A 255,734-nucleotide genomic window follows, 5' to 3' on the forward strand; every position below is an offset into this window, starting at 1 on the left:
TCTAAGGCCTGTTCCTGCTCCTTGCTGGCATACACATGCAGGGATTTGGTGAAAGACCCCTCCTGGGCCAGCAGCTCCTGGTAGGAGCCCATCTTGGAGTGAGTTCCTTCAGAAGGATTCTGGTAACTTCAGATGCTCTCTCCTCCATTCAGGTAGGATAAACCTCTACCCAGCCTGAAGAGGTATCTACTAGTACAAGTTTAAAGGGTGAGTCCCCATATGTTGGGTTCCCTGTGCAGCAGGTCGCTTTTCTGTTTTTGGATTGTTTCTAGCACATAGTTTGTTGCAAATGGGGTCCTCTTAAATAAGGTCCCACCAAACCCATCAAGGCATCACACCCCTAATGTGTGCATTCATGTAGGTGCCTCATAAGAGACCAAACCAAGGCTTCGGGTGAGAGAATTAATCCATGAGAATTTTGTCTCCATTTAGCTGTGTCATCTCAACGGAGCCCTAGTCTTTAGTTTTAAAGGGAATCTAAATCTTGTCGGGGTATCAAGGCCTTGAGATCACCTTCAGTGTCCTGATTTCTTTTTGCAACATAAGTGTCTCCCTTTTTTTGTGACCAGGATAGTGCATGATGGCCACCCACTTGGGCTCAGCCACAGCCCGTATCAGGGCCATCATTTCAGTGACATGCTTAATATCCCTATTTCCTACCATCAGGAGCCCCCTTTCCTTCCAAATGACATCATGAGCATGCACACCATAAAAGCATATTTAGTGTCTGTAAAAATGTTTACTTTTTTCCCTCTGGATAACTGAAGATCTCTGATTAAAGTAATCAGCTCAACTTCCGGAACTGAAGTCCCAGGTGGCAGTGCATTCCATGACTGCCACATAGCCAGCCCTTCCTTGTGCATAAAGCTGCTCCTGTTGGTGAAAAGATCCCAACTGTCTCTGACATCAGCTGATCTGACAGACCCATCCTGCTAGAATAGGCAGCCTCCAGAACCTCTACTCACTCATCCTGTGAAGGCTCATTCTCTTCAGCTGGTAACAGGCTGGCAGGACTGAGAACAGACACAGTCTTTAATAACAACTCACAAGTAGCTTCTACTGCCTGGAAACAAGGAGGCCACCCTCTCACAGTGTTGTCCAGTGGCTTTGACAAGTTTGCCACTAGCTGTGGGATGTCTCCCAGTTTCTGTACTAAGACTCCAAGGCTCATGCCTTGTTTTTCATGAACATATAATTTAAATTCTTTCTGCAAGTCAGGCAACCCCAAAGCAGGGGAAGTCATAAGGCTATGCTTTAGATTTTTAGGTTTTTTAAAAGGTATTTTGACAGTGTATGGTCCAGATCAGGGGTTCCACATCTGCCCTTTCAGGGTCTTGTACAAAGGCATTGCTTTGCTATTAGTCCAAAGCTTGGGATCCAGAGGTGACAGAGCTCTGCCATTCCTAGGACCCATGCAGTCGCTATGGGTTCCCTTGCTAATTTGGAATCCCAGATAAATAACCTGTTGTTTGCAAATCTGTCCAATTGTAGGTTTCACAAGTCCCCTACTAAGCTCCCATCAAACAGGGCAGGGGAGCCTTCTCAAACCTACGAGCTAATATAGTCCAGAAATGCTGTGAGACTGTCCTACTCCCAGGTACCTGCCATTAAAATGCAACGGAGTACCTTTCATAGTCACTTGTACAATATCATTAATAGCGTGTAGATCCTGCATGAATCTATACGCATTAGTATGGGGAATTTAAATTCCTTCTGCGTGTTCCAGGTGCCATTGGCCTTTATGGCCTACTTTTTGGTAGCTTTCTTCTTGCAAATGCTGGGGCCTGAACTTCAAAGCAAACTGCTCTACAATGGCAGTCTCTTTTATGCTTCACCAGGCCCTGGTATTCACCCAGCAGGATCTGGGTGACATCCTAGGAGGTGAATTTCTGCCATTTCTGGAATAGCTCCCAATGCTACCAATACTCACCCAGGTCTGCTGGATTCAGCGGTGGAAGCAGTGGTGGGAGCAGCTCCAGCTCTGGCTGTGGTTCTCCGGGGTTTGCCTCCTGGCTTGCTGGGTGAGCTCCTCAGCCACTGCTTGCCTATAGCTGCCTGACTGCTGCCTGTTCCCCTCCCCACTGCCCCCTGCCTGGCTGGCAAAGAGCCGTGCATGGCTGGTCCCAGAGTCCAGGGCCACAGCCAAAACGGGGGTCCAGACTGCTTCTGTCCACATGGTTTGGCACCAATCAAATCCCCATTGTCAATTTCACCCCCTGTGGGGAATATTTGGATTGGAGCCACTGGTGAGACAGGGTGCCCTGGGTTCCCTCCTTAGTCATCTGAGTCCTGGACTTGCAAAAAACATTTGCTCTCCTGGAGGTTTCTTGTTACCTGGAGTCCTTTGCAATTTGGGACAGTGTTCTTTCCAATGTCCTTTTTTACAAAAAGCACACTCATAGTATATCACCTGGGGGCAACATTTTCCGCCCTTTCCTTTTGACTGACACAAAGGACTCTGTTGTCTGGCCTTGCGCACAAGCCCCCGATCTGATATTGCCATAATGGAAATTGCCCTGCCCCAGCTATGGGTGCCTGACAGGCCAAATTGTGTTCCCTGACAGGTCTTAGGGGAGCCCATCCCCAGCCCTCAGTCACAACCTAGTGGGCATGGGACTGAAAAATTATTTTCAGTCATACCTTCCCTAGCCCCTCTCATGGTACCGGGAAGGGGCCCCATCAGCGTGAGGTGGGGCATGGTCAAGCCCACAGTGCCTTCCTGTGGGTCCCTCCAGCCGTGATGGGTGTCACGGCTACTCCCAGGGAGCCCAGTGGGCACCAGCATCTCCCCACTACATCACACATGTGTGCCGCTGGGGGAGGCAGTCAAGTGGTGGGTACTCCCTCCCTGCCCCCATTTATCCCTCACCACAGGCGGCTGGGTCATGCACTCCAGTCTCTTCCTGCTTGGTTCTTCCCCAGGGCCAAGGTTCTGTGCAGCACTTGGCTAAGCGTGCACCAAGCAACTGACTTAGAACTGGTGCCGACCAGGGGAATCTGACTATCCAGCTAAAAAGCTTCCTCCTGCACTTTTCTGACTGTCAGATTGAGGCAATTCATTCCCTCCCTTCCTTTTCCCCTTTATTTCTGACCCTGCCCTGTTTGGCTGGTGCCTGTGCACCTGTGTGGGCTGCCTGTTGAATAATCCAGCTTCACTGTCACCTTCAAATAATCAGCACCTCCAAAATCTTTATCCTCTGAGTATCTCATTAAGGTTCTGTCCCTCATGAATGTATCTAAAGTGACAAAATCATTTATCCACACCCACACCTAACACTCCATTCATTGGTTTCCATCAACCTGGGCGACATAAACATTCAGTCCACAATGTAGGGTAAAGGATGAAGTAACTGGTATAAGAGCATAAGTTAAAAATCAGAGAAACTGCAGCCCACTTCCTGAGAACAAACCATCCCCTGTCCTTGTCCTGATATGATAGGTCACACTGGCTGCCATGCTTTCCTATTATTGTATTTGCACATTGGACTGGCATGCAGTTGTGGAGCCCATTCTTCATCCTGGAGATGTATGTGCAATTCACTCTATGTATCAGTGAGCCACCCCTTGCCCACCGTCGCCAGAAAAGCAGTTTGAGTGGACAATAGTCCTCCTGGGATGGTTGGTGTGCAATGTCCCATGTGGATAAAGGGCACTGGGTTTCCTTCCCTTCAGGAGCTCTGCCAGTAAGAGCTATGAGAGGTTATTCCATGCAGCCTGGAGGCATTCAGACTCTGAGTCTGATTAGACACAGCAGGAATGGTGTGAAAGGTTTAAAACAGAATACTTAGATCCAGCTGGGTGCAGTGGCTTAATGCCTGTAATACTAGCACTTTGGAAGGCCTAGGCGGGCATGATGGCGCATGCCTGTAGGCCCAACTACTCAGGGGGCTAAAGCAGGAGGATCGCTTGGGCCCAGGAGTTTGAGGTTGCCGTGAGCTATTATGACACCACTGCATTCTAGGCTGGGCAACAAAGCAAGACCCTACCTCAAAAAAAAAAAGAATTTGTAATTCCTTTCCCCCTATCAAAACAAAGCATTCCTTGCAAATTCCTTCATTTTTTTTTCTTTCTTTCTCCACTTCAACTGCAGTGATGCCCCAAAGCGAATTCCTCACATTCCCCCTCCCTGGCCCTGCCAGCAACAGGCGGTGACTCTCCACTGTTCCTTAAAGTCTCAACTTCTTGCCACGGTATTGGAGACTGCACAATCTGGCCTCAGCAGCCTCTCATCTTTATTTTCTAATTTATCCTTGACCCCTCCCCACGGCTGACCCATTTTTCAAAACTCCTTCCCTAGATATCACATACCCTACACACACACACACACACACACACACCCCGCTACACACATACACAAGTATCTGCATGCACCCATCCCTGCACACCAACATTCCTGCAGAAACACAAACATCCTTACGCACCACATACTCCTACATACACACAGCCCTGAACACAAGCACATTGCCCACACACAAGTATCCTACAGCACACTCACACCCTGCACACAAATAGCTGTGCATATACATACACACGCTCCTTTACATGCACACACCTCTGCACACATACCTGTATTACACAAAAACCATTCTCCTACACATATACAAATGCCATCGTACACCTCTACGCACATAATCTACACACACACACACACACACGTACACCCTGCACACACATACAACTAGGCCAATATCTGTTTGCATAAGGAGGAAAAGTGGAAGAAACTAGGGCCAAATTTTATCATTTAACAGCTCCAATGATAGGACTAAGGAAAATTTTTTTTCTTTATTAAATTATTTGTTTTTTTTTTTTTTAAATAATGTGGTTTGTCAATAAATGTACACTGACAAGAAAAAGATCATTTGAGGTAATGTAATCGGGAAGTTGTGCATTGGAGACATTTGAGGCTTCCTGAATAAGACAGTGCAAACAACTGCTGTTAAAAACAGAGGAAGCTGGGTGTGGCGGTATGTACCTGGAGTCCCAGCTAGTCCTGAGGCTGAGGTTGGAGAATCACTTCCACAGAGGAGTTCAAGAGCAGCCTGGCCAACGTAGCAAGACCCTGTCTCTAAAACAATGAAATAAAAGAGAAAAAAAGAAGACTCCTTCATGTGTTCTTCATTTTGTTTTGTTTTTTTAAAGGATGATAGAAATTGGATGCATGGAATTTGTTTTGCTTTACCACAATGAGAAAGTGTTGCCATACTTTTTTCTGTGAATCTGCTCTTTGTATTATCATATTATAATTATTAGACCACTGGTGAGTTTTTGTACCACATCACTTTTATATGGCTCCAGGGCTAAAGAGGCTTTTTCGTTAAGCAAGTGCTACGCCAGCTTTGCAGAGCAAGGGTAAAACACAGAGATTCAGCCAAGAGACAGCTTCCTCACACCATTTATTATCATCAGCTTGAGAAAGGGGAACCTCCAGGGCTTTCGAGAGTTCTGGTACAAGACATCACCTGCTGCTCCTTAGACTTTCTGAGTTATCATTGTCTTCATGTCTACAGTTCAGGTTCTTGCACTTCAAAGGGAATTACAGCAGATACCTTTATATTAAGACAAATATAGCTGGTTATCCTCAAATCTACGTGTTTAATATTTATGAGGACAAATGTACCATGCACAATAAAGCCATTTCCGATGTGTCAAGTATTATAGTGAGTCATGGGTCTGTCTGACCAGATAAATGTAACAGGACATCCTGTAGTCACTGTGCAGTTTTTTTCCAATGTTTCCAAACTTTAAGCAAATACTAAAGCTAATTATAGTTGCAATTTTATAGGAAAAAAAAAAGAATTTTAAAGACACTATTGGAGCACCATTATTTCTGATAACATCCCTACAAAATAAATTTTTATTTTAGAGCACAAAGCCCCTTTCTATTTATTTTTATTCACTCATACTCTCCTGCCACTCCCACTCTTTTTTTTTTTTTTTTTTTTTAATTTTTTTTTTTTTTTGAGACAGAGTCTCGCTTTCTTGCCTAGGCTAGAGTGAGTGCCATGGCGTCAGCCTAGCTCACAGCAACCTCAAACTCCTGGGCTCAAGCAATCCTCCTGCCTCAGCCTCCCGAGTAGCTGGGACTACAGGCACGAGCCACCATGCCCGGCTGATTTTTATATTATATATATTAGTTGGCCAATTAGTTTCTTTCTATTTTTATGGTAGAGACGGGGTCTCGCTCAGGCTGGTTTTGAACTCCTGACCTTGAGCAATCCGCCCGCCTCGGCCTCCCAGAGTGCTAGGATTACAGGCGTGAGCCACCGCGCCCGGCCCACTCCCACTCTTGACATGTATTTTATTTTGGCTGTTAGTCTTTGCTTTTAATGGGAAAATAGTAACTTCTCGAGAATGCTAAAGGTTATATAATTTTGTTTTGGTAATTGCTATTTTGTTTTGGTAAATGCTATTTTATTCAGAGTTCTCATATCTACTGTAAAATGATTTTCTATTTCTTTTCAGTAGACTGGTGAGAGAATCATCAGATAAGTAGACAGCAGCTTACTGGGTCATCAGGTAAAGCGGTTGAGGATTTGTAAGAATAGGACAAAAGTCAGCTAATGTGCATAGAAAGGATGAACAATGAACAAATTACTATTTAGGTTTTACTGAAAGAATAAAATTTGTGGTTTCTTTAGCTACTAACAGAGACCGTTAATAAACACTAGTAAATTAAGTCACATTTGATTTTCACAAATGTTCTCAAATTTCTTAAGCATTGCATTTCATACCAGAAAGCTATAAACACCATTCTAACCCAAAGGATAAACACATAATCAGTTAAACTTGATTAAACATTTCACTGTAGCTTTTAATATGTTTATACAAAGGTAATACATGAACCTGAGAATTATTTTTCCTTGCTAACATTTGCTGGCTGCGTGACATTGATCAAGTTACTTCTCTCTGAGCCTTACTTCCTTATTTGCAACCTAGGGATTAACAATGCTGACTGCACACCGTTGCTGTGAGAAGAAAATACAATACAGAGCAAGGATCCTACATGGCACTTAATGGAAAAGAAGCACATGTGGGGTGGGAGAAGGACTCCGAGCTCCAGAGTGAAAAAGCCCGTATTCCGTCCTGCAACCACCAATTTGCTAGTTTAACAATGTCAGACGACGATCTTCCCTTTTCTGCGACTCATTTCCTTATAAGTGAGATGAAACAAAACCGAATAGACGGAGCACCTGGTACACTCCTGGCCCACAGATACACACACGTATATGAGGATATAAGAAGTAACTTGCTCTGCTCTTTCCTGGCTCTCTATCTAGTTCTTTAGCTGTGACATTAAAAAAGCAATGTTATTACCATATACAGATCACTTCAGTCTGTAGAAATGGCAAAATAGATCATAGTTTTATACAGATGTAGTTTATATTAAAAATAGGTGAAGGTTTTGTGTGGCCACAAAACCTTGGGCCACACATGTATGGCAAGAGTCAATACCAGTTACAGCTCTCATTTAAATCTTAACACTAATCCTGTAGCTGGTTTATTAACCAATTCAGTGTCATCCGTGATAGGCAGGCCACTATCTGTTGATTAGGGCAATGCAAGGCATGCAGGACGTATAAATTAATGGAAAAGCTGAAAACAGAATCTGGTTTTCAAAAAACTTGTTGCATTTTCAAATTTCTCTACATCTTGACAGAAGAATTTTGCCAATGGCTATCTCGGACTTAAAACCTGCTGCTCGGCAAAGCCAGCCTCAATCTAGTGGAGCCTTTTCAGGGGCTCCCACTTCTTATTCCTCTTTCCAAACTCATGTCACACATATGTCATGACACGCATATGCACACGTGTGCGTATATATATGTGTATACACAGACCATATGGCCTCTTCAACTCCTTTTAATAAATTTTCCTAAAATTTGAATTTTTCCCCTCAATTTGTCTGTAGCCTAAGGTATTTGATTAGTACAGCTTACTTCTCGATTATTTCCTGAGTGCATCTCTGGAACACCTTCCTTTTAGGCTTGAGACCTGGGTACTGACAAAAGAATGAGTAAAAATTGAAAAATGATCTCTTAGAACTATCTGTGCTCTAACAGGAATATGCCCCATTCAGCCGTATACTTCAGCGGTATTCTAAACTTCCAGGTGCAGATCACAAAATGTTCTTACTCAAAGAACTTTAGAAGACTTTGCGTTGGTTTTCTAGTCATCGTCCTTATTGAAACAAAAGCTGCTTCTGAGTTGGCCTAAGTAAAAATACTGCTTTATACTGCTCAACTTATTGCTCCAGGCCACAATAAATTATTTTCTTAGGCAAATGCCCTGAACTGGCAATGAAAGTCTTCAGACTCATTCTTGCTTCAAGAAGCGTAGCATCTGAGACCTGGGAGTTACTGCAGGAGCCAACACGACCAGCCTTTACCTTTACCTTTAGCAAATCAGGGTTTCACAGCTAATAAAGAGTGGCCCTAGGGTTGGTGCTCGGTTCTTATAATTCTTATACGATTTTCTTGCACTCAAAGAAAGTTTATTTTCATAGCCAGCTGACACCCCAGAGAACTTAGGCTTTAATGATTCATAAACACATAAAATTATTTTGTTTATAAAGTTCATTTTTAATACATTGAAAAGGTCATTCCCCTAACAGACATTCACCGAGCGTCTTTATGTGTCCGGCACTGTGCTAGGCCGGGGAATATAAACGTGGGCAAGGCACTATCCCCTCCTGGATGTGCCTGTGAAACTCTGAGATATGGCCATGTGTCATCTGCATTTGAGGCCGAGAAGGAACAGATGAGGCTGAGTCATCGTGAAGGACGCCATCCAGACCAATGGGACGCACCTGGTTCTGGCCCAGGAGCCCACTCACCAGCTACGTGACCTTCACAAAGCCTCTTAGTGTCACCTGTGAGAGGAGGGCCAGAGAAGCTGTGCTGGCTTTGAGGGCTGGATGACATGCATGTGGTGCCCCTTGGAAGACGCCCGTCACACAACACACGTGAGTTACCTTCTCCCTCGTTGAGAGACTGGGGTGGAAATCATATCTGCCCTTTCCATCTTACATTAATAGATCTCTTGTCAAAAGTTATGAAAATTCATTCTAAAAATAATTTATGGAGCATTGTTGTTTCTTTTACCCCAATATTATCACAACTGCCATCTGACACCTGCTTCTTTCCAGCTCAAGTATTCCAGCCACTAAAAGAAAATCCACCTGAGTGGGCCCAACCACCCTCAAAAACTCGCCAAGACCAGAGTAAGTAAGAGACAGGAGTTTAGATCAAGTCTGAAGTTGCAATTTGCATCTCTGACTCCATCTCTCTTGGTGCAAAGTTACTTTTTCATTCTCTAAGCTACAAGACAGGTTACATGGTAATTCCATTTTATCTTCATTCTAATGTTGTTAAGACTTTGCTTTTGTTTTATTTTTCAGAGAGTATATTGAAAGATCGGCCTACATTTATAGTAAAGATACTGTTAGCATTAAGTACAACGCTTTTGTAGGATGTTGAACCATGTACATTTGCCAACATTCAACCATTCCTGACCTGTAAAGATGGCAATGGTGGGGCCTGCCCTGTGCGGAAGGAGCTGAGTCCCTGAGGCTCGTGCCCGAAGCTCTCTGAACTCAGTCCTCGCGGGCGGGGAAGGCCGACCATGCACAGCCCCGCTCCATTCCTCGGAGTCCTGGACAGCCTCCCCCTTTCCCACGCAGTGACAGCCCTGCCCTGGCCTCACCTGCCAGAGGGCAGTCTGTGCATCTGCGCTCTCCTGGAGCCCACGGAGCCTTCCAGATCATGCTCCAACGACCACAGACCCCGAAGTCCCTGCTCAAGTGTTCCTGGGGAGACCAGCTACTCTGTGGAAGAGAGTCACATTGACTGCAGTAGACTCTGCGTCGAGCACATTCCCCTCCATAGTGTGAGCGGGCCTCCTCCAATCAGTGGAAGGTTTTAAGAGGAAGAGGGATTCTGTGTGTAGACTGCCTTTGAACTCGAGCTGCAACATCAACTCTTCCTGCGTGTCCCGTCTGCCGGCCTGCATGCAGTCTCTGCGATCCCAGGAGCCAAGTATTTAAGACGGATCCAATCTCTTTCTCTCTCAGCCAGCTAGCTCGCTAGATATCTCCCATTTATTCTGTTTCTCTGGAAAACCTTACTAATACAAAGGTGTATTTGTCAAGTAGGAGAGACCATATTTTATTTAACTGTTTGTCACTTGATTTATGTAGACTAGACACATGGTATTTGGACCTCCATTTGGTCCTGTGAATATTAGGGCTAAGTCCGAATATTTCCAAGGTCCCCACGTTGTGGACTGCAGAGGACCTGTGTCTGAGTGCTCGGGGGCAGCCAGCACTGTCCTAGCCGCCCCTTGTTACAGGATGGCCAAACCTTGACATGAAAGAGGCAGCAGAGTCTTTACCGTGGGGGGAGGGGAGGAGTGGGGTGCAGCGGCACAGGGGAAAGGCCATAGACTTGCTTAGCTACACCTAAAGTCACTCACCAGCTGCAAGTGGATTGTGTGATCTTGGAAAACTGTCTTAACCTCTCTGCAACTCAGTTTCGTGGAAGGTAAAACAGGGTTAATAGCATGTGTCTCAAAGATTACTGTAAGAAGTGTGTGTGTGTGTGTGTGTGTGTGTCTGTACATACAGGTACATAATGCACGCAAGTGACTGGCCCAGCCCCTGCAGCAGATTGGAGACTCAATCACCATTAGCAGATTTTCTCCACAAACTGAAGCAAAACGTCGTCTGTCAGGCCCTGACACAGCAGCAGTACTCTTTGTGCCACACCAGCCCTTCTTGTAGCAAACTCACTCGAGTACTTAGTGTGCCTGGGGTGACAGGCAACGACAAACAAAACAAAGCAACAGAACAAAAGAAACAGGCCTAGAGCCTCTTTCGGGAGTTCACTGTCTGGGATAAGAGCTCCAGAGAGATAAATAACAATATTAGAATAAAGGTAGAAAGTGGGTAAGTGCCAACAAGAACTCAAGAGAAGTTTCCACAGGATTTCAAGGGAGGAAGGGCGTGCTGAGTGTATCTGGAGGACTCATCCTTACGGGTGGCATTTGCACTGGTCCGTGAAGACTTAGTCCTGTGGAGACAGAGGTGGGGGAGGCATGTGAGTGAAAGCAAAAGATATAAAGGGCTGGATGTGGCAGCTCACATCAGTATTCCTAGCATTTTGGGAGGCCGAGGCAAGAGAACAGTTTGAGCCTAGGAGTTCTAGACCAGCCTAAGCAAGAGAGAGAGAGATCCTGTCTCCACAAAAAATAGAAAAGTTAGCTTGGTGTGGTGGTGCATGTCTGTAGTCCCAGCTACTCAGGAGGCTGAGGCAGGAGGATTGCTTGAGCCCAGGAGTTTGAGGCTGCAGTGAGCTATGATGATGCCACTGCACTCTACTCAAGTGACAGAGCAAGACCTATCTCAAAAAAATAAATAAATAAAAAGACACAAAGGTGTCTGTCGGCATGGCCTGAGCTGCCCCAAATACCCTCCATACTGTGTGTACTCACAGAATTGGCCAACGTTCCACACCACCCCCTCTGCCTCCTGCCATCCCCACCTTACCCCTAGAACAGGAACCCTGGGTCCCTGGGCTGCCTCACAGCCCTTATGTGAGCCTGATGTGACTCATTTTATAGATGAGCAAACAGTCGAATTCAGTATAGTTTATCCAGCAATCACAGGTATGGAAAGAACCTCTTCGTCATCCTTGGGCCATGAAAATGAGCAATTCGAGTTCAAAATGCTATAGTTCAGTCAGGACTCTCCTGTTGGGTGGTAAAGAAAATGAACATAGTCATAAATTCTCACTTTATGAATTCAACTCTTTCTGCTTGTAACTGTGAATCCTGCCTACATCAGCTCTGAAGAATCCCCAAGTAAGAACTAAACACCATGTCACGGGACAGTCGTGCTTTTAGGAGAGTGGTATTCTCAGAGTTTAACAACAATGAGTCAAGGTAAACAGGACTTCCCAGGAACAGACACCAATAAACTATTTAGATAAACAAAAAGACACACCCAGAAGCAAAGAAAACCATAAAATTGTCCTCAGATGAACTCTACTTTTTAGAGAGTGGTCGAGATTTTACTGGGTGACCTGGAGGAATGCTCGGCATTGTCTGGGCTTTTCTGGAGGTGGAAGTAAGGAATGGAAAGTGATGACGATGACATCACTAGCTCGTTGGTCTGACACACTCTGGGAAGACAAGCCAGTGAGGGTCATGTTGAAGCACAGCAACACCTCTTCACGCTAGTTAGAATCCAAATACTTCCCAGCCTACAGCAGTGGTGGCTGTGTCCAACACGTTGCAAGAACCACGTCATGTCACCAGGCTGGCTCTGCAGAGAACCGGGGGACCTGGCTGATGCTGCCCATCAGGTTCCCGAACAGAAGCAGCATTTGAGGCTATAGCCACACAAAGGCAACGTGGACTGAGACACTGGACATCTGTGATGGTCACCAAACCCAACATACACCCACGCTAAAACAGTACAACAGAGGCCAGGAAGACACAGACTGTTCCCAGAAGATAACATCTGTTATCAACATCACATGAACATCCTCATCTGGCTACATCTTCACCCAACAGCTGCCACCAAACCACTTTTGTGGGAGTGACTGTGGCACCCCCTCTTGCCCCTGGCACATTGGGAGGTGCTGAGTGAATGGAAACAAGGGCTGACTTGAAGGGTCAGTGGATAAATGGGAAGTGATGGCCATGGCTGGACCCAGAGGGCCTGTGATAGCTCATCATGAAAGGTCACTATGGAAAGGTCCCTTCCACATGGAGTGATGTGAAGCTCAGGGTCGGAGGCTGGGTTTGTTCTCAGCCTGGGAGAGGGGCACAGACATCCATGTGCATCACTTTCATGCTCACAGTTTAAACTACTTTGCTGTCATGTCTATGACAGTGGCCAAGGCAGCAGCACGGTTCCAGGAGCCTCAGACATGATGCCCTGCTAGCACCATGCAGCAGTGGAGCGTGACATGCTTGCCCACCACTGGGATGTCAGCCGAGACACAGCTACAAGACGATTTATGAACACCAGGCACTTCTGAATTCAGTTAGGGTGATGATGAAACAACGTCTGCTCAGTGGCTCTTAGAGGTCTCTATTAACACGGATGGCTGTGTTTTCTCTTTGACAGTGATGCATCTGTCAAGTCTACCCATCACTTGGGTACATGAGTTAGGACAAACACACACGTAGCCCCTTCATGGAGATCCACAGAGACATCGCTGTGCTATTTGGAGCCTTGTGAGACAGGGTTCAACTCAAAAAGTTGCCAAATATATTTGACCATAAATATTTTCCCATGTAATGCCTATTAATATTGGATTTTGAGAAACTCTTAAAACTTACACATAAATCGTATTTTATGAAAGTTGTTAAAATTTTTATGTAGCCTAAAATAATTCCAAAGGAAGACTTTCCTTTTCTCTTTATCAATTCCTTGGTATCTATAATCATTTGTGCTAAAGTCACCTGTTTTCCCTGGTAACACAAGTTTAATATTTTCAATCCTTACCACTCTACCCACACGTAAGCGTGGATATTAATACATGCTGCTCTCTTAGAGGTCCTGGGTGTGGGGCGCGGTGGGGGAATGGACATCGTTCAGACAGGCAGGCTCCAGGCTGGGGGCATGGCAGAGCGATCTTGGAGAGGAGTGAACCTCTGCCATGTGCAGTGGAGAAGAGACAGAGCGAGAATGGATAGGAGAGGGGCCCAGCAGCTGGGAGACCTCCAGCTGGGTCGGGCTCCGGGCCCTGAGCTGGAGGAAGCGTGGGAGCCGGTCCCGGGCTTCTCCCAGCAGCGGGAGGAGCAGAACCTATCCCGCTGAGCGAGCCCAGACACACTCCTGTCACCGAGGTGCATAACCAACTCAGGTTGCCTTTGCTTTCGGTAGGTGAGAAGGAGAGCTTAAGAGAAGACGGAATAAAAAATGTAATGAGAGAGCCTGGAAGCACTGCAGTCGGGCATCTGCTGGTCCACACCCCGTGGGTGTCCACACCCTGCCCACCAGGCAGGAGCCTTGCCCAGTTTTAGGTGGTGTCGATGGCCTCTGCATTCCCCCGGGAGACTAGAAAGCCACATCCCTTTCCCCTGTTAATGGACTTGTTTGTTGCCGTGAACATTCTAAGTGATTAGCAGGGCGGCATCTCGCAGAGGGAATTAAGTTATACAGCCAGCTTTCCAGATCAATGTCTACACGACGCGCTGTGAAGTTGTCCCTGGAAGAGGTGTCTTTCTGTAGCCCTTTCCTACCCAGAGCTCCCTGTGTCTCCAGCCCCTGCCTCCAGAATACACTGGTGTACTTCCCTCAGCGTCCACTTCCTCATGGTGTCCTGGGTACCATGACTCCTTGTCCCCTGCCTTCCTCCAAGCTGCTGTTCTCCCAGTGCTAACAGACCTTAAGAAAGCTCTGCTTAAACTATGTCATGATACTGCTCTACAAACTAAATGGTTTTTATGCTTTTCCCCTTGATTCTTGCCACCTGTTTTTCCAAATTCCTCCTACCTCCTTTGACTGGCACAATCCAATTCCCGAAAGTTCTTTTTATTTGAGAGTCATAGGATATACCACGTGGCAACCATCACAGTAATACTGATTCAGGCGAGAATCATCACTCACCTCAGGAAAGCCCCAGGGAAAAAAATCATCAATGAATGCTAATCCTGGTGGTTAAAAGTTTGATGAAGAACGGGAAACTTACAGTATCAAAATACCTGCCTTACAAGATATTGATTATTTATAACAGGAAAAATAATGACATTAGAGTAGAGAAACCAGGTAGAAACCCCCTTAACAAAGTGATCAAAACTAACCTCACTAGTAACGGGGGGGATGGACCTTCTGATCACGTGGCTCTGAGAAGAGCACAGCAGCAATTTATGCCAGCGGCACTCCTGCCAAAAAGTCAGAATCTGAATCTCATTATAAGGAAACACCGCTTAAGACCAAACTGAAGGAATTCTACAGAATAACTGACCTGTATTCTTTTAAACAAATATCAATATCATGAAGTGCAAATACTGCAGAACTGTTCTAAGTTATAGGAGGACTGAAGAAACAAATTTACATGCAAGGCATGATTTGGCTTTTCTTTTTTTGCTGTATATTATTATTTATAATATTAGGACAATTGCCAATATTTTAATATGCTCTGTAGATTAATTAATAGGGTGCTATCAATATTAGTTTCCTGATAAGAAAATGTCTCCATTTTTAGGCGATACACACTGAGTGGTATGGGTGATCAAGAGTAAAGGACCATCATGTCTGCAACACTGTCAAACAGCAGTTTATAAAATTCACAGACAGCTGGGGGAGAGTGTGAGCACTCGTGAGCACAAATGTGGTTAAATGTTAACAGGTGTGGAATCTGGCTGAAGGATGTATGGTGATTCTTTGTGCTATTTTTGGAACTTTCCTGTCAGTCTAAAATTATGTCAACATGAAAAACCAAAAACATGAGTTCCTAGATACCAGAAGAGTACCTTGAAAACAGGTTTGGCACTTCCAGAATTAAAACTGGGGACAGGGCAGATACTAGGGTCTTGAGGCCAGCTTGATGAGAAGGGCAGCATCCCGGCTGAAGGCAGAAGGCAGGGAAGGAGGGAGACGTGACACTGCCCCCCCACCCCCCAGAGAGGCAGAGATGAAGTCACAGTGCTTCTCCTTCTCACCTCTGGACGTTCCCCAGTAGAGCCTGAAACCCTTCATCTGACCGTACCAGGCGATTGTGAGACTGAATGCATAGTTTACTATTTTGGTCTAATTATCATGTAGCACAATTCTGTGTATATTCAATGACAGATCAACTTTGTTATAAGTTTCATAAGATTCAAGCTCTGGTTATGCTATTGGTGTTATTACTATTACTATGTGACTCCGTGTTAATAATTTAGTGATCATGTAGCTTGTTTGTTTCTTTATAATGTAAAAGAATTGAGGACTCAGCCAGCTAGGATTTAGCCCCGCTTGCTTTGGGAACACTGCGCTGCTTCTGTGGTATTTGAAATGGAGAAAGACAAGCCTTATGGAGGGCTGTGTAATCCAGGGGTACAAGCTTTGATGTCAGTCAGATGGGAAGTAAAAACCCAGCATGCCCACTTCAGTGAGGTGGGCTTGGCAAGTCATTTCCCCCTTTGACGCTGTTTTCTTATCTATAAAGTATAAGAAAACGCTTGTGAGGACTGATGAGAATTTAGCATAAAACCACCCACCCAGTTGCTGGTTGTAAGAAGAGCCTCAGAAATCAACTTCTTCCCAACAAACCTGGATATGAGGCAACACTTCTATTTGTTTCCCTTTGTAAACCACTGTTTCTTTCCTTCAGAAAGTGGTTCCTCTACTCTCTGGAACACCTGCATAGTTTTCCAAAAGCTAGTTGTTTTTATGCCAATTGTGCCTGGATTGCAAATACACAATTTAATGAAATGCAAACGTAAAAACTATGAGTGAGGAAATTGTTCCTATGTAAAACTAAGTTGAATATTTGGAAAAAACTACAGGCAAAATGGTAAAAGCAAATAATTCTGCTGAATTAGGTGTGGATGAAGCAGCAGTAAAAGATAAGATTACACAGGAAAATGGCTTTGCAGGCCCTTCCTCTGCTTCAGCAAAGCTGTAACGGAAATCAGAGATGAGGTCTCCTGGGTGTGGCTTAGGAGAGAAAAATGACAACGGAATGCTGAGCAGATCTGTGCCCAGAGGGAATGCCTCGGCTTTACATGACAGATTGGCACCAAACAAAAGTACCTGATGTTAAAATTCAAGTAAAATGTTTAAGGCACATTTATATCATTTGTAGGATTTCCCCACTTGGACAACTTTTTTGATTAATCAATTCCAAGTGCTTTACATGAGAGGGCTTCTATTGTATTCTACTTTATTAGGAACAGTGGTGAAACCCATTTGCTTGGTAAATATGCCCACATTCTCCCAGGATGTTTGGTTGAGGCTCTCTATCAGTGATTCCCAATCTTGGCAGATCATTGCAACCACCTGGCCAGTTGTAAAGCCTCTGATGCTTGGGTTTCCCTGCCCCCTAGAGACTTTGATTTTACTGGTCTAGGTAGGGCCTGGGCATAGGACTAGTTTAGCAGCTCAGGTGAATCTGATGTGCCAGCAGGGTCGAGCATCTCTGCTCTGTGTTATTTGCTACTTGGACCTTATATCTGTGGCCATATTTGCAAGAGTCAGATGGAGAATCTTAGCATCTACTTGGCTCCTCCTGGAAAAGCCCACCAGGGGTTTTGTGCAAACAACTCTAAGAGTTCCTGAATTGAGCTAAACGCTCTGAACCCCTGGAGGGTAGCTTCTAGAAAAGCAGAAAGGGCACCAGGGACAGTTCACACACTGGCAGTGGGATAGGCTGCAGACCAAAGGATTTGGTGGACTGACATGAAAGGCTGAGCAGAATCCCAGCCACAAGTGCTGTGATCAAGTATGTGATGATGATGATGATCTGTGTTAAAGGAGAATTTCCTTAAGGTCAGACATTTCATTTTCCTACCAATGGATAACAGGATGTTCTTAATTATGGTCAATTCTTATTATTTGAGGTAGTTATGTTCTACAAAGTTACTGTGAATACCAAAGTAGCTGATACTGAACCATTGCTCTGAGGGGAAAATACAGAGTTAGGTTCCTGTGAGTCTGTCTGGCCACAACATTTTGATCATCTGATTATACATAACCTTGTGTTATGTATGTTTCTGTTTAACAGCAACTTATTTAATATATTGCTGATTCCTTAACACTGAGCTCACAGTCAACAGCACTATGAGTCATGCCTGACGGAAGCTTATCTAACACACATATTTTCTCCATAAGGCACATCACAATCTTTTGTGCTTAGGAACACCAAACAGCATGTTGACACTATGTTTGAGGGTCATTATAAACGGTGAAATCACCAAGAAAAAGCACGAAAATGTGGAAATGCTAAATAGACTGCAAAACGACTCGTTTACAGCATGAGAGCTGAAACAAGAAGACAGAGCATTGCCCGTCTAGAGCTTGTTCCACCTCAGCCAGAAAGAAGTGCTTTGGGTGGTACAAAGTTTTCACTGCTCTGTGATGCATGTGCCTGCAAAAGACTGGGAAAGCACCTTGAATATTGATCTTTAGGTCACAAATAAATTTTAGCAAGTAGGTGAATTTGCAAATATAGTATCTGTGAGAATGAAGACACACTGTACATAGTTAATGAATTTCCACTGCTTCCTTCTTCTGTCCTGCTGGTCATATTCCTTTCTCTCTTCAAAGGCCTGCCTACCCTATCAAGGGAGCCTTTTTTCATTTGCAACCTGCCTCTGATCACAGTATCCTGTGCTCAATTTACAGAACACTGTTGAGATAAATCAGCCAATCAATCAATTACCTAATCAACCAATACTAATGAAGTATTTTAAAGCACTCAACAGAACTTTTGGGAGGTACAGTGGGAAATAAATAAATATAAAAAGCAATGCCTTCCAAAAAGAGTTTACTATTCACTGGTAATTGAGAAGAGAAATCTACCATGTGAAACAAAGGCAAACTCTGCCAAAGAGTACCTAGGTCTAGTTTAAATGATTGTAGCACACTGTACGTGTTGTAGATGCCCCGAAAAGGCTACCTGTGGGGGCTTTGAATGAAACTTTCCTAAGAAATATAATAGAACTTTGACATAGGACTTTAAGGAAAACAGAGATGGAGAATGGGTGGAGGAAGCATTCAGGATACATCAATACAGCCTGAGGAGTGGGAATAAGCATAGCATTGTTTTTTTGGTTTTTGTTTTTTTCTAAATAAAAATAAAGAGATGGACTTAGCCAGGCTGCTTGTGTCTGAGGAGTCAGAGGCGGCAGAGCTGGATGCGAGCTCAGGTCTGCCTGGGGATGCTTTGTTCCTTACTGCAAGAAACATCTTATCAACAACACTGGCAGGACATTCCAGGTGGATTAACCACTACCAAGCATTTCGCCTCCTGTTATTTGCCACATGACTTTAGCCAGGATCTCAATCAAGGACTCCTTGGTAATAGTAGATAATTTAGGGCAATATATTCGAGAGGTCATTGTGAAGAAAAGTCCAGGAAATGGGCCCTCAGGTAGCGAATTACTTCATAAACTTTAACTTTGTTAAATATTTGTTACCTTGGTTGTATCAGATTGTGTTACAAGGTGGCAGCTTTGACCTGTTGCACTGTAGCTGGGGCCAGACTCTTCAGAAATGAAAGAAAGTGATAAAAGAAAGCCAGTGCTTAGGGCAGTGTTTGGTGCCCCTCCAGCCTATGTAAATGTTTGTTATTGTTAGTGCAAAGACCAAGTCTCCTACAGTGCCCCATTTGTTTCTTTGTAAATTCTACAAGGCAGTGCAATGCTGGGAATCCCAGTGAACATAATCTGGTTTAGAATGAGTGGACATCCAGGGTGACTGTGACTAATCTCGTATCTTGGATTTGTAAGTGTCATTTATTGGGTTGGAGCATGAGCTTGAACCTGCAGTTAGTCATTTTCAGCAGACGCTGGTTGGGCACCTGCTTTGTGCCGAGCGCTGTGCTACAGGCAGGGATGCAGCTGTAGTAGGAACAAAGTAATAACAGTCACCATTCCTGCATGCGAGGTGGTGTGAGCCCTCTGCAGAAAGGCATTATGCGAGGTAGGCATCCTTATCGCCATATTCCTGGGAGGAAACTGAGGCTTTGAGAAACTGAGCACTTGCCAGGCCATTGACCACCACAGCCACACCTTCCGCCTCCCCCACCAATGCCCTGAAGAGTCCGTGTCCACCCTTAAGGAACCTACTCTGTATTGATTATTAAGAACTCAACGAGACCCTGAGCATCAACTCAGCACATCTCATCCGCTCCCTAGAGACCTCCAAGTGTCTGAAGGGAACAGGGCGCACCTCTTCTGCTCCCAGGGGCACCTCACTTCCTAACACCTTGGAGAAGGTGGGAAGGGAGGGGAGGGAAGGGAAGGAGATGAGAGAGGTGTCGTCGATGGTCGATGTGCCTACGACGCAGAGGCTCCCCTGGAGACCCTTCCGTCCATCCTGTAGGACGATGCCGGCCGGGGCTGACCCACTCTTCCCAGCTGCGCTCTGAGTCGCCAGGTTTCTCTGCCTTCAAAGCCCTGCGCGACGGCCATACCAAACACCCAAACCTTGGGCTGGGACCAAACGGTCACTTCCCCGCCCTCCGGGTGCAGTATGCAAATCCGAGCACCAGGAAGTAGACGGGACCTCTCGGCCGAGCCCAGAGACAGCCAGTTCCTCTCCCGCCGCGCCGGGCCGCGCCGCCGCTCGCTCCGGGCCGTGGTGCTCCGGGCCCGACGCGCTGCAGCTCCAGCCCGCGGCAGGCGGGGCGGCCGCGCCACCCGGGCCAGAGCCCGCAGCCCTCCCCACGCGGGTCCCCTGGGCTGCCCCGTCGCGCCCCTCCTCTGAACTCGGGTCACCGTGGAGCTCCGCCGCCGCGACCCCGAAACTTTCACTGCGAGCGGGTGAGTCCCCGGCGCGAGCCCGGGGGTGGGCGCGGGCGCCCGGGCGGACGGCGCGGGGCTGCGGCCGAGTCCCGGCGCGGGCTGGCTAGGGACGGGGTGGGGGCGGAGCGCGGCAGGGGTCGCGGGCCGCTTTCCGGCCACACCAGCGCCCAGCCCGGGCGGCGAGGGCAGCACAGGCGCCTTCAGCCTGTGGGTGACCCGGCCTGGGGGCGCGAGGGCGCGGGGCGGGCGGTTCCGCAGGTGTCCGCCGCCGAGCCGCGCAGGGGAGTGGTGGGAGGTGCCAGCGCGGGACGGGCGCGCGGCGGAGCCTCCCGGCTCCGGCCTGAGGGCCGGCGGCTGTCCTCGCACCGGCCACTCCCCGCGCACGGCGGGGAAGCCCCTGCCTACGCGGGGCGGACGCAGGCGGGGATCCCGGAGAGGACTCCTCGGATTGCCCAATCTGCACCCCCAGTGGGTCCTGGATCCCCAGAGGTGGGTGGTGGGGTTCGGCCCGCGGACAGCCGCCCTCCTCTGTGGCCCGGGCAGGAGCGTGACGTCCAGGGCCGCAGCGGAGGCTGGCGCTCACCCTCCCGCCGAGCCGGGCGCCTCCAGGCCTGCAGAGCAGCAGTCCGGTGCTTCGGCCGCCCAGAGGAAGCGAGAGTTATTTTAAGAATTCAGGGTTGCCTTTCCTTCGCCTTGGGGGAAGGGTGCTTACGCGTCGGTTCCCACTTTCTACGATATCTTGGCCGACTGTGGTGTCTTCATGCTGCGCGTTTGTAGTGTTCCCACTGATAGCCCGCCTGGCGTGTAGACCTGTAGTTCTGCCTTCATTTCTTTGTGTATGCGTGTGTGTGCGTGTGCGTGTGCGTGTGCGTGTGTGTGTGTGTATGTGTTAATTATCCCAAATCCACTCAACTTTGCCATCTCAGAATTCAGGCCTTGCAATTTTCTAGCTGTGTATGAAGGGGCTTATTATTGAAATTCTCCCTTTGGGTTCCCTTATCTTGGAGAGAGCACATCTGCCCCCTGGGCCGGCTAGTACGCATAAAGCCCCTGGTGCCTACTAGGCAGGTATTTCATAAGCGGTGTGGTTATTGTTATTTATTGAAACTAATTCTATCTGTATAAACAAGGCTCCTTGGGTCTTTGCAGCTTGGTGGTTTCGAACCTGAGACTGCCATGTCTGACTTAGCCATCTGGCTTTACTAGTGAATCTGTTTAATAAATACATGAGGGACTTGCTGTGCCAAAGCAGGGCCGGGCAGTCGGACTGCCCAAGAAGTAGCCAGTCAAGGTTTGACTTCTGGTTTGTTGTCTGCCCCCACCCTGTGGGGATGTTTTCTCTGAACAGCCAACACGTCGGCCGCTCCCTGGGGCTGGGGCGCTGAAAGTGTGCAGGTAGTTGTAAGCCCTTCCTAAGGAGGAGTGAGCTTTCCTGTAGAGGGTGGGATCCAGCTATTCCCTCCATTCTCATTTGGGGGTAAGGAAGTTCCGTTTTGAGGCTTCAAGAAAGTTAATTAGATCACAGGAGCCTTTGTTTGGTGACTGGGCCTCTCTGGATGTCAGTGGGGTGAGTCTCTTCCCAAGTGAAGGCTATAGGGCAGTGGATGTAAGAGAAGAGAAAATAGGAGACAGGAGACGAGTTTTGGCCTCCTCTACCATTTACCATAGCTGTGATTTGGCATAAGCCACCTGGGCCGTTTGCGCAGCCCACATTTCCTTCACAGCAGCGACCAGAGTTATGTCAGGGTCTGTCAGCGTGTTTACAGTCTGGTTCACCGCTACAGTAGAAGCTCCGTGAGAACAGCATTATAGGATTGTCTGAAACAATAGCCCCTGTGCTGTCTGTGCATCCACTGCGTAGTAGGTGCTCGGTCGAGAATACCTGGAAGGAGGGAGGAAGGCCTGCTCTGCCCTGGCCCTGTGCAAAGCTGCGGCTGTAACAGAGATGAAGAGACAGGGTGGGTCCCTAAGGCATGTTGAGCTGGCTGGCCCTTTCTGTCCTGGTTTCCACAGGGGATTTGAGGGGCTTTGTTGACTGTAAAGTTCGCCAGCACTAGTGTTCTAAATGAGAATCTCACTCAGCACTGCCTCGCTGGAAGAGGGCCTGGCGTGTTAGTGGGGAGGCGTCTCCTGCGAAGGGAGTTGGCCCCATCCAGAAGACCCTCGCCATCCTGGAGTCATTGATGTTGCAAAGGTGTGTGGAAACGTTGCGATACTGCCACCTCCAATGGCTTCCTGTTAGCAGAAAAATAGTCCAGCACAGTGTTTTGAACCAGTGACTTTCAAAGCCTCTCAGTTCCATCTGTGGCGTCTTTATTCTGAAACAAATCACCAGGCATCCGAGATTCTGGTTGGTTCACATGAATCTGTGGAGTTGTAACTTAACAAAATTAAACCATAGTATCCATATACAAGCTTATGCTAACTTTCTAAATAAGAATACGATGTGTACATGCCCCAGCACAGAACACTGTCACGGCTCACTCGTGCTGACCATCTCAAAGACACATGGATTAGTGTTAACACTGAAGGGTCAGGGCAGTCATTAGTCAGAACGCTGATCAGTGCCACATTGACAGTAGAGATGGCTGTAGACCTTTCCTGGGCCTTCCTAGCAATGGAGATGCTCACACCTTGCATTTGTTCGGGACTCTGAAGCCTTCCTGCACTCTGATTTGATTTGAACCTCTTGTGGCCCCTAAAGGATAGGCAGGGACAGATACAGAGAAAGAGGTTTGGGGACTTGTCCAAGGTCATGGGCCTGCTTAAGTGGCACTGCTGGAAGTAGTAGGTATGTTTTCTGGCTTTTCCTACGTGTCCACCTTTGGACCTATAGCTCTATTACAGATGCTGCTTTACTTACAATGTGATAATGTTCCGATAAGCCAAATCATAAGTTGAAAATAGATTTAATATGCTTAACCTATAAAACATTATAACTTAGCCCAACCTAACTTCAACATGCTCAGAACACTTACATTAGCCTAAAGTCGGGCAAAATCATCTAATACAAGGTGTATTTTATAATGAAGTGTTGAATATCTTATGTAATTTATTAAATACTTTACTGAAAGGGAAAAACAGAATGGTTATATGGGTACTTGAAGTATGGTCTCTACTAAATGTATTTTGCTTTTTGCCCCATGGTAAAATTGAAAAATCCTAAGTTAAACCATTGTAAGTTGGGGATAATTTGCACTTAAAAGCAAAGAAACTAATTTATTATTTAATAAATGTTTTAAAAACAGAATCATGAGGAATTTTTTTCTTTCTTTTTGAGACAGAGCTGGAATGCAGTGGCATCATCATAGCTCACTGCAACTTCAGACTCCTGGGCTCAAGCAATTGTATTGCCTCAACCTTGGAGTAATTGGGACTACAGGCGTGTATAACTGCACTCAGCTAATTTTTCTATTTTTAGTAGATACAGGGGTCTTGCTCTTGCCCAGGTTGGTCTCACTTCAGCCTCTCATCTCAGCTTCCCAGAGTGCTGGGATTACAGGTGTGAGCCACTGCACCCAGCTTCGAGTAATTTTTTTAATCACTTGGTAATGGTCTGAACTAATTGGCTAACTGCTCAGGATATAGGAGCAGGTGCACCAACAAGCTGGACACTTAGGTTGTCTTTTGAAAATGAATTTCTGTGCCTGTCAGCACTGCTTCCTGCTTGGGGTGGGAGTGGAGGGTCTCAGTAACTGCTAAGATAACATCTGTCCTGGCTGCTGTCCAAGCAGCTCTAGGGACTGCCTTGGGGCTGTCTGGTGCTTACTGGTTAATATGGAAGTGCTCTAATAATCCCTTTCAAAAGGACTCCCTCCAGCCTCCACTGGATGTACAGCCTCCTTGTGTGGTTGCTGTAGGAGTGAGAGCATCAGCCAAGGAGAAAATAGGAAGCATGGAGACAGGGCTGATAGAATGCACGTTAAAACACATATCCCATTTTCTGAGCATTTGCTGTCTGCAAGGTGCCGTTCTAAGCCAATATTTCTATAAAAGATATACATTGCCTCCCATCTTTTAAGGTTGATAGTGCAGAGAACATGAAAGAGGAAGTTGGTTTGCTTTTCTACTTTTTTTCAGTCAGAAATACTGAAAGCTTTCTTACAGCTGCCTAGTTTCCTGATACTTAAGTTGTGAAATTTTGAGTTCACTCTATCATCATTCCTAAAATTTATCTTGAGTAAGTTCCCATTTGGGGAAGACACCCAAGTATAGAAAATGGTATGGAAATCTGCCAATTGAGGAATTAAACATTTTGTAACAGTCCAATATCTTTGGCTTGAGTTAGCTGGAAGGGCTCTTGTAATTTAGAATAGCAAGTTTAAATAATCACTCAGGATGATGCATTAAAAAGGCTCCTCCATGTTGACAAGTGCAGGGGCCCGTAATAGCCTTTATTGTTTATTCTTGGGCTTTTTCTTCATTCTGTTCTATACTTCATCTTCCCTCATTACTGAGTAAGCTGTCAGCTACCCTCATGTGCCACAGAGCTATTTCTTGAAAGCTGTATTTACAATCAGGATATAGTTTTCATTGGTATAGAACTCTTCCAAAGTGTTTTTTGTTTGTTTGTTTGTTTTGTTTCATTTTTAGATTCTGTCCCCCAGGCTAGAGTGCAGTGCAGTCATCATAGCTCACTGCAGCCTCAAACTCCTGGGCTCAAGCGATGCTGCTGCCTCAGCCTCCAGAGTAGATGCAACTACAGGCATGCGCCACCACGCCTGGCTAATTTTTTCTATTTTTAGCAGAGACAGGGTCTCACTCTTGCTGAGGCTTTTCTTCAATTCCTGGCCTCAAGCAATCCTCCCACCTCGGCCTCCCATAGTGCTAGGATTACAGGCGTGAGCCTCCGGGCTGGGATTAAAGTGTTGTTTGTTTCACGGTGCTTTATTAACCCTCCACAAAGGTCCAACCCCCTTCTCCCTCTCCCCTCCGTCAGTTCTTCCTCTAACATCTTTACAGAACCAGGAACTGACATGAGACGAGCTGATCATTTATGGGAAGAGATGATCAGTTAGTCTCATCGTTGTACCTGTGCTCATTGTTCCCATAGTGCTAAGACACCTAAATGATGGCCTGCAAAATGACACATGGGGATAAATCTTCAGGATCCATTTGAGTGAGTGTTTCTCAGTGGTCGCGGCTCTCCTTTTGTTGAGTTGTAGGACATTGGGAAGAAGTCTTTATTCATGTAGCTCAGAGGGTTTTAGTCTGTCTCATTTCCTTTCTACAGTTCATGCTTTAGACAAAGTCAAATGTTGCCTCTGCCCGCACGCCCTCTTTCTGCGAGCACGTGAAGTCTCTCCCACTCCTCTAGTGATGCCAAGCCACACTGATTGGAAGCTCCCTGCCAACGCTCCCGTCTAGCTCCCGCCTTCCCCCCTGTACTGGTAAAACATCTGGTGGGAGCTCTGGCCCCGCTGGGCCCCGGAGGAGCTGGTCAGAGGGAGCATGAGACGGAGAGATGGGGCTGTTGTCATTCTGCCTCCAACGGAAGCCACGTCATCATCGTGGAGATGTTTGGGCCTACTGGGTGCCTCTGCTCTTCCTGGAAACGTTACCCCCGTGGGGTAGAGGGGAACAGAGAAGCTAGTCTCAGAGGGGCCCTCTGGAGAGGGAGGACCACTTCTGCTTTCCACGGGGAAGCTGTGTCACGGACAGCAGAACTAGCGAGGCTGCGGGGAGAAGGCCCTAGAGGAGGCAGGCGAGGAAGTGATACTTCCCCCTGCCCGGGTGAGGCCGGCCCAGGTCTTCTGCCCGCAGCCCCACCTTCCTTCCCGCCCAGCACTGCCTTTTCTTCAGGGTTCTTTCGGCCACCTTCTGCTCTGTCCGTGTGCACTTTGCCCCTGAAGGAGGGAGAGGCCGAGCCTGCAGTCACCGCCTTCTCTGCTGCGTCCGCCACCGCTGTGTTTGAGTTTTCAGCAGAGGAAAGGTGTACATTTTGAAATTCCCTATCATGGGCCGGGCGTGAGGGCTCACGCCTGTTATCCTAGCACTCTGGGAGGCTGAGGAGGGAGAATTGCTCAAGGTCAGGCATTCGAAACCAGCCTGAGAAAGAGCGAGACCCCGACTCTACTAAAAATAGAAAGAAATTAATTGGCCAACTAAAAACGTATAGAAAAAATTAGCCAGGCATGGTGGCATATGCCTGTAGTCCCAGTTACTTGGGAGGCTGAGGCAGGAGGATCACTTGATCCCAGGGGTTTGAAGTTGTTGTGAGCTAAGTTGACACCACGGCACTCTAGCCCGGGTAACAGAGGGAGACTCTGTTTCAAAAAAAAAAAAAATAAATTCCCTATCATGGAAACTATTAAGAAACTTTAAGTAGCTATTTTGAAATCTTTTAATGTTCTGGCAATATAATGACTTCTTAATCCTAATTACAATAGTTCAGGGCTATTTTAAAACTACTTAAGTTACAACCTCTTGTTAAATTCTTGGGGTAGAACAGTGGCTATCAAACTTCTTTGATCACAACTTATATCAAGAAATTGTTACCTTGTGCCCAAATACACATCTATCTGTATGTAAAACAAAAAGGAACAAAAAACAGAAACGAAATCTGGTGGGAGAGCCCCTCCCGCCAGCTTGCTGGGGAGTGAGGCCTGGAGCCCTGGAGGCTGGCTTGGCTGGCTTAAGCAGAGTTTAAAATCCATACAGGTAGGCCCAGTAATTGCACAGACTCCAGTCCTATAGGGAGATTTATGAAACAAATGCAAATTAAGATACATCCATATAATGGAATGCCTGTTAGATATCCTAAAAGATAGCATTCAGTTAGTTTCCTAATATGAAAAAATGTGTTTAAAAAGTTGAGCCAGTGTAATACAGCTGGTATGAGAAAAAAAAAAAAATAAAAAAAAAATAAAAAAAAATAAAAAAAAAAAAGTTGAGCCAGGTGTGGTGCATGCCCTAGTCCCAGCTACTTGGAAGGCTGAGGCAGGAGGATCCCTTGAGCCCAGGAGTTCCAGTCCAGCCTGGGCAACATAGTGAGATCCTATCTCTAAAAAAAAAAAATTAAATAATTAAAAAAAAAGTTGAACACAAATTGGTAGGGAATATACCATTTCTGAAATAAAATATTCATATATAGGACACATCATCTATAAGCCCTGCATATAAAAAATTTTTATACTGAGATCCAAGTAGTGATTATTTCTGGGTGACAGGTGAACACTGATTTTTTTTTCTTTTGTACATCTTTATTTTTAAAAGAACAAGCATCACTTGTATGGTTTCAAAGAGGCTATATAAGGAGCAATGGAACGAAGCCAGCGTGACTGCAGGGACAGGTGGGAGCAGTCAGGGAACTCTGGAGCCAGAGTGCCAGCAGGATGCTTGTATGGATGTAATCGCAAGCAGACCTGCCCTAGGAGAGCTGAAGTACCGCAAATGTTGTAAATAGGGAGAACATTTTCTTAAAGAAGCTCCCACTGTTACATTTAGTTCAGTTTAGCAAATCCTTCTTTAGTGCCTACCGGGAATCAGGCTCAGTGTTAGGAATTGGAGTACAAATCTGCTTATGTCGGTGAAATCCTGCAGAGAAAGAACCACCCACATTGCAAGAAGTGGCACTGCTGAGGAAGGACAGGACGGGGTCATGCAGGGACCATTCTGCATCAGCAGAACTATTTCTAGAAAGGCAGTGGTAAGGCTTGACCGGCAGGCTCCGAGGGTCTTTGGCCCTCCTTGGATTTTATGGCATCAATGAAGAGAAATTATTGGAGCCTCTTAGTGAGAAGCTGATTTTTTTTCTCCGTCAGAGGCAACTTCTTGCCTAGACTCTTCCATAATAAAGCATGCATGATGTAGCCAAGGAACGAAGAGACACCAAGCACTCGTTTACTGCTTTGAACAAGTGGAGGATTAACTGAGGGACACAAAGGCCCTTTCCCAGGGATTAACTTGGAGCTTGAAAGTGACATTTATTGCTGTTTTTTATGATAGCAGAAGGCTTAACCTTGCAATCATCATCTGCAAGTAGGGACTTGATACCTGCACTAAGTGACGTTAATCTTGCTGAAACATTTATCTAAAGCTTCTTCGCAGTGGCACCACTATTGAAGAAATAAGTAATTTGGAGTTGAGGTCTCAGTTTCTGTGGGTTTTCCCAATCATTTCCATGTGATTTAAAAGGTGAATATGTTAAGCAGCAGCTTGGTGTGGCATTGTTCTTACAATATATAACTTAGTTTATTCAAAGCAGCATCATAACTAGGAATGGCAATATTTGGTCAAAACCAAGCAACTACCTGCATAATCAGGTATAGTATGTTGAATATCTCCTGTGCTCAATGTCTATGAGGGACTATTCATTTTAAATGCGAGGGGAGACGGTATAATGTGGAGCGAAAATGGACTTCTACGTTAGAGAGGTCTGAGTTCTCATCTAGGCTTCACCACTTGCGACTTTGGGCAACTTATTCTCATCATTTCCTCATTTATGAAATGATAATACTCACCTCAGGTTGGTGGTGACGATCAACATAGCTAATATGTGATCTCCTAACATTATTTCTTGTATACAGTAGGTACATAATAAAAGAGAGCTGCTTTTACTGCTGTACTGTGCACTTCTGTCTTAGAGGGGAGGATCCCTGTTTCTTCCTTTCATTAAGAAACATATACTGAGTCAAACGCGTATATACTGTCTCGGCCCCAGGACAGTTCAGGGTCTAGTGAGAGAGTCAGTCAGACCGTCCTGCCTGGCACGGGCCCTGCCGTGTGCTGGAGGTGCCGGCTTTGGTGGATTGACTTCTGATCTGCCCGTGAGGTACCAGGAACTGCGGTGAGCCCAGAGACCACGGGGGTCAGCCACGTGGTCTCTGCAAAAACACCTTAAGTAGTGAGGGAGTGAGGACAGCAAAGTATGACCAGTGCTGTCCTAGATGTGTGTGCTAAGTACCCTGCAACAGAAAGGGCTCTTGGTGAGAATGCGAACATAAATGTTCCAGCCGAGTTTTGTAGAGAGAGAAGGAATGCTTCTGTTGAAGGCCTTACGGGGAAATGCAAAGGTGTAAAGGGGCCTGCATAGTCCAAAAAAGGTGATGCATCCCCTGGTCTCTGTTTGCCATGTTGGAGTGCAGTGGTGCCATTGTAGCTCACTGCAGCCTCGAACTCCTGGGCTTGAGCGATCCTCCTGCCTCAGCCTCTCCAGTTGCTGGGATTATAGGTGTGAGCTACCATGCCCTGCGGGGCTGCATCTTTAAATAATAAGGGACTTTGTGACCTGGAGTGTGACAAACAGATATGGGAATGGACATAATCCCTGGCTTGAAGCAAATTTTTGATATGGAGTTTATGATCATTAATATAATCAAAAGTGGTTGATTTTTATCTTTCTGGACCACACTGATTTTTCAAATTGTTTCAAATTTGGTAGATGCCCAATGTACATAAAAAAGAAATTTTAACAAGGTAAATTTTATAACTGCCTGCATATCTTTTACTTTATGGTTACAGTTATTTTTGAAGTTTTAAGTAAATCAAAGTAACCAACAAATGAAGGTTTGATTGTGATTCTTCTTTAAATTTCATTATAAGTGGATATTGTTTCAAGAGCCTAGTAGAAAAAACAATGGCTAAATGCTTTGGCAGATGACTCAAAAGTGTTACGTTGTTGCTGTGGTTATGATGAGTCTTAGCAAGTCCCCGGCCTTGTCCCCTTCTGGTGTCCAGTATCTGCCCCTGGGCTCGTGGCATCGCCTGTCTTCCTTGGTCTCCAACATTAGAGGCATGGAATTTTACGGAGGGAAGAGATTTGGGTGGTGTGTCTCACACAGTCCTTAATAGGGAGCCACTTTTCCCTTGGACACTGGGTCTCCAGTGTCATTGTCTGCACCAGGTCACATTGGTGGGGGTGACATTGTGAGAATACTGTGACAGGGAAATTACCATGGTTGCCCAACATGGCCCATTTCATTTGTGGACAGCTGGAGGTGTAGGAAAGCTTTTTCTCTCAAGCCACAATCTTTTATATCCATAATTTCTGCCTGTTGGTTCTAGTTCTGCCCTCTGGCACAGTTTTACACATTCGAAGCCACACACTTATATTGGCTGACTAACTGTTCGCTCTGGTTGTAGGCACAGGACATGTAGGCCACCCATCGAGGTGGCTCCTCCTCTCTTCCTACCAGAAGTCAGATTTGTTCAGCACCCGTCCCGTGTTGGCAGCCTGCGTCCCCACCGCAGTGCAGCCCTGACTGCTCAGAAGCGCCTGTCCTTGTTGGTGATTGGGTCATGAATGGATGTACTTTGGATTTGACAGCTATCAGTGACACAAAGTCATGTTTCATAGGTGGTCTGGAGATATAAGAAGAAAAGGAGTGGGGGAGGGAGGAGAGAAGGAAAGTAAGGTAAGAGTAGATGAAGGACAAGGAAATAGAAAAGCAAATGTGAGAGGCAAGAAATTGGAAGGAAAATACTGCAAGTTATTTTGACCTCTAATTTGTAATGTGCCAGTGACTGTCTGTTTCCTCTAGTCACACAGGCTTGTGTGGGCTTAATGCTCATAACTGGCCTTCTGTTACCACAATTTATATTTTAAAATGTGTATTATTGAGCAGCGTATGTTAGGCATTACAGAGGATGCTTTGGGGAAAACATAAACATGAATAAATGTGAGGTTCCTGCCCTAGTGGAGTTTATTGTGCTCTATTCTCTCTGGGTTATTCACCAACCAAAATGCTGACAAATAAATTTGCTGTGGCTGTGGGTGGGACAGTTACCTTCTTGCTCAGGAGATTCCTGGGCACTGAGATCAGTGCCCAGAAATCCATAGTGAGAAGGCAGGCAGGGCGGTGAGGTGGTTAGAGCACAGGATGTGGAGTGATTCACATTAGGGCTCAATTCTCAGGTCTCCCCCTGCTAGCTGTGGGCTGCTGGTGGGGAGTTGGTCTTGCTAGTCTCAGCGTCCTCATGTTTAAACCTCAGAGGTTGGTTTTGAGGGTTCCACCACCTAGCTAACCGTAATCATTGTTATTATAATCAAAAGAAAGTTGCTTAGGGGCCAGGTGCAGTGGCTAACTCCTGTAATCCTAGCACTCTGGGAGGCCAAAGCAGGAGGATTGCTTGAGGTCAGGAGCTCAAGACCAGCCTGAGCAAGAGTGAGACCCCATCTCTGCTAAAAATAGAAAAACTAGCCAGGCATTGTGGTGCATGCCTATAGTCTCAGCTACCTGGGAGGCTGAGGCAAGAGGGTCGCTTGAGCCCAGGAATTTGAGGTTGCTATGAGCTAGGAGGCTGATGCCACAGTACTCTACTTAGGACAACAGAGTGAGACTCTGTCTCAAAAAAAACAAAACAAAAAAAGAAAGATTCTTAGGATAGCTACTATAAGAAATCAAATCGTGCCAAGTTAGAAAGGAAATAAACCAAAACAGAAAATAATCAAAATAATAAGTGGTGCTCTGTGCATTGTTGGTGGGAGTGTAAAATAGTGCAGCTGCTATGGAAAACACTCTGGTGGTTCCTCAAAAATTTAAACACAGAATTGCCATACGATGCAGCAGTTCCACTACTGGGATTGCCGGGGATCTCAGATATATTTGCACACCATGCTCATAGCAGCATTATTCACAAAGCCAAGACCTGGAAGAACTCATATCCATCAATGGATAGGATAAAATGTGGTATATACATACAGTGGAATGTTATTCCGCCTTAGAAAGGAAGGAAATGCTGACATATGCTCAAACCTGGCTGAATCTTGAGGAGATTATGCTAAGTGAAATAAAGCAGTCACAAAAGGACAAATACTGTATGATTCCCCTTATATGAGGTGCTAGAATAGTCAAATTCATAGACAGAAAGTAGAATGGTGGCTTTCAGGGGCTGCAAGAGAGGGGAATGGGGAGTTACTGTTTAATGGGTACAGAGTTTCAGTTTTGCAAGATGAAAAGAGTTCTGGGCATGGATAGTGGTGATGATTATACAAGAATATGAACCTATTTAATGCCACCAAATTATACCTTCAAAAGGGTTAAGATGTAAATTTTATGTTGTATGTATTTTACTGTAGTTTTAAAAAAATGATTTTAAAAAGTTACTTGAGCAGAAATGTGTACAAGTAGGCAGAAGTGGTTTTGAGGGTATTTCATTAAGTTTGATAAATTGCCCTTCTTCTGGCTGAGGATTTGCATACCAAGCAGATTGGGGTTCACTTTGTGGCAGGGAGGGGATGGGGTCTTTATATCATTTACTATAAGGCCATCTGGATTGCTGGATGGCAAAATATTGAAATGACTGTGATGTGAGAGAGGACAGTATGATAATAATGGAGAAATGTACCAAGGTGGAGATTGTGGGTTCGAAAGTGAGGAGAAGCATTCTAACAGCCACGGCTGCCTGATATAAGAAAGAATATTTCTGGCCGGATGAGATGAGATGGCTCACGCCTGTAATCCTAGCTCTCTGGGAGGCGAAGGCGGGAGGATCGCTCAAGGTCAGGAGTTCAAAACCAGCCTGAGCAAGAGCGAGACTCCGTCTCTACTAAAAACGGAAAGAAATTAATTGGCCAACTAAAATATATAGAAAAAATTAGCCGGGCATGGTGGCGTATACCTGTAGTCCCAGCTACTTGGGAGGGAGGCTGAGGCAGGAGGATTGCTTGAGCCTAGGAGTTTGAGGTTGCTGTGAGGTAGGCTGATGCCATGGCACTCTAACCCGGGCGATAGAGTGAGACTCTGTCTCAAAAAAAAAAAAAAGAAAAAAAAAAGAAAGAAAGAATATTTCTGAGCGAGTTCTTCCTAATAGGCTTTGAGGGGATTTTTTTTTTTTTACGTTTTCCCAATGTGGGAGTGTTTTGTTTTGTTTTTTTAATTTAAGTATAACACACGCATAGAAAATTACAGAAAACAAAAAAGTCTAGCTCAACGCAAAGCCTCATGAACCACACCCTCATGAAAGAGCGGATTGCTGTCCACCTCACAGCAGTGTCCCTCTCCTCAAAGGCACCTCCCATCCTGCTTCTAGTTTTCGTGTAGTTTCCGATGTAGGCTTTTTGTAATGGCAGTAAAGTGGAAGGGATTGAAAAGCAGCACAAAGCCATTTGGTCTGGCATATAAACAGATTTTCAAGCTGTGTGTTTGGCTGCTACTGGCATCTCCCTGTGTGGAATTTACTGCTGTCCACTTGGAGAACAAGCCCTATTCTCGCTTTATACCCTTGCTATTTGCTTGCTAAATTCTCATGCCTGAGTTTGATCTGTGCCTTATTTAAGTATCTTTTTATTCATCCATTAATTAGTAAAATGTGTTGGCGCTATCCATATATAACTGTTTTTCTGCACAGCTAAGTAAATTTATAAGTGCAAACGTGTGGGTGTGATGATGGTAGTCTCCACTGACCAGGATGCAATCAAACATCCAGTTACATGGCACAGGGCCAGTCGTGCATAGGCATTTGAAAGTACTACCTGGTTTTGTGAATTCCTTTATGCTGTTCTTCAGTAAAATAGGACTCATTTTTCTGATGTTAAGGAGCACAGCACCTTTTTTACCGATTGTTTTTTTAGTTTCTGCATCACGTAGTTTTGATATTTATTTCTGGGGGGGGGGGGTGAAGAGAGAGAGGCATACTTTGACCTGTGGCATTTGTTAATCCATGAAATAATGCTTCATTTATTCATCCTTCAGATAACATTTCTTGGATACTTATTATTCATTAATATGCACGTACAGGACTGCAATCTTATCCATGAGTTCTCAACAGCAGAATTGTTCCATTCATGCTCAGAAAGTGAAAATAGTTTTAAAAGTAGAATAAGGAGTATAAATTAAAAAAAAAAATTCCATGTTTTTCTTAAGAGATGGGGACTTGCTCTGTTGCCCAGGTAGGAGTGTGCAGCTGTTCTTAGGAACAATATTTGCACACCACAGCCCCGAACTCCTGGGCTCAAGCAGTCCTCCCCTCTCAGCCTCCCGAGTAGCTGGGACTGCAGGTGTGAGTATACATTCTCTGTCACATAAAAATATGAAGAACATGCATAGGCTGCAGAGTACTGAGGGACCATCTTTTTGTGGAAAAGTCGCGATTGTGGTCTCGGTCACACAGGGATAACCACACCCCAGAAGACGACGCTGAGCCTGTGGCTGGGCTGTCCGTGGTCCCAAGCTCTCAGCCCTCAGTTTACTTCTCCCCTTGCTGCAGTTCCCAGTGTGGCACCTCTGATCATGACCGCTCGTCTCTGCCGGCGGCCGCTGGACGCCACAGAGGATTTGAACAGAGAGTGAGCTGGGACCGGGGGAATGTTGAGCCAACGAGACTAACCAGAGCAGTGTAGTTTTCAAGCGAAGAAGTGAGCTCTGCAGTTGGAAAGAAAGGAAAGGATGGGAGATAACTTGGCTGGATTCCATCCTTACCCTGGTGAAGAATTTGCAGGGTTTGGATTCGTGACAACACAGTACCTCGTGGGAACTGTCGTAGGCTGTGGACTTTGGGGTGTCTAAGGAACAGTGTGCCGCCACCATTACAAACTCAGAGTCAGGAATGGGGCTCCAGTCCGCACTCTGTGGAATACTGGTCTTGGTCTCTTTCTCCTAATACATAAAACAGCAATAACAGATGCTTATCTGCTATCTCATCCAGATGGGTGAGGATTAAATGAGGTAGTGTACCTGAGAGCTTTTCCAGGGCTCTAACTCACTCCATTCTATGGCTATTGTTTTGGATTAAATGCTCCTTGATTTTGGAGAACCCCTGCCCTTGCCCCATTCATGGCACCCCTGGCCTGGGCTGGTTGATTCACTCACACACTGTCACCAGTCCTGTGGGGAAACTGAGGTTGGGTGCACACACCAGGTGCAAATTCATTCTTCTTAAAATGCTATGGCAACAGGCAAGGGGAAAACAGTTGATTTTAGTATTAGATCATCTTTAAGCATCCTGTGAGGAGTAAAGCAGTTTTTGGGTTTTTTAAAAGCAAGTTTTATAGATAAAGAAACAGGGAATAGGCCAGGTATGGTGGCTCACGCCTGTAATCCTAGAACTCTGGGAGGCCAAGATGGGAGGATCAAGACCCTGTCTCTAATAAAAATAGAAAACACTAGCCAGGACTGGCAGTGCATGCCTGTAGCCCCAGCTACTCGGGAGGCTGAGGCAGAAGGATGACTTGAGCCCAGGAGTTTGAGGTTGCTGTGAGCTAGGCTGACGCCACGGCACTCTAGCCAGAGGGACAGAGCGAGACTTTATCTGGGGGTGGGGGAGGGGTGCAGAAAAGGAACGGAATAAAAAGTTTGCTTAATTTGGTAGAGGTGCACCCCCAAGCTCTTCACCTTCTTTTAGAGGACAAGGGAGTAGCTACATTTGAATTAGCCAGATGGAGAGCCATGCTGCTGACCAGAGAACTGGCTTTATGCAGGTTAAGTATTCACATCTGTTTTCTGATTGTGTACCACTCTTGGCCTAATTTCTCCCGATAAGGAGATGAAAACATCAGTGCCTTTGAGCTTTGATGCATGTGACATGCCTATCGTGCCACATAATGAAAATTCAGGTTTTAGATTAAGGACAGTGAAGTTTTCTCTATTGTGCCTTAAGTATATGCCCCCACCTCTGTCCCCAGTAATAAATTACATGCTTCTGAAGTTTTAAGACTTGAGATCAGGAGCTGACATTCCAGGGCTGAGCAGTCGCTGGCCCCGCAGGTGGAGGTGGTCCCAAAGGGCACAAGACCCCTGAGGTCCAGTAACAGTTCTGCTTCACTATTCAAATTTGCCTTTGCAACCTCTGTTTTTCTCCAATTTTAATGGAAAACCTACTTCTTTACATGTTTCTGAAATATTTCAAAATCTTTAATAAAGGGATATAGCACTCTAAGCCATAAGAATAATTTTTAAAGAGTAATAAACAATTTTTTCATTTGAAAAGAGTAACAAAAATTAAAATTAAAGTAGACTTGATTTTTTTTTTTTTTTTTTTTTTTTTTTTTTTTTTTTTTGAGACAGAGTCTCACTTTGTTGCCCAGGCTAGAGTGAGTGCCGTGGCATTAGCCTGGCTCACAGCAACCTCAATCTCTGGGGCTCAGGGATCCTACTGCCTCAGCCTCCCGAGTAGCTGGGACTACAGGCATGCGCCACCATGCCCGGCTAATTTTTTGTATATATATTTTTAGTTGGTCAATTAATTTATTTCTATTTTTGGTAGAGACGGGGTCTCGCTCAGGCTGGTTTCGAACTCCTGACCTTGAGCAATCCGCCCGCCTCGGCCTCCCAGAGTGCTAGGATTACAGGCGTGAGCCACCACGCCCGGCTTAGACTTGATTTTAAGAAACAACTGTTTTATCCTGTTTTTTGTTTTTAATCAACTTTTAAAATTTTGTTCTTCAGTTCTATGAATTTTAGTGCATGTATAGATTCTTTTTTTTTTTTTTTTTTTTTTTTTTGAGATAGAGTCTCGCTTTGTTGCCCATGCTAGAGTGAGTGCCATGGCATCAGCCTAGCTCACAGCAACCTCAATCTCCTGGGCTCAGGTGATCCTACCTGCCTCAGCCTCCCGAGTAGCTGGGACTACAGGCATGCGCCACCATGCCTGGCTAATTTTTTGTATATATATTTTTAGTTGGTCAATTAATTTCTTTCTATTTTTAGTAGAGATGGGGGGTCTCACTCAGGCTGGTTTCGAACTCCTGACCTCAAGCAATCCGCCCGCCTCAGCCTTCCAGAGTGCTAGGATTACAGGCTTGAGCCACTACAGATTCTTTTAACCACCATGATAATATGGGTACCGGACAGTTCTACAGCCCTGCCCCCCCAAAACCCCCTTGTATTACCCCACTCCAAGCCCTGGCGACCACTGATCTGTTCCTGTTGCTATAGCTTTGCTTTTTCCACAATATATAAATAGAATTATACTATATGTGATCTTTTTTCAATAATGCTTCATTGAGATATAATTCACATATCCTATAATTCATCCATTTACAGTATACAATTCAGTGGTTTTAGGTATGTTCACGGAGTTGTGCAACCATTACAAGAATCAGTTTTAGTTGTGCAACCTTTACCACATTTTCATCATGCCAGAAAGAAATCCTGTGCCCATTAGCGTCACTACCCACTTTTCCCACCCCCACTTCCCCTTGCTACTAATCTACTTTCTGTCTCTACAATAAATTCCAGGCAACGGTTTTGAATGATGTTTTGTACAGGGCTTTTGAAGTTTCCCAGACTGAACTGTTTCCAATTTTATTAATCTAACTTTTCAGAATTTTGAGGTGTAATTTATAACACAATTTCTGTAAAGCCTAATATTGTTAGAAGAAAACACCTTATTGTGTCTTTTATCAGGAAGAATACTCAGATAAAGCAGTTTTTCCATCTTCCACCTAAAAAAAATCAAGGCCCTCTCCATTGGAATGCTCCAAGACAGTGAAGGGTGGCGGTGTTACCCTGGAGTGAATGTTACTTGGGAGATTGTCCTGGAAAGCTTGGTTTTGTATTCTGAGGTTTAAATTTTGTGTGCTTTTTGTCCTGCTGTGTTCTGCTGCCCTCCCACCTGGCTGCCTGCAGGTGGTGGCAGTACTGTGACTTCCGGGTCACTGGGGAGCCATCTCTGTGGGCCCCAGCCCCCCACCTGGAGAACAGACAGGGTTATACCTTCTCATGGGCTCTCACAAGGATCAAGCGCAATGGCGACTGTTGGAGGCGTGCTTCTTAGTCGTTCCCTTCTTTGTGAGAGGCAACGTCATGTAGGCACCAGGCACAGGACCCAGTCATGTGACCTGGCTCAGCAGCTGGGGGCACAAATTCTCTCTGTTGGTGGCATGCAATCTTGGGCAAGTCACTTAACTTCTAGTTGCCTCTCTGTGGCCCTCTGTTACTTAGTGATTAATAACAGAAGGTCGTTTTGAAGTTTCGCTGTGATTATTTAAGTGGATGTACTCCAAACATAACAGAGGCTCAATAAATATTTAATGTTTGCTTTTCTTTTTGTTAAAGTAATAATTTTTAGGCCATAGGAGTCTTTAGGGAGCTTTTCCTGTGCAACTATATGGAAACTACTAAGCAGTATTGGAAAAAGTAAAGTGTTTTGCAAAGGCTGTGGTGCCAGAACTGCATTTTGAAATGTCTGCTACAGCACAGAAGCAAAGTGTGTTGCTAAAAGGAAAAGAATGTTTGGATGCACCAAGATGAACAAAGGAGAAACCCACAGCAGGATGACAATTTTCCATGCGTTGTTTAGTTTCTGTAGGAAACTAAAGGAACTTTCTGGTGCTTAGGGCCCCCCAGATCCAGACAGTCTCTTCCCAGGACTGACCCGAACCTGTCTGAGGCTGCTCTGTGCCTGTGCTACACCTGCTTCCTTACTGGATCTAGTTGATGGTGAGCTATGTGATCCAGTCTGAGGTGGTTTTCTTCAGATGAGAGACTGATATATGAGGACCAAGGAGAAAAAGGAGCCGGGAAATGATTCGTTTTGGTGCAGAAGGGAAAGCAAGTTGTTTTCATAGTTGGAAGAGTTATTGCTTGTTTTACTTTTGTACAAGGCAATAATTACCTTTCACAGAAAATACAGTAAAAACAGCAGTCATTTATTAAACGTGTGTCCTCTGTTGGGTGGTCAATTCCTTAGAAGGTATGTTATTGATATTGTTGTTATTGATAAGGAAACTGAGGCTCAGAGACAATAATTTGCCCATTTAGCCACTAAATAAATGGAATCCGAATCAGCCTGACTTCCAAACTGATGTGTTTTATTTAACTTTGAAAGGTTATTTTAAAAAAAAATTGTGATTATAGTAAGTGGAAGGTAATGTCATTGACTTTATCGAGTTGACCTTGTATATTAACTTAAATGTAAACAAGAGTATAGTTGCTTCTGAAGACTGATTATAAGTAGGAGGCAGCGAATGTTTGGGGCGCACAGTGCATGCCATTTATTACTCTGAACACTTGCCAAGTTTTTATTCACTTAATCTTCATAACGACCTTATGAAAGAGGTACAGTTATTATCCTTTATTTTGCAGTTAATTAAAGGTTAATTAACTTGCCTGTGTCATGTTGCTCTGTGAGGTGGAGCTGGAACTTGAACCAGGAAGTCTGGCTATCAAGAGTAGCTCTGCTGCTACGCAAACCCCAAATCCCACCCACTGCAAACCAGCCAGTACAGTCAAAGCAGGAGAGCCCCCAGTTATGCCAATTTGGTGCAGTTTTTACTATGTCCATGGCTTGGAAAGATGAAGAAGAAAAACATTCATTGAAATTGCACTGAAAATTTAAACATTAAATCATGTGTTTAAAGCATGATCAGCGTTAAGCCAGTTGAGCTTATCTGTGTTAACTTCTGCTGACAGTGCAGCTTATGTTATCTATTATATTAATATTTGTCAAAATTTGTCAGGGAAAAAATGGTTTTCCTCTTCTGGCAAAGCAAAGCAAATAATTTCTTTTAGACCTAAGACTTAATTATATGGCTGGGAGCGGTGGCTCACGCCTGTACTCCTAGCACTCTGTGAGGATTGCTTGAGGTCAGGAGTTTGAGACTAGCCTCAGCAAGAGTGAGACCCACTCCATCTCTATTAAAAATACAAAACTTAGCCGGGTGTGGTCGTGTGCACCTGTAATCCTAGCTACTTGGGAAGCTGAGGCAGGAAGATTGCTTGAGCCCAGGAGTTTGAGGTTGCTGTGAGCTAGGCTGTTGCCACGGCACTCTAGCCCAGGTGACAGAGTGAGACTCCATATCAAAAAAAAAAAAAAAAAAAGACTTAATTATGATGGGATTAAGCCTTTTCTTCCGTATGTATCTCACATTTTTCTTTTGCTAAATACTTATCTAGCTTGCATTTTTCTTCCCATTAAACAGTAGCTCGTTGAAATCTTATATTCTCATATCTCTTTACCTAAAAATGCTGCTACAAAACCTTGGATCCTGTAAAGTTGTTAAAGTCTTAGTTAAGATATTACTAACAGGAAAAGGAAGGATAATAGACAAAGAAAATGTGGACTGAGTGACTCTCATCGCTCTTTCCCCTTCGAGTTTGTTGCTGGCGTTTGTGGCAGTGCATCTGTGATGCTTGCGTGAAGCCAGCTTATTCCCTGGGAAGTGACGCAAACTCTGCGGCCAGCGCTTCTGCTCAGCATGCCAGCCCTGCACGGCCGACTGCCTCCTGTAAGGTGTTCGCGATGCTTTCAAAATGGATGTTTCCATTTCTGAGTGATGGTTCTCTGAATATAATAGCAATTAAAAAATGGATAAAGGCCGGGCGTGGTGGCTCACGCCTGTAATCCTAGCACTCTGGGAGTCCGAGGCAGGCGGATTGCTCGAGGACAGGAGTTCGAAACCAGCCTGAGCAAGAGCAAGACCCCGTCTCTACTAAAAATAATAGAAAGAAATTAATTGACCAACTAAAAATATATATATACAAAATATTAGCCGGGCATGGTGGTGCATGCCTGTAGTCCCAACTACTTGGGAGGCTGAGGCAGGAGGATCACTTGAGCCAGGAGATTGAGGTTGCTGTGAGCTAGGCTGATGCCACGGCACTCACTCTAGCCTGCGCAACAAAGTGAGACTCTGTCTCAAAAAAAAAAAAAAAATGGATAAGACTTCAATTTTTCTTTAAAAAAGGAAAATTGCTTAGGGTTCTTCCATTTCCTTTTATTACTGAGGGTATCAGATGATGCTTTAAGTAAAACCTCAACTTTTTCTTGTCTTCGTGAAATTGATATAAGCAGAAGTGTTTTGATGTTGACTTTTACATAAAGGCAACTATTTAATCGAACTGTTTAATCTCAGTGCCAGGCCTGGGACTCGTTCTTGGGCCCATGTTACAAGATCCTTTTTTGTATACCTGTGGCCCAACTGGAACCACTTCTGGTGATCTCCAGGCACTTCACAGTCCCCAAACATGATAGCTTAAGGTTTGGTGTCAGGCAGAGGTGCTGTGTGGCTCTTATTGTCCATGGGTCAGGGATAGAGCCGGATCTTGTACCCGTGTTTTCAGTGCCAAGTCAGAACGAACATGGGGCATACACTTAAATAAACACTACTGGTGGACCTAGAATTACTGCCTTGTCCCAGACTGACCACTTCGGATTCCACTTCCGAGTTGGAAGCAACAGAGAGAGGGCTGCCAGATGAATAGTTTTGCTGAGTCATATCTAGTTGCATTTCCTGGCTCAAGCAAAGATAAACAAATGAGAAGAATGTAAGCCAAAAATGACATTTGGACTGTGATTTGGGTTAACGTCCACCCCCCAGGGTGGCAGGGGATTCGTGACTGGACAGACACGGGAAAGAATCGGGGGCTAGAGAAGCCAAATGAGGTCAGTGTTGGTGTGTCATTACCTAAAAAATGTAACGCTGCCAGGCAGGGTGGCGTGTGCCTGTAGTGCCAGCTACTCTGGAACCAAGATCCCTTAAGTCCAGGAGTTCAAGACCAACCTGGGCAACATAGAGAGACCCCATCTAAAAAAAAAAAAAAAAGTCTTTTTTAAAGATAACTGTTGTGGAAGATAAAGAGAAAAAAAGTAAAGAAAAATTTTTTAAAAAGCATCATTGTACTTACCCGAATGGGAAATTGTCTTCACAGTGAGCAAACGGAAGAGTTGATCTTCTTTGAGGTGTTTATTTAAAGTATTTAAAGAACAGAAAGATCTTGTGGGGAACAATGGAGATTGTTAAGGCTTCTGCATCAAGCCTGGCAAAGGAGAGCACACAAAGATGAAATCAGTTTCAACAGCAGCAGACTAATGATGAACCAAGTCACTTTGACTGTGTTTGACTCCCAGCCTTCCCTGAAGTAAACAGGTTGGAAGTTTGTTGCTGTTCTGCTTTTCCCTTTGCTGTTCTGTCTGCTTTTCCCTTTGAGCCTGGGGAATAAATTATTTCCTGGGAAGCTATTCTCACTGTAGGCTGTGTGCTGCCAGTCCCGTCTGAATAATGGAGGTGGTTTTTTTTGTTTTGTTTTGTTTTTTAACTTCTAAAGCAGCCAGAAAGGAACAATTATTGAAGTTTATTGAGAACTGTGCCTTTGAAAGTAATTTGGCATTTATTTATGTAATTTGTCATCTATTTAACCTGATTGTTGTTTGTCTATGTAGAATTTAAAGTGTTTTATCCTTTATGTAGATCTTGAGGTTTTCAACATAAAGTAGAATTGTTTTATTAATCGTAAAAATATTTGTTCTCTGAGAGTTGATAATAAACAATGTGGTGGCATGACTCCTGAAATAAAGAAAAATGGTAGCACAACCTTTATACTAGTTAAATCTGAAGTTAGCATAGTGAGCTATGATTTTTTATAAAATGGTACTTTGTAAATGTAAATATTACCATTTTCTTTATGGCTATAGTGTCACCAAATTCCCCCCCTTTTATTTTTGGCTGTCAGGTTTATAGAATAAAAATAAAGTTTATAGGATATGAAATATAATATGAAATTCAACTTTACTGAACACCAGCAAATGCCCTTGCAATACTGGGCTCTGTTTATCGACCACAGCCTTTTTTCACCCCCTGAGCATTTTTTTGCTTTTGGAGTTCAGGTATTGGGTTAGGTTGGCAGTGGATGAATTCCAATCCCTGATCTTAAATAGGGCATGGATGTAATGCAATATAGGATCATTTCTGCAGCAGTTACCCCACCAGTGGCCCAAAGTTAAGCCATCCATGTTTCTTTTTTCTTTTGTAGAGACAGAGTCTCACTCTGTTGCCCAGGCTAGAGTGCCGTGGCGTTAGCTTAGCTCACAGCAACCTCAAACTCCTGGGCTCAAGCAATCCTCCTGCCTCAGCCTCCCGAGTAGCTGGGACTACAGGCAAGCGCCACCATGCCCGGCTAAATTTTTCTATATATTCTTAGTTGGCCAATTAATTTCTTTCTATTTTTAGTAGAGACGGAGTCTTGCTCTTGCTCAGGCTGGTTTCGCGAACTCCTGACCTAGAGCTACCTCCCGCCTCAGCCTCGGAGAGTGCTAGGATTACAGGCCACCGCGCCTGGCTGCCATCCATGTTTCTATTCCTATGATTTAGATTCTAAGGTGGAGATCACGGTTTGATAAGGTTCCCTACGTACTGAACTATGCATTTTATTCTTTTCCAAAGGCAGGTAAGGCTGTAGTGTAGGGTTTTTCTAGTGGTTCTCAAGCCTGGCTGCTCATTGCTACTAACAGGAAGCATTTAAACCTCCCTCACCCCAGGTGCACCCCAACTGATGATGTGGGAACGGCGGGGGACCCAGGCATTGGTGCTCTTCAGCGCTCCCCTGTGATCCTGGTGTGTCCCAAGGCTGAGACCATTTCACTAGATTCAGCCACCACAGGAGCCTTTGGGCTACTATTGGAAACTGTGCAATCAGTGGATTAAGGCGGCCTTGTTAATGTCTGATCAGTTCCCACCTGAAAGTCAGATGTCCTAGAGCGGTGAGATGTGTCCGGAATAGCTACCTAGCTAGAAAAGCGACCTCAAGGTCGCCTTGAGAAAAGAGGGCCACAGAAGGCCCAGTCAGGAGGATGGACAGTGTCCTGAGGTTGGAGTGCTTATTCTTTCCGATCACCCCCAAACGAAGCACCTGGGATGGGCGGGGGCACCGCCTGCTGGGAGAGCTTCGCTGTTTAGCGTTGCCCTGGCTGGGCTGTGCAGTGTGGGAGCGCAGACCTTCTCTCACTGGGGGGACTCCCCATGCAGGCCGGGATCTCTCCATGGGCAAAGGGCCTCTCCCCTGGCCCTGGGACACACCGCCAGCAGTCCCGGGGGTTGCCTGTTCATCTCGACTTCTGCAAAGCAGCCTATGAGTGAGAAAGGAGTATTTAGTAGGGAACCACAAGTGTAGCACAGTTCTTTCATAACTCACATCATTCAGTAGTTTGGGTTTTTTTTTCTTCCTTTTGACAGCAGGTTATTTGATATATTCAGAAATGGGCATCTTTGTTTGGTTAGTCAGAGGCTGGGTGTCAGAGGTTGTCCTGTGAACTCTGGGCAAATTACCCCCTCTCGGAGCTGCTATTTTGCCATCTGCTAGAATTTCTTATCAAGATTTAATTAGGGCTGAGCATGGCAGCTCACACGCCTTTGATCCTGGCACTTTGGGAGGCCGTGGCAGGAAGATTGCTTAAGGCCAGGAGTTCAAGGTTATAGTGAGCTATGATCGCACCACCATACACTAGCTTGGGTGACAGGGTGAGACTCTGTCCCTTAAAAAAAGAAAAAGATTTAATCAGGATTGGTTGTGAAAGAGTATGTGAAAGTGCTTTGTTAGAAAAGAAATGCACCACATTTAAACTCCAGCTGAGTGGGGTGTAGTCCTGTCTCAGGAAACAGGAGCAGCCCTCCAGGAAGCCCATAACCCTGTCCTGTCAAGGATGATCTTCCTCTTTCGGTATCAGAAACATTTGCTTGGTGAGCCATCGGCATCCCTCACAAAACACGCCGACTGGGAGACTGGAGTGTAAACAGATACGGCCACTTACAGGAAACCCTTTGGCAGTTTCTTAGAAAATTCTACGTATGTCTGCTACACAACCAAGGAATTCCACTCCTAAGTATTTTATGCAAGAGAGAGGAGAACATGTCCAGAAAAAGACAAGTCCCATACTGAACATGGCAGCTCTCTTCATAATATTAAAAAACCCTGAAAGTATCTCCAATGTCCATCATCATAAAATGGGATACTTAGCCAACAAAAAGATACTGATACAGTCAACACTGCTTGAATCTGAAAACATTATCTTCAGTGGAATAAGTCAAACAAAAAAGAATACACACTTCATTTATGTGAAGTTCAAGAACAGTGGTCATGGGGGAAGAGGTGACTGACTTAAAAAGAAAAGGCAGGGGACTGAGAGGTGACAGGCAAGTCCTGTACTTTGTGATGGGAGATGGGTGTATATTTAATACATGCATCAGAACTGACCTCATGGAGCAGGTAAGATCTATTCCTTTCATTGTATGTACATTTTTTAATGGAAAATCAAAATTTATTTTTCTTGATTTTTTTTTGTAGAAAAATGTCCATAACAATATACAATTTTAACCATTTTTTAGTGTACAGTTCTGTGGCATTAAGTACATTCACATTTTTTGCTACATCACTACTATCCAAACACAGTATATAAATTTAACCTCAATTAAAAATGCAAACTATAAACAATGTCAGATAAGGAAGTCCAATTAACCTGCACCTGAGGCATTAATCTTGTGCTTGCGTGAGGCTGCGGCAGTCTGGTCTCCTCTGTGGCCCTAACGTATGTGGCGCACACCTCTGTCGTTGCACCTGCTGAGTCCCATGAGCCTCTGCGTGGATTTGCCCATTTTTCCAGCTGCTTCCCGAGCTCGAGAGTGCTGAGACTGTCTTGCTCTTTCTCATCGCTTGGTGTTAGGAAGCTGTTCAGGGAAACATGCTGAATGCCAAATGATCCCGCTGGCAGAACTTGGCTTGCTGTATTTTCAAGGTCTTCCTAAAGAAAATATGTGCCGGTACTTTGCACAACTATATCTGTGAAATGGTTAAAGAAACTGTGAACATTGAGAGTCCTGAAATTGGGGGCGTTTATTAATAATATGGCATTCCTGGAATAATTTGCTTCTGTTTAACATATTTGTGTTGTCACTTTTTTCCTTTCTTGCTGGAATCCGTTTATGGACTCCAACACCCGTCACTGGCACTTAGGCACTTCCCTTCCTCTTGTGCCCTGTGACTTCTGGTTCTGTCTTAAAATTGTCTGCCTAAACAGAAAGGGCTGGGCAACTGCAAACATTTTATTGTCTAGCAGCTCATAAGAGATGAAACTAAGGCCGGGTGCGATAGCGCATGCCTGTAATTCTAGCATTCTGGGAGGCCGAGGCAGGATTGCTTGATATCGGGAGTTTGCGACTGGCATGAGCAAGAGCGAGACCCCATCTCTACTAAAAATAGAAAACTTAGCCAGGCGTGGTGGTGCTTGCCTGTAGCCCCAGCTACTGGGGAGGCTGAGGCAGGAGAATCACTTGAGCCCAGGAGTTTGAGGTTGCTGTGAGCTAGGCTGACACCATGGTGTCTAGCCTAGGTGACAGAGCAAGACTCTGTCTCAAAAACAAAAACAAAAAAAAAAACTTGGAACTAAAACTTCAATTTTTACTTCTTTAGAAACTCCAACAGTTCATGAGAATAAGGAGGATTATAAAATCGTGGGAGGGCTTATCATATGCTGCCTAAGGACTACTACCTTTTAGGACACTACCTTTTAGCCATGCTATGAATAGTCCACAGGCATCCTGTTTCCCCCTCCTAAGACGGAAAGCCAAAAATTGAGTTATATGTAATAAGAGCAACAATTCTCAGACAGCTAAGCAGGTTATACTATTCATAATTACACATTCCCACTTAAACATAATTTTCAATGGATGTACAGTGTTTCATCTTTGGTCGTTAATTGTATGTATTTTCTTCACAAGCGCTGAGGTTTTAAACTTCAGCACTCAGGCTATTAGTTTAATTCAGAAAGAGTGCGTTGCTTAAAGTTAGAGAGTCCCTGCGTTCTGACTGCCTGTGGTCTTCACCTTGTTGCATTTGAACTAGGGTTATGGAGCCTCTGCTTCTCATAGCCTTCATGTCAACGCCTTGGGTTTTTGGCTTTTTACTAAATTTTAGAAACTACTAGGTTAAAATACAATGAAATGCTCAAGTAATTGTATCAGCTGTCACTTGCCTATAGACTGAGACAATGATCTTGATGACCCTGAACTCTTGGGCCCGGCAGCACCAGGCAGCAGTTGGCAACGTGCATTCGCTACTTGGTGGAAAGAAATCTGAATCTGGTGTCGGAAAAGTTTAGGGATGTCGACAAGTTGAAAAGAAAGTTGAAGATAAGGAAATACTGCCTAGAGCTTAAAGAGCTCTCCTTTTACTGATGGGAAACTCATTCATTCATTTATTATTAAATGTAATAAATATTGAGGGCCCATTAAATGCCTTGCTCGGTTCCATGTGCTCTGTAGACAGTGAAAAACAAAACAAAATAAAAGAGGCACAGCTCTGCTTTAATGGTACATGCGTCGCCAGTGGGATGCAAAGACAATATACTAATAAATACTTTCAGGTTGGATTAAGAGCTGTGAGGAAAATCCAACAGGCGCTGGGCTAGGGAGTGTGGGTGTTGCGGAGGCTGCTCTAGGTAGGTTGGTATGGGAGGGGTCTCGTCCAGCTGTGATCTGGAAGACAAGGGTGGAAAAGGGTTCTAGGCAGAGGGAACAGCAAGTGCAAAGGTGTTGAGGTCGAGATGAGCCTGGGTGTCTGCAGAGAAGAAGGAGGGTTTCTGTGGCTGAAGTCAGAGGCTGAGAGGAGTTGGAGAGGACAGCAGGGCAACTTTTCCAAGCAAAGGCCCTCGAGGCCTAGGTAAAGAACATAAATCTTACGCTAACTTCTTAAGAAAGCTGTGGGAGGGTTTTATTTTTTTTTTATTTTTATTTTTTTATTTTTTTTTAAACTGAATATGAAGTTACTTATGTGGGAGGGTTTTAATCAGTAAAGATTGGCCTGTGTGGGGAGTGTGGGAGTGGATAGGCTTGCCTGACTTAGCAAATAAAAATACAGAATGCCAGGCTGAGCTTAAATTTCAGGTAGGCCATGAATACATTTTAGCGTAAGTATGTCTTGTGCAATATTTGGAACGTATTTATATGATTTGCTGTTTATGTGAAACGCATCCTGCATTTTATCTGGCAAGCCTAGGGGCAGAGCCCTGCGAGCTGCCCGGCACCGGCCCAGCCCAGGCGGCTATGGCAGGGGAGTGGAGGAGACCGGTTTTGTATGCCCATTGAAAGATCTTGCTGAGGGACTGTATTTGGAGAGTGAGAAAAACAGGAATCAAGGATGACTTCTCAGTTTTAAACCTCAGCAGCTGGTGGTGCCCTTCGCTGAGGTGGAAGGGAGGGAAGGTGGGAAGGAAGTGGGTTGTGAGTGCATTGGGAAGGGGACAGGTCTCACTGGCGAGGTGGGGTGGGGTGGACGTCCAGGTGGAGATGTGGAAGTTTGCTTCTGAGTGAGCTCAGAATCACTGTGGTCTGTTCCATTGGCCATCACATCCGTCTAGCCCTCTCTCCTTTCTCCATCCACTGTTTCCCGTTCCAATGGAAGGGGAAAAAAGCAACTCAGAGCATTGTGTCTGGGGCAAGCTACCACCTAAAAAAACACGTAGCCCCCAGCTAGGCTGCTGCTGAGAAGAGAAAAGGTGTACAACTATTAATACATGTACTTCAGAGGAATTGGACTGAAGACCATTTCAGCATGCCCGTGCCTCTTTTGCAATGTGTCTTTAAGGATGCATGGCCAGGTATAATGACACAAAACAGCTTTTGCAGTGAAGTGGTTATGTGGGCAGTTGAGGAAAAATAAATAAATCAGGCTCAAAAGCATCTTAGTCACAACCTTTATAAAATCTAACGCTATAGGTAGACCATGCCACCCCTGCAGTTAAGTATATTTTGAAATTTTAACCCAAATAAGAAATTCTTATATTCTGAGGTAGAAACAAGGGTACCTAAACACAGTTGTGATATTGCATTTCCTGATTAAAAAATATCTTTTTTTAAAAATGGACTATAAAATTATAATTTCTTTTAAAATGGCCCTTGTGTAATGGGTTTATTCACCTTGACTCTCTATTTTTTATATAGTAATGAAATTCCATAATTAGATCCATAGTTGGTATTATCAGCATTTAACCACTAGAAAAATTGATTATGCTCCTTATCAAAAATTACAAATTACATAATAATGTTAGTGGGACATCTGTGTGTTGAAGCTACTTTATTAAGTAAGTATTTTGATTACAAAGGGGTTGGATGTAAAATGGACTCATATCCAAGATATGTTTTGCAAAAATCAAAACTGGACACATTTCATGATCTTTTTCTTTTTTCCCACTTCCTCCATTAAAATCTTTTTTTAAAATAGAAAGCAGCATAATTATACTCTAGTTTTCTTCTCTGTGATGCTGTGATTTTTAATGTGTCACATTAAAATCTTTTAGCAGAGGATTTTCCCAAATAATTCACATTAAAGTATAAATAGTTAATAAAGTTTGCTATGTTGCTGTATTCCCAAAGGTACTCACATTTTAGTGGGGATGCAGTATCGCCTAAGTCAAGTTAGTATGAGAATTATCTGCATTGTTTACTATAAATGCAAATGACCACAACCCCCATTTGGAGACTAATTCAGGAGTCTGCCTAGGGCAGGGCCCAGGAAACTGTATTTTTAACAAATATCTTGGTCTTGTGAGCTGGCAAATCTGGAAAATGCTGAGCAAATCCTTGAGCAAAAGGATTAAAGTTGTAATGATTGAATTTCAACCATATTAAAGGTATAAGTAAAGGAGTCTTTTGAGGTACTGGTGGAGAAATAATTGCAAACAAATTCTTTTATTCTTGCCAAATAAAAAAGTTTATTTTATGCATCCTTTATTTTACTTTTAGAGATGGGGTCTTGCTATATTTCCCAGGCTGGACTTGACCTCCTGGGCTGAAGCAGTCCTCCTACCTTGAAACAAGAAGGTGGCTGCTCATGGGATGGGTATTCTGGGGAAGCAAGCAGGTGTGAGGGCTGCAGGAGGCATGAAAGGCCGTGGGGTGTTGGTTTTCCGTGTGGCTGGTACAGAGGAGCGGTTGCAATGAGACGCCGCTTATAAAACCAGGGAGACAGGCTATTGTGGAGGAGTGACTCGCATCGAGGCAATGGAAGAAAGAAAACTGTAGTTGTTTTTGGAAAGATGACTGAATGGCAGCATGCAGTATAGAGAGTGGGGTGGGTGGGGTTTGGTGGCAGTGGTAGGTGTGTGCGTGAGAGAGAGAAAGAAACTGAATGGTGATGGGAAAAGAAAAGGAGTAAAGGAAGGCCAGGCTGGAGAGCTGTAGGACAGCGCCCATGAGGGCCAGTGCGGGGCAGTAGGTCAGTGGGGTGGAGGAGAGGATCGGGGCCCTGGCACTAATTCCAGGGGACGGGGTACTGAATGTGCCCGGCAGAGGCCAGCCCTGCTGCCCCGCATAAGCATTTTCTGACTTGACATGAAATATGCTGAGACAAGCCCCATACTTTAGGGTGCAAATGCTCCCTTGAAGTGAAAGTGGAAGAAGAAGAAGAGAATGTTCTTGTTCACTAATGTGAGAAGTGATCGGTTCCTTCCAAGCTCAGAGAGGGACTGGGCGGCGACTCAGGCTGCCATGGCAGCGGTCTGCATGCAGTCTGTGACCAGCCCCAGCTCGGGGACCTTTCTCTGAGCCTTAGTTGCCAGCAATTTTGGTGGAATCCAGGTAACAGAACCCCCATGGTGGTTATGTCCTTTGTATCCTCTTTGCATCACCATCTCTCTCTCTCTCTCTCTGAAAACACTATTTCCAAACAATATCCAGCAGATTTACTTAATAGGTAAAATTAAAAGGCCTAGGAAGTTGTTTTCTCTTCACTCTCCTCCCCTCGCCCCCTATTCACTTGAGCCAAGTTTCAGACAAATGTAGAAAAGGTGGACAACTGGTGGGGATCTGTTTCAAATGGGATTCAGGGTCGATTCAACTTGAAATTGGCTCTGAGCCATCTGCTTCAGTGTGCCTGGGGTTTCACCTGCTTTGAATTAGAATAATTTAATAGTGTCCAGTTGGACTAGGAGAGCATAAACGGTTTTGTTAATTAGATGAAAAACTCCATTTTATAATACTTATCATATTAACTGTGGGTTGCTGACTGTGGCTGCACTCTGTGTCAAAGCCTTATCTATTATCTGTTCTTCCTTTTGAAAATCTATCTTCTTATTTCAGTTTCCGTCCTGCTGTGTTGGGCTGTCCAATCCCTTGGCATTCTAGAACTAAATGCTGCCTGCCCTGCACGTTGTACCTCTTGGGGTCCTTTGCCTGATGTTTTGCGAACGTGCACACTGCAACTCCAGATACCACTAAGCCTCGCTATCTAGGTTTAATTATACTGACTATAGTTTACTTAAATATATTTATTAAATTCAAGTTTTTTGAAAATAGATACTTCTGTGCAATTAGAACCAAATAATAAAGAAGTATTAATATTTGAGGTCCTGAATCTTTAAGTTTTAAGATCTTGAAGGCTGTGAATTCTGTTTTTTTCACTTCATCATGTCCATGTTATTGGATTTTGGACTGTCTTGTCTGTGAAAGAAGGAGGCTGGTTAGATCATCAGTGATTCTTTTTTTTTTTTTTTTTTTTTTTGAGACAGAGTCTCACTCTGTTGCCCAGGCTAGAGTGAGTGCCGTGGCGTCAGCCTAGCTCACAGCAACCTCACACTCCTGGGCTCAAGTGATCCTGCTGCCTCAGCCTCCCGAGTAGCTGGGACTACAGGTATGCGCCACCATGCCCGGCTAATTTTTTTTTTCTATATATATTAGTTGGCCAATTAATTTCTTTCTATTTATAGTAGAGACGGGATCTCGCTCTTGCTCAGGCTGGTTTCAAACTCCTGACCTCGAGCAATCCGCCTGCCCTGGACTCCCAGAGTGCTAGGATTACAGGCGTGAGCCACCCCGCCCGGCCTGATCATCAGTGATTCTTAAATTTAGCAAGCATAAGAATCCCCTAGAGGGTTTGCTCAGACACAGATTCCCCCGCCCCACCCCCACTTCCCCAGAGTCTGATTCTGCAGGTCTAGGGTGGGGCCTGAGAATTTGTATTGCTAACATATTCCCCAGAAATGGTGATGTTGCTGGTCTAGATGACCTTTTAAGTCTTTTCCAGTTCTAAAATCTTGCTTTACCTCTCTAAACCTCAATTTTCTAATCTGTTAAATAGGGATAATAGTATCTGACCAGTTGTTGTTAGGATTGAATGAAATAATCCACGTTAATTACCAGGCACATAGTAAGTGTTAAAGAAATGTTAGCTTTTATTACCTTCTGTCAGGGCAATGTTTGAATTGGAAAACAGGTTCAGCTTGGATTAGAAATGATGAAAATAGGCCAGGTGTGGTGGCTCATCCCTATAATACCAGCACTCTGGGAGGCCGAGGTGGGAGGATCACTCAAGGTCAGGAGTTCAAAACCAGACTGAGCAAGAGTGAGACCCTGTCTCTACTAAAAATAGAAATTAAGTGGCCAACTAATATATATAGAAAAAACTTTCCAGGCATGGTGGCGCATGCCTGTAGTCCCAGCTACTTGGGAGGCTGAGGAGAAGAATTGCTTGAGCCCAGGAGTTTGAGGTTGCTGTGAGCTAGGCTGATGCCACGGCACGCTAGCCTGGGCAACACAGTGAGACTCTGTCTCAAAAAAAAAAGAAAAGAAAAGAAATAATGAAAATATATTCACCTAATAATAAATCATGTGCTAGACTTTTCAAATAATATTTTCTTTCAATATTAAACAGGGAAAGACCTACTTTTTACTCAAGTCCATTAAAACTATTTTAAGAATAAGTAAATTTCTCCTTACTTTCTATGAAGCGGCATTTAAGGACAAAACAGAAAAAGAACTATTATCTTTAAAAAAAAGGAACAAATATTCAATAAGCATGTACTTAATGAAAATATGCATATTTTTATATTTTTGAACTCACAGATAATGGCATCTTAATATTTAAAAGAGTAGCTGTTCTTTTCTTTTTAAAAAGAATAGCACATAATGAGGGCCAGGTGTGGTGGCTCACACCTGTAATCCTAGCACTCTGGGAGGCCAAGGCGCGAGGATTGCTTGAGGTCTGGAGTTTGAGACCAGCCTCAGCAACAGTAAGATCTCGTCTCTACTAAAAACAGAAAGAAATTAGCTAGGCAACCAAAAATGTACAGAAAAGATTAGTTTCTGTTTCTCCTGAACTTTGTCAGAATGGGTGATTTCAAAAGATTATTCCTGATTTGCAAACATGACACTTCTCTGGCCAAAGTGGATCACAGATGACAGGAAGACATGTATTTACATCTGCGGGCAGTGATGCAGCCATTACTCTGGGACAATTGTTCTAAATGGGTGTCCTGGCTTTGAGGATGACTCCTATGCCAGATGTGAAGGAAGATATAAATCCCTCATCATGTACTGAATTCCACAGTGCCTCTCCCTGCTCCCCGGGGGACTGGAGCCCGGCTGACCTCCGTCTGCATCCTGGAGCGGTGGGTGGGAATGGTAACATTGCTCGTTACACCACGCAGAGTAATTAAATGCCACTGTGTGTGCATGTGTCCTATCAGACAGCAAAATCAAACATCAGATTTCTGTCAGTTTGGGGTGATGATTGAGGTCAGAGAGAGTTTTTATTTTGAAACTATTATTTGGAAGTTTTTATAGCCTGGAGACACTGTTCACATTTTGTCCGCCTTGTGGAGTGCAGGTGGGGGGCGATGGTGCTAATGAAGCCTGACCCGGGAGCTAGCAGGGGAGGGAAGAGCTCCCTAAACACCTGCGGGGTCCTCCCTCAGCCTGGGTCGCACTTCCTCCTCTGGAGTCTCAGGTGTCTGGCTTATGCTCAAGAAGTGAACGTGGTCCCAGACTCAGAGGTTCGCAGAATTAGAGCTGGACGAGATGGATATTGTGTTTGACCCAGGAAAAGTTAAGGAATTATGTTGGGATACTCAGTGGCAGAGGCTGTAATAGATTCCCTCCAAATCTCCTGATTTGAATTCCGTGTTCGGCAAACATGACTACGAAAATAAGACCAGTTTAAACTTCATGACATGTTGTTTTCTTAGAAGTTCTTTGGTTTCTATGGAAACCTCCTCTTGCTGGCTTAAGCAAAAATAGGGAATTTATTTGAAGGAAGTTGAGGTATTACACAAAATTGAAGGAAGAGCTGACCAAGCAAGACTATGATGAGAAGGAACCAGGGTGGTCTGGGTGGCAGCGTGTGGCTCTGCCATTTACTGTCTCAGCTCGACCGCTGTCCGCTCCCTGTCTCTCCAGTTCCAGTGTGATGTCACTCTGCATGGTGGTTCCCTTCCACGGAGACCTAGGTGGAATCTCACACAGGCCTCCTGGACCAGCCATCCCCTCCCTCCCTCCCTCTCCGGTTACTCTGCTTTTATTTTCTTCATTGTACTTAGAACCATGGAAAAGTCTATAAGTACTTGTTCCCCTGCGGAGATTTAAAAATACCCACGCCCAGGCATGTCCCCCAGAGATTCTGATTTAACTGGCCTGGGTGGAACGGGACATGTGTATTTTTCTTGAAATCTCCCCTGCTCTAATGGGCAGCCGGGGTTAAGAATCGTTGCCTTGAGTCCAGGAGTTCAAGGCTGCAGTGGGCTATGATAGGGCTACTATCCTCCAGCTTGGGTGACAGAGCAAGACCATGACTCAAAAAAGAAAAAAAAAGAGTCATTGAATCATTGCCTTTTGCCTTGACAGGACAAATACAGAATATGCTGTTCTAACCAATGCAGCTAAAAATGTGTTTAAGTGAACTAAGAATGACAGCTCTAGAAAGGACCGCTGAGGAATAATAAGGCATCTGTAGGCCACCACACATGTGTGATACTACCGGAGCCCTCCCAGACCGAGGGGCACTAGGTGCTCTAGGTGTGTTATCTCAGTGGGTCCTAACTCTGGCCTTGTGGGGTAGGCGGCAATATCCTCATTTTCCAAATGAGTCAACTGAGGCCGAGGGCTTGAGTGACTTCTCAAGGTCCAGCAGTAGCTTGGGGTTCACGCTCAGCCTGTGCCCACAGTGCTTCAGCCAACACGGCCGCCAGTGGCAGGACCCTAACTGACCCCTCCACCGGGCGCCCATGAAGGGGTGTGCTGGGGCTGAGGTGACGCTTCTCTGCTCATTGGAGGTCACACTAGGGAAGGTGGACTCCAGCAGCAAAGATGACAGCAGTCAAAAATTCCTGACAGGAAGTGCTGTTGCGTGATGGGGTGTGTGAGGGAGAACGCGTTCTCAGCAGAAATGAGGGGAGAGAAAGAGGATCTCAGTTATTGCAAGAAAAGAAAAACTTGCTGTGTCTTCAGGGCCAATTAAGGGAAATATGAAGAATGTTAAGTGTGTGAGAATCTGCAACTAATAGTAGTTTCTTTAAAAGAGGTAAAAGAAAGGGGGGGGACACGAAATTTTGATTTTGTCCCTTTAGGAAACTTAGATATATATGTTTTCGCATTTGCACTTTTGGAGTTTGGGTGAGAAGAATGAGAAACATAAATATGAATGCTCTGTTCATGTCATCCTTTTCATAAAAGTGATGGAACGCCATAGCTTCGCTGGGGCATCAGGAAACCCTCCCTCGAGTCAGGGTGATTTGGAAATGGACTGATTTTTAACTTGGAGGGTGGGATAGACCACAGGCCACTGTGGGTTCTTGAAGAAAGAATCGGTAATCCTTTTGGGCTTAACCATTAGGCAAATTTAGCTTCCTGGTTTCAGAAAGAGAAAACACACCCACAAAAAGAAAAACCCAGGCCCGTGGGAACAAGTAACTTCCTCCTCCTGGGGCTGCTTGAAAGCCTAATCCTGCCTGGAGGCCAAGTCTCTTTCCTGCTCAGCGGGAGGCTGGCCCGGGAGGCATCCAAGGGGCAGCGGGCCTGGGGGCTGGCTGAGCCACTGCGCGCGGCGGGGCTGGAGCCTTGTGGACTGGCTCTCCAGGCGCGGCGGCTGCTCAGAGGCGGCTTTATGTTTCCGTGTCCACCTGGGAAAGTGAAGGGCCTGAGTGGCTTTGCCTTGTGCCCCACTCTGCCTCTCGTCTTCATCTTAACATGCCTTGAGGCTGAAAAATAGTTTTCATTTTTTACTCAGATAGTGACAAAAATCAGGAAAAAAGTCACTGCCAATTGAAAGAGAAATATTAATATCTGCAAGTACAGAACTGAATTTCCTGCCAACTATGTGACCGTGGGCTGTCAATACAGTAAAACAATTTAGCAGATTAATTGAGGTAAGGCCAGTGTGAGTTGGGGAAATATTTGAAATCTGGATCATTTAAATTTCAGTAAACTGAACAGAGGGCTAGGACTCAGGCGGAGCTGGGGGCGTGCTAGAAATGAGCTGTGGCCCTGCGAAAACTGTAGTGCCTTAGTTGTTAGCAGAGTCCACACTCACAAAGGCTCCTTAGCAATTCTTGTTTAACAGTTTTGTTGGTGCGGAAGGTCACAGGGGCCTTTCTTCACTAAAGTATGATAATGTCTCTCTACTCTGGCTTTCTTTGTTTTGAAGGACAAGGAAGGAAAATGGGAAGCAGCACATTGTTTACTTGCTTTGGGAGAAGCATTTAACATATGCTTTTTCATTTAATCCTCACAGTAACCCGTGAAGGAGGAGTATTATCTACATTTTACAGATGAGAAAAATGAAGTTTAAGTAACTTGCCGATCTTTATCTGGCTGTTAATAAGTGGAAGAAATTGGGTTAGACCCAATTTCCCCTTTACTACTTTACTCCAGGAAAATTAATTTTTAAAGTAAGTGATTTTCAGCTCAAATTCTTTGATGGGTCATAGATTTTCACTTAATAGGGGGCATTTTGCTTGTCTTAATGGTCTAGAAATGTCTGAAACTAAACCAATTTTGGGAACTAACATTTATTAATCACCTAAACCAAACAGATTGTGGCTAAGGAAAAATAGATTCTACTTACAGAATTGCTACTGACCACAAAATATAGTCCGTGGATGTCTAAGTTCACTTTAATTCAACAGTGGTGTCTTGCTGCTGAGTTGGTAACTGGGTAGCCATGTTGGTGGTGGAGGTGGGTGGTCTACAAAGAGGCAAGATAGATTTCAGTCTCTTACACATTAACAGGTGATGGATAGCTCAAGAGTTACATCACAGATGTAAGGATTGTCCTGGGGCTTGTGACTAAGTCCCACCTCGACTGTACAGGGAGGAAATGGGAAAGAGAGAATGGTGTGGGCTGCCAGAGACCGGACAAGATGGGTTTGGAGTTAGGTTGGAGCACACATGGGATTTGCATAAATGGGTGATAACACACATGAGCCATGATGGGAAGGCAGAGGATACCACCAGGTGAATAGACCACAGGCCACTGTGGGTTCTGCCAGTACCTGTCACTGGCAGTCTTAAACTTGGAGTAACATAGGTGATGAAGGAGGTCGAGACCACGCTGTGAGGGGCAGGTTGATTTCGGTCTGTTGGCAATGGTAGTGGTGTTGGCAGCAGTATTAGAGATCATGGTCTTATAGTAACAATAATCTCTAACGTTTATTGAGCATTTCTTCTCCTGGGTACTTTTATTCCACAAATACTTATAGACCATTTACGTGTGCAGAGTACTATTTCTTGCACTGGCCATACAAGAGTGTATAAAACTGATAGAAATTCCTGCTCTTAGGGAGCTTATGAGACATGGACAGATGATAAAATAGGTAAATTTGTCTACAGTGCTACAGAGAAACGACAGAGGAGTAAGTGGGGAGTGTAGGGTAAATGATGTCACAATTTTAAAGCGTGGTTCTGTGTGCATCAGCATGTTAACTCCTCTAATCAGGTAAATAATAGGTAGAAGCCAATCTTTGAAGAATTTTGAATATGAAATAACATGATGAAAATATAATTCATAAACATGAGTGTAGCAAGGAGTAGGGAAAATACTGATGCCATAGGGACCAGCTAGGAGGCAGCTGCAGCAACCTGGAATGGTTATAACTAAGAGGGATCTTTTAACAATTGATACCTTGTAGGGCTTAATAAAGAAAGAAGACCAATGTAGGGGGAAAAAATAAAATGCACCATGTATCTATCTGGTTCATACCTTTTTCTAAGCCTAGAAACACAATTATATTGCAGAACTGACAAGACTTGAGAGAGGGTTGATTCTAATTAATACCATGTGATACGGAAGTGACAAAGATGACTGAGGTTTTGAGCCTTGGGTGACTAAAATGGTGAGAAAAAAGAAATTTTCAATGAGAAAGATGGAAATTCAACAAAATTGTCATGCTGTTTAAGTAATTTAAAAATTTCTGAAATGAAGGCGGAGTGGCCTCTGAGGCATTAATCCTCCCTGAGCGTTGCGGTCTCGTCTCCCCATACACAGTGGGCGTCATGAAGGGTCAAGGCGGAGGTGCGGGTGCCGGGAGACCTGCCACTCCTTCCCCGGCGCATGCGCCGTTTCTGCCTCACCGCCCAAGCTGCAGTGCCCACCTCCTCTGTCCCAGCCTGCAGTCTGTTGCTTCCCACTTTTAAAAAAGGTCGTCACTCACAAGTTCCCAAACCTTCTTGGTTCACAGCACTCTGGGTGTCTCTGACTCTTCAAGGCAACCTAAGAGCAGAAAAAATACAGAAGAGTTCCACTGAGTGTAGCAAAGACTAGGGAAAATACTGATGCCATAGGGACCAGCTATGAGGCAGCTGCAGCAACCTGGAATGGTTATAACTAAGAGGGATCTTTTAACAATTGATACCTTGTAGGGCTTAGTAAAGAAAGATGCACGTACATTGAAAGGAAAATAATATTTTTTATGTAATTCTTAAATGAATACAGTTACTAAGAGGGATCTTTTAATAATTGATACCTTGTAGGGCTTAGTAAAGGATAATGCACGTACATTGAAAGGAAAAATAATATTTTTTATGTAATTCTTAAATGACCACAGTTACTCACTAATGGGATGTGTACACCTTGGCATACAACTTCTTAGACCTTGGAATCATGCTGGACACTGCCACCCTCACTTTCTGTTCCGTGCTGATTTTCAGCAGATATTTGCTTATTTTTATCATAGCAACCAACAGAAAACTGGGTTTCACAAAAGTATGGCGTTGTTGAAAGGAATATAGCATGATCTAATGTTGAAACCAAGCACCCTCAGCTAGTAGCTTTCAAGGTGTCTGACAGACGTCATTATGTTCCCTTGAAAATTTGAAACATCCTGAGGCCACCCCTGTGACTTTACTGTGGCACCCTGGAGTGCCTTGGCACACAGTTTAAGAATCAGGGTAAGGCCTTTCTATACCATCTCTTTTTCTTCTCAATCTTATAGATAGCACTTCTTGGCCATCCTCATTTTTAAGAAAGGAACTTTGGATTCAGCCATGACCTCTGGTTTTTTTTTTTTTTTTTGAGACAGAGTCTCACTTTTTGTTGCCCTGGCTAGAGTGAGTGCCGTGGCGTCAGCCTAGCTCACAGCAACCTCAAACTCCTGGGCTCAAGCGATCCTCCTGCCTCAGCCTCCCGAGTAGCTGGGACTACAGGGATGCGCCACCATGCCCGGCTAATTTTTTGTATATATATTTTTAGTTGGTCAATTAATCTCTTTCTATTTTTTTAGTAGAGACGGGGTCTCGCTCAGGATGGTTTCGAACTCCCAACCTCGAGCAATCCGCCCGCCTCGGCCTCCCAGAGTGCTAGGATTACAGGCGTGAGCCACCGTGCCCGGCATGGGTTTTGTTTTTACTTTTAAATTTCTAGAGTGAATTTAAAGGGACCTCCTAGTCTTCTTCTAGTGCCCTACCACTGCACAGAGATGTCACTTGATAAGTCTACTCTGGCTTCAAGCTTAGTCCAAAGAATAGTTTCCAGTCTTCATTCCTTATTTCTTTTGTATTTAAAATCTTGGCCCAGGTTCTAATCATTGCCTGGCTTTTAACCTTATACTTTACTATAAGCTCATGGACGTGCCAGACCTTGAGGGAAAAGGGCTTTGTATGCCTTTATCTATCTTTTTGGGGGGTTTTTTCAGATGGAGTCTCGCTGTGTTGCCTGGGCTGTGCACTCAAACTCTTAGCTCAAGTGGTCCTCCTGCCTTGGCCTCCCGAGTAGCTAGGACTACAGGTACACATGCTCTTGCCTGGCTTCCTTGAATACCTTTCAACTCTGCCACAAACCCATGGGAATGAGTGCTATTACTGACCCCATTATATGAGGAAACAGGCTGACTGTAGTGCCAAGGCATTGAAACCAACAGGAACACCACATATAGCTGTTGCTTCTCTCCCATTTATAGGAAAATCCAAGAGGCTACCTTGGGTATGGGTGACTGGTAGAAATAGGTGGTTCGTTGTGTTTAATTTTTACTTTTCACAACTATATTTCTATTTTTAAATTTTTTTTAGAGAAAAGGTCTCACTCTGTCACCTAGGCTAGAGTACAGTGGTGCAATCACAGCTCACTGCAGACTTGAACCCCTGGGCTCAAGCGATTCTCCTGCCTCAGTCTCCCAAGTAGCTGGGACTATAGGCTTGCACCACCACGCCCAGCTAATTTATCTTATTTTTTGTAGAGACAGGGTCTGGCTATGTTGCCCAGGCTGGTCTTGAACTCCTGGCCTCAAGGTCTTGAACTCCTGGCCTCAAGTGATCCTTCTGCCTTGGCTTCCTGAAGTGTGGGGATTATAGGTGTGAGCCACCATGCCTGGCCTACAACTATACTTTTATAAAAATAAACCATTGTAGCTCATTGTGGATACTTTGACAATGAAGAAAAAAAATAAAAATAAAAACTGACCCACTGTAGAAAATTAAGTGTTAAAACTATTAATTCCAATTTAATTTAATATTAATATTCTTTCCATACTTTAAAGTTATTTAATGATAAGATCTTTAATCTTGCTTTTTTAATAAAAATTACATCATAAAAATTTTTTCTTTAATTCCGTAGTTCTTTTGGCTGTATTTAAAAAATTAATCCTTATCACCTTCAAAATGATACATGCACACAATTTAAAAATGGAAACCACTAAAAAGCTTTAACATAAAAGAGTAAACTCCTGCCTCACTTTCCTGAAGGCCCCCCCATTTACTCACCAGACCTAATCACTTTCTTAGCCTTGTTTCCAAGCCTCTACAGTACTACATTTGATGGCACCATAAAGTTTATGCACCTGCTGCTCCTCCTGTGTTTATTTAGGTAATGAACTATTGATTGAAAGTGGTGGTTCTGCAAGATTACTAATTACTCATAAAGTCCTGTTCACTGTGCACATACGTATATATACGTAAGCTCGGGGCTACCTTATCAGCTGTACTTTGCCTTGCTATTTTTATAAGCCTAATTTAATTGTACATTTCATTTCTCATAAATAGCTATGGGAATATTGCTGAGAATAATGGCTTTCTTATTAAACATTCATAGATCTCCCAGCTCTTCCTAGTTATTTTCCCAAGCTAAGGTTGTAGAAGTTTGAGAATTAAGCCAGGAAAACTTCATGAAATTCGATTATATTTTAAATCATAATTATTAAGGCAGAGGAGGTAGCAGTCTGCTCTTGATGTCCGTAAAGACTACTGGGTGTTAAGAAACAGTGCATTATGTGGATATGTGCAGATTTTCTCAGCAGAAATATTTTCAAGCAATAGTCTTTTTAAAATTGAGGATTAATTTTCTGAAATACTGATTCAAAAGTATATGGTCAGGTGCCTATGCTGTCATAATAGACTATAAAAATAGACTTTATTTTTTGGAGCAGCTAAGATTTACAGATAAAGTGAGCAGATAGTTCTCATGTAGCTCTCACTGACCTTCCACCCTCCCACCAACCAGTTTCTCCTATTATCAACATCCTCCATTAGTGTGGTACTGTTATAATCGATGAGCCAATGTTGATACATTGTTATTAATTAAAACCAACAGTTTTCATTAGAGTTTACTCTTTGTGTTGTAATTCCATGGATTTTGACAAATGTATAATGGCAATGATGCATCCACTGTTGCAGTATCGTATAGAATACTTTCTCTGCCCCCACAAATGACCTGTGCTCCTCCTGTTCATCCTCCCTCCCGTAAACTCCTGGCAACCATTAATCTGTTTCCTATCTCCATAGTTTTGCCTTTTCCAGAATGTCAGGTAGTTGGAGTCATACAGTATGCAGCCTTTTCAGATTGGCTTCTTTTACTTAGTAGTAGGCATTTAAGTTTTCTCCATGTCTTTTCATGGCTTGATTGCTCATTTCTTTTTAGCCCTGAATAATGCTCTACTTTTTGTATTACCATATTTTATTTCTCTGTTCACCTATTGAAAGACATCTTGGTAGCTTCCAAGTTTTGGCAATAAAGAATAAAGTGCCTATAAATGTGTGTGAAGGTTTTTATGTGGATGTGTGGTAAAAACCAAGGAGCATTGTTGTTGGATCATATGGTAAGAGTATTGTTTAGTTTTATGAGAAACTGCAGGACTGTCTTCCAAAGCTGCTAGATAATTTTACATTTCCTCAGCAATGAACTAGAGTTCCTGTTGCTCCACATCCTTTTCAGCATTTGGTGTTGTCAGTGCTTTGGATTTTTGCCATTCTAATAGGTGCACAGTGTTGTATCTCATTGTTGTTTTAATTTGCAATTCCCTGATGACATATGTTATGGAGCATCTTTTCATGTGCTTATTTGCCATCTGTGTACCTTCATTGGTGAAGTGTCTGTTCAAACCTTGGCCCATTTTAAAAATTGGGTTATTTTCTTATTATTGATTTTTCATTTTGTTTTTTTGAGGCAGTGTCTCACTCCGTTGCTGGGGCTAGAGTGCTGTGGCATCAGCCTAGCTCACAGCAACCTCAAACTCCTGGGCTGAAGCAATCCTCCTGCCTCAGCTTCCCAAGTAGCTAGGACTAAAAGTGTATGCCATCACACCTGGCTAATTTTTTTCTATTTTTAGTAGAGATGTGTTTTCACTCTTGTTCAAGCTGGTCTTAAACTCTTGACCTCAAGCAATCCCCCTGCCTTGGCCTCCAAGAGTGCTAGGATTACAGGCGCGAGCCACAGTTCCTGGCCTCTTATTATTGGTTTTTTAGTGTTCTTTGTATATTTTGAATACCAGTTGTTTATTAGATATGTATTTTGTAAAGATTTTCTTCCAGTTTGTGGCTTTGTCTTTTCACTTTCTTAAGTGTCTTGCAGAGCAAAAATTTTTAATTTTAATGAAGCCAAAGTTTTTTTTTCTTGTAGATCATGCTTTTGGTGTTATTTCTGGGTTCTATATTTTGTTCACATATGTCAAGTCTTTTTTTACTTTCATTGAAGATAAAATCTATTAGTAACTAATCTTGGTTTCATTTCTTCAACCCTTACTTTCCTCATGAGAGGGATGAGTAGGTAGACTAGATCATTCTTGCTGTTTCTACTACCTTTATCTCATGAGACTAGTTTATATTTAAGTATACAGTCAGGGGGATGCTTTTCTCACTCTGAGAAAATTTCTGGGTATATTCCAACAGACAGCAGGACTGTGTATGTGTCTTTGTGTCTGTCTGTGTATGTACAGGCAGAGTGGCAGACATCTGTTTAGACAAGGTTTCTGGCTATGCCTCTTAAATTTTATAATGGGATATTAAACCTACCTTTTACTAATAACCAAGAACGCATATTATTCTGCCCCAATCTGTAACAGAAAATGTCAGTACTTGAGTTATTACTAGCAATTAAAACATCAGATTTCCTGTCATGCAACTTTCATCGGGGAACATTTGGCAATCTCTGGAGACAAATTTGTTTGTCCCAACTGGTAGCAGGGAAGGTTGGAGGGGTATTACTGGCATCTAGTGGGTAGAGGCCAAGGATGCGGCTAAATGTCCTGCAAGGTACAGACAACCTCCCATAGCAAATAATGTTCTGCTTGAGATGTCAATTGTGCTGAGATTGAGAAGCCCTGTTGCAGAGAAACGGACATATTTATATCTATGTACATGTTTTCCTGTTTGCTTTGGCCTCTAGATAACCTCAATGTTTGTAGATTTGCCATCTACACCTAACAATTGTGCAGAAACTCATGGTGTGGTATAACATTCAGCTTCTTTTAGGTGTCTTGAACTTAGTTTCACTTTTTCCTGATTTCAAAATAGTTTCTATTATGTTACATGTACTTATGTAAGCTGACTTAGTTCTTAAAGTGGGACATAAATACAGAATTATATAAATTTCTGAATACAGGTAGCTGCATTGTAAATCATGAAAATGAGTCTGGAAACAAAGTTGATGTTTAATAACACTTCTGGTCTGGGAGTGGTGGCTCGTGCCTGTAATCCCAAGGTGGGAGAATTGCTTGAGGTCAGGAGTTCAAGATCAGCCTGAGCAAGAGACCCTGTCTCTACTAAAAATAGAGAAATTAGCCACTGTGGTGGCGCACACCTGTAGTCCCAGCTACTTAGGAGGCTGAAGCAGGAGGATCACTTGAGCCCAGGAGTTTGAGGTTGCAGTGAACTACAATGACACCATTGCACTCTCCCCAGGGCGATGACAGAGTGAGACTCTGTCTCACAAAAATAAAATGGAAGGAAGGAAGGAAGGAAAGGAGGGAAGGAGGGAAAGAAAGAGAAAGAGAGAGAGAGAAGCCGAGCACAGTGGCTCACGCCTGTAATCCTAGCACTCTGGGAGGCCGAGGTGGGTGGATTGCTCAAGGTCAGGAGTTCAAAACCAGCCTGAGCAAGAGCGAGACCCTGTCTCTACTATAAATAGAAAGAAATTAATTGGCCAACTAATACATGTTGAAAAAATTAGCCAGGCATGGTGGCACATGCCTGTAGTCCCAGCTACTCAGGAAGCTGAGGCAGCAGGATTGCTTGAGCTCAGGAGTTTGAGGTTGCTGTGAGCCAGGCTGATGACATGGCACTCACTCTAGCCTGGGCAACAGAGTGAGTCTCTGTCTCAAAAACAAAAAAAGAGAAGAAAAGGAAAGAGAGAGAGAGAGAGAGAAAGAAAGAAAAAGAAAATAATGCTTCTGGGTTGGTTGTACATGCATAATGCAGTCTGCTTTTAATTTCCTCTTCTGGTCCTTTAAATGGCCTATTTCCCTGCCATACATAAGTTTCCATGAGCTCATCTTATTTTCATAGTGTTCCCTTTTATTATTAAGAGAACCAAAACCAAAAAACCCACTTGTTTCAGCAGTCCACTGCTGTCTTCCTCTCTGTGAAATTGCTCAACTAAGAGCTATGCAAATGAGGATGGGCCACATGTTACGTTGGCCCAGAGCACCAACATGCTTGGGGCAGCTGTGCACTGCCCTGTGAGCTCAGGCCCTGGCCTCTGCCTTCCTCTTTCCCCTGCTGGCTTTGCTCCAGCCCCAACAGCTCCTTCTCTGCCCTTGAGCTCATTGTGATCATGTGACCTTAGTGTGGCCTGGTTCTTCTGCCTCACACTCCCTGGCCACCTTCTGAGACACACCTGAGCCCTCACCATCTCCACGGAGCACACTCGGGTTCATTTCCTAGATGTCAAAACGTTTTCCTAAGTCTAAGTAAAAATCTTCATGGTTAACATTTCATTTCCCTTTAAATTCTTAGCAAAAAGTACGGCTTCATTTGTATCCTTTCCAAGTTCTTTATTTCTACAAATGATCAGAGTTTGAAGGATCTTAGGCCATTTTTTGTTTAAAAAATTTTTTAAGTGTTTTAAATTTTTGTATGTTATATAGGTGTATCTAGCACTTGTATGAATTACATGTTATATATAATAAAAACATATTGTATACTTGTATTTATATTATATATAACTTGTATATAGTAATATATTATATATAATTTCTATATATTATATGTGCTCTACATATCCATTGTATGTATTATGCTACATATATATTCATATAACTTGTATATATATTATTTATATATAATAATAATACATTGTATACTTGTATATATATAAAATATACAAAATGGAAAACAATTTTTTTAAATTATAGAATAAGGGGAACTGAGCACAAGACCCAAGGGCCTTCAAACTCTGACATATATAGGGGGGTGTGTGTATATACACACACACACACACACACATATATATATATATGAAAATTTAAAAATTTGGAAAAGCAAAACCAAAAATACCTATAATCCCATTACCTATAAATAAACACTGATATTTTAGCATATTTCTTCCTAAATTTTTTCTATTCATTTACACCTTTTTCCCTTACCAAAATGGTGTCACTCTATATGCAATGTTTTCACCTTCTTTTCACTTAAATATATTGTGGAAGTCTTTTTACATTAATAAATATATATGTACAATATTTTAATGGCTGCATAGTAATCTTTTCTAGTTGAGGTATCATATTCTAATCAATTTTCCAAAAGCCAAATTACCCAAGGGCCAATTGGTGATTTATCAAATGCTCCAATTTATCAGAAGTCTTTTTCTTTCAACTATTTAGATACTATCTTTTAAAAAAAACTGTATACATTTTAATATTCTTCTGCCAGTTCTTCAAATAGCATGTCAATATTAATGTTTCTGCAATTAAAAAAGTAAAATTTTAATTTAAGTTTAAATATAAATGCATCAGAAAGAAGTTGGAAGGGACCAAAACAGTCCCAACACATATGATATGCTTGAACTTAATTTCTAAGAAGGAAAAATTAGGATGTGATAATTTGGCAGCTGTTTGCAAAACTGTTAGACACAAAAGGATAGACAATCCTGAGATGTGTGTGGGAGGGCAGTGAGGATGTACAGAGGGATACCAGAAAGAAGCAGAAGACTTGAACTTCAAATGTAATAAACACATGACATTACATTCATTAGTTAAAAATCCTAAAAATGTAAGAATGGGTAAAGTAAGAAATGAATTAGGAACCTAGAAAAACAACCATATCTCATGTAACACTTAAAGCTGCTAACTACTATGAACTAAGGTTAATATAGTCGTAAGAAGACTCAACAATCCTTAGCTTTTAAAAATAGAACATTCCTTAAAAGGAAATCTTTAAAAGCTTTTAAAACAATTATATTTGAAAAGAATTATTATACTCTTAAGCTATAAAAATGACTCTAATACAAACGGTTATAAACTGAAACTGTTAAAACTATCCCAGCCAATATGAAATTACATGAACTCCGCAAATAGTTAAAAGATACAAATTTTGGTGAATTTGTCATCTTCTAGGTTGAAAACCCTCACAGAACTGGCCTTTGGTGAAATGAATTTTGAGAGCTGATCTTCGTTTATTTAACCAGTGACCTATTATTTGGCAGACAAGCATATTTCTGTGTAGTATTTCAAACAGTCCCATAATGTGTCCTTTTATACAGTTTCTTATAATGCCAGTTATTTTCTTAGAAATAATTTATTCCTAGAAGTGGTGGTGTTGGGTTAAGAAATGCATGTATTCTAAAGGACTTCAATATATATTGTCAAGTTAAAGATTGCATCACTTACCCTCTCAGGCCAAGCCCAACAATTTAATTTTATGGTGAGAAAATTAAAGTTTGGAGAAGACAGTGGTTTTGCCTATAATTATAGGACTGCCCAGTTCTTATCAGATATAATGATATGACTCTGCAGCCAGACGACCTGAGTTCCACTTCCGCACCTGTCTCGTCACCCTGCATGCGCTCTCTTCCGGGAGGGCCACGTGACTCTCTCAGCCTCTCTGCTCTAGATGCCAAACATCCAGGCCTTTGACCCTCACATGCCTCTTTAATTGTCTTGCAATTCTTTTCTGGACCCACTCTAGTTAATATGGGGGTTAAAACTGTAACTAGTGCTGTATTAAGGTTCTGGTAAACACAGTTAATGGGCCGTTTTTATGCATCATAATTTTAGAATAGCTCACTATCGGGTTAGCTTTTTATGTTCCCGCCATACATTCACGTATCTGACTACGTGACTCCTGGTCCTGTGTTTCTGTGTTGCAGTGGCTCCAAACCAGGTAAAGATATCCACAAACAAGGTAAATTACAATGTGTCAAATTTGGATCACAAAAGCATAAAGGAAATTAATAAACAGGAAACCACTGAATATGCACAATCTTTATTTGTCAGTTTAATATTTTAGAATTTAAAAAAATGAATAAAAATAAAGATGAAACCAGCCATACCACACTACATCTCATTTTTTGAGGGGAGGGACATTTTTAAGATTAATTTTTTATTGATAAAATTCATAGACCATGAAACTGACCCTTTTAAAGTATCCGATTTGGTGGGTTTTTAGTATTTTCTCAACATTGTATACTGTCACCACTAATTCCAGAAGCCACTGCATTTTATGTGTAGCAGTCTTGCCAAATATTAATATATACACTGCAATACAGCTGTCCCAAAACCAAAAAACCTTCAGATTTTGTGACTACTTTTTCTTCACCCCTCTAAACAGCAGCGGGTGGGAAAGCAGCTTCAGTTTGCGCTAGAGTTTAGTCTGTCTTCCATCGTGACTCTGTTTTTTCAAGATGAAAGCTTAGTCCCTCACATTTACTCTTCCTCCCCCTGCTCCTTTCCAGGGTAGTGCCAGGGGGTTCCAGGTGCTGTCCTGCTATTTGAGAGGAGAAGCCAGAGGTTGTCCCCATGTTCCTGCTGGGCTGGGCTGGGCCATTGGCACACTGAGACTGGACCAGGGACTGCTGATTTGGGGAATGTCATATGGACACACACCGCAATGGTGTAAGGACATAGAAAACTTCTGGATACCCTGAGACAGCCTCTAGCTCTTGGGTCTTTTTTTTTTTAATTTTAGCGTATTATAGGGGTACAAATGTTAAGGTTACGTATATTGCCCATGCCCCCCTACCCCCTTGAGTCAGAGCTCCAAGCGTGACCATCCCCTAAACGTTGCACATCTCACTCATTGTGTTTGTATATACCCATCCCCTCCTCCCCCCTCCCACCCACCCGAAACCCAATAAATGTTATTCCTATATGTCCACTGAGCTGTTGATCCATTAATACCAATTTGCTGGTGAGTACATGTGGTGCTTGTTTTTCCATTCTTGAGATATTTCACTTAGTAGAATGGGTTCCAGCTCTATGCAGGAAAATACAAGAGATGCTATATCATCATTGTTTTCTAAAGCTGAGTAGTACTCCATAGTATACATATACCACATTTTATCAATCCACTCATGTATTGATGGGCACCTGGGTTATTTTCACAACTTTGCAATTGTGAGCTGTGCTGCTATAAACATTCGAGTGCAAATGTCCCTTTTGTAGAGTGTCATTTGATCTTTTGAGTAGATGCCCAGTAGTGGAATTGGTGGATCAAATGGTAGTATGGTAGTTCTACTTGTATTGCTTTAAGGTATCTCCATATTGCTTTCTACAGAGGCTGAACCAGTTTGCAGTCCCACCAGCAGTGTAGGAGTGTTCCTATCTCTCTGCATCCACGCCAACATTTATTGTTTAGGGACTTTTTGATAAAGGCTATTCTTACAGGAGATAAGTGATATCTCATTGTAGTTTTGATTTGCATTTCCCTGATGATTAGAGATGTTGAGCATTTTTTCATATGTTTGTTAGCCATTATTCTGTCTTCTTTTGAAAAGTTTCTGTTCATGTCCTTTGCCCACTTTTTGATAGGGTTGTTTTATTTTTCCTTGCTGATTTTCCTGAGTTCTGAATAAATTCTAGTTATCAGCCTTTTATCGGATGTGTAGCTTGCGAAAATTTTTTCCCATTCTGTGGGATGTCTGTTTGCTCTCTTGACAGTTTCTTTGGCTGTGCAGAAGCTTTTTAATTTGATCAGGTTCCATTTATTTATTTTTGTTGCTGCTGTGATTGCCTTTGGGGTATTCTTCATAAATTCTTTGCCGAGGCGAATGTCTAGAAGAGTATTTCCAACGTTTTCCTCTAGAATTCTAAGAGTTTCACATGTAATCTTCAAGTCTCTTACCCAGCGTGAGTTGACTTTTGTGAGAGGTGAAAGGTCTGGGTCCTGTTTCAGTCTTCTACATGTGGCTATCCAGTTTTCTCAGCACCATTTATTGAATAAGGATTATTTTCCCCAGTGTATGTTTTTGTCTGCTTTGTCGAAGATTAGTTGGCTATATGAGGATGGTTTTATATCTGGGTTCTTGGTTCTGTTCCACTCTGGTCAATGTCCCTGTTCTTGTGCCAGTCTCAAGCTGTTTTAGTGACTATAGCCTTGTAGTATAGTTTGAAGTCTGTTAAATTGATACCTCCTATTTTGTTTTTATTGCCTAGGATTGATTTTGCTATATAGGGTCTTCTATGGTTCCATACGAAGCGTAAAATTATATTTTCTATATCTGTGAGAAATGATGGTGGCATTTTAATAGGGATTGCATTGACTCTGTAGGTCACTTTGGGTAGTATAGACATTTTAACAATGTTGATTCTGCCAAACCATGAGCATGGCATATTTTTCCACCTGTTTACCTCTTCTGCTATTTCCTTCTTCAGTGTTTCGTAGTTCTCCCTATAGAGGTCTTTTACCTTCTGAGTTCAATATATTCTTAGGTACTTTATTTTCTTTGTCGCTATTTTGAAGGGAATTGAGTCTTTGATTTGGTTCTCATTTGTACTGTTGTTGGCATATATGAATGCCTCCGATTTCTGTGTATTGATTTTGTATCCTGAGACTTTACCAAATTCATTTATCAGTTCAAGGGGTCTCTTAGTTGAATCCTTGGGGTTTTCTAGGTATAATATCATGTCATCAGCAAAAAGTGAGAGTTTGATCTCTTCTGCTCCCATTTGGATGCCCTTAATTCCACTCTGTTGTCTGATTACTGTAGCAAGGACTTCCAGCACTCTGTTGAATAGAAGTGGAGATAGTGGGCAACCTTGTCTTGTTCCAGTTCTAAGTGGGAATGCTTTTAATTTTTCCCCATTCAGTATGATATTGGCTGTGGGTTTGTCATATATGGCTTGTATCATTTTTAGGTAAGCCCCGTCTATGCCTATTTTATTGAGTGTTCTTATGATAAAAGGGTATTGAACTTTGTCAAATGCTTTTTCTGCATCTATTGAGAGGATCATATGGTCTTTGTTTTTGCTTCTGTTTATATGGTGAATTACATTTATAGATTTGCATATGTTGAACCATCCCTGCATCCTTGGGATGAAGCCCACTTGGTTGCGATGGATTATTTTCTTGACAAGCACCTGGATTTGATTGGCAGAATTTTGTTGAGAATTTTTGCATTTATATTCATAAGGGATATTGGTCTGTAGTTTTCTTTTTTTATTGCATCCTTTCCTGGTTTTGGTATCAGGGTTAGGTTCGCTTCATAAAATGTGTTGGGGAGGATTCCATCCTTCTTGATGTTGTGGAATAATTTCTGCAGGATAGGCAGCAGTTCTTCTTTGTAGGTGTGGTCAAATTCGGGTGTGAAACCATGTGGTCCAGGACTTTTCTTTTTAGGAAGGTTTTTTATTGCTGTTTCAATTTCAGTGCTTGATATTCATCTGTTCAGAAATTCTATCTCTTCCTGGTTGAGCCTAAGGAGGCTGTGTGTTTCCAAGAAATTCTCCATTTCCTCCACATTTTCCAGTTTGTGTGCATAGAGGTTTTTGTAGTATTCATCAATTATATCTTGTATCTCTGGGGCATCAGTTGTAATTTCTCCTTTATTGTTCCTGATGGAGCTTAATAGAAATTTTTCTTTTCTGCTTTTTGTTAATGTAGCCAATGATGTGTCAATTTTGTTTATTTTTTCAAAGAACCAACTTTTTGTTTTATTAATCTTCCGTATAGTGTCCCTGTTGTCAATTTCATTTAGTTCTGATTTGATCTTAATGATTTCACTTCTTCTGCTGGGTTAGGGTTTGGTCTGTTCTTCTTTTTCCAGCTCTTTGAGATGATTCATTAGGTTGTCTATTTGTAATCCTTTCAACCTTTGGATATAGGCATTTATGAAAATAAACTTTCCTCTCAGGACTCCTTTAGCTGTGTCCCACAGGTTTTGGTAACTTGTGTCACCTTTGTTGTTTAGTTCAAAGAATCTTTTGATTTCCATCTTGATTTCCTCATTTATGAAGTGGTTATTCAGCAGAAGGTTGTTTAATTTCCATGACTTTGTGTAGAAATGAGAACTCCTGTTAGGATTGATTTCTACATTTATTCTATTGTGGTCTGAAAAGATACATGGTATAATTTCTATTTTTTTTTAATTGTTTGAGATGTGCTTTGTGTCCTTGGATATGGTCAATCTTAGAGAATGACCCATGAGCTGATGAGAAGAACATATATTCAGTGGTTTTGGGGTAGAACATCCTCTAAATGTCAGTCAGGCCCATTTGTTCTAGAGTTCTGTTTAAGTCCATTATTTCTTTGTTGATTTTATGTTTGGAGGATCTGTCCTGTGCTATCAGTGGGGTGTTAAAGTCTCTGACTATTATGGTGTTGTTTATCCATTTGTTTAGATCAAGTAGAATTCCACTTTGGTGCTGGGTGCACCAAGGTTGGGTGTATATATATTTAGAATTGTTATGTCTTCTTGTTGAACTGTACCCTTCACCATTATATAGTGTCCTTCTTTGTCTTTTATTACTTTTGTTGATTTAAAAACTAAGTTATCTGTAATCAGCACCACTACACCAGCTTTCTTTTGGCTTCCGTTTGCTTGAAATATGGTTCTTCACCCCTTTACCTTTATTCTAACTGCATCCTTGCAGGTTAGATGTGTTTCCTGAAGGCAGCAGATACTTGGCTTGTATTTTTTTATCCATTCGGCCAGCCTATGTCTCTTGGGTGGGGAATTCAAGCCATTCACATTTATTGAGATAACTGATAGGTGGGGCAGATTTCTGTTCATTATGTTGGGTTGAACTTTGTTACTTTGTTTTCCCCTTTGAGCCATTGTGGTATGTGGGCTTTGATCTTTAGCTTTGAGTAGATTTACATTCTTGAGTGTTTATTGTACTAATCCGTGGGTAACACTGTTTTGAGTACTTCTTGAAGGGCCGGCCTTGTCTTGGTGAATTTCCTTAGTCTTTGCTCATCTGAGAATGTCTTGATTCTAGGCTGGGCAGTATTCTGTTCCAGAAGAGTGAGAATGGATCCCCAGTCTCTCCTTGCTTGTAAAGTTTCAGTAGAGAAGCCTTGCGTTATTCGGATTGGCTTTCCTTTGTATGTTACTTGTTTCTTTCATCTTACAGCTCGTAGAAGGTCCTTCTTAGTTGATATTTGGTCAGTCTGATGACTGCATGTCATGATGTCTTCTTGTTTGCATTGAATCTCCTAGGGGTCCTTTGGGCTTCTTGAACTTGTATCTACAGATTTTTAGCAAGGCCTGGGAAATTTTCCTCTATTATATCTTCAAATAGCTTGTACAACCCTTGAGTGTTTTCTTCTTCTCCTTCTGGTAATCCTATGACCCTCACATTAGGTTTCTTCACATAATCCCACATCTCTTGTAGGCTTTACTCTTTTCTCTTGTTTCTCTGCTCTATCTCTGTGACTGATTTATTTAATTGGAAGGTGTTATCTTTAATCTCTGAGATTCTTTCTTCTGTTTGATCTACCCTGTTCTTGATGCTTTCCACTGTGTTTAATAGTGCCCTTAATTGATTCTTCATTTCCAGGAAGAAATGGTTAGATTTTGGTTAGATTTTCCTTCATTGTTTCAATTTCTTTAGTGAATTTCTGTTCCAGGTCCTAGAATCTTTTTGCGTTTTCTTTGTGTTGGCTATCCAGTTTTTTGCAGGTCATTGAACTTTTTTACGATCCATGTTCAAAATTCTTCTGTCATTTTAGTGGTCTGATTTTGGTTGGTGTCCATTTTTAAGGGGCTTGTGCTCCTCTTTGGGGATGTGTTTTCTGTTTGGTTCTTCATATTTCCAGAGTTCCTTTGCTGATTTCTTCCAATCTGGATCAATTGTTGCTTCTTGCCTATAGGTTTTTGTTTAGATAATTACACACCTGTGTAGTCTGTGAGTCAGTAGGTGGTGTTTGTGGATGAGATTCAACGACACCCTGTATGATGATTCAGTAGATGCCGTGAAAAGTGTGTGCAGAATGTCCTCCCTATCAGTAGGTGGCCCTTTCTCAGAGGAGCAGGCTACACTGTTGTTTTTGGTTCTTGTATCCAGTTCTTGTTCCTCTGTAGAGGCACTGTAGTGCCTCAGGTGGTAGGTGGGGCTCTAGGACTTCCAGGTGTGTCCTTATTCTCCACCTCAGTGAGGTCAGGTCTGGGAGTGAGTCTGGGTCGAGCTGGGTTGAATAAGCCTGTCCTCGGGCACCACAAATGCTGTTAGCAGGCATCAAAGTTCTGTTCTGTGCTTCCAGGAAAAACTGTCAGGAGGGTCTAGAATGGCCCCGCTCAGTCAATAAGTCTTCGTGTGTGGGGATGGGGCTGTCTGAGACTCACAGTCTGGAGCAGGCCTTGCTTCTTTCCACTCTTCCCAACTCTGCGGCTATTCCTGGGCCTCTGCCAGCAGGCCAGACCACACGCCACCGGGCCTCCCTTGGCTGTGATGCTGGCAGGGAGGTTTCCTGCACAAGATCGCCGCCTGGTGTGTGCGCACGGCCTCCCTTTGGGAGGAGGATTGCCCTTAAGAACGCTGATCTGCCCCTGAAGGCACACACACCTCAGTAGGCTGTTCACGAATATCCCTTCGGTGCCCCGGGCAATGCGAGGCCTGAGTGCACAGTATCTGGTCTGTAGGTCTGACGTCTGGGCCCCTGAGTTCAATCCTTGACCCCACCAGGGAGAGGAGTGCCAGTCCTAATTCACCCACGGAAGTCCAAGCTGGCTTGATGTCTCTCAGCCTCTGGTTCTGCCCTGTTCTCCTGGGATCACCAGGCCAGCAGCACCTGGGGGAGCTGGCGGGTAGGGAGCTCATCATCTGAGTACCTCTCAGTCAGCTGTAGGTCCCCAAAAGGTAAGGTCCTATTCCCTGGAGGTGCCTCTAGCTGGTGGCTATATTGTCTCTCTTGGCAGCTAGGATAGGGATGGGGGAGGGGAGAATGAAGCAATATGGCACCTGCCGTGCGGCTCGGGTCTGTGCACACGGAGGTGCCCTGAGGAGGTTGGGAGCCTGATGCTGTGTCCACTGCTGACTTACCACTCACTGGCAATGGCCATCTCTGGGCTGGTGTCCGCAGGTCTCTCCTGCTGGGGAGCCCACCAGCAGCAGTCCAAGATGCAAGGGAGGGGAAAGTTAACTGATCCACCTACCCTTGCCGCTGGTCTCCAAGCTTCTTGGGAGGTCTCTGCTTCCAGTTCTCCTCCACAACCTCCTCCCGTGGAGTTTCCCATGGTCTCAGGTACCCCTCCTTCCAACCCTCATCTGATGTGTGCTCGTCTGATTTTTTCTTCTAATTTCTCCTAGAATCTGTCTTTTCTGCAGAGACACTGTGGCGGTGTTTCTCGTCCACCATCTCTGCCCCCCTAGCTGTTGGGTCTTGACACCTGCTTTCCTCACTGCTTCATCCCACGTGAGACACGAAAGGAAGAGGGAAGTGGGTGCCTCCTGCAGACCCAGAGAAATCCCTCCTATGATGCGGGATGCGCACCCTGTAACTAGCTGGATATTCCTAAAGCTGCTTCCCACCCCACCTCCCTTTCCCAGTTGACCCGTAATAAGTCAAAATGGATGGGGGCTGTCAGGCAACTCGGATGCAGGTTCCATCCCAGTCTTTACTCTTCCTAATACTCGTTCAGGCACCCCCTTCTCACTTCTTGTAAACCAGGAAGTCATTCTTCTGAATCATTCTCCCTTCTAGGGGGAGCCCGATGGCTTGACCTTAGTCACAGACTGGAGGTGATACTCATACCATAGGAGCAGCTCCGTGATCTGAGGGATCACCAAATACCAAAACATTGCCTTGACTGCCCCCCAGCACTGTTCCTGTTGCATGCGGCATTGAGCCCTGGGGAGGGCCTTCTCTTGCAGGCTTGCCGAATAGAGAAAGCCAGGCTCTGAAGACAGGCCTGGGTCACCAGCTTACCGACTGTTTCAACTCTAGCTTTCTGTGAGATTTTATAAAGGAAAATTGTCAGAGGATGTTTGAAAATGATTACCATGATATGTAAGGAGAAAAATCTTAGTTGCTTCAATAAAAAGTCTGGCTACATCCTTTTCAGTTCTATCTCTTTTAAAAGGGAGTTACTAAAATTGATGAAGAAAGGAACTATTTAAGCTAGGAATTAATGGAGTTGGTTGGCGAGCCCAGTCCTGGTGCTCTGTCATATTCTGCTGTCTGGAGGCTACTGGCCAGGGTCTTCTCACCCTGTCACTTTAATAGGTGGTTTGGAGAAAGCATTACAACTCTTGTGAACACTTTGTTTGTTTAATCTGAGTCTCATTTCTGAATGTAAAGTAAGAAGGAAAACAATTGAAGGGCATCTAAAGGTGTCTGTGTTGGCAGGCAAAATAAATCTCTTGAGTTACAGAGCTGATGCTGGAGTGCAAGCATGAGAGCTGGAGGACATTATTTTAGGGATGAACTCCTATAAGTGTTGCTTGAACCATACTTGAACCTAAATTGAAGCTTAAGATCACTTTTGTTTGGGATCAGCATACCACCCATTTCTATTTCCTCAGGGCTTCCTTTCTCTTTCTCTTGTCATTCTAAGCTCTCTAATTCAGGAAACTCTTGGAGATGGAGCTGCCTCCACAGAGAGGTAGCAAGACCTGTGGGTGGGTAGGAAGCTTTTAGGTAGGAAGAAGTTCTACTGTTCTACAACATTGTGGGTGGCTATGATTAACAACAATGTATTGTATATTTTCAAATAGTTGGAACAGTGAATGTTGAATGTTCCCAACACAAAGAAATGATAATTATTTGAGGTGAAGGATATGCTAATTACCCTGGTTTGAGCATTAAACATTATATACAGGAAGACACATTGTAGTTTCTTCCTTAGGAATTTTAAATAGAAAATTTCGATATCGCATCTTGCACCTTACAAATGGACTTTAGAATTTAACCAATAAGGTGATGGATGTTCTCTCAGACTTTTTTCTGCGTACATTAAATATTTATATATATGTATATGTGTGTGTATATATATCTAAGTATGTATATATAATTTTTTCAATCAGCATTTTTTTTATAGAGACAGGGTCTCACTTTTTGCCCAGGCTGGAACTCCTGGGCTCAAGTGATCCTTTCACCTCAGCCACCCAAATAGTTGGAATTATAGGCTTGAGCCACTGTACACATCTAAATTCAGAAATTCTTTTTTTTTTTTTTTTTTTTTTTTTTGAGACAGAGTCTCACTTTGTTGCCCAGGCTAGAGTGAGTGCCATGGCGTCAGCTTAGCTCACAGCAACCTCAAACTCCTGGGCTCAAGCAATTCTGCTGCCTCAGCCTCCTGAGTAGCTGGGACTACAGGCATGCGCCACCATGCCCGGCTAATTTTTTCTATATATATTAGTTGGCCAATTAATTTCTTTCTGTTTATAGTAGAGACGGGGTCTTGCTCTTGCTCAGGCTGGTTTCGAACTCCTGACCTTGAGCAATCCGCCCACCTCGGCCTCCCAGAGAGCTAGGATTACAGGCGTGAGCCACCGCGCCCGGCCTAGAAATTCTTAATTGTTTAGTTAGGTATCTAAAGTGCCCATCAATTCATGAGTGGATTAATAAAATGTGGTATATGTATACTGTGGAGTACTACTCAGCCATAAAAAGATAAATTAATACCTTTTGCAGCAATTTCATAGAACTGGAAACCATTATTCTAAATGAAGTGTCTCAGAAATGGAAAAACAGACACCACATGTACTCATTGTTAAATTGGAACTGATGGCACACATGTGCACAGAAGGAAGTAAAACTCAATGGAAATCACCAGTCAAACACCCTTTGTATTCCAAAATAGGGTCTCAAACATTTTGTAATTTTCATTTAAATTGTTAGGAGGCTTGGAGCTATTAGTTAATCTATCTTCCAATACACTGTTTAATATAGCACTGAATAAATGATGCAAGTTGTCAATGGCTGAGTGATCAACTAATAACTCTGCTAGTAATTGATTTATTTTTCTTCAATAAAGTTGCATAAACCAAAAAAAAAAAAAAAAAGGGAGGGGGGAGGGGACAAAAACCACCTAACAGGTACTATGAACACTATTTGGGTGACAGGCATACCTTTAGCAGGGACTCAAGAATTACAAAAGTGATCCATGTAGCCTAAAACATTTGTACCCCTTAATATTTTGAAATTAAAAAAAAGAATGTCCAAATATACAAGTCTGTCTTTTTAACTCACTCATAATGCATTCCTTTTAATTGACTGTCACTTATTGGTGGGCATCTAGATTGTCTCTGTTTATTATAGAAGTAATGCTAGTGGGACCATCCTTGTGCCTTTGTGCAATGTATCTAAAGAACCGGTCCCCAGAAGTGGGATTCCAAGTACACAGTTGCTTCTTTGTCGAGCAGGTGGAGAACAGTAAAGCACAGCTAGAACCTACCAGAGGCAGTAGACTGATGAACTTGAGTTAAAGTCTATTGTCCCAGAGTCTGGGATAACTTTTTGGTTTTTTAAATCACTCTTTTAATATCCTAAGGCCCTTAAATGAGCATGAGCCACCTTGAATGAATATCTGTTCCAATGAAAGAAAGACTTTTTAGAAAGAAAAGTCACTACTCTCTCATTTTCTGGATGTTCCTTTGTGATCAAAGGGTTGCCTGGCTGTTTGTGTCTCTTCAGACCATGTAGTTGAGCAAAGAACATCCCAGGGTTGTATTTGCAAGTCAAAGCCTCAGTTGTTATCTTTTTCAACCAAAACTTTCTGCTTATAAAATATGCCTTCATTTACTGTTCAAAAACTAGTATTGAAAGCATTGCCAACTGCATCATCTGCAGCACTTTATGGGAAGTCCGTGAGGAAAGTCCTGTTGGGGACGCTCTGTCCCCTCTCCTGCTATGACTCGTGCAGTGCCCTGGCCCTTCCTGCCAGCAGACTCAGGGCACGCGTGCAGGTCTGCTACAGCACATGTGTTACCACGGCGTTACCACATTTGCATTCTCCTTTGTTTTGTTTTGTTTTGACTCTGGTTTTCTGTTTTTATTTTATTTAACCTCATTATTGACTCTTTTGTGGTAAAGCATTTCAAATCCTTTCAAGACAGAGGTGGGCTATAAAAATAATCTCTTTGTTTGGCATTGTTAATAAATAGGTAAAATACAAGTTTCAAAATCACTGTTGTTTGGCAAAGTGCTAAGAGCCCAGGCTGCAGACCTAGCTCTGGACTTAGACTTTAGACAAGAGCAGCATGCGATTCACTCCCAGCCCCACGTGCTCTCGCCGTGGCCATGGGCCAGCCAAGTAACCTCTCTGAGCCTCAGTTTTCTCCTGTATAAAGTGGCGATGATAATTTGGTTATAGCATTTCTTTTTTTTTTTTTTTTTTTTTACAGAGAAACGAACAAATGGTTATAGCATTTCTTTGAGGATTAAATGAGATGCTCAGTACATTACAAACATGTGATAAAAAAAATACTAAGGTATAAGTCATTGTAAAGTGTAGCTCATATCACTTGGAAACATGTAAGCAGTTTCTCAGTTTTTGTTGGGAGTAGATTGTATTTTCTACTTTTCTGGTACCTTCCTACAGCACAAGGAATTACAAGACCGGTCTGAGGGTGGGTTGTGCATCCCCGCATGACCAGGAAGAGCTCTCTGAGTTTTATTGCAGATGTGTGTCTGAACTGGGGCCCCCAAACACACTGTGCTAAGTGGGCAGTGAGCATAGGCCATGCTAACTCACAACATGGAGTGGTGCTTAGATTTTTTTTTACCTACAATACATACATTTGGTGTTTAATTATCTATGGTGATGGCAGAAGGGAAAACATAAGCATAAATAAATGGCAATCTATAAGTCATCTGCTCTTGGATGACACCACCCCACACACATCCATTTGCATTTTTGTTGCTGGTGGTGGTTTGTTTATTTTGAGACAGGGTCTTGCTTTGTTGCCCAGGCTGGAGTGCAGTGGTGCGGTCATAGCTCACTGCAGCCTTGAACTCCTAGGCAAAAACCATCTTCCTGCTCAAGCCTCCCAAGTAGCTGGGACTATAAGTGTATGCCACCAGGCCTGGCTAAGTTTTCAATTTTTTGTAGAGACAAGGTCTTGCTCTATTGCTTAGGCTGGTCTCCAACTCCTGGCCTCAAGCAATCCTCCCTCCTCAGCCTCCCAAAGTGCTGAGATTGCAGTCGTGAGCCACGGTGCCTGCCTCCTCCTGCATTTTGTTTTCATCCTTCCTCTTCCCAAGACGACTGTCCTCGGCCAATCGCCATCATCCTTTCCTCTGGACCCGTTCAGAGACGGAGCTACGAAGTTCCCCACCAGGCTTCCCCGTGGCAGCTCGCTTTCCCCTTCCACACTTCCTGGGAGTTCCCTCTGAGAAACAGCTCCGCGTGTCACGTCCTGATTAGTAAAGCCGGCACTACTTGGCATGCCTTTTGAAAAACGTCTTTTGCATAAAATTTATAATATCCTTTATAAACTTTATAATTTTCTGCCCTCCAACTTTTTATTAAATATTTTGAAATTTTCAAATCTACAGAAAATAATGAAAGAATATGTGTTCTCCCTAGATTCTTTAATTTGTAAAATATTTTGACACACTTGTCCCTTCCTTCTGTGCCCTCTTCTCACTGTGCGGAAGTGTCGAAAGCTGCAGACACCGCGTCCCCCATCGCTGCGCACCTCTCGGGCTCCTAAGACGCGGTCATTCTCCGCGTAACCACAACGCCGTCATCGCACTTACAAAACCGAACGACGGACGACGGTTCCCTAATGTCATGCTCGGAGCAATTCCAGCTGCCCAGTTTGCCCAGCTGTTGCCCTCTACGCCCTGCCTCTGTCAGAGCCTCGCACACTGCTCCTCAGTCATTTCTGGTGTTTCAACAGCCCAGGCCCGTGCCCTCTGGCTGAGTGTCCAGGCGGCTCGCCTTTAGAAGGTGGCACAGTGTGGGTTTGCCGCGTCCCCTGCTCCTCTCCCCGTGTTTCCCACAACTGGATTGGTCCGGGAGGTTTCTGTCTCTCTCCCTCTCAAAACAACAGATCCAGGTGGGTTTCTCCCCCTTCCTCTTCCCTCGCTCCCCTTTAGTTCCGGGTGGGCGAGTGGAATCCTCCCCCTCCAGCCTGTCCGCCGTCTGTGTAATGCTGTGAGCGCCGCGGAGCTGCTTGGTGCTGGAGCACCGAGCGCGGAGCACCGAGCGCGGGGCACCGAGCGCGGAGCACCGAGCGCGGAGCACCGAGCGCGGGCCAGGGGAGGCCGCCTGGGTCCGATTAGAGCCCAGCCGGGGCAGCCGACCGTCAATAAGCGGGTTTGGGATGGAACGTGGGTGGCACTCAGACAGGAGTGTGAATCGTGACGGGGACAGGGGGGTGCTCTTGTCTCCAGGGCGCTCAGTGCAGAGCCGCCTGGCGCGGTGACGTTGGTGTAGGAGCTGGAGGGGACACAGAGCGCGAGAGCGCAAGCGCGGCCGCGAGGGCCGGGAGCCAGCCTGCTCGGTCGCCACGTGCTGGCGGGATGATCTGTTCCCGGCCACCCGGGCGGGCCGGGCGGGAGCCAGCGAAGGGCCAAGGTGCGCCCGGCTTGGGCAGACCCCCCCCCCCCGGCTCCTCCCCCGAGCTTGCCCTGTGTGTGCCCAGGGGTCGGCCTGCCAGCGCTTCCCTGTGACCATATTTGCTCATTTTGAAGCACCATTTTTAGGGCTGATTAGTTAAACACATTTTGGGGGGAACGAGGAGTAAGGCTGGCGGAAAAAAGAACTCATGCTTCTTTACGGACCAACTCTAAAACCCATCTCCATCTCAGAAACGTTAGCGGGGCGGGGGATGTGCTGTTTTGAATCAAAGAAGTACTTGCTTCCGCTTTATTTGGGGAACTACAGCTAGTTTCAGAAAAAGGTGTGGTTGTCTTTGGAGGCCTCCTACCTCAATTAATGAAATGATAAACAAGCTGGCGTTCCGGAGCAGCTGGAAGCCTGCAGGACGGGCGCGGCGATGGCTGCGTGGAAGAGCCATCCCTCCCTCATCCCGTTGCCTCCTTTGCACCAACTCCCAACCTGAAGTCATCTCCCTTCTCTAAAGTTAACTAAACAGTGGCCCCACACTTGACACTGCTTAGGAATTAACACAGATTACGTGGGAACACCGTGCCCCCACTAGATCGGGAAAGAATTTCCTGGAATGTGTCCATAGAATCTATTCTTCTCATGGATCTATCCTCCTCAAAGAGCCTATAACAGATTTTGTTGTGTTTTTAATGAATAGATTTGACACTGAGGCCAAAGGCACACCTGATTCAAATGTGCAAAATCACCTTGTCAGTACCCAGAGTGCTGGGTGTAGTACTGTGCCCATCCTGGTGTGAACTGATGCATGGCGCGTCACTGTGCTGGCCAGGCACAAGTCCCTTCTTGCTATAGTGGCTCTTGCTCCACAGGCCTATCCTGGCTTGTGGTGGCCATGATTTTGCCACCACCTCTCCTGGCTTCCAGACTTAGACATCTCACTGGGAAGCCTTCTGATTTGATCACCTCCATGTTCCCATAAGCATTGTGTCCACCATACCTGTGTCTGCTCCATTATTTCAGTCTTGGTGATGGCCACCACCATCTTCCTAGGCCCCAAGCCATGCTCAGTGGGAGCCTGGTTCTATGCTTCCTAGCTGTGAGTCACATCTGTCCTTGAAGCCTCAGCCCCCTCACTTCACCTTGCACACTGCAGCTTGGATGTGTCACTTGTCTTCCGGGGAAGAAACTAACTCCCTGGCATTGCATCCAGCGTGTGCCTCCCTCTCTGGCCCTGGTGGTTGGTGTTCCCTACCTGCTCCTTGGCTGTAGTCTTTAGTGTTGCAGAGCTGGTCTTCTGAAGGGATCAGGGTGATGTAGCGCTCCGAAGGGGCCAGATTAGCATATTAGTTGTCATTGTACGAGAAATTCTTTCTTCCTAGAATTCCTTTACTAAGTTTGCAACCTAGCTGACATTCTCTCATTTTGACTCACAGAGCATTTCCCCCATGAAGCTCTCCCTGACCACCTCCTTTTCCTCTTGCCTGGGTTAGATGTCCTTTCCTAGGTCCTGTGCATCCTCTGTTATTGACTCACCTCACTGTACCCTAATTTCACCTCACACATCTTCACCACAAGAATATGAGCATATTTAGAGCAGGAGTTATGTTTGGCTGATATAAAATTGATGCTCAATGAATATTTCTTGAATGAATGAATGAACAAGCAAGACTATTTGTGAACAATGTCTATATTTGACTTTATTAATCTATGTGTGACAAAGAAGTATATCCTTTTTACTCTTCTTTGATAGAGAGATATTGGTGGCTTGAAGCAAGTTCTGGAATGGTAAAACAATGTCATTGCTTTTATATCCCAACAGGAAATATGGGATGTATAAAATCAAAAAGGAAAGACAATCTGAATGACGATGGAATAGATTTGAAGACTCAACCAGTACGTAATACTGACCGAACTATTTATGTGAGAGATCCAACGTCCAATAAACAGCAAAGGCCAGTAAGTAGATAGCCTCAGGGGAGAATTCCCACAGCAGGATTGAAGCATGGCTGCATAATTTAAAACCAATTTGTAATATATGCATGCAAATTTAAAACTATAATTTAAACCATAATTTAAAACCAATTTGTAATATATGCATGCAAAAAAATCACATTGATTATTTGAGCCTCAAATAATTTTTGATATGCTTTGTGTAATAACTTAATCCTTTAAAGAACATGTAAACAGTTTAGGGATAAACTGGGATTTAGGGATAAACTAGGGATTGTGCACTAAAAGGGCCTTTGGTCACATTCTTATGTGTGGAGAGAATCACCTTACATATTCCTGGTACAAAGACCCCACTTAAAAAAAAAAAAAAAATATATATATATATATGTATGTGTGTATGTGTATATATATATATGTGTGTGTGTATATATATACATATATACACATATATACATATATATATGAGAGACGGAAATAGATTTATGTGACTTAAGAGAGGTAGTGAGATTAGCACAGTGGTCTGAAAGCAAAAAGCTAAAATAAATGCTAATGTCTTTTGGTGTTTCGTAAATTGCACATCATGCTTTATCCCATCTTGTTTGTTCGTTTGGTTTCTTTCCTTCCTTTCTTTTTTCTCTCTCTCTTTCTTTCCTTCCTTCCTTCTCTTTCCTTTTCTTCCTTTCTTTCCTTCCTTTCCCTCCCTCCCTCCCTTCCTCCTTTCTTCCTTCTCTCTTCTTTCTCTTTTCTTTCTCACTCTGTTTTCTAGGCTAGAGTGCAATGGCCTGATTACAGCTCACTGTATCCTCAAACTTCTGGACTCCAGTGATCCTCCTGCCTCAGCCTCCTGAGTAGCTGGGACTCTAGGTGGGCGCCACCACACCCAGCTAATATTTCCTTTTTGTAAAGATGGGGTCTTCCTCTTGCTCAGGCTGGTCTTGAACTCCTATCCTTCTGTCTCTGTCTCCCAAAGCACTGCGGTTACAGGTGTGACCTACCACGCCCAACCTCATTTCTTCAACTAATTCAAAATAGTACAGCTCCTGAAGTTGTCATGATTTATTTTAGTGAATTAAAAGATTAAGAAAAAACACATCTAATTCTGCTCCCTAACCTTAGGCAAATATCTGTACTAGAAATTTTATTTGAGTGTTATGCTATTTGATGCATTTGGGAAATGCTTGACAAAGAACTAATAGTATACTTTCATGGAAAGAAGGAAGCTTTGGGCAGTTATAACCTTAAATCCACTTTATTTTAGATCTTATATTCTTTACATATATTTTCTCATGATTTTTTAAAATATGCATAGCATATAATCTGATTTTTATAACATTCCTCAGCATTTAAGCTGGAAACAACTGATTCCAGGTTATCCCAAATGCCTTTATTAAGAATTCTCATAGTTTCCCTAGTGTAACATGCTTTGAAATGCCTTGGCATTTTAGAAATATGTTCCTGGTATCAAGCTCTTCTGCCTGCCCTTCCCCCAGCCCGTTCCATTATCCTGCAGGTGGGACACATCTTCCATATACCAAAGTCACACATCATTGTTGAGACTGAGAAGTCAGAGTCAGTCTTCTTAAGAAGTGGAGATGAAGAGTGAATAAATTATGCTTTTAAGTTATCATACATGCTGTTTCTGGATAAATTAACATTGTAATTTTATACAGAGAAAATATATGTACTAAAATATGTAAGATTATTAATAGCTTTAATAATTTGGTGATAATAAATACATTTAAAAATTAAAAAGCTATTACATAAGTATATACAGATATAGAACTATATGTTACATAAATGTAATTAATAGAAAGTAAAATAAGAGGAATTGGAGTCACAAATAGTTTTCTTATAGACTTCAAAGTTCTTGTAAAAGGATCTGTTTTCTTTGGGTACCATGTGCTATAGATTTTATATGCTTTAAAACCTATGTTGTTGTAATCCTAACACTCAGGGAGGCCGAGGCAAATGGATCGTTTGAGCTCAGGAGTTTGAGACCAGCCTGAGCAAGAATGAGACCCTATCTCTACCAAAAATATAGAAAGAAATTAGCTGGACAACTAAAAATATATACATATAAAAAATTAGCTGGGCATGGTGGCGCTTCCCTGTAATCCCAGCTACTCAGGAGGCTGAGGCAGGAGGATCGCTTGAGCCCAGGAGTTTGAGATTGCTGTGAGCTAGGCTGATGCCACGGCACTCTAGCCCAGGCAACAGAGCGAGAGATTGTCTCAAAAAAACCCAAAAAACCACTTTATTTTTATTTTTGTTTTCCTTTCCTTTCCTTTTTCGTTTCCTTTTCTCTTTCTTTTTCCCTTTCCTTTCCCCTTTTCTTCTCTGTCTTGCTCTGTTGCCCGGGCTATAATGCTGTAGCATTAGCTTAGCTCACAGCAACCTCAGACTCTTGGGCTCAGGTGATCCTCCTGCCTCAGTCTCCTGAATAGCTGAAGCTACAGGTGCACACCACCACTCCCAGCTCATTTTTTCCACTTTTAGTAGAGATGGGGTCTTGCTCTTGCTCAGGCTGGTCTGGAACTTCTGACCTTGAGCGATCCTCCCACCTTGGCCTCCCAGAGTGTTAGGATTACAGGCCTGAGCCACTGTGCCAGGCCTGTTTTCTGTTTCTAAATGATGAATCAAGATGTTCTTTATTCAGAAAAGCAAAAGAGAATAGTACAAAGTTACCCACCATTTTTTCCTCTTGTTCAGAGGAAAGAAGATTAAAAATCAAGTTAGAAAGCAGTAGTAGTAAACAGATTTGAAATCTTTCAATTCCCTCATGTAAACCATAAATATTAATAATTTAGTTTGGGCCTCCTGTGGTCACAGATACCCTTGCTTCATGAGCCAATCAGTTTCGGCTTGTTCATGGCTATAAATACCACTCTCAGCCCCGGCCAGATGTGCTAACGTGCACGCCATGGGTTGATGACAAGTCGGCTCAACACAACTCCAACAACACTCTAGAAAAAGCCATTTTAAGGAACAAGCTAGAGCAACAGAATATAAGTCACATATATGTGTTTTAAAAAGTATATTAAAATGTTATAAACTAAGGGCTCTTTGATATTTGAAAAATCAGCTTGCTGCTTTCAGAATGATTTAGTTTGTTTCTCATCTTCTAATTATTTCCTTCAAATCATATAAAATAGAGCATACCTCCTAATTATGCAAATCTAAATGACTGAAAAATCAGTATAAAACGTCTTGAAATGAGTATTGAAGGGCAGCATGCACCGTGGGTTTTCTGACACCACGATACAGTAATTTTCCTCTCCCCTATCACTGGATTAGAGATTTTATGGGGCGACTTTCATCAGAAATTTAAATTTCAGTGCAAACCATTTTGGTCTCATTCTGTGAAATCACTTTAATCAAAGAGAAAGAGAGCAGGCACATGGTTTGCGGCACAGGCCGCTGACAGCACCTTCCTATGAGGCAGCCTCACGTGGCATTGTGAGAAAAAGGAATCTGATTTAAAAGGGAGAGGGAGGCTTTAGTGCCACTAAACCCTTCCCAGTAATTTGCCTCCCAACTAAAATGACAGGGGATGCCATCTGTCCGCATGACAGAGTCATGGGTCGGTTAGGACTTGCTCTCTGCTGCCAGTAACAGAGCCCTGACTACAGGTTTTTAAACAAGCCTTGGAAACCTCGAGTTGGGCAGTCCCAGTTCTGCCAAGCCACCAGGGCCCAGCGACTTCCTTGTGTCGCCCTGCTGCTCTTGGTGGTTTCCATGGCCGCCGGGACTCCAGCCTTCACTTGTTTCTAGGCAGAAAGGGGATGAGGGATGAGGACAGCCTTTGGCAAAGCCTCACACAACCATTTTGCTGGTAGAGAGACCCCTCCCCCATCTGCCCAGGGGCTGGGAAGCTTGGAAGCATAGTCACTGAGCTGGGCAAAATGCCACCCCTGTAATATTAGGGTTCTGCTACCAAATCAGGGGGAGTTATGACAGGGTGAGCCTTGGTCACTTCCTGCCACCACAGGCAAATGACAAAAGAGCCGCGCCACGGGCCCTGTAGGTGGGGGCATAGCTCTATAGATTCTTCTGCCTGCACTCCTGTTCTCTCCAGCTTAATAAGTTAGCAAATCCAAACATCATTTGCTACAGTTAGAAAAATGATATACAACATGAGTGTAAGAAAAGCTAAACATGAAATTTTTCTATCTAACAAATATTCTCTTGTAGGTTCCAGAATCTCAGCTTTTACCAGGACAGAGGTTTCAAACTAAAGGTATGTTTTAGTAGCAACATACTTAAATTTTTTCCTTTACTATTAGAGCTTCTATAAAATAGTTGTCCTAGATATTTTTATTTATTTTTTTTATTGTGGGAAAATATGTATAACATAAAATTTACCATCTTGACCATTTTTAAGTGTACAGTTCAGTGGCATTAAACACATTCACATTGTTGTACAACCATAACCACATGGTTGTACATGGTGTACATGGTTGTACCACATGTTGTACATCCATCTCCAGAACCTTTTATCTTCCCAAACGGAAATTCTGTACCTATAAAACAATAATTCCTCCTTTACTTCTCCCCCAGCCCCTGGCAACCACCACTGTACTTTTTGTCTCTGAATTTGTCTACTCTAGGTACCTGATATGGATCATTCAGTATTTGTCCATTTGTGTCTGGCTTATTTTATTTAACACAATTTCTATAAGGTTCCTCCATGTTGTAGCATGTGTCAGAACCTCATTCCTTTTTAAGGCTGAATAATATTTCCACTTTAAGTATATACCAGATTTTGTTTATCTGTTCATTCACTGATGGACATTTGGATTATTTCCACAGTTTGGCTATTGTGAATAACGCTGCTATGCACGTGGGTTTCTTAAAAACGCAGAGTTGAAATTACAGTTGTAGTTTTAAATGATCTTCCATGATAAACCCCGCACGCAGTGCAGACAGCAGGTTACTCCCCGCGGGTATTCCCTATAGACCTGAACCCGCAGGGAGGCAGCCCGTGTCCTTGCCAGCTGCCCTCTCTTCAGCGCTTCGTCCCGTGCTTCGTGGCCCGTGAGGATTTGCTAAAACATTGCTGCTGATCGGTTCTCAAGGCGACCACTTGTGCTCTTCCTGTTTAGACCCAGAGGAGCAAGGAGACATTGTGGTGGCCCTGTACCCCTACGATGGCATCCACCCGGACGACCTGTCTTTCAGGAAGGGAGAAAAGATGAAAGTCCTGGAGGAGTAAGTAGTCCCAAGCAGGCTGTGGCTGCTCCTTTCCTTGGGCCGCTGGGTCCTGTGCTGTCCCCTTGTTTTGCCTCTGGTACCTCGGCCAGCCCCTGCTCGTGGGGGGCGGGAGCCTCTGAGCCTGCTTGGAGTACTCTGCTTGGGCAGGGGGAGGAGTAGGGCCCAGGAAGTTTCCTTTTAAGGCTAACTGTTGGGGGGGAGCACTCTTGGGGGAGAGGTGCAGCTTTGAAGACAGACCCCAGTTTCTTTTTTTTCTTCCTTTTATTTCATTATATTATGGGGGTACAGATATTGTTAGGGTTACATATATTGCCCCTGCCACCCCTCCCCCCCATGCGAGAGCTTTAAGTGTGTCCAGCCCCCAGGTGGTGCACACCACACCCATTATGTAAGCATACTCCCTTCCCCTCCCCCCCACCTGCCCACCACCCCATAAAAGTTTTTTTTCTTTTTTTTTTTTTTTAGACAGAGTCTCGCTTGTTGACCAGGCTAGAGTGAGTGCCATGGCGTCAGCCTAGCTCACAGCAACCTCCAATTCCTGGGCTCAAGCAATCCTCCTGCCTCAGCCTCCCGAGTAGCTGGGACTACAGGCATGTGCCACCATGCCCGGCTAATTTTATATATATATTAGTTGGCCAATTAATTTCTTTCTCTTTATAGTAGAGACGGGGTCTTGCTCAGGCTGGTTTCGAACTCCTGACCTCGAGCAATCCGCCCGCCTCAGCCTCCCAGAGTGCTAGGATTACAGGCGTGAGCCACCGCGCCCGGCTTAAAGTTTTTTTTCTTTTTTGACATTTTGGTTATGTTGTATATCTTTACCTCTCCCTAAGAAAGGTTAGAGGTATTCCTTTCTCCCTCACAATGCTTGCCATATCCCTAGGATGTGGGTCTCCACCCCCCAAATCCCTGGTGAACACTACCACCCTTTGAGCACCATAGTTTTACTCAGTCAGTACCAATTTGAAAGCAAGTAGATGTGGAGCCCATTTTCCAGGTCTTGTGTTGCCTCACTTTGGATAACGGGCTTAAGCTTAATCTAGGATAGCATAAACGCTGCTAGCTCACTGTCATTTCTTAGAATTGAGTAATATTCCATTGTAAGCATATACCAAATTTTAATTATCCACTCTTGAATTGACGGGCACTTGGGTTGTTTCCATGACGTTCCAATAGTGAATGGTGCTGCGATAAACATTCGGGTGCAGATGTCTTTATAATAGAATGTCTTATGCTCTTTTGGGTAGATGCCCAGCAATGCTATTGCAGGGTCGAATGATATTTCTATTTCTAACTATTTGAGGTATCTCCAAATTATTTTCTACAAAGATTGTACTAATTTGTAGTCCCACCAGCAGTGTAGGAGTGTTCCTGTCTCTCTGCATCCTCGCCAGCATTTGTTGTTTTGGGATTTTTTGATACGGGCCATTCTCGCTCGGGTTAGGTGGTTTTGATTTGCATTTCTCTGATGATTAGAGATGTTGAGCATTTTTTTTATATGTTTGCAGTCCATTATTCTGTCTTCTTTGAAGAAGTTTCTGTTCATTTCCATTGCCCATTTCTTGATGGGGTTGTTTGATTTTGTTCTTGTTAATTCTTTTAAGTTCTAGATAGATTCTTGTTATTAGACCTTTCTCAGAAGTGTAGAGAGCAAATATTTTCTCCCATTCTGTGGGTTGTCTATTTGCTCTGATGATAGTTTCCTTGGCTGTGCAGAAACTTTTTAATTTGATCATACCTATTTGTTTATTTTTGTTTGCTGTGGCTATTGACTTGGGGGTCTCCCTCAAAAATTCTTTGCCTAGACCAATGTCTGATAGAGTTTTCCCAACATAATATTCTAGGATTCTTAAGGTTTCATGCCTTAGGTTTAAGTCTGTTATCCATCTTGAGTGAATTTTTGTGAGAGGTGAAAGGTAGGGATCCTGGTTCAGTCTTCTGCATGTAGCTAACCAGTTTTCCCAGCACCATTTATTGAAGAGGGATTCTTTTCTCCATTGTATATTTTTGTCTGCTTTATCAAAGATTAGGTTACCATATACTGAAGGTTTCATCTCTGGTATCTCAGATCTATTCCAGTTATCAATGCTTCTGTTCTTGTGCCAGTACCAGGATGATTTAACTATTATTGGTTTATAGCACAGCTTGAAGTCAGGAAGACTGATGCCTCCCAGTTTGTTCCTTTTACTTAAGATTGCTTTGGCTATAGGAGATTTATTCTGGTTCCATACAAAGTGAAGAATTATTTTTTCTAGTTCTGTAAAGAATGCTGGTGGTATTTTGATGGTGTTTGCATTAATTCTGTAGATCACATTAGGTAATATTGACATTTTAACAATATTGATTCAATCAATCCATGATCAAGGTAGATTTTTCCATCTGTTTAAATCATCAGCAATTTCTTTTTTTAGTGTTTCATAGTTCTCCTTGTGTAAATCTTTTGTGTCTTTTGTTAAGTATACTCCTAGATATTTAATTTTCTTTGGGGCTATAGTAAAGGGTATTACGTTTTTTATTTGAGTTTCTGCTTGATGGTTCTTGGCATATATGAATGCTTATGATTTGTGTGTATTGATTTTATAACCTGAAACTTTACCAAATTCATTTATTAAATCTAGGAGTCCATGGAGTTTTCTAGGTATACTATCATATCATTGGCGAAGAGCGAGAGTTTGATGTCATCTGCCCCCAGTTAAATGCCCTTAATACCCCTCTTTTGCCTGATTGCTATAGCTAGGACTTCGAGCACCATGTTGAATAAAAGAGGAGATAGTGGGCATCCTTGTCTAGTTCCGGTTCGAAGAGGGAATGCTTTTAATTTTTCCCCATTTAGAATGATATTAGCAGTGGGTTTGTCATACATGGATTTGATAAGTTTAAGGTATGAGCCATCTATGCCTATTTTGTTAAGAATTTTTATCATAAAGATGTGTTGGACTTTGTCAAATGCTTTTTCTACATCTATTGACAGGTCTTTGTTCTTGATTTTATTTATGAAGTGAATTGCATTTATAGACTTGCGTATCTTGAACCAGCCTTGCATCCGTGGAATAAAGCCCACTTGGTCATGGTGAATTATTTTTTTGATGTGCTACTGAATTCTATTTGTTAAAATTTTATTTAGTATTTTTGCATGTATATTCCTGAGGGATATCAGTCTGTAATTTTCGTTTTTCATTGAGACCTTTCCTGGCTGTGGTATCAAGGTGATATTGGCTTCGTAGAATGAGTCAGGAAGGATACCATCCTTCTCAATGGTGTGGAATAGTTTCTGTAGTATAGGTATGAGTTCATCTTTGTATGTTTGGTAGAACTCTCAAGTGTAGCCATCTGGCCCAGGACTTTTCTGTTTGGGGAGGATTTTATTACTGCTTCAGTTTCTGAGCTTGAGATTGGTCTATTTAGGAATTCTGTTACCTCTTGGGTGAACTTAGGGAAGTTGTATGAATCCAGGAATTTGTCCATTTTATCTTCATTCTGTAGTTTTGGGCATATAGTTTTTTTTATAGTAGTAAAATATAATGTTTTGTATTTCTGTGGTGTCTGTTGTGATCTCTCCTTTTTCATTTCTTATTGAGTTTATTAGAGTCCTTTCCCTTTGAGTCCTTGTCAATCTAGCAAGAGGGCCATCAATTTTGTTTATCTTTTCAAAAAACCACCTTCTGCTTTTGATGATCTTTAGTATAGTTTTCTTGTTCTCCCTTTCTTTAAGTTCTGCTTTGATCTTCGTTATTTCTTTTCTTCTATTAGGATTGAAAATTGTTTGCTCTTCTTTTTCCAATTCTTTGAGCCTATTGATTAGGTTGTTAGCATCTAAGCTTTCTGTTTTTTGGATGTGAGTGTTGATTGCTATTAGTTTTCCTCTCAGGTAAGCTTTTGCTATATCCCACAGGTTTTGGTAACAAGTATCACCGTTATCATTTTGTTTGAAGAAACTCTTGATTTCCCTCTGAATTTCTTCCTTGACCCAGTAATTTTTCAATAATAGATTGTTTAGTTTCCATGATTTTGTGAGGTGTTGAGTGCTACTATAGGAATTGAACTGTAATTTTATACCACTATGGTCAGAAAAGATACAAGGTATAATCTCTATTTTCTTGAATTTTTGAGATCTGATTTGTGGCCTAGGATATGATCAATTTTGGAGAAGGATCCATGGGCTGCTGAGAAGAATATAAATTCAACTTTATTTGGATGGAATGTTCTATAGAGATCTGTCAGACATTTTTGATCTAGGGCTCTGTTCAGGTCCATTATTTCTTTGCTTATTTTCTGTTTGGAAGATCTATCCAGATCATTCAGTGGAGTGTTGAAGTGTCCTGCAACTATGGCAGTGTTGTGTAACATGGTATTTAGATTAGATAAGGTTTGCTTTATGTAATTGTATTGGGTGCTCCTGTATTGGGTGCATAGATATTAAGAGTTGTTAAATCTTTTTGTTGGATCTTCCCTTTCACCATTATAAAATGGCCATCTTTATCCTTTTTTACTTTTGTTATTTTAAAGCTTATGCTATCTGCAAATAGTATAGCTACCCCAGCTTTCTTTTGACTTCCATTTGACTGGATGATAGTTTTCCATCCCTTGACCTTCAGCTGGAAGGCATCTTTGTGGGTTAGATGTGTTTCCTGGAGACAGCAGATACTAGGCTTGTGGGGTTTTATCCACTCTGCCAGTCTATGTCTCTTCAGAGGGCAGTTTAAGCCATTTACATTTATTTAGAGGATTGAAATTTTGGGGAAGATTACCATTCATATTGTTGCTTTGTCTTACTCCCTGAGCCATCATGTAGTTTGAGGTCTAAACTTTAATTCTTTGATAATTTTACTTTGAGGAGTGTCTATTGCCCTGTTCAGTTAGAAATGCGGGTCTGAGAACTTTCCTGTAGGACTGGTCTAGACTTTTCAAATTCCTTCAGTGATTGCTTGTCTGAGAAGGACTTTATTTCTCCCTCATAGATGAAACTTAATTTTGCCGGATAAAGAATTCTAGGTTGGGCTTTGTTCTGTTATAGGAGGTTAAGGATAGGAGCCCAATCCCTCCTGGCTTGTAAGGTTTCAGATGAGAAGTCTGCTGTTAGTCTGATAGGTTTTCCTTTATAGGATAATTGTTGTTTTTGCCTAGCTGAATGGAGTATTGCTTCTTTCAGATTTAGTTTGGTCAACCTAATGACCATGTGACGAGGTGATTGCCTTTTCATGTTGAGTCTCCCAGGAGTGTTGTGAGCTTTTTGTATTTGGATATCAAGATTTCTGGCCAGGCCTGGCATATTTTCCTTGAGTATTCCGTGAAATAAATTTTCCATCCCTTGAGATTGTTCCTCTCCCCTGCCCCCCATCAGGAATCCCAATCACCCTGAGATTCGGCTTTTTTATGTAATCCCACACTTCTTATAAGCTTTGGTCTTATCTCTTATTTCTGTGATCCCTTTCTTCCTCTGATTTGTTTAGGGCATAGGCATAATCTTTGAGGTCTGAGATTCTTTCCTCTGCATGGTCCATCCTGCTCTTAATGCTTTCTACTATATTATGGAGATCCTTGATTGTTTCCTTCATTACCAAAATTTTTGATTGGTTCTTCTGTATAATTTCAATTTCTTTGCAGAATTTTTCATTCATTTCCTGGATTGTTCTTGTGTTTTCTCTATGTTGTGATTCTATTTTCTCTTCAATTCTGTTCAGTTTTCTGACAATCCACATTTGAAATTCTTCCTCTGTCAGTTTAATCCATCAGTAGCATGTAAGTTGGTGTCAGTTGATGGAGGTCAAGTATGATAGGCTCTGAGATTACTCTGTCTTTTTTTTTCCTGAGGCCTCTGAGAGTCCCAAACCAAACAGAGACCTGCCATGTGGGTTATCTCCTGCCGGGATGAAGTCAGTTCCTTCCACATGGAATCCTGGTGGGTTGGTCGCTGCTCAGGGTATTCTTCAGCCCCATCAAATCTCAGCCCAGTCAACAGATTCCCTCACCCCTCTGTATTTCCTGGAATGGAGCTTCCCCTTTGGCTGTAGGCACCAGCTAATAGGCCACAGTAAAGAAGTAGAGAGGGGACTCAGTTTGATAGTCTGTCCTGATTGGCTGTTAGAACCGCCTTTCTGTGGCCAGCACCAGTGGGAAGGTGGAAATGAAGCAGAGGTGACAGTCTTGCAACCCGGATATCGGGTTGAATAGCCTCTTTTTCAACACTGTCCAGAGGCGGAGTAAGACCCTATAGTGTGAAGCAACCGGACCCAAGTCGTAGGAGAGTGTGGATGTTGGTGTCACCCCAGGTTATATCTGGAAAAGTAGTCTCCTTCGCTACTTCACCTTGCCAAGACCAGCTCTGCTCTCTGAACACAGAGTGCAGGCGGCTAATGTGGTGAGAGACTGGTCAAGATCAATCTGGCGATGCAGCCACGCAAACCGCCACTCTCCGCTTTCTACCCCTTTAAACACTGAGTTCATCATAAACTGCAGGAATGGGAACAGCCTCTTTCTCAGCTCCGCCCCAAGGCAGAGTTAGAACCTTTGGCACAAGGCGCCCAGTCCCAAGTCGCAGGAGGGTGTGGGTGATAATGTCTCTTCTAGTTATGTCTGGAAAAGCCGCCTCCTTCGCAGCTCCACTCTGTCCAGGTGGGCTCTGCTCTCTGCACACAGAGCGCGGGGTGGCTTGTGCAGCGAGAGACCGTCTAAGATCAGACGGGTGGGGCAGCCACAACAGCCACTCTCTACCTACTGTCTCTTGAAATATGGGATTGGAGATAAGAGGCAGGAATGGGAAGAATCTCTTTCTCAGCTCTGTCCCAAGGCAGAGTTGGAGCCTTTAGTGAAGCACCCAGCCCCAAGTCACAGGGGTGTGGGTGAAAATGTCTCTCTAGGCTCTATCTGGAAAAGCAGGCTCCTTCACAGCTCAGCCTTGCTGTCTGGGTGCAGAGCACAGGTGGCCTGTGTAGCAAGAGACCGGACTGTCCAATATCGGACTGCAGGGCAGCAGTGCCCGTCACCACTCCCTCCCCACCCCGTTCCAAACACCAAGCCCAAGTCAAACCGCAGGGATGGGGGGATGGGAGCAGTGTTGGAGGCTCAGAGGGACTTCCTCTAACTCGGGAAGTCCCAAGGGATCAAGGAACCTAGCTTTGCGCTGTCTGACTGCTCAGCTCCAGCAAAAACCTCGACTATCTCCAAGGTCAAAGCCTCCTTTCCTGTATACTCCCCTCACCCTGGACCTGGAAGTGACCTACAGCGAGATGTCGCAGTGGGCTCTCCTTCCTGCCAGCGGGGGAGCCACTGCTGGGTCGGACCCTCCCCCACCCGAGACTGCCTCAGCTGCAGCTAAGGAGATTTCAAAATGTTTCCTGCTCTAGTCTCCTCTCCACACTGCTTTGTCCCACGCTACCACTTCCCACCAACTTCCGGCACTTCCAGTCCTATGTGGGTGTGGAGCTCGGAGTAGGAGGGGGCTTCTCTCGGCGCCCCCCTCCCTCCCTGTTGTATATTTCTGATTCCCCCGGTTTTGCGGAAGAATATCCATTCACCTTTGATTTCAGCTGTACATTGTCTTATCCCTCCGTTTCCCAGTGAATGTCTGCAGGCTTGCTGGTCCTGTGGAAGTGCTGATAGCTGGCGTGTGGTTGTGCACTTTCTTCATTTTCCGCTCTGGGAGCGAGGAGCCAGGAGGCCACCCCTACTCCGCAGTTTTTCTCTACCCCTCCCCAGTTTCTTTCTCCAGCCGTGCCACCGTAAGAAGTTTGAGTCTGTGTGGCATCTGCATGCTATTTACAATGCCATTTTTATTTCATTATATTACTTAGATTTATACTGGGTTTATGGGCCCAGTTTGGTTTCTGTGGCTACTGTCCTAGAGCAGCCGTGTTGGAAGCACCTGTACTCAGCAGCTGCCTTGGACGTCGTCATTTCCATGATGGGCGTCGTCATTTCCATGATGGGCGTCGTCATTTCCATGATGGGCGTCGTCATTTCCTCGATCCCCAATGCCAACTCACAGGCAGTGTGAGTCTGCAGGACAGGAAGGACAGTACTAAGAATAAGGGACTCCCAACATTTTAATTCTAGCTTGCTTTTCCTACTAATCTTGCAGGAGCGTCATCATGATCTGCCACATAGGGTTAGAGGAGGGAGACCCCCAACGAAGGCTAAGGTGTTCCGCCGTTGAGAGACCACAGTGATGCTCATAGGTTGAGTGTGGGTCTAGCTTAATCCTGGCCCTGCCACTGGATCGTTGCATGACTCAACACGTCACTTAAACTCTGTATCTTGTTTCTTCACTTACAAACCGGAAACGACAGTGCCTGTATCGTGGGGTTGATGTGAACACGGCACGTGTGTGCATGTGTGTGTAAGTACAGCACAGGCATAGAGCAGGCATCGTTTAGTGTTACTTGCAGTTGTCCTTCATGTCTTGCAGACAGGGAGCCCGTCTGCGTGTGGAATTCGAGGAGGAACACGGTTGAAGGCTCACACTGTTAAGGGACCCGTTTCTCCCCCTTCACCAGCTCCCCCGCCCCTTCTGAGGCTCCATGGCCACCTCCTGGCTGGGAGCATGAGCGTGGTGGTAACTTACCTGCTGGGAACTCTTGTATGGTTTTCTCTCTCTTTTTTTCCATGGCTTCCATCTCTATGGCAACTAAATGTTTCAACCAAGGAGTTGATGACACATGAACAACCACCCATTGCTCCCTTGACCCCCATTTCTCTAAGAACCCTAAAGCCTTTCTTAGCTATCCTGGGGGAAGACAACAGAGGTTTTGCTTCTGCAAGGTGGGAGCCATTGTTACCAGCTCGTGTTTGGCAGGACCCACACTTTAGCTGTACGCCTGTTGTCCTTCACTTCAGTCTCTAAACATATTACATATTTTTATTCCATTGAAAGGAGTGAATTTTCCTGCCGTATTCTGGGGTTCCAGGGATGCTCCCCACCTTACCTCATCACTGCCCAAACAAATAGCCTTAAAAGAATTGGTATTGTAGCTCTTGAGTCTTGGATGTAAGCACTTTTTTTCCTCTTTTATTGTTAGTTGACACTTCATAATTGTATATACTATGGGATACAGAGTGATATTTTGATACATTTATACAATGTGTAATGATCAAATCAGGATAATGAACATATTCATCACCTTGCACATTTATTATTTCTTTGTGTCGTGAACATTCAAAGTGCTCTCTTAATAGCATTTTCTCTTTCTCTCTTTTTAATATTAATAGCTTTATTAAGAATTCACAGTACCATACAGTTCACCAATTTAGAGCATGCAATTCAGTTTTAGTATATTCTCAGAACTGTGCAACCATCACCATGAACCATTTTAAAACATTTTTAACATCCCCAAAAGAACCCTGGCACCCCTTAGCCATTACCGCACCCCCACCATTCTCTCTAGCCCTTTGAGACCCCCCAATCTACTCTTTATCTCTTAAAATGGGCCTATTCTGGACATTTCATCTAAATGGAATTATACAGTGGTCCTTTGTGACTGGCTTCTTTCGCTTAGCATAGTGCTTTAAGGCTCATACGTGTTGTAGTGGATCAACACTTTGTTCCTTTTACTGCTGAGTAATACTCCATCGAATGAATATGCCAGATTTGGCCTATTCTTCGTTAGTTGGTAGACATTTGGGTTGTTTCTACGTTTTGGCTTTTACAGATAATGCTGCTTTGAACATTCACATACAAGTTTTTGTGTGGACATATGTTTTCATTTCTCTTGGGTATGTGTCTAGAGGGGGAATTGTTGACTATGTTATTTTAAATTTACTTTTAATTTTTTATTGATATGTAATATTTGTACATATTTATGGGGCACATGTGATATTTTTAGCTTCATTTTTATTTTTAGAGATGGGGTCTCACTCTGTCACCCAGGCTGGAGTACAGTGGCACAATCATAGCTCACTGCAGCCTCCAATGCCTAAGCTCAGGTGATCCTCCTGCCTCAGCCTCCCCAGTAGCTAGAACTACAGGTGGGCACCACTATGCTCATTCTTTTAGCTTCTTTTTGCCGTGTGTTTCTGTTCCAGGCATGGAGAATGGTGGAAAGCTAAGTCCCTTTCAACAAGGAGAGAAGGCTTCATCCCCAGCAACTACGTGGCCAAAGCCAACACCTTAGAGACAGAAGAGTGAGCCCTTACGTGTTGTCGTCTTTGATGTTTTGTCTGCTTCGCTGGATTTCTTGTTGATGTTCTTCGTGTTTCTCTTGCTCTGGAACATGACAGTCATGGAATGTTGCAATGTCCTCACAGGTGGTTTTTCAAGGACATAACCAGGAAGGACGCAGAAAGGCAGCTTCTGGCACCAGGGAACAGCGCGGGGGCTTTTCTCATCAGAGAAAGCGAAACATTAAAAGGTAGAAAGTGGCTTAAGGCCTCTATAAAACACTGTTTGGAAAATCATTTTTAGAAACAGTTATAGAATTACTCATAAAAAAAGAGAAGGATATAGTATACTCTGGCAGTAAAAGTTTTATAGTTTGATAACAAATAAACTCAAATGATAAGTTTTGCTTCTAAAAGTAACATAGAAAGCAGGCGTAAATGTGGCCAGTTCTTACCGTTCTTTACATTTGCTGAGCTTCTTGTGTAACTATTTAGAATAAATCCTGAAATTTAAAGAGAAAGAAAATTAAAGTAACTTTTTAATTCAGCAAAATAATAATTTAAAAAACTATCATAAAGAAAGAAAATGGCACGTTGGTAAGGTACTCAGCAAACAAAATGTTTCATTTGTTTCATTTGTCAAGTAGGATTTTTATAGGACTTTAAAAATTATGCATTATATACATAACCTATATTTTGCATATTTTTATGATGAAATGTGTACTGCATTGTTGTCTAATGCAGATATTATTTGTCAAATATAAACATATACCTTACTTATACTCTTTCCCCAACAGGAAGCTTCTCTTTGTCCGTCAGAGATTATGACCCGGTGCATGGTGATGTTATTAAGCACTACAAAATTCGAAGTCTGGACAATGGGGGTTATTACATCTCTCCACGAATCACTTTTCCCTGTATCAGTGACATGATTAAGCATTACCAAAGTAAGTAACAACTGAAGGTTGTACTAGACAGAATAGGTTTGTTATGGTACATGTAAGGTGTCAAGTATTATTTTTATATTAAAACCTTTTATGCATCATATTTCTTTTGGATAAAGTTGGCAGATCACATTCTATAACTGATTCTAAATTAATCTGTGGTTAAACGTGCAAAAGAAGATTTGGTCTTTGTGAATAATTATCGCAGTCCTTCACACCTGGTCTGTGCTATTTGACATTCAATATTGTAAAATTACCAACAGAAAAATAAATATTATTTTTGCATGTGCCTACTTTTACAAGACATCCAAATATCTGGAAGAGGAATGCAGATTCACAGATCTGTGTGTTTGTGTGTCTATGTGTTAAAGGAACATGTACTCTTGGTGAAAGAAAATAGAAATAACAGCCCCTAGCACCACCAAAATATTTTAAAGTGGCAAGTCAGTGTTCCTCCATCTCTAGTGCCACGGTCAAGCCCTTTGGAGCCTGGACCTGTGGGTGCCTTCCCTGTGTGACTGAAGTCAGGTGCAGTAGTTGTTGCTTCTGCTCTTTTCCAGAACCTGCTGGAAGGGAAAGCCCGTTGTGGGTTTGCTTAGGTCCCAAAGTATGGAGAGAACAAGGTGCCTCCGATTTTTATGGCCTCCACCCTGTCTCTGCCCTCCCCATTCATCTGTGCATCTGGCGCATGGGTTGAGCCCTGCCGTGCTCTGGCCTGTTCTGGGGCTGGGAGTTCGATGGTAACACGACCAAGTCCCCACCAGGGTGCCCTGTGGAGCTTATGTGGGCTCAGTAATTTGAAATCATGTTTTATTAAGTAGGACGACCTGTCAGCCTTTAGGTATCTATTATTTGTTGGCTTTGTTTGTTTTGCTTTTATATGTCAGCAACGCTAATGAGTAAAATCAAGTACGTTTCAAATTGTCTTGTCTTATAAGAATTTCAAAAGTCACAATTAATGTGAAGGATACTCCCCATAAACATTTTAGATTTATAGACTGTGGCAGGTTGGATATTATAAGACTAACAATCCAAACTTTTCTTTATAGATAGTGGTAAAATACAGTGTTGCATTTCTTAACCTTTCTTTTCCCCTCCAAATCAGAGCAGTCAGATGGCTTGTGCAGGAGACTGGAGAAAGTATGTATTAGTCCCAAGCCGCAAAAGCCGTGGGATAAAGATGCCTGGGAGATCCCCCGGGAGTCCATCAAGTTGGTGAAAAGGCTTGGCGCTGGACAGTTTGGGGAAGTCTGGATGGGTAAGTGTGTGGCCCCGGGGCCAGTGTCCTCTCCGGAAAGACACCTGGAGAAGGGAGGGCTCAAGCCCATTTCTACCAGCTTCTGAGCCAGATGCTGAATTGCATCAAACGCATCATTTCTGTTGTCTTCCCCTGTCCACCTGGGGCTGGAACTGGCCTGCCAAATCTGTTTGCTTCGGCTCTTGCTCTCCCTTGTGACTTAGTAATTCTCTAAATGTTGGTGAGGAAGGGAGCAATGGGGACTTACCTTGATCCTTCTGTGTACTCCTTCACGCCTCTCGTTGGTGGATTCTCCGGATAACATGTTAAGTGCGAGAAGCATGCTTCTGTCTCAGGACAGGTGCTCTTGGGGATGGGACACACTGGCTCCATAGAAAGCATCACATTTATTATAGTTTGAGGGTCACCAAGAAAGTTTCTAAAGATGCTCAAAGTCCCATCATCAGCGACTCAGTTCTTAAAATTAAGTAACGCCTTTGCAGGCTGACGAGAGGCATGCCCGAGTTACGGCAGTCCTTCCCCCCGGGCATCCTCCGCCCACCTGTCTCTTAAAAAGTCTTTTTTTCTTTCTTTTTTATATAATTTATTTCTTTTTCGTTTTCTCTTTGCATACCAGAAACCATGTGGATTTTTAAAAAGTTTTTATAGTAAATGTGAATTTCTTTTGTTCTAAGAATTAAAGACAAAAAAACAATTAAAAAAAAACAAACCAGCGTAACAATCTCTTTTAGGTTCTCATTGAAAATGCAGTTGCTTCTGGAAGGGCAGCGTGCCGGGGCATCCGTATCTAGCTGGGTCACTTTCTCTGTGCCAGCTCTGTTGGCTGAATGCGAATGTGATTTCTGAACAGGGGGCGGACGGCTTTTACCAAGTCCCAGCCCGGCCGAGCAGAAGACGAACGCCTCTCTGCAGCCATGCAGGCGCGACACCTCCTCATCCGGGGATCCGAGGGAGAGGTTTTCCTTCCCAAACCTCGGTGCCTGGGATCATGGCCTTGCCCACTCTGTCCTGTTGGCACCTCTCTGGTGACTTTTAAATACGGCTAGCACTGACCGAACCTGTAATTAATTCTTCCTGTACTGTGAGTCCCTGTGAACGTATTTGCAGACTTCAGTTAGCCGTGTTACACCGCCTCACGGTCTCCGCCCCGGTTGGCACATTTCGGGGCCAGTTGGCAGCGCACACCAGGCAGTCTGTTTTTATCCCGGTTGGCAGATTCATGGGTGTGAGTGCTCACTTCGGATGTTGTCTTTTCCTGTGCACTCTGTTGTCTAAGTCACAACATCGTCCTCCTCATTTCTCTGTCTGCTCTTTTTTTAAATTAATATGAAATTCACATGACAGAAAATTAATCATTTTAAAGGGAAAAATTCAGTAGCATTTAATACATTCACAATGTTGTGCAACCACTACCTCTGTCTAGTTCCAAAATGTTTTAATCACCCTAAAAGGAAACAATGCACCCATTAAACAGTAACTCCCCCTGCCCCAACCCTCAGCCCCTGGCAACCTCCATTCTACTTTTTGCCTCTATGAATTTGGCTAATCTAGGTACCTCATGTAAGTGGAATCATACAATATTTGTCCTTCTGTATCTGGCTTACTTCACGTAGCATGATGTTTCCAAGGTTTATTCATGTTGAAGAATATATCAGAATTTCATTCTTTTAGTTGGCTGTGTAATATTCCATCATTTGAATATAACACAGTTTGTTTATCTACTAATTTATTGATGGATGTTTTGGTTGTTTCTACCTCTTGGCTGTTATGAATAATGCTGTTATGAGTATTTATGTACAAATTATTGTGTGGACACGTATTTTCATTTATCTTGGGTATATACCTAGGAGTGTAATTGCTAGGGCATATATAGTAAGTCTATGTTGAACTTTTTTGAGGAACTGCAAACCTGTTACATGCTTGTTTTTTATTTTTTATTTATTTATTTTATTTTTATTTCAGCATATTATGGGGGTACAAATCTTAAGGTTAGGTAATTGCTAGGGCATATATAGTAAGTCTATGTTGAACTTTTTTGAGGAACTGCAAACCTGTTACATGCTTGTTTTTTATTTTTTATTTATTTATTTTATTTTTATTTCAGCATATTATGGGGGTACAAATCTTAAGGTTAGGTATATTGCCCTTGCCCCCCTTCTCCCTCCCACCCGCCCGACACCCGATAAATGTTATTCCTATATGTCCGCTTAAGTGTTGATCCGTTAATACCAATTTGCTGGTGAGTACATGTGGTGCTTGTTTTTCCATTCTTGAGATACTTCACTTAGTAGAATGGGTTCCAGCTCTACCCAGGAAAATAGAAGAGGTGCTATATCACCATTGTTTCTTAAAGCTGAATAGTACTCCATGGTATACATATACCACATTTTATTAATCCACTCATGTATTGATGGGCACCTGGGTTGTTTCCACACCTTTGCGACTGTGAACTGTGCTGCTATAAACATTCGAGTGCAGGTGTTCTTTTTGTAGAGTGTCATTTGATCTTTTGGGTAGATGCCCAGTAGTGGAATTGGTGGATCAAATGGTAGATCTACTTGTATCGCTTTAAGGTATCTCCATGTTGCTTTCCACAGAGGTTGAACTAGTTTGCAGTCCCACCAGCAGTGTAGGAGTGTTCCTCTCTCTCTACGTCCATGCCAACATTTATTATTTGGGGACTTTTTGATAAAGGCCATTCTTCCTGGAGATAAGTGATATCTCATTGTGTATTTGATTTTCATTTCCCTGATTATTAGGCCGTCTCTGGGCTGGTGTCCGCAGGTCTCTCTTCCCACTGGGGAGCCCACCAGCAGTCCAAGATGCAAGGGAGGGGGAAGTTAACTGTTTCACCTATCTTTGCCACTGGTCTCCAAGCTTCTTGGGAGGTCTCTTCTTCCAGTTCTCCTCCACAGCCTCCTCCTGTGGACTCTCCCGTGGTCTCAGGTACCCCTCCTTCTGACTCTCCTCTGATGTATGCTCTTCTGCTTGCTTCTTTCTTCTAATTTCTCCTAGAATCCGTCTTTTCTGCAGAGACACTGTCTGGCCATGTTTCTCGTCTGCCATCTTGCTCTGCCCCTCCATGCTTGCTTTTTAAAAATGACTTGTCTTCTTTTTTTCCTCTCAAGATATTTATATTCTCAATTTTTTTTTTCAAATCCACACAATAGTTGCAAGAATGGCATAATGAACATTGTATACCCTTTAATGAGATGCAGCAGTTGTTAATATTTTGCTTTGCGTATATATACACACACATACATGTTGTTGTTAAACCACTTGAGAGTAAGTTGCAGATGTGATGACTGTTCACCCTCAATACTCAAGCATGTGCCTTCTCCAAGCAGGGCTGTTATCTTACTAAGTACAATGGTGACATGCAGGAAATTTAACATTGATACATAATGTTATCTAATACAGAGTCAATATTTGCATTTCCTCAGTTGTTCCAATAATGTCCTTATGGCTATTTTCCCCCAACCTGGCATCACAAATTTGACCTTAGTTGACCTGACTTTAGTCTCCTTTAATCTGGAACAGTCCCTTGGCTTCATCTTTCATGCCACTGACATTTTGTAGAACACAGGTCAGTTGTTTTGTAGAGTGTGCCGCAGTTTGGTTTTTCTGATGTTCGTCAGGACTTGACCAGGCTGTGCCCTGTTTACTAACTGTGTCTGGCTGCCTGGGCTGTGCTGTCTTGCAGCCCACCTGTCGGGAGGCATCGTGGTGACTGGTCCCGTTCTCTGATGTTCTGTTTTGTTTTGTTTAAGGTGGCCCACTGGTTTCTCTATGATGACTTTTTATTCCCTTTTTTTTTTTTTTTTTTTTTAATTTTTTTTTTCCTTTTTATCTTTCAAATCTTCCAACATTTTTATTCCCTTTTGTAATGAATAAATCGTCTGTGGGAACATCTTTGCGACTGTGTAAAAAGAACTTTCCCCAGGTGGTGTCGTCATGATCTGCTCATTTCGGGTCCTCTTCCCCCCGAAGCTGCAGTCCTCCCTGTGCTCCTCCCACGCTCCCTGCACAGGTCTGCTCTGATCCCCCGCCTCACGCCAGGGACAGGGACTTCTGCCTTCTCTCCCGGGCTTCCCCTTTCAAGGCTCCTCTCCGCAGAGAGTACTGGCAGGAAAAAGATTACCACTGTCACATGCAGTTCTGCCCTTAATCCAACTGTGCGCTCTTTCCTCTTACTGTGACTCAAGTGGGGAGGAGGAGGAAGAGGAAGAAGACGACTGGAGGGGGAAAGAAAAGAGTGTGCGGGCTGTATGATCTGCAGGCTCTGCTCGGGGTGCCTGTTCACGGATATTCTCAGGTACTCATTGCAGGAGCACTGTCGGGCAGGCATTACTGTCTTCATTTGATAAATGGCAACGCTGAGGATCAGATAAACGACTCGCCCAAGGTTGCTCAAGACAGTGAGAGAGCCAGGTCGCCCTGCCATCTAACAGCCCTGGACGCTGTTGCTTGCTAATCTATTTACAAGTTAATTTGACTTCCTTCGCCTCAGTTTCCACGCCAGTGAAATGAGCAAACAGCTATCTCGTCAGTTGTTGAAAGGAAGAATGAGATCATGTACCCGAAGTGTTTCCCACACACTCTGGCTCCATGTGGTCTGTGTTTTATTATTATTTCCACTTTTCTGGGTTTGACTCTAATCACTGAAAGCTATATTTTGATGAATTTTCCCAATTTTAATCATGAAACAAAGCCATAAATAATCTTTCCTGTGGACATTTGCTGGCGCAGGAGTTGCTGTCTGTCATGAAGAGGAACATAGAGAGGGCCTAAACCAGGCTGTAGTTGTTCACCCTGAAACAGTGGCGCTGTGTGTAAAGTGATAGTTTGGAATTTTGTTTCACCCTCCCTGCATTCAGCTGGGAAGCCAGGAGAAAGGTGTAGAACTGCGTGCCGTTTATACCTGAGGGATGCGTAGCAGCGAACCAAGTATGTTCAAATCTCACCGCTTGGGCGAACTGTGCCCATGTGATCACATCTTAGCAATGCTGTTTGGGAGACTCGGTTGCTGCAGGCTGGGTGCATGGCATCGGCAGCTCTGCCGTCAGCTGTGCCTTCGGTGCACCTTCCAGGGAGTGGCTGGCCAGGGTGGGGGCAGGAACGAGGAGCAAGGCAGCAGTGGGGCACACCTGAGTGGACCTGCCTGCGGCTCCCGGTCTGTCCCGAGGCACGAGCCTGGGCTAAAATTGTGTACCTGGAACTCAAGCACATTGGTCCTTTCTGGGATTGAGAAACCCTTTCTGCCTCTAATCCAGACATGCTAAACCCCCCTGCCCAGTCTCTCAGTGCCCTGCAATGGGCTTCCACTGGGCCACGCGCTAAATGTTCACACTTTGATTTTAAGGAACTCTCATTTGGCGTGTGCCCGGGTGGCCCCTGGGAGAAGCTGAGGTTTAGAAGAGAGGAGAATGGGATCTTGAGAAATATGTACTTGTTCTATCCAGAATGGTACTTTTTATTTAAACTGTTTGCAAGAGGGGAAAAACCTTGTGAAAATGTTATCACTTGGATAGATATGCTATTATGTTGGTGCAAAAGTAGTTGCGGTTTTGGACCATGAATTTTAAATCATTATAACTAGGTTCAAAGACATCTTTATTAATCAAAATAGGAACCATTACAATCAACACATTTTTGCCAACAAGAAATTATTTATTTCTGTAGTATAAAAACCCATGCTTCGGGATTTGACGAGCTCTTGGAAAGTATTTTCTGCATCTTGCTGCTTGTGGAAGTGTTTTCCCTGCAAAAAGTTGTCTAGGTGCTTGAAAAGTGGCAGTCGGTTGGCGAGAGGTCAGGTGAATGTGGCGGATGAGGCAAAACTTTGTAGCCCACCCAATTCCTTCAACTTTTGAAGCGTTGGTTGTACAATGTGTGATCGAGTGTTGTCGGAGAGAAAAATTGGGCCTTTTCTGTTGACTAATGCCAGCTACAGGTGTTTTCGGTGCATCTTATCAATTTGGTAGCATACTTCTCAGCTGGAATGGTTTTGCCAAGATTCAGAAAGCCGTAGTGGATTAGACTGGCAGCAGACCCCAAACAGTGACCATGACCTTTTTTTGGTGCAAGTTTGGCTTTGGGCAGCTTAGGAGCTTCTTCTCAGTCCAACCACTAGCTGGTCGTCACCGGTTTTATAAAATCCACTTTTCATTGCATGTCACAATCTGATCAAGAGATGGTTTGTTGTTGTTGTGCACAATAAAAGAAGATGAAACTTCAAAACAATGATTTTTTTTATTTTTGGTCAGCTTGTGAGGCACTCACTTATTAAGCTTTTTCACCTTTCCAATTCGCTTCAAATGCTGAAGGTAGAATGGTTAACGTTAGTTCTCCGGCAGCTTCTCGTATCGTCATGAGAGGATCAGCTTCGATGATTGCTCTCACTTGGTTGTTCTCAACTTCCAGTGGGCAGACACTGCGCTCCTCATCTTCAAGGCTCTCGTCTCCTTTGCAAAACTTCCTGAACCACCACTGCATTGTACGTTCGTTAGCAGTTCCTGGGCCAGATGCCTTGTTGATATTGCTCCATTGCTTTATGACCCATTTTGAACTTGAATAAGAAAATCACTCAATTCATCTATAGGGACGTAAGAAAAAAGAAAGAAAGAAAATCACTTGAATTTGCTTTTTGTCTAACATCATTTCCATAGTCTAAAATAAATATAAAATAAATAGCAAGTAATAAGGCCTTAGCAAAAAACATAAAGCAAGAAATACATATTACAATGATGTATATCATAACCACATTTATTTGAGAATGTATTCTAATATCAAATAGCAAATTTCACCAATTCTAAAACCACAATTGCTTTTGCACCAATCTAATGTCTTTTTTTAAATTGTGGTAAAGTACACATAGCCTAAAACTTACATCTTAACTATCCCTGAGTGCGCAGGTCGGTAGTGTCAAGCACATGCACACTGTGGTGCAACTGATCTGCAGAATCTCTTTCCATTTATAGAACTGAGATACTCAACTCTCCACCAGAGTCTGACAATCACCATTCTACTTTCTATCTTTATGAATCTGACTACTTTAGTCAGCTCAAATAATTAGAATCATACAGTATTTGCCTTCTTGTGACTGGCTTATTTCTCTTAGCATAATTCTTCCAAGGTTCGTCCGTGTTGTAGCGTGTGTCAGAATGTCCTTCTTTTTCAAGGCAGAATAATGTTCCCCTATATGCATTTATCCCATTTTGCTTATCTGTTCATCTGCTGATGGACACTTGGGTTGCTTCTGCCTTTTGACGGTTTCGAATGCTACTGTGAGCAGGGGTGCACAGATATCTCTCAGAGACCCTGTTCTCCATTGTTTGGGTATATACTCAGAGTGAAATTGCTGGATCCTGTGATACTTCTTAATTTTTTTGAGGAACTGCCATACTGTTTTCCATAGCAGCTGCACCATTTCACATTCCCATTGACAGTGGACAAGGTTTCAAATTTCTCCACATCCTTATCAACACTATTTACTTGCTATTTTCTGTTTTGGTGGTTTGGTTGGTTGGTTTTTTGTTTTGTTTTGTTTTGAGACAGAGTCTTGTTCTGTTGCCCCAGGTAGAGTGCAATGGCATCAAAACAGCTCACAGTAACCTCAAACTCCTTGGCTCAAGTGATCCTCCCACGTAGCTGGGACTACAGGCATGTGCCACCACACCCGGCTAATTTTTGTAGCGACAAGATCTTGCTCTTGCTCAGGCTGGTCTTAAACCTCTGTCCTCAAGTGATGCACCTCGGCTCCCAAAGTTGTAGGATTACAGGTGTGAGCCACCGTGCCCAACCTGGTTGGTTTTTTAAATAGTAGCAATGTTAGTGGACATAAGGTGTTAACTCATTGTGGTAGTGATTTGCAATTCCCTAATGATTAGTGATGTTGAGCATCTTTTCATGAGCATACTGGTCATTTTATATCTTCTTTGGAGAAATGTATGTTCAAGCCTTTTTCCCATTTGTTATATCATGTTTTTTAAATTTGATTTATTAATACTGTTTTAAAGAGAGAGGTAGTAGAGCCTCATCAGAAATAGGGGTTATAATAGAACCTAACATGTGGAAATTGTGTAAAGATTGAATGAAATGATGCAGGTAAGTACTTAGTCCAATTGACAGCATTCAAAGCACTGCTATTATTAAATATTTAATATTATTATAAAGAAAACATGGTGACATTAGTGCAAAGGCCATAAAGAGGGGAAAGGTATTACCCAGGCTTTTCACAATATACAAAAGTCATTTGTTTCTTTGGTTTTTTAATTAATTTTTTAAATTTTGATATAATTGTAGATTCGCATGCAGTTGTAAGAAATAATACACTAAGGAAAACATATGTCCACACAAAAACTTGTACATGAATGTTCATAGCAGCATTGTTCATAATATCCAAAAAATGTCCATCAGATGGTGAATGGATAGTAAAATGTAGTCTATCCATACAATGGAATATTCAGCAATGAAAAAAAAAATGAAGAGCTGACACCTACTACAACACAGATGACTCTTGAAAACACTATGCTAAGTGAAAGAAGTCGGCCACAAACAAACATATTATAAAATTTCATTTATGTGACATGTCCAGAATAGGCAAATCTATAGAGGTAGAAAGTAGATGGCTGGGTGTCTGGGGCCGGGGGCTGGGAGGATAGTGAGAGTAACTGATCATGAGGACAAGATTTCCTTCTGGGGTGATGACAACATTCTATAGTTGACTGTGGTGATAGTTACACAATTTTGAATATATAAAAAACTGATGAACTATAGACTTAAAATGAATAAATGGCATGGGATGTGAATTACATTTTAATGAGGCTGGTATATATATATATATATATATACACACACTGTGTTTCCCCGAAAATAAGACAGGGTCTTATATTTATTTTTCCTCAAGAAGACACCCTCGGCCTTATTTTCAGGGGATGTGTTACTTTTTTAAGTAAGATATAACAATCTACATTTATTCAAATACAGTTAAGTCATCTTCTTCTGGAACATCATCCTAACTCTCCAAAACCCTGAATTCCATCCTGAATTTCTTGCGACTCTATTTCCTTTAGAACCATTGGCCCCAATCTCTCATGTCAAGCAATAGAGCTCTCATGGGGCAGATGAGAAGGGCTGCCCATCTTCTTTACCACTCCACAAGGAAATGCATGGGTTGTGCAGATGTGCTGCGTAGCCACGCCCATCACTAGGTCTTATTTTTGGGGTAGGGCTTATATTGCACAAATGCTTAGAAATCCTGCTAGGGCTTATTTATGGGTAGGTCTTATTTTCGGGGAAACATCTGATGTATTATTAGAAATAATACAGAGAAATCCCATGTGCCATTTACCCAGTTTCCCCCAATGATAACATCTTGCAAAAAACGGTAGTACAGTTTCGCTACCAGGTTATTTGCATTGATAGTTGTTTGTTTTTAAATTGTGCTTTTCTCCTTCTAGTCTTGTTTGGAAGGGAGGGAGAGGAAGGGAGAGTGGGTAGAGGAGAAGAGAAAAGAAGAAAAAATAGAAAATTTTGACCTTGGATCTTTTGCTGATGTCGTCTATGAGTCTGGCTGTCAGCCAGGGAGCTCCTTCTTAGCTACTGAAGTAATTTCAGCATGTTGAATACGGTTAGCAGAGGAATACCAGGAATAAAACCAAGGGTGGTGATTAGTGATGTGTGTTATGAATTGGAGGTCAGATAATGCCCCCTCTCCACTGTGCGTTTGTGCATCTCACTCTGATTGTCCAAGTGCTGGTGTGATAACTAGGCCTGTGCTGTTTAGATCTTCTCAAAGGATAAGCAGATTAGCTTTTCTCATTGATAGAAAAATACAACCAATTAAAATCATATTACTGTTAACCTAATAAGTTAATTTTTTGGTTAAATGTAAGGAATTGTTCAACAGTCTGTTTTATGGTCTGAATTTTTTTGGTCTGAAACACAGCAAACAAATACTAGGAAGTGACCTGTTCTTTGGGGCAAGGGGGTGGGTGGGGATGAAAGAAAGAGGTGTCTTTGCCTCAAGCTGTTTCCTCTTGTTTGTGTGATCCTCGTGACATCTGACTTGGGCGACATGTTTCCTCTGTGAATTGTCCTATTCCCAGGGAGCGGGCTGAACGGGGAGGCTAAGGACGGCGTTTCCTCTTACCATGTGGTCCGTGAAGAGGCTTTACAGAGAAAGGAAACATTTTAAGTTGACTTTTGCTTGATAAATTCTCGTTTGAGCCAACTGAATTAAAACTAATCACTAGCCAACTTCCACAATCAACTGCACGTATTTTTTTTTAAAAACCCTCCATTTTGTTGGGCACTTGGGCACTTTTGACAGAGCGAGTCCCGGCTGGAATTGGAGCTTTCTAAAGCTGTCACATCCGCTTTCTTTAACTGCGGGAAAGTGGCCCTCCACAAGAGGTGCTTTACTACTGTGAAAGTATTTTTTAAAAATGATTTTACATCTGTACTAACAACCCAAATCTCCGTGACTAGGTTAATTTGAACCTTCAAACTCTTGGGGAATATCTTGGCAAAGTACAATCTAGCGTAAGGATCAAAACCACCTTATTCTTCAAATGTCAGCAGCTCCACAAAATGAGATCACTTAGCAGAGCGGCCATTGTCCCTGTGCTGTTTGACACAGCTGCTTTATTCAGTGTTCATCTCAAACTCCTTATCAGCATTGAGTATCGAGAGCTGCAGTATTTCCTGGTCACTTTTCCCCTACCGTTGGAAAGCGTTTTTCTCCTTCGACCTTTACCCATACTTTTCTATTACATAAGAGTTTTGAACAGTTTTTTTTTTTTTTTTTTGGACAGCATAAGGGAAGGAACTGTTTTGTTTCTTTAACTTTTATCACTATGTAATATAATATAACAAGCAAGATAGAAAAATGCATACAGGTGGGGCGCGGTGGCTCACGCCTGTAATCCTAGCACTCTGGGAGGCCGAGGCAGGGGGATTGCTTGAGGTCAGGAGTTTGAAACCAGCCTGAGCAAGAGCGAGACCCCGTCTCTACTAAAAATAGAAAGAAATTGATTGGCCAACTAAAAATATATAGAAAAAATTAGCCAGGCATGGTGGCACATGCCTGTAGTCCCAGCTACTCGGGAGGCTGAGGCAGGAGGATTGCTTGAGCCCAGGAGCTTGAGGTTGCTGTGAGCTAGGCTGACGCCACGGCACTCTAGCCTGGGCAACAGAGTGAGAGTCTGTCTCAAAAAAAAGAAAAATGCATACAACACAAGTATCCAGTCTCACAAGTAATTACAAAGTGAAAACCTGTCTACTGACCAGTGAGATCACCCAGTAGAAACTCGCCTGCGCCCAGAAGTGCCCCGCGCCCCACCCGTCCCCTGGCACCCAGAGCCCCGCCTGTTCCCCAGAAACCACTGCTATTCTGACCCTTGTGACAATGTCCTGACTTTTCTTCATAGTTTTACAACCTCTGTGTATGGGGATGTGTGCATTCCCCCAAAAGAGCTCAGTTTTTCCTGTTTTTAAACTTTATATAAATAAGTCCCACCAAATGTGCTCTTTTATGTCTTGCCTCTTTTATTCAATGTGTTTGTGAGATTCATCCATGTGTTTGGGTGTGGGAGCTACAGTTTTTTCATCTTCATTCCGTATAGCATTGTGTTGTGCGTGTATTCAAGGTGTTCAACAGTTTACCTGTTCGTTTTACTATTGACTGGTGAAACTGGAGTTGTTCCCAGGACTTGACTTCTGTGAACAGTGTGCTCCGAACATTTTTGTGCAGATGCAAGGGTGGATGAGCCTCTCTAGAGCGAGTAGGGCGGGAGTGCGTTTGGGGTAGTAAGGAATATGAATCTTCAACTTTACTGCTGACTTATTTTCCAGTGCGCTGGTCTCAGTTCATATTCCCACCAGCAATGGACGAGAGTTCCCGTGCCCCCTGTCCTGCCCAACAGGGTAGTAGCTGGAAGGGTGTGGGCCCCAGGGCAGCACGGGCCGGGTGTGGTCACTTGGAAGCAGATGCTTTCTCATCCCCCTTCCTGGGCCCCGTGGAACGTTGTTTCGGAAGCTTTGCAGTTGAATTTCAGTGATGCTCAGAGAGGGGGTGCCCTGGGTGCCCTGGGGCAGGTGCTCGCCAGCACTTGAGAGTGTCAGACTTTTACAATTTTTGTCAAGCTCTGCGTGGTTTCTCATCATGGCTTTATTTGCATTTCCCTGATCACTAAAATGATTGAGTACACGTGTATATTAATCATTTGGATTTCTTTCTTTTGAAATGCCCATGCAAGCCTTTGCCTATTGTTTCTATTTTTCTTATGACTTTGTAGTAATTATTTATATATTCTGAATGCTAGTTCCTTGTCAGTCATATGTGTCACAGAGAATATATTTTCTTCTTGTGTTTTACCATGGACATACTCATGTAACTGAGGACCTATTTATAATGGAATTTTCTTGATTTAAAGATAATATTAAAGGACCCTTGTTGGTGGAATTTACTTTCAAATAACATTTAAGCTCTATAGAAAAGGTGCTATTGCTTGTAATTATGCATTTAAATGTCAGACGAATTGAACATATTCAGTTATTTTGGGTAGGTTGTAGCTTCTGAAAGGACCTAGGATGGTTCTTTGTCAGTTTTCTATTACTGTCTTCTTCTCCACACGTTCTAACACTTATTTTACACTGCATTCTTCATTTTCCTATAGGGCACAGCAAGCTCCTACTGAGTGTAAATCAAAGTAGAAAATAAATGGAAATGTTTTAATACAGAAATCAGTCTTAATGATCCAAAGAAAAATCATTACCTAGGGTTGTTCTCTGAAAGCTAATACTTTTTCTTACCCATTTGAAGGTTTGAAAATAGGAACATAATTTCTTTTCTTTTTAAAAATAATTCCTTTTGTTAAAAAAAAAAGGGTACATACTCACTGACAAATGTAATCAAGATAGAAAAGAGCAAGAGAAAGTAGAAGTCACCCCAAATTCTACCTCCAGAGATAATCACTGTTGATTTGTGCTAAGCACATACAGATAATATGGTGCTCTCAAAAGTGGGACTAAACACTCTACATTACCTTTTCTTTTTTCCTTTTCTTTCCATTTTTGTTTTGTTTTGTTTTATTTTATTTGAGAGAGGGTCTTGCTGTGTTACTTGGGCTGGAGTGCAGGGGTGAGATCATAGCTCACAGCAGCCTTCAACTCCTGGGCTCAAGTGATCCTCCTGCCTTATTATCAGCCTTTTGAGTAGCTGGGACTACGAGAGCACACTGCCACACCCAGTTAATTTATTTTTTTTGGGGGGGGGGAGGTGAGACAGTCTCACTGTGTCACCCAGGCTAGAGTACTGTGGCATCAGCTAGCTCACAGCAACCTCAAACTCCTGGGCTCAAGCAATCCTCTGTCTCAGCCTCCCAAGTAGCTGGGACTACAGGCATGCGCCACCATACCCGGCTAATTTTTTCTATATATTTTTAGTTGGCCAATTAATTTCTTTCTATTTTTAGTAGAGATGGGGGTCTCCCTCTTGCTCAGGCTGGTCTCTGAGCCATCCGCTCCCCTCAGCCTCCCAAAGTGCTAGGATTACAGGCGTGAGCCACTGTGCCCGGCCTATCTCAGGCTTTTTCCATCTATATAGCTAAATTTTCTTCTAGCACTGCATCTACAAAGTGAAGTTTCCAATTTTATGTTTGATAAAGTATGCCCTGACTTCATTTTTCTCCCCAGGTTACTATAACAATAGCACCAAAGTGGCCGTAAAAACCCTGAAACCAGGCACCATGTCCGTGCAAGCCTTCCTCGAAGAAGCCAACCTCATGAAGACCCTTCAGCATGACAAGCTTGTGAGGCTCTACGCCGTGGTCACCAGGGAGGAGCCAATTTACATCATCACAGAGTACATGGCCAAGGGTGAGTGCCTCCCAGTGCCCAGCGCCTTTCAAAGGCTTCCAACTCAGAAAGTAAAATGTGCTGAGCTCTGCGCTGCCTGCGAGGTGTAGGTAGGAGTGCACCTAGCTGACCGTCTGCGGAGGGCAGGCCCTCTGTGAGCACCTGCGGCACTTGGTTCCAGAGGAGCTCGCTAACGACTGGGCGGCTGCAGTCAGGGAATCATGGTGGCAGGTACTCTGGAATGCGTCGCTCTCAGAAACCTGTAGAGAGAGAAGCAGCATCCACCCTCATCCCTTCTCACCTGAAGCCCATGCTATGCCTCACGTCAGGTCAAAGGGGACTGGGTTTGACCAGCCTCAGGAAAAGGCCTTAGAACCGGATAGAATTGCAAAGCTAACAATTTTGCAAGGGGCTCCCCCCAACAAGAGTAATGAACATTTGAATTTTGTTTGGCTTTTTTTCTTGTGTGCTTAAACTATGCTAACTTGTTCTTTCTTTATAAATAGGCAGTTTGCTGGATTTCCTGAAGAGTGAGGAAGGTGGCAAAGTGCTGCTTCCAAAGCTCATTGACTTTTCTGCTCAGGTAATGGATTAAAAAGCCCAGTGTGCATGTAAATTAGCAAAGGCATCCCTGTTTCAAATTCACAAAGAAGTTACTGTTCCGGGGGGAAGGAATTTCCGTTGAATGTTTCCCAATAGCTGTTATGAGAAAAAGATCTTCCAAAGCACACACTGTTTTGGACAGAACCGGGAGATTCCCATGGGTTGTATGCACGTGTCTAGCTTTGACGTGGGTGTCACCTTCTATAAGATAACATCTGATGCTTGTATTCATTTCCCCACAAGTCACAGAAACAAAGCAGGTGGATCAATCACTTTGTTTGGCATTTCAGAGAGACAGTTCCACACTGTGTAAACACTGCAGCTTTTAAATGATATGAGTGTTGTACTAAAGTTATGAATATAAAATACGGATACTTTTAAGTCCTCAGTGTTCTTAAAAACAGAGGAACTACATTCCTTTTTTGTTCTTCCCCTTTTCACTCCTTCCTGTTGGATGTATCATCAGGGTTCTGTGAAATAGTCATTTGTAATATTTCTAGTACTAGCCTAAGAGTTGCACATTCATTTACTTTGGAATCACATGTTTCCTGATTTAAGTGTATTTAAGAGCAGAGGCAAATTATCAAGAAATCCAGCAATGTGTCTGACACATCAAGGAAATGCACATTTGAATGATGCCAGCTGCTGACCTTTAGTAGTTTCATCGTGTTCATTAGTGGTGTTCAGTGACTGGATTGTCTGTTTCTCAGTGTTGGCAATGCGTGGTTCGTGTTGGGAAGGCCATGTACCACAAAGCCCACAGGAGATTTATAGAAATTCTAGGGAAGTCTGGTCTTCACAATCTTTCTTTTTCACTCCCCTTTCTTTCCTCAGACCCAGTTTTAGTTGGGAAATTGATAAAGCCTTCTTGGGAAGATGAGATCAAATGAGTAAATGAGTGTGCAGGTAAAGTACTCCAGTGAGACAGGGTTGGAGTGCATACTCCAGCAGAGTGCTGTGGGCAGAGCTGGAGTTCAGCGCCTCAAGCTCTAGGCTTTGTGTCCTGGCTCTGCCACTCGGCAGCCACACTGCTTTCAGGACACCTCTGCCTCTTTGGGTGAGTTTACCTGCCTATAAACCAATAGCGGCGATTCCCACTTTAAGGAGATGTTGTTGAGGGTCAGATGAGCCGCCGTGGACACAGGCACTTCAGAGCCTGTCAGCGGTCGCGGGGGCCCTGCGGAGGGTCCCTCACCATCCCAGTACAGGTGTGTGACGCCCTCATCTCATTTGCCGGAACTCAGCAGGTTGAATAGGTTCCTCGTCTGAGTAGGAGATTCAGATGTGACCTGGAATGCCAGTATCTAGTATGGACAGAAGCAAAATCGCTGTGGTGGGACAGAGGGGCAGGGAAAGCACCGGTAGCCCTGTTTTTAACCCTGTCCTCAAACTCTATGCCGGCCCAGGGGAGGCTCCAGGGGACTCTGAGGGGTCTGGGACTACAGTTTGAAAAGCAGTGGCCTGCAGTAAGAGGGACGGTGACGTGGTTAGGTGCTCTGGACCTTGTATAGCCAGCGGGTGAGGAAATGAAGAAAGCAGAAGTCACACTTGCTGCTGATAAATGAGGCCCTCACTTGAGTAGTGATTTGGGTGTCCCCTATTGGACGAAAGGCTTGAGTGCAGTAAAGGTTTGTCACACTTGGACGGGGATTTGGGAGAGTGGGACTGGAGGCCCAGAGGCCTGAGTGGCCATGGCAGTTCCAGCTGCCTGAGGGTCTGATCTGTGCCCACAATTCAATAGGGTAGAAATTACACACATTGGGGTGTGTGCTCTACCTGGAGAATGCATGTATTTTGTTACATGAGTATTTTGTGTTTGATTTTGCATAGCTTATCTCATAAAACATTATCTTAACATAGTCAAAGTTTTTAAGATCCAAGTCAAAGCCACTATGTCTGTTCTTTACTTTAACTTTGTGAATTACTACCCTTACAACAGAAAGTAACTTTTTCTAACTTAGAAATGAGTAGGCAGAAAAAGTTGCCTTCTAAACCTTTGTAGCTTGCATGGAAGATTGTTACAGAACCTGGCACTGGCTGTGACTGTCACACTGTGGATTTCAGGTAGCTTCACTGACTCCTCTCTCATCTGTGCTGGGGTGGAGCCCCCTTGGTGAAAGGAGGGGCTGGGGACAGTGAAAGCCACTGGTCTCCATCTATGCCAGTTTACCAAACCCAGCCCCTATGGACAACCTCCTTGTTTGCCTGTCCCAGGGTCTGTTTCCCAGCAGTGGCTCCTGGTAGAGCTGGGGGAACATCTAGTTCCAGTGCACGGACTGTTCAGTGACAGTGGGAGAGGCAGCCAACAAGCCCCCAAGCAGGTGGGTTCAGCACCAAGTTCATTTTCTTTACAGCTAAGTGCCAGTTCCTGTTGAGCTCCGGTGTTCAAGGTGCAAATCCCACCCAGTCTCTTTCCTGGTCCTTCCCTCAAGGTAGAGCTGGCGAGACCACCTATTACCCCACCGTTAATTATTATTTGCTTCATTTGCTTGTGGCTTTTCTTATTAAAATACCAAAAATGTGAGGAGGGAGCCTTACGTTTGGCAACAGGAGTGGGCCCTGGATGCTCCAGCCTCAGTCTGAAATCCCACACCTTACACACCTGTGTCGTGGCCCATTTACAGGATAGAGGACAAACACAGAACACAAAACACAAATGCAGAACACAAAGAAAAACGTGGACACACATACAGATGGTTGACTTGAGTAATAAAGCACCAGGTCAGTTTTATTTTTATACTCTAAAAAATTAAAGTTAGTTCCCTGTACATAACCACCCAGGCATTTCAGCAATGGCCATAAATTCTGGAATACGTAGCCTTAAGGAAGCAGATGTCCCCTGGCTCAAGGTTTTCAGGTGGTTGCTCTAGGTGCTAGGCATAGATCACGGACCGAGATTAGCAAGGATGGGCAAGGCAAGCCACGGGGCATTTCTCATCCCCAGCTTTTCTTAGGGTGATCCCCTAAGATCTTCCGCTGAACCTTGGTGGCTGTGCTGGCTTAGGTCGCCCCTCCCTTGAGGGTTCTTACCCGTCTTTGACTAACCAGCCATCTTATGGGGTATACGCAGCAATCACAGGAACAATGTGTTTATCATGTGGCCTCCAGACCCCCCAATGCCATGGGGCGGGGCAGCTCTTGCTTATTTGCAACTCAGGTCCTTTGTTATGTCTCTAGGCAACAACCTTGTTTATCACAAGGACCTTGTCCGTGGAACATATTACTTTCAAACACTCTGGGCAGAGCACGTACATTACTCACTAACTGTAATTCTTAAACTAGGAAAATATATTTTAGTCCCCTACACACCTGCCTTCTCCTCACTGTGCCGGAGCCCCTGGTCACGGGAATGCCCTCAGTTCCCTTAGGGCCAGCACTACCAGAGCTCCTCCTCCTTCTCACGCACCTTTCCCGAGTCATCTCCTGTGCCAAGGACACCATCTTCATATTTTTCGCCTTTTCCTCTCTAACACGTGTCACTCATTAACTTTACCACTTTCTATCGTGAATAACACGAGAGTGGTAAATATTAATGAGGCCGGCCCAAGGTGACAGAGGATACCTAGTGCCCAGATACTTAGATCATCCAACCTCTCTTCTCCCTTCTCCCAGCTTTACTGCTTAGGGATAGAGCAGAAGAAGAATTATATTAGTCCATTTGGCATCCGAGCTCTAACTAAGCAGTTAGTAGGCTCTGCAATATGTTGACACTTGCTTTCTTCAAAAGCATTATCAATAGCATCTGTGTTCACGAGGGGGAATAGTTAAATTCAGCAGATTTTCACAATAAGAGATTGGTTATTGGGGGTGGAAATAAACCAGTTTACTTAATCCCAGTCTCAGAAGAATAAGGGAACCCATAAGGGGCAGAGTTGGGACTTTTCCCGCCGTCTGTCTCTGGCCTCTTCTTCCCTCTCCCCACGACGCACTTCCCCATGCCCTGCTCTCCCCACCGAGACAGGAACTGGCTGAGTGCACATGACAGTTCACATGAGAACTGATTTCATCACTTCCTGTCTCCGGATGAGTTCTGAAAGGCTTGTGTGAGCCCCAGTGTAATCTGCACCCTCTGCCATCCTGCAGCCCACCTGTCTTCCTCTCCGTACCCATGGACATGAGGAAATCCCAACCAGAGCAGCTCTACTCGTTGTTTTCTCCTTGTTAATTAATAAGGAAATACGTATTAAATGAAGCATGTTTGTGCTTTTTATGCTGAAATAGGAAAATACCTCTTTGCAAAGGAAGTTTAATACTTTCAGCATAGAGAGACTTTGCGTCGTTCCCTTCCAGACTTTATCCCACGTAAGAGAAGAAAAATGAACTTGGAAGGAGAAGGGGTTGAAATCAGTGGGAATTTCCTTCCGCAGAAATGGAGGTTGAATTGTAGACTTGTAACACTGAGAGGAAAAAGAAGTGAGAAATTCACAGTTGCAGTTTGGAGGTAAAATAAATCATCTTGTAATTCAGACCAAGTGAATCAAAGCATTTATTACTCTTTGGTGGCAACATCTCTGAAATGTCAAAACTACCAAAAAGGAAAATATCTGTGAGTAAAACATCAATATAAACTGCAAAATCAAAGTTTTTGTTATAATATGGCAACAAATAACATCTATTTTACTTCCTTCTAGTTGATGAAGTACTTGTACCTCCATTATCTAATTTGAGCCTAGCAGCCTTGAAAGTGTTTATATTGCTGTTTAATGCTTCTTACAGACGAGGAGGTAAACTTGGACTTACCTAGGGTCTCTGAGCTGGTAGGTTGATTTGCAAAGGCTTGACCCAGGTTCTTCTGACTCTGTATAACTGACCTTTCCGCTGCACCCTACTGTTGTCCCATCATCACAGCTGCTCCTGTGGGCATTTTGCACCCAGTGATACTGTGATTCGTGGTTTTCCTCCTTAATGGATTTTGCCTATCATAATTAATGATTTCTCAAGCTTTTTTCCCCAAAAAAATCTTTATTTACAGAACATAGCTCTTTCTGTCACATGGTAATTATGCTCAGGATATATTTTACCCCCAGTGTTAAATGTTAAACCACATTTTAAGCTAGAAATTGGTAAAAATGAGGAAGGTGGGAAACTTCAGTCTATCTATACAGTTCTTGACCTTTTTGAGTAAGGAGGCCTTTTAACATTGGACCTTTCTGAGCACACCCTGGCTGCTGCATCCACTGAGCGAGAAAGCAAGGTGCAGACGGGGTGTGCCTTGCGGCGCTCTGGGGCGGGGCTCGCAGCTCTGTTGGCCCTTCAAGCCCGAAGTGTCTAGAGGGGATGTTCTTGGGAAGTGTCTAGGATATGTGATAATACCATCCATCTCCTCGTTCCTTCTCTCCGTCAGGAGCCTAAGAGATACGTTAGGTTCTCATTTTCCAGCTCAAGGCTGTTACCTTATTGAAGCAACTACTACTTTATTTTCAAAATCTAGGCCGGGCACTGTGGCTCACGCCTGTAATCCTAACTCTTGGGAGGCCGAGGCGGGCGGATTGCTCAAGGTCAGGAGTTCAAAACCAGCCTGAGCAAGAGCGAGACCCCGTCTCTACTATAAATAGAAAGAAATTAATTGGCCAACTGATATATATATAAAAAATTAGCCGGGCATGGTGGCGCATGCCTGTAGTCCCAGCTACTCGGGAGGCTGAGGCAGAAGGATCACTCAAGCCCAGGAGTTTGAGGTTGCTGTGAGCTAGGCTGACGCCACGGCACTCACTCTAGCCTGGACAACAAAGTGAGACTCTGTCTCAAAAAAAAAAAAAAAAAAATCTATATTAATATTAGCCCTTGAATGACAGTGGCATCAAGTGTCATTACATTTAATTTACTTAAACTGGAGGAAGAGTTGCACTGAGGTATCAGATGGGACTTGGTGGTGAATGGGACCCTCAGGAAACTGACATGGTTTGTGCTTTAACAGGAGGCCGGGCCGTCCCCACTCCGTGCTAACGGCACCCCAACCCCCAACGTGGGGGTTCTCATGCCTGACTCTATACTGAGGTGCCCGCACTCCCAATTCTCTTTCAAGCCGAAGCACCTCCTCAGAAGGGAAAAGGCCAGCACTAAGAGGGAATTAATTAATTCCATAAAAGGGCTGCACGGTGATCGGACGGGAGGGTCGCTCAGTGTGCGCAGCAAAGGAGCCCGTGCTGGGAGCCATGCTCTCCCCGCGCCCACAGCCTAGCACGGCTGCGGCCAGCTGCGCCCACGAACTGGGGGTGCGCTGCCGCTGAGCCGGGACACCTGCTTCTGCGCCTCTGCCGGGGGTGGGGCACCGTTTTCCCAGGGTGGTAGGCCCCAGTGCCCCCTCTGCGCGATGAGAGGCACAGGTTAGGGTGCCCGCAGCCTCTGCTCTGACCTTCTGTTGACTAAGAACATCTCCTCCTGAGGCCGTCTGTGTGACTCCTCTTCCCGAAGCCGTAATGAATGACTCTGAGCATATTCAGATGACATCCATGTAAGATGTTGACCTTGCTCTAAATAAAAGAACACAAACGTATCACATGAATGTGGGCCCCAGATGTTGGGGACATAAATACCGTATTTATCTTTTTTGAATAATGAGTTTTATGTTCTTGAATTAAACTTTGACCATGAAAACTTTCAAAATGGGCAAATGAAACTAGAGTTAGTGTCCGAATTGCAAAACTGGATCATATACAGTTTCCTTCTGAAGAGTTGAAGGAATAGGAAACATTTAAAAATAGTATAAAACAGGAACTGTTTTGAGAATAGATAGGATTGGGTGTTTTGCATATGTAAGCAGAGGAACCACGACTGGCTGTTTAAAATAGCAGCTGGGGCAAAAGAATTTATTCTTGTTTTGATTTTGATTGGAAAGCTTTCTAGCACCGAAAAGCAGCTTTGGGTTAAGGTACGGGCGGGTGGTGGTGCTTTCAGCCCGCGTGCGAGATCTGGTGTTATTTTGTCCAGGGGTGGCAATTTCTGGTCAGTGCTGCCACAGGTTCCAAAACAATTTCCTCTTGGGTGCTCATCATGGAAGCCTGCAAGGCTGGAATTAAATTGAAGTGTTAGCTCAGGAGTGGGCAGAGTTTCTCCCCAGCTGCTCAAAATTTGAAAGTGTTGTTGAAAGCACTCTGAAGGTGGCCCTGGAGTGTGACTCCCAACTGACCTTTGTCCTCAGGCCCCCGCTGGCCCTCCCCCTCTTAGAGCGGCTCCCTTTCTTTCACCCACAAACCTGTACTGAGCACAGCCAGGCCCTGTGCCAGGGTGTGCTGAGCAAGACACGTCCTTGCCTCCAGGAGCAAATGGCTCGGTTCAGGAGGCGGGTAAGTAACTGGCGAGGACAGGGTACAGCACAAGGCACCTGGTGAGGGCTGTAGGGCAGGCACTGCAGGCTGCTCTCAGAGTCCGTGCAGGAGGAGGGCCCAGTGGGTAGTGGCAGGTGGGAGGGTGGGCTTCCTGGAGGAGGTGGCCCTGAGAGCCAGGGTTAGCCCCGCTAGCTTAGGAAGAGGTGTAAATGCAGGGAGGGGTCTTCAGTTGCCAGACCTTGGTGCGTAAGGACACAGAAAAGGGGGTGCAGGTGGGGGTGTGTAGACAGTGGCTGGGGAGGCAGCACTGAGAGAAACGTGGACATCAGGGAAACTGGAGCTGTGTCCACTCTGAGTCACGGAGGAGGAGAACTCTGGGTCATAAAATATATGCACAAAAATAAAAATCGTTAAACTCAGCACATAATTTAAGTGGGACTCACAGGTTTTCACTCTTAGTTATATTTTATCTTTTAGTAATGAGTAGCTGTTGTTTGTATTTATGCCTCGTCCTAGCCCCCACTCACCAGGATGTTCTTTATGGAAACTGGCTGATTTGACTACTGGGGAACCGCAGGGCTCTGTGTTTTTCATGCTCTTAAGATTTTGTTTTATTGTTGTTTTTGTTTTGTTGATTAAACCTGATACCAGGAAGGGTGGGATGGGAAGGGGGGAGAGTCTGCGCTCCAGCCCGAGCGGGCCTCTACAGGGCACACGCTGAGATGGACACGGCACACGCTGAACTTTCTCAATTCAGAGTTTGATTCTCAGGCCCTCTCTCCCCCTGCTCAAGCCAAGAAGCACCTGAAGGAGGTCACACCAAGTTTGGGGATAATTAAAACTCTCAACCAAGCAGCTCCCTGGCGTCCCCTGCAGCGGGTGTTGGGCCCAGCCAGCTGTGAGACCACGGCAGGTTGATTGGCGCCAGTTTGCTGTTTGTCCGGGGATTGAGCATTTCCCTCAGACCTGGTAGGACGAGATCTGTGCTGTCAAGACTGCCCCAGCCACTGTGCACAACGGGACTGGAAGAGAGGAAAGCTGGAGTCCAGTGACAAAGGACAGGGCCGGGCCTCCACGGAGCAGAGGAGTAGAGGAGGTGTCTGGGGCAGCGCTGGGTGGGGGTGGGGGTGGCTGATGGAAGCAGCTGGCCGTGCGGGCTTTGAGGTGGCATGGGGCATCAGATAGAGGGGTGCTTGGTGGACAGATGTCTTAGTGTAGGCGTCTGGGCGGGAGAGGTCAGGAGGCTAGTGCTGCAGACAGTCTTTAAATGGGTGTTCAATGAGGGGAGGGGCAGGGGACAGCCCTGGGCAGACCCTGGAGAAAGGGCTGAGTGGGACAAGTCAGAGGGCAGGTCTGGGACACCTAAGTGGGTGTCCTGTAAGGAGAGCGCAGGCCACCGGGCGTTCAGGTAGTGTTTGGAGGGCAAGGAAACTTCCGCTGGACTTTGTAGCAAGGAGGTCTTTGGAGAACTTGGCTGGGCCTTTTCAGCGCAGTGGTTTAGGTGGACGCCAGCACTCGGCCTGTCCCTGCTGTCTCCCCTCCTGAATCCTCGCGCCCTACTCTGTCTCCACAGCTTCTCCCCGACCCTGGTTGACTCTTCTTCATCTTCCTCTCTTTCCTTCTCCTCTGCTTCCCTTCCCTGTCCGGCCTTCCCCAACCGCTTCCCCCACACTCGTGAATAGACCTTCATCCCTGTTCATGCTTGAAGGGAACTGTATACTCCTTATCCTTATTTTTAAAAGTAGGTTTGTATTGGTTTTCTAATATGAAGGGAAAAAATAAAATAACTGAGAGAGCGACTTTTAAAGTATTGGTCTTTTAAAAACTATGACTTTGTAGACCCCTGTACTGCAGAAAAGGTTTGCTTCCTCCACCCTGGAAACACATGCTGTGAGAAGTGTATGTAGCTATTAATGTGTGGCTCGTGCGGTTTTGTGAAATACAATATGATAATTGTTTTAAAATTGAGTCACCAAAAGCAGCCCTCCCGCCCACCCCCATGTCAGACCGGTCTGACGTAAGCGTCTGTCCTGAGGCCAGCCTGGCGCGGAGTGCCCGGCTGTCCTGGAGGTCAGGCTCTCGGCCTCCACCCAGCGCGGCTCTGCGGGCGTCGCCCACGGGAGCCAGTGTTTCTGGGCTCCCTAGAGTTCCTGGGACCCTCGTCTCTACCTCAGCACCAGCCTGAGGCCCCGCCCATGGTCCCCGGGACCCCATCGACCGCAGGGCTGCCAGGGGGCGGCTCACCCTGGTGAGGAAGACCCCAGCAGACTCCTGCCCCAGGTGCCATGTCCCGGCCTCGGCCCTCTCCACACCCCACACCGGTGTCACAGCCCACATGTGCAGTTGGCTTTCTGCCAGGGCAGGCCACAGTGCCCTAGAGATGGGCGCCACAGGGTCCTCAGCCACGGTCTCCCACTCCAGGGGCTCCCCAGGGTGTCATCCCGAGCCCCTCTTGTGTTCACCCCCTGCCCCAACGGCTCATAAGCAAACAAACCCTCTCAGTTCTTCTTCCAAAACACGGCTCCCTCCCAGGCCGCCATCATTCTCATCCGGACTGTTGCAGCTGCCTCTTCACTGGTGTTGCCCAATGTAGCATAAAAATTCGAGGTGCCCAGTTAAATTTGAATTTTGGATAAATAACAAATAACTCTTGAGTAGAGTTATTGAGTATGCCTGCGTATCTTCTCTGGTGGCCTTTCTTTTGATGGGTCTCCCTCTTGTCCCTTTGGCCACCCCCTTTCCCCATTTAGTAGGCGGAGACAATGGGATGATTTTTTTTTTTTTACATTTTTTTGTTGTGGTGAAATATGCATAACATAAAATATGCCAATTTAACCATGTTCAAACATACACTTAGTGACATTAAGCACATTCATGTTGTGAAACCATCACCACCATCTGTCTCCAGACTCTTCCATCTCCCAGACAGTAGCCCTCAGTCCCCATTGCCCTCCCCCGGCCTCTGGCCACTACCCTTCTCTCTTCTGTCTCTGTGCATCTGACCCTTGGGTGGTTTTGCGTCTCTGCTCCTTCCCTTCCACACACTCCCACCACACCTGCAGAAAGCCCCAGGGCCCCTGCCTGTGCTGCCTCTCCAGGGCCTGCCCACCAAGCACTTTCCTGCCTCGTCCTCTCCTGAACCACTTTCTGGAAACTCCCAGCCTTTGCTCCTTTTCAAGAACGCATCCCCTGACCTTCCATCCAAACCAGGTCCATCTCAACCCCCTGCCCCTGCATTCTCGTCTGTCTTGGGCCTCTGTTTCTTCTATAGCATGTCCTGCAATTTGAATTTTTTCAAAAAATTCAGATTTTTTTATAAATTCTTATTTACTTTTGTATCCCCAGCATTAACATAGTGTCTTGTATAGAGTAGGTGCTCAATAAATATTTACTGACTGACTATACTGACCACTTAAAGTGGGGGCTGCCTATATTCAGTTTAAAACAGTAAGTTCTTTATTCTCTGTTTTGTGCAGCCCTGAATGAGTAACTACAAGAACATATTTTTTTTAAAGGTTTTCTGAGTCACTATTCAGGTGTATTTAACCATAAAGTATTTTCTTCTTCCCCTTCCTCTAAGTGTGGGTTTACTTTCCTGCACAAAACTGACCTCACTGGTTGAAAAAAAAAAAGTGAGAAAAAAAGAAGGAAGTAGAATGTACATATATTTAGGCTGTTAGAGAAGACAGAGTGCTGCTTTGTTTTCATTCCTTGAGGCAGAAAGCACACCAGAAGGAATGAGGAATTATAATGAAGTAATTGACGCTGAAGCCAGTGGCAGATGCAATGAGTCTAATTTGGAGGGGAAATACCCACAACGGAGCAGGCTGTCCCCCCCCCAGCGTCACCCAGCACCTCTCGAGCCTCTCCCTGGGTGCTGAGCAGAGCCCCTTCTGCGCCTGCTGCCAAAGGCAGGCTCTCGACACCCTGGATTACTGTGGTGATGGGCTGGTGGATTCCGCAAAGTCCGGATTTCCAGCTCTTGCTAATTCCCCACCCACCTCCTCCAGTGTCTGTGACACAGCTATCTGGGCAGTGCTGTGTGTTACAGAACCAACCTCTTGCACGTTTATTGATTAGGATCATATTTATATTGCAGGCTGAGCATCCCTTATTTGAAATGTTTGGAACCAGAAGTGTTTGGGATTTCAGATTATTTTTTGGAGTTTAGAATATTTGCATTATACTTACAAATTAAGCATCCCTAATCCGAAAATCTGAAACCCAAGATGTTCCAATGAGCATTTCCTTTGAGTGTCATATTGGCACTCAAAAAGTTTTGGATTTTGGAGCATTTCAGACTGGATTTTCGGATTAGTGTGCTCAACCTGCAGCATTGTGAAGTAGGACTGATGGTATGTTTCCACTGAGATCTCTTTGACTCATTACAGGGAACTTGATCCTCTTTGTTATGTCCAGCCCCTCCACCTCCTGCCTGCAGGAGCCCCAGCTTTGAAGTCCCTGCCACCAGGCTGTCACTGGTCTGTCCCGCCTGGCTGCAGTGTCCTTGGATCCGGGCACTTGCCCTCCCTGCTGTGTTCAGCCCTGGCTCGCCTGCCCTCCCCAACACACCCCTGTCTTCGCGTCAAACACAGGCCTCTCTGTTTCTTGGCTCTCCTTTGCCCCAGCCAATCCATGGCATGGCCCAGCCCTTCCCCTTGGATCTCTCACACTTCAGCCCCCGCCTCCCTCTGCCCACTCCCCTCCAGTGCTTCAGCTCCAACACTCAGCGCCAGCACTTCTGATACCTGGAACCTGCTGTCCCCACCCCCGCCCAGCCTGGGATTTTCTTCCCTCCTTCCCCAGCTTGCACACACTTGCTGCCCTTCCCCTTTGTCACATGTGCCCAGTCAGATCCCAGCCTTGTGGAAGTCTACTCTTCTCCTGTTTTGCCCCTGCACCCACACGACGTCTGTGCCCGGTGCGGACGTGCTGAGCCACCTTCCTGCACTTCCAATTCAAAGCCCCCAACCCGAGGGGCCGGTAATCCTGCTGTATGTGCCCAGCCCACTCCCTCTCACTCCCTCCTGGATAGCCGTGCCCTGCTCCACCGCCTTCTCTGCCCCCAGCCTTCCACGCCTCCCTTTCTCAGCGGGATACCCTACTGCCTCTTCCCACCAGCAGAGAGCCCCACGGCTGCTGCCCGCCTTGCTGATGTCACAGCCGCCCTGCACTACGCACGGGTCCTGTCTTCTCTTGTGGCGTCAAGACATTGTTCTAGAAATTCTGCATTAGCATTTTCCCTGACTTCTCTCCCGTGCCCATAGGACTACGATAAAGCCTTTCCTTTCTCCCACACCCCTCCCACCCATCTCTGCCTCCGTGTTCGTCCTCCCCGACACCAGAAGTCCCTGAAGGACTATACCCACTCTTGCCAGTTCCTCCCTCCTGCTCTCTTGAACCCACCACGGCCCAACCCACGCAGCTCTCGACAGGTCATGAGCGACTCGTGATGCTGAACCCTAGGGCCTCTCCCAGCCGCCTCCTGGGCCGCAGCCGTGTCTGGTGGGTCTCTCCCTCCTTCCTCCTTCTCAGCACCTTTGGCTCCTGGGGCACCATTATCTGCTTTTCCCGCCCTCTCACTAGCCATTGCTTCCTCATCTACCCGATGTTTCCATGTTAGAATGTCCCAGAACTCAGTCCCCTTTGACCACTCTGTCTCTACATCCACCTCCTTAGCGATTGCATTGAATGCGCTGTGTTATTTTCCTAGGGCTGCCACAGGGCTTAAAGCAACAGAAACTGATTCTCTCACAGTCCTGGAGGCCAGAAGTCTGAAGTTGAGGTGTCGGGAGGGCTGTGCTTCTCTCACCGCTGTGAGTTAGCGAAGCCCAGGACTTGTTTGCCCAAACCAGTAGGCTTGGACCAAGTGACCTGGCGAGCAACATGCTGCCTCCTCAGACCACCCCTCCTGCTCCCTCATCCTTCAGAAAAGGAAAACACACAGCCCTACAGAGGGCGGGCTTCACAGGTGCCATGTGTGAGCACATGTTATTTTGAAAACTCACTTCAAAGGGGTTGAAGTATAAATAAAGAATATAGCAAATCTGTTTCAGGTACATTTGGAATTTATTAGATCTTGTTACAGGCTTCAAGTTTGTCACAGGACAAATAAAGCGGGGATTGTTTTCAGAGCTTGGGTGCCGGCTTTGCATAGGAATTCTCTTCAGAATAACCAAGTTTGGGTTCTTTATGGTATCTTTTAGTTGAAATGTAGCATGGGTGCTTATTATGTATTTTCTTCACTTCTTAACTATCTGGCATGGTGTATCTTTATTTGCTGATTCATTGTTTTCTGTCTTCCCCATTAGAAAGCAAACGCCACTGTATACAGTCCACTCCACACCTGGAATGGGGGTGAGGGGGTTGGGGGTGGCTAATGGCAGGCAGCAGGCAGGACTGTGTGTAAATGGGTGGATGGATGTCAGTCCTCGTAAGTAACGGAGGACTCTGCCTCAGAATACCATGACCTGTAGTGCTTTAACGTACAAAGGGTGTACTTGGGGCATAGCATCCCAGTAAAGCTATAAATAGCAGCTGTACCATTTTACATTCCCACCAGCAGTGTACAAGATTTCCAATTTCTCCACATCCTCACTAACACTAGTTATTTAGTTATTTTCTGGGTTTGTTTTTTGTTGTTTGTTTGTTTGAGACAGTCTCGCTCTGTTGCCCCAGCTAGAGTGCAGTGGGCTCACAGCTACCTCAAACTCCTGGGCTGAAGCGATCCTCCTGCCTCAGCCTCCCAGAAAGCTGGGACTGCAGGTGAGCACCACGCCTTGCTATGTTTTCTAATTTTAGTAGAGATGGGAGTCTCACTCTTGCTTAGGCTGGTCTTAAATCCTGAGCTCAAGCATTTTCTGCTTTTTGATAACAGCCATTCCTACCGGGTATGAAGTAGTCTCGTGAATTTTTGCAAGAGATAGTAAATGGGTATTAGTTGACAAACTCCTTTTTCTTTTTTGCTGAGGAAGGTGATTCTCTTTCATGTAAACCTACTGATTTAAATATATGTCAGGGTTTTGGTTTTTTTTAATTTCTCTTTTCCCTCCTTTTATCCTGCTGCCAACCTCATGAGCATTCTATTTTTAAAGGAAGGGGCCAGTGTGGATGAATGGTTAAGAGCACAGGTCGGGGACCACCAGCCAGATTTGAGTTCAAATCCTGGCCTTCCTAGGAAAATCTCAACCTCTCTAAGACTCAGCTTCCTCATCTTTACTATGAATATTGTCTCCTTTGTGGGCTTATTTTAGTAATTATAAATGCCTAGCATATTGCCTGGGTGACCTGGAGCTAATACATGGTGACTCTCATGGCTGTTGCAAAGTGTAGATTCCACTATTTCTTAGCAGTTTTACTTGGAAAAGAATATTATAATAACCAAATAAAGCTAAAATAAAATTTCCAAGAAATGTTGACCCCAAAAGGGTAGCGTGCTAACACAGCAATGAATGAGCTCCCTGTTCCATCCCTTCCTTCATCCAAACTATGGATTCAAGAGTACAGGGCTCCGTGTAGGGGAATAAGTGAATATTAGCAGGGGAAAAACTGTTTCTGTAACAAATGTTGAGTGCCATAAAACAAAGGCTGTCATATTGGAAGTACAGAGATGTGTTCTTAAACTTTCCTTTTGTAAACTCTATTTTCTTCACATTCTGTTTTCCTGCTGTTGCCATTAAATGGTTTTTTTTTAGGTCAGTGTGGGATTGACTCCAAGGGCTCCCTTTTATAAAGAATCCTTTAGAGAAACTGTAGGTTTTACTAATTGCTAGTCATTTTTCGGTTCCAGCTTGTGACTATTGTCATTGTTATTTCATAGGGTTTTCTAGGGCCTTTGAACGTAATTAATCATGTGAATTCCTCTTTTTCTCACGTGTAGGGAGCAGACACCTCTCTAGAGAGTGAGGCAAGTGATGCCTATTACAACAGGTGAAGCAGCGTGAACACCACGTTTCATTCTTTCCTGCTTTTTGGCAGATTTCTTGTTTAATTTTTCTCACTGCTTGTCTACATGACAAATGGTTTCCAACCAGCCGATTCTAAGACAGGTTGCGTTCTCAGTTCCAGTTTCTCATTTAGACTGGAATTTCCTGGGGCAGATTTTAGCTTTGCTTGAGAGACCACATTCAGCCCCTTGGGGAGGTTCCTAGGATCCCTTTTTTCCCTCAGTCATCTGACTCAAATGTGGGTTCTTCTCATTAAACTGGAAAACAATAACAACAACAACAAAACAAAACTCACCAAGCGAGATAGCCTGCTATTTGCCAGTTTCTCAGAAAGCGATAGTAATTGGAATGAACACAGGAGCACTACAGCCGGACGCGCAGCGAGGCCATCCGCGCCGCACCTCACCATTAGTGCAGAGCATGGCGTCCCCGGTGATGGCGGCGGGCGCGCGCGGAGCGAACAGTCCTCAGAGCACGCGCCCGGCGAGGCCAGTGAGGAGGCGCAGAGCCCGGGCGTCTGGTGGTGGCGGGGAACTTACTGGAAGCCAGTGGGATGGTGGAAGGTGCTGGGATTGACAGACTTCTCCTTGGGCCTTTGAGAAGAGCAGGAAAGGACCTGGGTGGCCGTCACTAGTAAGCCAGGCCACTTGCCAGGGGCTTTATTTGACTCGCTAGAGTTTGTACAGCATAATTGAGATTTCTCTCCAGACTCCACATAAAAGGCGACCGGCTTGTCTTCCACATTCCCCAGGGCCTTCTCTGTTAGCTGTTCCCGCCCCCAGTGTGTGACGGCAGCCCGCGCCTCAGTCTGCTACTTGGTGTTGGGAGCTGGAGTTGAGGGGGGAGGGACCGCGTCGCCTGCTGGGGCGGCAGGGCTGCGCGGGCCACGCCTGGGGAATGAGAACGCAGACTCTCCCGGTAACTGTGCTAGTGGAGAGGGAATTCAAACTAGTGCGCTCAGCTAAATGCTTCCTAAACACTTTGGTTTGATTTAACATTTTTGACCTTGTACCCTGGGGAAAAAAGTTATTTGCAAGTGTAGATAGGACTTTAGATTTTGTGTTTCTTTACCAGCCTGCCCACCGTCAGCATGTGCATGTGTCAGGGTGTGTGTGAAATCATTTCTAGAGGTAAGAATGTACCAGAAAACAGAAACACAGCGCCACCACGAAGGTCATGTAGCGGGTGTCCCCAGTGGCCTCCCACATGCTGCTCCGGTGTGGCGTCCACCCGATCCCACACGCCCCGCCCACCAGCCACCCGTCCACCCGATCCCACACGCCCCGCCCACCAGCCACCCGTCCACCCGATCCCACACGCCCCGCCCACCAGCCACCTGTCCATCCTGATCCCACACGCCCCACCCACCAGCCACCCGTCCACCCGATCCCACACGCCCCGCCTACCAGCCACCCGTCCATCCTGATCCCACACGCCCCACCCACCAGCCACCCGTCCACCCGATCCCACACGCCCCGCCCACCAGCCACCCATCCACCCGATCCCACACGCCCTGCCCACCAGCCACCCGTCCACCCGATCCCACACGCCCCGCCCACCAGCCACCCGTCCACCCTGATCCCACACGCCCCGCCCACCAGCCAGCCGTCCACCCTGATCCCACACGCCCCGCCCACCAGCCACCCGTCCACCCCATCCCACACGCCCCGCCCACCAGCCACCCATCCACCCCATCCCACACGCCCCGCCCACCAGCCACCCATCCACCCCATCCCACACGCCCCACCCACCAGCCACCCGTCCACCCCATCCCACACGCCCCGCCCACCAGCCACCCGTCCACCCCATCCCACATGCACGCACACCAGCCACCACAGCTGGGTCACCTCCACCTGGAGGAGCCAGGGCCTTCTCTCCTGCGGTGGCCTCAAGGGCACCTCAGCAGGGCTAGCACTTCCTGTTTCACGCCCTCAGTGGGAGAGGCGTTTGGTATGACCTTAATTCTCCCTTCTCTGGCCCACGGTGCCTCTGGCTGGCTCAGCACCCTGGTGTGTGGGAGGGGAGCTGGTCCCCAGATTGGGGGCGTGGGAGGGCTACAGACACCTGGTGACTAACTCCTTTTCTCCTCACCATACCTTAGAAAGGCAGCTCTGGAGGACTATTTATGTAGCGCCAAACAAGAGAAACCTGCCCTTAAACGCAGGAAGCATCATTACTAATATCATCTACGTACCTAGAATTTTCACTGGGTACTAGATGCCTGGAGTTCCACTAGGACCCACCTGGGTTACTGGATCCTGGGGTTCACTCTTTGACTTAGTAGGGGTTTTCATTTGTTTGTTTGTTTGTTTTTGTTTTTGTTTTTGTTTTTTTGAGACAGGGCCTCGGTTTGTTGCCCAGGCTGGAGTGCAGTGGCGTCATCATAGCTCACTGCAGCCTCAAACTCCTGGCTCAAGTGATCCGACCCAGTAGCTCTGTACCTCCTCCCAGGGCAGCAATGTACTCAACACAGGCATGCTCTGTTCACTTGCTTCAGCCATAGGCATTTTCAAGAGATCCTTGCTGGACAAGTGATGTAACATTTCAGAGAAAAACAATTAAAAAATAAAAATAAAAAAGAAGAGATCCTTGCTCCACACTCAGAGCGTCAGTCATAGTGTGCCGTGGGCTCCCTTATCACTTTGCTCAATAAACCACTTTTAAAAATAAAACTAAAACACAGAAACATCAAAAGAAGAAAATTTCATCATCATATATTTTCACTAAACATACGAAAAGAACTACAGAATGCACGTCCACCGTGCTATTTGAGCTGAAGAGCAAGAAATGCAAACCCGTCTCAGCCTGAATCAGTTGGCTTTAAACCAGGAGTATGAAAGTATACTAACATTATCTCCTTATGTGGTTATTCTCATTTTAGGTAATGGGGATGTTTTTTATTTCGAACTTTCAGTGGCTTCACACACAGACTCTCTAAGACAGAGTTAGACATTAGCACAGGAAGAAGGGGGATGTTATTAACAGTGTCGGCAGGTGGTTTAGAAGTTGGGGTGTTCTCACCTTGGTACACTGCTGGACCTGGTATGGTGATGCTGGCATGGCCCAAGATGAAGGAATCTCCTCATTTGATTTAGAGCCAAAAGACTGAATCAGTTTTCCAAACCCTCTAAGTCATTGCCCAGCCCCAGAGCCATGCATGATACTGTCAACGGAAAAAAGCCAAACTGTAAAATAATTTTTTTTTTTTTTTTTTTTGAGACAGAGTCTCACTTTTTGTTGCCCAGGCTAGAGTGAGTGCCGTGGCGTCAGCCTAGCTCACAGCAACCTCAAACTCCTGGGCTCAAGCGATCCTCCTGCCTCAGCCTCCCGAGTAGCTGGGACTACAGGCATGCACCACCATGCCCGGCTAATTTTTTGTATATATACTTTTAGTTGGTCAATTAATTTCTTTCTATTTTTTTAGTAGAGACGGGGTCTCGCTCAGGCTGGTTTCGAACTCCCGACCTTGAGCAATCCGCCCGCCTCGGCCTCCCAGAGTGCTAGGATTACAGGCGTGAGCCACCGCGCCCGGCCTGTAAAATAATTTTAAAGAGATTTATTATGAGCCAAATTTGAGGACCATGACCCAGAGCCACTGCCAAGAGGCCTTGGGCAAGTGGACTTGATGTGACTGGGTTACAGTTTGGTTTTTATACATTTCAGGGAGACAGGGTAAAGTCATAAATCACTATGTGGGAGGCATACATTGATTTGGCCCAAAAAAGTGGGACATCTTGAAGGGGGAGGGGCTTACAGGTTATAAGTGGGTTTAAAGATTCATTGGATTGTAAGTAGTTAAAGACATGAAGCTTTGTCTAAAGGCTTGGAATGTTTTAACATAGGAGCTGTTATCAGAGATAAGCCACTGACATAGATTTGTTTTGTAAGCAGGTTTGTCTTGCATACCCTTAGGCCTGTTAATGGGTTACAGAGGATGTCCCCAAGATGGGAGGGGGCATGATGAGGTCTGTCTGACTTCCTTCCTCCTGGCAGGCAGTTTAGTTTTAGGATATTCCTTTGGCCACGAGGTGGTCCATTTAGTCAGCCGGTGGGAGGGTGAGCCTTAAAATTTTATTTTAGTTTACAATACAGAGGGACGGGCACGGGGGTCCTGACGCTGTGTGTCCCTTGCCTCTGAGCCACGTCACACACAGGACCCTGTCTGCATGTTGCAGGAAAACAGCAGCTCAAGCCCTGTGTTCTGAGTTGTTGATGGGCTAGGGATTCCGCCAAGGCGTTTGAAGCGCCTTCATCACCTGCCCCTTCCCTGTCCCGGCCTCCAGGTGAGGCCTCCTCCTCCTCCTCCTCCTAGGCCTGCGAGTCTCACAGCTGCGGCTCTGAAGCTCAGCCGCCTCGGGGCTTCCTCCCCAAGCACTATGAAGACAACAGTCCATGTGTGAGGTTGTTCACAGGCAATACGTTGAGACCAAGATTTTGTTCCGTTCTATATAGAACTTTAAATCCTAAAACAGCTTTAAGTTTACAAGCGTATGATCTGGTGCCACGCTTCTCAAACTTTAGTGTGCTAGTTGAGGGCCACGCTTTGTGTCCCAAGGGCTGGAGTGGTATCAGCCTGGGCTGCACCTCAGGATCACCAGGGGATGCCCACCCCTATAGGGTCAAGTTCAATTGGTGGGAGGCGGGGGTCAAGGGGAGGGGTGGCGGGTAGGCTACATAGTGATATTGGCTACATAGTGATAAGTTTTCCCTGTGATTTTAACACACAGTGAGAGTAAAGAAACACTGGCTTAAGGCCAGGCACAAAGCAGCTCATACCTGTAATGCCAGCACTTTTGAAGGTCAAGTTGGGAGGATCTCATGAGTCCGGGAGTTCAAGTCTGCAGTGAGCTATGATGACAACACTGCACTCTAGTCCAGCAATATAGCAAGACCCTGTCTGCAAAAGAAAGAAAATATTGGCTTAAGGGTTAAAATTTAACTGTAAAATGCATAGAAGGAAAGTTAAATTCACCTCCAAACCAATGCACTCACCGGTGGCATGACTCTGGGAAAGTAATTTCCTTGTGGCCCCAGAAAAGTTCCAAAGGGAATGACAGCTGTGGCTATTTGGATGAAAGCACAATTCCCTTAGTTTTAGCCTGGTGTTTTCCTTCTGTTAAGGTGTTAACCTCATCCCGGCCAACATGATGTCAGCCTCCATCTTATTTTCCTCTTTTGAGTCATAGGACAAAGTTGCTTTTAAAGCGTCTTTGTTCCATTTAACACTTTCTAGACCATGTGTCTTAGTTTGTGCTTCTATAACAAAATATAACAGTCTGGGTAATTTATAAAGAAAAGATTTATTTCTCACAGTTCTGGAGTCTGGGAAGTCAAGAGCAAGGCACCAGTAGATTCAGTGTCTGGTGAGGGCCTTCTTGCTTTGTCTTCACATGGAAGAAGATGAAGGGCGGAATCTGGTATGAAGCCTCTTTATAAGGGCCTTAACCCCATTCGTGAGGGAAAGGCCACACCTCTCAATACAATTGCATTGGAGATTAAATTTCCACTCGAATTTGAGGGGACACATTCAGACCATAGCACTGCCTTCCCAGTGGGGGCAAGATTGTCCCAAGGGAGTGAAAATTGATCCTTGAGGGGGTGAGGAAACCTTAGATATTATTACAATAGTTTGTGGCCATCAAAAGTTCATACCTACCTAACACAATCTTCTTTTCTTTGTATTTAATTTCACCTGTTAAGGATACATTAACTTTAAATTTTAAATGTAATTCAATTAGTCTGTATAGGGGAGTAATAATTTATTTATTTATTTATTTTTTTGAGACAGAGTCTCACTCTGTTGCCTGGGCTAGAGTGCTGTGACGTCAGCCTAGCTCACAGCAACCTCAAACTCCTCGGCTCAAGCGATCCTCCTGCCTCAGCCTCCCGAGTAGCTGGGACTACAGCCGCATGCCACCATGCCCCGCTAATTTTTTCTATTTTTAGTAGAGACGGGATCTCGTTCTTGCTCAGGCTGGTCCTCAAATGATCCTCTTGCTCTGGCCTCCCAGAGTGCTAGGATTATAGGCGTGAGCCACCGCACAATGGCTGTGATAATTCTTTCTAAAAAGGTTGAGGAACACTGTTCTGGATAGAGACCACCCAAACAAAGCTTTGCATGTACTTCCTGAGGGGGTGTCCTGAACTTGGCCCAGGGAGAGACTACAGTTCCCTTTTTGAGGGGTAGTTTTGGCCTAACAACAATGAATTCTGGGAGGAAACCTCAAGAGTATTTTTCTGTCTTCTCAGTAAAGAAGTATTCTCTTGGTAAAAATTTTGGGTTCCAGAAGCATCTAGTTATCTAACTAGTCACCTGTCCACACTGAGCTCTCTTGCAGATGTGACATTAAGATCGTGGAGTTGGGAACCTGGGCTTCAAGGTCAGACGTACCTGGTAGAAATCCAGGCACTCTCTTCACTCTGTGGCTTTCAGCAGGTTCTTAAATTTTCTAAGTTTCATTTGCATCTGTACCATTGAAGTGAAACCTACCCGGTAGATTTGCTATTAGGATGAAACATGAATTGAGTGTGAGGGATGTAACACAGTGTCTGGCATTGTAGTTAGTGTTCAATTCGTGGTGGGGGAAATGGTGGTGGTGAATATCTAGCTTCTATTTACCCACCTATCTATCATCATCATCTTAGTAAAATAACTTAGGGTGCAAAACAACAAAACAATCTTCTGAGTCAGATTCTTTTCTTACCAGACTGGACAATTTTATGTATTGATAACTCTCACAGAAGTCAGCCTTTCCAAGCTGCTGGAGCAATAGGAAGTGGGAGTCCCCAGGGACAGCTGGCCTGGGTTTGATGTGTTTATGTGACAGCTCTGTCTGCAGTGCTGACCTCCAGGGGCTGTGGGGCAGGAAGAAGGTAGTCCATGAAGGAAAATCTCACCCTAGATTCAATTAGCCAAAGAAGTGTCTGATTTCTCCCTGCTGTTGCAAAATAAAGCCAGATTGACTTTAGCCAAAGTAAATATACCACCCCTCCCCCAAAAGCATTAAAGTTAAAAAAAAAAAGAACAATACATATAGACCAGAGAAAACTAGAGAATGAACTAATTTTATAAGAAGAGAATTGTGGTATTTATGACCTCAAAAGCAAGTCACATCTGAGAGCTTTTATTTTGCTCCCATATACATTGTTTATTCAACATGGCTAATGCTGTTGTTCCAAATCTTGTCTTGGCAAATACTAATTATTATTATTTGGAACCTGAGTTCCTTAAAGCATGCTGGCACAGAAAAGAAAGCCAAAATAAACTAGGCTTGTTGCAAGGCTGTTATTATTTCAGAGAATCATTTTTAAAAATGCATTCAGATTTGTGTAAATGCAGAGCTTGGGTAAGTGTGATAAAAGCCTTACTAACAAGTTCCCAGGATGCTTTTCATAATGAGCCAGTCATCAAAATCCATGACCGAGAATGAGAGACAGACGTGTCCTTGCTGCCCGTGTGGGGCCCCGTGCACGCCGCAGCACCCACCTGTGCGGCCAGTCGGCAGCTTGGGAGAGGGTCTAGCACGGGCCGCTGGCTGCCACTGTCAACTGCAGTTTCAGGCGTGTTGGGATTGCAGCCAGCTTCAGCTTTTCCAGTTCCTGGCCCAGTCTGTATGTGATTATTGGAACGTTCGCTGAATATCCAAGAACTAAGAATTTTAAAAGGCTGAACCACTGTCGAGTGTCGTGAGGAGGCTGGGACAGTGTGGTTCCTGCAACCAACTCCGGTCCGTTTGAACCAGGCACTGTTGCTCTCTCTCTAAAAGCCCAGCCGTCGGCTCTACTTTGTTGCACTGACACATGCTCGGCCTGATCATCACTCTTCGCTTTCCCCAGTTTTACTGGCTCTTTCTAATAGGTCTTGAGGAACTTGAATTACCACAGACAAAGGGAAACAGAGGCATGGCTCCTGGCGCCCAGTCTCCGCCACAGTAGCCACACTGCGTCGTCACCGTTTCAGCAGTGCCCATTCTAGAATGCGCTACCTGCGAACGTTCTGCCACGCCGCTGTCTCTGGGCTGCAGGGTCTCCCTAGGCAAAGTCACTCCCACAGAGATGCTCCACCCTCACCGGGGCTCTCCCCGCTGCCCACCGTGGTGACTTGCTACAGGGGCTGTTTCGAGTATTTCCCAGAGCCGGGTCAGGCTCGTGCATCTCCTGCGTGCCCAGAGCTTGTGGGAGTTGGGGAAAGGCGGGCACAGCGTCAGTGCTGTCCAGTCATGCCCCGGCCTTTTCCCGCGGTCACAGCCCGGTTTGCCCTGTATTCAGTGCTGGGGCACAGGAATGCGCGTTGCTACACCTGCCCTGGGCGCACATTGCCCAGTGATCACAGACGGGTACCGGGTGAGGAGCGGGGAGCCCCGGGACACGCTCGGGCAGGAGCCGGGCCCAGGCACGGCTCCTCCGAGAAGAGGCATCTCGCTGAGACCCGCAGACTGAGTATGTCTGCAACAGGCAGCGAGCACGCCTCCCCATCGGAGGCAGGAGGTTGGAGGCCAGGAGGCCGGAAGAGGGGCCCGAGCTAGGGCAGCGTCTCTTGTTTCCCCTCAGAAGTGAAAAACTGGGCTGACTAGACTTGGAGGCTGATGTGGAACACACCGACTATTTTACAAAAGATTTCTTTAACCACAAAAATCTCATCTGCCAAATTCTTGCAGCACTGTGCTAACAACAATTAATAGTATTCCGGTCATATTAAAACCCCAGCACAGTTTCCAGAGAATTTGCTTTGGCTCTGAGCAGAGGTTTGCTGACAAGTTTCCAACAAATACAAGAGAGATTAGAAAAGGTATGAGGTGTGGCTTTGGCCCAGAAGGTGTTTGTTGTCTGTTGGCCTGATAACACTGAATACGTTAAACAGCATAAAAATAACGACAAAGCTGTGATCAGCAGCTGCAAATGGTTTTTGTAAAAATCGACCATCCTGGCCGGCATGGTGGCTCACACCTGTAATCCTAGCACTCTGGGAGGCCAAGGTGGGCGGATAGCTCGAAACCAGCCTGAGCAAGAGTGAGACTCCGTCTCTACTATAAACAGAAAGAAATTAATTGGCCAACTAATATATATATACAAAAAATTAGCCGGGCATGGTGGCGCGTGCCTGTCGTCCCAGCTACTCAGGAGGATTGCTTGAGCCCAGGAGTTTGAGGTTGCTGTGAGCTAGGCTGATGCCATGGCACTCATTCTAGCCTGGGCAACAGAGCGAGACTCTGTCTCAAAAGAAAAAATCAACCGTCCACTGCTAGCAGTGTTCAGTGAGGACTGGTGGGCAGAAGGTGAGCTAAGGACTGCAGAAGGGAGGGATGGGAGGGCCAGTACCGAGCTAGGCCTTTGCTGACACTGGCACGGCATCCTACTGCGTGATCATCAGGGGTGCTGTTGTGGCACCCGGGGAAGTCAGTCCCTCCGAGCTGAGCCACCTGGAATCCACGGTAGAAGCTGGCAGAATACATTTCATTTATTCTTGTGTGAAATAGTCCTAATTAGAGTTTTCTCTCTAACTTCTTACCAGATATAGCTACTTTGTTTTCTTATTTTCCTTCTTTCTCTCCATCTTGTTTCTTCCTGCCTTCTCTCCCCATCCCTCTCTACCCTCTCCCCTTTCCCTCCTTCTCTCCCCCCCTTCCTTCTCTTTCTTTGTTCCTTCCTTTTTAAAATTTCCTTTCTTCCTTCCATCTTTCTTTCTTTTCTTCCCTCTCTTTCTCTTTCTTTTTCTTCCTCTCTTTAACTTTACAATTTGGTGATGTCTTCCTTAAAAACCAGATTTTTCCAGCCTGGACAACATAGCAAGACCCTGTCTTTATAAAAATATTTAAAAATTAACCAGGCATGGTGCTTCACGCCTGTAGTCTCAGCTACTTTGGAGGCCTAGGCGGGAGGATTACTTGAGGTCAGGAGTTCAAGACCAGCCTGAGCAAGAGCAAGACCCCATCTCTACTAAAATAGAAAAAGTAGCCAAGCATGGTGGCGCTTGCCTGTAGTCCCAGCTAGTCAAGAGGCTGAGGCGGGAGGATCGTCGAGCCCAAGAGTTGGAGGCTGTGGTGAGTTGTTTTTACCACCGCCTCCAGCCTGGGGGACAGAGCAAGACCTAATTTTGGACCCATGTCATGTTTTCTGTTAAGCAATGAATAGTAGCTTTACCTCTCCTGTGTTATTGTTTTGTTTAAATCTTTGATTCTTTCCTGCCGTCATGCTTTGTTGTCAGAGCTGAGTCTTTCTGATCATCCTGAAGGGACTGTGTGAGAGAACTTGGAGAACCAGTTCCGTGGGCTGTTGATTAACCTGACAGAGAGGATGCTGCTGACCACAGACACAGCCTGTTCTTGACACCGCAGTAGTTTATTTGTAGTAGCATGTCGCTTTCTGCAGCTCTGTTGTCTTAGTTGGTTTGGGCTCTTATAACAAAATACCCTAGACTGAGTGGCCTAAACAACAGACATTTATTTCTCGTGGTTCTGGGAGGTAGAAGTCAAAGATCAAGGTGCCAGCAAATTTGGGGTGTTGTGAGGGCCTGTTTCCTGGCTCCTAGCCCACCGTCATCTCACTGCATCCTCACGTAGTGGCAGGCAGCTCTCTGGGGTCTCTTTCATAAGGAAGGGCATGGATCACGCTCGTGAGGGCTGCACCCTGGGGACTAACCCCTCCCAAAGGCCCCCCCTCCTGATGCCATCACCTTGGCAGCTGGGATCTCAACATCTGAATTTTGGGAAGACACAGACACTAAATCCATGGCATCTGTTTTCTTATTTGAAAAACTGAAATAATGACATCTGTATATCTGCATGTGAGAATGTAGTGGAGTCTTAAAAAAGATTCTTCATACATTAGAAAATATTGAGACATGTTGCTATTTAAAAAAAAAAAAGGATTATGACTATTGGAGATTGGGAGGTGGCAGTTATTTTAGAAAGGGCCCCGGTGATGATTGTCATTACCCACTGTCTTTAAAACCTGAATGATCAGAATAATATACATGAAAAGATCTCGGGAACTCATAAGGGTTTTGGTTTTCCTTGATGGCCCTCTACGATCGCCTACTGCAAATATGAACAGAGAGCCTGTTTGTGTTTCAGATCGCAGAGGGAATGGCATACATTGAGCGTAAGAACTACATTCACAGGGACCTGCGAGCAGCTAACGTGCTGGTCTCTGAGTCACTTATGTGCAAAATTGCGGATTTTGGCCTTGCCAGAGTGATTGAAGATAACGAGTACACAGCAAGGGAAGGTACGTTCTAATAACAGTCGTTAGGTATCTTCTTATGGTTTCATTTTATTTCGTTTTTGTCTGTTTTTAACAAAACAATTATAGTGGTCATCATTAAAAAAAAAAAAACACTTATTTGCTACAACGTGGTACAACGTCCAAGATATCCCTTAATTATTTCTAAAATGTACTCTCTTTATTAACTCCACAGGATACATCTATGAGGTTTACAAATGCTATCATTTGTATTTCAATTAGACAAAGCAAAACAAAAATAGATTTTGCAAGATCAAGGTTCGTTGTTTATATCAGTAAAGTTTTCACTCAAACAGTGAAGTATACTTCCCTTAAATATAGAGAAAATATTTGTGACGTTAATTCTGTGATCTTTATTCTGGCCTTTTAATTACAAATTGAAACATGGACATTATCACACATACAAAACTAACTGTAATGCTACAAAAATACACTCCTTTATTTTCCCACATTCTGTATTATTTATGTGAACAAAAAATGCACAGAGGCATAAATGCCTGAGCCGTGGCGCACTGTCTGGAGGCCAAGCACAGTCAAGACTCCGGCGGCCTTTCCCGCGGTAGGGTCACCCGTGGTGCTTACGACCTGAGGATTCCCATGACAATCGAGTGAATATTTTTGCCATGCTCACTCTCTTCTGAAAGAACCAAGCACTTTCTTGACATTCCTAAGCATGGTTAAACAAGGATTGTTTTTCTTTTAATGATAAGTTTGTTATTTCTGGAAGATGTGCGGAGGTGGTAAGCAGAATGCAAGCGTCATTTTGATCTGAGCACCTCTGGCCTCCATCACGACTAGAGTGGCTCTCCTCCTGCCTCAAGCCCGTGTTCCCCTCATCCTTTCCCTTGATGATTATCCTCAGCAAAAAGGCAGGCAAAGGAGAATAGTTTGAGGAAAAGAAGCTCAAAAAAATTAGCTAAAATGTATTGAGCATTTACAGTGTATATAAATGGGGTTTCCACACATTATCTCATTTATCTTTATAACAACCCTACATGATAGGCATCAATGTTATCATTATTATTTCCACCTTACAGGTGAGAAAACTGAGAGGTTCTATAGCTTTTCAAGGTCCCACAATAAGTGGTAGAGCTGAGATTCAAACTCAGGAGATCTAGCCTCATAGTATATGAGTTAGAATTGATTCTGCTGGTTTTTATTAAATTTGACCAGCCTAGAGTCTCACAAAAATAATGCACACAGAGAGCATGGCTTAATGCAGACCGCACAGTTCTGGATCAGACAGTACACCCGCTCCTGGCTTGTCTCAGGAAGACAGTAATGACACTTACCTTCATCAGTAAGTGCCATTCACTGGGACCTTCACTGCCAGGCTTCACTGCTATTTACACTGTGCCAGGCTCACGGATCAACCCACTTAATCCTCACAGCAAGCTGGGGAGGTTCGATTGTCTCCCCATTTTACACATGGAAGCACCAGAACAGCACAAAGACAGTGAGAGACTTGCCAGGATCGCTCCCAAGCAGGAAACGGCAGAGCCAGGATTCAAACCCGGGCTGTGTGGTGCCAGCGTGGCCGGGCTCCCGACCACGGCTGCCTGCCTGCCCCGCACGCTGCTCTGGGTGGGTGGGGGTCGATGCAGGAGCGTGTGATCACATTGCCAGGCACACAGTGGCCACCCCACGGGGCTGTCTGCATCCTCACTGTTCTTATCTGCATTTGCAATCTTGGTTGGGCACCACAAAAAATTCTCAAGCAAAGACACAGTAAGGGCAAATGTGTGTTTTAAAATGTGGTTGGTGGAAGCCTCCATCCTTTACTGGGTGCCTGAGCCCCTGCTTTCCTCAAGGGGCCCCTGCACAGTCCCTGCGCCAAGCCTGCCTGTCCCTGGGCCCTTGGTGTCACCAGCTCTTCATGAGAAAAGCAGTTTCATCACTAGCTCATGTCAGGCAGAGCGTCATTCCACCTCATCCTGAAAGTGGGATGTGTTTTGTCCTATCAGATGAAAGAATGGGACAGGCTTAAAGACATTTACCCATAAAAGTACACTGATCCAAAATGTTTACATTCCCTGTAAACATAATATGGTTCATTAGAGAAAATTTGAACACTTTCGACATGGTGTAGAGGGGCAAATGCACATACTAAAAGTGAATTCCTTCACATTCTGTGTCATTTTTGTATGTCAAAGTTGTCTAGTTATAATATACCCAGGAGTGTGCTCAGGAAACTTCCTTCTAGAGAAGAATATGCAAAAGGGAAACAGGAGGGAAGCAAAGTTTTTTAGTATGGTATTTCGCACCATCTCCATTTTGTACTATATGTATGCGTTACCTACTCAAAGTAAATGTTTTAAACCAAAAATCAAAAGAGGAAGGTATAAGGGTCATACATCCATGACTTGATGCGTAAGTTTAGACTCCCAAGTAAAAGCCTGTGTCTTCTTCTGTAGGTGCTAAGTTCCCTATTAAGTGGACAGCTCCAGAAGCCATCAACTTTGGATGTTTCACTATTAAGTCTGATGTGTGGTCCTTTGGAATTCTCCTCTATGAAATCGTCACCTATGGGAAAATTCCCTACCCAGGTATTGTTTACTTACATGTTGACATTCAAGTGGGATACATAAGAAAAAAGACACTACCAAAAAAACCCTCTAACCAGAAGCGAAGAATAAGCACTTGGTACCGGAATTTTATTTTCACTGTATTTAGTGGAAATTGTTCTAAAATATGCTTTGACACTTCCCTGCCTTCTTATTTTATTAAGTGCATATTCCTTTTTTCCACTAATTAATTCCACCGCTTACTTAATGCCTAGAACTTGCCCGGCCCAGTAGGTGCTGAGGTTGGGCTGGAGCAGCCCGGTACCCTCCAAGGCACCTCAGGCAAGGAAACACACAGAGAGACAAGGGTTCCAAAGCTTTTAGTTCTGAAACAGCTTTTGCAATGAGTGCTCTGGAGTCTCCACCTCTTTGGGAAATGATCACCTGTATTTATCAGTGAAAGGTTCTCCGCTCTCTAACATGCTGGCGTCAGTGAGGATGTGGTTCAGTGTTTCCAGATTCCTGACACTAGAAGCCAAGAAGCCAGATTCTGCCCATCCCTCCCCTTTCCTAGGGTCTGTGCTAGTGTGGTTAAGACGAGGGATTTCCCCCAAAGTCTTCACATTCTCGTTAATGTTTGACTCTTAACAAAATTTATGGATAAAGTAGATTTAAAATTAAATTTTTGGTCTTCAGTCCAATGCTCTGCCCCTGAGCTACACCCCCACCCTAAAACCAAACTTTTAACGTTTAAACCCTTCCTTTATTCAAAACATACCTGAGTGTGCCAGGCACTCTGGAGGCACTGCGCACGCGGTGGTCTCTGTCCCTGCCCTCCAGAGCGCACACCCTAGCAGGGAGAGGCTGGTGGCCATCAGTGGGTGACCAGGCGGCGGGCGTGCAGTGGAGCCGCATGCGTGGTTAGGGATTGGCCTGCGCTCACAGAAGGGGTAGGGGGACAGCTTGTTACATCCAGTGGCCCCAGCAACAGCAGCGACTCAGAGATGTGAGGGAGGGATCTTGGGGCCCCCTGGGGATAACTGTCCCTACAGGGGAGCAGCCAGTGCAGGGGCCTGGCCAATGGGAGCGGAGGCCAGCGTGGTTTGCGCCTCTATGAGACTTTGTGGAATGAATGAATCAATGACCCCCTAAGCCATCATTACTCTCTAGTAGTCTCCATGCTATGGACTGGAAAGCAAGAGGCCATCGAGTTGGGGCTCGGGGAGAGCCTTAGTGGCCATATGAGAGTGTCCGTCCTACTCTGCTGGGATGGAATCAGGGAAGGCACAGCCACGTTGCCACGTGCTCCGACCACTCCCGCTGCTGTGCGGGGATGAGCCACTGAGAAGCCGGGGCAGGGGCCAGCTGGGAGCTGACAAACTTCCGGGGGTGCCCGCACGGTGGGCAGCTGTGCCAGGGAATCCCTCTCGTGCCAGTGTTAAATATTCCAGCTGACCCCGGCCCTAGATGCCGAAGTTACTGCTGCAAAATAGGAAAGGTATTTCCAATCGGCCCAGACGTCTCAGGAGGTATATGTCTGTATCTGTGTCTGTGCCTACATCTGCTTCTGGAATCTGTCTGTGAGAGAGAAAGCTTATATATTCAGATTATACATGTGATCTGACACCTGATAAAATAAACTTCTAACCTCATAAATCATGTGTACTGCTGTGGCGTGCTACTTGTGATTTGTAACCACAGCCCCAGAGGCCCAGAGAAGGCGACTGGGCCCCTCGCTGGTGGCACGGCTGCTCTGAGCCTCACTTCCCTGTGCCACCCAGGAGCTCGCCCTCACCACTGTGCCCAACGCCCAGGAGGTGGAAATATTTGATATTTGGGGTGAAAAATCATAAAAAATATATAAACAAACCAGTAGAAAAATGGTGAGAATCACACATACACATATATGTATACATATAATATACATGTATGTGTATATATGGTAGAAGCAACCAGAAACCATTGACTGGTCTGTCCTTCGATGGCTTGTCCCTTGTAAGAATTGACCTCTGGGCTTTCCGGATTGATGGGTTTTCTAGTCACAAGAGTTGTATGTTACAAGAGCCTCTAGCATCAGGAATTATGAGCAGAATCAAGCAATCCTGTTTACTTGAACATCAGAGGGTGTGATCCACAGAAAGCGTAGAGATTGGTGAACGTTGCCAAAGGATGCCGTTTTCCACCACAGATACAAAACTGCTCATGGAAGGGACGCCATCAATAATTGAATTATCTGAGAATACTTTACCCGGTAAAGTGCTGGATAGGTTTTTCTTTTTTTTAAAGCACTTTAAAGCCATATGCCTACCTCTGCAAAATAAAAAAGGGAATAAAATAAAGGAGAAATACAAAAAAGAAATAAGAAAGCTATATATAAAGTGAACATGTATTTTTAGAGAAAAAAAGTGCTAAGAGGGATAATATACCAAATGTTATTGTCCTTGAGTAAAGAGATGATAGGTTATATTAATTTTAGGCTATATAACAGGTTACATTAATTTTCTTCTTGATACATATCTGGTTTGTAATTTTTTACAATGATATTTTTATTAAATATTCTTATCCAAGTAACATATGCACATTAGAAAGTCATGTAGTACTAAAAAACTTCTAATGAAAAATTGCCACATGGGTCCTACTGGGCCACTGAGGCTCCTCAGAGAAATCTCCTTGCGGGAATTTTGGTTATTTATTTTAGTACTTGCTGCTCATAGTTCTCAATATTATACTTTTATCTCTTGAATAAAGTTTTTTTTTCCATTATACTCATTTTTTTTTTTTTTGAAAAAGAGTCTCGCTTTGTTGCCCAGGCTAGAGTGAGTGCCGTGGCGTCAGCCTAGCTCACAGCAACCTCAAACTCCTGGCTCAAGCAATCCTCCTGCCTCAGCCTCCCGAGTAGCTGGGACTACAGGCATGCGCCACCATGCCCGGCTAATTTTTTCTATATATATTAGTTGGCCAATTAATTTCTTTCTATTTATAGTAGAGACGGGGTCTCGCTCTTGCTCAGGCTGGTTTTGAACTCCTGACCTCAAGCAATCCGCCCGCCTCGGCCTCCCAGAGTGCTAGGATTACAGGCGTGAGCCACCGCGCCCGGCCCAGTTTACTCATTCTTAAGTAAGAATATGGTGACATGGTTTTAAATTCAAGCAACACAAAGAGGTGTGAGGTGAAAGGCAGCCCTCTCTGTCCTTGGCCATACAGTTCCTGCCCCACATCGACCACTGTGATCAGTTTCTACCCCAGAGACCTCCTGCACTTGAAATCAGACGGTTTTGTCCTTTTGCGTCTGGCTTATTTCACTCAGCACAATGTCCCCAAGGCCCATCCTGGTGTGGCCTGTGTCAGAGTGTCTCACTTCCTTGCCTTCAGTCTTTCTCCTCACCCCGGTCTTCCGCCCACACGCGCCCCATCTCCACTGGGCCTGGTGTGCCGAGCACAGTGCGTCTCTGCTCAGTTCTCCAGCATTAGCCGTGGCACTACTGGGCGGGCCCTGGGTGCCACCCTCTCTGGGGCCACTGGCCTCACCCTCCCTCTCAGTGTGCCAGCCTCCCAGCAAGAGCCATCGCACCTGCTGTCCCTCTGGGGGCACTGTGGTTACACTTCTGTCTCAGAAGCGGCTCAGACCACTTCTGCCTCTGGCTGCCAGAGGCCCTTAGTTTCATCAGAGACGGGATTTAAGTTTCTATTTCTTGTTCTCTTTTTTTGTTACAGTAAAAAAAAAAAAATAGGCTGGGCTTGGTGGCCCTGTAATTCCAGCACTCTGGGAGGCCGAGGCGGGCAGATCAATTGAGCTCAGGACTTTGAGACCAGTCTGAGCAAGAGCGAGACCCTGTCTCTACTAAAAAAATAGAAAGAAATTAGCTAGACAACTATATATATATATAGCTGAGCATGGTGGTGCATGCCTGTAGTCCTAGCTACTCAGGAGGCTGAGGCAGGAGGATCACCTGAGCCCAGGAGTTTGAGGTTGCTATGAACTAGGCTGACGCCCAGGCACTCAAGCCCGGGCAACAGAGTGAGACTCTGTCTCAAAAAAAAATAAATGGGGGAGAGGAGGCACAGATCTTTACTTCATTATCTTAAAACCAAACCTGTGATTATATTTCTCTGTGAATTTTTTGAAGAAAAAGGAGGGGTTTCTGTTTTGCTTTGCTCCTATAAAAAGAAAGGAGGTTTGAAAATGATAAAACTTTCTGAAGCATCATGTCTTTTCTGGCTGTTCCTTACCAGATATATCTGGCATCCTTATGCCAGGTATGAATCAGAATCAAGAAATTTGTGCTACTGCAAACGCTCACTTCGGTCACAAGCAAAAATAAAAGTGATCTGCCCTTTTGGAAGGAGTCTGATGGGGCGGGAGGCCGTGGTCCCAGGGTAGCTGGTTCCTCCTCCCTCACACACTCCACACAGAGCCCTGTGTCACTGGAGACAGTCATGGCTTGTGGAACAGCTCCACCCTGAACCACTGTTCCTTTCCTCATCTCTGCTCTCCCGTGTTTTTCTCCTTCCTGTGTTTCTTGACCAACTTTTAGTCTCTGCTGATCCCTGCCTACTCCAAATGCCATTTCCTGCTCCCTCCCTCTGTGAGTGCATTGTCCCCACTGAGCTGTGTGCCCCTTGAGGACAATGCTCTGTGCCCCTTGAGGACAATGCTCTGTCTTAAGCATTGCATCTCTCGAGCTTAGTGCCAGTTCACTAGTACTGAGCACTCAAGAGCTTGTTGCAAGGAGGGAGGATGGACTATGAAATCACTCGCGTAATAAGGATGGGTGCTTTCTTTCTTTAACCTAGCAACAAGCCAACCACCAACTATCAAGTGTAATCTTAAGGTCTGGTCGAAGTCTCTCTCTCCTCTCTTTCTTTCTTCCATAAAACTTGGCATTTAGCTTATTTTGCTTATTGGCTCACTTGTACATAAAAGATAGACTTCAGCTTCCCTTCTTCCAACTCCTCTTAGCAAGTCAAATTCCCCAGGCAGGATGGAGCATGCCTTGCCTTTATCAGCATTGTTGAGAGAGTTCTTCAGTATTAGGAGAATGTACAGGAACAAGGAAGGAAAAAGCTGCAGTGGAGCCTGTCACCTTAGAAAGGCTTATCTTCTGTGGACACATTCTGACTTTTTATGCAACTTGAGGGTTCTCCAGGAAGGAATTGAAACAGATATTCCTGACCAAGTTTGCAGGTCCAGTTGCTATTTATATCATCCTGGATGTTGGTCCTCCTACCAGAACCCAACTTCACCCAAGGCCCATGCAGAAATAAACACAGATATTTCTTTTGGACTTTATCCAAGTGAGCTTGGCTAGTTACAAGAGCCAGAACAATGCTGAAGTGACATAATTTTATGGAGACTAAAACCCCAAATAAAGAAGAGGATACAAGTCTGCCTTTGGCTTTGAGCAATGACAATCAAGTGAAGTCTCCAGTTAGAAAATTCCGATTACACAAATATTTGAAGATGGTGTTTCAGAAGTAGATTTGAGAAAAATCAATTCACCAGGTAAACAACTCCCAATAGATCTGAACAATTAAGAAGTTTGCTTGGATCCATTTCAAAAACAAGGGCTCTTCCAAGACAGAAATGATCATGTCTTCTTTTAGGGGCTTAAATTTAGGAAGGGTCACTGTGTCCTTACACAAGGAAAGGTTAGTTAAAGGCAGAGGGTCTCAAAGTTCTCTGATCATAAGCCCTTGTGAGAAGCACACAGAAACCCACTCCATATATGAAACAAAAGTTTCATAAAACCACACTGACCTTTACTATATGCAATGTTTTTATCTTTTCTATTTTATTCTATTATAATTAATTTTTTTAAATGCTGGTAGTGTTCCAAAAAAATTAATTTGTTGATCCCATGTGAGTGGTGACCCAAAATTTGAAAAACAGGGATTCGAGAAAACATAAAAAAGGTTCTGTTTCAAATCTAGTAAAAACCATTTCCCCTAAAGCTACTACCTGTCAATTAGAATCATTCCAGTGACTATTGATAGTGAAGGCTATAGTTATAGAAAGGAAATAACTATGGAAAGGAGATTGGTTGTGATGAGTGGAGTGCCTCTCATTTGCCAGATACTGTATATATTCTGCATAAAAACATTCTGCACAAAACACAGTCTTCTCTAGAGACGCTCACATCCCTACAGGGTAGGGTATCCACAAAACAAGCAAAACACATGGATGTGGATAGGTGCCGCTACATGAGCACATTTCTCTATCCCATTTTAATAACGGACGAAAATGTTATTACTGAAATGATCTTTTTCCCTTAAAGCCATTTTCAGGATCAAAGAATGACAGTTCATCTTCTGAACTACCCTGAGACATCTGACCACATCAAAGCCATCCTCTAGTACCTGTCCTCTTGCAGGCACATAGGAATAAAAAGCACTTAGTGCCCTCACTGGAGGCTGAGAACATGCAAATTCCAGAGTCAGTGTGAGCTTTGACTCTGGTCAGGCACTGATTTAATGGATATGTGAACTAGCTCCACTTCCTGTGAATTAATATCTTGCTCTTAGAAGACACTGGATCTGACAAGATACATAGCACAAACTACAGACAGGAGTCCTTCAGATGAGCTAAACCATCATTATTTTCCAAATTAATCCCTGAGCTTTTAATTAGTTGGCAAGCATATAATCACTTGGTCTGGCTGATTTAAGGATGCTGACTTTAAGTAAATATGTTAATACAATGAAAAGCCAATTTAAAAAAATGTATCAGTATGAGATAATGTGTGTTAAAATGATTTTTTAATATACTACAAGTAGAAGATGTAAAAATTCTACCCTATGAAATTAATTGAGATTGTTAGAATTGGGTTGCAGTGGTTAATTTGAAAGGCCAGATAAGCCAATATCCTTTTGTGATTAAAGAGAACTTGCTTTGGCTTCAACTTAACCACGTTTGCCTGCTTTTGCTTTGGCAGTCTGAATGCCGTCTTGATCCCCTCCATACTAAAACTTATTTATTGAGTTGCTTACAGAAATCTCCTTAGCCTCTGTATTAGTTTGTAGGGCTGCCATAACAAATACCCCAGACTGGGTGGTTTAAACGTCAGAAATTTATTTTCTTATTGTTCTGGAGGATGGAAATCCAAGGTTGGGGTGTCAGCAGGTTTAGTTTCTTCCAAGGCCTTTCTCTGTGGCTTGTAGATGGTGTCTTCTCACTGTGTCTTCTCACTGTGTCTTCACATGTTCTTCCCTCTGTATCTGTCTGTGTCCTCATCTTCTTTTCTAAAAGGACAAGAGTCATAATGGAGCGGGGCCCACCCTAATGACCTTGTTTGAATGTAATTACCTTTTACGGGCCTCGTCTCCCATTACAGTCCGGTTCTGAGGTACTGAGGGTTAGGAATTCAGTGAATTTGAGGGGACACAGTTCAGCTCATGACAGCCTCAGTAAAGCTCTCTTCGATCGTGGTTGCAGGGTATGAGTAGGAAAAAGACCACTGCAGCGCTCCTCGATCCTCCATCAGGTTTCTAAATGGCAGGGATTTGTTTTGTTTTTTGCTCCAGGGAGAACTAATGCCGACGTGATGACCGCCCTGTCCCAGGGCTACAGGATGCCCCGTGTGGAGAACTGCCCAGATGAGCTCTATGACATTATGAAAATGTGCTGGAAAGAAAAGGCAGAAGAGAGGCCAACGTTTGATTACTTACAGAGCGTCCTGGATGACTTCTACACCGCCACGGAAGGACAGTACCAGCAGCAACCTTAGAGCACAGAGGAACCTGTGTGCTAGGCCCAGGGTGGCTGCCTCACTCAGAGAGGAAAAGTAACGATGGCGGGTTGCACTGATTATCTCCTGTGCAGGGATGATCTGCCACGCCTACCCTGAATGTAGAGGCTAAATTACTCAGGAAGAACACCCTGTAAATGAGAAAGTATTCTGTTCTCTTAGACTGATGCCCGGCGAGCCACAGCTTGGACTGATCCTCAGCTGTAATCTCGCTTTGCTTGACCAATTCTGAATACAGCCTCCTGAGAGGAAAGCACCTATTCTCTCCAAAAATGCACCTAACTGGCCCTAAATTTGCAATTGGACGTGTGACTTAAAGATTCAGAGACCACTGCAATGAATCCCCAGTAGAAGCAGAACTAAACCCATTTATAAAACTAAAATAACCATAGCATGTCACCTCTTTGTATTTTCTCTATGCTTTGGCTTACTTGTTAAAAACAATTACTAATCCAACCTATCAGATTTTGCAGGTGAAGTCAGCAGCTTAAAAATGTATTTCTCAGAGTTCAGTGGCTTATTTTTTCCCCACCCCAACCCCTCCCCACCCAACCTGAGACTGTCAAACATTGCCTTCCGTGGCCACCGCTCAGACCACTTGGCGTGCAGCAGCGCACGGCATCTCTCTCCTCCAGCGGGGCGTCACCCGCGAGCACGCACAGCTGCGCTGCGTGCAGCCTGGACCTCGGGGCTCGCCCAGACCTCCCGGGAGCAGAGCCCAGAAACTGCTCTACCTTAAGAAGTAATATTTTTAACAGTCCAGCTCTTCCATTTCCACAATTTCCTATATACAGACTTTTTTGACAATGTAGTTTGGAAGAAGAGTAAGATTCTAATCTCTGCAGAACCTTATAGGGCCTTTTAAAACATAAGAATTTCCTTTGTTGCTTCAAAAGATTTGAACATTATTTTCAGGATCAAATATTAATTTTAGTTGTACTTTAGAGAGATAAAATGCCATATTTGGGGCTATTTTTGTGATTCAGCAATCTTTTCTAAATCGTGCAAGATGTGTGAGACTATTTATACTCAAGGATATGAAGGAAAGTGAGTGACTACAGAGGCCCTAATGAGCCACAATGGCAGGAAACTCAACAGGTTTTGTTTACTAAATTTTTCTACTGTAAGCTTTGAATGGAAACTGCTATATCACATTATGTTTCACTTATGCTGTTGTGTATATACCTAATATTTCTATTTTTTGATTTTATTTTAATACACCTGGCCCAATAACATTTCAAGCTTTTTACTTGTGTTTATATTCTTAACTGTTTTCAGTGTAAAAGTGATTACCAAACTGGGAGGGAATGAGAGGTGTTTCCACAGAACTACACGTTTAAACGTGTGCAAGTTCTACCTCCATGCTTTGATCATTTCAGATTGGAGAACTGAGGCGTTGGTGGCCTGGACTCCTGGATGACCCTTTGTGGGGACCAAGCAGGATTTGTTTTCCAAAAGGTTTAGCAGCGCCATGAAAATTTCATTTGGTATGTTTTGTTTAGGCTCCAGGTGATTAGGGAAAGGGATAAAATATTCCAATTTTCTCTACATTCTTACTACTTTTCCTATGTGATATTTTTAAATGTTCTTTCTAAAATATTCTAAAATTCTTGATTCACAAGTGCCATAATCACAAAGATGGAATGTAATGTCTGCACAACTGGCCACTTGATTCACAGCGGAAAGTTTTCTACATACACCTCCATGCTCACATTTTATATCAGAACCATGCATATTATCCAGTATGTCCCCTGAAGAGGACGCGTGAAGAATCCCTAAGGCAAAACGAAGGGTCTAGAAAGTGTATCTTCACCTTGTCTTGCTTCTTCCCCTTCTGCTTCCTTTCGCTGTTCTCCATTTGACTTCCCCGCCCAGGGAAGCACGTGCTCCTCCCCTGCTCGGGCTCCTTGGTCGGCACGTGCTGAAGCCACATGTTCGCTCCTCGGCCTGTGAGCACAGGCTCTGACCTTGGCCCTGGGATTCCTGCTCCCCATGACTGACGGGCATAACGAGGGGCCCAGCAGCGTTTGTATCACCTCAGGGTCTCCGATGGTTGCATAGCAGCTTAGTCACCACACCTGAGTAGAAGGGGCCGCTTGGGGCTTCTGTCGCCCCTCCACACATGCCTCCCTGGGTTGTGTGGAATCTCATTGCAGAGTCTCTCTAATGAGCCACCGGAAAGGCAGGCTGCCCAAGGCCCCTTCTGAGGACAATACGCTGCACGGGAGCCGGCAGTGCTGTGCCAAGAGTGCACAAAGAGTTAATACAAGGAGAGCCTCTGGTTCTCTGCCTACACAGTGGGCAGACCAAGGGCCCTGAAACAGCCATAATTATAAACTCGTTTCCCAGTCTGCCTGTGGGGCCTGCTTCTCTTTGTTCTTCCCTCACTCTCACAAACTACCTCCAGGGCAGTAGCTGCCAAAATGTACTTGACATGAAAACCCAGCCTCTGTATATTCAACCGAATTAAGAGAAATGCTGGTGCTGCGGTTGCTGCCCAGCTCTTCTGGTTACAACTGCCCATTCTGCGGCCAGCTGGTGGATGTTTCCTGCATTCTTAGCCAAGAGCATCTCACCTCCCACCTTTCCTCTTAGCATCTCCCTCTGTTGTCTACTTCTGCCTGGTAGAGGAGACTCTAGTTCTCTGTCTCCTACATTTTGGCTCCGTGAGGTTTATAGATGAGTGAAGATGAGCCTCGCAGTTCTTCCTGATAGGAATGGTGGTTATGAACACACGAAGATACCCATACACCCATCATTTACTCAGGGCTCTCTTGTGCTTTGGCACATTATAAAAATTATTGCTATTCTCAACATAGTATTCCTGGCAAAAAAATAAAATAAGAAACAGTTATCGCTGACTCACACAGCCCTGGAAGATGTGGACAGTGCTATCACTGTTGCACAGCTGAGAGGGCAGGTGCAGTTAAAGCCTCAGAACAAATTGGCTTCACTTCATATTGTTTCCTTGTGAAATAAAACCAATGAAATACCTTTGTAGCAGAATCTCCCTGACTCGGTTGGGTGTTCTGAGTGGGCAAAGGGTATCACTTACAAAATGCTCCACTGGAGCCCACACAAAAGAGAGGGGAAACTTCTTGTAAGTAATCTTACTTGTGGAGGAAAAGTAATGGGAGAATTCAACTCGCCAGTTGCACTTTGTAGAGACTATACTTTTGAATGGAATGTTTTGATAACATGTTTCATTTCATAACATGAATTTATATTAAAACTGATAGTTTTGTCCCATAAAGTTCTAACCCAATACATGTGTAAGAGGAATATTCCAACTTAATTTCCTATGTTCTGATGAATATATTAAATACTTCAGGTAGGAGTGTCAAAAAAAGGTCACAGAGTTCCCAAGATGGCCATGGTATGACCTTGAGTATTTCCCTTAAATGGGGAAATGACAGGGACAATCTCGGTGCCCTCTATCTCTAGGTCTTTGGAAAGACTTCAGAAATAATCTAGATCGGCCAATGTGCAATGTTAACACTGAACTTCTAGAATCAAAAATGGCCTTATCTACAACACCGAAGTAGATACTACAAAGTAGATACCATGTCATAAAGTAAGAAAATTATCTGTAATTTTTTTATTGTTAGCCTTACACTGGGCTTGCACAATAGGTCCTTCATTCCTTGTCTGCATCCAACCTTTAGGGTCAGATGTGTTTTTGATTTCATGGGTTTTTTTCAAAGATTAATACACTGAGTATACCGAATATTTGGTGGTAAAACCTCAGTGAATACTGAGGAGGAAATCAAGTAAACATTTTTGCAGAAAAATGCCTACATATTCACAGCAAGTGGGATGAATATAGCCCATAAATAGCTTCAGGTCAGGTTTTGCCATCAAATGAGTTCTTAAAAAATCTTTTGGATTTCAGGGTCTTTGAATTTCAGAATTGTGGATAAGGGCACGTGGACCTGAACCTTGGCCAGTTGAAGAATGTGCAAGGCCTTTCGTTATCAGTGGTGTATTTGATTCAAATGGAGGACATTTAGATGGTAGTCACCCAAACAAAAACATTTTATGTAGCTGTGCTCAAAGATGCAAAGTGTTTATGCTTCTCTTTGAAACAACACAATTTTAATATTAGTATAATCTCTTATCAAATACTGCCTCAGGGGTGGGTGCAGTGTCTTATGCCTGTAATCCCAGCACTTTGGGAGGCCAAGGTGGGAGGATCACTTGAGGCCAGGAGTTTGGGACCAGCGTGGGCAACATAATGAGACCCTGACCCTATCTCTACAAAAAATTTTTTAAAAATTAGCTTGACTTAGTGGTGCACGCCTGTAGTCCCAGGTACTGGGAAGGCTGAGGCAGGAGGATCATCTGAGCTGCCCAGGAGTTTGAGGCTGCAGTGAGCTACGATCTTGCACTCCAGCCTGTGTGACAGAGCAAGAACTTGTCTCAAACAACAAAAGAAAAGATACTACATAAAGTACATGTAGAAAAGCACATCATGAAGTCCAATCAGCACAGTGTGACAGACAGACGGACACAAAGACCTCTGAGGAGGCTGTTATGGCAGTTCCAACAGAGAGAAAAGAGTTCAATCGCCACTTGGGCCTGCTGGGGTGACACTGCAGCAGTCGGCCCTCCCAGTGCCTTGCCTAACGCCCAGGGATTGGGTTTCTCTGGATTTAGGGTGGGGTGCAGAAATCTGCTTTTGATTTTTTTAAAATACCACCCCCATCTCTGATGTTGATGTTAGTATTCAAATTATAACCCTTAAGAAACTCAACCAGGGAATTTGATTTTGGAGTTGGCAGCTGTTATCAGTTGAATTGTGTTCTTCCAGAATGATCTGTTGAAGGTCTGACCTCCAGAACCTCAGAATGTGACATTGTTTAGAGTAAGGTTGTTGCAGATGTAACTGGTTAAGATGAGGCCATGCTGGAGCAGGGGGGGACCCAGTCCAATATGCCTGGTGTCCTTATAAAAAGAACCCCATGGGAAGTGACAAACACAGGCAGAAGGAAGTCTGTGAAGACACCCTGGGAGGAGATGGCAATTCTGAAGCCAAGGAGAGAGACTGCAACAAATCCTCCCTCACAGCCCTCAGAAGAAACCAACCCTTCATCTTCCAGACTTCCAGCCTGGACAAGGAATTTCTGCTGTTTAAGCCGCTCAGTTGTTGATACTTTGTGACAGTATCCCAGTTATAGGAGTGTTGATAAAAGAGAAGACTGTGGAAAACATGGAAACAGAGAGAACCTGCAGGCAGGAAAAGGGAAGCGGGGCCAGCAAGGAAGATAAAGAAGGGTGGTGGAGGCGGGAACTGGGAGAGTGGACAGCTCGGGGCCAGGGCCCAGGGGTGAGGGTGCCGGGCAGGGACAGCCAAGCAGCCATGTGTTCAGATGCAGGTTTTATTTATTACCTGGGTGTGGCGAGGCCAACAGAGCAGGAGACAGGTTGCTCCTCACTGTGCTCAAGAGGAGGAGCACACCACACCCCGCCACCGCACCCACCAGGGCCATGCCAGGAAGCACCAGGGTCCCTCAGAAGTAAAGGAGTGAGGGGGACACAGGCCAGAACCCTCCCTGGGGTTTCTGTGGGGAGGCCTGGGCAAGGCCAGGGAGCAGGCCTAGGACGGGCTAGCTCCTAGCCCTCTGCTCCCGGGTGATTAGGCCCAGCATGTGTGAGCCCAGCAACAGGGGGTGGTTCGTATAGGAAAGGTGAGCTTCCGGGTGAGCTGTGTACTTTCTCTGGGAATTGGCTATCCAGGAAGTGGCAGTGTCTCCAGGGTCACCAAGGCCCCAGATGTCAAAGCTTCAGAGTACGAGAAATAGAAATGTGATTAAGGCACATGCCAAAGGCAAGAACAGGAGGAGGATATGACCAGGGCAGATCAGGGGAAGGTTTTGTCCTCAGAAAGGCCTAAGGTCCCTGAGGGCAGGGTCGGGCCACACCAGGTTCTCACCCCTACACCTACCTAAAGAGCCTTCTAAACCACACCTGTTTGTGCCAAGTGGCAGCAAGAAGAAAGGCTTGCAAAGGGGGTAGAGGGAAGGGGATGCCTATCTAGGGTACCCCGGGAGGAAGAGGAGGACGGCAAAGATGCTGGGGCCCTGTGGGGCCAGCTGATGGCTCTGCCGTCCTGCAAGGCGGGGCTTTGAGCAGGGGACGTGCGGAGAGCCTGCAGCGACTGTGCAGAGTGTGGAGGAGATGAGCGAGGCTGCCGCCACGGCACTCACTCTAGCCTGGGCAACAAAGCCAGACTCTGTCTCAAAAAAAAAGGAAGAACGTTTTTATAAATTTAGTGTAGCCTATGTGCACGGTGTTTACAATCTACAGCGGTGTACAATAGTGTCCTAGGCCTTCACATTCACTCGCCACTCTCTCACTGACTCACCCACTGCTGCTTCCAGTCAGTACAAGCTGCATTCACGGTAAGGGCCCTATACAGGTGTACCATTTTTTATCTTTTATACCAAATTTTTACTATACCTTTTCTATGTGTAGATACACAAATATTTACCAACTTGGTACAATTGCCCACAGTATTCAGAACAGAAACGTGCTGAACAGGTTTGTAGCCTAAGAGCAATACAGTATGCCTAGATGTATAATAGACTATACCATCTAGGTTTGTATGAGTATAATATTTGCACAGTGACAAAATTGCCTGATGTTGCATTTCTCAGAATGTATTCCTGTTATTAAGTGATATGTGACTGTATTTTATACTGAAGAATATCTAGGCACAAACATCATACCCTCCCCACCAAACACATGCCAGTCATTTAAGTTATCATTTAGCTCCCTGAACAGCAGCTTCCCATCTGTCTTTAAAAATACTCAAACCGTGTTTCAGATAGCTACTCAGTTTGTGGTAGGAAATAAAGAAAAAGGAAGTATAAAAAGCATAAAAATTAAATTAAAGCTCTCAATTCCAAAGGGTCAGATTAAAAAAATGCTCCTTATTAATCAATAATATAACAAAACATTCCTTTAGCAAGTGAATTCACATAGATACAAACTTCTGGGACAAGTGCTGTGGATTGAAAAATAGGGCCTCCTTCTGGGACATGGCTTAGGCCCGAGGCTGAGGAAGAAGAGAACACTCCACAGGCTCCCCGTGGGGGGGTGCGAGGGGACGATCTCTCCTCAGACGCACATATCCCAGGCCAACAGTCAACAGAGAGCATAAGGTTTGAAATCCGAATGTAAAACCCCACAGAGAAACTCCAGTATCACACCAAGGAATGCAAACCAACGACTGGACTTCTTTCTTTAGAGAAAAAAAAATTTTTTTAACTGAAAAGAAAATGACATAAAGAAATCTGTTTTCATTCCTTTACTATACCACCTCCTACCAGATGTAAAGTCTAGCTTTTGGTGTTTTCTGGTGTTTTTAGGCATCGGTTAATTTTGTAATGAACATTCGTACAGCCACGCAGAAACCTCAGGGAGAAGCGTGACTTCCCAGTCAAGGCTAACGCGTGGCCTCCCACGGTTCTGCCCGCCGGAGAGAGCTCTGCGGAGGGCTCGGTAACCAGTACCACACAGGATATGGATTATTTGCCTCCTGTCCTTTGTTAAACGAAGTTGAATTAAACTGAGTAAGAATGCATGCGGAGAAGGGCTGTGCACAGGCTTTGAATTAGACTTAATTATTTTTAGGAAAAGTCTTATTTTTCATTAATCAGCTGGTTTTGTTTAAATTCTCAACTAGCAACCCTTTGCTTAGTTGCATCAACTGGATAATATCTTTCCTTTTCTTTCTGTGGATTAGCTTCATACCATTTATCCAATATTGTAAAATCTAATTATGAATCAAGAGCTTTAAAAATACTGATGCTATTATTGGACTCAGCTCACTCTCTAGAAATCTTAAATACAGAAAACAATGTAAGACTGCTTAAATAACTTTTAGGCTCAAATATAGTCATTGCATCACTATTTATAATTCAAAAATATTGAAATTCTCTAAATGGCAAATTCATCCAGTCACTATGCATTGTAGTTCCACTACGCATCAGAATCATGCATCCAAAGGCTATGTAATGGTCAATTTTAGTAAATTATAAAGGAAAAGTTAATGAACTATGTAGAACATAAGTGAATATATGTAAGAAAATGGACAAATGTCCACAGTGTATTGCTAAATAGAAATAAGAATAATACACAATTATTTACAAAGAACAGTTAAATCTATTTTTAAAAATAAATACTAGAAAGTATGCAAAGTAATAAAAATTAAAAAATCCAAAGAAGAGGAAGAAAAATAAAACACTTCAAGGGAATACGCTGACCAGCTTGAGCAAGAATGAGACTGCATCTATACTAAAAATAGAAAAATTAACTGGGCATGGTGGTGCACACCTGTAGTCCCAGCTATTTGAGAGGCTGAAGCAGGAGGATTGCTTGAGCCCAGGAGTTTGAGGTTGCTGTGAGCTAGGCTGACGCCACAGCACCCTAGCCCAAGCAACAGAGCGAGACTTTGTCAAGAAAAAAAAAAAAAGAACACACTGAAATAATAACAAATATTGAATTGGACTTTTTTTTTCTACTTTCATGTTTTTCAATTTTCATTATATATTATTTTAATAATGGAAAAGAGAATTGTTAATATAACAATGGGGCTAAGTTCTATTTGTAGACTGAACAAAACTATTAAAAAGTAAACAAATTGCTAAAAAAAAAAAATCCATGATGACAGGAGCCAACTGAGAGGGCTCCCAAGAGCCAAAGCTGGAACACTTTGAGTAAAAAGATAAGTAAAATAGTATTGGTTTAAAAGCCAGAGTTTAAAACAAATATCCATGAGTCCACACTGGTATAAGTAAATAATTCAATACATAAATAAATGGGGAGAAGAGAAAGAGAAAAACTTGCCATAGAGAAGAATTTTGAATAATTTATATAGATACTTCACCTTCGAGGAGGTGAAGCGTAACTCCCCACTCCTTCAGCATTCACTGTGCAGAGTGACTCCTTCCAAAGAATACAAGATGGGAAGGGGTGGAAAGTAGCTGTCCCGTGTAGAAACCTGGCCAACGCCCTCATCACTCCTGTGGATAGGATGTACCTTTGACTCGATGTGATGAAGAGGCACTTTACCTCTGTTGTCTTCATCTTATAAGCACATGATCTCTTGCTAATAATGAGAAAAAGAAACATCAGAAACATTTTAATAGAAGAGTGTCTTACAACATACCCAACCAGTCAGTAACCCTCAAAACCATCTGGATCATCAAAAACAAGGAAGGTCTGAGAAACTGGCACAGTTGAAAGGAGGCTAAGGAGACTTAAATGTAATGTAGCAACCTGGTACAGACAAGGATATTAGGTAAAAACTAAGATTTGAATGAAGCGTGGAATTTAGTTAATAATGTATCCATATTGAGGCATTGGTTGTGACAAATGTACCATACTAATGTAAAAATGTCAGTAATACTGGGGGATGGTCATGCTGGAAACAGACTTGTGGGGGGAGGGGGGAAAAGGGCATTTATTGAAACCTTAAAATTTGTATCCCCATAATATGCCGAAATAAGGAAAAAAAACATGCAAGTGAAGAGGTTAAAAAAAAATGTCAGTAATAGGGGAAACTGGATTTGGGGTGTGTGAGAACTCTCTGTATGATCTTGGAAATTTTTCTGTAAATCTAAAACTATTATATAAAATCAAGTTTATTAAGAACAACAAAAAAAGTAAACAAGTTTTATGTGTCAGTTCTTGGTATCATGAAGTCATATCAGTCACTATCCTGTCATGCACCTTTACTCAACATCTTAAAGAGTTACCTTATTTAATAAGCCCATATTTGTTTTAATTGTAGATGCTCATTCATAAAGCTAAAACCTTATTAAGCACAAAAAGTAAAGGGAATATTTTTCTTCCACTGCTGGAAAACACAAAATAACAAACTAACCCCTGAAACAGGCTTTAAAAACTGTTGGTGTACATATACTCACCAGCAAACTGGTATTAACTGAGCAGCACCTAAGTGGACACCTAGGTACTACAGTAATAGGGTATTGGGCAGGTGGGAGGGGGGAGAGGGAGGGGGGAGGGTATATACATACATGATGAGTGAGATGTGCACCATCTGGGGGATGGTCATGCTGGAGGCTCAGACTTGTGGGGGGAGAGGGGGAAAGGGCATTTATTGAAACCTTAAAATTTGTACCCCCATAATATGCCGAAATAAAAAATAAATAAATAAGTCCACACACAACAAAACTGTTGGTGTGCAATTCTTGTCAATTTCCTCAGGAAACAGCGCCATCTAGTGTTCTGTCACGTAAACGAACCAATGGCGGTTTCTGTTAACTTCTCTTTCCCTTGCTCTATCTAAATCCTATTTCCAAACTGAAAAGAACAATGAGTCGGAAGCATGTCCTCCTCCCAGCTCCCCAGAAAGTGCTCATAATTTCAAATGACTCCTGAATAATAAAATTTAAATAACTTGATTTCATTTACAACTTTATCCTGGAATCTTTCAGTTTACAAAACATCTATTGCTATTTTCAAAAATGCAGTCCAAAAATAATAGGCATAAAGGAGATCTTATCAGAATAGAAACTCACAAAGAAGTATAATAATATAGTCACTTTTTTGAAGTTACAAAATAAGTTTATAAGATAGCAGGATCTTAATTCCAAGTGACAGTTCTAGAAACCACAAAGCTATGACAAATTGACATTGCCATTTAACTTTAATCCAACACTTCATAAAGTTCCCTTGCTAAATAAGTCCAAGTTTATTTTAATATCAGGTTTTTATTCATAAAGTTATACCTTATTAACAATAAACAGAAAAACAGACTTTTAAGGTTTAAAATGTCTCAAGTGAAAAAAGTCAAATGATTTGCTAATATATATTGTTTTTGAACCTGAATGATTTTACAAAATATGTTATAAAAAAATACAGCTGAGGCCAGGCGCTGTGGCTCATGCTTGTAATCCTAGCACTCTGGGAGGCCAAGGCCAGTGGATTGCTCAAGGTCAGGAGTTCGAAACCAGCTTGAGCAAGAGTGAGATCCTGTCTCTACTATAAATAGAAAGAAAGTAATTGGCTAACTAAAAGTATATAGAAAAAAATTTGGCCAGGCATAGTGGTGCATGCCTGTAGTCCCAGCTACTTGGGAGGCTGAGGCAGGAGGATCCCTTGAGCCCAGGAGTTTGAGGTTGCTGTGAGCTAGGCTGACGCCACAGCACTCTAGCCAGGCAAAGAGTTAGACTCTGTCTAAAAAAAAAAAAAAAAAAAAAACAACAACAACAAAAACACAGCTGAAATAATTACAAATAACCAATATAGCGGTTTGTTTATGATTTGAAAGGCAAAAGTTTACTTTTTCCCTTAATTCCCCATCCACTTGGCATATAGAGCAGGTGGGGAAAACTCCACTCTAGTTATCGAGTGTCGCTTCTTGCTCTTTTCTGGCCACAAAGACATATTGAGATAGGCCCTTGAAGCAATTATTTTCATCACACCTTGGAGTAAAAGGTGTATCCTTGTATTAAGAAGTCATCTTCAAGATAAGATTGGGGTTTTGGTGTTCTTGCTTCATTTTGTTTTTTCCAGATTTCACTAAGCTTTAGATGGTAGAAGGCTTAAAGGCATCTTAGGTTTTTTGGAGGGTTGGCTTTTCACATAAAAAAATCTTTTAGATTTGAAGCTTAAAAGCTTCCCTGAAATCAAGCAACTTACTGCTTGGCTTAAATGATAATACATGAAGTACGATGTGTCCGCTGATAATTTGCCAGAATAGTTGACATCTTTACTCTGGAAATATTAAAAATTATCCAGCTATTAAAAAAACCAGACAGTGACAGCAAGAAAACAAAAAATGTTCTGAGATGCTAAATACATGGCAGAGGGTTGCAGAGTACGTTTTCCTAAAAGGGCTAACCTCAAAAGAACTATTTATTACCACAGTACAAAGAACTATGGTATCTATCACCTGTCTCCGAGAAGATCCAGGAAGGAGAAGAGGGATGAAATGGATTCCAGATTTACTGCCTTATTACAATGTATCGTTCCACCCTCCCTGGAGGCCTCAAGGGAAGTGGGAGAGAGAAAATAAGCAAGGTCATCAGCCCCCCGGGGCTCCTTCTCTGCTCTCAGGGTCTAGAATCCTGGACCCTGGTCTCCAGTGAAGGAATCCACAGCCCAGGAGATAAGGGGGAAATAACCGAGACAGCCAGTTCAGTTTGCCCCCTTGGCTCCCGCATCTGTTTTAAGGGGAGGGCGTTTTAGCTTTTGTAAAAAAAATCACCTAATTTTTGAGCTATAATTTTAAACGTACGATGTGATAAGGGGTTTTTTGGGGTTTTTTTATTATTTTTTTTTTTTAATTTTTTTTTTGAGACAGAGTCTCACTTTGTTGCCCAGGCTAGAGTGAGTGCCATGGCGTCAGCCTAGCTCACAGCAAGCTCAAACTCCTGGGCTCAAGCAATCCTCCTGCCTCAGCCTCCCGAGTAGCTGGGACTACAGGCATGCGCCACCATGCCTGGCTAATTTTTTGTATATATTTTTAGTTGGCTAATTAATTTATTTCCATTTATAGTAGACACAAGGTCTCGCTCTTGCTCAGGCTGGTTTCGAACTCCTGACCTCGAGCAATCCACCCGCCTCGGCCCCCCAGAGTGCTAGGATTACAGGCGTGAGCCACGGGCGCCTGGCCATGTGAGAAGTTTTGACATGTCTACACCCTCAAGTCACTCATCCCAAGAAGTTCCCTTCTGTTCCTCAGCATCTCCTCTCCACCCTGCCCCAGGCAACCTCTCATCTACTTTTTGTCACCACGGTTTTGCCTTTCCTAAAATGTGACAGACATGGAATCATAAGGCTTAACGACAGTAGTGAATACTGTAGGCAGTTGTAACGCAATGGTCAGTATTTGTGTACCTCAACATACCTAAACATAGAAAAGGCATAGTAAAAATGTGGTATGAAAGATAAAAAATGGTACCTGTGTGGGGCACTTGCCGTGAATGGAGCCTGCTGAACTGGAAGTCTCTTGGGTGAGTTGGGGGTGAGTGGGCAAGGCCTGGGACATCACTGCACACCACTGTAGACTTCATAAACACTGCACACTTAGGCTGCACTCAGTTCATTTTTAAAAAATGTTTTTTCTTCAGTAATAAATTAATCTTAGCTTACTGTAACTTTTTGGTTTATAAACTTTTAAATTTTTTTTTAGCTTTTGGACTCCTTTGTAATAGCACTTAGCTTAGAACACGAATACCTTGTATAGCTGTACAAAAATATTTTCTTTATATCCTTATTCTATAAGCTCTTATTTCTATTAAATATTTTTTTTTTACTTTTAAAACTTTTTGTTAAAACAAAGACACAAACACACATATTAGCCTAGGCCCACAGGGGGTCAGGATCATCAATATCACTGCCACCACCCCCACGTCTTTTCCCGCAGGACCTGCCTGAGGCCGATCCACACTTCACTTTTTTAAAATAAGGAGTACATAAGCCAGTAACATAGCTGTTTATCATCACCAAGCTTGCACTGTACAGAACTGTATGACTAGACTTCTATATGGCTGGTTTGTTTACACCAGTGTCACCACAACGTGTACGTTATGGTGGCTACAATGTCACTAAACAATAGGAATTTTTTAGCTACCTTGGACTTTCACAGGACCACTGTTGTGTTTGCAGTTCATCCTTTTGTGTGGTGTGGCTGTACTTTAAATCGTCTCTAGATTACTTATAATACCTAATATAATGTAAATGCCATGCAAATAGTTATTATACTATATGCTTTTATTTGTGTTATTTTTATTGTAGTATTGTTTTTTATTTTTAGTAAATATAATTTAATACCACCTCCTGCGCCCCGGAGGAGGTGGTGCCGATGTGGAAGGGTAATCACTATGTCCACATGATCCCCTATTTGGAGCTTCTGCGACTGCAGGCCGTGGCATCGTCAGACTCCTCTCTGCTAGACATGGAGCTGCCAATATGCTTAACGGGATAGCCAGGTCTTTAAGATCAGTAAAAACGATTGCAAAATTGAAGTGTGTGGGGTTACCCCGCCCTTCGTACTTCCCCAGCCCCGTCTCCCTGTGTGCTCCATCCGCGCCTGACTTTTTGCGGACCCTTCGGCGTGCGTGCTCCTGGCTCGCAAGCTGGTCCTACGCCCGAAGCCCCTCCTCACCTGCTCGCTGCCTCGTGCCACTCGCCAGTGTGATTCGGTTCTTCCTATATTTTACATTGCTATTGAGCCCTCGGAAAACTCCTAAATCTGAGTTAGGCGAAACATCTCACTTTGAGCTGTGCAGATAATAAAACAAATACTTGTTAAATTGAAACCATGATTTCATCAAAACCACATTGAAATTTACAGAAAAACATAATTTTCCAAGCATTGCCTTAAACACAAGGCTCAGCCTTCTTCTTTATGTGCAACCAAATTCTTAATATACTTTCAAAGAATTCAAGTTCTGGTGAGGTCCCTTTTCTGGCCTGTGGACTGCTGTTTTCTCCTTGTAGCCTCACATGGCAGGGTCTCTTTTATAAGGGCAGAGATTTCATTCATGAGGGGTCCGCCCACATGACCTTATCAGCTCCCAAAAGCCTCCTCTCCCAATACCATCACCTGGTAAGTTAGGATTTTTTTTTTTTTTTTGAGACAGAGTCTCATTTTGTTGCCCAGGCTAGAGTGAGTGCCATGGCGTCAGCCTGGCTCACAGCAACCTCAAACTCCTGGGCTCAAGCGATCCTCCTGCCTCAGCCTCCAGAGTAGCTGGGACTACAGGCATGCGCTACCATGCCCAGCTAATTTTTCTATATATATTAGTTGGCCAATTAATTTCTTTCTATTTATAGTAGAGACGGGGTCTCGCTCTTGCTCAGGCTGGTTTCGAACACCTGACCTTTAGCAATCCACCCGCCTCGGCCTCCCAGAGAGCTAGGATTACAGGCGTGAGATTCTAAGTTACAAGCCTTTTATCAAGCAAGAGCTGTTGGTACAATACAATACAGGATACTAAGAAAGTGTCACTAAACCCACGCTCCTGGGTTTAGTGGGTGTGTCGTCCCTCAGATATGCCATCAAAGCCTAGGGAGGGCAGATGGGTATATATAAGTACGGGACTGACCAGGGACCTAGATGAGTTCCAGTTCATTCCACTGCTACTTAGTCTACTGGTCCCTCCCATTGGAGACCTAGGGTAATCCACTAGGCATCATGCCATTGGGGAAGATGGACTTCAGAGGTTTTCCTAAAGGAAGAGAATAACAGCTAGAACAGCATCTCTTTAAATGATCCAGGGCTTCTCATGGAGCAACAAGCCTGGAGGACACGCCGATCCTCTAGGACAGTATAGCAACAGAGGCTCAGAGTGACCCATTAGCCTATGCATGCCTAATAATCAGTATACCCTATTTAATAAATCAGGGAAAAGTATAGTGCATTTCAGAAACATCCCAGTGAGAATGGATTAAAAAACAAAGTTTTGGAAATTATGGAATTAAACTTTAACTACCTAAAAAATTATTTTTCAGGATGCAACATTCCCTAATTGAGGTGTTTCTGTATTTAACTACTGACTATTCAGAAAATCTACATTAAACTCGTGACACCAAACTGCTTAGAACTTGAATTATACAAATTACTATATCAGTACATAGTAGATATTGTAAAATACAGGGAAAACTTAGAAATTACAAAGGATGAAAAACTGTTTGATTCTTCTGAGCAGCTGCACCTGCTCCAGGTGAGCAAGTGCTTGCATCCTGTCTCTCTCAGCAGGCCCTGTGTCTAGTTGGTTGTCATAAGACCTCAGCTCCCCAATGGTTTCAAGAAAAGTCATGAACTTGCAGTTTGTTCAGCTTTTGTTGTAAGGGTGGGAGTGACTCTCTTTCTAGTTCTGTATATCCAGAGTAGAAACCAGAAGTCTCTATTGGAGAAGTTTAAACAGAAAAATGACATGATTTGATTTAAATATTTGGAAGATAATTGTAGCTTCCATGCAAAAACCAGCATGAGCCTGTGGGTGTGGGCAGGAAGGAAGGCAGGATGACCAGCAAGGAGCTATTGCAACGGCCCAGTGGGAAGTGACAGTGGAATGGACTAGTCCTCACAGGAATAGCCAGGGGACTTCTGTGGGAACGTGTGGTTCACCATGACAGAATATAAACCCACCTCTCGTACTTACTACTTTAGACATATTTACACAATAATTTACCGATTTCATTTTTCAGTTCAAGCAAAGTAGATTATTATTTTTGTGCACACACATAAAATGTTCAAGACAGTGAATTCTGTGTGTGTGTGTGTGTTTAATAATCACAGCCAAATGTGATCACTCATTTTAATATCGCAAAATATTGCTCTGGGATTCATGATATAAACCAAAATGAAAATGTATTTTGTTTTAAAGTTTATTTATGATTCTGTTTAGTAAAGTGACATCAGATCATCAAATGATTCAGTCTTGTTTGCTACAATTGATATTTAGACAAATCCTAAAATGTATTTCTTAAGACTATTTAAGGCTCTTCATTTTCTTCTTCTGCGCCTTCCCTCCCCTCCCCGAGCAGCTGGGCCATTGGCTGTGACCATCCCTGCAGGGCAGGGGGGAAGGCACCGGAGCCTGCGCCGGGTGAGGGGGTCTGCAGTAGGGGCTCCCAGGTGCTGGTGCTGGTGCCCGTGGGGTCAGCAGGGCGCCTGCATGGGGGTGGGGGGCGTCAGTGCAAGGGTGTTGGAGCCTGGACAGGTGGGGAAGGTGTCACTGTGGTGGCAGCAGCAACAGTGGTCCAGCACAGGGCCTCGGGCCCGAGGAGGAAGGTATCCGTGGGCAAGGGGGACATACATGCAGGAGTCAGCCCGCGTGAGGGGCTGGAGCCTGAGCAGGGTCAGGAAGGGGCCAAGTGGGCCGTGCCCCGTCCTCTCCAAACATGTCAAGGTCGTGGAACTCAAAGGCAGGCTGAGGAACGGTTCCGGGCTAAATGAGCCTGGGGACGTGTTACGTTACTCAAGGTTGCCTGGTTCTGCTCTGGATCGTGGTGTTCTAAAGAGCAACATGGGGACAACTGGTGGATCTTGAATGAGATCTGAGGATTAGGTGGGAGTCATGCAGCATTGTTAATATTCCTAATTTTGACGGTTGCGTTAGGGTTGGTTGGAGAATGTATATTTGTATGGAAATACATGTTGAAGTGTTTGGGTGACGGTGCATCATGTTAGCGACTTACACCTAAACAAATGGTCAAGAAAAACGTTCTGTGTACAGTTCTTGCAGCTTTTAAGTAAGTTTGAGATTGTTTCAAAAGAAAAATAAACAGAAGAATCCGTAAAGAACATGCGCTTATCCAGATTACTTTCTGGCCTTGTGGTAACTGAGCTGTGGGAAATCAGGCTCCCAGTTTTTATGGCACTGGTTCATTTCTCTTTCCTCGATTTTAAGAAACGATACACTGTTTGCTCCTGTGGGTTTCCTCTTATTTTCTTTAAAGAAAAGCTCAATAGTTTTTGACTTCACATTTGTCACCAAAATGAACCCCAAACCTTCAGGCAACACACACCTTAGGAGAGGGAGCAGGGAAACCGCCCTTTTCTTCCTCCTCACCGTGTCCGTGTCCAGCCACTGTCTTCGGCACTGTCTCTGATACCTGTCTTCTGTTTTGGAGAATATCTTATCTGTCAGTTAGTGAGGGGCTGATCCTTCCGTAGAGATGCCCTGGAGTCCAAAATTATCAGAACAATTAATTCATTTGTGTCTTCTGTTATGGTCTCTTTTTTTTTTTTTTTTTTTTTTTTTTTTTTTTTTTTTTTGAGACAGAGTCTCGCTTTGTTGTCCAGGCTAGAGTGAGTGCCGTGGCGTCAGCCTAGCTCACAGCAACCTCAAACTCCTGGGCTCCAGTGATCCTTCTGCCTCAGCCTCCCGAGTAGCTGGGACTACAGGCATGCGCCACTATGCCCGGCTAATTTTTTTATATATATATATCAGTTGGCCAATTAATTTCTTTCTGTTTATAGTAGAGACGGGGTCTCGCTCTTGCTCAGGCTGGTTTCGAACTCCTGACCTTGAGCAATCCGCCCGCCTCGGCCTCCTAAGAGCTAGGATTACAGGCGTGAGCCACAGCGCCCGGCCTGGTCTCTTTTTTTGACAATAAAAATCCTTACAACTTTCTCAAAAAAATAGTATTTATCTTTGAATAAGATTCAGGCTCAGAGTATTGACTCTTTTGGAAACGAAGACACTTGAGACTTGATGTGTACAATGTGCTAAATCTTTAGTGAACAAATATAAAATATAGATACTTTAAAAACAAGTGACAAAAGCTTATAGGAAAACAATGACAACAGTTTTTTATTGCAATTTTGTTAGAACTATATTCCTTGTTAAATATTTTATTATGTACTTTTTGTTGGGCTTTACATAGGTAGAATTCTCACTTTCCTCAAGCTTTGGATGAAATATTATGAGAATACAATGATTAATAAAAATAAAAGGAGACAGATGTTTAAAATTTGTTTCACTGAGTGTTTCCTTTGCCAGGTTGTCTCTCTTGCTCCTACGATTTGGATATGCAGTGAATTCATTTCAGTTGCTACTAAGGTGACTGTGTCTTTTCAGTCACCTGTACAGGATACACATAGTCATTCAAACACACTGATAAATTTAGTTTTTATTAACTACCTACTTAACTGCAAAAGCAGTCACCCTTGAGCCTGGTTAATTTCTAAGGAGAAAAAAAATTTTTAACCTTATATTCAGGGAATGCTGTACCAGATATGAGTGAGACAAGAAATTCAAGGGGTTGTATTTTCAGATGTGTTTCATTTCTGAAATTCAAATTCATTCATTTTCAAAATACTCATATAATTCTTCCTCTGTGTCAAGCACTTTCCTAAGTACATTAAAAATGTTAGGTCATTTACTCTTCATACAATTCCATGAGGCATTATTTTTATTTTACAGATGAGAAAACTGAGATACAAGAGTGCAAAGTCTCACACCCAAAGTCTCGGCTGGGGAAGAGCAGAGCAGACAGTCTTGAGAAGGGCCCTGGAAGAGTTACCTGTACACAACAGCTGCCTGAGAAACTTTAAGAGTCGATTAAAGCTCAGCTCAGGATTCAGGCTGAGCAAAGATATTTGCTTATCTCAGTGAGGACTAACAACCTCAACAAAATTATTGTAGAGGAAAACACAGGAATAAATCAACAAACTTCTGGAATTCAGAAAGTTGATGAAGGCCTAAAAAAAGAAGGAGCAGAATGAAGGAGGCTGTGCCCGGGATGTGCTCCAGATGGGGTGGGGGGGGGGACTGTTCTTCTTGGGGATCTGGCAGCTCTGGGTGGGAAGGAGTCTGCTGTGGAATGCAGGAGTCAGGAGGAAGCTAAAAAATGGGCTTAAAGTTAGCAGCATTGTCCATCAGCCTGGCGAGCCTCGGCCTCACCAAGGTACAGGGAGCTGTGCCCATGTATAAACTGAATAACCCAGAGGACAGCTGAGCTCTCATGTGTGAGGACAGCTGCTCTTACGCTAGTGGTGTCTGTTGGGAGAGGCCCCGTACAGCAGTTGACTCCCATGGGTGCACCCTAAAGGGAAGCCCATACAAATCCTAATGCAGAATGAGGGCATATAAGAGAACCAGGTGTATCTACATAAGGACAGGGAAAATCCAGACCTGTACCCAGAAAGAAAGATTTAATTTTCATTCTCAATTATAAATAAAAGAAATCAAAGACTCCCAGACCTATAGGGAAAACAGTAGCTTTAAAGAGAAAAGCCAAAACAGACAATTGCCTCTGAAAAATCAGAGTTAATCCTAAAACTGGCAGTCCTCGCTTTTCAAGGTTCTGATAAACATGAATTGCAATTATGACAGTTTAGGTAAACAACACCAGTCCTCCAATAACACACTTTAAATATCAGTTACCATGATATATTAATCGTGAGTAATGGCATCAAGTACAGACTTCACTGCTAGCTCTTCCATCCACAAATCACTAAGTAAAGAATTTGCAGCCTGGCGCGGTGGCTCACGCCTGTAATCCTAGCACTCTGGGAGGCCGAGGCGGGCGGATTGCTCGAGGTCAGGAGTTCGAAACCAGCCTGAGCAAGAGCGAGACCCCGTCTCTACTATAAATAGAAAGAAATTAATTGGCCAACTAATATATATATATATAAATTAGCCGGGCATGGTGGCACATGCCTGTAGTCCCAGCTACTCGGGAGGCTGAGGCAGAAGGATTACTTGAGCCCAGGAGTTTGAGGTTGCTGTGAGCTAGGCTGACGCCACGGCACTCACTATAGCCTGGGCAACAAGTGAGACTCTGTCTCAAAAAAAAAAGAATTTGCACATAATGATCAGTGATCAATCATGTCATTTCTTTCAAAGTCTGGGGATTGGTCATCATACATATGCTATTCAATTCTCACAGAGACAGCAGAGATAGTAAGGTGTGTAGCTGTATTGCCTACTTGTCCCCCATGATAAATCCACATGACATTTAACAAAACCAATGGTGAGAATGGGGAATTGGCAACAAAGACAAAAGTGCATCAAAGAAACAAAAAGTGATAATCCTGGAAGTGAAATTTAAATCCAATGTAAATGGAGTTTAGAAAAAATAGTTGACCATGAGCAAGGACATGGACATTGCTAATATTTGAGAGACTCCAGATGAGCTGTGCAGCCAGAGGGTCTTAGTGGAGGCAGACTTATCGACATGAATGAGAAAAGCAGTTGTGACAAAAAGGAGGAAAACTATTCCAGAGAAAGTGATGCTATTAACAAAACTTATATGAATGAAATATAAATATCATGACATTGAAAGCACAAAAGACAAAATGTTGGAAGCTGATTCAAAGTCAGATGTGTAACACAAGGCATAGGAAAAAAAATACTCGTAAGTTATGTGATAAAAAAAAGAAAGCATGTACTGTTCAAACTATAATTGATGGGTTTTTCTATTTTTACAAAGAAATAGAAAACTTTAATTTTCAATATTGCTAATATTTAAGATGACAGTGTAGGGCTAGATGCAGTGGCTCACATCTGTAATCCCAGCACCTTGGGAGGCTGAGGTGGGAGGATCACTTGAGGCCAGGAGTTTGAAACCAGCCTGGCAACATAGCAGGACCCCATCTCTACAAAAAACAAGAAAGAAATTAGCCTGGCATGGTGGCACACACCTGTAGTCCCAGCTAGTTGGGAGGCTGAGATGGGAGGATTGCTTGAACCCTGGCATTCTAGGTTACAGTGAGCTATGATTGTGCCACTGCATTCCAGCCTGGGTGACAGAGCAAGACTTAATCTCTAAAATTAAAAATATATATATGTGAATTATCACTTTGACTAAATAAAATACTATTAAAAGAAAAGATGACAGTGTATTACATATTAGTTTTACTTTTTATTTTCATTTCCCTTTACTTTTTTTTTTTTTTTTTTTTTTGAGACAGAGTCTCGCTTTGTTGTCCAGGCTAGAGTGAGTGCCATGGCGTCAGCCTAGCTCACAGCAACCTCAAACTCCTGGGCTCGAGCGATCCTTCTGCCTCAGCCTCCCGAGTAGCTGGGACTACAGGCATGCGCCACCATGCCCGGCTAATTTTTTATATACATATCAGTTGGCCAATTAGTTTCTTTCTATTTATAGTAGAGACGGGGTTTCGCTCTTGCTCAGGCTGGTTTTGAACTCCTGACCTTGAGCAATCCGCCCGCCTCAGCCTCCCAGAGAGCTAGGATTACAGGCGTGAGCCACCACGCCCGGCCTTTACTTTTATAACTCACAGTAAGATAATTTTTAATGTTGTGACAAAAATTTTAAAGGTCATAGAACAACTATAATTTTCCCTATTGATTATTAAGATCCTTTTGAATGTTCTCAGTTTGGTCATGTTTCTTGGTCTCATGATACTATGTAAAGTGAGGATTGTCTGTCCTTAAATGCTTTCTTAAATGGAAAGAAAACCACTAGATTAAAAGAAGTTTAGGAAACACATCAACCAATTTGATCCTGATTCAAACAAACAACCAGTAAAAACACTCAAGGAAATTTGAATACTACTGAATATTTAATGACACTAAAAACTGTTATTTTTATGTGTGATAATATTCGATTATATTTTTAAAAGAGTACTTAGACTGGAATCAACAAGATGGCAGAATAGAAAGCCTGAGGCCCTTGTTCTCCCATGAAGACACTAGCCAACTTAACAACAATATACAGACCAAATTGCCTTTGTGAGAACTCCAGAAATCAGTTAAGAAAAGCCTAGAGGAACTACATTGAAGTGAGTAGGAAAGTGTCTTGCATGTTGCCCACCTAAATCTCTCCCCCTGCTCCATGCAACATGGAACAATCAAAAGAAAACTCTTAAGCCCCAGCTACTCCCTCAGCAAGGAAAAAGAAGGGTAGAACATGAGCCCAACACTCTGGCTTTTGTAGGGGGCTGCCCAAGGATTAGTTTCTATCGTATCTGACTCAGAGAACTGAGAGGGAAAGGTACATAGTTTAGCTGGTAAGTTGGGGATCATGGAGAACAAAGGTGAGCATCATGTGTTACTCCAGGGGGAATGAAGTACTGAAGACAGATACCAGAGAGAGTAAGAGATTATGGACTCCTGAGAAAACAGGGCAAGCCTTTTTAACTAGAAAATTACACACACAAGCACAGAGAAGATGCATCACTAGAAAAGGTTTGAGAGGGAGGTCCCCCAGAATCTATAGCCAGACTGATTATGAACATCTTCCAGTATATATGAAGCCAATCCACATATACTGGAAGAGTTGACTATTTTTTCAAATGCCCAAATACCAACAAAAGATCACAAGATATACAATGAAAGAGGGAAATATAGCCCAATAAAATGAAGAAAATAAATCTTCAGAAACCAACCTTAAAGAAATAGAGATTTATGAATTATCTGATAAAGAATTCAAAATAACCATTATAGAGAAACACAATGAGCTAAAAGAGAACACAGACAACTAAATAAAGTCAGGAAAACAATGCATGAACAAAATGAGAATGTCAATAGAGAGATGAAAACCATAAAAAAAAATAACACAAATCTTGGAGCTGAAAAATGCAATAGCAGAACTGAAAAATTCACCAGAGGACATATACGTAAAGAAGTAGAGTTTCTGTATACAATTGAAGTTAAGTTTATATTAGTTTAAAATAGATTATTATAGGCCGGGCGCGGTGGCTCACGCCTGTAATCCTAGCACTCTGGGAGGCCGAGGTGGGCGGATTGCTCGAGGTTGGGAGTTTGAAACCATCCTGAGCGAGACCCCATCTCTACTAAAAATAGAAAGAAATTAATTGACCAACTAAAAATATATATACAAAAAAAAAAAAATTAGCCGGGCATGGTGGTGCATGCCTGTAGTCCCAGCTACTCAGGAGGCTGAGGCAGGAGGATCGCTTGAGCCCAGGAGTTTGAGGTTGCTGTGAGCTAGGCTGACACCACGGCACTCACTCTAGCCAGGGCAACAAAAGTGAGACTCTGTCTCAAAAAAAAAAAAAATAGATTATTATAACTTTAAGATATTTTATGTAATCCCCATGGTAACCACAAAGAAAATACTTACAGAAGATACACAAAAGGAAGTGAGAAGGGAATGAAAGCATTTCATTATAAAAATCATAAAACACAGAGGAAGGCAGTAAAAGAGGAAAAGAGATTTTAAAAATAGCCACAAGACATACAAAAAACCCAAAATGGCAATAGTAAGTCATTCACTGTCAGTAATTAATTTAAATATAAATGAATTAAATTCCTCAATCAAAAGACACAGATTAGTTGAATTAATTTTTTTAAAAAGAAGCTCCAACTGTCTATGAAAGATTCACTTTAGTCCTAAGGATGCATATAGACTGAAAGTGAAAGAATGAAAAAAGATATTCTATGCAAGTGGTAACCAAAAGAGAGCAGAGGAAATAAACCAAAAGTTTAGTCAAACAAAATAAACTTTTAAGTCAAAAACTGTCACAAGAGACAAAGAAGGACATTATATAATGATAAAATGGTCAGTTCAAAACCAGCCTGGCAAGACCCCATGTCTATAATTAGCTAGGTGTGGTGGTGTACACCTGTAGTCTTAGCTACTTGAGAGGCTGAGGTGGGAGGATCCCTTCAGGCCAGGAATTCGAGACTGTGGTGAGCTGTGATCATGCTATTGCAACCCAGCCTGGGCGACAGAGTGAGACCCTATTTCTTTAAAAAAAAAAAAAAAGTCTATATTATCCAAAACTATCTACAGATTCAACACAATACCTATCAAAATCCAATGTCATTTTTCACAGAAACAAAAAAATTCATCGTAAAATTTATATGGACTCTCAAGGGATCTCAAACAGCCAGAACATTTTTGAAAAAGAATAGGATTGGAGGACTCACACTTCCTGATTTCAAAACATATTACAAAACCACAGTAATTAAAACAGTGTGGTACTAGCAAAAAGACAGATAAATAAACCAATGGACTAGAATAGAGCCCAGAAATAAATACTTGTGTATACAGTCAAATTATCTTCAACAAGGGTGCCAAGACCACTGAATACAGAAAGGACAACCTCTCCACACATGGTGCTGGGAAAAATGTATATCTACATGCAAAAGAATAAAGTAGGACACTTACTCAATACACAAAAATTACTCTTACCTTACACTATATACAAAAATTAACTCAAAATGGATTAAAGACCTAACTGTAAGTCCTGAGACTATAAAACTCCTAGAGGAAAACATAGGGTGAGGGCAAGCCTGGTGGTTCATGCCTGCAATCCTAGCACTTTGAGAGGCTGAGGCAGGAGGATCACTTGATCCTAGGAGTTTGAGGCCGGCCTGGGCAACATAGTGAGACCCTGTCTCTGTTAAGAGGAGAAGAAGAAAGGAGAAGAAGAAGAAGAAAAAGAAGAAGAAGAAGAGGAGGAGGAGGAGAAAAGAAAATATAGGGGAAAGCTTCATGACATGGGATTTGGCAATGATTTCTTGGCTATACACAGGCAACAAAAGCAAAAATGGACAAATGGGACTACATCAAACTTTAACTCTTGTTCAAGGCCAGCTGTGGTGGCTCACGCCTGTAATCCTAGCACTCTGGGAGGCTGAGGCAGGCGGATTGCTCGAGGTCAGGAGTTCGAAACCAGCCTGAGCGAGATCTGTCTCTACTAAAAATAGAAAGAAATTAATTGACCAACTAAAAATATATATAGAAAAAATTAGCCGCACATGGTGGCGCATGCCTGTAGTCCCAGCTACTCGGGAGGCTGAGGCAGTAGGATCACTTGAGCCCAGGAGTTTGAGGTTGCTGTGAGCTAGGCTGATGCCACAGCACTCACTCTAGCCTGGGCAAAAAAGTGAGACTCTGTCTCAAAAACAAAACAAAAAACACTCTTGTTCATGAAAGGGTACAACCACAGAGTGAAAAGGCAACCTACAAAATAGGATAAAATATTAGCAAATCATATATCTGATAAGGAGTCAATATCTAGAATAAAGAACTCATACAGCTCAACAATAAAAATAACCTACATATAAATGAGCAAATAATTTGAATATTCCTCCAAAGAAGGCATAGAAATGGCCAAAAGGCATATGAAAAGATGCTCAATTTCACTAATCTTTAGAGAAAGGCAAATCAAACCCATAAGAAGGTATCATTTCAAACACATTAGGATGGTTGTTATAAAAAAACCAACAGGCCGGGCGCGGTGGCTCACGCCTGTAATCCTAGCACTCTGGGAGGCCGAGGCGGGCGGATTGCTCGAGGTCAGGAGTTCGAAACCAGCCTGAGCAAGAGTGAGACCTCGTCTCTACTATAAATAAAAAAGGAAATTAATTGGCCAACTAATATACATAGAAAAAATTAGCCGGGCATGGTGGCGCATGCCTGTAGTCCCAGCTACTCGGGAGGCTGAGGCAGGAGGATCACTTGAGCCCAGGAGTTTGAGGTTGCTGTGAGCTATGCTGACGCCATGGCACTCACTCTAGCCTAGGCAACACAGTGAGACTCTGTCTCAAAAAAAAAAAAAAAAAAAAAAAAAAAAAAAAAAAAAACCAACAGTGTTGGTGTTTGTGTTGGTGAGGATATGGAAAATTGGAAATGTAAAATGGTGCAACAGGTATAGAAAACAGTATGGAGGGTCCTCAAAAAATTAAAAACAGAAATACTGTATGATACAGCAATCCCACTTGGCATATATCCAAAATAATTCAAAGCAGGATCTCAAAGACATACTTGCACACCCACGTTCATGGTAGCATTATTCAAAGCCAAGAGGTGGAATCAACTCAAATGTTCACCAGCTAATGAATGGATATGTAAAATGTGGTGTATACATATACTGGGATATTATTCAGCCCTAAAGAAGAAAATTCCTGCCGCTTGGCACAACATGGATGAACCTTGAGGATATTATGCTAAAGGAATATCAATCACAAAAAGACAAATATTATATGACTCCACTCATAAGGTATCTGAAGCAGTCAAACTCATAGAAACAGAAAGTAAGATGATGGTTGCCAAGGGCCGGGGGAAATAGGAAGTTTTAGTATCTAATGTATATACAGGTTCAGTTTTGCAAGATGAAAAATTTCTGGAGATCTTTTGCACAGCAAATGTGAATATACTTTACATTTTGAACTGTTTAAAAGGGGAAAGTCCTTATCTTTTGGATACCAGAAAATATATGGGTAAAAAATATGATGTCTGGAATTTGCTTCAAAATAATATGAAGGTTGGTTGGGGAAGTGGGTAGAGCCATACATGAAATAAAACCAGTATCAGCTGACAATCCTCAAAGTTGAGTGGGTTTATTATACCATCATCTCTACTTCTGTGTATGTTTGAAATTTTCCATCATGAGGGAGTTAAAAAAAAAGGATTATCAAAATGAACAATAAAGCGGAGAAGAAAGTCAAGGAAATCTCTCAGAATAAAAAGACTTAAGAGAATGTATGAAAACAAACTATGAGAAACACACAACCTTCAGAAGGTCATGCAAACAACTGGAGTCCCAGAAATAGAAGGGACAAACTGAGGGCAGGGCTAAAATAATGAGTTTTTTGTCCATCAGATAGATGTTATTGCACTCCCACTACTGGGAGGACTATAAATGGGCATGTTGTTTGAGGGCATCAATTTGGCAGTGTTTCTTAAAATTAAAATTTCCTATATTCTATCACTGAAAATACCTATTTCTCTTTAAACTATCCCAGAAAAACATTAATTCATGCACACATAGTAAATGCTTAACAAATTTTCTTAAATGACTAATTCTTTTTATATCAGCCACTACATATACATATCTTAATGTAAACAAAATTCAGAATATATCCTATATAGTTATACAAGCGAGTAAAGACAATATAAAAACATATTTATTGAAAAAGTGCATTTAATAGCAAAAACCCTGCAAATATCTAAGAGTCCATTAAGAGGAAACTGGTTTAAAAAATTAAGGCAAGGCCAGGCGGGGTGGCTCACGCCTGTAAGCCTAGCACTCTGGGAGGCCGAGGCGGGTGGATTGCTCAAGGTCAGGAGTTTGAAACCAGCCTGAGCAAGAGTGAGACCCCATCTCTACTATAAATAGAAAGAAATTAATTGGCCAACTAACATATATAGAAAAAACTAGCCGGGCATGGTGGCTAGTTTGAGGTTGCTGTGAGCCAGGCTGACGCCATGGCACTCACTCTAGCCTGAGCAACAAAGCAAGACTCTGTCTCAAAAACAAACAAACAAAAAATTAAGGCATATTCATATAATAATATTCATTGAAAAGAATGAGGTAGATCTGTATGTGCAGACATAGAAAGATTTCCCAGATACATAATTTATGACTAAAATAATTTACAGAACAATGTTTAGTATTGTCTCATTTGTATTGTTTTTAAAAAGATTCAGATTTTTATATAGCTAGATAAATAAATATATAGACTATATACTGAGATGTACATAAAAAATTCTGAATAAAATATTAACACCTTTTGTAGTGGGTTCTTTTTAAGTTAATGAAGAAAGATAATCACAACATGTAAAGCAAAAATAAGTAAATAAATAGTTTACAGAACAAAATATATAGAAGAATTTGGTTCTCTGGTTCTAAGAGTTTAATTTGTTATGAAAGTGAAATATGCTATTTATTACTCTTACTTTCAAGATAAAACTTTAGCTTTTGCCAGGTTCTCCAGTTACACCTCCTTGGTCACTTTTTTGGTGAAAGAGGATGTAGTTAGATAAGACAAGTCCCTGGGCAAGTGTATTCAAATACACTTCTCAAAGTGTCCTTTTAAGTAGTCAGACCTCCATATTCCCGGGTTCCACATCTGTGAATTCACCCAACTCCAGGTCAAAAATATTTGAAGAAAGAAATTGCATCTATACTGAACATGTAGACTTTCCCCCCTTGTTATTCCCTAAACAATACAGTACAACAACTATTTACACACCACTTAAATACACTGTATTGGGTATTTTAAGTAATCGAGAAATGATTGCATCCAGGAAGATGTCACAGGTCATACCCACACACACCACTCTGTATTAGGGACTTGAGCATCTAAGGATTTTGGTATGAGGGAGGTCCTGGAACTAACTCCCCACAGATACTGAGGGAAGACTGTAGCCAGCTAGTGCACCACATTCTGTTGGAATTGATATCCCAGTGCAAGAAAATCCATGCCCTTAGCGAGCCAGTCTTGGTTTGGTGTCTCCAAGAGAGACGGTGAACAACATCCATATACACATTTCAGACGCTACTGGTATCCTCATATGGCACATAAATGAGGCTCAAAGAGGTAACTTGATCAAGCTCCTGTATTTGAGTAACTAATTTTGGAGCCACCTGTCTGACTGCATGGCCAGGGACTTCCATTTCTACACCCTCTTGCCTGCTCATCTTGTAACCACAGAACATACACACAAGGCACTCTAGGGATGTCAGGTGCAGAAATCTGGCCCAGGAATGAACAGCCGTGGTGGTTCCTGTTCTCTTGGTTATTGCTAGCTCACATTTCTAAACCTGAAGCTATACTCTGTGAAACCAGAGAACGAGGGAAGGACTGGCCTCTCATTTTCAACATCTTTTAACTCCCCACCAAAACAAGATGGCCTATAACTTTTTGTTGGGATGAATTGTTTATCCATAGTCCCCTGTAGGGGTTTTACTTCCAAGTAGATACTTTTAAATGTCTGAGGAATTAAAGATCAGTCCCCCAAATTTTAATTGCTACCTTAAGTCATAGTACAGTCTCTCAATTACCTTTATTTATTTGAGACAGTCTTACGCTGTTGCCCAGGCTAGAGTGCCGTGGCAGCAACCTCAAACTCCTGGGTTCAAGCGAGCCTCCTGAGTAGCTGGGACTACAGGAATGTGCCATCATGCCCGGCTAATATTTTCTATATATTTTTAGTTGGCCAATTAAATTCTATTTTTTAGTAGAGACGGGGTCTCCCTTTTGCTCAGGCTAGTTTCGAACTCCTGACCTTGAGTGATCCTCCTGCCTTGGCCTCCCAGAGTGCTAGGATTACAGGCACGAGCCACCGTGCCTGGCCTATATATAGCTTTAATTCAACTTTTTCACCTGCTTGTGAAATACAATTGCTAAAGTTCACAACTGCATGAAAGCCAGGAAGCTGTTTTTTCAATCTTTTGATTTACTTAAGATTTTTCACAGCATTTATCCTTTGGTAATAAATGGCTTTAATGTTTTCATCGAATTAAGATCTTTTCTCAATCAGTTCTCAGGATACTGAGTGTGTCCCAAAGGCTCCTATGTTGTATAATACAGTGAGATCATTAATACAAGCCTGTAGTTACTTCTATACAGGGGGCTGCACATTACCAGGTACTTAGCTTTAAAATGACCTTGTCTGTTAACTGTTACCTAAACAGCTCCTACATGTAGAGAATGCTTAAAATTGGGCTAGAAAACAGATTTCTAGGCTTAATCACTGGCCCCTGAGAATCCTTTCCTATGAAACATAGGTCATTGCTAGCTTTAGGAACTTAGACATATTGTGTAAATCTTCCCAAAACAGTTTACTTAGGGTCTTTACTGTTTTATCAAGCTAGATTTTCAAAGAAAACTTGATAATTCACTCCAGCTAAATTCCACTCAAATCCCTGACATTTCAAAATCTGGTTTTCTTGAGATCTCAAGAGAAACAAAGGTACAATCAAAAGGAACTGCATGTTGGGCAACAAAATGTGGCTGCACGGTGGACCATGAGAGAACACAGAAGAGAGATACCGGGAGGGAAAGATTAATTTCATTTTACACATGTCAAATTTGAGCTCTGTGGGATGCAGGTGTTTAGTATGCAATTGGTTGTATACAGAAATTTCAGCTGAAGGTCCGAAGGTCGATTTGAACATAGTGACTGAAGTCATGGGAATGGACAAAATAGTCCAGACTCAAGCCCTAGGGCTTGGCCCACACGCAGCAAAGAAAAAGCATGAATTATGCCACTAACTGTAATCTTATTCAAAATAGCAAAAATTTTCTGAAGTCAATTTTGTAACTTGTAAAACATTTTCCTAAGAAGTATTTCTGGAAATCTCCAAATTAAATACATGAAGATAACTGCTTGATTATAAATTTTAATAACAAAACCACAAATATCTTAATGGGACATTAAGAGGACAGATTCTGGTCTGGTGAACCTGTTTAAACCCCAGCCATACTACAAAACGCTAGGGCACTGGGCAAATTTAATCTTCAAAGCCAGTCTCTGGGGAACTATAGCAGTATCCACATCACAATACTCAGGAAAATAAAATTCCATAGGTTAAGACAGCTTACCAGTGAAATAATTTCCAACTGTGTCCACAAGGGTTTGGTTAAATGAATTTGGTCTGTATGACATGCTTCAGTTAATGGAAGTCAATTTTCAAATGATTTAAACAAAGTCAAGAATAAACTGTTGGCCAGGCGAGGTGGCTCACGCCTGTAATCCTAGCACTCTGGGAGGCAGAGGCGGGCGGATTGCTCAAGGTCAGGAGTTCAAAACCAGCCCGAGCGAGACCTCGTCTCTACCATAAAAATAGAAAGAAATTAATTGGCCAACTAATACATATAATATAAAAATCAGCCGGGCATGGTGGCTCGTGCCTGTAGTCCCAGCTACTCGGGAGGCTGAGGCAGGAGGATCGCTTGAGCCCAGGAGTTTGAGGTTGCTGTAAGCTAGGCACTCACTCTAGCCTGGGCAACAACTCGAGACTCTCTCAAAAAAAAACAAAGAATAAACTGGTTTAGTGCTCTTAGTATTATGTTAACAGGATAGACTACTGCTGAGGACATACATGTAATTTTGAGTTCCACTTGAGTAATTTTCATAGCATTTCTTTTATTTTTTGAGACAGAGTCTCACTCTTGTTGCCTAGGCTAGAGGGCTGTGGCATCAGCCTAGCTCACAGTGACCTCAAAGTCTTGGTCTCAAGCAGTCATTCTGCCTTAGCTCCCCAAGTAGCTAGGACTACAGGCATGTACCACCACATCCAGCTGATTTTTTCTGCATATTTTTAGTTGGCCAATTATGCTCAGGCTGGTTTTGAACTCCTGACTTGGAGTGATCCGCCCACCTCAGCCTCCTAGAGTGCTAGGATTATAAGCCTGAGTCACCTCTCCCCTGGCCCATAGCATTTCTTTATATCCCTAAAATCTTGTCAGCATTCTGAATAAAAGGCAACAAAAGTTAACAAGTGGCAGTCAATTTATTAAAACAGTTGACTTAAGCATCTGCAATAGTGACTTCAACCTCCACTCCTGGTTCGATACTGATAGAAGTAATCTGCTTAACAATCTCAGAAGGACTATGCAAGTCAATGAGTCGCTTGTGGATTCTCATCTGGAAGCGGTCCCAAGTCTTAGAACCTTCACCACAAGGAGTTTTTCTTGTAGTGATTCTCAAAGTCTGCAACAAAAGACAAAGGAAACCAAGAGTTTATGATTTTATACTTATCCCTGGAACATCAGGAGAATCATTACTTTGAAATACTACAAGAGATTTATGCTTGGTATTCCTCTTTACATTAACAGGTTTTCAGAGACCATGAATTAAAATGCCAGGTTCGTTTTCACCCTGCTAGGACACCACCCTTATGACTATCAAGCACCAGACCACACCAAGAATACAGCAGCAATAAGGCTTCAATTTTGAACAGCAGATACATACGCAGTAGGAACCAAAATCTACCAACAACCTTTATTTGGGTTTGTACTGTCAGTCAGTGTCAACAGGCAGGCAAACCCTTAAAGGCCCGGAAATTTGAATTTATGCAACCACCAGAAACAACCCTAACCCCCTTCCTGCTCCTGTGATTCATTTCACCTTGGTAGGCATCCGAACTGGTCCTTTCACTTTGAGGTTCTTTTCCTTTGCGCCTCTGATCAAGTCAGCACACACTACAGGGAAACAAAAGCACTTTTCAGTTCATTCTCAACAAAAATCACCCTGAGAAATTTCAACTTTTGCTGGCTCAGAATAGCGTATAAAACTATCACTATAATTCAACACAGTAATCTCCTCATCGCCAGTTGTTTAAAATCACAGTGAAAACAACCTGAGACCATCTTAACTTATCTTTTCAAACTAGCTACTGCTCACTTGACTTCTCTGAGTCAACCGTGTACAGTAACAAATCAAGCTCAATTTTTGTCCGAAGCCTCAACTTAAAACTACTGTACCGACCCTTCTCCAAAGACTTGACGTTGCGGCTGGTTAGGGTAATTCTAATCCGGTGAATCGCGACCTCCGGCTCCACGGGTGTTTTTCCGGTATCTTTAAAAGCCTGTTAGGCGAGAAAAAACAGTAAGCCAAGATCCGTATGTCACGTCTGTAAACAGGATTCCTTACGAAGCTTCCTGGGTTCCTCCACCACTGTGGGAGCCCCTTTGCCCGTTAAGCGAGCCAGCCCGTCCTCTCACCGCCTCCCTCCACCCAGGCACCCGCTCCAGAAGAGCAAGAGCTCAGGCCCCACGGGCGCCCTGAGCCTCACCATGGCTGCAGCGCGGCTTCCTGACCGACTTGTTCCTCGCCGAGAGCGAACAGCGGTGAGTCAGGAGCAGGAGCGGGCACACCACAGCTCCGCGACAGCCGCGAGCGCGTCTTCCTCGAAAAGAAAGGCTCGCCGCCTCAGGAGAGCTTATATAACCACGCTTTCATCCGGGTCTCACACGACCCGGAAAAGGAACTTCCCCACGGGGTCTGGGGCGGTCGCGCAAGGCCGGGCGGGAACCCCCGTGGAGTTGGCGGGAAAGGCGCAGCTGCGGGCGCCCCCTGTCGGCACGGCGGAGTCTGAGTCCCGCGAGGTAGGGTCCCCGCCCTCGCAACGGTGACAGAAGAGACTGAGCCTGAGAAACTCCTCTGTGTGGTCCACCTACGCCTCGCCCTGGTAAAGTGCAAATTTTGCTTCCCATACAAACCAAGTCGCTCGTTGTTCGCTGAGCAAGTCTGTAACTTTTCTTTGTTTAACTGACGTGAGTGTCGGGAGGAATGGCTCTGATGAGCTGGGCATGCTGCTTCGAATTCAGCGGGCCGTTATTTTTCATAACCCGCGATGTCCCTTTGTGCTATGTCAGCATCTGGCTGCCCCGCCGGCTGAAACAGCTACACCTGTTTCGGGAAAGGACCCGAACCTGGCTTCTCCTCGCTCCGGGACGGCGAGGGCGAAAAAGCCGGGCTGCGCGCTCGGTCCTGGGGCAGCGCGTGGTGCCTGTGGCCCTGGGGCCCGGCTGGCCACCCGGTCCTGAACCTCGGCTCCCCTCGGCCGGATAAAGGACACTGGACGAGACGCCCCAGGATCGTTTTGACTGGACATCTGTTCACCATCAAAGGCGCGGCAAGCACCGCGGAAAACCGAGAGTGGCCGCGGCGCGTGCGGCGGGCGGGAGCGCCGGCGCCGCCTACGCCGGAGGAGGCGGGAGGTCGGGCCGCGAAGCCCGCGGGGGGCTCGATCCGCGGAGGGAAGTGTAAATAACCTCGTGAATGACTTCACCGCGGAGGCGCCGAGCCAGAAGCTGTTTGCCTAGACGGGCTGAATGGGGAGAGACAGAGCTCTGACTCCTCCAGTCAGGGCTCTTTCCTGAGGCCCTCTTTTCTGTCCCCTGAGAGGAAATTATACTTGTAACTATTACTATTCGGTGATAGTTGGAACATGGCTAGTAACTGGCTTTCTTTGGCTCGCAATGTATACTGGGTTTTTCTGCCACTTAACAATTAATTGAAATGTTAAAATTTGGATGATTTCCAGTTCAGTTATTATTTTTTTAAAAAAATGTAATCCACTGCGGGCAAATACTCTATTAGTAGAATTTGCAGCAGAAAGTCTGAACACGCGCAGTCTTGCCGTACTAGCTGTGACGTGAACAAGACTGCATGACTTTTGGCGTTAACTCGTTGGTGTGGCTGGAAGTGCGACCGCTCTGCTCCCGGGGCGCGTCAGCCGGCGCCGCCGTCGTCCCCAACCTGAGCGTGCGCCCGGCGAAGGCGAGCGGCAGCGTTCGTGTTTCACTCATGCTCAAAGACAACCAGAAATTCAAGGAAGGAATTTCACTGGCACATACAATGTAATTTTTTTCAATAACAAATCTGGTACATCTTTTCTTAGACTTGCCTTACCGTGTAAGTACTTGAGAAACTGGTGAACAAGTTAACCTTCTTGGCCACAAAAAAAGGAATTTCAGCATAGATAAAAGCAAAATATGGCCCGGCACGTATGGGAAAAATGGCTGATGTGACTGGAACTAAGGAAACAGGTGGTTTAGATAATATTGGATAAATGTAATAGAAAACATAATATTTTTTGGGAAATCAGTTTGGAGGTTCCTCAAAAAATTAAAAATGAGCCACCAGCAATCCCACTCCTAGGTATAAACCCAAAGGAGATATGTGCACGCCCATGTTTATTGCAGCACTGTTCACAATAGCTAAGGTGTGGAAACAACCCATGTGTCCATCAGTAGATGAATGGATAAAGAAAATGTGATATACACACAGATACACAATGTCTATTATTCAGCCTTATAATAGAAGAAAATCCTGGAACAACATGGATAAACCCGGAGGACATGAGGTAAATGAAATAAGCCAGGCATAGAAAGACAAATACTGTGTGACCTCACTTACATGTGGAATCTAAAAAGGCCAAACTCATGGAAGCAGAGAGTAGAATACTAGTTACCAGAGGCTTGGGGAAGTGTGGAGGGAGGTTGGGAGATGTGGGGGAAAAAATCACTATTTTAAAGTTTATTAGTTTTGTTATAGTTTCAAACATTTTGTTGTATTTTTCTCTTGAAAATTAGCAGCTATTGTGGCCCTCAATTTCCTTTTAAAATGGAATGTTCTAATATTAGACGTGAGATATTAATTGGAGAAAAAGTAAAAACTAACAATAGGCAAAAAATAAGAAGAAAATACATAAATTCACCATTCAGAGATAAGCACTGTTTACACTTTCAAGTGTGTATTAAAAAAAGGGGGTTCCCCTTTCGGAGGCCAAGACAGGCGGATGGCGGAAGGTCAGGAGCTCAAAACTAGCCTGAGCAAGAGCGAGACCCTGTCTCTACTAAAAATAGAAACAAATTAATCAGCCAACTAAAAATACATAGAAAAATAATTAGCCAAGCATGGTGGCGCATGCCTGTAGTCCCAGCTACTCAGGAGGCTGAGGCAGAAGGATTGCTTGAGACCAGAAGTTGGAGGTTGCTGTGAGCTAGGCTGACAGCACAGCACTCTAGCCAGGGCAACAGAGTGAGACTCTGTCTCAAAAAAAAGGGGGGGTGGGGGGAGTTCTATCCTATGTACAGTTTGGTTACATGCTTTATTTGCAGAATATTTTATCATAGTAAATATACTTCTGCAACATGCCTTTTAATAACTGTGTTATCATGAATTGAATGATTTGTTGAATCAGTCTTCTGTTTTCAGACATTTAGGTTTCTTTTCCCATTTTTCACACTTATAAAGAATATAATGAGGTAAATATGTAGATCAGGGTTTCTTAATCTCGGCACAATTGACATTTTGGTCCATTCTTTGTTTTGGGGGACTGTCCTGTGCATTGTAGAATGTTTAGCAACATCTCTGGCCTCTACTCACGAGATGCCAGTTTCACCTCCTCTCTGCCATTCTTGACAATCAAACATGTCTTTAGATAGTGTCAAATGTCCCCTGTGACATTTGAATGAGTCCTGGTTGAGAACCAATGTTGTAGATAGATCTTTTAGCTCATCCTTATTGCCTTAGTTCAATTACTAAATATTGTACCCTCTGGGATGGTTGTACCCAAATAGATACTTCCTCCAGCAATGTAATAAGGATTTTAGTGTGAAAAACAATTGAATTTTTTTTTTTTTTTTTTTTTTTTTTAGACAGAGTCTCACTCTGTTGCCCTGGCTAGAGTGCCGTGGCGTCAGCCTAGCTCACAGCAACCTCAAACTCCTGGGCTCAAGCAATCCACTTGCCTCAGCCTCCCGAGTAGCTGGGACTACAGGTGAATGCCATTTCACATGGCTAATTTTTTCTATTTTGGTAGAGATGAAGTCTCACTCTTGCACAGGCTGGTCTCGAACTACCGGCCTCAAGTGATCCTCCTGGTTCTGCCTCCCAAAGTGTTAGGATTACAGGCGTGAGCCACTGTGCCCAGCCTGAATTTCATTTTAAGTTTAAAAATATTCCTAAGACAGCCATGAAATTGGTGTGTTCACAGTCTCTATCTATAGCCTTTCTTTACTAATTTTCGTAATTCTTTTAAAATTATCTTGTAAAGATTTGTACCGCAGGTATTTGTGTGGGTCTGTGGATGGCCATCTACTGGTGTTTTGCTGCATTGACAGTGTCATCTTCCAGAAGGAAATTTATAGTGATCACAAACTACTTAATTCGTAGTACACATGTATATATTTATAGATAAAATTAAAAAGCTAAATTGTCAAATGAATAACGTGGATTAGTTGGTTTAGACACAAAAAGTAATGGCCAAAAAAAAAAAAAAAAGTAATAGCCCTTTATCTGAGGTTTTGCTTCCTAGATTTCAGTTGCACGCAGCACAGTACAAAAAGGTTTTTGAGGAAAGAGAGACCGCATTCACATACAGTATATTATAGTATATTGTTATAATTGTGCTTTTTATTGTTATTTATTGTTGTTAATATCTTCCTTGCCTAACTTATAAATTAAATTTTATTGTAGATATGTATGTACAGGAACAAACAGTGTCTATTGGGTTCAGTACTACCTGAACTTTCAGGCTTCCAGTGGGGGGGGTCTTGGCACTGTCTCTCGTCCGTAAGGGGGAACTGCTGTATTTTGTCTGCAGAATTTCTGATCTAAATAAAATTATTTTGTTAAGCTTCTTCAGTCTGAAATTTAAGAATAACAACCAGAGTTTAAAACTTTCTGCTGTGTGACCCGTGTTGCACTGGAAGGGGGATGGACTCTGTGGCTTCCTGGGACTACACGTGAGGACTCAGAAGAAGACTCAGCACAGAGCGGCCAGCACTGTTGGAGTACTCTGTCTATATTGATATCAGTCCATGTGATCCTCACATCAACCTTAGGATGTAAGTTGCTGTTATTTATATCCTACTTATGAGGAACCTGAGGTTAGGTGACTGCTCACAGTCCCAGGAAAAGCCAGCGTTTAGATCTGTGGTCTAGCTCTAGAGCCTGCACTCTTAGCCACTGCGCTGTGTTACCAACACAGTCAGCGCTCACTTTTCTCATTTGTGGTGGTAGTGTGTCTGAGACATGGAACATCCTATTGGTATTGGCATCGAAGGGCTTTATATATTTCACTATAGTTAAGGTAGAAATTTTACTGAGCTACTATTTTGTCCACTATAAGGTAGAATGCCCATTTTAAAATTCTCATTCCTTCATTTGAAGTTCCACAGATACCTAAGGCCAGCTAACTTTATTTGCTCATTAAAACTGTTTCCCTAAAGTGAGCAAAGGAACAGAACTAGGGACACAGTAAGGTCCCTTTACTGAGAATGAGTCCTGTGGAACACAGATTGGTGATTTCCAGTGATGTCTATCTGCAGTGCTCACAGAATTCTCTGTGGGATGGGAGCTGACTGTCCTGCCCACTGGGCCTCACATGTGCCCCTTCATCCCTCCTCCTCCAGCCCCTGGCCTGCACACAACCGGAAAAGTCGCTGCTCTGCTTCCGTCACGCAGTAGCGTTTCCTAGCCCCAGCGGTGGCCTGCAGAGGATTTCCACTGCCACACTTTGTGATCCTGACGTCACACAGGGGAGCCAGGGACGTGTGATCTATCAGTCACTTTTAGGCTTGTGCTTTTCACATTTATAGAATTAATATGACATTTTAGAAAATATTTCTACCGATTGCCTTCCTTTATGACAAGATTGGACCTAATGGCTGTCCCCACACACTGATTCTGCCTTGTTGCCCTGACTAGACACCCTGAAGCAGAGGACGCTCCCGAGCCATGCCTGGATTCCTGATTCACAGAAACGGGGAGACAATGCATGTGTGTTGGTTGCTAAATTTGTGCAAATTTATTATTCAGCAATAGATAACAAATATTTTGTGTATATGCAACATTTTTATGTGATGAAATCAGATTATAGTAGTCTCCCTTATCCAAGAGCGTTAAGTTAAGACCCTCAGCGGCTGCCTGAAACTGAAGGCAGTGCTGAAGTCTGTATACACTGTGTTCGTTCCTATGCATACATACCTGCGATAAAGTTTAACGTATCCACTAGGCATAGTAAGGGATAAACAATTTCTCTTTGGCGTATCTGAATTGCCACCATCACCACCCTTGGCTTTGGGGCCATTATTAGTAAAACAAGAGTCCCTTGGGCACAAGCACTGCCATTCTGCCACAGATGATCAGATTACCGAGATGGCTACTCAGGGGCCAGTGTGCAGGCAGCGTGTACAGCGTGGAGACGCTGGGAAGAGGGAGGCTTTGTGTCCTGGGCAGAATGGTGCAAGATTTTATCACACTGTTTAGAACGGCATGCAGTTTTAAACTTTTTAATTTTTTATTTCTGGAATTTTCCATTTAATATTTTCAGACCATGGATGACAGCAGAAAGCAAAGCTGTAAATAAAAGGGACTACTGTGTAATGGTCATCTGGGAGTCTCAAAACAGCGGCCTGGGGGAACATGTGATTAGACAGCACTGAACTGCAGGCCGATGGCGTGATTGTGTAGGGTGCTCGCCCTTCGAGTTGCTTCTTCCTGTCTTCCTGAAACGCGTTTACCTGCCAGTGGCGTGGAGGCGGCCCTCCCTCAGAAACAGGAGCGGCAGAGCTGTCCTCTTGGTTGCTCCTCTCCAGCGACTGTGATATGCGGAGGGGTGACCTCAGTGTAGTTTCAGCACCTACATTAAAATTCTTTATTGAAACCTTAAAATCTGTACCCCCATAATATGCCAAAATAAAAAAAAAATGTTTAGGAGGTAAAAATAAAAAAAAAAAAATAAATGAATTACCTCAAAAAAAACCCAAACAAACAAAAAAAAAACCAAATCTATAATTTGAAAGATTCTCGACTATTAACTTCTTGGTCATTTGAAACCCACTTAAAGTTTACTGATTTTTTTTTTTCTAGTTCTTTTTAAAAGGCTATTAATTTCACAGATACTTAAGGACTGGCACTGAGGCCAGGCACTGGGAATATACTGGAAAACAAGACATTCACACTGCCCTGGGGAACATGCATTTTAGTGTGAAGAGACAGATAACTAGCTGTGAAGCAAATAAGAATTTAAGACAGTGATAAATTCTGTGAAAAGGGCACAGGACACATGGGCAGAGCAAGGCTGCCTGGCGAGGCTGGGTGGTCAAGGATGGCCCCGAGAGGTCAGGGCACCTGGGGACAGCTACTGAAACTCCTCAGGGTCACTTTAGGCAGATTAAGGTGCAGTAAATGGGTGTGTAGCCAGGCTAGGAACTAGCCTTGGAGAGCTCACGGCAGGAACAAAGCCCCATCGTGATACATGGCTGAGCCTTGGTGTGGCAAGAGGCTCTTCTGACCTCACCTGTGTGGGACGACGACCAACAGACACCATGCTGAAACTATTGCTGCTGCTGCCACTGGGAACGGGGCTATCTGCTGCTGTGGTCGCCACGCTGCCCAGAAGGCGCAGTGCGTGGTGGCCTGGTGCCTGCTGCTTTATGTCCATGATGGCCTTGCCCCGTGTGGTCGGGGCCGCGCCGCAAGGGGTCTGGGATGGTGGGTCTCAGGCCTTTTCAGCTGCGAAACCACAGAGAATAGCACACGTCTATGCAGCAGGAGGCCTTTGAGCAAAGGGTGGAATAGCAAGAAGGAACCAGCCACGTCATAATTGGGGGAAGATGCCTTAGTCGCGAGGGACAACAACTGCCAAGTCCCTGGGGTGGGAGTAAGGCCTGCTGTGTCTGAGGAACGGAGAGGGCTGATGCCCTTCAAGACAGCTAGTGATGAAGGGCAGGGAGGAGACAGAGAAAGGGAGAATCCAGGAGCCAGGCTATGCAGTACCGTGTAAAGCAGGATTAGGAGCTTGGGTCTTGTTCTAAGTGCAACCGGAAGATGCCTGTATTAGTTTTCTAGGGCTACCGTAAAAATTGCCACAAACATGATCCCTTGATCATGGCCCCCTCCCAGTTCTGGAGACCAGAAATCCCAAATCGTGGTATTGGCAGGGTTGGTTCCCTCTGAAGACTTTGGGGAGAATCCGTCTCTTGCCCGCCTCCTAGCGTCTGCTGGCTCTGGCAGTGCTTGGCGCCCCATAGCTTGTACAGTCATTGCTCTGCCTCTGTCCTCACATGGTCTTGTCCCTGTGTCTCTGTGCCAACTCTTCCTTTCCTTTCTAAGGATGCCAGCCATTGGATTTAGGGCCCACCCTAAATTCAGTATGATCTCGTCTGGAGAGTCTCAACTTAATTACATCTGCAAAGACCCTGTTTCCAAAGAGTCACAGGTGCTGGATGTGAGGGCTTGGACATACCACTGGGGACACTGCTTTATCCAGCACACTATAAAGGACTTTTGGCAGAGGAAGGATGTGATCTGATTTACATTTTAAGGAGGCAGACTATAGGAGGACAAGAATGAAAACAAAAACATAGGAGGCTTATTGCAGATTTAGGTAAGGGATAATCTTGGAGGTATGTACAAAAATGGTAGCCTTGGAGAAGAGGACAATCAGAGAAAGGAAACAGCAAGGAAGAATATTCTACTAATATATGCCTTGCTGATGGGTTGCACATAGGAAGTGAGGAAACGTCTGTAATCCTAGCACTCTGGGAGGCCAAGGCAGGAGGATTGCTTAAGGCCAAGAGTTCAAGACCAGCCTGAGCAAGAGTGAGACCCCATCTCTACAAAAAAATAGAAAAATTAGCTGGGTGTGGTGGCAAGTGCCTGTGGTCATAGTTACCGGGAGGCTGAGGCAGGAGGATCACTTGAGCCCAGGAGTTTGAGGTTGCTGTGAGCTACGATGATGCCACCGCACTATAGCCTGGGTGACAGAGCAAGACCCTGTCTCAAAAAAGAAAGAAAGAAGGCCGAGGCGGGCGGATTGCTCAAGGTCAGGAGTTCAAAACCAGCCTGAGCGAGACCTCGTCTCTACTATAAATAGAAAGAAATTAATTGGCCAACTGATATATATATAAAAAATTAGCCGGGCATGGTGGCGCATGCCTGTAGTCCCAGCTACCCGGGAGGCTGAGGCAGAAGGATCACTCGAGCCCAGGAGTTTGAGGTTGCTGTGAGCTAGGCTGACGCCACGGCACTCACTCTAGCCCGGGCAACAAAGTGAGACTCTGTCTCAAAAAAAAAAAAAAAAAAAAAAAAAAAAAAGAAAGAAAGAAAGAAAAAAAGAATGACTCTTGGGTTTGAGCCTGATGAACCAGGCCACTTTCGGACATGCAGAGGCCTGAGGAAGGAACTGGTTGAGGGAGGCAACCTGAGAGACCTGTTTTAGATGTGTCAGTCTGAGATGAATAGCAGACATCTAAGTTCCAACTTCTATTTTAAACTGTATGGTCTCTTCACTCAAGCCGCAAGTGTAACCAGTGATAGCAGAGGGGAAAGCTTTGGACTGGATATCTCTTTAGAGTTTTCAACTGAATGGGACTGAGTTTTTTTTTTTTTTTTTTTTTGAGACAGAGTCTCACTTTGTTGCCCAGGCTAGAGTGAGTGCCCTGGCGTCAGTCTCGCTCACAGCAACCTCAAACTCCTGGGCTCAAGCAATCCTCCTGCCTCAGCCTCCCGAGTAGCTGGGACTACAAGCATGTGCCACCATGCGCAGCTAATTTTTTGTATATATATATATATATATTAGTTGGCCAATTAATTTCTTTCTATTTATAGTAGAGACGGGGTCTTGCTCTTGCTCAGGCTGGTTTCAAACTAATGACTTCGAGCAATCTGCCCGCCTCGGCCTCCCAGAGTGCTAGGATTACAGGCGTGAGCCACCGCGCCCAGCCTGGACTGAGTTTTAATAACCGGAAGTTACCAGAAAGTAATAGACTCTTTCGTAGATTTTTATTAAGGGATGGGAAAAGGTGATGACACAATATAGTTGAAACCAGTAATTAAAATTAAAATAAGACTTTTCTATGTTTATACCCCACTAGATTGGGACTCACCAAGAAACCAGTTGCTAAGAACCATTTTGAGATTATTTTTTAAAAATCAACCCATGGTTTCTTCTAGTAATTTTATGATTTTATTTTGAAATGACTCAGGATTTTATCAAATGACTTTTCAACAACTAAGCAGGTGTTCATAGGATTTTTGTGATCAATGAATATGGTGAATAGATCTCTTAATATTGAGCCTTTCTTGCATTTGTGGAATAAATATCTCTTTACAAAGCGTATTATAAATGAGATTTTTAAAAAGATGTGTGTGTGTGTGTGTGTGTGTGTGTGTGTGTGTATTGAAGTTGTGCTGGCATCATAGAAACAAATTTGGAGGCTTTTTATTCATGCCCTGGAAAAGTTTATATAGTAGTGTGGTTATGTGTGCCTTAAAGATTAGGTAGAATGTATGTTTTATTGCCTGGTAACTACATACTTTATTAATTTATTCAGTGGTATTTTATTTGCCTTCATATCTATTTTTCTGGGTTCAGTTTGGGCAATTGAGTAAGCAATTCTCAAACTTTTTGGTCTTAGGAACTCATTACATGCCTAAAAATTATTGAATACTATAAGGATCTTTTGCTTATATGGGCTATAGCTGTTAATACTTTCAATATTAGAAATTAAAACAGAAAAAATTTAGAAACATTTATTAATTTAAAAAAATAATAAACCCATGAGTTAACATTTTTATGAAAAATAGTTATATTTTTCACAACAAAAAAGTTCAGTGGGAAGAACAGCATTGTTATTTATGTTTTTGCAAGTCTTTTTAATATCTGTCTTAATAGAAGACAATTCAATCTTTTATATCTGCTCTGCATAAGACTTCTCCATGTTCCATGCACAATATGTTTGTTGCTTTGGTTGAAGCATGTTATGTGTAGAAAATCTGCATGAACACAGATATGTGGTTGGAAGAGGGAGGAAGATTTTAATAACCTATTCAGATATTTGTGGATATTCTTTGATATTACACCCAAACTACCAGGTGGGAGTTTCCTAACAATTAGTTAACAGGGGGAATCTGAACATTCACATTAGTGAACTTTTTGTACTCTGTTACATCACAATCTATTGGCCTCTCTTGTGCTTTGAATGGGTCTCATACCCATGCATGATTTTGTAACATCATGCATTGGTCTTTGGGAAAATATTGGTTCACTGACTCATGCAGATTTTCTAAATGTTGACATATTTTGATTTTACAAATCAAAAAATTGCATTTGTTAACAATGCTACTGATCTTGTCAGAAAAGTCTTTAAGTATTATGAAGCTCACAGTGACAGATACTAGTTTGCCAAAGTTCTAACTGTAGCTTGAAAGCTCAAATTTCATCATTGACAATGGCTATTGTTTTCCTCATAGTGACATGCCTACTTTGTTCATTTCCAGGGAAATATCTTCCAAATACTCATGTCTGAATAACCATAGTTTATCAGGTTTTTTTCCCCAATAAAAATGGTGTTTCTTGAAAAAAGAGGCTTGTTCACTTTGCAATTCAATTGCACAGGTGCTTTTCCTCCAAGCAACCACAGTACCTCTGCATGTTGCAGAAGGGCTTGATGTATTCTGCCCATTTGATCATATAGAATATTAAAAGAACAAGGATCAAGATGTAGTGAAATTAATTATTTTACTTGCTTGCCCTAATTTTAGCAACCAAAGGTGTGTTTCTATTACTGAGAGTGAATTTAAGTATCATTTCATATATTTAAGGGCTATTTGTATTAATATTTCCTTTTTTGTAAATTGTTCATATCTTGTACCAGTTTTTTTCTATTAGGTTATTGATATGTCACTCATCAATTTGGTAAGAGCTCTGTTATGCATATTAGCTCTTAAACTATGATGTAAGTTGCAGAAATTTTGTTTCAGTTTGTCAGCTGTCTTCTGATTTTGGTCATTATAGTTTTTACTATGAAGAAATTCTATTTTTATTGTTGTCAAATTAAATAAACATTTCTTTTCTTGCTTTGGGTTTTGGGTCATAATTGTCTCTCACAACTTCATTTTTTGAAATCCCCATGATTTTATTATGATGTACTTCTTTTTTAGTTTGTTTGGTTTTTTTTTTTTTTTTTTTTTTTTTTTTTTTTGAGACAGAGTCTCGATTTGTTGCCCAGGCTAGAGTGAGTGCCGTGGCGTCAGCCTAGCTCACAGCAACCTCAAACTCTTGGGCTCGAGCGATCCTTCTGTCTCAGCCTCCCGAGTAGCTGGGACTACAGGCATGCGCCACCATGCCCGGCTAATTTTTTATATATATATCAGTTGGCCAATTAGTTTCTTTCTATTTATAGTAGAGACGGGGTCTCGCTCTTGCTCAGGCTGGTTTTGAACTCCTGACCTTGAGCAATCCGCCCGCCTCGGCCTCCCAGAGAGCTAGGATTACAGGCGTGAGCCACCGCGCCCGGCCTGTTTGGTTTTTAATTTTAATTTGACACCAACTCAAACCAGATATTATGGTACTTATGAGGTTTCATTATTCATATTTATTTCTTTGCTCCTTCTGAGACTTATTCTGACATAAGTTATTAGGGTATTCAAGTTATTTTTCCAGATGTTTACCTAATTGTTTCACTCTATTTTTTTAAAAAAGAATAATCTTAGAATTTTTGATCTCTCTTGTATCTTGTATGGAAAAAAATTGGTCAACAGTTATTGGCTGACCAATAGTGGTCACCAGTGAGTGGTGCCCAGGAGTGGGCCATGTGCCATGTACTTTCCCATATCAAACGTGGTTATCTTGATCTTACCAATGTTCACTTGAAATAGTGATTGAAATAGAGCCCAGTGACATGCATTATCTTTGTTTTTGTTTTAAACAGCTTTATTGAAGTATAATCAACACAAACCATACATATTGACTGAATTAATTTATTTTATTATTATTTATTTATTTTTGAGACAGTCTCGCTTTGTTGTCCAGGCTAGAGTGAGTGCTGTGGCATCAGCTAGCTCACAACAGTCTCAAACTCCTGGGCTCAAGCAATCCTTCTGCTTCAGCCTCCTGAGTAGCTGGGACTACAGGCATGCGCCACCATGCCCAGCTAATTTTTTCTAAATATTTTTAGTTGGCCAATTAATTTCTTTCTATTTTTAGTAAAGACTGGATCTCACTCTTGCTCAGGCTGGTTTCGAACTCCTGACCTCGAGCGATCCACCCACCTCAGCCTCCCAGAGTGCTAGGATTACAGGTGTGAACCACCCACGCTCCCTCGGCCTGGTCTCTCTACTTTTGTAAATGTTTGACAATGTTCGTAAAAAAACTACAACATTTTGAGATTATTGTAGAAATTAAAGCAGCTAGTGGTGAGGGCCTGATCCAAGACAAAGACAGTGAGCAGCTTTGTATTCCCAATGTACATACTGGATACTCAGAACTATTTTTAATGGATGAATGAATATATATTTCCTTTTCTAAATGACAAGTTATTTCAGGAAAGCTACCCTGTTTTTACTATATTTGTGTCTCAGATGTCCTACTCATTCATTCCTTCAACAAATGTTAATTGGGCATCTACTACGAGTCAGACACTGTTTGAAGCCACATTCATTACATTACCTATTGGAGGAAGATGGAGGTTTTTTGTTTTCTGTTTTTTAGAAAGGTGATATAGCTTGGTCCCTCCAAATCCCGTGTTGAAATTTGATCCCCAGTGTTGGAGGCGGGGCCTGTTGGGAGGTGTCTGGGCCATGGGGCGGGTCCTCATGGACAGCTGGTGCCCTCCCTGCAGTGATGGGTGGGCCTCACTGTGTCAGTCCCCGGGAGAGACAGTTGCTTAAGGGAGCCTGGCACCTCGTCCCCAGCCCCTTCTTGCTCCCTGTCTCGCCCTGTGACACGCCTTCCCCACCCGCCCTGTGACACGCCTTCCCCACCCGCGCCACCTTGCGCCTTGACTGGAAGCTCCCCGGCCCTCCGGCGTGCTTGTGCGGCCTCGGCCGCATGAACCCCCTCTGTTTGTAGATCCCTCAGCCTCAGGTATTTCCCTGATAGCAATGCCAAACAGACTTAACACAAAAGGTAAGCAAATACATGGAATAGTTTCACATCATGATAAATACTATGAAGAAAATAAAGCAGGGTAATGATATAAAGAGTGGCTGGGGTGGGATAAAGTGTGAGCATTGCTTCTTAAGATGTCAGTAGAAGATTCAGGGTAGAAAACATTCGAGCTAAATTCTGAATGATGAGAAAGAGCCAGACATTCCGTGGGGCAGGAGGAAACTTGGCACGTTACAGGACGGAACTAAGGATAGTGTGTGTGGGTATGGTGAACGAGGGACGCGGGGGGACATAGTCAAGGCCCGGGTCATACTGGGTTTTATAGGCCATAGTAAGAGGTTGGGATCATGTTGGGTTTTATAGGCAAGAGGTTGGCGGTTTATTGTGATGGAATAGAAAGGCAACAGAATTTTTTGTTTTTTGAGACTCTGTTGCCCTGGCTGGAGTGCAGTGATGTCATCATAGCTCACTGCAACCTCAAATTCCTGGGCTCAAGTGAACCTCCTTCCTCAGCCTCCCAAGTACCTGGGAGGGACTACAGGCGTGCACTGCCATGCCTGGCTAATTTTTCTGTTTTTATTTTTTATAGAGACAGGGTCACACTATGTTGCACATACTGGTCTTGAACTCCTGGCCTCAACTGATCCTCCTGCTTTGGCCTCCCCAAATGCTGGGATCATAGGCACGCACTGCGCCCAGCCAGAATTATTTTTTAAACTCTATCTCCCCATTTTTCCCATCCCCTCCTTTTCCCCTAACCACTTTTCTACTCTCTGTTTCTATGTTTTTGAGAGTTTTTTTGTTTTTTAAGATTCCCTATATAAGTAAGATAATGCAATCTTTGCTTTCTGTGTCTGGCTTATTTAATTTAGCATAATGTCCTCTAGTTTCACCCATGTTGTTGCAAATGGCAGGATCTCCTTCTTTAAGGCTGAATAATAATCTGACAATGGACATTTAAAGTAAGTGGTATGATGTGATTTAGTTTTTCAAAACCTAAATTGGGCTGCTACATAGAAAATTGATGATAGGGCAGCAAGGTGCGAGAAGCTCTTACATTCTCTTCCAGCGGTGTGGGCTAAGGCCTTCGCAATATAGATGATAAGTCGTTGATGCCCAGATACATTTCTGAGGTATAAATGACAGGATTGGAGGATGGAGGAAAAAGAAGAATTAAGATGATTTCCAGTTTTTGGCTTTTAAAAAGAGTGCATTTGAGGGACATTAACTGAGATAAATGTTAATGGAAAAGAAGCCAAACTCTATAAAATAATTTTAAAATGATTTACTCTGAGCCAAATTTGAGGATCATGACCCGGAGCCATATCCAAGAAGCCTTGAGCAAGTGGACTCAGTGTGGCTGGGTTACAGTTCGGTTTTTATACATTTCAGGGAGACAGGGGTTACAGGTAAATTCATAAATCAATACATGGAGGCATACATTGGTTTGGCCCCAAAAGGTGGGCAATCTTGAGGGGGGTGCGCTTACAGGTTATAGGTGGGTTTAAAGATTCTTTGACTTGTAATTGGTTAAAGACATGAAGCTTTGTCTAAAGGCTTGGAATGTTCTAACCAAAGGAGCTGTTTATCAGAGATAAGGCACTGGACATATATTTGCAGTGTAAATTGAGTACCTGCAGCTGTGTTTTACATACTCCTAGGCCTGTTAATGGGTTACAAAGGATGTCTCCATGAAGGGATGGGGGCATGATGAGGCATGTCTGACCGCCTTCCTCCTGGCAGGAAATTTAGTTTTAGGATATTCCTTTGGCCACGAGGGGTCCATTCAGTCAGCCGGTGTGTGTGTGTGTGTGTGTGTGTGTGTGTGTGTGTGTGTGTGTGTGCCTTAAAATTTTATTTTAGTTCACATAAGGAAGACTTAGAAAGGAGTGGAAAACAATCATTTTGTTTTCAGCAAGTTAAGTTTGAGTTTTCAACAGAAAATGTAGATAGAGAGGAAGCAGCAGGATATGCTCTGAGCTCAAAGAAGAGATGGGGCTAGAAATACCTTATGTGTTTGAGGCCCTTCATGGAACTAATGACATACTAAGGAGAGCACAGGCTGAGAAGAGAAGGGGGTTCAGAACAGACCCTTGGGGCACTCAGCACTTACAAGGAGACTGAGAAAAAAGAACCCAGGTGGTAGGAAGAAAATAGAATAACAAGAGCCAAAAAAAGAAAGTAGAGTACTTTCAACTGGAGGGAATGGTCAATTAATGTATTTTACTATAGTAATTTTTAAAAGACAAAAACCACACGATTATCTCAATAAACACCACAAAAGAAAATTCAACATTCCTTCATGATTAAAACACAACAAACTAGGAGTAGAAAGAAATTTTATCAATATGATAAAGAGATTCTATGAAAAAGCCACAGCTAATATTCTACTTAAAGGTGAAAGACTGAACACGTTCCCCCTAAGATCAGAAACAAGACAAAGATATTTGCTCTTGTCACTTCTGTTCACCATTGTACTGGAAGTTCTAGCCAGGGCAATTAGGCAACAAAACAAAATAAAAGAGATCAAGATTGAAAAGAAAGAATTAAAGCTATTTCTATATGCAGATGAAATTATTTTATATACTGAAAATCATAAAAATACATTAAAAACTATTAGAACAAATAAATTAGTTCAGTAGATTGTAGGATGTAAGATCAATTAAAAAATTAACTGTATTTTACATGCAAGAAATGAACAATCCAGAAGTGAAATTAGGAAAACAACTGCATTTACAATAGCATCAAAGTAATAAAATACTTTAGAACAAATTTAACAAAACAAATCCAAAATTTATACTCTTAAAACTAAAAATTATTTTTGAAAGAAATTCAAAAAGACATAAATAAATGGAAAATACCTCCCATGTTCATTGAGAGACTCAATATTGTTATGATGACAATACTACCAAATTGATCTACAGATTCAATGCATTCCCTATCAAAATTCCAGCTGATTTCTTTGCCAGAATTGTCAAGCTGATCCTAAACCCCATATGCCTATTGTTAAATAATCTTGAAAAAGCAACATGAAGTTGGAAGACTCATACTTTCTGACTTAAAAACTTGCTATTAAGTAAGCTACAGCAATCAAGACAGTGTAGCATTGTCATAATGTCTTAGTTATAACTTAGTGGAATAGAATGGAGAGTCTTGAAATAAACTGTATATAGTCAATAAATTTATAGTTAATAAATTTTTGACAAGGGTGCCAAGACAATTTAATTGAAATTCAGCGTTGCCGGGATAATCGGAGGTTCTCATGTAAAAGAATGAAGTTGGACCCCTACCTCACACAATGTACGAAAAAATTCAAAATGGCTCTAATATCTGCACTCCCATGTTTATTGCAGCACTATTCACAATAGCCAAGATAAGACTCAATCTAGGTGTCCATCAACAGATGAATAGATTTTTAAAATGTGGCATATATACTCAATGATATACTATTCAGCCATTAATAAGAATGAAATATTGTCATTTGCAACAACATGGATGACCCTAGAGATCATTATAAATTATATAAGCCAAGCACAGAAAGATGAATACTGCATGAAAGCACAGAAAGATGAATACTGCATGAACTCACTCATATGTGGAATCTAAAAAAGGTTGATCTCATAGAAGTAGAGAGTAGAATAGTGGTTACTAGAGGCTAGGGATGGGTGGGGAGGGATGGAGAGAGCTTGGTCAATGGGTACAAAGTTACAGTTAGATAGGAGAAATCAGTTCTGGTGTTCTGTTGCACAGTAGTGTGACCATAGTTTAACAATAATGTATAGTATATTTTAAAAGAGCTAGAAAAGAGAATTTTGAATGTCCCCTCCATAAGAAATAACAGGTATTTGAGATGATGGACATGCTAATTATCCTGATTTGATCATTATACAATGTATACATGCATTAAAACATGACCCTGTACCCCATAAATATATATAATTATTGTGCCAATTAAAAACAAAATAAGGCTGGGCATGGTGGCTCATGTCTGTATTCCTAGCACCCTGGGAGGCCAAGGTGGGAGGATCACTTGAGGGCAGGAGTTTGAGGTTGCTGTGAGCTAGGCTGACACCTTGGCACTGTAGCCTGAGCAACAGAGTGACACTCTGTCTAAATAAATAAATAAATAAAAGATAAATAAATGTAAATAAATGGATATAAGACCTAAATGTAAGAACTAAAACTATAAAACTCTTAAGAAGAAAACATACATTTTTGACCTTGGATTTGGCAATGGTTTTGCAGCTATAACACATATAAATATATGAGCAACAAAATAAAAAAAAGATAAATTGGACTTCATCAAAATTAAAGAGTTTTGTACAGCAAAGGAAAACTGCCAGAAAGTGGGAAGACAACCATAGGATGGGAAAAAATATTTGCAAATCATATATCTGATAAGGGACTTATATATAGCATATATAAAGAATTCTTTTCAATTTTATAACAAAATGACAACTCAATATAAAAATGGAAAAAAATTTTGAATAGAAAATTTTTCAAGGAAAATATAAATATGGCCAATAATCACATGAAAAGATGCTCAGCATCATTGGCCTTGAAAATGAAATCAAAATCAAAATCATAATGAGACATCAATTTTTGCCTACTAGGAAGGCTACAATTAAAAAGACAGTTAATGAAAAGTGTTAGCAGGATGTGGGGAAATCGGGAACCCTCTACATTGCTGGTTGGAATGTAAGATGGCTAAGCTGCTTTGGAAAACAATTTTTCATTTCCTCAAAAGCTTCAAAATAGAGTTAACTTATGACCCAACAATTCCAATTCTAGGTATATACCCTAGAGAAATGAGAACATACAGAAACTTGCATATGAGTGTTCTGAGGAGGATTATTCATAATAGCCATTAGGTGGAAACAACCCAAATGTCCATCAACTGATGAATGGAGGAAAAAAATGTGTTATATCCATAAAATGGAGTGTTATTTAGCAATAAAATAGAATTAAGTACTGATACATGTTACAGCAGGGATAAACTTTGAAAACAATAGGATAAGTGAAAGAAGCCAGTCAGAAAAGATTACACAGTATATGATTCCATTTGTATGAAATGTCAAGACTAGACAATCCTATAGTGACAGAAAGTAGATTAGAGATTGCCTGAGGGCTAGGAGGGGAGTGTAAGTGGAGTGGCAGGTACAGGGATTTTTGTAGGGGAAAGGGGAGTTGATGAAAATATTTCTAACATTGATTGTGATGATGGTTGCAAAACTTTGTGAATATACTAAAATCCATTGAATTGCATACTTTAAATAGATGAATGGTATGATGTGTGAATCATATCTCAATAAAGCTATTATTAAAAAACAAGAATGAAGACAGAATTGAGGATTGATTTCATAAAATGGAAGCAGTGGGGCAACTTTGATATGAGATGTTTCAATAGAATATTAAAGTGGTTTGAAGTAGAGACAACTCTTTAAAAAATTTTTACTTTAAATCGTGGCTGGGTAGGTGTTCAACAGACATTTTATTTTATTTTTGACTTCTTAATTTTTTATTAAAATTAGTACTTATGAAGATTTTTATTAAAATTGATGCTTATTAATATTTTTATTAAGATTAATAACAATTAAGATTTATTAAATAAAACGTGAAAATTTATCATCTTAAATTAACTATTTTTAGGTGTATAGTTCAATGGTGTTAAGTATATTCACATTGTTGTGAAAGAGTTCTCCAGAACTTTTTCATCTTGCAAATCTGAAACACTATAGCCATTAAATAATAATTTCCTTTCTCCCCGCCCCTCAGCCCCTGTTAACAATCATTCTTCTTTCTGTTTTTATGAGTTTGACTACTTTAGATACCTCATATAAGTAGAATCATACAGTATTTGTCTTTTTGTGACCAGCTTATTTCACTAAACATAATGTCCTCAAGTTCCATCCATCTTACAGGATGTGACAGAATTTCTGTCCTTTTTAAGGTCCCATAATATTCCATTGTATGTGTAAACCACATTTCATTTAACCATTCATCCCTCAAAGGGCATTTGGGTTGCTTCTACCTCTTGGCTATTGTGAATAGTGTTGCTATAGACCTGGCTGTGCAAATAGCTCCTAAAGATCTTGCTTTCAATTCTTTTGGATATATACCCAGAAGTGGGATTGCTTTGGATCATGTGATAATTGTATTTTTAATTTTTTGAGGAACTGCCACACTGTTTTCCATAGCAGTTGCACCATTTAACGTTGTCATCAACAGTGCAAGGGTTCCAGTTTCTCAACATATTCACCAACAGTTGTTATTTTCTGTGTTTTGGATAGTGGATATTGTAATAGGTATAAGGTGGTATCTCATTGTGGTTTTTATTTGTATTTCTTTCTTTCTTTCTTTTTTTTTTTTTTTTGTGGAGACAGTCTCACTTTGTTGCCCAGGCTAGAGTGAGTGCCGTGGCGTCAGCCTAGCTCACAGCAACCTCAAACTCCTGGACTCAGGCGATCCTACTGCCTCAGCCTCCCGAGTAGCTGGGACTACAGGCATGCGCCACAATGCCCGGCTAATTTTTTCTATATATATTTTTAGTTGATCAATTTCTTTCTATTTTTAGTAGAGACTGGGTCTTGCTCAGGCTGGTTTCAAACTACTGACCTCAAGCAATCCTCCTGCCTCGGCCTCCCAGAGTGGTAGGATTACAGGCGTGAGCCACCGCGCCCAGCGGATATTTCCCTGATGATTGGTGATATTGAGCACCTTTTGATATGGTTGTTGGCTATTTGTTTTTTAATTTTTAAAATTTTTTTCTAGAATACACTTGGAGATATCGATTTTGTATATGTATTGCTTCAAATTCTTTGCTCATTTTTTAATCAGCTTATTTAATTTTTTGTTGCTGAGTTGTAGGAGTTCTTTGGAAATTGTGGATATTAACCACTTTTTATAAATAAAATTCTTATTTTGTAGTATTTCTTTTTTAAAATTTTTTTTATTTTTTATATAAATATTTTTATCTTAAAATTGTTTTATTTCAATTTTTTATCCTAAAGAATAGCAGGTGCAACGGATATTTTGTAGTATTTCATAGGATGAATTTCCAGAAGCAAAATTACTCAGTTAGTGAATATAAGCATTTTTGAGGTTGTTGGTGGAGTTCTGCATATTAATCACTTATTAGATATATGATTTATAAATACCTATTCCATAGGTTGTCTTTTCACTGTTGATTGTGTCCTTTCATGCACAAAATTTGTTAAGATTGATGTAATCCCATTTGTCTGTTTTTGCTTTTGTTGTTTGTGCTTTTGGTGTCATATCCAATAAATCATTGCCAAATCCCATGTCATGAAGCTTTTCCTCTACGTTTTCTTGTAGGAGTTTTAGGTCTTACAGTTGTATCTTTAATCCCTTTTGAGTTAATTTTTTACATGGTGTAAGGTAACAGTCCAACTTCATTATTTTGCATATAGACATCCGGTTTTCCCAGCATCATTTCTTAAAGAGATCATCTTTTCCCCACTGGGTGGTCTTGGTGCCCTTGATGAAGATCATTTGACCATATAGATAAGGTTTATTTCTGGGCTTTCTGTTTTATTCCACTAGTCTATCTGTCTGTTTTCATGCCAGTATCACAATGTTTTGATTACTGTGGCTTTGTGATATGTTTTGAAATCAGGAAATGTGAGTCCTTTAACTTTGTTCTTTTGCAAAATTGTTTTGGCTATACAGGATTCCCTGAGAATCCATATGAATTTTTTCAATTTCTGCAAACAATGCCACTGAGATTTTGATAGGGACTGCACTGGATCTATAGATTGTTTTAGGTAGTATGGACATCTTTACAATATTAAGTTTTCCAATCCATGAACACAAGATGCCCTTTTGTTTATTTGTGTCTTCTTTAACTTCTTTCAGCAATGTATTTTAGCAAATGTATAAGTCTTTCACCTCCTTGGTTAGGTTTATTTCTAAGTATTTTGTTCTTTTAGTGCCATTGTAAATGGAATTGTCTTCTGAATTTCCTTTTCAGATTGTTCATTATTAGTGTACAGAGATGCAAGTAATCTTTATTTTTAAATAGGTGTTTATATCATAAAGAATTTCTAGAATTTGGAAAACAAGAAAAGTCTACAAAATAAAGAAAAAAATCCACAGTCCCCCCAGACAACTAGCCCAGACAAACAAAATTTTGTTTTCAGTCTTTTCTCTCTGTATGTTTTAAGAAAATTTGTAGATTTTAAAAAACAATCATAATCAGGCCAGGTGCAGTGGCTCATGTTTGTAATCCTAGCACTCTGGGAGGCCAAGGCGGGAGGATTGCTTGATGCCAGGAGTTTGAGACCAGCCTGAGCAAGACCCCATCTCTACAAAAAATAGAAAATAGAAAAATTGGCCAGCTGTGGTGGTACATGTCTATAGTCGCAGCTACTCAGGAGGCTGAGGCAGGAGGATCATTTGAGCCCAGGAGGTGAAGGTTGCAGTGAGCAGCTATGCTGATGCCACTGTACTTTACCAGGGGCACAGAGTGAGACCCTGTCTCAAAAAACAAAAAAACCCAAAAACAATTATAATCAAAATGAATGTAACTTTTGTACTTTGTCCCATTCATTTAACACTGTAGCATTTCTATGTTAGTAATGTTAATGTAATCATCATAACAGTTTGAATTAACTGTTTCATTGTAATGTATTTAATCATTTTTGGACACTTGTTTTGAATTTTTTCCAGAATAAATGACTCTTAGTGAATTTTGTCAATTATTAATAAAATTCTTATTTTTTAATATTTCATAGGATGGATTTCCAGAAGCAGAATTACTGAGTCAGTGAATATAAGTATTTTTGAGGTTCTTGATACACTTCCAAACTGCACTTGCTTTCCAAAAAGTTGTGGTAATATAGTCTCACTAGCAGTGTATAGAAGATCCTGTTACTACATTAAGAATTTTTTCTATGTGTGTTTTAAGATATCTGCTTTTTAATTTGCAGTCCTTCAAGTACCCATAAGATAACATTTTCCTGTTTTTCATGTTTGTCTCCTGAATGTTTTCTTTATTGTGAATTGAATTTTCAAGATATTTGTTCATTTCTCTATTAGGGCATGGTAATTTTTCACTTTTATTTGTATGTGTTCTCTATATATTTTTTTAATTATAAAAATTATTTATTTCTGGCCGGGCGCGGTGGCTCACGCTTGTAATCCTAGCACTCTGGGAGGCCGAGGCGGGCGGATTGCTCAAGGTCAGGAGTTCAAAACCAGCCTGAGCAAGAGTGAGACCCCGTCTCTACTATAAATAGAAAGAAACTAATTGGCCAACTGATATATATATATAAAAAATTAGCCGGGCATGGTGGCGCATGCCTGTAGTCCCAGCTACTAGGGAGGCTGAGACAGAAGGATCGCTCGAGCCCAGGAGTTTGAGGTTGCTGTGAGCTAGGCTGACGCCATGGCACTCACTCTAGCCTGGGCAACAAAGCGAGACTCTGTCTCAAAAAAAAAAAAAAAAAAAAAAAAAAAAAGGTCAGGAGTTCAAAACCAGCCTGAGCGAGACCCCGTCTCTACTATAAAAAATAGAAAGAAATTAATTGGCCAACTAATATATATATATATAAATTAGCCGGGCATAGTGGCACGTGCCTGTAGTCCCAGCTACTTGGGAGGCTGAGGCAGTAGGACTGCTTAAGCCCAGGAGTTTGAGGTTGCTGTGAGCTAGGCTGACGCCACGGCACTCACTCTAGCCTGGGCAACAAAGCGAGACTCTGTCTCAAAAAAAAAAAAAAAAAAATTATTTATTTCTGTTTCTTTTATACATCTTATTGTTCAGGAAACAGTCTTACACACATCTCTGCAATAATGTACGATCACATACTGTTTAAAGGCAAAGCACTGTAGGTCAAGTGGATCAGCTGTCTGAGTTCTCAGCTTATGGAATCTTGCTTCCTGATTTTACATTAACTTATGAAAAAATCAGAAATGTCTCCAAAAAACGTCAAGGGCATTGTACAAAATAATCATTTTATTTAATATTATAGTTGTAGATATGGAGGATATTTTAAGAAACGAAAACTTAAAAGGAAAACGCCACTTAACATCATTGGTACGTCACTACAGGTGTGCAGGAAAAAATACTGTGATAAACTTGTCTTTGATATCAAGAAGAAATTCTAGTCCAAGCTTTAATACACTTCACTAGATACTTCTTTTACTACTGCTCTTTATTCTTTTCCACATTTCTTATTAGAGGATTGGTACAGCCTTTAAAACTTCATTAACAGGAGCAAATCCAGTATCCACTCATTTCTTCTCAAAAGGCAGCCTAACCCATCAGATAGCCAGGCAGTTTCCTTCTGACAAATACTCTAGCCATGAGAAAACTCACTAGAACACAGATGAATCCAATGACTAGAAAAAGAAATCTATTGAGTTTTGGAATATTTGGTGCATTGGATTGGTACAGGATTATGGACCTAAACCTCCCATTGTAAACAGGAAGCTCATGCAAGTCCTTCCATAGTATAGTGTCCATTTACTTTGCAGGCCAAGAAAGCTACAGGCCTCTGATGCCATCAGTCATAGAGCCAACACTCGGAGGTTCAACTGTAACAACATAAAATATTCCTCCCGTGATGACGAAGTAAGACACCACCCCACCAGAGCATACACCACCACGGCCGTTGGCGTGTGCACCCAGGGTGGCTTCTTCAGCTTCAGGTTGGAGACATTTGAGCACTAAGAAAGCGACTTGGTACAGTCTCCATGTTGGTGGCAGCAGGGGCAGCCCCGGGCCTCAAGCCCTACGCACCACCCGGAAACAGTGTGTGTGTTCTCCATATAATAAAAATATTAACCTGTTGTCTCTTTTTAACAAAATTTTTCTCAGCCCATTGTCTGTATTTGATTCATATTTTAATATTCAGAAGTTATCACCTTTGTCATTAAATGTGGCAATCTCTTCTCTAGTCTTTCCACTGCTTTTATGCTTAGAAATCCCCTTCTCTCTTCCAATTTATAATAACTTTTCAATTCTATTTTTTTCCAGTTTTATATATGCTCTTTAATCCATCTGGAAATGATTTTGGTATGTGGTATGTAAAGTATTTATTGAAAAAAATATCGTTTTAGTAAAACTAATGGAAGTAGTCTGAAAGTTGTTTGAAAACAGGAAGCATGTTTTATTCACTCTTGGGTCTCCTGACTTTACCAGAGGAGAAATCACTAAACTCAGGTTCTCTTTCCTCAGCTACTGCAGCCCAACCTACATTCCGCAAAGATGGGTCTCCACTCCTTTTATCTGCTCCCTCTGCCAAGAGACACTAACCACCTGTCCTCTTGCTGGTGTCATGACATCTCGCAGGTTTGATTTCTCGCTTGTCCCTTGTGGGCATCTTCCACCTGAATCTGCGGATAAAAGATACCTGCTCCAGGGCTCCCCAGCCTTGGGCCAGCAGCGCCCCCTGGCGCCTCCTTTATATTAATCGTTCATACAATGCTCCACCCTCTCCACAGGCAATTTTTCCTAAAAGGCCCTTCAAATGATCCCCTCCTTTCGCCCCTAGGCTACTTTGCTCTGACATTCTTTTTAGGATGCTTTTCTTTTCTATTTGAACAGCTCCTCCTCAGTTAAGGAGAAGCCATTATTTCCTAGTTGCCTTTTTATATTTTGATATGGAGAGGTGGAGGGATGTGGGTAGATGCCAACTATGAACTCCAACTTCTCAATGATCTCTTCCATGAAATCTTTGAGGCTTTGTACGAGTAAAACCCCAAGGCCTTCTTGCTGCCCACGCTAATGCCTGAAGTTGCAAGTTACAACTACGTGTCTGACTCTGGAACCCTCCTTAAGAGTTTATAAAAAAAAAAAAAGCCCACCAAATTCTTTAGAATTTAATTTTTATCACCCAAGGAGAAATCTATAAAATAGGGAAGGTGGGGTGAGTACGAATGAATGAGACCTAGAAGTAGTCTTCAAATCTAATTAAAGCTAATATTGAATAGTGATCCTGGTAGAAAACAGAAAAATAAATTGTTGAATATATCTGCATCATTTTTTCTCCTAACACCCTAGGGGAGGGCTGAAAAGTACCAGGCACCAGAATGGCCAAAACACGGAGTCAGGGAAGCCAGGAGAGAAAATCTTGAACCATCCGCTCTTTGCATATGCAAGCCTAAATTCGATTGACTCTATGTACAAAAACAAAATTGTCCCAGTGATTGGTTTATACTAGCTCAAGTTACAACAGCAGAAAATTATGAAATGATTATGGAAAAATACGCTCTACTAGACAATGGACAATAGTCATACAACCTACCATAAACTAGCATGGCCCTTGTCACAACATTGATTTGAGAAATATAAGAGAAAGGTTATTTTTCTGTATTTCTTTTTTTTAAGGATTTATTCTTCAGATTGTGGTAGAATTAAAATTTTTTAGGCCTTAAAGATTACTCAATGTTAGACAAATGTTTGGTCAGACTGACTGTACAATGTGTTCTAATATGATTCACTGTTCCTGAAAGTGGGAAAATCTACTTCCAGTTCTGAAATCAGAGGAATTCTGTCATCCCGCCCCTCTGTGAGGGACGTGCTTCTGGCTTTGGTTGCCATTATCCTGTCAAGCTTTTTTCTCCTTTCTCTTTAAATTTCTCCTGGCTGCTCTCTATTCACCCATAGACCTTTAGGTTTCCCTCTTTGTAATCTGATGCCCTGTTCAGCAGGCTGGGAAGCTGTCTCCTGCACTTCAGTCCTGCTCAGCTGCTCGCTGGCCGTAGCTGAATGTGTGGCTTGCTTTGTCCTGTAGCTTTTCCCTTTCCAAGGAGCTTGTACTGTTTTAACATTCTTTATGATGAAAGTATGGATTTCACATAATGAATTGATTCATGTGTATCAAAGTAATCAAAAAGAATATTTAGTTGGTTCTCTTTGATATTGTTTCTTAAATGCAAATTTCACAGCAAAAGCACATTAAAATATTTCCCTAGCACCCACCTTCTCCTGAGACATACCCACTGATTTTATTTTTTAAATTTCATCTTAATTTTCATGAGTTATACACGAACATCAGAGAGTCAAATGGTTACATGGGAAGCATTGCACGAGTACACGAGCAGTCCTCCAGGGTGCCACACCAACTCGTGGAGTCTCCCAACCATTTCAACTCCCTTCTACTGTTGATTTCAGTGTCTTAACTTCATGCCTTCAAAGAGTATGCTTCTGTGAATACTTTATGTTTTTTTAAAAATTTTAGGCAGTATCTATTGACTTCTCTCTTTGAGAAATGAGGATTTAGATTTTCTCCCCCTCTTATCTCTAGTGTATCTGGTCACGATTCCATTCCATTCATCCTTCCATTATACTTATGTTATATCTTTGGTTAGAACAACATACAATGTTGCAATATTATATCTATAAAAGGCTATTTGGAGTTGTACCATTTTTATGCAACTATTTTCATTTGTTGCCCAAGTTTTTGTTTCTCTTAAAGTTACTAAATTTCTTGTTTCATGTGCTTTGTTTTCTCTGTACTCATCATTAAGTTAACCCTAAACTCTCTTCAGATTGTGGAAATGTTCTTTCAATCCACTCAAACACAGGGATTCATTAGTTTTATCTTTTCTGAGTCTTTGGACCTGCTCTAATCTGCACTAGGGCACAACTGACAGCTCGTGCTCAATCTTCATTTACCATCATCTTTGGAGATCTCTGTGTCTCTCTATTGAGTCCCATCTGTTTCCTGGATCCCATGTTCTTTTCCTTCTTGGGTTATGCTCTTGCTTTGGTGTAATACCCCCTCAAGTAACTTCTTGAGAAAGGCTGCATAGGAATAAATTTTTGAGATCTGGCATGTCTGAAAAGGTCTTTATTCAACCTTCACAGACTATCAATAGTTTGGCTGGGTATAGAATTCTAAGTTGGAAATGATTTTTGCTCAGAATTTTGGAGGCAGTGTCCTCCACTGTCTTTTAGTGTCTTTGTCTTTTGTATATGACCTGTTTTTGCTTTTAATTTCTGAAAGCTTTTAGAACTTTGCTATTGTCCCTACTACTATAAAATTTTGTGATTATATGCCTTCTTATAGTCTGTTTTCATTTATTGGGCAATTGATACATCATTTCAAACTGAAAACTTTTGTTTCTTAAGTGGCTTTTTTATAATTTTCTCCTAGAACTTACAGTTTTTATTATTCTGTTTTTTAGATGTTGAACTTCTCAGACTGATCCTCCAGTTGTCTTGTCTTTGCTGTTTTCAATTCTTTTTATTTTCTCTACTTTCTGAGAGATTTTCTTATTTATATTTATCAATTTTCTAATGAATTTTTTATTTAGATTATTATAGTTTTAACTTCCAAGAGCTCATGATTTCCTAGTTTTAAAAAATCCTATTTTTGTTTCATGTAGCCCATAGCTCATTTTATATGTCTCTGAGGATAGTAAAGATTTTTTTTTATCTTCCTCTTTCATATTAAAGGATCTACTCAGAAATAAACTAGGCTGTCTGTTCCCCTTTAAGAGTAGGGCACTAAAAGCTGATTGCTAACTCTGCACATGTGGATGGACCATTAAGAATGAAAGAAGCTATTCTGTTGTTTTACTGGGGAACTTCCATCATCAATATCTTCATGTCTATTTACTTGAACTATTCATATTTTCCTGCCTAGAGGGTATTAGCTCAGTTGCCAGATCCTGTGAACTTCAACTGCTAGTGACGTGATTTGGGGGTATTCCGTGGTACAACTCAGGTCATCGCCTCTTAGTTCCCCCTGCGGCCAGCTCAGGACTACGTTTTCTAGGGCGTATTGAACTTGCCAGCATCCAAACTTTTGCTCCTATAATTTTCTCTCTCATCCTTTTTGTTCTTGTGAGTTAATGCATTTAAAAAATTCATTTACTGGCCGGGTGTGGTGGCTCACACCTGTAATCCTAGCACTCTGGGAGGCCGAGGCGGGAGGATCGCTCAAGGTCAGGAGTTCAAAACCAGCCTGAGCAAGAGCGAGACCCCGTCTCTACTAAAAATAGAAAGAAATTAATTGGCCAACTAAAAATACATACAAAAAATTAGCAGGCATGGTGGTGCATCCCTGTAGTCCCAGCTACTCAGGAGGCTGAGGCAGAAGAATTGCTTGAGCCCAGGAGTTTGAGGTTGCTATGAGCTAGGCTGACACCATGGCACTCTAGCCCGAGCACACACACACACACAAAATTCATTTACTGTCATGTAATGAGGATTTTAGGAAGGGACAGAGATAAATGAGGATGTTTTGCCTTTCATCATTCACTAGAAGTTTCAACATTTCCCCAAGACTGTTTATCAGGCAATTTTAAATTTTGGAAATGTATCACTATACGAATAATGAAATTGGTATCTATAAAATCTTTTTTTTTTTTCTTTTGAGACAGAGTCTCATTCTCTTGCCTGGGCTAGAGTGCCATAGTGTCAGCCTAGCTCACAGCGACCTCAAACTCTGGAGCTCTAGTGATTCTCCTGCCTCAGCCTTCTGAGTAGCTGGGACGACAGGCGTGTGCCACGATGCCTGGTAATTTTTCTATTTTTAGTAGAGAGAGGGTCTTGCTCTTGCTCAGGATGGTCTCCAGCTCTTGAGCTCAAGGTATCCTCCCACCTCGGCCTCCCACAGTGCTAGGATTACAGGTGTAAACCACTCTGCCCTGCCGGTATCTCTAAAATCTTGAATGAAATTTAGTAGTGTGTGATCTCTTCAACTAGAATGTAAAACCAACTCTTGGGTCTATGTGTACCTTGGCTTTCCCCCACTGAGCCTGGCATAATGCTGAAGATATGTTGATGATGAAATATATGCTTGTGGAATAGGAGTCTACATGGATAAGAGTTACTTTATGATCCATGTGAGGGAAAATATTAAGTACACACTGTAACTATTTCCTTTTTTTAGCATTGGGCACCACATTGTATTTTTCATGTACGTTTTCTGAATCAATGACAGTATTCTAATATCTGTATCAAGTAGCGCCTTTTACAGTAATTTCCTGGTTTTATTAAATGAGTCAGACAAACTGTTTAAACATTTGAAATAATGAGGCTGAAAGCAGGGTATTCCCTGCCACCACCACCATCCCAGGTGGTGGAGTGTGATGGTTAAGGACAGGGATTCTGCCCCCATTACTTGGCTGTATGACCCTGGACAAGTAACGTACCCTCTTTGGGTCTCAGTCTCCTAATATTTAAAAAAGAAATAATAATAGCAAATATGTCAGTGTAGTTGTGAGGATTTCATTTTTTTATATATGTAAAATACTTTACAATTCTTGGCACATAATACTCTCAGTAAATTTTAGCTGTGATAACAATAAAAATGATGATTTTTTTCTGAGCAGTGAAGATAGTAATTACAGGAGTGATGAGTGCCATGAAGGAGTACAGTGCAATGGGAGTGTTTATCAGAGGGACAAAACTTAAATGCAGTGTGTTTTAGTCTTTTTCCTTCAAAGGCCATGGCCCTGTCAGCTGCCCTCTGCTTTGAACCTGAGAAAGTGGTTAGAGAAAAATGAATTTCCTGGCACAGTTAAAAGCATGTTTACATGATTCAGCTAGCTTGAGGAAAACTGGATGAAGGGACGGGGAAGTAGTGTGATATACAAGTTAAAGGAACAACTGGGAAAGTGGGCTCAAGGTGCTTTAAGGCATACTTGTGCAGATTGAGGTTTCACTTTATGTTTCAATATGTGTGACTATTAAATGTTATTCTTTTTTAATAGGCAATACATCGACATGGCTCAAAAAATCAAATATAAAAGGTATGCAGTGAAAAATCTTATGCCTATCCTTGCCACAGATAACTCTTTTCCTTACCACAGATAATGACTTTTTTTGTTTTCCTTTCTCGGGTTCATATGTAAATACAGACAAATATGAATATGCATTCTTATTTCCTGTCTTTTACAAAAAGCAGCATACTGTGGCATACTCAGTTGCATTCATTACTGTCTCACACCTTGCTTTTAATTTAAAAATACATTATGCAGATTTTTCATGAAAGTCAAAAGCTTTTTTGTTCTTTCTGTTCATGTGCATAGTATTTTATTATATGGCTATATGGTAATCCAGCCAGTTCTTACTGATGGATACTTGCTTCCATTTTGCTCTAACAAAAATGCTGCAACTGAATAAACCTGTTTGTATGTCTGTTGATACGTCAGCAAGATCAAAGTTTCCTCAAAACAATTTTGTACAATTTTTATTAAGCTTTGCCTAGGTATTTTCATTTTAATTTTTTAGCTTGAAATAATTTCTAACTTACTGAAAAAGTTACAAAGAGTATACAAAGATCTCCCAATTCTCTTCATTCAGCAAAGATTACCCAATTGTTAAGTGTGAGCATTTTTATTCTGAACCATTTGAGAGTAAGTTGCAGACATGATACCTCATTACCCTTTTAGTATTCACTGAGTATTTCCTAAAAACAAGGACACTGTCCAACAAAACTGCAGTGCAACTATCAAAACCAAGAAATAGATATAATAGTATATAATCCTGGCCGGGCGCAGTGGCTCACGCAGGTAATCCTAGCATTCTGGGAGGCCGAGGCAGGAGGATCCTTCAAGGTCGGGGAGGTTGCTGTGAGCTAGCCTGATGCCATGGCACCCTAGCCCAGGCAACAGAGCAAGACTCAGTCTCAAAAAAAAAAAAAAAAAGTATGTAATCCAGAGACTCCATTCAAATTTCACCAGTTGTCCTAATAATCTTCTAAAATGTATAGGCCAATTTGGGTTTGTAATCATTTTCTCATGATTTGAGCCAGGTTATACATCTTTCTCAGGACCACCACAGAAGTGGTGGTGTGTTCTCAGTGCCTCACGTGAGGTGGCAGCCACATCCGTCCCATTGCTGGTGACATTAACTTGATTAAGATATCTATCTGCATGTCTCTCCATATCACTGCAAGGTAATGTCAACAGGACTTCTTCTTGGTGAGGATAATTGATAAGTAATTTGTACTTATTAGTAATTAAGATAATTTGACATTCTATTATAAGGTAGAACATTCCTTTTTTCCATATTTATTTAGTTAATTATTTATATCAGTAGAGATTACCATTTTATTCACTATGACTATTTGTTCCTATTTTATTTACTATCATCAATTATTTTAATGCTCAAATTCTTTCAGGCTGGCCAGTAGGAGACCCTTCAAGCTAGCTCCTATGTCCTTTTGACATGTTCCTGTCATTCCTGAGCATGTCCTTATTTGAAGTCACAAGACGTTCCAGGTTTATTTTATATTTTACCTGCTCTGGAATCAGTCATTTTTCCAAGAAGTCCTGGTTTCCTTCTGTTGTGGATAATTAAGAATTCAGAAACTAAAAAGTCAGAATACAGAGACTAAAATCTGGGCCTAAGTCCATAGCAAAGTGTCATTACTTTAGACTCTGCCAAAGAACAGAACTAGGAAATATATGTATGTGCATACACACATATACACACACACATTTATGTCTATTTCTGTATCTGTCTACATCTTTGAAAAACTAAGTTCACACTGATACAATTTCAATTTCAATCCAACACTATAGGGGTTACTCCTGACTTCTTTCTTTCTGTTCTTGTAATCCCCTTTGCCAACACTTAACAAAACCTGGCTGTCATTATTCTCAAAATATTTACTTACCTGTTCAGACCTCCTGTATATAATTAATGTCCCTATCATACTGGCCAAGTGTCCCATCCTCTGGCCTTGGTATCACCAATCATGCAGGCCATGGCTGTGTCAGAGAGAAAATTTTATCTTTTTCATTTGTATTGTAAAAGGAATCCTCTTCTTTTATAAGAAGAGGTTTTTGTTTATATATTTATATATTTTATATGTGAGAAGATGGTTTTTGTTTATATATTTGAAGCCTATTAATTTCTGTATGTTAATTTTATATCCTACGACCATATACAATTCTCTTAATGTTTGAGTTAGTATTTCTATTAATTCTCTTGGGTTTTTTTTTTTTCAAGTATATATTCTGAAAATAGAAATCTGCAAAGAGGATTTTGTTTTCCTCTCTATTTACAATTTTTAGATCTCAAATTTCCTTCTCTTTTTTAATATAATTGACCAATAAAATGTTAAATCATAGCAGCAGTAGTGGGTGTTCTCATATTGTTCCTAACTTCAGTGGAAATGCCTCCAGTGATTTCTTGTTAAGATGGTGGCTTTGGGACCAAAATGTATTTGTTTTTTATGTTTTTAACTTTTTAATTTGAAGTAATTTTAGAAATATAGAGAGTTGCAAAGATAGTACAGAGAATTCTTGTGTATCTCTCACTCAGTTTTCCCTAATGTTAACATCTTATACAATCCTGGTACATTTATAAAAACTAAGAAATTAACATTGGTTGTGTGTGTGTTTTTAAAATTGGGTTAAGGAAGTATCCATTCCTCTTTTTGAGTCTCTTTTAATAATTGGGAATGGATGTTTAATTTTGTCAAATGTCTTCTCAGCACACATTCTTATTTTTCTCTTTTGACCTACTAATCTGATGAATTAATAGACTTCCTAATATTGAATGAACCTTGTATCACTCTATGCAAGAACCCTTGGCAGAAACCCACATGATTAAGAATATCATGTGCATAATTTTTTTGAAATTAACTATTAGGTTCTGTCACTAATATTTACTTAGAATTATTAACATTGATAGGTTTTGGGGTTTTTGTTTTTGTTTTTTTAAGGCGAGGTCTCACTCTATTGCCTGGGCAAGAGTGCAGTGGTATCATCATAGCTTACTGCAACTTCAAACTCCTGGGCTCAAGCAATCCTCCTGCCTCAGGCTCCCAAATAGCTGGGATTAGAGGTGCACACCACCATATCCGGCTATTTCTTCTATGTTTTTGTGCAGACAGGATCTCACTATGTTGCCCAGGCCTCAAGTAATCCTCCTGCTTCAGCCTCCCAAAGTACTGAGTTTTACAGGGGTGAGCCACCGCACCCTGCCAACACTGATAGTTTTAAATAAGATTGATTTGTAGTTTATTTTTTATTTTTTTCTTTTTCTTTTTATTTCGGCATATTATGGGGGTACAGATTTTAAGGTTTCAATAATTGCCCATTCCCCCCCCACAAGTCTGAGTCTCCAGCATGACCATCCCCCAGATGGTGCACATCTCACTCATTATATATGTATATACCCGCCCCCCTCCCCCCTGCCCAATACCCTATTACTGTAGTACCTATGTGACCACTTAGGTGCTGTTCAGTTAATACCAATTTGCTGGTGAGTATATGTGATGCTTGTTTTTCCATTCTTGGGAAACTTCACTTAATAGTATGGGTTCCAGCTCTAACCAGGAAAATATAAGATGTGCTATATCACCATTGTTTCTTAGAGCTGAATAGTACTCTATGGTATACATATACCACATTTTATTAATCCATTCTTGGATTGATGGGCACTTGGGCTGTTTCCACAGCCTTGCAATTATGAATTCTGCTGCTATAAACATTCAAGTGCAGGTGTCTTTTTTGTAGAATGTCATTGGATCTTTTGGGTAGATGCCCAGCAATGGGATTGCTGGATCAAATGGTAGATTCACTTGTATCGCTTTAAGGTATCTCCATATTGCTTTCCACAGAGGTTGAACTAATTTGCAGTCCCACCAGCAGTGTAGGAGCATAGAATTTTTTTATTTCCATCTTGATTTCTTCATTTATGAAGTAATCATTTAGTAGGAGGTTGTTTAATTTCCACGTTTTTGTGTAGAAATGTGAGTTTCTGTTATGGTTGATTTCTACTTTTATTCCACTGTGATCTGAGAAGGTACATGGTATGATTGCTATTTTTTTAAATTTCTTGAGATTTACTTTGTGTCCTAGGATATGGTCAATCTTAGAGACTGTCCCGTGAGCTGATGAGAAGAACGTATATTCAGTGGATTTTGGGTAGAATGTCCTGTAGATGTCAGTCAGACCCAGTTGTTCCAAGGTTTTGTTTAAGTCCATTATTTCTTTATTAATTTTCTGTTAGGAGGATCTGTCTTGTGCCGTCAGTGGGGTGTTGAAATCTCCGGTGATTATGGAGTTGCTATTAATCTGTTTGCTTAGATCCAGTAAGGTTTGCTTTATGAAACTGGGTGCACCTAAGTTGGGTGCATATATATTTAAAATTGTTATCTCTTCTTGTTTAAGTGTGCCTTTCACCATTATATAATGACCCTCTTTGTCTTTCACTACTTTTGTTGGTTTAAAAACTAAATCGTCTGAAATTAGAACTGCCACGCCAGCCTTTTTTTGGCTTCCACTTGCCTGGAATACTGATCTCTACCCTTTTACTTTTAGTCTATATGCATCCTTGCAGGTTAGATGTGTTTCCTGAAGACAGCATATACTTGGCCTGTATTTTCTTATCCATTCAGCCAGCCTATGTCTCTTGAGTGGAGAGTTTAAGCCATTCACATTTATTGAGAGAACTGATAGGTAAGGTAGATTACTGTTCATTCTGTTGGGTTGGATGTTGTTGCTTTGATTTCTCTCTTGACTCATTGTATTATCTGGCCTTTAATCTTTTGGTTTTGGTTGTTTTTGTATTCGTGAGTTTTTATTATGGTGTTCCGTGCGTAACACTGTTTTGAGTACTTCTTGTAGGGCTGGTCTTGTCTTGGTGAATTCTCTGAGACTTTTCTTGTCTGAGAATGTCTTTGTTTCTCCTTCATATATGAAGGTTAGTTTTGCAGGGAATAAGATTCTAGGGTGGGCATTGTTTTGTTTCAGAAGAGTGAGAATGGGGCCCCAGTCTCTCCTTGCTTGTAAAGTCTCATTAGAGAAGTCTGGTGTAATTCGAATTGGCTTTCCCTTGTATGTCACTTGCTTCTTTTGTCTTACAGCTCTTAGAAGGGCCTCTTTAGTTGATATTTTGGTCAGTCTGATGACTGCATGTCGTGACGTCTTCCTGTTTGCATTGAATCTCCCAGGGGTCCTCTGAGCTTCTTGGACTTGTATATCGAGATTTTGAGCAAGGCCTGGGAAATTTTCCTCTATTATATCTTCAAATAGCTTGTCCAACCCTTGAGTGTCGTCCTCTTCCCCTTCTGGTAACCCTATGACCCTCACATTAGGTTTCTTCACATAATCCCACATCTCTTGTAGGCTTTGCTCTTTTCTCTTTCTATCTTTCTCTGTTTCTCTGCTCTATCTCTGTGATGGTTTTATTTCGTTGGGGGGTGTTATCTTCAATCTCTGAGATTCTTTCTTCTGTTTGATCTACCCTGTTCTTGAGACTTTCCACTTTATTTTGTAGTTCCCTGAATTGATTCTTCATTTCCAGGAGTTCGGTTAAACTTTTCTTCATTGTGTCCATTTCTTTTTCCAGATCCTGGAGGCTTTTTGTGGTTTCTTTGTGGTGGTTATTGAGTTGTTGTTGCAGGTTGGTGAGTGTTCTTATGATCCACATACGGAATTCCTCTTCTGTCATTTTGGTTGCCTGATTTGGGTTGGTGTCCGTTTCTAGGGGGCTGGTGCTCCTCTTTGGGGGTGTGTTTTCCGTTTGGTTCTTCATATTTCCTGAGTTCCTTCGCTGATTTCTTCCCATGTCGATCAGTTGTTGTTTCTTTCCTTTAGGTTTTTGTTTGGGTATTCACATGCCTTGTTTAGTTTCTGAGCCATTAGGTGGTGTCTGTGGGTGAGATTCGACCACTCCCTGTATATTGAGTCAGTGGGTGCCGTGAAAAGGCTGTGCAGGATGCCGTCCCTGTCAGTAGGTGGCGCTTGCTTGGAGGAACAGGCTATGCTGTTGTTTTTGTGTCCTGTTATCAGCTCTTGTTCTGGGCGGAGCTGGGTTGGGTAAGCCTGCCCTCAGGCACCACCAATGCCATTAGCAGGGGTCAAAGTTCTGTCCTCTGCTTCCAGGAAAAGCTGTCAGGGAGGGGCTGGAATGGTCCTGCTCAGACAGAAAGTCTGCTTTTGGGGGTGGGGCTGTCTGAGACCCACAGTCTGGAGAGAGCCTGGCTTCTTTCCACCCTCCCCAACTCTGCAGCTACTCCAGGGCCTCTGCCAGCAGGCCAGACCACACACCACCAGGCCTCCCCGGATTTTGATGCCGGCAGGGAGGTTCCCTGCAAAGAAACGCTGCCTGGGCTGGGTGCACGGCCTCCCTTTGGTGGGAGGGTTGCCCTCTAGGATGCTGATCTGCCCCTGGAGGCACACACACCTCAGCAGGCTGTTCACATATATCCCTTCTGTGCCCCGGGCAATGCTAGCCCTCGGTGCAGGGGATCTGGTCTGCAGGTCCGACCTCTGGGTCCCAGAGTTCAAACTGTATCCCCACCAGGGAGAGGATTTCCGGTCCCAATTCACCCACAGGGAGCCCAAGCTGTGTCTGTGTCTCTCAGTCTCTGAGTCGGCACTGTTCTCCTGGGAACACCGTGCCAGCAGCACCTGGGAGGGCGGGCGGGTAGGGAGCTCACAGTCTGAGTTCCCCTTAGTCAGCTGTAGGGTCCCAAAAGAGAAGGTCCCGTTCCCTGGAGGTGCCTCCGGCTGGTGGCTGTATTGTCTCTCTGGGCAGCCGCAGATAGGGTCGGGGGAGGGGAGAAGGAGGCAATATGGTGCCTGCCGTGCGGCTCGGGTCTGTGCACACGGAGGTGCCCTGAGGGATTTGGGAGTCTGGTGCCGTGTCCGCTACAGGCTCACCGCTAGCTGGCGGTGGCCGTCTCTGGGCTGGTGTCCGCAGGTCTCTCCACCCGCTGGGGAGCCCACCAGCAGTCCCAAATGCAGGGGAGGGGAAAGGTGACTTATCCACCTACCCTTCCCGCTGGTCTCCGGGCTGCTCCGGCGGTCTCAGCTTCCAGTTCTCCTCCGCAGCCTCCTCCCGTGGAGTCTCCCGGGGTCTCAGGTACCCCTCCTTCCGGCCCTCATCTGCTGTATGCTCGCCTTCTTGCTTCTTTTTTCTAATTTCTGCTAGAATCTGTCTTTTCTGCAGAGACACTCTTTCTGGCAGTGTTTCTCATCCGCCATCTTGATCCTCCTCCTACATGTTTTTCTGTAGTTTATTTTTTTATAAAACAATCTTGGCCGGGCGCTGTGGCTCACGCCTGTAATCCTAGCTCTTGGGAGGCCGAGGCGGGCGGATTGCTCAAGGTCAGGAGTTCAAAACCAGCCTGAGCAAGAGTGAGACCCCGTCTCTACTATAAATAGAAAGAAATTAATTGGCCAACTGATATATATATAAAAAATTAGCCGGGCATGGTGGTGCATGCCTGTAGTCCCAGCTACTCGGCTGAGGCAGAAGGATCGCTCAAGCCCAGGAGTTTGAGGTTGCTGTGAGCTAGGCTGACGCCACGGCACTCACTCTAGCCTGGACAACAAAGTGAGACTCTGTCTCAAAAAAAAACAATCTTGTCAGGTTTTGGTGTAAATGTTATTCTTAGGAGTTACTCTTAAGAGTAAATGTTACTCTTAGGAGTTTGGAGATTTTCCTTCAGTGATCTGGAATAATTTCAGCAGCATCAAGATGACCTAGTGTTTAAGGTTTGGTAAAAGTCAATGAAACTTTTGGCCTTAGTGTCTTCTGGGGAGGGGAGGGGTTGGATAACCCATTCTACTTCTTTAGAAATTGATCTGTTTAGACTTTCTGTTGTCATTGAGGTGATAAATAAAGTTTTGGTAAATTATAGTTTCTTAGAAAATTATACGTTCTTCTAGGTGTTCAAGTTTATTTCTATCATTATAAAAAGTTTCCTCCTAAAATTACATTTTCCTGTTTTGATCATTATTCTATTTTTAATTTTGTATATATATGATTTTATTTCTTTTAAGTTAGCTAGTGGTTTGTCTTAATTTTTATTCAATAAAGTATTTTATTTATTCATTCACTTGTTCTATTTCTTTTAATTCATGTCTACTTTAACTTTTGCTTTTAAATTTCCCCATTTTTTGTTCTTTTCCTAACTTTGATTCATATTTTTATGTTTATTTTCTTATTAGTGTAAGGTTTTTTTGTTTTGTTTTGTTTTGTTTTAAGACAGAATCTCACTTTGTTGTCCAGGCTAGAATGAGTGCCGTGGTATCAGCCTAGCTCACAGCAACCTCAAACTCCTGGGCTCAAGCAATTCTTCTGCCGCAGCCTCCTGAGTAGCTGGGACTATAGGCATGCACCACCATGCCTGGCTAATTTTGTCTATATATTTTTAGTTGGCCAATTAATTTATTTCTATTTCTAGTAGAGACGGGGTCTTGCTCTTGCTCAGGCTGGTTTTGAACTCCTGACCTCAAGCGATCCTCCCACCTCAGCCTCCCAGAGTGCTAGGATTACAGGTATGAGCCACCGCCCCCGGCCTTTAGTGTAAGGTTTTTTGGCAGTGGTGAAAAGAAAAGACAGAGAGAGAGAGAGAGAGAGTGGGGCCAAACAACGTGGCTTTATTTAGTGCTTCTGGACAAAGTTCTGGGGCCCCAAGAGAGGGGGGGCCCAGAAGTCGCCCACATTTGAAGGGGCTGCAGCCTTTTATACCGTTTGGGTGGGCTAGGGACTTTTGGCGGGAAGAGCTGGGGCGACCTTGGGTGGTCATTGAGAAATAGGAGGGGCTGGCGGTATTTGGGGAACCCAGGAGCCCACACCTTTTATGGGGTGGACACCTGGGTGTGGTTTTTCTCAGCGGGGTCTGGCAGTTTGTCCTTGGGGGCCTGGTCTCATGAGCCTTTTCTTTTTGATCTATGGAGGGAAAAGGGGGCCCTGCCACCAGCCTTACAATTAGCACTTGAGACTACAAATTTTATTCTACTTTATTTTTATCTCGTAGTTTCTAATATAAATATTTTCATTATTCTTGCTCTCTAGAATTGGTATAGTTTTGATTAGCAATTTCTTTTCACACATAGTTGCTTGAATTTTAAAATTTCCAGATAAATGATGATTTTTCTTTTCTAATTTTGTTAACATTTCAATTTTATATTCCCTGTTTTTCAGTTCTGTCATTTGTCTGTATATAATTTTCTTAGTCCCAGACAATATCTATTCAGTATTTCTAGGAGCAATGGTAGCATGACAACTTGTATCTTTTCCCTCTTCCCCCCTCCTCTTCCCCACCATAACTTCAGTCAATAGTGTTATCTTTCTTTAATATTTATCTTCGTACTTACTGTTAAATGTGCCTTTACCTCTGATTTGGTATGTCAGCTTTAAGTAATATCCTTTGACTCTTAGCTATTGCAGATGGAGCAGTAGTGCGCTTATTCTACCTCCCATCAGGGGGTCTTTCATCAACTGAGACTTCCTTGTCTGATTGTTTCTTTCAAATGCAACATTGCTGTGGGTTTCTCCATGCAGCCACAACTTTTTCTCTCCAAAGCAAAGCGGGCTCAGGAGGCTTCTGCCCATGTCTAGTATTCCCTGCCCCCTCCCCCAGGGTGACTGTCTCAAGTCAGGAGCTGAGTTCTGCAGCCACTTCCTGAGCTCTGCATGGCTGGACCCTCCTTAACAACTTCTGTTCCTTCTTTTTCCACCAATTCTTGTAAACTTAGCTGTTTGATCTGAGCCCTGTTCTCAGGAATTTCTTCCCCAGCTTTTGCACTTCCTAGCGGGTTTCTGTTCTCCAGGGTGTCTAATTTTGCAGGTCTTTCTGGGATCTGTCACTGCTGGATCCCTTGGTCCCCTACACCTGATGTATCCCTACATTCCCTGCACTCTTTCCCGGCAGCTTTGTCCAGTCTTTAGGCCTCACCGTATATATTTTGGAGTTTGTTTTCTCTATGTCTCCTACTTTTACTGATTATGGAGTCCACAGAGTTTATTCTCCCTTGTTTACCTTGTCACTCTGCATGGTTTGCAGGAGAGGGGCCAATACTTGAATCTAAGCTGTGGCCATTTACATTCTGGAAGTCTGGATTTTAACACCTTTAATAGAGGATCCTCATGTAGCTCACTGGCAGTTCATTAATGAGGTGTTCAGCAGGAGATTCAATCTGAGTCTCATACTTGGTGAGACAAAACTGGTCTGCTGTAATTTTTCTTAATTTTATTTTAAACTTACCAACATAAACTCCTATTGCTACGATAGACCAAGGAGAGAGTTATTTGGATAGTTTGTTCCTCAAGGTACCTGGACAAAGTTACTAGCACTCTGTTAATATTGTACATGGCTCTTTTGCTTTTCTGAAGAACAGTTCTAAACCATGGTCTCACTCTGCAGACACCCACCCTCAACCACGCTGATGAGAAAACGTAGAAGCCCACAGGTCGAGCTTCCTCAGCTTCCCTTTTCCTACTTGTCAGCGTGTCTATAGGGCAGTCTCCATCCTCGCTGGCTCCCATCCTGGGAAGAGATGCCTCTCTCTCCACACTACAGCCTCCTTCCCTAGGTCTATGCTTCATAGTTCTCTTCTGCAAGTTTTTAAACTTTATTATTTTCATCTCCTCTGGCTTATTCCACAAATAAACTTACTCCCTTTATCCTAAAAATAAATTAAACCAAGGCCGGGCGCGGTGGCTCACGCCTGTAATCCTAGCACTCTGGGAGGCCGAGGCAGGCGGATTGCTCAAGCTCAGGAGTTCGAAACCAGCCTGAGCAAGAGCGAGACCCCGTCTCTACTATAAATAGAAAGAAATTAATTGGCCAACTAATACATATAGAAAAAAAAAAATTAGCCGGGCATGGTGGCACATGCCTGTAGTCCCAGCTACTCGGGAGGCTGAGACAGAAGGATTGCTTGAGCCCAGGAGTTTGAGGTTGCTGTGAGCTAGGCTGATGCCACGGCACTCACTCTAGCCTGGGCAACAAAGCGAGACTATGTCTCAAATAAATAAATAAATAAATAAATAAATAAATAAATAAATAAATAAATAAATAAATAAATAAATCCAGACCAGAAGTCCCCAAACATTCCGGAGTCTCTTATATGCCTTTACGGTTTCTGTTTCTCCCTCCTTCTCTGGCAGCCCATGCCCAGCTGCTGCCTCCAGCCCTTGCCGATCCCTCTTCCGGCCATCACACACTCACTGAAAGAAAGTCAGAGCTGTCTGAATGACAGGATGCATCACCACCTGCTTTAAATCCTACATACCAGGACAGCGAGAATGGGCAATCTAGTTCTACTGGTCTGCTCTCCCGTCCCAATGTTAATTCCACTATCCTCAAGGTTATCATTTGCCCTTGCATCATACAATCTTACTTTATATTGTCATCTACTTCTGAGGCCAAACACCAGATGAAAGAGACTCGGTTTAAAAGTATTTTAGCAAAAATTTTCTGTTCATGGCAATGCACAAGTTCAAAATATTACAATATGCCATATAAAATATTCCTTTGAAAATAAATTTACTTCAGCTTGTGAATTTTATGTGTGAAGGTCACTACAAAGAAAAAATTCTGTTGGGAGGGGTAGCGGGAAAAATTAATTTTTTAAAACGTTTTATTGATTTGGCATGGGAGCAAGTACACTGTTAATAGTTTGATAGCTCAGCGTGATGGCATGTGTCTGTGGTCCCAGCTATTCAGGAGGCTGAGGTGGGAGGATCACTTGAGCCCAGAAGTTCGAGATTGCAGTGAGCTATGATCATGTCACTGTACTCCAGGCTGGGTGACAGCGAGACCCTGTCTCTAAAAAATAAATTAGGCCGGGCGCGGTGGCTCACGCCTGTAATCCTAGCTCTCTGGGAGGCCGAGGTGGGCGGATTGCTCAAGGTCAGGAGTTCAAAACCAGCCTGAGCGAGACCCCGTCTCTACTATAAATAGAAAGAAATTAATTGGCCAACTGATATATATATGTAAAAAATTAGCCGGGCATGGTGGCACATGTCTGTAGTCCCAGCTACTCGGGAGGCTGAGGCAGTAGGATTGCTTGAGCCCAGGAGTTTGAGGTTGCTGTGAGCTAGGCTGATGCCACGGCACTCACTCTAGCCTGGGCAACAAAGTGAGACTCTGTCTCAAAAAAAAAAAATAAATAAATAAATAAAAAATAAAAAATAAATTAAAAAAAATAGTTTGTATTTAGGTGGTAGGTATGCAGACATGTGATTTTATAGAAAATGTCAGGTTTTTGTCTGAAAATGTTGGTTCTTGGCGCGCCCATGGCCAAAGAATGACCAGACATGCCAGAGTTAGGCAAACATAAAAATGAGGTTTGTTGAGGAGAGAAAGATAGGATTATAGGGCAAGAGCTAGGGATGGGTTTACAGAGCATGGTACATATACCACAGGTGACGATCAGACCCACTGTTGCAGCAAAGTGAGAGCCAAAGGAAGGGCACAAAGAGAGGAATTGGTTATGGTCTGCGTTTTATAGTGTCCGGATAGGGGCCTCCTTCATGGTTCAGAGGTTACCATGGAACCACTTTGATTAGACAGTTCGGAATCACATGATCTGAGCCTTAACTATGCATGTGTGTTCTAGGTCACTTTCTGGACTCTAGGGTACTCATGCCGCTTGGCCTATGGGCTAGAGTCCTGTGCATTCTTTTGCAGCTGGCATGCCAAATTCTGATTGGCAGATTCGTAGGTTATTCCCTCCTCCCCCGGGTATGGAGAATTAGGGTGGGGCAGGACCAACATGAGGGCAACAACACCCACTTTCCTCCCTAGGAGACCCGGAATCTCTGGCTATGTACCTAACAGAAAATTTTAGCATTTCTGCAATGGAGTTCCATTTTGGACTAAGTGGTTTTATCAGTAAATTTGAATAAACGCACTACTATGTAACAGTTAAACACACTGACCACAGAAAGCAAAGCATATAACCACATAATAGAAAAATGTTAGTTATTAACTACTGAGTCAAATACAGGAACTAGATTTGTAGCTTTGCCATTTGTCTTAGAGAAAGCATTTGAGACTAAAGAGGTTTTTTTGTAAGTTTATTTTCTACATGTCCACTTCTTTAAAAACAAATAGAAACAAAGACAAAAGCTTATCTTGATACAGGTTTGCAGTCAGTCAAACTCAGCTTTTAGAGAGTTCAGATCCACCAAGAGCAGCTCCGCACTTGGCCTCTGAGACGCGCAGGCCCGCCAGCAGCGCCGGATGATGTCCCCAAGTCGCCGCCCAGGCGGAGAGTTGCTGAAGACGGCGGCCGAGAGCGGCGGGCGCAGATTGTAGGCCACCACGGCGTAGAGCACGTGCTGCTGCTCCCCCGAGTAAGGCACCTCCCTGGTAGTCATTTGCCAGAGGGTGATGGCAAAGGAATAAATGTCGGCCTTGGGCGTTATGGTCTCTCCCTTCAGGAGCTCGGGGGCTTGGTGGGTGTATGTGCCTCCCGGGTGGTAAGGAGGAGTGTGGAAGCGCAGGAGATCTTCCAGCTTCTGGGAGCAACCGAAGTCACTAATTTTACAGACGTCCTGCTCACTGATCAAAATGTTGGCGGGCTTCAGGTCCAAGTGCACGATGCTCTGTGCGTGAAGGAAGAGCAGGCCGTTCACAACATCCAGGGAGTACTTCACGCACTTTCCCCAGCTGAGGTGTTCTCCAGCAGGGCAGTAAGGCCTCCCCGCCTCTGGGTGGCCGGGGGCGCCGTAGATGACTTGGTGTAAAGTGACATTGCCACCAAACTCCATGATTATGGTACCCAGGCTGTCGGAGCCCGCCGGCGTGCGAGTGCTGGCGGCCACCACCTGCACTATGTTGTCGTGGCGCAGCCTTGCTACGTTGAGCTCGGCCCAGAAACTCCGCTGGGATGCTAGTCGGTTCTTGGTGCACTTGTTCACTTGCTTTATGGCCACAGGGACACCACGGTAGGTCGCCTTGTACACCGAGCCAAACCCTCCAGCTCCCAGCCTCTGCAGCAAGCACACCTGCTCCCAGTCTATGGAGCACCAGGCCAGCCGGCGGGGCAGCCGCGGGACCCGGGGAGGAGTGGCCGCCAGGAGGAGCTTCCCCGCCTTCCCGGGGAGCTCAGCGGGGCTGCTGCAGGGCCGCGACTCCAGGGACGGCGACAACTCACCCGGGAGGTAGGGCCGCAGGGCGAGAGGAGAAGGCATCGCACTTTCCGAGTGGAGCTCAGGCCCGCTCGGGTGAATGGAAACAGGAAAAACCGCGGGAGTTTGGGAGCATAATTGACTACTCCTTCACTCCACCCCAGCCCTTTTCTCCTCTTCCTTCGTTTTCTCCAAATGAGCAACATCTGTGCTGTCACTCAGCAAGGGTTTTATCGGATGGGGGGCAGGAATCAGAACGAAGCACAGCAGTCCCTTTCCGATGAAAGCATTTCCTTGCCACACTTAAAGTGAAGTCTTATAAAAACAAGCTTTCGCCAGATGAGCAGCACTGAGCTGCCCTACAACTCACTCTCCTTTTTACACTAGTTCTTTAATTATAATAAAATGGGCTTTTTTCAAGTCTCATTTGCTGAACATTATCAGTTCTAAAGGTAAGAAGATCACAAAGTAGAATGAGATTGTTTCACACTTCGCAGGCTACAATGATTGTTAGTGTTATTCTCCAGCTGCATCAAATCGGTCTCAGCTGGAAGGGTTGAAACACAAACAGCAGACACTTATTTAACCCATTACGGTGAAAATTAGGTGCAATATTCATATGGATAAAAACCTGTAACCTTAAAGTAATCAATCCAAATAGAATCACTGATACAGGCCAACACACACACACACACATCCCAATTCATCAGGGGAAGGAGAATTCCCTTACACTTTATTCAACTCTTATAGCAAATTAACAAGACTTCTTAGCAACATACTGACTTGCTAACAATCTTCCGTTCCAAGGCAATTCGCAATTTGCCTCACCGGGTAAGCTCCTTGCAAGAGATATTCTAGACTGCACAGCAAATGAGTGGCAGAAGTTTTGAATCAGAGTTGGGAGACGCAAAAAGAACAAAAGTAATTCAGAGCCATGATCAGATCTTGAAATAATAACATATGAAGAATTGTAGAAGAGGAAAAACCAGATGTTGAAATTAAATCCAGGGTCTTGCCATCAAAAAATAAATGCTTCCTTTCTGATTTCTATAATAATTTCTATAATTTTCATACTATGTCTTTGAGAAAAACACCAACAATGTTACCCTGTTCATTAAACACACAAAAGTGCTAGGATCTATATTTTAAAAATCAAATGGTAAAGTTCCCTGCTTGTAAAGCACCTTCTAAAGAACCTCTGTGTTTTAGAGCTCAATGGTGATGGGTAACCACATTTTTATGATGACAGTTGTATGCTTCTGAAGTATATTGGCTCTGAAAAGGTAAGTTAATAAACATGAGTCATTTACATAAGCAATTTGAAGTCCATGAAGCCCTAGAATAGGATTTCTATTCTATGCTATGTGGCTTAGTATGTGATCTTATGTATAATGTTTAACTTGTCTGAGCCTTAATCTTTTCTTATAATAAATTAGGCTAATAATTATCAAAATAAACATTATTATTTTGGAATAAAAGTTGGGGAGTCTTACCCAGATTAACAACAAAAATCTTAAAAATGTAAGATATGGAATATATATATATATATATTTTTTTTTTGATATAGTGTCTCTCTCTGTTGCCCAGTGCAGTGGTAATAGCATAGTTCACTGCAACCTCAAACTCCCGGGCTCAAGTGATCCCCCTGTCTCAGCCTCCAGAGTTGCTGAGACTACAGGTGCTGGCCACCATGCCTGGCTAATTTTTTTTTTTTTTTTTTTTGGTAGAGATGATGTCTTACTATGTTGCTTAGGCTGATCTGGAACTCATGGTCTCAAGCGATCCTCCCCCTTGGACTTCCAAAGTATTAAGATTACAGGCAAAAGCCACCACACCAAAGCCAATTGTGGAATATTTTAGTAGAAATGCAGTTGTAATTCTAGCTAACCCAAAACATAAAAGGATGACAATGAATAGAGAATATGAAAGCAATACAATTATATTCTATAATAAATATACATTGCAAAATTTACTCAATAGCCATCACATAGTTGGAATTATAATTTGGGGCTCTGAAAAGATTATAAATTAGGAGTGCTGTGAATATAAGCAGAATAAGAACAATAGAGTGCCTTAGCCCCCTAGGTATTACACATAATGCAAGATGATGTGATTTGTTATATAATCTTTATTTTTAAGATAATCACATAAACAATTCATTTTCAAAGTTGATATTACTATTTACACAAAACATAGGGTATTAAAAATGAGGTGTATTCACTCTGTATTCACAAACCCCAAGTTCATTTGATCATCATCTGTCAATCTGCCCAAGAATATTTATTTGAGTAACCAGTTTACAAGATATTTTGTTTCCTTTTTTTAGGCATCTTAAAATAGTCCTCTTACTCAGCAAACTGCAGTTACCCTGAAGTAGGATCTCTCTATTTATTTTTTCTCCTTGTGAGGAGCACATAAATTCCTATGTTCTTACCTAAATTTAATTTTTAATCCTGATTTGTTACCACACGTATGTCCACTAATGTAATATTTTGTATGTGAGAAAGGGTACAGCCTAAGCACGGTGGTAAAGGAACAAAGGCTTGGGGGACCAGATGGCTTGGGTTTCTTACTATGCCAGCCTTAACGTTTCCTCACCTGCAAAGTGAGGAAAACATGCCCACCTCACGATTGTTGTGAAGATTAACAGAGTTTCAAATACTTAGATCAGGCCCTGATTTATAGTAGGTAACACTTAAATGCTAATTTTTATTTATAGAAACTCATTAAAAACACCCATGGGCTTATATCAGTAGGAAACAGATTTGTTAGTGTTGGTTTAAAACTATCATACCAGGGCGGAAGTAACTTAAAACTCATTTAAAGTTCAAGTATTTTTCCTGCTTTTAAAATTTGAAGTTAAAGATATAAAAGCACGTTGCATTATTGGTACAGAATATACTAAAAACGTGGAGGGCTTCACGTTTTTATCTCTAATCTGATAAATACAGTGAGTATATGTCATCCCTAAACAAAGGCAAAGAAGGAAATGTGATAACAGGGTGGGCGCCCCATGGAAATATAAAGGAAACAAAGGAGAGGAAGCAGGACTGCGCCTCAGCCTGTGTCGCCGCCTGGGGAGCGGGAACACTCTCAGGTTCTCGGCGGAAAGGCTTCTACGTTTTCTGCCCTTTCACTGGCAGCATGACTGTGAAAATACTTCAGTACCAGGCAAACAGCAAATTCATCATAAGATGTGGCAAAAGACACCAGAATAGCTCGTTTAATCCGACTGTAATCAAGCAGCCGGAGGCCCCGGGTCGCGGGAGGCTGGCGCGCACGGGGAGAGCGGCGGCCGGGGGCGCACGGGGTCGGGGACGCCGGGGCGGCGGAGGGGTTCTTCCTTCCCGGGGCCGGAGTCGCTGCGAGACCCGGCCCGCCGCCGCCGGCCTGCGCGCGCCCGGCTCCCCGAGGCCCCGTCGCCCGGAGTCCGTGAGCGTCTCGCGCACCGGCGCGGCCGCCCGACGCACGCGGACGGCGCCGTCTTCCCGCAGCGACGAGCCGAGGCGCGTCCCGCTTGCCCTCCTGCGTACACAGCAACCTTTCACTTCAGTTCGCAGCCATCACATCCTCCCTCGGAAGACATTTTTAAAAGGCCACGAAACGCCACAGGCGTAACAACGACGCACGGAGCCCGGCCGATGACGGCCGCGTTGCGCGGCGGCGAGTGCGCTTGCGCGCGGCGCCGCCGTGCCCGAGTCTGGGCCGCGCCGAGCTCCGGCCCCGGCTCCGGCCGGCGTCAGTGCGGGCGTCGGAAGGCTGCAGCCCTGGGAGCGCTGTACCAGTCGCAACCATGGGTTGAGTCGGACTAAAAAGATGGAGATGAATAAGTACGCTTTACTAAAAATTCCAACACAAAGGTTATGGAGTCAAACGTGAAAAGCGTATCATTATTATTCTTTGACGTAAGTGGGCTTTTACTATTATATTATTCTGAAATTTGAATTTTATACCAGCAATATAACACCGACTCGTTTCATATCAGAAAAGTACGTAAACAGCCAGTATAGTTTTTCCATGGTCAGCACAGCATGATGGGGCTGCGGGTGCAGGGAGCACATCCCGGGTACCCTAAGCTCACTGCCCGCGTCTTCTGTCATTCTCGGAGGTTGGGTGCTTCCGTATGGCCTGGTCACTCGGATTCTGTATTTTGACTCCTAAGATACATGATATATTTTTATTTCTTTTCTAAATACCTTTTAACGTGACAAGATTTTAAGACATGCAAACGTATTTCAAAGTGGCTTTAGAGACCTTTGAGTTTAATGGTATCTCGCAATTTTCTCATATTATTAAGACCATAAAGTGCTCAGAGATATTTGAAATTTTATCTGCTTGAATGAAATTTGGCTGTCTTGAATGACTTTGTCCAACTTATGGTCTATTGACATCCTCCCTTAAGCCAGAAAACGCTTTCTATCCATGTATTTAATATTTACTAATTTTTTTACTTTTCATTGATAAAGCAAGTGAGTCAAAATAATAGTATGTTTGGATAAAGGATTCAAAAGTAATAGCTATTCAATTTACTATCTTTTTTTTTTTTTTTTTTTTTTTTTTGAGACAGAGTCTCGCTTTGTTGCCCAGGCTAGAGTGAGTGCCGTGGCGTCAGCCTAGCTCACAGCAACCTCAAACTCCTGGGCTCAAGCGATCCTCCTGCCTCAGCCTCCCGAGTAGCTGGGACTACAGGCATGCGCAACCATGCCCGGCTAATTTTTTTATATATATATATTAGTTGGTCAATTAACTTCTTTCTGTTTATAGTAGAGACGGGGTCTTGCTCTTGCTCAGGCTGGTTTTGAACTCCTGACCTTGAGCAATCCAGCCGTCTCGGCCTCCCAGAGTGCTAGGATCATAGGCGTGAGCCACCTTGCCTGGCCTCAATTCACCATCTTTATCCAACTATATGCAAATATTTCTCCTATATATTATGATGGACTCATGGCCTCTCATAGATTCAGTGTGATTTGATCAACTGCAATAATAATTATATTTTATTGCTCAAATTGACACAATTTGGCCAATGGGGGGCCCTGGCTAATTAAAATTTTTTTTTGTAGAGACAAGGCTCTCACTAGGTTGCCCAGGCTGGTGTCAAACTCCTGGCCTCAAGTGATCCTCCCAAAGTGCTGGGATTACAGGCATGAGCCACAGCACCTGGATTCTTACTGATATTTCTAATGTGGTTCTGTAATTACAGTTCCCAATTAAAGCATTTTGATTTTATTAGTTCCTTCTCCTTACCTTATACTTAAAAATCTTGATTCCAAAAAGATTAATCTAATTACTTGTTATCTGATAAAATTATTAAATAAAGTTTAAGATTTCTTTGCAGTTATTTTTATCATTATACTATATGCCACTATGTGTAATCAAATTATTTTCCTGTAGAGTCACTCATCATAACTCATTCCATGAGGCTTTGTATTCCATGGATCATGTGTGATTATGTTTTCAGTTCTGGGAAGGTATTGGTATAACTAGCTGGCAGTTCTCTTAGGTGGTAGTTTTCAGACAAGAGATTTTTTCTTTTGTGAGAATCAAACCCTTGAGAATGGTAGAAAAGTATTCTCAGAGTCTACCTTATGAGATAGAGGTGAAGAGCGAATGAATTTCCTCAGTTCTGTATAAAAATTTCATTAGGCCATCATCTGTTCTGTATGTAATAACCAAGTGCAATATTATGTGCATAAGATTCACACGTACAAGTTCTGGATGGACACTCCAATTCTGGCTTCTACTATTCAATTTCTTGTAATATTACAATACACATAATTTCATTAAAATTCAATGTAGTAAATATTAAGTGGTATCAAACCCTTTAAAATTTTGTATTGTCTTTTTGAGCTTCTTATAATACATAGCATTTTCCTACTGACTTATTATTTTATTATACGAAAGTTTACAATGTATAAATCTAAATGATTCTCTAAACTGATTGTAAAATAATAATAATAATAATCCAGACCCCAAATCTTTAATTTTTCTCTCCTTATATGTAATTCCCTTTGTAAATATATAAAATGTATCTTCTCTATGCCTCTTATTTGACTAATATATATATTTTAAAATACAAATAATCCTTTCTCACCTGGCCTTCTGCAGTCTAGATTTATTTGAGGAGAGATTTACTCCATTTTTCATCTATTCTAAAACATTCAAATATTCTGCCTTTATTAGATGGAAAATATTCTAATTATTTCTGGGATATGCCTTCTTAATGGCTTAAGGATTTCAGTGCTAATGCTTTGAGGCTTAATTTTATGCGAGATTAAGAGGCACTTTATAGCAAAGCTCCTGACATCTCCGGCTGGCATCTTCGGAAGTGGAACATCAGGAAACTTGTTGGAACTCCACAGAAGGTGATTTTAGGTGACTCTGGGGACAGATAAGGGAGAGGAAGCCAATGATTGGTCTCTGGCTCTTGTTGAGATGGGAGGCTGGGACACGGTCTTAGGGGTCATACTTGACAGGAAATGGAGAGAGAACCTTCTTGAGGGCTTCTCCCCACTTCTTCTCTAAACACCTTCAATGAGGTTTTGGCCACTTTCTTGGCAACTCATGTCAGAGCCTCAGCTTTTCATACACCATGAGTCAATCTGGCTGGCATGGTGATTTCCATGGTTCTCCTGTAGACATTTCAGGATATCATAGTTCAGGATCTATAAAGGGGATTCAATTAAAATTCAGGATCATCCCTGGTATACCCTATTGCAGATTTTATGGACCATTTACTATAAATGATCCAGCACAATCTGTGGAAGGCTAGAAATGCCTTCCTGATATTTAGACATGGTGATGCCCATGGCTAGTCTGTCTAGTCTAAGGAGGAAGACAGGATATTCAATCTTCCTATTGGATGCTATGAGAAAGATATGAGGATGTGTGAAACTGAGGCTAGACAAAAATATTTCATTTATGATTCCTACCTGAGATGAGAGGTTTCTGAACTAAATAGAGTTGAGTGTAAACATGGCAACCCAGGCTGTAGAGGGCCCTTGAAGAGGGCAAGTGCACAGGAAGACAAGAGCTTACCAAAGCAAGCCAGGGGATCACTCTGCAGCCTCCTGAGGTCAGGTTCCCTGCTGCTCTGAATTCTTGTGGAAATTCTATGCCAAATTCCTGTGGAAATAAAGCTCATGGTTTCAGACTTTAAGACTGCCATGTACTACTAATCTGTGCATGGAAAGAAGAAATAGAGAAGCAGACACACACCAGAGGCTCCACTCCCAGGCTTCTTAGAATCAAGTTTTGTTTGCTTTTTTAATATTTGTGTGTGTGTGTGTGTGTGTAACAAATATGAGGGACTTAATTTAACAACTTTAGCAATCCATTTACTGGGCAACCCAGAACATTTCTGGGAATCACTTTGCTCTTTGTGCAGGGGACCCCTGGGAAGAGGGACGTGTGTGGGGAGGGACACCAGGGTCATGGGGACGGACTGTGGGTGCTTCTGAGAGGGCTGAGTAGGATCTCCATCAAATGACATCCTTGAGCTTCAACCCAGGATACCAGAGAGCACTTAGTAGGTATTTCCCCTTTATTCACAGAAACATTTGATTTAGGCTTTTGTATTTATTACAGCACGACAATGTAATTTTTAATTATCCATGGAATGAACAGCCAGAGGCTGATTGGGGTTTATATATCCCAATTGTTGTTGACACTTTTTTTCAAAAAAGTGATTTACTAATTACCAAAAAAGAACAGCTTGGTCCCTTCCACAATTGAGTATAATCCCCTCTGGCCCAGCCCTTGCCCACTGACAATGTCCAATTATATAACCAGATGTTATTAATAACTTCAGTTCGTATTGGTTCCTGCATTCAGCCCAATGAAAGCGTGTGTGTGTGTGTGTGTGTGTGTGTGTGTGTGTGTGTGAGCGGGTGAGAGTTGAGGGTGGGTAGGTTACACAATAATATGTCCCAGACGGCCCCAGAGGAGATAGCAGACATTCTGTAACTTGTGTCATTTTTCCACGAAAAGGAATAGTTTTGAGTTAGCACATTAGCAACATTGTTAGATCCAGGTGAAGTAGGACTGTGACTCTAGCTTTGAACAGCCACTAATGCCAGAAGCAGCAGGGCCAGGGAAACATAGTAGGAGGCAGGAAATTAATATAAGTCACTATTTCAACTTTGGGTTTTAGGTTGTGTTGTCCCTTGTTCAAGTCTATTTCCTATGTATGTATGTATGTATGTATTTATGAGATAGGGTTTTGTTCTGTCAACCGGACTAGAGTGCAGTGGTGTCATCATAGCTCACTGCAACCTCAAACTTCCAGGCTCCAGCGATCCTCCAGCCTCAGCCTCCTGCGTAACTGGGACTATAGGTGTGCACCACCACACCCAGCTAATTTTAAAATTTTTTGTAGAGATGGGGTCTCACTCTTGCTCAGGCTAGTCTTAAACTCCTGGCCTCAAAGGATCTTCCTGCCTTGGCATCCCAGAACACTAGGATTATAGGTATGAGCCACTGAGCCCAGCCTGTTTCCTATGCTTTTACCTTACATTTTTTTTTTTTTGGTGTAATTAACTTACACTTTGTCCTCCATGTTTGCATTTTCCCTAATCAATATATTACCAGTGTAATGGGTAATGATAATATTTGGATCTAGTTTAGGCCATCAGTTTAAATTCCATTACACTACATTATGACACAAAAATGAGGAGTGTATATATTAAATTACTATTGATTGCCAGTGGTGTTAACCGAGAGAGAGATTATATTAGCCTGATTTATAAGAGTTTACAAAAACTGGCAGGAGGTATAATAATCTTACAATATAGAAATAAAGTTAGATATAGCATTGATACAGTAGGAATGGCATCGTTCAATTTACTGTAATCCATAGTTATTAGTTAGGGTTGTTAGGTTCCAAGAAGTAGTAGAAGCCAACTTAAACTTAAGCAAAGAGAAAAATTTTTGGAAAGATTTTTAGAATCATAGACTCAATGGGAGCCTGAGAACTATGCTCCAAAGTAGGCAAGAACCAAAACACACTTAGAGAACTAGGAACCAGGAGCCACGGTGACAGTCCCTGCAGAGAGATATGGCCAGGATGCCACCACCGAACTGAATATCCCTCAGCCTTCTTTAGGAAGCAGCCCACAGGCCAGTTTTGTTTGCTTTCTGACTCCTTGGCTGTACCAGTGTAGAGAAAAATAAGATATGACCCTTTGACCCTCCCTTGTTGGCAGGCAGGCACCTGGATATGCTATTTCAACCAGACCTTGACGTTTTGGGGAGAAGCAATTTCTCAAATGTAAATCAAGGTGCTGCTATGAAGGACTAGATACTGTGCAGCCAAAGGCAACGAATGTCCTGTTCCCTCACCAGGAACCTATCTCTGACAAAGATCAGGGCAATAGAAGGGAGTAGGGGTGTAAACTAGCCTTGGGTATCCAATTCCTGTTTTCAGCTGTGATGACTTTCAGTTCTCTAGGCGCTGTCGCGCCCGCCTCGCCAGCAAGGAAGACACGGCAACTGGAGTTCTTCTGACAGCGCTTTAATGGGGATTGCTTAACTGGTTACATGCGGAAGACGCCGAGGCGTTCTCGGCGGCTGCTTATAAAGGCAGTAAGTACACGGGGCATGACCTGATTGGTCAACACAGAACAGGAGAGGAGGCAAGGCTTTGCACATGCGCTGAACATCTGTTTGTCAGACGCACAGTAGGGTGTGACCAGGAAGCGGGCGCCATCTTGCAATGGCGTTGCCACCGTGCCCCACAAGGCGCCTCGTGCTATTTCATGTTTATAGGTTGGGTTGGGGTAGATGATTCCAGAGACTCCAGTTTTGCATGACCTAGTTACAGTCCCTTCCCAAATGTGCTGTCTACCCTCTACCCCTTCAAGGGTAATTTTCCTTTTTTCCTCAAGACCATAATAAATCAATTCATGGGAAGAGGAAAGCTACCACAGGTAATTCACCAGGCTGACCTGGCCCACGTGGCGTGTTTGCATAATTCAGTCACTCTGGACATTCGCTTCTCTATAAGTTCCAGTGGTTGTGGAGGCTCTTTTCATGTATTCGGGTCTCCAGGCCTGGTTAATCATCACATTCTCTTTCTCTTGGTTATCATGAGTTTTTCAATGAGACTCAGTAGCAGGAATTTTTTAGAGCAATGAGGAAACATGCCTTTGGGAGCATGCTTGCTTGAGAGTGAAAGGAATGCAGAATAAAGCAGAGCAAAAATCTGGTAAAAAAGAGATGGAGAATGTTTAACAATGTTTGAACTCTTAGGACTTATTCTGTGTGAAGCTAGATCTTCTCATGGACACATCAGTTATATAATCCAGGAAATAAATTATATTTGAGGAAATGGTGGCTGTGAGGGGGTCCCAACAGGGAATGAGATAGAACTTCACCACAGGTTGGTGAGATAGGAGTGCCTTGCTCAACACTATCTCCCATACTTACCTAGTTCTTGTCACCCAGAGACAACTAATTTCAACTTTTTGTGCCGTATATTTGTGTATTCATTTCTTATCCTGGCATATGTTCCTATAGCTCATCTATTCCAAAGTGGATGGTTGTTCTGGCCTAGTGCATAGCTAACATCTTGGGTTTTCCCTTTATTTTATTTTATTTTATTTTACTTTTTTGAGTCAGAGTCTCACTTTGTTGCCTGGGCTAGAGTGCCGTGGCATCAGCCTAGCTCACAGCAACCTCAAACTCCTGGGCTCAAGCAATCTTTCTGCCTCAGCCTCCCAAGTAGCTGGGACTACAGGCATGTGCCACCATGTCTGGCCAATTAATTTCTTTCTATTTTTAGTAGAGACAGGGTCTTGCTTTTGCTCAGGCTGGTCTTGAACTCCTAACCTTGAGTGACCCACCTGCTTTGGCCTCCCAGAGTGCTGGGATTACAGGAGTGAGCCACCACGCCTGGCCTTTCCCTTTACTTTTATTGTTGGAGTTCTCTTCACCTCACTCTTGGTTTAGATCCACTTTTTTCTGACTTCTATGCCTTCCTCTTATCTGGTCTATTTTCTTGTTTTGGTGGAACATATCCTTCGGTAGCTTACTGAGAAAGAATGCATGGGAGATAACTGGTTCCAGTTGCTACACATCTGATAATGTATTTTACTCTGATATTTGATTAAAAATTTGGCTGGTCCAAATTGTATATTGGACTTAATTTTCCCTCACAATTTTAAGAACAGCTGTTGATAAGTCTAATGCTTTCTTCCTGGTACTTTGCATGTAACTAATTTTTTTTTTCATGGAAGTTTTTAGGATATTATCGGAATTAGATAGCTATAACACATTACCCCACAACTTAGTGTGGGTTATGTCTCACATTTATTAGCTCATAGTTTCCATGTGATCAGGAATCTAGGTACAGTTTAGCCCCTTCTGAAAAGGGGCTCTGAAAACACTGCAATCAAGCTTTCAGCTGGGGTTGCAGTAAGATATAATTTTCTTCTGTTTTACAGACATCTCATTAGAAACTATTTAAGCTAGAAGATAATGGAACAATCCTTAAACTGAGAGAGAAAACAATAAGCATCACCCTGTTATTCTTTATGTAGCAAATATATTGTTCAAAAATAAAGATGAAACATACTTCTTTAGACAAACAAAAACTGAGAGAATTTGTTGCTTGCAGACCTGTAATATCAAAAATGTTAAGGGAAGTACATTGTGCAAAAAGAGAAATTATAGGAGGACATATACAAAACAATAAAGAATATTGGAAATGGTAAAAAATAGGCTAAAGTAAAAGATTTTTATCTTAAAAATTTCTTTAGAAGACTACTGAATGTTCAAAGTAGTATTAGTAATAACGATAATGCATTGTCAGGTTTAGAACCTATGTAGAACGCATGACAACAATGGCCGAAAGGAGAGGAAGGGACAATGAAAGCCTGTTGTTCTAAGGTTCACATTATAACTAAAGTGATATAATATTATATGAAGGTAGATGATAAGTTAAGGATGTATATTGAAACCTTAGAGGAACCACTAAAACAATAAAACCAAGAGGTACAGCTAAAAAGCCAATAGTAGAGATTTAATAAAATCCTAAAACTTATTAAATTAATTCAAAAGAAGATGGGAAAAAAGGGAATACCTATATGATAGATAGAAAGGAAATTGTTAGATGACATTTTTTTTGTTTTTTTTTGTTTTTTTGAGACAGAGTCTCACTCTGTTGCCCAGGCTAGAGTGCTGTGGCGTCAGCCTAGCTCACCGCAACTTCAAACTCCTGGGTTTAAGCAATCCTCCTGCCTCAGCCTCCCAAGTAGCTGGGACTACAGGCCACCATGCCCAGCTAATTTTTTGTATGTATTTTTAGTTGGCCAGTTAATTTCTTTCTATTTTTAGTAGAGACGGGGTCTTGCTGTTGCTCAGAGTGGTTTCAAACTCCTGACCTTGAGCAGTCCTCCCACCTCGGCCTCCCAGAGTGCTAGGATTACATGTGTGAGCCACTGTGTCCGGCCTAGATGATATGTTTAAACCCAAATCTATCGATAGTCAAATTAAATACAAGTGGCCTAAACACTCCAGTTAAAAGACAGAGATCGTTGGACTGGATAAAATGGTAAAACCCCACTCTATGTTGTCTGTAAGAAACATAATTTATGTATAAAGATATATACAATATAAAAGTAAAAAGATGGAAAATGAAATACCATTCAAAGACTAATGAAAAGAAAGCTGTAATGGTTATATTAATAGCAAGAAAATGTAGACTTTTTTTTTTTTTTTGAGACAGAATCTCGCTTTGTTGCCCAGGCTAGAATGAGTGCCATGGCGTCAGCCTAGCTCACAGCAACCTCAAACTCCTGGGCTTAGGCAATCCTGCTGCCTCAGCCTCCCGAGTAGCTGGGACTACAGGCATGTGCCACCATGCCTGGCTAATTTTTTTTTTTATATATATATATATTAGTTGACCAATTAATTTATTTCTATTTATAGTAGAGATGGGGTCTTGCTCTTGCTGAGGCTCGTTTTGAACTCCTGACCTTGAACAATCCACCTGCCTCGGCCTCCCAGAGTGCTAGGATTATAGGCGTGAGCCACCACGCCTGGCCTAAATGTAGACTTTTAAATAGAACTATTAACAAAAATTAATGATACTTCAAAATGGTAAAGGAATCAAGAAACATGATAATTTAAATGGGTATGATAGCGCTTCAAAATTAATAAAGCAAAAAAGACAAAATTGAAAGAAATAAGACTATCAATAATTGAAGATATCAACAGTCGTCCCTAGTGATTGATGAAACAAGCAGACAAAAAATTATCGAGTATACAGAAAAAGTGAACAACACTCTTGTATTAGAGTTCTCCAGAGAAACAGAAACAACAGGATCTATCTATCTATTGAGATTTATTTCAAGGAACTGACTCACATGATTGTAGGGGCTTGGCAAGTCCGAGATCTGTATGACAGATTGACAGGGAAGAGTTGCAGTCCAAGCTCACAAGTAGTCTCCTGGCAAAATTTCTTCTTGGTTGGAGGAAGCCAGGCTTTGTTCTGTTAAGGCCTTCAACTGATTGGATAAGGCCCACTCACATTATGAAGAGTAGTCCATGGATTCAAATGTTAATCTCATCTAACACAAAAGTGATAGTTCTCACAGAAGCATCCAGAATAATGTTTAGCCAAATATCTGGGCACTATGGCCCAGCCAAGCCAAGACACACAAAGTTTACCATCACAACTCTTAATAAACTTGTCCCCAGAAGTGCCAAAATACAAATTTTTATCAAGCATGTATGGAACATTTACCAAGATAAACCATAAAACAAGGTTAAATTTAAAATTATTAATATCAAACAGAGTAAATTTTTACATCACAATAAAGTTAAATTAGAAATCATCAAGAGAAAGCTATCTGGAAGCTCCTTCAATATCTGGAAATTAAACAACATATTTCTAAAGAATCCATGAATCCAAGAAGAAATCATAAAGAAAATTTTAAAATATTTTTAACTAAAAAAGAGAAAACTCAATATATCAAAATTTTTGGTATTCAGCTAAAGCTGAACTTACAGAAAAGCGTATAGCTTTAAATGTTTATGTTAGGAAAAAAAGAAAGGTCTAAAGTGATTCATCTAAGCTTTCATCTCAACAAACTAGAAACAGAAGTAAATAGTGAAGAGATTAGAAATTAATAAAATGGAAGATAACCAACAGAAAAAAAATCAATGAAACAAAAGAACTTTTTAAAAACAAAATTCGCATTTTATTTTTACATCTGAACTTTATTACCTTTACTATTTTCCCTTTCTTTTCTTTTACATTCTTTGCTTTTTAATGAGTTGTTTGTTTATTTATTTATTTAAGACAGTGTCTTGCTCTGTTGCCCAGATGTGCAGTGGCATCATCATAGCTCACTGCAACCTTTAACTCCTGGGCTTACCCAATCCTCTTGCTTTAGCCTCCAAAGAAGCTGAGACTACAGGTACAAGCCATGCCACCTGGCTAATTTTTTTCTATTTTTAGTAGAGGTGGGTCTCACTCTTGCTCAGGTTGGTCTCAAACTCCTGACCTCAAGCAATCCTCCCACCTCAGCCTCCCAGAGTTCTAGGATTACAGATGTGAACCACTGCGCCCAGACAAAATTCACATTTTATATCTTAATAGATTGAAATAAACTAAACAAAATAGATTTTATTCACCAAAAATAACAGGAACATTTTCTGTATTGTTTCTAGATAAACCACGAAACACTTATTTTTGTAGATATTCCAGGTTTTGCTTATAAATCAAGCCAAGGCAATAGATACAGTCAAGGAAAAATACAGAAGAAAACAGACGAGTCAGTTGTCAGTATCCATGGCCTCTGATTCTGTCTTAACTATGAAACAGAAGTGTTTAACATATATCTGCTAAAAATCTTATGAAGATGTAGGCTCAAAAAAGGAATGGAAATAGCAACAATCAGGTGTGGAACAAGAATGGCAGTCTCTTCCATTTGAAGTTTAACTGTAACTAATTCATTTAACTTCAGTTGATAATAACAAAATCTACCTTGAAATCGTTGTTTGGTGAGCTCACACGCTTCTCTCTCTGGTAATTTCTTTTAACTGTCCATTAAAATATGTTTTATTTTTAAAAAATCAATAAAATTGATAAACCTCAAGCTAGACTGATCAAGAAAAATTGAGAGTCAACACAAATTACCAATATTTGGAGTGAATGAGGGCATATCACTAAAGAGCCTAAACAACTTAAAAGGACATTAAGAAAATACTATGAACAACTTTATGCTAATATATTTGACAACCTAAGTAAAGTGGCCACATTCCTTTAGGAACAAAACCAAAACTGACTTAAGAAGGAATAGAAAAATTGAATAGCTCTATATTTACTAAGTAGTTTTATTTGTAATTAGAGATATTCCTATAAAGAATACTGTAAAACCATGTGGATTCACTGGTGAATTATATTAAACACTTAAGGAAAATAATAATATCAAACTTATTTATAGTCTTTCAGAAAACAGAGAAGGAGGGTACATTTTTCCAACTCATTTTAGGAGACAGCATCATTCTAATATTAAAATCAAACAACAAAGGCAGGGAAGAAGAAGAAGGAGGAGGGAGAGGGAGAGGAGGAGGGAGAAAAAGGTGACCAGAGGGCAATATCTCTCAGGAACACAAATACAAAATTTTTTAAAGTATTAGGGAATTAAATTTAGCTATATATACAAAAGAGACTATATTGTAATCAAGTGGAGTTTATGCTAGAAATCCAAGCTTGATTTAACTTTAAAAAGTCAACGAATTAAGACACTAAGTTAATGAATAAAGGACACAAATCATATTATTATTTTAATAAATGCAAAAAAAGCACGTGACTTTAAACCCACTTAAGATGTCTCAGGAAACCAATAATAAAAGGGAACTTCTCAACCTGATAAAGAGTATTGAATTCTTTCATCCAAAAACTGAGAACAAGGCGAGAATATCTGCTTTCAGTCCTTAAGTTAACACAGTACTGAAGGTCCTAGGCAGTTAAAATAAGGCAAGAAAAAGAAAAAGAGGCATAGATACTACAAAGAAAGAACCAAAACTTTCTTTATTCTTGTATAAAATAATCACATATATAAAAATCTTACAGAATCTACAAAAAGTCTAGAAACAATAAATGAATCTAGCAAGATGGCAGGATACAAGGTCAATATATTAGCAATTAATTTATAGTAGGATGAGAAATCACACAAAGAGGGATTAATTTAACAAAATGTGTGCAAGATATGCACACTAAAACTACAAAATCTTCTTTAGAGAGATTAAAGGAGACCTAAATAAATGGAGAGATATATCATGTTCATTGATTAGAAGACTAAATATTAAGATGTCAATCATTGCTAATTTTTTATATAGATTCAATGCAGTACTAATCAAATTCTCAGCAGTTGTTTTCAGGAATTGATCATATGATTTTAAAAAGTATATATAGAAATGCAAAGGATCTAGAATAGCCAATGTAACTTTGAAAGAGAAGAACAAAATTGGACAATTAACACTATCTGATTTCAAGACTTACTATAAAGTCTGTTTTATGTAAGTATAGCTGCTCCTGCTAGCTTTTGATTTCCATTTGTGTGTAATATCTTTTTCCACCCTCTTACCTTCAATATGTATCTTTACAGAGAAGATGAATTTGTTCTATGTAGCATATAATTGAATCATATTTTTGTAAAAATCTGCTCAGCCAATTTACATCTTTTAAAAGGAGAATTTAATTCATTCATGCTCATTATTGATAATGTGAGGTTTTGTTCCTGTCATATTGTTAGTTGTTTTCTGGTCATTTTATAAATTCTTTTTCTCTTACTGTTTGTCATTATGGTTTGGTGGATTTCTGTAGTGGTGCCATTTGATACCTTTCTCTTCTTCCTTTGTGTGATTCCTTTACCAGGGAGTTTTATACTTTCAAGTTTTCATGATTGTAAATGTCATCCATTCCTTCCTAAGTTTAGGTCCCCCTAAACTTAGAAGGTCTCCTTTGTAGGGCTAGTCAAGTGTTGACTAATTCCCTCAGCATTTGTGCATCTGGGAAATACATTTTTTCCTCCTTCATTTAAGAAGGATAACCTTGCTGGATATAATATTCTTGGTTGGCAGGTTTTTTTTTTTTCTTGCAGCACTTTGAATATACCACCCCAATCTCTTTTGGCCTATAAAGTTTCTGCTGAGAAGTCCACTGTTAGTCTGATGGGTTTCCTTTATAAGTGACTAGATGCTTTCTTCTTGCTGTTTGTAGAATTCACTCTTTGACTTTAGACAGTCTGATTGTAATGTGCCATGGTAAAGACATTTTTGGATTGTATTTGTTTGGGAATTGATGAGTCTCCTATATCTGGATGTATAAATCTCTTACTAGACTCAGGAATTTTCATTTATAATTTTGTTAAATAGGTATTCTAAATATTTTGCTGACTTTTCACCCTTGGGAAAACCAGTCATTCAAATATTCAGTCAATTTATGTTGTCCAAATATCTTGATGGCTTTGTTCATTTTTATTCTTTTTAGTTTATATCTAACTGGATTATTTCAAAAGACGTCCTCAAGTTCTGAAATTTTTTCTTCTTTCTTGGCCTAGTCTATTGTTGAAGCTTTTGAGTATATTTTGTATTTCCTTCAACAAATTCTTCAGCTCCAGAATGTCTATTTGGTTATATCTCTTTGGTAAATTTCTCATTCACACCTTGAATTGTTATTCTGAGTTCTTTGTTTTGGTTTTTGGATTTCTGTTGCATCTCGTTGAGCTTCTTTAAAATCAATATTTTGAATTATGCATCAGGGATTTTAAGAACTTCATTTTGGTTAAGATCTATTGCTGGAGAATTAATGTGTTCATTTGAGGGCATCATATTTCCTTGCTTTTTAATGTTTTCTGTGTCTTTACATTGATATCTATGCATCAGGTATACATCATTTCTTCCTATTTTTGAATTTACTTTTGTTGGTGAGGTGGGGCTTTTTCCTGAAGATATGTCTATGGTGTTGGTTGGGTAGGGCCTTTTAGCTTTGCTTCTGGATGCATGCAGTAGTGAAGTCTCTGTATGATTTCTCTGGCTATAAATAGTCTTAGTGATATCTGTTATTTCCTCAATGTGTAAGGGTATAGTTATTAGTGGAGGCTGTGGTTAAATTGTGCTGGGGATTGGAATGCCATATGGGCCCATCTTTAGGTTTTAGTGGTACTGGTGGTGGGCTAAGCATGTCTGTCCTTGTGCCATAGGGCAGCATACACTGGCAGCTGTGTTGACAGTTCCGGGCAGGCTGATTCTTGGGCCTTTGGGTGGCTTTCTCAAATGCTAGTCATAGTGGAGATGGACCAGGTGTGTGAGCAGGGTCTAGAGCCCATGGGCAGTGAGAATGGCCTAGGCAATGGTGCTAACAGTGTGAGATGGTCTTCTGGGATCCAAGAGCTGTTCACTGTGTTGGTAGTGGTTGTGATGGGCTGTGGGGGCTGTCTTCCAGGCCAGCAGGTGGCACCTGCAGGTAGGAACCAGCTGAGGTGGTAGCAGTAGGCTCAAACTCTGTTCCCAGGAGGAGTGCTCCAGCGCCTGAGGTGGTGAATTGGGTTGTGCGATCCCTAGGACCCTGGGCCATATACTCTGTCTTGTGGGGAGGTTGAAGTCAGTGAAACTTGTACTCAGGTCCCCCAGTGGTGAGTGTATGTGCCAACCATGATGGGCGGTGGGGGTTGGGGGTTTGTGCAATCCTCAGGCCTCTGGGAGAATGCTTGGCTGAAGGGCAGCAGCTGCTGGGCTGAACCCAGTCCCAAGGGGGTGGGGCTGGTCCCAGTGGCCACGGCCTTGGCTGGGGGTGAGGGGTGCATGTCCCTCTCATGCATCACACTTTGTGAGTTGCTGGTAACGTAAGAAAAGAGTAGAGCACTAAGCCTAGAAGCATTTCGATCTTTAGAGGTTGAGCAGAGGAGGAGGATCCAGCAAAGGAAACGAGAAGAAGTGACTAACAAGGTAAAAAAAGAAGCAAGAGGAATAAAGTGTCATTACAAGCATGAGGATGTTAATAGCGGCAGGGAAGAAAGACTGATCTGAGTGTGTTGAAAACAGATGATAAACGAGGAAATGGTTGTCTTAACCATGTCTTTTATTTCCTGTATTCTGATGCTTTGACATCCAGGCCTTTGCTGACTCTGAAGAGACTCCCAGGGCTAGTCAGGTCCTGTAAACTTTACTTACTTTGTAAGTAAACTTTTCAAATGCAGAACAACCAATGCAGAGCCTGTGCCCCCAACTCTCACACTCCAGGCCACTATCCCCCTGCCCTAATACTGCAGGGCCAAGGTACCAGACAACCAGGGACGCCCCTCTGCCCCAGAGCCTGCTAACCTTATCCACACCAGTCAATCCTTTGCCTGCTTACCCTGTCCTCCTCCTTCCCACGGAACCACAAAGGAGGCTCCTGCCCACAGTTCCCCACTCTCTCTGCCTCCAGACCAACCCTGGTGTGCAAACTCCTCCTTGGAACTGTAAGTAATAAACTGTCTTTTCAGTGGAAATTGTCTCTGACCTGTTGGCCTACCATACCTCAAATTTTCTATTAATACACTGTATGTTAACACGATGGTGAGAGTAAAGACAAGTCTTCTATGGCATTTTACCATGAAGTGGAATAGAAAACTGGGGAAACTGGAGGGGGATGTGAGATGAAGATAATACAGTATGGGCATATGCTGATGGTGATGATTTTATCAAAAGTGCAAAAAGTAATGATTCAGGACAGGGATGAGACCCAGTGCAGAAACGGAGCAGGTATGCAGATAGTTTATTTATTTTAACAAGAGGGAAGGCAGAGTGCAGATACAGGTAGATTGTTAGATTTGGTGGCCCAAAGAAGTGGAAATTCTCTTGTGTTTGCTCTTATTTTCTTGGTAAAATAAGAAGCAAGACCACTAGCTTGGAATGGGCTGGGAGGAGTTTGTAGGAGACATAAGGAGAGAGCAGATGTAATTTGAAAAGAGAAAATTGATTAGGACAAGGCAGTAAGACTCCCAGACAACAGCAAGGACTCACCTGAGATTTAGGATCGTAAATGTTAAATGAAGTGAGTTAGCCTGACTGTGTGTTTTTCACAGGAAAATATGAGGAATAGACAGAAAAATTTAAGTAAACTTTTAATTTTAGAATAGTTTTAGACTTACAGAAAAATAGTGAAGACAGCACAGAGAATTCTCAAATACTCTGCACTGAGTTTCCCCTAAGAGCATGTTTATAATTAATGATCAATACTGATGTTATTAACAACAACCCATACTTTATTCAAATTGCCTTGGTTTTTACGTAACGTCTTTTTTAATGTCCAGGATCCCACTGAGGACACCACATCACAATTAGTCATCAAGTCTCTTTAGGCTCCTCTTGGCTGTGGCGGTTTCTCAGGGTTCCCTTGTCTTAGATGAGCTGGACAGTTTGGAGGAGTCAGGTGTTTGGTAGAGGGTCCCTCATTTGGGATTTGTCTGATGTTTTTCTCACGATTATACTGGGGTTATGGATTTTTGGAAAGAAGACCACACAGGTAAAGTGCTATTCTCATCACCTCACATCAAGGGTTCATACGGTCAAAATGAGCGATCACTGTTGACGTTGACCTTGATCGCCGGGCTGAGGTGGCGTTGGTCAGATGCCTCCACTGTAAAGTCACTTTTCCCTCCTCTCCATACTGGACTCTCTAGAAGGAAGTCACTATGTGAAGCTCACTTAAGAAGTGGGGACTTAAGGTTCCCTTCCTTGAGGGTGAAGTATCTACATAAATTATTGGCAGTTCTTCTGCACAGAAGGTTTGCCTCTTCTCCCTCATTTGTTTATATGTTCCATCATGTATTTATATTAGTATGGACTCATGGATGTTTACTTTTTACCTTGGGTTATCATCCAATAATACTTTTTATCTTGTTGTTCAAGTTGTTCCAGGTTTGGCCACTGAGAGCTTTTTCAGTTGGCTACTACATCCCTTTCACATACCACTATCATCGGGAGTTTTTTTATTTCTGTTTTTGAGCAGTTCTTCACTTTTTGGTAATAAAAGATACTATAAGCTAACTTTTGTTTTGTTTTTTTTTTTTGTATTTCCTTCCCTAGTCTTAGAATCAGCTATTTCCCCAGTGCTATTAGTTTTTATATCTTGTAGGGTTTTTTTTTTTTTTACCTTTTTAATTGTAAGATAAACAAAAAAATTAAATGTATAGCTCAGTAAATTATAATAAGCAACACACCCTTCTAGTGTTGTACTAGAGTTGGCTCACACAGCCTCCTAGAAGCAATCTCTTACCAACTCCACATTCAGTGACATCATGCTTAGAGTTTGAATATGTCTGTGGTGGTAATATTTACAAGAGAGAAATCAGGAAATGTTATAAATCAGGGCTTTCGTGTTCCCCTGGAGAGCCAGATACTAAATACCAGCACACCACTGCTTGCCAACCACCACCCAAGTCAAGAAATAAAACCATAAGCCAATAAATAAAACTTTGGTAGCTATTCCAGTAACCCCTTTCATCTACTCCCGTCTCTCCAAAAGTAGCCACTACCCTAATCACTTTCACGTGCACACGCGTGTGTGTGTGTGTGTGTGTGCCTGTGAAAGAGAGACTTTTTTTTTAAGACAGGGTCTCAATCTGTCACCTAGGCTGGAGTACGATTGTGTGATCATAGCTCACCATAAGCTTGAATTCCTAGGCTCAAGCAAACTTCCTGCCTTAGCCTCCCAAGTAGCTAGCCCTACAGGCACATGCCACCAATTCCAGCTAATTTTTACATTTTTATGTAGAGATAAAATCTTGCTGTATTGCCCAGGCTAGTCTTGAACTCCTGACCTCAAGCAATCCTGCCTCAGACTCCCGAAGTGCTGGGATTATAGGCATGAGACACTGTGCCCAGCCCTGTGTATGTGTTTTTAATGGGTTTATCACCCATATGTCCATTCCTGGATACTATGGTTTAATATTATACCTTATTTTTACCTTGATGTGTATTTAAGGCCTCTAGTCTATGGAGTCCCCCTCTATCCTTTTCTTTTCCTTACTCTTTGTCTGTTGAGGCATGTGGACTGCTTTATCTTTAGACTTTCCCCAGTCTGGATTTTACTGATTGATACTCACGGTGTAATTCATCAGTTCCTTTGTCTCCCATTATTCACAATATCATGTTAACATTGATAGAACGTTTCACCACCAACAGCAGTGTGGACATTCTTTTCAAGTGCCCATGGAATATACCAAGACAAATGTATCCACAAAGCAAACCTCAACAATTGTCAAAGAATTGAAACCAAACAGTGTGTTCTCTGATCACAATTGAATTAAACTAAAAAAGAATAACAGAAAGTTAAGAGGAAAATATCTAAACATTTGGCAAGCAAACAATACACTTCAAAATAATCCATGTAGAAATTAAAAAATAAAATCACTGAATTGGATAAAAATGAAATTTAAAAAATTTTAAAGGAAATTTTAAAAAGCCATTGAACTGAATAAAAATGAAAATACCAAAATTTTGGGACACAGCTAAAGCAGTGCTAAAAAGCATATTAATGTAATACAAAATGCTCACATTAGTAAAGAAGAAAAGTCTCAGATCAATAGCCTACACTCCCACCAAAGACAGTACAAAAAAAGCAAACTACAGACTAATATCCCTCATGAACTTTGATGCAAAAATCCCTAACAAAATATTAACAAATAGGATGCAGCATCATATAAAGAAAAATTGTATACCATAACCAAATGGTGTTTACTCAAAGGATGAAAGCCTAGTTCAAAATTTGGAAATCAAACAATGTAATCTATGGTATTAATGGCTGAATAACAAATTATCTCAGCATATCAACTGAGGCAGAAAAACTCTTTGAAAAATTCAACACCTATTTATGACAAAACTCTTTAAAAACTAGGAATAGTGGGGAACTTCCTCAAGTTGATGTAGGTTATTTATAAAAACCTACATTCAACGGTATACTTAATATCAAAGGTCAAATCGTATACCCTATGATCAGAAATAAGGCAAGGATGTCTGCTGTCAATACTAGCAGTTGTAGCCAATGCAAAAACGCAAGAAAAGAAAAGAAAAAGTCAAAGCGATCAGAAAGGAAGAAACAAAATTGTTCCTATTTGCTAATGACATGCTTATCTATGTAGAACCCCACCCCCAAATCTACAAAAAATAAAAATAAGGCCAGGCACAGTGGCTCACACCTGTAATCCCAGCACTTTGAGAGGCCAAGGTGGAAGGATTGTTTGAGGCCAGGAGTTCAAGACCAGCCTGGGAAACATAGCGAGAACTGTCTCTACAATACATACATACTTACATAAATAAACCCTAGAACTAATATATGAGTTCAGTAAGTTTACACAAACAACATAAATATATAAAAATCAATTGTACCTCTATATACTAGCAATGAACATGTATGTGCACACCAAAATTAAAAATGCATTCCCACTTATAATCACTCCAAAATAATACTGAAGTGTAAATCTAAAAAAAACATATACATGGCCCAGTATGGTGGCTCATGCCTATAATCCTAGCACTCTGGGAGGCTGAGGTAGGAAGATTGCTTAAGGTCAGGAGTTTGAGTCCAGCCTGAATAAAAGTGAGACCCTCATCTCTACCAAAAATAGAAAAAATTAGCTGGGTGTGGTGGTGCACACCCATGGTCCCAACTACTCAGGAGGCTGAGGCAGTAGGATTATTTGAGAACAGGAGTTTGAGGTTGCAGTGAGCTATGATCACAGCATTATACTCTACCCAGGGAGACAGAGCAAGACTCTGTCTCAAAAAAAAAAAAAGCAAAAATACATATACAGGACTTATGTATTAAAAACTCTAAGACACTGATGAATGAAATCAAAGAAGACCTAAAATAATAAAGAGATATACCATGTTTATGGATTGGAAGACTCAACATAGTAAAGATGTCAATTCTCTCTGAATTGGTATTCAGGTGTAACACAATTCCTATCAAATTCCCAGCAAGACTTTTTTTGTAGATATATTAAGAGTGTTCTAAAATTTATATGGGGTTGGGCATGGTGGCTCATACCTGTAATCCCAGCACTTTGGGAGGCCAAGATAAGAGAATTACTTGAGGCCAGGAGTTCAAAACCAGACTAGGCAACATAGCAAGACTCTGTCTCTACAAAAAATAATAATAAAATATTAGCCAGGTGTAGTGGCATATGCTCATAGTTCTAGCTACTCGGGAGGCTGAGGTGGGAGGACTGCTTAAGGCCAGGAGTTCAAGGATGCAGTGTGCTATGATCACACCTGTGAATAGCCATTGCACTATAGCCTGAGCAACAGCGAGAGACTCTTTCTCTAAAAAAAGAAACCAAATAAACAAAAATTTTTTAAAAAGGCAAGAGACGTAAAGAGACATTCCACCTATGAGGATATACAGATGACAAAAATCACATGCTAAGAAGTGCTATTGAGAAAGTCACTATCAATAGACTATTGATTATCTCCCACACCCTGCTTAGCCTTTGTCTATGGTATCTATTGTCATAGTATGTCTGTCTCCCTCTAGTAAAATGTAATCTCCATGTGGGTGGGACTGGGGTTTTTTTTTTTTTTTGAGACAGAGTCTTACTCTGTTGTTCAGTCTACAGTGCCGTGGTGTCAGCCTAGCTCACAGCAACCTCGAACTCCTGGGCTCAAGCAATCCTTCTGCCTCAGCCTCTCACGTAGCTGGGACTATAGGCAGGCGCCACCATGCCCGGCTAATTTTTTCTATATATATTTTTAGTTGTTCAGCTAATTTCTTTCTATTTTTAGTAGAGATGGGGGTCTCACTCTTGCTCAGGCTGGTTTCGAACTGCTGAGCTCAAGCGATCCTCCCGCCTCGGCCTCCCAGAGTGCTAGGATTACAGGCATGAGCCACCATGCCCGACCAAAAAAATTATTCTTAAATCACAACAAAGTAATAGTTGCAAGCAGTCACATGACAAAACATCTGTAGCACAACTTCCACAAGGTCCCCATGCAGCTGAGAAAAGATAAAATTACAGCCGGGTGTGGTGGCTCACGCCTGTAATCCTAGCTCTCTGGGAGGCCAAGGTGGGCAGATTGCTCGAGGTCAGGAGTTCCAAACCAGCCTGAGCAAGAGTGAGACCCTGTCTCTACTATAAATAGAAAGAAATTAATTGGCCAACTAATATGTATAGAAAAAATTAGCCGGGCATGGTGGCGCATGCCTGTAGTCCCAGCTACTTGGGAGGCTGAGGCAGGAGGATCGCTTGAGCCCAGGAGTTTGAGGTTGCTGTGAGCTAGGCTGACGCCACAGCACTCACTCTAGCCTGGACAACAAAGTGAAACTCTGTCTCAAAAAAAAAAAAAAAAAAAGATAAAATTACAGGCTCAGAAAGCTTGTCCTTGCTTCCTTTGCCATGTTTCTACCTTGTCACTAGCCACTTCTCTCTATGTCCACAATCTAATTCCTTCTTGGTTTCTTTTTTCTTTTCTTTTTCCTTTTTTTTAAAATTAGAGACAGGGTCTTGCTCTTGCTCAGGCTGGTCTTGAACTCCTGAGCTCAAACAATCTGTCCGCCTCGGCCTTCCAGAGTGCTAGGATTACAGGAATGAGCCACCGTGCCTGGCCCCTTCTTAGTTTCTTAACAACCTTCTGGATATTAAAAAAAATGAAGATTATTTTTACTCTTACTTTATCTCTTGATTTTAAGTGTGGTTCTTGTAAATAACATGTATAAGTTTAAAAAATCCATTATGACAGTGTGTATCTTTTTATAGGAGAATGTAACCTATTATAATACATTTGCATTCACACTGATATTCAAATTTTATGTTTATGTTTAGTATACATATTAGTCTGGGTTCTCCAGAGAAACAGAACCAATAGGAACACACACACACACACACTCTTACTAAAAGGAATTGACTCACGTGATTATGATGCTGAGAAACCCAAGATCTGCAGTTGGCAAACTGGAGGCCCAGGAGAGTTCACGGTGTAAGTTTCCACTGAATCTGAGTCTGAGTCCAGAGGCAGAAGAAGACTGATGTCTCAGCTCAAAGTCAGGCAGGGAGAAAGAATTCTTTCTTATTTAGCCTTTTAGTCTATTCTATCCATCCAATGGATTGCATGAATTTCACCCACATTGGGGAAGGCAATCTGTTTCCCTCAGTCTATCATTTAAATGTTAATCTTATCCAGAAACATCCTTGCAGACATATCCAGAAATAATGTTTAGCCAAATATTGGGGGATCCATGGCCCAATCAAGTTGACACATACAATTAACCATCACAAGCTTAGCCC

General features: G+C 42.8%; 3 protein-coding genes, 1 non-coding gene and 1 pseudogene across 5 annotated transcripts; 1 reads left to right on the top strand and 4 right to left on the bottom strand.

Moving 5' to 3' along the window:
* The first annotated feature begins 20,209 nt into the window (after positions 1-20,209).
* On the top strand, positions 20,210-153,321 carry LYN (LYN proto-oncogene, Src family tyrosine kinase). 2 transcript variants are annotated; one of them, XM_012774080.3, is made up of 13 exons: positions 20,210-20,475; positions 83,287-83,423; positions 87,609-87,654; positions 88,520-88,625; positions 98,643-98,741; positions 98,865-98,968; positions 99,515-99,664; positions 100,767-100,919; positions 114,618-114,800; positions 115,286-115,362; positions 141,669-141,822; positions 144,252-144,383; positions 151,863-153,321. In XM_012774080.3, exons 2-13 carry the CDS (start codon positions 83,292-83,294, stop codon positions 152,063-152,065), a joined length of 1,539 nt encoding a protein of 512 aa, XP_012629534.1. In that variant the 5' UTR covers positions 20,210-20,475; positions 83,287-83,291; the 3' UTR covers positions 152,066-153,321. The 2 variants fall into 2 exon arrangements, with proteins under 2 accessions (XP_012629534.1, XP_012629535.1); XM_012774081.3 differs by having other exon boundaries at positions 83,287-83,360.
* Positions 153,322-183,733: 30,412 nt separating this feature from the next.
* On the bottom strand, positions 183,734-185,223 carry RPS20 (ribosomal protein S20). The gene is made up of 4 exons (XM_012774082.3): positions 185,037-185,223; positions 184,730-184,829; positions 184,370-184,443; positions 183,734-183,952 (listed from the first exon to the last, which is right to left on the bottom strand). The coding sequence occupies exons 1-4, from the start codon at positions 185,037-185,039 to the stop codon at positions 183,770-183,772; spliced, it is 360 nt and encodes a 119-aa protein (XP_012629536.2). The 5' UTR covers positions 185,040-185,223; the 3' UTR covers positions 183,734-183,769.
* LOC142872259 (small nucleolar RNA U54) lies at positions 184,511-184,574 on the bottom strand. Its single transcript, XR_012920468.1, has one exon. It is a non-coding gene; the product is annotated as a small nucleolar RNA U54 (small nucleolar RNA).
* A 23,703-nt stretch (positions 185,224-208,926) lies between the features above and the next one.
* LOC105876399 (oligosaccharyltransferase complex subunit OSTC-like) lies at positions 208,927-211,942 on the bottom strand (annotated as a pseudogene).
* A 16,538-nt stretch (positions 211,943-228,480) lies between these two features.
* MOS (MOS proto-oncogene, serine/threonine kinase) lies at positions 228,481-229,524 on the bottom strand. The gene has a single exon (XM_012774099.2). The coding sequence runs from the start codon at positions 229,522-229,524 to the stop codon at positions 228,481-228,483; it is 1,044 nt and encodes a 347-aa protein (XP_012629553.1).
* Between the last annotated feature and the right edge of the window lie 26,210 nt (positions 229,525-255,734).

The sequence above is a fragment of the Microcebus murinus genome, chromosome 7 (assembly GCF_040939455.1).
Source record: "Microcebus murinus isolate Inina chromosome 7, M.murinus_Inina_mat1.0, whole genome shotgun sequence".
NCBI lineage: Eukaryota > Metazoa > Chordata > Mammalia > Primates > Cheirogaleidae > Microcebus > Microcebus murinus.

What these genes read in the sequence shown, in the direction of transcription:
- LYN (XM_012774080.3), top strand. Translation starts at nt 83,292, where the DNA reads ATGGGATGTATAAAATCAAAAAGGAAAGACAATCTGAATGACGATGGA. An exon ending in AACACCTTAGAGACAGAAGA is followed by an intron (nt 98,742 to 98,864) that starts GTGAGCCCTTAC and finishes ATGTCCTCACAG; the next exon opens with GTGGTTTTTCAAGGACATAA. An exon ending in AGAAAGCGAAACATTAAAAG is followed by an intron (nt 98,969 to 99,514) that starts GTAGAAAGTGGC and finishes TTTCCCCAACAG; the next exon opens with GAAGCTTCTCTTTGTCCGTC.
- MOS (XM_012774099.2), bottom strand. Translation starts at nt 229,524, where the DNA reads ATGCCTTCTCCTCTCGCCCTGCGGCCCTACCTCCCGGGTGAGTTGTCG.
- RPS20 (XM_012774082.3), bottom strand. An exon ending in CGTCAAGTCTTTGGAGAAGG is followed by an intron (nt 184,444 to 184,729) that starts GTCGGTACAGTA and finishes GTTTCCCTGTAG; the next exon opens with TGTGTGCTGACTTGATCAGA. An exon ending in CAGTTCGGATGCCTACCAAG is followed by an intron (nt 183,953 to 184,369) that starts GTGAAATGAATC and finishes CTTTTGTTGCAG; the next exon opens with ACTTTGAGAATCACTACAAG.